The 286,428-nt window shown below is 34.5% G+C and overlaps 5 protein-coding genes across 8 annotated transcripts; all 5 read left to right on the forward strand.

Annotated features, from left to right (window-relative positions):
- Nucleotides 1-32,681: 32,681 nt before the first annotated feature.
- On the forward strand, nt 32,682-192,223 carry LOC128220719 (voltage-dependent calcium channel gamma-7 subunit-like). Of its 3 annotated transcripts, none has more exons than XM_052929220.1 (5): nt 32,682-32,778; nt 173,588-173,910; nt 183,672-183,764; nt 186,154-186,288; nt 190,100-192,223. In XM_052929220.1, the coding sequence occupies exons 2-5, from the start codon at nt 173,685-173,687 to the stop codon at nt 190,405-190,407; spliced, it is 762 nt and encodes a 253-aa protein (XP_052785180.1). In that variant the 5' UTR covers nt 32,682-32,778; nt 173,588-173,684; the 3' UTR covers nt 190,408-192,223. The 3 variants fall into 3 exon arrangements, with proteins under 3 accessions (XP_052785180.1, XP_052785189.1, XP_052785197.1); XM_052929229.1 differs by lacking the exon at nt 32,682-32,778 and adding an exon at nt 104,078-104,327; XM_052929237.1 differs by lacking the exon at nt 32,682-32,778 and adding an exon at nt 116,877-116,932.
- Nucleotides 192,224-194,541: 2,318 nt separating this feature from the next.
- LOC128221880 (protein Wnt-8b-like) lies at nt 194,542-205,655 on the forward strand. The gene is made up of 6 exons (XM_052930520.1): nt 194,542-194,774; nt 196,686-196,776; nt 198,974-199,112; nt 200,793-200,924; nt 202,532-202,674; nt 204,450-205,655. Exons 1-6 carry the CDS (start codon nt 194,701-194,703, stop codon nt 204,951-204,953), a joined length of 1,083 nt encoding a protein of 360 aa, XP_052786480.1. The 5' UTR covers nt 194,542-194,700; the 3' UTR covers nt 204,954-205,655.
- Nucleotides 205,656-206,688: 1,033 nt separating this feature from the next.
- Nucleotides 206,689-216,543, forward strand: LOC128222016 (glutamyl aminopeptidase-like). The gene is made up of 18 exons (XM_052930760.1): nt 206,689-207,305; nt 207,522-207,663; nt 207,977-208,114; nt 210,342-210,462; nt 210,726-210,880; nt 211,161-211,274; nt 211,495-211,629; nt 212,569-212,700; nt 212,898-213,076; nt 213,627-213,706; nt 213,984-214,132; nt 214,305-214,508; nt 214,642-214,715; nt 214,949-215,053; nt 215,252-215,422; nt 215,707-215,847; nt 216,039-216,120; nt 216,246-216,543. Exons 1-18 carry the CDS (start codon nt 206,689-206,691, stop codon nt 216,393-216,395), a joined length of 2,889 nt encoding a protein of 962 aa, XP_052786720.1. The 3' UTR covers nt 216,396-216,543.
- Nucleotides 216,544-220,152: 3,609 nt separating this feature from the next.
- LOC128203560 (uncharacterized) lies at nt 220,153-231,814 on the forward strand. The gene is made up of 6 exons (XM_052905029.1): nt 220,153-220,227; nt 221,222-221,370; nt 229,337-229,425; nt 230,041-230,189; nt 230,787-230,934; nt 231,509-231,814. Exons 2-6 carry the CDS (start codon nt 221,255-221,257, stop codon nt 231,523-231,525), a joined length of 519 nt encoding a protein of 172 aa, XP_052760989.1. The 5' UTR covers nt 220,153-220,227; nt 221,222-221,254; the 3' UTR covers nt 231,526-231,814.
- Nucleotides 231,815-251,435: 19,621 nt separating this feature from the next.
- LOC128221532 (organic cation/carnitine transporter 2-like) lies at nt 251,436-272,486 on the forward strand. Of its 2 annotated transcripts, XR_008258988.1 has the most exons (10): nt 251,436-251,756; nt 252,326-252,747; nt 259,027-259,239; nt 260,837-260,971; nt 261,604-261,686; nt 262,555-262,672; nt 263,020-263,092; nt 267,111-267,568; nt 270,001-270,098; nt 272,472-272,486. XR_008258988.1 is itself a non-coding variant. In XM_052930141.1 (8 exons), exons 1-8 carry the CDS (start codon nt 251,448-251,450, stop codon nt 267,276-267,278), a joined length of 1,521 nt encoding a protein of 506 aa, XP_052786101.1. In that variant the 5' UTR covers nt 251,436-251,447; the 3' UTR covers nt 267,279-267,733. The 2 variants fall into 2 exon arrangements, 1 of the variants encoding a protein (XP_052786101.1); XM_052930141.1 differs by lacking the exons at nt 270,001-270,098; nt 272,472-272,486 and having other exon boundaries at nt 267,111-267,733.
- Nucleotides 272,487-286,428: the final 13,942 nt, after the last annotated feature.

Raw genomic sequence — 286,428 nt, forward strand, 5'->3', positions numbered from 1 at the left:
GCAATAGTGCATCAATGCAGCGTATTCGTGTGTTGCATAAGCCGCCATGTCTGACCAAAGCTCAGTTATTATCCCTATATCACAGCAAGGAAATAAGGTGAAACCATAACGATTAAGGCAAGTAAGAGCTTAAATATTTGAGTAGTTGGCTTGTCCATGTAGTTAGATTGAATGTTTATGCATGTATTTTTTGTTTTTAATTGATTGTACTTTATTTTGTATCTTGTTCAGTGTTTTTATGGACGGATCTGTAATATGCATTGTGCCTTTCAACATAACAGGGCTTTTTTTATTTTCTCTGCTACAGGGATTGTTGTTTAAATGGTATTTTGGCTGAAACTTAAAACAATCAATATTAAGCTCTTAGTCAAAACCACAGTGTTAATCGCTTTACAGACTTGTACCTGTACAAGGGCAAGAGTGGGCATGCGGTAAAGGTGCCCGGCCTTACAAAAGACATTTTGAAATACACCAGAAATACCATCTTATGGCCCCTCAAAAGAGACACAGTATTGATGTTTAACATAAAACGAACACGAGCGTGATTCTATAGGCTGTTAGCGTTCGCCAAAATCGCGCTTACAAAATATATTATAAACTAAACTAACATTAAACTTACTATTTTCAGCAACATGTTTAACAGGTGCTTTCCTTTTGGACACACTATACCACGAACCATTCATTGACGTTGATGCTGCTGCTGCTATTTCCTCCTATACAGAAGATTTGCAAATATATTTACAACTTGTAAAGTGCTCTAACATTGAGCAATATAGAACAAGTTAACACAATAAACAAAGTAAACGTATCTAACATAATTATATATATATATATATATATATATATATATATATATATATATATATATATATATATATATATATATAGTTACACATATGTACATTGGATGCTTTTGTTTTTAGGTTTTGTATTCTTTCTTTTTTCATCTTATAACTGGTCTACATTGTTATTTGAGCTAGCGATTTAATTAGTGATTATCAACATAGCTGAGATGAGTATAATAAAAGGTATGTATAAGAATACGATACATACATTGCATACAAGTTTTGCTGTGTCACCACCCTAACGAAACAGAACATAAGACTTTTACGACAACAGGTTTTCATGCTGTTCGGTTTAATTGTATACGTATATTAGTTTAGGTAAAAATGATTATGATTATGGTTATAATCGGTAGTTGATTAGCAACCAAGCTACATTTATTATGTTAGGCGCTTTTAAATGTCGCTTAAGCAAACTCTAGTCAAAGTATGCACATTTTTCAGTAATGTATAGTTGTATGAACATTGCAGAAGTAGTGTGTCGTTCTCGGTGTATATAAAAGGTTCTAAAAGTGCTCCGAGATGTTGCAGAGTCCATTGTATATGTTCTAAGTTATTTAAGCTTTCATAGTCGTGTCCTTTTAAAAGAGTATTTATTTGGGTAGTAAAGTCTTCCCTGATTGCCAATGTGTGATAACACTCGCTTAATATATGTACAAGCTCTTCCTGAAAGGTTAAATTACACTTAGCACAATGTCTGTTTCTGAAAATCGAAGGTCTGCACCACAATTTTGCTATAATCCTTGCTGTGTAACGAAAACAACTTTTTCTGGAAATAGTATACATAATAGCAGGTTGTGTACATGGATGAAGAATTCGAAATAACATTAAATCGCAATCATTCGACATACGGAAATCCCAGCATAACTTGCATTTAAGTATTACAGCATTGTTAATTGTTCTTTTCGCCAACCGTAATGATTTCCCTATGGATTTACAACATATAGAATGTTATTCAATTTTTTAATAAAAATGTCAGAAAAAAATTGCCTTACATACAAACTATATTTTATCAGATCGGTATAGGAGTTAAAAATATTTTTATGATAAAATAGTTCGACAAGAGAGATTATGATAAAAGAGTTTTGAACAATACAAGGCAAATACAATATATAAATGCATTTTTTAATGCTTAAGTCCGGATGTCTCGTCGGGAATAGTTCCTGGAATAAAAACCATTAATAACAATTGCAGATGGTATATGTAAGGTATTGGTCGTTTGCGTGATAGTTATGAATGCAATTTATTTGGTAAATACACGGTCATCCTCCAGGACTAAAACTCCTCATCTTTAGTTGGTCGATTAAATGTCACGAAAACCACAATGGTAAACAAATGAACAAAAACTACTTTAACCGACGTTCAACACATCAGTATGTACTTTTGGAAAGCAGATCCTCTATAAAATTAAATAAGGAAACATTCAAGCTCATATTAAAATCATTTTGCTCTCAAAATAATTTGCTCATATACACTTAAGGAGATGTAAACAGGGTTTGTGGTACTTCATTTTTATTCAAAAAGCTATGCTTGACTGAACTTGGGTTTTGCGGAATCCATATTCGTAATCTGCAAAATCCAACGAGAGTGGAATATAACCTGCCAATGACAATAGCTCTTTTTTTAAGTTATGAACAGAATTTAATCATTAATACTTTGTTTAAAACGAGATATCTTAATTTCATTTACTTCGGCCTATTAAGATCGCACATTGGTGTAACTGTATGGTAAAGAGGGCTTGTCCGTGGCGTTTTATGAGCGAGAAAGTATTGAGACTAGGTTAGGCGAATGTTTGCCATTGTATTATGACACCTGTAAATCTATTCTCATAGAGCGGTGTACCTTTTTGCACCACATTTCTACGCTTCTTTTCTGCCAAATAGAGGGTGGGGGAGGGGAGGTCTGAAGTCGGAATTGCACATATCTTTCAGAGTTTGTATTTTTAAAACTCCTTTTGTCTCGACACGATTGAATTTTAAATTTCCTTGGACATATTGATTTGGTTCCAAGATCCGTCATTCGGTTAAGCTTAATGTCTGGCTCTGGTTTTCGTTTTTATTTTCGAGTACTCTAGCAACATGCACCCCACCGCAGACCAAACATTATGCTGCTATTTATCCACACGTTGTTTATGAGTTGTTTAGGGCTTTCATTCCAGAGGCACTATTTGCCTCCTCATCAGGAGTGACAGGATGGGAAGCAATTGTCCGATTCCCGTTTCCATTCATTGTCACATTCTTTCTCTTAGGGAAAGTTGTTCGAAAATGATTAATACTGACTCTGTATTAAATCTATTTTTCAAATTGTTTTCATTTAACCAGTCAAATGTTGATAGAGAAGATCGGACTAAGACAGCTCGAAACCAATACCAGTATGAGACAAATAAATTTATCTGACCTTTAAAGTTCAACTACTCTGGTACATTGAAACAGTCGTCCAGAAATAAATGATAAACTCCCACTCGAAAGGAATATTTGTTTAATGTAGTCAAACATTCAAATGTAATGTCATGGAACAAATGTGCCACCATTATCTGTTGATTATCATGACATGCAACGCGTTTGATGCTGTCTGGAAATAACTAGCCAGCATTTCCATTAATGCACTTGTTATATATAATGGATGTTTCGTCGGGAATGGTTCATTGCAATAGAATGCTTCCGTGTAATTGTTTTATATAAAAAGTATTTGTTACTTGCGTGATAGCTTGAGTGCAACTTATTTGTATAAACAACAATAGGGAAATTCCTAGGATTAAGTTGGTCAGCTTAAGTGGCATGAGCACTGTAAGGTCACGTGACAGGAAAGCACAAGAGAACCAGCACAATAGCACGAACAATTTTACATACTGCAGTAACTCCGCCGATACAGAGAAATATAATAAAATATTTATATACAACCGGAAATAATCCACTATATACCCTGATATGACCTTTATATCAATGTTATATTATTTAGTTTTATAGCATTTCAGGTAAGCAATGAAAACAGAATAAAACTATAAACGTATAAACCGCGTAATGCGCGATAGTAATGCAAATGTTGTCCTGAATATTGAGCGTGGACATTGTTATAGTCCTTCAAATTACAAATGTTGCTACAAACCTTGTTGAAAAGTGGCATTGTCCAAGTAAATTGCCTGATCTTGACTAACAAGCTGTGAGATATTTTGATAAGGATGGGACTTATACACTTCGTACAGGTGACGGTGTCTTTTTTATAAGGAAATAATGCATTTCGATTCACATTAAAGTACTAGTACTTGTTTTTGATAAAGGTCCCGCTAGATCAGGCGATTATATTTTTGTTGTTGACATTCACTCAGGTTTTACAAATAGTTGCATTGTATATTTGATGGATCTGATTATTCCGCACTATATACTTTCATCCCTATGTAAAAATTACAGTTAGCTTCTTATATGTTATACTGAAAGTGATGGGTGTCGAAAATACCGATTGCTTTTTGTTTTCTGGAACGGGAAGAAAATAAACAGTGGTGCTTACAATGTTTTATCTGCTATCTAAATTCCCGTGGGTTGTACCCTGTGATAGCATTTTAGGAGCGCATGTTGTTTAAGATAACGTCATTAATACATTTATTAGTATTGACCCAGAACGTTATTAGATTGTGTATGCAGATGACAGTGTAATTCTCTTTGCTCGTAATGAACATTGTGTTATATCTACTTATATTGGCAAGGTTTCAGAGTTGTGATCAATCCACTAGTTAAAAATGAGGATCTTTTACATCTTTGAAAAACTGAATGTATTGTAATTGGTCCTAAACTAATTTTTAAACATGTTTTAGACTTTAATAGTGTATGCTATTGTCACACTATTGAAACTCATAGTCTGTTCAATATGTAGGTCGGACTCACTGTGTTATTATCAGCAAAGAAAAAATGCTCAAGAAAATTGTATACTGTTACAGAAAAGGTTTATGGCTCGCGTTTAAAATAGAAAACATTTATAAAAAATGTTCTGCTCCTAAAGAGTGTCGTCTTAATTGTCTCGTTCATCTCAAATCTAAACAAGGGACTAAAAGACAAGTTTAAATATGTAGAAACAAGATCGTTATTCAAAACATGTTAAGGACTAAGATAATGTGTTTAAATAGATAGTATTGTCAATATTTTTTTATGTTTTTTTTAAAAACGTTTTAACCATATTTTAAAAATAATTTGTTTTGAAAGTGTACTTGCTTTGAATAATTTCGATTACTTCTTTTTTTAAACCAAGACGGAAATGAACTTATCACGAACGGTATTTTAACAATAGTAAGATTCGTTTTATAGAATTTCCAGCAATATATCTGGTTTTGGTATTTAAAGTTCCCCAAAAAATGGGATGTTCAGACAATGTACCAAAACAACTGTATCGAGTTTCAGGCTTTAACGAAAAAAAATCAACCCAAAACAAAACTAATAACACACGTAATTATATTGTGCATTTACCGAGGAACTTTTTGAATTATCAGCACCCAGATGTAAACCCATTATTTCTGCGGTCACGATGTTCGTTCGATGTTATTTAAAAGCTACGCTTCCAAGTGTGCCACAAAAGAGTGCAACGTATTGCAAGTTGATACAGAAAAAAAATCATAAAAAAAAAATCTGTTGAGAAAGTTAGCATTTATTTCTGGTCTTTTAGACAAAAGTCGGCGCCGGCCTGCCTTCTTATAGCATAGAAGACCAAACATATACACTTACTTCTACATAGTATGCATACTATGTCACTAAATAATTTATACTACCTTTTATAATATTGAAAAAAATGCCGTTCGTTGTATTATCGGCTAGAATCCGGATGCAGTAAAGCCTTACAAACAAAAGTATGCCTTCCATTAGCTTAGAGATTTATCTGGTATCATGGAAACCTGACCCGCTGTTCGCGTTCGTATTATGCCCGGTGGAACCTCTTTACACGTAACTGGAAAGAAAAGTGATAAATACGTTGACTTAAAATCCCAAATGGTGTAATACTAACCGTACGAGGACTAGTTCTATGTTGCTTTTTCAGCCTGTGAATCTCGTTTGTCTTTCCAAGAATAAAAATTCAAGAAGTGTGGAACCATGGTGGCGTCGACGTCGTTGTGAAAAAAAACCCGTCACCGTTTACTTTGGTAATAATGAAAAATAACGTTCAGGATATTAACATGATTTTTGGTACACATGTTCAAATGACGAAACACTCTGGTTTTAATAATAAGAGTGGTATGTCCCTTTATCGATTAAAAAGATGTCGAGCGTTGCGTCCCCTTGTTAATTTGTCAGTAAAACACAAAGGGTAAATATCAAGTACAACCACCGGGGTAAATCTCCAGTATAACTCTCCGGAAAATCTTCATTCTCTTCATTGTCAATTGTATTTATGAAACATCGCAATCCATATCAGCCAAATCCATGGCGAGGAATCCACCTGACAAAATGATTGGTTATAGTCAAAATGGCGTCGCCAGAAGGCTCAATTCGAGACGAAAATGAAGATAATACATATAGTAATAATAAGTTCTTGAATTCTTAACTTATCACATGCCGACCTAACTAGTGTTTATTAGCATATCCATGTTTCTTTGAAACCTTTTCCGTTTTCGAGAACACTTCTGAAATTGTCCTATCATGTTCGAAATCCGACTGGCTCAGTTATCATTTTGGCTCGGATTTAACGGAAAATGAGGGAATGGTTTGGGGGAAAAACGCATAAAACACTAAAGTTTTGCTTAAAGCTCCACTCTCACAGATTTACCGTTTTGACAACTTTTTCTTTTTTTGTCTTGGAATGAGCCAATGTTTGCGTAAATATCTGCAAACCAGTGATGTAAGACTGCTGACAAAAGATCAGACCGCAGATTTTCATATTTCCGTTCGGCAATAAAAGTTCGAAAATGAATGTTCGAAAATAAATGTTTTTATGGCTAAAAGCGTTACTAACGGTTTAAGAAAAATGTACTAAACATCAATTTTTGTATATAAATATGTAAAGCTGCGATCTTATCTTTTGTAAGCAGTCTAATATCACTGGTTTCCATGCATTTTCGCATAAATTGGCTCTTTCCAATACAAACATTAAAAAAGTTGTCAAATCGTTAAATCTGTGAAAGTGCAGCCTTAAATATAATAGTTACCTTGATTTGTGAATGAATATTGTAATGATTTGAAAATATTTGAACATCTCATGATCGGATGCAGTTTCGATTTTATAAGAGATAGGTTGCAGTTCCATAGAAAGGATGCTGTCTGGACAAAGTTTAATTTGAAAAAAAAATGTGAATAAAACACGGTATTACTACCTTATGAGCCTATAGAAGATCACAGTAAATCTTTTAACATTCACCAATCATTTAATATTTGTTCGTTTTCAGCTATAAGATACATGGTTACAATCTTGTTATCAGTAATTAATATTTTGAATATATGCATTATTTAGTAAGTAGTTAAAGGTTTATCAGTCACAACTTATGTTTGTTATACATGTGTATGTATTGATTTTTCGTCACACATTTCAATCCTTCTTTGAGAGACATATGTTTTCTTTTTTTCATTTTTCAATAGAGTGCTACGGTCTTGTAACTTCTGTTTTAAATTTGCTTATCATTAGGAAAGCGTATTCAATGCTTCACGTAAGGTGGCAATGATGTCCTGGTAACAAATACAGGAAAACGAGAAGTAAGTTGCTGCATTATATGGTCTAAAATGAATTGAAGTGATGAAGCTTATAATGATCCACGGCTGATATATTATCGCAGACATTTGCACTGGCACTATATTTATTTGTATAGCTATTTTCACTGACTCAATGTTTTCTTCAAACTAGTTGGATTAGAGTTCTGAGGATATCAGCAATGTTGCTAGCTACAATGTGAGCCCGTAACAAGACACAATCATTTGCTTGCAAGTCCACAGACTGTGGTCTTATAAATGACTATATACATTGCATCAAACTTGCCACAACAACTAACTCGAAGCTTTTCATTGACATCAAATTACTCGATGCATCAGAAGTTGACTGACCAGATGATTCGTCAACAATATCACTTAGTGCGTCGTATATATATGTGTATGGTGCTAATGATAACAATATCGTATCTGAGATTACAGAGAGAGTTTGTCGTTTTGAACAACACTGAAACATGACATTTTTGTTTTCCTCCTCACACTCTGGTGCATCGACTCAAAAATCGGACACTGTGCTTTTACCTGACATGTATCTTTTTAGAATACCATTTGCTTAAGCCATAAAAAAGTTGTTGAATTGTGTTAATATAATTGCGAATTCGTGGAATCTGAGTGCATGATGAAAGAACTATGATTAAAACAATGGCTCTTACAATGTGTAAAGAAATTAGCATGTTGACTAAGGGTAGTTATCCTAGCCTGAACGCAACTTAGTTCGTTTCTCATTGGCGATGTACCGTCAAACCCTTTCCATGGCCACTTTGTTAGGTCTAGGATCCATTGTTTTAGGCATCCAATAAGCTTAATAATAACAGTTTATGCATAAGTCCGTGGCAGTTCTACAAAACCAATGAAATCTTCACGAATTTCCTTAGTCACAATATACCGTACACAAAAACTCATAAATTCTGTAGCACTTATATCAGCTAGTCGTTTCGTCTGCCATAATGGTAAAACAATTGAGATTAAGAAACATCATTTACTCGGATTTAGTCATCAAAACATATAAGTATTTCACTTCAAAATCGTGGCGATGTATATCTCACATTCTTTGGACTACTTTTCAGATGTTTAAAACGACTTTCATCATATGTGCTTATCAGGTAATGAGAAGTTTAAATTGCTGTCCTCGCATTGTTGGTCTTTTAACAAAAGCCCTCTGAGAGTAATACCTCGTGATAAAAGTTTAAATAAAACTTCAATTTGGCCATAAGAACACGTATGTTTTCGCTTATTATATCGGAGTAAGCTGTGCTCAACGAAGCATTTATTGATTCTGTATTCGCTGTACAAACTTTATTTACCCTGAGTAGGCAGCATTCATGCGGAATCTTGTGAACAATACGGATATTCATTCCATACGTATGGCGTGCCGCCAGGGCGCGAACAAAGCAGCTCTGCCAGCATTGTGTACGGAGTCCCGACAGTGATAATGACAGAAAGGATGGTGCCTCGGTTTGCCTCCGTGTCTGTTGCTACCATCTTTTTGAATAATTAAATGAAGCATTGTAGTCGTTACTTGAATTCAGATGTCGATGTTCTTGTGTTCTTCTCTGATTTAGTTTTTATGTTTTTGCTCTGCAAATTTTAACCAAGGCAGCTGCCTCGGTGTGCCTCAGTGTGGCTACGGCACTGGGAAGTGACTTGGCGCACAAATTTCCGACCTTAAGTTTATATCAAACTCTCCGCCAACCATGTTTTAATAGATTATTTTGTTCTTCTCATGTTTAAAACTTCAAAAAAAGTTCTAATAGTAATCATATTATTGCCTGAAAGAATAAAGTAACAAATTACACAATTTAAACTTAAATTGCATTACGTTATTTCTAATATGTGTTTTATTTACAATTAGAGCTGTCTGGCTTCATAATGGAATTAAACTAATTATATCCCATACTCAGCAGTTCAGCACTGGAAAGCTATATCGGCTCGTTTGCCAACGCAGCTTGAAGAATGTTGGCTTTATATGTATGCCTTCTCGCAATAAGGGCCGAAATCGAGGTTTACCAAAGAAAAAGAAATATGTTGATGTAGGTTGTGGAAAGGCACCCAGACGGATATTGGACCATTGGACTATAGAGGTTAGGATCTACTGAATGTAATAAAGCACAGGACCAATGGTTAGTTGACCGGTATGAAGACACGTTTGTCTATCGTGGGAGAAATAACTGTTTTCTTGTAATTGAAATTGCAAAATACAACTTTCGTAATTTCATTAATCATTTAACAAATATAACAAATAAACGAATAAGTGAGCTGTTTAGTCTACAGACGAAGCTGGCTGCATATGTTATAAGCCCTGTGTTTTCACCTGGTAAGTATCATTATTTAAAAACAAATTATAAAAATGATTCAATTGTCTTCAGACATATATCTTATATGATATCAGCATTAAAGTGCGGAAATCGACATTTATTGATGCCAATTTTAATGTGTTATGTTTTGTGGAGTTGTATGTCTGTTATTTCAGTAATATTATTGCCATAATCATGATCAAGGAACTACTTCAAAGCTTCATCTTGATCCGCATTAACAGTTTATACTATCTTTACTAGCTTCTCACAATATAAACATGTTTTGTTCAGGTATTTTGTAGATGCATTTAGTAGTTTTTAATCATTCCAACAACTTCAAATTTAGTAACTTAGATTAAGCATTCAGTTGTATTTGTTAATTGTGTGAATGAAAACAAATTCCAATTTGATTGAATTTTAAAATCAATAAAAAATAAAAATGTGTTATTTTTTGTCAAATGTGTATATTTTCAAATTAATATTTCGTTTTATTCTTATATCATTCTTCGTACTTGTTTTTTATCCCCATGAACAAAGGAAACATACATAGAAACACATCCCTTTTTTATACACTAAGGTTAAAATCACAGTGTTTCTAAACTCATAGGGCGCCTATGTTCACATAAATAAACTACTTAACATGTTTAAGACATGCAAACTTTAGATCAGTATGTAAATAACACTTAGACACTATATTCTTTTCTGTCTTGTCTAGTAATGATCGTATTATGCAGTTGTTGCAATTTATAAAAGGCCATATTTAAATTTCCAGCCCGAAGGAATAATTTTGCCCTAACTTATTGATCTATTTTCCGTTTTGCAAGCGTTGTCGATATTTATAGAAGACAAAATGTTTAAATTTGCAAATAATATTCGTAAACAGTGTCATTGACTGCATTGAGTTCTGTAAAACAACTCTGTTCAGATTTATCGTGGAAGAGTTATATAACCCAAGCATGCAAATATTGTTTCCAGGCAGTGACATTGTTGTTAAAACAATTCCGAATATTGTTTTTGGGCGTACAATCCCAATGGGTACGTTTGTCTGAGGAAATACGCGCTAATCTTAAAAAATCATGATAAGACAATATGATAAGAGAAGTAATACTGTGACAGCATGAATGATAAGTTTCAAGTATTTGTGTATAAGTCGGTTCTCGGGTGTTGTGAACAGTGTTGTATAATTTACTACTGTCTATGAACAGTTTCAAACACATTTTATACATTTGTTGAAGTGTACTGAAAGGCTGACCATGATCTGTGCAACAGTTTGCAGCAGAAAATGTTAAAGAGATTATGAATTGTTGAAGAGAACTCAGACATATATACGTAATGTTGTTTTCGGCTTTAGCAACATCCCTGTTGGGCGATAAATATCGAACACATTTCCATATCGCGTGACCATCACTTTAGCCGAAGGGAATGCCAAGTTTCGCGAATGTTTTTTTGGATATTTTATTTGTTTCAAGGATGTTTTGTGTTTGTAAGATTTGTTTTCGATATTTTAAGTTAATTGGTCCTACTTAGCAGTTGCCTAATTCCGATCAATTTTCGGAATTACTGAACATAAATGCATGAAAACTTGGCAGGGCAATGTTGGGTCTTATATGTAACGAAATTGAAAAAGAATTAAAGAAAATACAAATAATTATTATATTATTTTCTGTACGAATAATTATTAAATTATTTTCTGTACGAATAATTATTATATTATTTTCTGTACGAAATGTTGATATATACAACGTCCGAAAACATGCATTCAGTGCCTAAAATCGTTTTTGAACAAAGTAAACATCATAAAGTCAATAAACAAACACTTAAATGCAATTTGAATTAAAATCAAGCAGTAAATGTTAAGTTGTGTATATATTTTATACCTCTCTGCAGTATTCGTATGAATATTTACGTTCTATCCTAACTTCTCATGTGTCCGAAATTGCAAAAGTTTGAAAGTACAAATCAGCTACCTTTTTACATCGTTTCCACATTCAAAGCTGCACAACACAAACACAATGATATCAGCAGTTGTTTCTTTACTTTATATGTTATCTCGCATTTAGTTTGGTTATTGACGATACGTCACAAATTTCGTATGATAGGTCGAGTATTTTAATATATCCCTGCGAAACCTCAATAAAAAGCTCGCGCTGTATGACAACACCCCCTTGTGACTAACCATTGACATTTTGAAAAGAGAAATTTATTTTAAGATGTATTAATTTTGGAAATATACTCATATAGCTGCTCTGTGTTGTGTTGTTTATGTTTCTATGGAGGTCAGTTGCGTAAACTGTGATCAATTTATAATAATCATGGTGGCCGAAACGCTTTTTTTACGATTTCCGAAGTCTTAGGCATATCCAGAATTAGGCAACGGCCCAGTAAAGTAAAACTCGACATTACATTTACACATAATGCATACATTGGCGCATAAAATGTATACTAGATAAATTTATGACCATTTACCATGAATGTTACCATTAAAGTATACATGAAATATTTGTGTTGTCTCCTTCAAAGCTAGGGCATGCTGAACAAGGGAAATGTTGCTGAAAAAGATAGCAAAACTCTGGGTTTTTACCATGTGAAGAGGATATCAAATGAATCAATTAGCTTCAATGGATTCAATGGAAGTTGAATTGGAGGAATTCTTCTGGAAAATACTATAACCTTATCCATTTGTTAAGATGTTGGCTACTCGGTCGAATGTTGATTATTTTTTTCACCCTATTGGAGGTATAATTTTCATTAAACTATGCTCATAACAAGATTCTCGTAAAGCAGATCAATACAGCCAGTTTAAACAAAAATAACACGACATTCAATAACTGCATACAAATAAGATTTTATTCGACTATTTGTTCTTTATAAGTTTATACAAGTCAAGAGAAAACTATGTGGAGAGGTTTCATTTGATCTAATTCTTAACTATCGCCATGTATGTTTTTTGCATCATTCAGCGATTTCCATTAAAAAATCGAAGGGATAGACAAAACTATTTTTAAATAGTTTTACTTATGTTTACAGTCGAGAAAGAATAATTTACAAAGGTGAACGGATTAGTAATAATGTTTTGTGCATTGCAGAAATTCCCTCCCCAACATACAAAAGGGCAAGGATGGGGGTATAAAACGTGCATAATCTCACATGTTTCCAACTCTCCAAACTAAAATGATTCTGACAGTAAGAGTTAAGATACGGACGATAATGAAGAAAAAAAAAACACTTCATGTTCTTCTTCTTCACGGCGATGTCCCTTTCCCAAGACGTCACAAGTATCAAAATGTTAAAATTGTATTTTCACCCTCTCTACCACGAAAACCCCCCCAGTCGGATATGATTATCAAAAAGATTCAACATTACATATTTCCTGATAATCGTGAATATATTGTCGTCTGTATAATAGACAAATGTTTATTCAGCTGTCTCAATGAGTTAATATGGTCGCTCATTATCTTTTTATTTTAGATATACTGTAATTTGATCAGAAGAATAATCCTTATAAACAATATTGATAAGTAGCTCGACATACATTTTTATTTCATCACTGTGTAATAAGAAGAGGTCCTCTCTAACACCAAATCATGGAACCGCCCCTGTAAATAAAGTAATGCCACTCTGTATCTACCAATCGGGCACCAATTACCTCCTGTCTAGAACAAACGTCGTGTAACAGAACATTCTGGAATCAAGCATTTGCTTATGGATTAGATTTAATGTTTAGAATTAGGCTTTAGTTTAAAAACATATCTGTCAGGCAAACTAGTAAAGAAATGTCGAGAATATAACAAGCACCTTTTTTCCCTAAATATATAAAGCATGTGCTCGGAAAATATATCCCGACAATGTTAATCTGTAAATCAATACACGCTCAAGTTTATAAACACTTAAAGTGACGCATGTACGGTTTATACTATAGTTTTGAAATCATGTTCGTCTTAACAATGAAGATTCCTATACTATGGATTGATTTAAATGAAGTGAGCAGGCACTATTAGGTCAAAATATTAAGATAAACCTAGTCATATATGCATTTCTGTGAATCAATTCCATTTTCCCCTTTTGCAAAACATGAAAATACAAAACGCCAGCGACCTTGTCTGTGGCAACATTTTTGCTTCACAAAACTATAACTCGATATACAGAAATGCAATTACTTTTTCATGAGTCCGATTTTAAATCTGATGTCAGTTGCATTTGTGTGTACACCGCAAGTCTTTATAATTTTGGAACTAAATCAGTTTAAAAGTTATATTTTTATATGTCTTTGGCCTTTACCGTCAAATTATGGTGGAACCTCATCAATAAGTATTATAGGGGAAACCTATTTCCAAGCAGTCTTACAAGTGTCTGATTAAATGGCACCAAGAACACAAGACAATAATGCAAAGACGAAAGAAACAATAACTTTTGTTAAGTAAAACCATTCAAACAAAACAAAGCAAAAGTGCATAAATGCAGCGTATTCGTGTGTTGCATAAGCCGCCATGTCTGACCAAAGCTCAGTTATTATCCCTATATCACAGCAAAGAAATGAGGTGAAACCATAACGATTAATTTGGCAAGTAAGAGCTTAAATATTTGAGTAGTTGGCTTGTCCATGTAGTTAGATTGAATGTTTATGCATGTATGGTTTATACTTTTTTTGTATCTTGTTCAGTGTTTTTATGGACGGATCTGTAGTATGCCTTGTGCCTTTCAACATAACAGCTTTTTTTATTTTCTCTGCTACAGGGATTGTAGTCTAAATGGTATTTTAGCTGAAACTTAGAACAATCAGTATTAAGCTATTAGTCAAAACCACAATCGTATACAGAAAAAATACCCTTTAAAGTATTAAGCTACCCTTTCCACTTGCAGATGGTGTTAATTGCTATACAGACTTGTACTTGTACATAGGGCAAGAGTGGGCTTGCGGTATAGGTTCCCACCCTAAAAAGGACATTTTGAGTTGGATCTCCACCAGAAGTTCCTTGTTATGGCCCCTCAAAAGAGGCACCAGTATTGATGTTTAACATAAAACAATCACGAGCGTGATTCTATAAACTGTCAGCGTTCGCCACAATCGCGCTAACAAAATATAGTAAAAACTAAACTAACAGTTAACTTACTATTGTCATAAACATGTTTAACAGGTGCTTTCCTTTTGGACACACTACACCACGAACCATTCATTAATGAACATATTTAAATTCATTTATGTTTATATACACAGCTGAACCACCTCGTACACTATTAAGGGAACGACACACAACTTATTTTCTCCAACAATTCCAAGGTTTATGATTCTTTTATTGCAGTTTTCATCTCAAAACAAGCAGTGTCTCAGAAAACTGATCTACGTTTTTTCTTAAATGATACTTCAAGGAAAGTACATTGGATTAAAATTTCTTTTTACTTTCAAGGCCTACATGATATCAAGATGTATAAGCACAATTATTATGTACTTTCATCCCTACTTGGCTTTACTTTGACAACTCATTGTGTAAATGGCCATATTGATTGTGTATTGAATAATAGTTTCAATCCTCGTTTGTCCGAACATCACTTACTTCATCTGTTTACTAATCAACTCTTTTCAAAGCAACACATAACTTGTCTATTTATTGTGCCAGAAGACTGGAGATGGGAAGTTAAAGGAAAGCATTGTGAGTACTACAATGGAAATTGTAAAAAAGAAAAGAAAATAATTACAGCCAGTATTCTACTTTACAGATCCTGCTATTGATATACTTCCTTAAAAATCATTATTGAACACAAACCCATAGTATCAAAAAATAATCCTGATGTCTAGTTTTTGCAGACATTAAGTGTAATTGCTATTTTTTAATGAGGGGCGATAATCAATTAAATACTTATACTTAGGGAAGTAATACAGTCATTAAATCTAACATACATTATTTTTTCAACTAATCAACAGAAAAATTGAAACAATATTGCCAAAGCCTGATGTTATACTTTGGATGTATCAATACTCATAATCTATATGCCACAATCCAGATTGTTGCTCACCCGGTCTAGACTATTTGACGTCAACATTAAGGACTGTATGTATCTGCTAAAAAAACACCAGCGGATCTTTGTTGGATACTTACACATAGATGACGCTAAATCTTTGTTTTATTGTTATAACTCCTGAAAGTTCCCGATCAATTGCCTGGTTAAGACACTATTACAGAGAAACTATCACTAATCCTTACCGCCATCAGTGTGAGTGGTTACGATCAGTTTTATGCTTCCATTTGAGTTTATCTGTAATCTACAACAACAACGCTAGAAGCCATCAAGATAGGATGATTGGTCTGCTTGACATTGCCAGGAATGAAAATTCCATTTATTTTAAAAGGAGATAAAGGGCAAGACGTGATGATGATGATGATGATGATGATGATGATGATGATGATGATGTTGATGATGATGATGATGATGATGTTGATGATGATGCCGACGACGACGACTGCTGCTGCTGATGATGATGATGATGAGGATGAGGATGATGAGTTTTTTGTTGATGATTTGATGATGATGATTATGATGATGATGATGATGATGATGATGATGATGAAGATGGTGATGAGGATGATGATGAGGATGAGGATGCCGTGTGGTACATGCCTTTCCTTTACAACTTGTCCAAGGGCTATCTAATTATAATTTAGTATGTACTTGTATAAACGTTCAATCTGGTTGCATGTTTGTTGCAGCTATCTACAAATCCCCACTCCATAAACGTATTTTATCAGGAAACGGATGTGTTTAACATCTTTTCGCTAAACGTAATAATTTCCCTAGGGATTGACAACAAAAATTTCGTTAGCCTTTTTTTAAAAAGGAATGTCAGAAAGATTTTTGTCTTACATACAAACTACTCGAACGACACGCTATTCCATATATTTTATCAGACCGTTGATAGGTGTTAAAAGTATTGTTATGATAAAATGGTCTTTCTAACAAGTGAGATTATGATAAAATAGTTTGGAACATAATAAGGCAAAAACAATATATTCATGCAATTTCAACAGCCTAAATCCGGATGTCTCGTCTGGAATAGTTCCTGGAATAAAAACCATTTACAACAATTGCAGACGGTATATGTAAGGTATTGGTCGTTTGCGTGATAGTTATGAATCCAATTTATTTGGTAAATACACGGTCATCCTCCAGGACTAAAACTCCTCATCTTAGTTGGTCAGATTAAATGTCACGAAAACCACAATGGTAAACAAATGGACAAAAACTGCTTTAACCGACGTTCAACACATCAGTATGTACTTTTGGAAAAGCAAATCCTCTATGAAATTAAACAAGGAAACAGTCAAGCTGATATTATAATAATTTTGTTCTCAAAATAATTTGCTCATATACACTTAAGGAGATGTTTAACAGGATTTGAAGTACTTCATTTTAATTCAAGAAGCTATGCTTGACTGAACTGGGGTTTTGCGGAATCCATATTCGTAATCTGCAAAATTCCGATGACAATAGCTTTTTTTTCAAGTTATGAATAGCAATTCAATCATTGATACTTTTTTAAAATGAGATATCTAAAATTTATTTACTTTGGCTTATTAACATCGCACATTGGTGTAACTGTATGGTCAAGAGGGCTTGTCCGTGGCGTTTTATGAGCGGTGAAATGAGTATTGAGGCTAGGTAAGTCGATTGTTTGCCATTGTATTTATGACACCCCTTAATCTATTCTCATATCTTTTTCCACCACATTTCTACGCTACTTTTCTGCCAAATGGAGGGTGTGTGTGTGGGGGGGGGGGGGGGGGTCAGACGTCGGAATTGCACATATCTTTCGGACTTTGTATTTTTAATACTCGTTTCAGCTCAACATGATTGAATTTTAAATTTCCATGGAAATATTCATTTGGTTCGAAGAATCGTCATTCGGTTAAGCCATTAACATTAATGTCTCTCTCTGGTTTTCGCTTTTGTCTTCGAGTACTCTAGCAACATGCATCCCACCGCAGAGAAAAAACATTATTCTGCTATTTATCCACGTTTTGTTTATAAGTTGTTGAAGGCTTTCATTTCAGAGGCACTTTTTGTCTCCTCATCAGGAGTGACAGGGTGGAAAGCAATTTTCCGAATACCGTTTCTATTCATTGTCACCTTCATCATACTGTACTTACATTTGTTCCTCTTAACAGCCGATGTCCACATGATATTTGTTTTCAACGTGCATGGTTCGTAACAAGTCGGAGCCATCCGCTTACCGAATAGACTGGAGAAATGATATAATTATCAGGCTCTGCCATCGGTTTTACACCATATCACGTCACTGAAATCGAGGGGCTCAGTTCAGTCATTCTGATTCAGTTTTATGAAACAATAGAAATAAATCTTCATATTTGGCCTTTATACAATATTTTTACCTATAATATATAACGGAAGTAAAAATATTTTCCAACTAAAATATGCTTGTACATGTACCTTTCTTATCTATGAGTGGGAAAGATCTGGAGCCGTATTCACAAAGCTTCATAACTTAAGTCGATTTTTCTAATAGTTTTGAAGTCATACTTAAAGAAAGGTATGAGCAAAAAATACTGTTTCCATCATCTTTACGTCTTTTTTCAGGCTCATAGTGGTTGCACTTTTGAAAGAAGGTAGCGCTAAGTGTATACGCGCATACATGTAGCCTTAATAGGGCTCTGCCGTGCTTCGCTCGGTTTAGAGACAGTAAAAAGCGTTTTTAACATTCAAGAACATCATTGAAAATGATGTACATGTTATTAACATAGTATCAAACAATATAACCAGTGCGATACCTAACTTCAGAAATTGACTGAAGTTCGAAAATGATTTATACTGACCCTGTATTAAATCTATTTTGCAAGTTTTCTTCATTTAACCAGGCAAATGTTAATGGAGAAGATCGGACTAAGACAGGTCGAAACCAATACCAGTATGAGACAAATATATGTATCTGACCTTTACAGTTCAACTTCTCTGGTACATTGAAACAATCGTCCAGAAATAAATGATAAACTCCCACTCGAAAGGAATATTTTTTGAATGTAATCAAACATTGAAATGTAATGTCATGGAACAAATGTGTCACTTTTATCTAATGATTATTATGACATGCAACGCGTTTGATGCTATCTGGAAATAACTAACCAGCATTTTCATTAATACACTTGTTATATGTAATGGATGTTTCGTCGGGAATGGTTCATTGCAATAAAACGCTTCCGTGTAATCGTTATATATAAAAAGTATTTGTAATTTGCGTGAAAGCTTGAGTGCAACTTATTTGTATAAACAACACACGGGAAAATCCTAGGATTAAGTTGGTCAGCTTGAGTGGCATGAGCACTGTAAGGTCACGTGACAGGAAAGCACAAGAGAACTAGCACAATAGCACGAACAATATACTTACTGCAGTAACTACGCCGATACAGAGAAATATAATAAAATATTTATAAACAACTTATACAACTTATACACTTATACACTTCATACAGGTGACGGTGTCTTTTTTATAAGGAAATAATGCATTTCGATTCATCTTAAAGTACTTGTTTTAGAAAAAGTTCCCGCTAGATCATTGAACGATGGGGCGATTATTTCTTTTGCTGACTTACAATCAGGTTGTACAAATAGTTGCATTGTATATTTGATGGATCAGATTATTCCGCATTATATACTGGCATCCCTATGTAACACTTACAGTTAGCTTCTTAAATGGTATATTGTAAGTGATGGGTGTCGAAAAAACCGATTGCTTTATGTCTTCTCGAACGGTTACAAAATAAACAGTGGTGCTTACAATGTTTTATCTGCGATCTGAAGTACCGTGGGTTGTACCCTGGGGTAGCATTTAAGGAGCGCATGCTGTTTAAGATAACGTCATTGATATGTTTATTAGTATTGGCCTAGAACGTTATCAGATTGTGTATGCAGATGACAGTGTAATTCTCTTTACTCGTAACGAACCTTGTGTTATATCTACTTATCTTGGCAAGGTTTCAGAGTTGTGTTCATCTCCACTAGTTAAAAAAGAGGTTGTTTTTACATCTTTGATAAACTGAATGTGTTGTAATTGGTACTAAACTAATCTTGAAACATGTTATAGACTTTAAAAGTGTATGTTATTGTCACACTCTGTTCAGTATGTAGGTCTGACTCACTGTGTTATTATTAGCAAAGAAAACATGCCCAAGAAAATTGCATACTATTACAGAAAAGGTTTATGGCTCGCGTTAAAAATAGAAAACATTTTTTTTTTCACGAATGGTATTTTTACAATACATGTAAGATTCGTTTTAGAGAATTTCTTGCAATCAATCTGGTTTTGGTATTTTTGTTCCCAATTAAAAGGGATGTTCAGACAATGTACCAAAAACAACTGTATCGAGTTTCAGGCTTAAACGAAAAAAAATCAAACCAAAAAAATAAAAAAAGCACGTAAATCTATTGTGCATTTACCGAGGAACTATCAGCAGGCAGATGTAAACCCATTATTTCTGCGGTCATGATGTTCGTTCGATTAATTTAAAAACTAAACTTCGCTGCTAAGTGTGCCACGAAAGAGTGCAACGCATTGCAAGTTGACAAAACCCATCTGCTGCAGCAATCAGTCTGAGTGTTCCGGCTCATGCATTTGACAGTTGGTTTGCCGGACTGATTCACATTTAATTAAATTGAAAATCTCTGACAACCAAAATCCATTATACAGATGACATCCCGAACATTGAGCATACGTATGGTGTTTTCTGCTGAAAGCTTAAATATTTTGCATCTATGTTTTGTCTTCTAAACAAAAGTCGGCGCCAGCCTGCCGTCTAATTGCAGAGAAGACCAAACATTTACGCTTACTTCTACAAAGTAAGCATATTGTGTCACTTTATAAATTATACTCACTTAAAAAAAGTAAAAAAAAAATGTCGTTCGTTTTATTATAGGCTAGAATACGGATGCGGTAAAGTCTTGATAACAACAGAATGCCTTCCATTAGCTTAGAGATTGATCCGGTATTGAAGAAAGCTTACCCGCTGTATGTCAATATGTCAATATTGTGCGTTCTTATTATGCCCGGTGTAACCTCTTTACACGTAAATGGAAAGAAAGGGATTAAATACGTTGACTTGAAATCCCAAATGGTGAAATACTAACCGTACAAGGACTAGTTCTATGTTGCTTTTCCACCCTGTGAATAGCGTTTCTCTTTCCAAGAATACAAATTGAGGAAGTGTGATACCATTGGTGGCGTCGATGTCGTTGTGAACAAAAAAACGTTCACCTTGGTCATGATAAATAAACATTCAAGATATTAAATCCGCCTTGTGGTATTCTTGTTGTTGTTTTTGTCAGTAAAACACAGAGGGTAAATCTCCAGCACAACCATAGGGGTGAATCTCCAGTACCGTCACGGGAGTAAATCTCTTGTACAACCAAAGGGGTATATCTCCAGTACAACTCTCCGGTAAATCTTCATTCTCGTCATTTGTATTCATGAAACAATAGTTATAATAGTTTCATGAATATAAAACATAGCCTACCAGATGACCACCAAACTGGTGTTTATTAGCATACATGTATTAATGTTTTCCTTTAAACCTCTACCGTTTTCGAGAACACTTCCGAAATGTTTCCAAGATGTTCGAAATCCGACTGGTATGTTTAAGGCTAAGTAATCATTTTGGCTCGGATTTAGCGAAAAATGAGGGGATGGTTTGGGGGAAAAAAGCATCAAACACTTAAGTTTTGCATTAATATAACAGGTACCTTCATTTGTGAATATTTTAATGATTTGAAAAGATATGAAAACGAAAAGAAAATGATAAGTTGCAGCTCCGATTTTGAAAGAGAAGAGGTTGATATGTCATAGAAAGGATGCCTTTCTGGACTGCTAAATCCTTTGATTTATTTTGAATCTAAAATTTTACGTCAAAGTTTGTAAAACGTTCCGTGACGTCGATGATGTTCTAAGAAAATACCAGAATAGCGTTGGCAAGCTCATGCTCGTCCAGTGTTCTACCAAAAATTCTTTCTTCTTAATAATGTTCTATTAGTACAATACGTTCTGAACCATTAGATGGAAGTGAGTTGGTGCACAAATTTCTGACCTAAAGTTTATATTAAATTCTCTGGCAACCATGCTTTATTTATAGATTATTTTGTTCTTCTCATGTTTAGAACTCCAAAAAAGTTCTACTAGTAATCATATTATTGCCGGAAACAATAAAGTAACAAAAATACACCATTTAAACTTCAATTGCATTACGTTATTTCTAATAAGTGTTTTATTTACAATAGAGCCGTCTGGGTTCATAATGGAATTAAACTAATTAGCTCCCACTCTCAGCAGTTCAGCACTGGAAAGCTATATCTGCTCGTTTGCCAACACAGCTTGAAAAGTGCTTGCTTTATATGTATGCCTTCTCGCAATAGGGGCCGAAATCGAGATTTACCAAAGACAAAAGAAAAACGTTGATGTAGGTTGTGGAAAGGCACCCAAACGGATATTGGACCATTGGACTGTAGAGGTTAGGATCTACTGAATGTAATAAAGCACAGAACCAATGGTTAGTTGCCCGGTATGAAGACAGGTTTGTCTATCGTGGTAGGAATAACTGTTTTCTGTATTAATGAAATTGTAAGATACAACTTATGTAAAGTCATTTAACAAATTTTATCAAATAAACGAATAAGTGAGCTGTTAAGTCTACAGCCGAAGCTGGCTGCAAATGTTATAAGGCCTGTGTTTTCATCTAGTAAGTATCATTATTTAAAAACAAATTCCAAAAATGATTCAACTGTCTTTAGACATATATCTTATATGATATCAGCATTAAAGTGCGGACATCGGCATTTATTGATGACAATTTTAATGTGTTATGTTTTGTGGAGTTGTATATCTGTTATTTCAGTAATATTATCGCCATAATCATGATCAAGGAACTACTTCAAAGCTTCATCTTGATCCACACTAACAGTTTACACTACCTTAACTACTAGCTTCTCACAATATAAACATGTTTTACTTAGATATTTTGTAGATGCATAAGTAGTTTTTAAGCATTCAAACAACTTCAAATTTAGTAACTTAGATTAAGCATTCAGTTGTATTTGTGAATTGTGTGAATGAAAACAAATTACAACTTGATGTAATCTTAAAATAAATAAAAAATAATAAATGTGTTATTTTTTTGTCAAATGTGTATATTTTCAAATTAATATTTCGTTTCATTCTTATATCTGCCTTCGTACTTGTTTTTATCCCCATAAAACAAAGGAAACATACATAGAAACACACCCTTTCTTGTACACTGAGGTAAAATCACAGTACCTAAACTCATAGGGCGTCTATGCTAACATAAATAAACTGCTTAACATGTTTAAGACATGCAAACTTCAGATCAGTATGTAAATAACACTTAGACACTATATTCTGTTTTGTCTTGTCTAGTAATGATGGTATTTTGCAGTTGTTTCAATTCCTATAAGGCCATATTTAAATTTCCAGCATGAAGGAATAATTTTGCACCAACCTTATAATATATTTTCGGTTTTGCCTTCGTTGTCGATATTTATAGAAGACAAAATGTTTTAAATTTGCAAGTTATTTTCGTAAACACTGACATTGACAACATTGAGTTATATAAAAAAAACTTTGTTCAAATTTATCGTGGAAGTCTTACGCAAGCCAAGCATGCTATTATTGTTCGAAGGCAGTGGCATAATTGTTCGGATAATTCTTAACATTGTTTTTGGCCTTATGATGCCGAGGGGTACGTTTGGCTGAGTTCGCGCGTATCTTATAAAAACAACAACAGGATTAGACTACATGATTAGAGAATTAAAACAGTGACAGCATGAATGATAAGTTTCAAGTATTTGTGTTCAAAATGTCCTTATGGTTCTTGCAATTAGAATAAAACAACATATGTCGGCGCGCGAGTGTTGTGAACAGTGTTGTATATTTTACTATTGTCAACGAACAGTTTCAAACAAAATGTATACATTTGGTAAAGTGTATAGATAGGCTGACCAAGATCAGTGCAACAGATTGCAGCAACAAACATTTAAAATATTATGTATTGTTGTAGAGAACTCAGACACTGAAACGTTTTGTTGTTTTCGGCTTTAGCAACATCCCTGTTCGGCGATAAATATCGAACACATTTGCATGTTGCGTGACCATCACGTTAGCCAGAGAGAATGCTAAGTTTCTCGAAATGTTTTTGGATGTTTTAGTTGTTGCAAGGATGTTTTGTGTTCGTAAGATATTTGATAAGATTTTTTTCGATATATTTAGTTAATTGCTCCTTCTTGGCAGTTTCCTAATTCCGATCAATTTTTAAGTTTTCTTAAAATATTGTCAGAATTACTGAATATAAATGCATGCAAACTTGGCAGGGCAATGTTGGGTCCTATATTAAACGTAATTGAAAAGGAATTAAAGAAAATACAATTAATTATTGTATTATTTTCTGTCCGAAATGTGGATACAAACGACGTCCGAAAACATGCATTCAGTGCCTAAAATGGCTTTAGAACAAAGTAAACATCATAAAGTCAATAAACAAATATTAAAATGTAATTTAAATTAAAATCAGGCAAAAATGTTTTACCTGTGTTTATACTTTATACCTCTCCGCAGTATTCGTATGAGTATTTACGTTCTATCCTAACTTTTCATGTGTCCGAATTTGCAAAAGTTTTAAAGTGTAAATCAGCTACCTTTTTACATCGTTTTCGCATGAAATGCTGCACAACACAAATACAATGATATCAGCAGTTTATTTACTTTATATGCTATCTAACTTTTTATTGACGATATGTCACAAACTTCGTATAAATGGTCGAGTATTTAAAGATACCCATGTGGAACGTCAATATAAAGCTCACGCTGTATGAAGTCATTCCCTTGTGGCTAAATATTGACATTTTGAAAAGAGTAATCTTAAAGGTATTTATTTTAATAGTATACTCACATAGCTGCACTGTTGTGTTGTTATGAAGATCACTTGCGTTAAATGTGATCAATTTATAAAAATCTCGGTGGCCGAAACGCATTTTTTTACGATTTCCGAATTCTTAGGCAAATCCGGAATTAGGCAACGGCCCAGTAAACAAAAAATCCACATTACATATACCCATAATGCAGAAATTGGTTCATCAAATGTCTACTAGGTAAATTTATGATCATTTACCATGAATGTCAAGGTATACATGAAATATTTGTATTGTCTCCTTTAAAACTAGGCAATGCTGAAAAAGGGACATGTCGCTGAAAAAGATCGCAAAGTAAAACTGGGTTTTTACCATGTAAAGAGGTTATCAAATGTTTCAATGAATTCAATGAGAGTTGAAGTGGATGAATTCTTCTGGGAAATACTATATCTTTATGCACATGTTGGCCACTCGGTGTGAATGTTATTTTTTTTCAACACTATTAGAGGTATGGTTTTCATAACTATGCTCAAGAAAAAATACTCATCAAACAATTCAACACAGACAGTTGAAACAAAAAATAACACGACATTAATTCAAGAACTACATACAAATTAGATTGATTTTATTTGACTATTTGTTCGTTATAAGTTAATATAAGTCAAGAGAAATCAATGTTCAGAGGCTTCGTTTGATCTGACACCGGACTTTCGACAGGTATATTTTTCATCATTCAGCGATTTCAAAAAAATCGAAGTGAAAGACAATTTTTTTTATATAGTTTGACTTATGTTTACAGTCGAGAAAGAATAATATTCCAATGCGAACAGGTAAATAATAATGTTTTGTGAATTCCAGAATTGCCCATCCCCCCAATGATGAACACCGACCACTCTCATTTTCTTCTTCTTCACGGCGACGTCCCTTTCCCAAGACGTCACAAGTATCAAAATGTTACACTTGTATTTTCACCCCCCTCTACCATGAAAAAAACCCCAGTCGGATATGATTATCAAAAAGATTCAACATTACATATTTCCGAAAGCTGTAAACAAAACCTGTATAAAATAAAATTAAGGATGAGTGGATGGACTATCAACTGATAATCGTGAATAGATTATCGTCTGTATAATAGACAAGTATTTATTGAACCGTCTATTTTAATGTATATGGTCACGCACTACCTTCTTATTTTAAATGTACTGTAATTTGATTCAGACGAGTACTTCTTTTAAACAATATTAATAGGTTGCTTGACATACATTTGTATTTCAATAATGTGTCATAGTAAGAGGTCCCTTCTAACGCCAAATCATGGAACCGCCCCTGTAAATGAAGTAATACTATTCTGTATCTGGCTATCGGATGCCAATTACCTCATATCTAAAACAAACGTCGGGTAACAGAACATTCTGGAATCAAGCATTTCCTTAAGGCCACACTGATTTTATGTTCAGAGTCAGGCTTCAGTTGAAAGACGTAGATATCTACCAAGCAATCTAATAAAGAAATGTCGAGTGAGAATCAAGCACCTTTTTCATAAATATACAAATCATGTGCTCAGATAATATATTCCGACAAGATTAATCTGTTAAACTTTAATCTTATACACTAAAGGTAACACATTTTTATCTTATCAATGAGTTTTCTTTAGAATTTTGTAAAAATGGATTTAAACCTACTATTATGTGAAAAATTAAAACTCAACTTATTTATCAGTAAGTTCAAAATTTAACAACAAAAACAATAAATAGCGCTTAACAGCATAGATCGCAATATATGTACTGATTAAACAAGGTTTACACGTACAACTTTACGATAACAAGAGTTGTTTAAGTCTGCAGCCAAAGATGGTCGTGCAAATATTATAAGCCCCGTGCTTTCACTTGGTAAGTAGCATAAATAAACAAAGAAAACCGAAAATGGTTACGCCTTTCGCCTTTTCTGTCCTTAGACATCTATGTTATAAAATATGATCTCATCATTTAGGCGTTAATACGAATAATCATTGGCTCGTCATTTTCCTACTTGGATGGTCCTATATTTTTATACCACTTCATTAACGTCATCCAAAAAACATGACCTAATGAAAATATAAAATTTTAAATTATTCAAAATGTTTCACATTACTTTCCACAGAAAAAATCTTCATAACCAAACGTAAAGGTCGGGCAGGATTTAAGAGCATTTCACATCTGTCATTCTTCTTCTTGTTTCGTCGAGCATAAAATGAGACACTCGAAGAATCTTTGAAATAACCTCTCAATAAATTATACATATTATTATTCTCTTCCTTTCCTTTTTTTGCACATGGATAAACATGTTCTTTGTTTTCTTTAAGACATGAATTTTCCCACAGGACGACATCTCAATTCAAATGTATTCAAAAAATAATTACGTTGTGTAAGCCTCGTTTAATTATCTTCTCAAGAAAGATTCCAACGTAGAATGTTTATCAGGGCTTAATAAGGAATCCATCATGACTAAGTTCTTCTTGGTAATATCCTTAAAAGAGTTTGTGAATCATCCACATGTCTGTGTATCCCACGCCTTTTTAGAACTGTGTTTAAATGGTATTTTGTAAGAATGTTGCACATTTTACACCTGCTTCCGAAGCAAGACACACGTTTCAACATTTAATTTGCTAGACTGGTCGTTTTACGACTTAATAGCTTAAACTGATACTCCGTTTCGATTCATTTATTGTCAGTTAGTCATTGAGTTTTTCAGGCACATCTATAAAGTATTTAACTTTATTATACTTACTTATTTTAAGTAAATATAGCGTTCGATAATGCTTATATATATGAATTTGATATTATTGCTGAGGCTTGGGACACGTGTGAAGTTAGTTATCTATACCCTTGTTGAAACAAGTGAACTCCCTGTTTCGCTGAACGCTCAAAGACGGTAGCCCAAACATTAATAACGATATGCTGATGACTATAATATCTGTCTTTGTTGTACTGTTACGTTGTCGGTTTCTCTTAAATTGACGCTTGTTTCTCCTAGCAAAGTTATATTAAATGTTTTGGTTACCGGACTTGTTACAAAAACTTCAAATGTAGTTTTGCAATAAACATGATAAAACTACCTTTTATCTTCATCTTTAACCGCACTAACAGTAAATACTAGCACGATATCTAAACTTCTCACAAAATAAGCATATTTTATAACTATATGTTTTGTGAATGCATTAAATATTCTGTTAAAGTTTTGAGAAAGGTTATAACGCAGTTAGATTTATGTCAGGTGCATTTTGTATTGGGCATATTTAAATTTAAAGCCGGAGGAAATACTTTTGCATTATTTTGATTTTTCCCATTTTTGTCGATAGTTATAAAAGGCGAAATGTTTTGCGGATTGTTTCATTAAAATTATCGTTAGCATCAATGATTTGACATATTCTTTAAAACAGACATTGTTAATATTAATTATTAAAGTGTTATATAACCTACTTATTTATTGCCGCAAGCGTGCTAACATTACTTTTTTACTGTAACATTACTGTAAGGAAAATTCCGATTATTGTTCATAGTTTTACTATGATTAAAATAATTGGAGGGGTAAAACAGTAACAGTATTAATCACGGAAGGGAAACAGTGGCTCCGCCTCCACGCTTTGGCTCAAGCTCCCTGGCCTTTGGCTCCAGCTTAACCCAGAAAAAGAGTATAAACATGCTTATTCCGGTAAACAGGCGCGGTCAGTTTTATTCCCGACAAAATAAAAGTAACCGATAATACTGGTTTATCTGAAATGTAAACTTCTTCAGTGAAATTCAGTTGAAAATCGGTGAAAATGTTCTTCTTTCGTTTATTAAAATGCATGTGTTTGATGGGAGAATCGGTCTTATAACTCCATAAACAATATGTTTACGAAATAACCGAAAAACATGTGAAGATTAAACCTATTTATATGGCACTGCATTCCCCGATTTCTCATATAAGCCCTCATAATTGGGATATTAGATAAATTAACGAGTCATTATTACGTTTTATGATGATGTCCGTTCATTTGATTTAGCTCGGAAGTGTCATTGGTTTTTTTTATATACAGCTCCTAAAAGAGCTGGAGCCACTGTTGATTAATACTACCTTCAAACTATTCGTATTGAGAATCTCATTATGCTTCTTCAAAAAAGAATATAACTTAGATCGTCGCTATGGGTGCGTTAAGAGTGTTGCATTTTTTATTGCTGTTCATAAACAGTTTTAAACAAACTGATGTTAAATAGATTAGTAAATATTGAAGAGACCTCAGACACCTATACATCATGTTTCATTTTGCTCTGGCAACCACTCATTGTCATATCGCCCAGCACTTTAGCCAGTGGGAATGCCGAGTTTCTCGAATTGTTATTGGATATTTTGGGTTTTGCAAGAGTGTGTGCACGTTTAAGTACAATTTGTAAGATATATGTTTGGAACAAATATGAAAATAGTTTTAGATAATTGTTCCTGAACAATAATTCCTCATTAAATGTTTCAAACATATTTGTAATGCATAAACGAGCGCATAGAATGTCTAAGTAATTGTAAGATACTTCAACATAAATATAACCATTTAAGTGATAGATGAACAATGTTTTTGTTTTTGTTTTCATTTAAGCTAGGACGTGCTGCAAACAGTATATAACTGTGAAAAAAGCCACATACAGGGAAAGAACAATACATAACTTTGCTTAATGGGGTCCACGGAAGCTAATTGCTGAATATTTTTTCACAAATACTATAACATGCAACGGTAAAAATATTTGACACTTTGTCATGGGGGTTTGTTTTTCATAAAACTATGCTCATGAGAAAATAGTCGTTAAACAGTCTAACACAGCCAACACAGCCAACACAGCCCTTTAAAACATAAGTAATAAGACTTTAAAAAGTTTATCAAGTTAAAAAAAGTGAAGAAAAGGCAATTTTGACAGGCTTGGTGAACATGCATAAAATACAACAGAATGCACCGTTTTCGACTCAAAGTAATATAATTTTGCCTTTGGTAGCACTTGCAAACAATATACCTTACTTCCCTTATCGGGAGAGCGCGCGTTTGATTTTGCACCTCCCCTCCTCTCGAAAAAGCGACAATCTAATGACAAATTATGGAACCGCCTCTTTTAATAAAGAAAGGCCTCTTTTTTCTGTATCTTCCTACTGGGCGACACTTAGTCTAAGATCTCCTGTGAAAGAAGCGTTGGGTAACGGAACATTCTGGATTTAAGCATTTACTTAACACCAATACTTGTGTGAAAACCCGGATTAAATCTATGTTTAGAGTCAGGCAATAGTTTGTAAAGACGTATCATGCAGAGAAGATAACAAACACATGTCGGGGAAAAAAAACAAGCCCGTGTTTCCTAAATGTATGCAGCATGAGGTCGGAAAATGTATTCCGACAAGGTTAATCTATACATTATACAATTTTAAGTTCTTAAAACCTTGTACGGTTTATAATATGGTTGTGAAATCATTTTCATCTAAGCAACGAAAATGCTGTTTTCTTTACTTTATTTAGATTTTGGAAAAAAAATACGTAAAACCTACCGATAGATGGTGTTGACCATCGAATTATCGAATTGAAATCAATCTCTTTATCTTATGTTGTCTACTAGTTTGTTTTGTGACTGTTAAGTCTTGGTTTAGTATATATACGTATTTCTCGACAATACAATACTGCTATATTACGCTAAGAGTAAAACTTGAATTGTTAAGTGATTTTCTTCCGAGGTCGTATTGGTCCATTAGGAAGCCATCGAGGTCTGTAACTTGAGTACTCCTGTATGGAAACATAACGAACAATGTTTGTAGCAAATGGTGTTTGGGCATTAAAAGGAAATGCACGGAATAACCAGCACGCGTGGCTAAACTTTAAATATAAAACGCCAGCGACAATATATGTGGCAACAGTTTTGCTTTCCAAACACCAATACTATATAAATTACTACCAATGCTTTCCCCCCAAGTCCAAAATGAAATATCAGGTGATTGTTTTGTAGTATTGTAGTCGTATCACAGTTTTGATATGTTTGGTATGATAACCAGTTCAACCGCTCCGTTGCAATATGTGTTTTGCCCTTTCGTATGAAATGCATGTTGTTCGTCAGGATTTTAAAACCCTTTTTAATAAGTACAATTACAGCCTCGTCTTCATGTGTTTATCATTTTAATAGAACTGTAAATTGTTTGTATCAAACTCTATGTTTCTTTTATTGTATGAATTAGCCTAATATGACTATTTCTCAGAGGAAACAATTTGTTTTACTCGATTTGTTCGTCAACTACTTCCAGACGGGTTGTCACAAAAACTTCTACGGATTGGTCGGAAAACAATAACTCTCTTAACATTTTTCTTATGTCTTGGATGCAATTAAACATGCGGGCGAAAATCACTACGATATACGAAGAGGAGAAAGAAATATCCTTTAAGAACTGTTATATTTATTATGGCATTTGAAACATCCCATGCAATTTGAATTTTACAAATGCAATTGTAAAGAAATTGCGGAGAAAAGTGTGTCCTTTATATGAATGTTTTTGTGTCCAATTGTAGTTGAATATCAGAAAACAAAAATTAACTGTATGATATTTGTGGATGTAAGCAGTCTTATATGTTTGTCATTACATGGTACCAAGAACACCTGAAAAAAGAAACAAGAGCTTTAAGGTGTTTAGTAAAGCCATTTTTAAGACATTAATGCAAAATATCCGTATGTAGCATGAGCCGTCTTGTCTGATGAAATCTCAGGTGGGAAGTAAATGTCATTTATCCCTAATTGAAAGTGAAACAATAAAGATTAATTTGGCAAATAAATGGACATCTGACTTGCCGTTGTTTTATTTAGTATTATTTAACTTAATTGTTGTGCACATCTGTCGAACATACTGATTCACCTCTGTCAATTTGTACTCGTTTGAGTAACTTGATTGCAAACTCGTATATATTTCAGAATCATTTAATACAACACAAATGCTGTTCTGTCTGGTCGTAGTTTTTGCCGGTAGCAGGAATATTTGGCACTGTAGCATCTAGCATTGTGTATACGTCTTGTGTCTCTTGTCAAGAAATATGGCGTATTGTTTTTGACCACTAGGTTTGTTCATGCAGTTGATGGTTATATGTTGATTCATGTATGGTTATGCTGTTGTTCAATGTTTCTTGTTTGTGATTTTTTGTTTTTGTGTTCTATGTCTTTGGCGTTTACCCTTTACCATTAAACGGGGTCTATGTTTAGACTTTTGTCTACTGAGCTCGTTTCTGTAGCTTTTCACATAAGTATTGTCTGTGTTGTCTGTGCGATATTTTTTGTCTCTTTTCGGCGTTTACTTGGCATGATCTCAAGACTGCAATTTGCCTTTCATGAGGGCTTTTGTTATTTGTTTGGCTACTTGGCTTGTCTCTGTAGTTTGTATTGTATTATTTATATATTAACTAGTTTAAAGCTCCTAAAACATTTTAAATTGAACCATTACACAACCATCATATACATAAAAAAGAACTTTGAAAAATCAGGTACTCATATCTCTTGTTTTTACAAAATGCATCATACAATGAGTTTTTAACCTAAATTAAATTGGCGCGCACGTTTCTAAGCGTTGAGTGCTTTCTAGTGTGTATTACATTTTTTTTCAGTCGACACTAAGTTAAGATATGTTTTCTTGCTCTTCTTCTGATAATTGTTAGACTAGATTGTACTTTCTGCTGGTAATTGTAAAATTGTCGCGCAAATGACACCATAAAGTTTATAATTACATTATTGATTTCAAAGTATGTCTGTACACAATAAGTGCATTCTAAATGCAAAATTATATCGTAATTTAATACAACTATTTAACCTCATGTCTTATTATGGAAAGCAACATTAGCTCGATCGTTATCGTAGCTTAAAGAACGTTTTGTGAAATTTCCATGCCATCAAATATTGTTTCTGGCCTAGCGCCGATATCGAAGAAAACCTTTACTGGTGGGAAAGCATCCAAACGGATATTGGGATCATCGGACTGTAGATGTAAGGATTTACTAAATGTAAATGGAGCACCATCACATCAGTTAATTACACGGTATGTACACACGTGTGATTGTCGTGGTAGGAATAACTTAACTGTATTTAGCACCTTAGGGAGTTTGTAGAATTTAATTTAAGTTATTTCATCTATCATTCAAAAGTTAAAAATGATAATTTTAATAGCGCGCAAGTGGCGAAATTGGTATGTAACATTTATGTGAATATCAATTTTAACCATCCCTGACCGATACTTACACCAATGCACAAAAACAATAGCACATTAATAAACATGTTTTATAGAAGATTTAAAAAAAACCCCCATATATAAGTAAACAAGAAGACTTTTAAAACATTACTTATGATCTCTGCAGTTCTATGTTTTAATTTAGTTGTTCACTTAATAGGTATAATGTGTGTTATCAAGTTCGGTTGTCTAAATGCTATTAAAATGTTCTAAGGAGTAAACAAATACTAAATGGTATGTATTTAAATATTCATTCGAACGTTTTAGATATTCGCCACTATTGTGATTGGACCATATTCATCACTGTGTCTTGGTAAAGTTACTACTAGTTTGCAGGAGAATTTTGTACATAGTAGATAAGCTAACAGGTTAAATTTGTCGTTTTATTTAAAATAAATTCATTAAAAATCTGTTTTTATAATGGATAGGTAAATTACGTGTTCTGCGTATGATTTTCAAATAAATACGTTTAATATAAAAATGTGTTTATATTTTTGTAGCTTCATTGACCTTGATGTTATATGTTTTCAGAAAAAATACAGTAACACTGAAATGTATGGCTATTTATGTTATCGTGTCTGTTGTATTGTGACGCTGTATTTCTCGTTGGCTCTGCATTGAAACAAGAAAACAAACATGATAATACTTAAACGTTTTGGGCTGAAAGAAAAGCCAATCTTTGTCGTTCTGCTACTTCATTTATTCCTTTACAAATTGCCATTCTACTTGTACATTTATTTTACTAAATATTGCCATTCTATTATTAAATAATTTCCATAATTTATTGCCGTTCCGCTGTTAAACATATTCCCCATAATAAAATCCCATTTCACTACTGATTTACTCCTTAACAAATTGACATTCTTCTATTGTTTTACTCCTTTATAAATCGAAATTCTACTACTCTAAAACTCCTTAAAAAATGCCTTTCTACAATTGTTTTACTCTTTAAAAGAAATTTACACCCTACTATTGTTTTATTTAACGAATTGCCTTTCTTCTACTGTTTATCTCCTCAACAAATTATTTACTCCTTAACAAATTGGCTTTACTCTACTGTTTTACTCCTTAACAAACAGCCTGTCTTCTACTGTTTAGATACGTAACAGATTGCCTTTCCACTACCGTTTTACTCCTTAACAAATTGGCTTTAATCTTCTGTGTTACTCCTTAACACATTGGCGTTTATCTACTGTTTTACTTCTTATCCAATTCTGTCACTTTATTTCTCCTTCAATCAATTGTCATTCTACTAACGTTTCTATCACTCCTTTAACAATTTTACTTCACTTTTTAAGCAATCTCTAGTTTTGGGAAAATCGTGTAATGGAAATATTTACAAAGAAGTGTGCTTGATAAGCATGTAAGTGTACAATTGAACAGTCTTAAAACAACTTCAATCCTTAATTTAATTCGACAAATTATTATTAATATTTTATTTCTCTGTGTCCATACTAATAAATCTAGGCATGAATTTCCCCCACCGAACTACGCCACAGTTAAGGGGTATTTAAAACAGTGCTCAGATGTGTTTTAATGCCTAAGCATCGTTTAATTATAATTATCAAGAAATATTCCAGCGTGTGATCCTTATCGGGACTAAATAATGAATATATGATAACTGAATTCTTCTTGATAATACTCTTTAAAGAGTTTGTGAATCATCCAAATGTCTGCGTTTCCCGTGACTTGTGTAGAATTGTGTCTTCCTTATGTTTTTCCAAGATACTCGTTTATCTGCATTTTACAGATTAAACCCCTGTTTCCGACGCCAGACGCTTTTTTGCATACATTCATAATAAATCATTTTGTTGGCCAGACTGGTCGTTTCAAGACCTAATCTCTTGAATTGTTGCTTCGACTGGATTCATTTAATTTCAGGTGGTCATAACGAACTTATCCAAAAAAGAGATTTAATTAACATTATAATTATATTTCTGTAAATTGATTCCGATTGAAAGGCGACTAACGAAACATTTAAAAAGCGATTAGTTTCGATACAGCATTGATATTGACAGCAATAAGTTGACATATTCTGTACCACAACTAAGTATTATATTTTATTATATGCTTGTGTTATTTTTCAAACATTTCCGACCACTGACCATGACTTAAAATGCCGAAGGGTACCTTTGTCGGAGAAAATACGCAAGCTTCTTGTAAAAACAGGATCAGATAATGATTGGACCAATAAAACAGTGATAATTTTAGTTTTAACTATTTTTGGTTTGAGAGCGATTGTAAAGAGAGTTATTATTACCAAGTATGCTAAATCAGTCTCGTTGGAACGATACAGTTCAAGAGTATGGCCTTGTTTTGGTGAATGAAACCGGAGCAGCCGGTGAAAAATTTAATTGTCCGGCTTCACGACCGCGAACCCAGCCCATACACACCCTGGCTGGTAGTGGATACTTGATGAAAAGCGAGAATGCTTACCCATTTATCCCTTTCAGAATGTATCGACTAGCTGACTAAGGTCAGGGAAACTATTTCCATCCACACAGTTGCTGAACCAGCGTTTTAAATTGCAGCCAAGGTTTGAGATATTATCAATTATTTAGGAGACCTCAGACACATATACGCCATATTGTTATCGACTTTTGCAATGTCCCTACGATGCGATGATAATCGAACACATTTTCATATCACGTGTTACCGTTGCCCACCCCTTAAATAACTGAATATGTCTTTAATCGCGTGTGGACGTTTTGTTCTCTACAAGGGGATTTTCCATGAGATATAGTTGTGTAAAACGCTAGTAATTTAAGCAATAGTTATTCATTAAGTGTGTATTTTTCATGCATGCAAACACATATAGAAAACGCTGAAAATGGGCAATGTGGGAAGAAGATCGCACGGTAAATCTCTAGGGGAGGAACTGTGTGAAGAAATAATAAAAAAAAATAAGTTAAATTAATGGAAGTCTAGTTGCCGTTATATTTTTGCGGAATGCTTTATTCATTTTTCATTAGCGCCTGGTATAAAACATTGTGATTAATAATGATGAGAATACTGTGTTTGATGTAACAGGCTCCAGGCATCTTAAATCAATTCTGATGAGAATTTAAAACGGTTGAACGAACTTTGGTAATTGCACGTAATCTAAATATCTTTTCGAAAATTTGGTTGTTTTAAGTCAATAAAAAGGAAATAAAGATACTCTATTTGATAATGACCTTGGCTAAATGTCGTTCATTGCACTAACGGATCTGGGATGGGCTGGGGCGCACCCGGCGTTCGTTTCCCTAAAATGGCCAATTTTATTTTTATATCAAATTAAGAGAAAAAGAGTAAAAAATACGCACAATTTCGGACCCCACCCCCCTTTCACCACATTTAAGCAATTAATTTGGGTTCTCAGGGACAGGCACAAGTCAAAAAGTTACGCCCCCTCAGTTACGCGCCCTCTAACATTAAATCTTGGATCCGCCCCTGCTTTGTACCATTCTAAGGTTTTGCTTTATACAGTGATTTCGTGCACAATCGAGACAGAGTATTTCGCAAGGCATGGAGTATATAATTACAATGTTTTCCACGAATGATTTCGTGCGTTTCATAATTGAATATTTACACCTCAACTTCCTCAACAGTCCGTAATGTAACTGCATTTCGACAGTTGCGAATATTTTGTAATGGACACAACATCTTCTGTAATGATCGGATCCTGAATCATCACATATACAAATATACATGCAAGTTGAATTTTTTATTTATCTTGTTATTTTTTGCACTGTGTCAGTAGGCCCCGAAAAACTAAAATTAACATGTAAGATAATGTTAATTTATGATAAGTTACATGTATTTTTCCCATTAAGGTTTCAATTTTACATTTAAAAGTGATAGATTTCCCGCGTTATCATGATAAACAGTTTCCGTTTACGGCCGGGACGTTCTATTGTTAGAATGGGTAAGAAAGTATTACTCTAAGGTTTTCTTCAATGAAATGAAGTATTTTTAAACACATCTTTTCAAGGATTAATGAACTATGTTGTACTTTTAGGTATTAAATGGCGTTATTATTGTCATTTTCGGGTATATGAACGCTGGGCTGGTTAAAGTACATGCTCCACACACTGTAACCAGCCCAACTGCGTTCATACCCCAATACTGACATCAATCCCGCAATTCATTGCTTAAATAAGCACGAGAGTGTAACAACATATAATTGCCGACATACTGCGCACTGCCCGAACTAGACCGGTTTTGATATTATGTGAATACGAATATGAATACTTCTATTTCATTCGTTCTTTCGCTTCTCATGTCACTGTCCTGCTGAAACTTAGTTAAACGTTGTGATTCTCTAGAGGTCACATATGGTTAAATGTTAGGATAATAATTTTATACAACAAAAGCATTTATTCCATGACAGAATAACCCAGAAGTACATGTGTTGATATTTTCACGTTAGATTTCAGAATGATAAAGATATCGTTGAAATTAAATTAAGGCAGATTGATTAGAATATATTAATCTTAATAAAAAATTGACAGGAAGTTTGACTGGCTGTTGTTAATCTTCACTGTGGCATAAGAGCATCTAGAAAAGGCTACTTAATGAAGAATCATTAAGTTTTAATTGAAACGAATTTATTCGGACATTTTATGCACACACATTATGTTATTTCCCTCTGTCTTTTTTTAAAATTATTTGTACCATTTGCGACCTATATTGTAACAGCCACTGCACTCTCACAGATTAGCCACCTTTTTCTATTTTTGTCTTGGAAAGAGCCAATTTTGCGTAAATGTCTAGACACTATTTATATAAGACTAAAAATCAGATCGAAATCTTTTATATTTAAAATTGGCTCATTCCAAGACAAAAAAAAATAAAATAAACGGTCAATCTGTTAGAGTGCATCTTTTAGCTAAACATTTTGAAATATTCCTTTCATAAATAACGAAACCACTCTCTATTTACGACTGTACGTCACACTTTGGTCTACAATTTGACGTCCGATGACGAAAACTTCGTACTGTACATTCGAGGTTTTTTAATGTGATAATGTAGACGAAGACGATTCATTTCAACAATAAAAAAACCCGGAAAATAATAATAGTATACTTTTCTGAGAATTGCATTATATCTTCAGTCATTATACGTAATATAAACATCTTGCAATATAGACAGTTCTAAAATTCAGTCGGAAGGCGACATATTGCTTCGAATGAAGAATAAAAACAAAGATGACTTTTTTCATGACTTCATTGTACAATTTAAAAGATATTTCCTTGCAAAAGATTAATAAACTGTTGCTGAACAATAATGTCTGGTTAATTGTTTTTAATATATCTTTCACGCACAAACAGGCGCTTTGAGTATTTTAGTTATACAGATAAGTTTCTCATAAAAAGATAACTAAGGCGACAGACGATGTTGTGCGTTGTCTCCGTCAAAGCTATAATGCTATGCGAATAGTCGATGTGGGTACAAAAGAGTCGCATGGTAAAATTATTGGAGAAACGATAAGAAGATAATACAATAAGTGATTCGATTTTAACGGAACCCATAGAAAGAGATTGCCTGAAGACTTCCCAGAAACAATATATTTGTTATTTATGGACTATTAGATTAAATCATAAATCTTTAAATACCAAAAGACAGAAAGTTTGTGGATATTATTAATACTCGTTATTCTAATAGTTGTATCTATTTATTTGTATAATTGGACTGACATTTAATATGAAAATATCGAAAACTGACATGTTTTGACTGAACTCTCCAGACCATCTCAACTAACTAGCGCGTTGACTGCATTTAATGTGAGTTATTAACGCTGGAGTCGTTGTTAAAAAGTATCTATATGGTTTCATATCTCCAACGAGTTCAAAATCAATTATGTTTAAACATGCAAGATAGATTCGATTAATTATACATTTTGACAGCCTTGATCAGCGGTTGACTACACTGAACCATTTAAACCACCTACAAATTATGTGAAAAACAATTACACGAACATGCCAGATTTTGAATTTCTGCTTATACTTGTTTCTGGTGATTTTAGCTAACCTGAGGATAAAGAGGTAATAGAGAGCTTTTTAGATAGGGTATTGTCCGTCGTCGTCCATCGTTGTCCGTCGTCAACATTTTCTTTCAAACCATTTCTACTCTTTAAACCACCGGGGACATTTTCAACCATACTTCACAGGAATTTTCCTTTCGTGGACCTTTTCAGATTCCTTCTTCCTCTCAGAAACTTCTGGCCCGATTTCAACATACTTCCACAGAAATGTTACTTAGGTGACAAAATTCCTTCACCTCATGTTGTTTCGTAACAAAACATGGCCATCAGTACTTTTCATTTTTAACCGTTTGGGCATGAAAAACGCAGCATTTGTAGTGTTGCTACTTAATTAATTATTTTACAAGTAGCCATTCTACTTCTCAATTTATTTAACTTAATATTGCCTTTCTACTTTTAAATAGTTTACATAATTTATTGCTATTCTGCTGTTTAACATATTACACATAACAAATTGACATTTTACTATGCTTCACTTTTTAACAAATTGGCATTCTACTAATGTTTCACTTCTTAAGTATTAATAAGTACAATTTTACTTTACAAAATGCCATCCTACTTCTGTTTTACTCCTTAACAAATTGCCATTTTACTACTGTTTAATCCTTAACAAATTGTCATTTTACTACTGTTTTACACCTTCACAAATTGGAATTCCATTACTTTTTCCATCTTAACAAATTGTCTACTACTGTTTTACTCCTAAACAGATATCTATTCGTCTTCTATATTCTCCGTAACATATTGTCACTCTACTTTTGTTTTACTCCTTAATAAATAACCATTCTTCTTCTATTGTCTCCATAGCAAATGGCATTTTTACAATTGTCGCACTCCGTAACAAATAGGCATTCTACTTCTGTTATTCGCCTTCACAAATTGCCATTCTACTACTGCTTTACTCCTTAACAAATAGCCATCTATTGCTGTTATTATCAATAACATATTGTCATTCTTACTTTTAATATCTTAACAAATAGACTTTCTGCTACTGTTTTCCTTTTTACCAATTGACATTTTACTTCAGTTTTTCTCCTTAACAAATTTCCATTTTACTACTGTTTTACCCCTTAACAAATAGCCATTCTAACTCTGTTTTTTATCCTAAACAAAATGCCATTCTACAACTGTTTAACTACTTGACAAATTTGAATTCAACTACTGTTTTTCTACTTGCCATTCTACTATTTTTTTACTCCTTAACAAATATCCATTCTACTTCTGTTTTTCTCCTTAACAAAATTTATGCAACTACTGTTTTACTCCTTGACAAATTATCATTCTACTACTGTTTTAGTCCTTAACAAATTGTCATGCTACTACTGTTTTATTCCTTGACAAATTGTCATTCTACTACTGTTTAAGTCCTAACAAATTGCCATGCTACTTCTGTTTTACCCCTTGACAAAATGTCATTCTACTACATTTTTATACTCCTTGACAAATAATCATTCTACTACTGTTTTACTCCTTGACAAATTGTCATGCTACTACTGTTTTACTCCTTGACAAATTTTCATTCTACTACTGTTTTAGTCCTTAAAGTCTAGTCCCTAGAGGTATTTTTGTGCATTTTTTGTCCATAGCGTTTCTTGGTATATTTGTGTCGGGGGATGTCTGAAGTTTATTTTTAGCGAGGGTGGACAGCTGGTATCCCCCAGGTTACCATGGTAACCAAGACAACAGTCAAGATGGCCGCCGTTTTCTTTGCTCATGACTAGTCTTACAGTATTTATTATAACTATTTAACATAAACATTTATTGACTTAAATGTTTGAACTAAGTTATGTACATATGCTAAGCTTTCTAACACACTGACCACCAAGTTCAGCAAAGGGAAAGGTCAAGGTCATTTCAAGTTCGAAATGTGAAAAAGTGCTAAAATATCAGTTATTCACCTCAAATTGTTTTTAATCATTCTCAAACTAATGCAATATTGCTTTTAAAGAGCAAATTTAAATAATATGTTATCATTTCCCATCATTATAATCCAAACGAGAACCGCATCAGATATTCTGGTAAGATACACCAGACCATTACGTACCACCTCCTTATATCGATTTTTCTGAACAATTTCTAATTGTATTTTTAATCAACAAACAATATTCATTTTAGTTTTTTTGGCAGTTAAATGATTTAATTTATATGTTTACATGAATACTTTAAATTCTTATAAATGAATTATCTGTGGCAATGTATCATGTATGAAACATTTAACTTGAGAAGAAATTACAGTTACGGTCCTTTAAAGGTTACACACCACCTGTATTAACATTAATAGTTTAGTTGGATTCAGTGGATTTTGGTGAAGACTGGAAACGAAAGTAAAACAAGCAATGGTATAAACCCAAATGTTTGAAAAAGTCTCAAATATATGGAGCTGGTGTGATTAATTGCAAACACGTGTTGAAGATCGAGAAATCCAAGATGGCGCCCAAGATGGCTGCCATAACTTGCAATTTCAGTAAAAACATTATATTGGAATGGGGCAGTAATCAATAAAATATAAGGGTGAATAATCACATCACTATAATACTTCTCCTATACTGAATTTCAAATTGACACGTACCATTGACCACTTCAAGGTCAAGGTCAATGTCTTTCAAGGTTGAAGTATAAAAAAAAGATGTTTGTGGCAGAAATGTAAACTGTTCCCTCATTAAAAAAAATATTTCAGGATAAATTTTTTGATGATTTCTTAAAGCTGCCCTTCACAGATTGTCAGATTCAACACTTTTTGGAAGAAAAATGTCCTAGAATCGGCTCATTTTGGCAACAATGCCTTGGTTTACTGCCGGAATCGTAAGTAACGCTTTAAGCCATAACATATCATTTTTTGAACGTAGATATGATAAACTGAGATTTGATATTTTGTCACCAGTTTAATATAACTGGTTTTCAGACATTTATGAAGAAATTGGCTCATTCAAAGAAAAAGAAAGTGCAGCTTTCAATGCCAATAAAACGTGCCGAAGGTTGTCGAAAGGCTGCTATAACAATAGTTATATGGCAAATTTTGCTAGCCCAAGTGGGTGACACTCAAAAGTGTATCTTTTATACAATGTGCTTTTTGTTAGCATACATTACTGAATTTTTCAAGGTCATTTGAAAGTAAAATAAATTTGAAATTAATTTGAATTTGATTTCACAAGATGTTGTAGAAACGTTATGGGCTCTTTAGTTTAACAGTTAACCGTTTTAGTGTTTGTGAAAGCAGCTAGGCGTGGTGTCATCCTAATACATGTTACCAAAAACAGGCTGCTCTAAAGAGGCTTTTATCTGACATTGTAAATGTTTTACTTTTAGATATGCATATTTTATAGAGGATAACTGTTTTGTAATGAACTTCATAATATTGATATACAAAACTAAGCAATTAAAAATCAAGGACGAAATGATCATTTGAATTTTAAAATGCGAAAATAAACAATATCCACTGTGTTATTCATAACATCACTATGTTTGACTGGATTTTATTTGAAAATAAAAATATCAAAAAAATAATTAAAATCAAAGAGCATTTTGAATCATATATGTTTAGAGAAACATACCACATGTTGGCACCCTAAAAGCCACTTAGAGCCAAACAAACACATATACAACCCTACTTCAGACTACTCAGTGTCTTACATACCACATATTGGCACCCTAAAAGCCATTCAGAGCCAAAGAAACACATATGCAACTCTACTTCAGACAACTCAGTGTCTTACATACCACATAATGGCACCATAAAAGCCATTTAGAGCCAAAGAAACACATATACAACTCTAGTCAAGACTACTCAGTGTCTTACATACCACATGTTGGCACCCTAAAAGCCATTTAGAGCCAAAGAAACACATATGCAACTCTAGTTCGGACAACTCAGTGTCTTACATACCAAATGTTGGCACCATAAAAACCATTTAGAGCCAAAGAAACACATTAGCAACTCTAGTTCGGACAACTCAGTGTCTTACATACCACATGTTGGCACCATAAAAGCCATTTAGAGCCAAATAAACACATATGCAACTCATGTCTGACATATCACATTTTGGCACCATAAAAGCAATTTAAAGACAAACCCACACATATACAATTATTATATAAGCTACTCAGTGCCAAATGTACCATACATTGGCAACCATAAAGCCCATTTAGAGCCAAACAAACACATATGCAACTCTTATTTAGACTACTCAGTGCCTAATAGACCACATTTTCGCAGCCATAAAGCCCATTTGGAGCCAAACAAACCCATTTGCCCCTCTAATGAAGCCTACGCAGTGCCATAACAATCACATTCTGGCATATAGGTTATGTGTTATCAAAGTAAGCCTGATTAATCGGGTCTTTGTCGCACATCGTGGCACCAACATTTGGCAACATGTAGTGGTATTGCACCAGTTGTTTAAATAAAATATTGCACTTTTCTCTGATTACTGAAATAATATAATGCACATATATGACGGCCAACTCTGTAATCATATTATGAATGAACATGCCGTGATAAACTTTCAATAAAACTTCTAAAAAGAAGATATAGACACAAAACCGCAACTGTTCACGAATCTTCCAGCAATAACAATCGTGAAATCACCATTTGCACTTTGTAATGTTACAAATCAATGGAAATTTAATAAATATAAATAAAAAGATACCCTTTAACATTATTTTAAGTGAAATAACATACAATATACAGTTTTTCCACAACTGTTCATCGAAACTAAACACAAAAAACTTTGAACGAAGAAAAGTATGCAGCAAGTTTAGTTTTTTTTGTTCTTCCACCATGGAATGACCTTGACCTTGACCTTAACATTGAATAGGTCAATGTCATATTTCACTTTTAAGTACATCATGGGAGAAGTAATATCCATGTGAATATTCACTTGTATCCTTTGAAGGATAATTGGCATATTTGACTATAATATTTAATATGAATTTGCAATTTATGGTGGCAATCTATTATCTTGAGCGCCATCTTGGGCGCCATCTTGGATTATTTGGTCCGCGTTTTTGAAGTTTAAAGCAACAGTTTAAAAAAAACACAGAATTTTCTGAACAATTTGGAATATAACACCCCTTAATCTACTTTTGTTGCCTTAAATCATCTTATTGTCACTCAGGTTTTAATGCCTATAAGAGATTTAACATTCAGGTGGTATGTAACCTTTAGATGACCTAAATAGTGGACCATCTAAATTTCAATGATGCATACATGACCATGATCACAATAATTAAATAAGGATTTGAAGCATCAATGTAAATTGACTTAAACATCAAAATACTAAATAGCCTTTAAAGACTATTGAAATATGTTACTTGTATTATAATATTACAATTAGAACATTTTTCGGCAAAAATCAGAATAAGGTGGTGGTACGTAATTGGCTGGTGTTCCTTACCATTACACCATATACGGTCCTCTTTTGGATTATTATGATAGGAATTAATTACATGTTACTATGCCCTTTGAATGGAAGATTTCATTAATTTGTAAATTATTAAAAACAATTTGAGGTAAATAACTGATATTTTAGCACTTTTTCACAATTCGATCTTGAAATGACCTTGACCTTTCCCTTTGCTGACCTTGATGGTCAGTGTGTTAGAAAGCTTTGCACATGTACATAACTTACTTTGAACATTCAAATCAATATATGTTTGTGTTATAATGAATTTGTCTGACTAGTCATGTGCTAAGAAAACGGCGGCCATTTTGGCTGTTGTCTTGGTTACCATGGTAACCTGGGGATGCCAGCTGTCCTCCCTCGCTAAAAATGAACTTCAGACATCCCCCGACACAAATATTCTAATAAACGCTCTGGACAAAAAATGCACACAAATACCTCTAGGGACTGTACTATTAACAAATTGCCATGCTACTACTGTTTTACTCCTTAACAAATTGCCATTCTACTACTGTTAATCTACTAAACGAATTGAAATTCTACAAGTCTATCATCCCTTTAATCAATAACCATTCCACTACTATAACATTTGTAACTCCATTACTCAAGCAATATCAACTTTGGGAAAATCGTATACCTTGCGATATGCTCATTTTTTTCGAGATATTGTGCCTCATAAGCATACAATCGAACAGTCAAACAGTCTTTATTCAACTTCAGAAAACAAATCTTACTCTTTATTATCAATTAATTTTCCCTGTGTCAACATGGATTATTCTAGGGTTCGTTTACTTAACGACATGAATTTCCCACCGAACTACGCCACTGTTCAAATGTATTAAAAACAGTGTTCAGTTGTGTTTTAAATATTAATGCGAAAAACTACAGAAACAAGCTCAGTAGCAAAACGTTTAAACATAAACCCGGTTTAAAGACACTAGGCAAATGTCAAAGACATAGAACATAAAAACAAAGATTCACAAACAAGAAACACGGAAGAACAGCACAAAACTCCACAAACAGCACAGTTTTAAAGCCTTAGCATCGTTTAATAATAATTCTCAAGAAAGATTCAATCGGACCTAAATAATGAATCAATGATAACGCAGTTCTTCTTGATAATACTCTTTAAAGAGTATTTGAATCATCCAAATGTCTGCGTTTCCCTTGACTAGCGTAGAATTGTGTCTTCCTTATGTTTTCCAAGACTCATTTGTAGGAAGTTTATAGATTAAACCCTTGTTTTGCATACATCCATAACAAATATTTTGTTGGCCAGACTGGTCGTTTCAAAACTTAATATACTTAAGCTTAATTTCGTTTTTAATAAATTAATTTGTCTTAGAGAAGTATAAGGCTGGGTGTCTACACACTAGTTTAAACTCCCAATGACCTGCCAGTTTCGCCGACCTTTTCAGGATGGTAGCCCCAACGTTAATTGATCTATACATTTTAATGCGTACGGCATCTGTCTGTGTTATATTGTGATGTGCTTCTTGTTAAGTGCATTTTATAAAACAACTTAAATGAGCCGCATGCACCACAATTTCCGTAGGAACTAATTATTTCCTTGTACGATGTGGTGGATACAGACATGTGTTATGAGGGCGCCTATATTAAAACAATGAAAGTACCAAAAATTTTCAAGATGTAAACCATTAAATAAGTATGTAAGCTTCACCTTAATTCTATTCTATTTTCACTTTTGCCCGGTAAAGATCTTATGGTGCATATACGTATACGCATCATTGGAAAGGTGCAGTTAAAGGGTTTTGTTTTGTTTTGCAGAATGGAACCGGAGTAGCCGGAGTGTCGTTGGAAATGTCCAATGATTCTTGAAAAAAGAATATTGCCTTACCCGGCTTCAGGAGGTGTTGAGATTGATGTTTTTCATAAATGTCAATGAAAACTTTAAATCATACCAAATTGCTGTTGTTATACTTTCGATGAAATGTATGGATGAAAGGCCAAAAACTTTCCATTACGTTAGAGAAAGAACAGTTTTAGGTATTGATAGTTTGAGGCGGCGTTTCACTTACTTAAAACATGCAACAACAAGGTCCAAATCATGAATTTCATGGCGCTATTGTCAACTTTTTGGATACTGTCACACCATTTCAAAAGATAAAAATCATGTTTATCTTTTTGGCAAATGAAAATAATTGTAATTGTTTAAAATACTTTTAGAAAACAACCTTTTTAACAGCCAATGAATTTACAGACGATCTTTAAATAAAAGGCTTCGTCATTAAGAATTTCAATTTATGCGGGTGTTTGAAGATCCACCCACTGCCAATCATCCGATACACAATCCCTGCGTTAGATTGATTTCGTTAATAATATGTCAGCCATTGAGATTGTATTCCAAATCAGTTAGATGACCTGAACTAAAATCTTATGATTGAGATATTGCGAAGTGAGAGTAGCGAAGAATTTAATTAATATAATTTTACAAATACTTAAAACTAAACACTTTTACAGATATATAACAGGTTCCAACTGTGTTTTCAAAATGCATTATTCGCATTGTTGTTTTTCTTCAAATAAATGCATAGTTTTTTACAAAACAAGAAAAACAAGTTTGTCAACACATGTCTTGATTCTACCATACTACTATTCCTGCTGACTGTCCATTATTAGAACAATGAATGTCCATTATTTAAATTTTGGACGGTCCACTCTTAGAATATTTGACAGTTAGTAGAAATAAATTACAGAGAACGTGGTCGTATAACCCATAAATAATACAAAAATAACAATGGATGACGTCAAACACATGTTTTCACACTATTTCCATCCGCACAGTTGCTGAACCAACGTTTAAATTTGTAGCAGCCAAGGTTTGAAATATTAGCAATTGTTTAGGAGACCTCAGACACCTTTACGACATTTTTTTTATCGATTATAAATGAACACATTTTCATACCACTTGTGATCGTTGCCAACCCCTTAAATAACTGAATATGTCTCGAATTACTTTTGGTCGTTTTGTTTTCTACAAAGGGATTTTCCATGTGATATCATTTTGTAAAACGCTTGTGAATTTGAGCAGTTGTAATTCATTAAGTGTGCCATTGTATTGTTCGGGTATGCATACACATATACATGTGTTGTCTCTGTCGTTGTTCGAACACACTGAAAGGGGCAATATGGGCAAAAAGGTCGCATGATAAATCCCTTGGAGATTAATAAGCATGTACTTCTACGAATGTTTTCGTGCGTTGCATTAGTGAAGATGGGAGGGTAAAAAAACGTTTAACTGCCAACTGTCCGAACTAAAGCGGTTTTGATATTATGTGAACACTAATATTATTACAACTTTGAGCAGGTGCAAGTAAATCCTATTGTAACATTCATTTCTCGATGTAAACATACGCGTGGGAAGGCAACATGCTACCTGGAATCATCGAGTGATGAATTGCGGTTCTTGGATAACACCAAAATGTAATTATAAGTGGTGCTTATGCATATAAGGTGTATTTTTTCGACACTTCATACACTTATGACGCAGAAAAAAAATAATGTTCAATTCTGAAATAAATATTTCCACTTCCTTCTTCATGTCACTGTCCTGCTGAAACTTAATTAAACTTAGTGATCCTCAAGAGGCCACACATAATTAAGTGTTGGAATTATATTTTACAATTGCATTATTTATAATATATCTTTGACAGATTTGCACAGAAGTACACGTTTTGATATACTCTCAAGATTTTATGTGTTCTTTTCAACAATATGTTGAAGTTAAATATGCTTGAAATCAAATTCAGACAGGTTGATCATAAGATATTAATCGTAATAAACAACTCGACAAACAGTTTGACTGGCAGCTGTCTTTCTTCACTGTGGCGCAATATCACATCTAGAAAAGGCTTCGACTAAAACCACTAAGGAACTTCGAGGCAGGTTTCAATTTACTCTGAACCACCGATTCGCAAACAATTTCGGCGACCTAATGAAGAATCTTAAGTTTTAATAGAAACAAGGTTAACAACCACTTTAAGTTGCACTCTCATAGATTGACCGTTTTGGCAACTTTCTATTTTTTCTTGGAATGAGCCAATTTTTGTGTAAATGTCTGGAAACTATTGTTATATGAATGCTGACCAAAAATCAGATCGCAGTCTTTCATATTTAAAATTGGCTCATTCCAAGACAAAAAAGTATAAAAAAGTTTTCAAAACGGTCAATCTGTGAGAGTGTAGCTTTAATCTGAGTATTTTGATAGATTCTTTTCATAAATAACAAAACCACTCTTATTACGACCGTACGGCACACTTTGATCTACAATATGAAGTCCGGTGACGAAAAATTCGTACTGTATATACGTGAAAATCAATAAATGTAATAATGTACACAAAGACGATTTATTTTAACACTTATAAAAGGGAAAATGATAATATTATAGTTTTGCAATTGAGAATTGCATTATATCTTTTCTCATTTAATAATGATCTTGCAATATAAACAGTTCTAAAAATTCAGTCGAAAGGCTACATATGGCTATGAATGAAAAATTATAACAAATATTTTTTTTTTCACCACTTCTTAGTACAATTGAAGATATTTCCTTGCAAATATAGTAAACTGTTCCTGAACAATAATTCCTGGTTATTTTTTTTAATACATCAATCCCGCATAATCAGGCGCTTTGAGTATCTTAGTTATACGGTTTCCCATAGCAAGACAATAAAGGCGATAGACGATTTTGTGTGTTGTCTGCGTCAAAGCTATGAAATGCTATGCTAATAGTCAGTGTTAGTACAAATGAGTCGCGTGGTTAAATTATGGAGGAAACAGCACGAAGATAATGCAATAAGAGATTCGATTTTAACGGAACCCATAGAAAGAGATTGCTTGAAGACTTCCCGGAAACACTAAATATTTGTTATTTATGGACTATTAGGTTAAATCATATCTTTTAAATAGCAAAGGAGAGAAAGTTTATGGGTACTCCCTATTCTTATGGTTGTATCTTTTTTATTGTGTAATTGGACTGAAACTTAACACGAATATATGGATAGCTGACATGTTTGTTTGCTAAAACTCCAGACAATCTAAACCAACTAGCGTATATACTGCACTTAATGTGAGATATAAACGCTGGAGTCGTTATTAACACGTATTTATATTGCTGCATATCTCCAGCGAATTCATAATCGGTCATAGTTATAAATGTAAGAAAGATTCGATTTAAACATATAAAAACCTTTAAGCATTTTGATTTGCGGTTACGCAAATACATTCTAACCGCCTTTATATTATTTGAAAAAGAATTACATAAACATGCAGAATGGCTTCTTGTTATTTTAGCTCACCTAAGCACAAAGTACTTAGCCTTAAGATATTGTGATACGGCGATGGTCTTTCGTCAACATTTTCCATTTTCCTTCAAAGAACTTCTCCTACTTAAACCACTAGGACAATTTCAACCAAACCTAACAGGAATGTTCCTTTGGTGGTCCTCTTCAAGGTAACATCAATAAATGTGGTTCCATGCACAGCTTGGTTGCCATGGCAACCGAAAGGGAAACAAATTGAAAATGTTATTTAGGGACCCTGTATCTAACTCCTTTACACCATGTTGATGGGTAAAAAAAGACCTTTAGGTGTCAGTGCTACTTTTTTCTTGATGACTTTATGGAAAACTGTGTTAATCTTCTGGCCCGTCTTAAACATTATTTTACTGAAATGTTCTTAATGTGACCCTCTATAAAATTCATTCACCAAATGTTGATTCGTAAATGCTTGGCCAACAATAGCGGGGCTACTTTTCAATATATATCTCTATGGAAAACATTGAAAATCTTATCGTCAGAATCGTCCGGCCCTATGTTAAAATAATTTTACAGAAATGTTCTTTAGGTGATTACATATCAAATTTCTTTACCCCATGTTGATTCGTAAAACTGATGGTCGTTCATGTCTATCTGGAAAACTTCAATTCCGTTGAATATGCAATAGAACTACGCCGGTTATTCTTCAAAGGAAGTTTATGGAAAAAAACAACAACGTGTTTTTGTACCAAAAAAAAAAGATATCTAGAAACACATAAGCACTCACATATTTGTCACCCATCTGTAGCTCTTTTACGTTGAAATGTTAAGAATAATCAAACATTCTGTTTTTATAAAAAACCCAACAAGAAATCATTTCCCGAAATGACATTTAAAGAGCAATTCAACAAAAATTAAACAAATGAACAGATACCTATAAAACTCCCCACGGCATGCTCAAATGCTTAATACAAGTCTATAAAATTGAATCAAATTCAAGGGACATAATCAGTAATCAATTACAATCAATATCATTGGTAGACAGTTTGAGTGCCTCTTTCCTCACAATGCCGTAAGACTATCTGTATTTAAAAATGCTTTGACTGAACCAAAAAGAAACGTTTATTTTACTTATTTCACACTGGTTTCACAAGTTCTATCGAGCTTCAGGAAGTAGCTGACAGATTCAACTCTGATTATTCAAATATATCTCGAATGGTGCAAGTTGGTCTTTACTGAATTACTTATGAGTATGCCATATCTTCCATCTTAAAGAAAGAAAGGCTACATTTATAAGTATTTGTCTTGCAGCGACGTCTGCGATGTTTTTTGTCGCCATTCCGATATATTAGTGATGAATGACACTTGCATGCCACTTCACTCAATCAAGTCAAGTTCAGTATACAATCGACATATTGCTTACAACTACATTTACATTGCGTTTATGTTAAGACCGTTAATTGTCCAACGATATATAAATTGACTTTATGTTCAACTTTCGACTACATGACTTGTTTCTCATATAAATATGTATGTAAATACATGAGAACCAACTTTTATTTAATAGGTATTAATTTAGTTTAAGTCATTATTATAAATCTTAAAATGCTAAGAAATGCATGGTTGTCTTGTTATGTTCTTTAATAAAGCCTTTAAGCGTTCATTTTCGACCAAGAATGCTGGAATGTTTCATTGATTATAATACACACAGAGCAAGAATACAAGCTTAAAGAATGTTCACTAAGAGTATACAATTCAATACATAAGGTTATGAATATTTTAAGATAATAGCGCAAACATTAGTAATGCGGTAGTCTGATGGTAGTTTTAATTTTAGTGATTTTCTTCTACGAGACGTAATAGGATTCCTTTCAGCCATACGGATAACTGTATGTCCCTAACGATTTGATTCGCATAGGCCGTAATACTCATATTAATAAAGTAACACTTTAAAGATAAACCAAAAACATCAGGTTTGATTACTCTCAAATACAAAACAGCAATGACATTGACGGTGGCAACATTTTTGCCTCAGAAAACGTAACTTGAGACACATAAATTTCCTTGTTTTTTTCACCTGTTTAAAAAGACACATTTAATTTTTCGAAATCCACTTTAGCTACATCCAAGTTCGGCGGTAAATATTGATATTTTGTTCATATCGCACACAACTATTTTGTATCTATGAAATAATGCAAAAGCATTACCCAAGTATGCTCTTTGTGAGTTCATTGTTTGCAATACATTAGTAAATTGTTCCCAAATTGTTTTTATCATGCAACCATGCACATGTTCTCATGCATATTCAGTACTCTAACGTTTCGTGATCAAGAGATTCAATTGTAACTTGATCAGAATATATCTATGCTCACAAACACTCTTGACAGCCAATTTTAGTTACGATTGTCGTTCAACACTGTGCACTAGAACTCATCTAGAAAACCATTAGCTATGAACAAAGGAACATAAGGTTAATTTATTTCTTAACCATCGCTTAGCAGGAAATAATTCTGGAATCATTTGACAAATGTACGCTGTGGTGGAAATCAACAGTTTTAATAAACTGATAGGGCACCACTGTCTAACTTAATGAGAGTACTGAAAATGTTAAAGATATGGACTGGCAGATCAATATTCCATGTTGCCATCATCTTAGTTGATAGTTATAAAAGGCGATAAACGAAACATTTTAAAACGCAAATAGTTTCAATAAAGCATTGCAATCAATATGCTGACATATTCTGTAACACAAACATTGTTCAAAATGATTCTGGAAGTTTTTTTTATCATATGCTTGAGTTGTGTCCGAAAGCATGCATTTATTGGTTCTTGGCATTGTTGTTTAAGATCTTTTGAAGCCAAAGGGTACCAAAATACGTACGCTTTTTGTAAAACCAGGATAGACAATGACTGGACAAGTAAAAAAGTGACAGCTTTAGTTTTAACTATATTTGTTATAGAACGATTGTGAAGAGAGTTATATAAACCAAGTATGCTTAATCAGTCTCGTTGGAACGATGCAGTTCAAGAGTATGGACTTGTTTTGATTAATCAAACCGGAGAAGCCGGAGAAAACTTTACTTGTCCGGCTTCGCGACCTCGAACCCAAATCATTTACACCCGAGTTGGTAATGGAACCTTGATGAAACGTGAGGATGCTTACCACTACGCCAATCAGGCAGCTTTTAAGCTACGTTTTAGGAATTGTTGTTGGAAATGTTAAAATGATTCTTGAAAAAAGAATATTGCCTCACCTGGCTTCATGATTTGTTGAGATTGATGGTTTTCATTACTGTCAATGAGCACTTTAAATCATACCAAAACTACTGTGTTTATACTTTCGATGAAATATGTGTGTTCGTTTTTATCCCTTCCATCATGTATCGACTAGCTGACTAAGGTCAGTGCAACTATTTTCATCTGCACAGTTGCTGAACCAGCCGCCAATGTTTGAGATATTATCAATTGTTTAGGAGACCCCAGGCACCTTTACTCCATATTGTTATTGACTTTGGCAATGTCATTGCGATAATAATCGAACACATTTTCATATCATGTGTTACCGTTACCAACCCCTTAAATAACTGTATATGTCTCGAATCGCGTGTGGACGTTTTGTTTTCTACAAGTGGATTTTCCGTGTGATCTTTTTTGTAGAACTCTAGTGAATTGAACAATAGTTATTCATTTAGTGTATCAATGTATTTTTCATCATGCATGCATAAACATATACATGTGCTGTTTCTGTTAGACAACGCTGAAAAAGGGGCAATTTCGGGGAAAAGGTCGCATATTGAATCTCTTGGGGAAAAACTGTGTTAAAAGATGAATACGTTGGCTTTAATGGATTCCATGGACGTCTTATTGCCGTTATATTTTTGCGAAATGATTTATTTATTTTTCATTAGGGACTGATATAAAATCAAAAACGAGACACAAGGAGAAACAGCACAAAACTCTACAAACAGCACAGTGCACACATATAAAAAAACCTAGATATGTTAATCTTGTAGTGTAAGGTACCGCCTTGGAACGGTCAGTAAAATGTAAATTTACTGTGGATTTAAACCAGCTTGTATGCACAACCTCACTCTTATCCCAGCTATCCCGAATAAAGTAAAAACGTAAATGGTAAATCTTATCAAAGTATACATTACCTAGGGGAAACCTAAACCCGTTTAATGACACAGGGTAAACGCCAAAGACACATAATACAAATACAAACAATCACAAACCAGACACATGGAACAACAACACAAAACTCCACAAATAACTCAGTGTTCTCTTGAGAGTTTAAAACAGTTGAACGAACTTTGGTATTTGCATTAAATCTAGAGTTTTTTTCAAAAGTTTGGTCATTTTAAGTCAATGAAAACTAAAGCGATGTTTTATTTGATAATGATACCGGATGAATATCGTTCTTTGCACCAGCGGATCCCTGGTGGTAGGGGGCAAAAGGCGTGCATTCCCCATAAATTGTCCAAACTTATTTTCATTTCAATATAAGAGAAAAAGAGTAAAGAAATACGCCCCAAATGCACCATCTCGAACTAGATTTTTTTTTTTTGGGGGGGGGGGATAGTACCCTCAAACCCCCTGTCAAGACTTTACGCCAAACTCATTTTGGTTTTCATGGAGTAGCACAATTCAAAGGGTTACGCCCCTAAGTTACGCCCCATCTAACATTAAACCTAGAGCCGCCCCTGCTTTGTATCGTTTTGCGGAGTTTCATAACACAGTGATTTCGTGCACAGTCTATAATGCGTATTTTGCGAGACATGGAGTATATAATCACATTGTACTTCTACGAATGTTTTTGTGCGTTTCATAATTGAATATTTACATCTAAATTTCCAGTCATTAATGGAACTGCACTTCGGCAATTGTGAGTATTCATCATATATTAATATACATGCAAATTGAAAAAAAATAATCTTGTTATAGTTTGTACTCCATCAGCAATACCCGTAAAAATAAAATAGATTAACATGTAAGATAATGTTAATTTAATGTATTGTTGCCATTATTGATTTAATATCACGTTTATAAATGATAGATTGTTCCTACATAATTATGACGTAAATAGATAAAACAGTTTCCGGTTACGGAATGGTCGTTCTATTGACAGAATGGGTGAGAAATTATTACGCTTAGGTTTTCTTAAATGAAATGAAGTATCTTTAAAAAAAAGAAAAAGAACTATGGTGTACATTGAAGTAAGGATTTTTGTGATTGGTCATTATCGGGGATATGAACGCTTGGCTGGTTAAAGTACATGCTCCACGGACTATAACCAGCCCAATTGGGTTCATATCCTGATAGTGACATCAATCCCGCAATTTATTCCTTAAATAAGGACGAGAGTGTAACAACGTATACTTGCCGACATACTGGAAACTGTCCGAATTAGACCCGTTTTGATTTTATGTGAATACGAATTTGAATTCTTATATTTCCTTCGCTTTTCACTTCTCATGTCACTTTTCTGCTGAAACTATTGATCCTCCAGAGGTCACACATGATTAAATGTTAAGGTAATATATTACAATGGCATTATTTCTTTGACATGTCACATGGTACAGAAGTACACAGAAATTCACGTTTTGATATTTTCGTAAGATTTTATGTGTTCTTTTTCAGAATGCTGAAGATAAATATGTTTGAAATTAAGGCTGCTTGATCAGAAGATATTAATCGTAATAAACAACTCGACAGACGGTTTGACTGGTTGTTGTCTTTCCTCACTGTGGCGCAAGAAAACATCTAGAAAAGTCTTTGATTAAAACTACAAAAGGGACGTTGAGGCAGGTTTCAAATTTCTCTGAATCACCGATTCGCAAACAGTTTCGGCAAATAAATTAAACATTATAAGTTTTATTTGAAAAAAGGTTATCCGGAAATTTTATTAATAAATATTGTGTTATTTTCCTTTTTCTACTTTTTAAAAATTATTTATACAATGTACGCCTTAAATTGTAGCAGCAACTTAAGACTGCACTCTTACAGATTGACCGATTTGGCAACTTTCTGTTTTTGTCTTGGATTGTGCCAATTTTGCTGAAATGTCTGGAAAATTTGGACATAAGATTGCTGACTAAAAATCAGATCGCTATCCTTCATATTAAATTGGCTCATTTCAATACAAACAAACAATAAAAAAAAGTTGTCAAAACGGCCAGTCTGTGATTTTTAAATCTGAACCTTTTGAAAAATCCTTTTCATAAATAACGAAACCAGTCTATTTACGATTGTTCAGCGCACTTTTGGCTAAAATATGACGTCAGACAAAGAATTCGTACTGTATATACGTGAAAATAATTAAATGTAATTGTTAATCTTAATCCAGATATTATACACCAACACCACTGGATAGTTTACACTTTATTCAGACTTCACAATCAGTAGTCACGCAGATATATTTCACACTAATGTTGCTTAGCAAGTTCATGACGTCATGACGTCACAATGACGTCACCTAATGTTGTTTCTATAGGAAGAGTATTCTAACTTAAAGCAGAGTTGTAGAACATGAAATTAACATTCATTATATTTTCTTTTCTTCTTTCTGATTTGTATCTATTTAATTATCAGAAATAAATATTTTAGAAATAATTCAAATTTAAATTAATATGATAAAATGAATATTAACACAGTCTATATAAATTCTTCTGAAAATCGCCCTCCATGGAACACTTCTAGCAGATTGAAACCGGAAGCTCCTCGTTTGGTCATGCAGTCTGCAAGGTGGTATTTACCCGGACACCAACGTATCTCCTTTACTTCATTCCTGGACAGAGATTCACTGATGGCTGCTATGTCGACACGCAGGCGCTTGTCATCAACTAACTTGGTGGAATGCACAGCATCAATGACACTCTTGTTGTCGACATGAGCAATTATTGGTATAGTGTTTCTTTGAAGCTTCATAATGTCCTCTAGCATCTGTCTATAGTAATAGCCACATTCAAGACCTTCTTGTAGACTGAGCAGCAATTGTTGACCGAACAACCCTTTTAATTTTGTTTGTACGCCAATCAAGTGGGCACATTTTCCCTGGTTGTCAGCTAACCACACAACAAAGGCTGCAGTACTTCCAGTCCCGTTGTTGATGTTACACAGAGAAGCATCTGTGAATACCACGATTCTCCAGTCACCGACATTTCTACTAAGTCTTAGGAATGAAATAATCGATCTTACATCTTTCAATCTGTTGACTGTTTTTACAGCCCTTGACAAATCACCTACAGTTGCTTGTTTTAACTTGGTACTCAAATCTATGAGTTCAAATGCCATGTCCGGTCTAGTTCCCTGTACAGCCCAGTTGATCTGACCAATAATTTGTCTGTAACTAGTTTGTTCTTCAGCTGTAAGAAAATCTTCTTTCTGCTGCACCCGCTTTGTATCTAAAGTTTGACTCTTTATATTTCCTACATACCTTGATTGGTCAAGAAAAAATTCTCTGGACTGTTGCATGACTTTGAATCCAATATAATTAAAACTTCCTTCCTCTACTTTTCCCGCTACAAATCTTTTTCGCAGACTCGTCATCATTCTTTCAAGGCATTCATCTCCAGCATGCAAAAAATCGTCAACGTGGCAACATATGATTCCGCTCAACTTTCCATTTGTATGCAAAAGGAACATTGCAGGATCCATTTTAGAAATTTGGCATCCGAGTTTCAGTACTTCTTCCTTTACACTCAGATAAAACTTGTCTTGCACCATCCTTAAGTCCATACAATCCATGACGTAACTTCCAGATAATTCCCTCAGCATTTTCGCAGTCCTTTGGCGGCTTTATGTAAACATCTCTCTTTATCTCTTGACCTTGTAAAAATGCTGATTTATTGTCGGTGGTCTTAACAATCCAGTTGTTGACGCAAGAGCAAGAAATGTTCTCATAGCTCCTTTTCCCACTGTCGGACTGTCACATTGCATTGAAAATTCTTCTTCGAAACCCCTAACAACAAGGCGAGCTTTTGTCTGTTCATTCTTTGTAGTTATGACCCACCTAGTTGATAAAGTACTTTGGCCACAATCTTTTACCTCCTCATATGTGCTGAATTGTCTCAATTTCTGTAACTCTGCAATTTTTGCCTCTGAGACATTATCATTAACATTACTGTTCTTCAACACTAGATGCACATCATCAGTCAGATGTCCCCATTCAACTTGATCCAAATTGATACTCTTTTTCTCTTTACTATCATCTTCCATAATGTTGTACCAGTGTTTGTTATTCCCTGTTGCCTTTCCTGCCCTCCCAAGAACCTTTGCATGGATCCATACATCAGTGTCTGGTTCTTTATACTGAATATTATCATTGGGTTTCAGTATTTTTCTATCCTGTCTGGTATCTTGTGTCTGTCTTTCTCTGCCTAACACTATAGGTATCTCCTCTAACCTTGTTTGTATGTCATCATTCAATTGTTCGGATGGTAATTCTTCAGAAATCATTTGTTGATCACTTGTGATCTTCATTTCTGGCTGAGCATTGTTTCGTCCTGCATCTAAACTCTGATTCTCACTGACATCATTGTCTCCTCCACTGTCCAAAAAATTGTTCACCTTTTGTAGTCTATTGGGAGATACACGTACAAACACTGCTCCATGTCGCACAAACACCACTTTCCCATCTTGGAAAACTACTTTTCCTGGTCCAAGCCAACGTTCTCGACCCTCTCTCTTGTAAAATACATGGTCTCCATGTTCAAACAACTGTTCTTTCATCAGCTTCAGACTGTATAAAAGCCCTTCGAGTTGCATGCAATACATTCAAATGCTTTGCAAACTCTGCACTGCTTGTGGATCCTTGTAATGCTGGCAAACTCTCACTTGATGTTTGGAATGTTGGGGTTCTGGCCAAAGACAAGTTGATGGCTGCTGTAACCGTTCCACATTTGCAAAGAGTTCCTCGCCATGTTTGCCCATGATAGGAGTGTCTGCAAGTTTACCTTTGTGTTATCTGCATGAAGCTTGGTCAACATCATATCAGTTATTGCATGCACTCTTTCACACAATCCATTTTGAAACGGACTATCAGCTGACGTGGTACATAACTGAATGTTCATTATGGATGTAATTTCCCTTAAGTCGTCCGAGTTGAATTCCCCCCCATTGTCTGTCATCAAAGATCCCATCACTCCAAATTTCCCAACCCATTCCTTCATTAATGCGTTTATGATATTACACGGCTTCTTTCTGTCTACAAAAATAGACAAAGTATATCTTGACCACATGTCTATGATGTGTAAAATCCAAAGCCCATTCCATTGTTTTAGGTCCATTGCAACCTTTTCGTTGAACTTGGAGGCCATTGGCATACCTACTACTGGCCTTGAAGGAGTCTTGGCATATACTTTGCAAAGTTCACATCTGTTTTCAATTTGGTCAAGATCTTCTTCATAATCGTTTTTTCCATATCCCAGCATCCTTCAAAAGTGCAACCAACCTTTTCTTTGGAGGATGTGCAAATTGTCGATGCAGTTCCAGAAGAATTTTGTATCTCTCTTGTGTGTTCAAATTCTCGAGCTTGACTGCAAACACTTTTTCTACCAGAACTTCCACTGTTTTATCTATCGGAATGCAGTAATGACCTGATGTTGTTAAGTTCAGCGCTACCTCCTGCCCCATAATTGTTGCCGTATCATTTTCAAGATCCATTTTTATTGCTGCTGTCTTCATTGCAGTGCGGGAGAGTAGTAGAGGAATGTCTGACTCTACGACATCAGTTTTTATGGTGACCGCCTTTCCACCAACTACAGCAGGTATTCTAAACTCACCTTTTGATTTCAGGCAGGCCCCCCCCCCCTCCGAATTTAAACATTCTCTGACCTTCTGATTGCAACACTTTCTCTCTGTCTGTCTTGTTCAAAGATGCTATATAGTTGTCCATCCAACTGCTTCCACATACCGTACTGCTACAAGCACTATCTAGGACTGCACAATTTCGAGCATCAACCCCCAGGCGTCTGACCTCGTTTTTATCATACCCTGTAAATAGAACAGCGTGTTCTTCTTCAACCGCATGAACACTCTTCATATTTTCCCAACTATCTGGGCATGCAGGTAATAAATGTCTAAAAGACCCACATGATTTGCATGTCAATGGTCTACCATCTGGTCCTGTGGGATTCATGCTCTTTATCAATCCCTTCTTCCTATTTTCCGTGGCAAACTCTCCTCTCTGGTTCTCTCTCCCATTGAATTTTCCCAGTTTTCCTCGCTGCCAAATGCTTCCTCTCTCACTACTGTAATTACCCTGATAGCCTTTATAGCCACTCCGAGTTTTTGAATACCCGGCTGCAAGCAGAGCCTCTTCGTTGGCTCCCAGAAATGCCGGTTCTAGCTTGATACTTGCGTGGCTGTTTAATGATTCATTTTCATTGCCCTTGAATTTTTTAAGAGACTTCTTGGCTTCCTCATAAAATGTCTTCTTATTGTCATAGTTCATACCAGTTAGTACTAGCAACTTCTCCTCCTTTGAAATGTTAGCCTTCCTTAGTAGCTTGAAAGCCAGTATCTCAGTAGGCAGTGTCATATTCTTCTTTTCTATCTTTCGATACTTAGAGTCAAACATAGCCACAAATTCATTGATAGATTGTCCTTCTAACCTTTTTAAGTCTTCAAAGTCCTCAAATTTCTCCAGACTGTCAGTTAGGTCATCCTTAGCAAGATGCTGATCCAGGAAATTAATGAGAACATTTAAACCGTCATACCCTTTTAATTCATCCAATCTAAGTTGGTCAAAAACTTTTTCCCGAATTTGTGATTCATCATTTTCAGGAAGTGTTAATGCCACAACAATGCCTTGTTTTTCTTTGCTTAAATCTGTGATTTCCTTCCATGCCAAAAGCTCTAGCTTATATCTTTCATAGTTCTTTCCTTTTCCAAATACTGGGGGATTTATCCTAGTTGTCATGCTGAATTCCCTACTTGGAAGCTTAATTCTCTGCTGAAACTCCAAAATCACACCACACTACATTGATTTCCTCCATGGATTCTTTAACCACGCTCTGCTACCATAGTTAATCTTAATCCAGATATTATACACCAACACCACTGGATAGTTTACACTTTATTCAGACTTCACAATCAGTAGTCACGCAGATATATTTCACACTAATGTTGCTTAGCAAGTTCATGACGTCATGACGTCACAATGACGTCACCTAATGTTGTTTCTAAAGGAAGAGTATTCTAACTTAAAGCAGAGTTGTAGAACATGAAATTAACAGTAATAAGACTGTACAGTAATGTACACGAAGACGATTTATTTCAACACTACAGAACGGAAAACAATAATATTATAGTTTTCTAAGAATTGCATTATATCTTTACTCATTATACTTGATATAAACATCTTGCAATATAGACAAATGTAAAATTTAGACGGATGATAACACTGTGCCTCGTATGAAGGATTAAAACAAAGATAACTTTTCTTGTTTATCATCACTTCCTCGTACAATTTAAAACCCATTCCATTGCAAAGAAATAATAAACTGTTCCTGAATAATGATTCCAGGTTAATTGTTTTAATATATTTATAACGCATAAACAGGCGATTTGAGTACCTTAGTGTACAGATAAATTTCCAATAGCAAGACGATTTTGTGTGTCGTCTCCGTAAAAGCTATAAAGCTATGCTAATAGTCGATGTGGGTACAAATGAGTCGAATGGTAAAACTAATGGAGAAACGATAAGAAGATAATACAATAGGTGATTCGATTTCAACGGAGCCCATGTAAAGAAATTGCCTGAAGACTTACCAGAAACACTATATATTTTTTATTTATGAAAAGTTAAGGATACATAATGTCTTTTTAATAGCAAAGAAGAGAAAGTTTGTTGATATTAATAGTCGCTTTTCTTAGAGTTGTATCTATTTTATTGTGTAGTTGGAATGACAATTAACATGAACTTATCGAAAGCTAATATGTTTTCGCTTGAAACTCCAGACGATCTAAACTATCTAGCTTGTTGACTGCATTTAATGCAAGTTATTAACGCTGGAGTCGTTATCAAAGAAGTATTCTTCGAAGGAAGTTAATTAGAAAAAAACACACGCTTTTTTACTACGAAAAAGATATGTAGAGACACATTACCACATATTTGTCATAGCAATATCGACCCATGTGCAACTCTTTTTCGTTGAGGTGTTAAGATTAATCAAATAATGTTTCTGATAAAGAACAAGAAATCATTTCCCAGAATAAGTGTTTAAGAGCAATTCAACACAATAAAGAAATGATCAGATACTTATAAGGCTCCACACGACATACTCAAATACTGAATACAAGTCGATACAATTGAATCAAATTCAAGGGACATAATCAGTAATCAATAACAATCAATACCTTTGGTAGAAAGTTTGAGTGCGTCTTTCCTCACAGTGTCGTAAGACCATCTAGAAACTGCTTTCACTGAACCAAGAAGAAACGTGTAATTTACTTCTTTCTCACTGGTTTCGCAAGCTATAGAGCGCTTCAAGAAGTAGCTGACAGATTCAACTCTGATTATTCAAATAGATCTCGAATGGTGCAAGTTGGTCTTTACTGAATTACGTATGAGTACGCCATATCTTCAATCTTAAACATAGGAAGGCCACATTTAATTTAAAAGATTTTGTCTTGCAGCGACGTCTGCGATGTTTTTTGTCGCCATTACGATATATTAGTGATGAATGACATTTGCATGCCTCTTCACTCGATAAAGTCAACCTCAACATCCAATCGACTTATTGCTTATAATTACATTTACATTGAGTTCATATTAAGACGGCAAAATGTCCAAATATATATAAATTGACTTTACGTGAACACATTCAAAACTTAAACGTAAAATATTGATTTATTTTAAGTCGTTTATATTCATCATTAAATGCTAAGAAATAAATGGGATTCTTGTTATCGTAAAAAGCCTTTAAACGTTCAGTCTTGACAAAGTATGCTGGAATGTGTCATTGATTATAAAACCCTCAGAGCAAGAATGCAACCGTAAAGAACGTTCACCAAGAATATACAGGTCAACAAATATGTTTATGAAAGTTTGTAAATAATAGTAAGAAGATAAACAATGCGGTACTCAGATGTTATTTATCATGTTTTAGTGATTATCTTCTACGGGACATATTCGTCCGCCGTAAAACCGTGGAGGCATTGTAACGCCGCATAGCAGCATCGCCGCATAAACGTGTTTTCTTCGTTTATGCGGTGATTTTCAACGCATAAACAGGCCGACCACGTTTATGCTGCGACGCTCAACGCATAAAGCAGAACTTGCTTATATAGGGCGCAACTGTGCCTTTTTGCCACATAAAGAGGATTAACTTAACCATTAGCATGTATTCAAAAGTTGATTCACATAGGATGTAATTATAATACCCTTATCAATAAGGTAAAAAAAGATAAACCAAATTCATCAGGTTTGATGAATTCAATTCCTTTTTGCCGCTACAGAAAACGAAATTACAAAACAGCAACGGCATTGGCCGCGGCAATTTTTTTGCCCAAGGAACCGTAACATAACATGCAATTCAGATGTTCTTTGTCCTTTTTAAATGTTTAAAAAGACAAAACATCCCTGTGCGGTGATAAATATCGAACATATTTTCAGATCGCGAACATCAATTGCGTATCAATGAAACTAGTAGGACTGTAATGGTTTTGCAATAGCATTATCCGTGTGTGCACTATGTGAGATCATTGTTTGCAAAACATTAGTCAATTGTTCCCGAACAATAATTTCTGATTATTTGAGCGATTTTTTTTTCATGCTAGCATGCACATGTCCTCCGGCATTTTCAGTGCTTAAAGGTTTCGTGGCCAAGAAAATTCATTTAACTGTTAGAATTGTAAGTTAAAACTGAATGAAATAAAACTGATTTGACAAGATACTTGGGATAGCTTTTTACCATTCAACATAGGATACCTATGATAATAAACAATATTGACAGTCAACTTATCAGGGTTATCGTAAAAAATTGTGCCACAAGAACACAGCTAGAAAAAACGTTGACTAAGACTACGTAGGAACATAAAATCACTATTTTGATTTATTTCTTGGCCACCGCTTTGCAGGAAATTCCAAAATCATTTAACAAATTAAAAACTTCTTTAGAATTTGTAATCTCTTTGACATTTTTTTGTGATTTTTTCTTCAGCTACCACATAACGTTTCTTGTTTAATGTTTGATTCTAGCTGTTTCCATGGAATGATTAATGACACAATGATACGTGCATCCGACATGTGCCTTGATTTAGCTTTAAGAAATAGGAACTTGTTATCAATTGTCTAAGCGGACGAATATCTTCGAAGATGATCTCCAGATTGGCAAATGACGTTTTGAACAATGCCAAATATCTTGATTACTGGGCTTGTACCTTTAGCTTTTTTTATTTTATCATTTACATCTTATTGTTAAGGCTGTTTGGTCTGTCCTCGCTGAATCGCCGAGCAACTACAAAATGTGATCTTAAGAAAGTACTAGAGGCTATGTGTTGACGATACACAGTAATTACAAGTATATGTTAGCATTTGCCAACGGGACGCAACTTAGGCTTTTCTCTGAAAGAGATTATACTGGAAATAAGCTTTTCCGTAAGGCCTTCCGAATTGATGTTTTTTTCAGGGTTCTTTTCAAATTTCAAAACGCACATAACAGGCAGGTATGTAAACAAAACAAAACACACAGAAACCAATGCCGAGAAAAACAACAAGCATGTTAGCCTTAATTGAACATATTTGAATTATAAACATCCCATTTCCCGTTTCCACGGCGTTGAAAACCTTATGACAAACATTTTATACTTTCATTAACAATAAGTGTGACACTTAATACTGTTTATAGCATATCACTGAACATGTTTCACTATTATTGTTTTCCTTACTTATGGATACTTGAAATGATTGGACATTGTAATTGCATTAAAAATAAAAAAAATACCAACGACATTGTCTGTGGCAATTTGTTTCACCACACTAAGATTTATATGAAAAACTACAAAAACAAGTCCAGTAGTCGAAAATTTAAACCACGTTTAATGGCACAGGGCCAACGCCGATGATATCAGGGGGTCCAACGTGAAATATGTTCGCCGAATTTTAAGTGAGGGAAATTGTGTGAAGCCGAATAAAATGGCGGCGTTGAAAGGAATTCCGTTGTTTCAAGGATGTATTTTCACCTGGTAAGTAAGTTATATCACCTTTCTCGCAATATAAATACGCCTACCCGGAGACCACACGTGTAAGCGTCTCTTGGTTTTTTAACCTATGTTTCTAGAGGCCTTTACAAAAAAGTTATTAAATGTATAAGCTGAACGATTGATTGTTTACAGAGTGAAAATAGAAAATTGCGTGACTTGAAACTGTGTTTTCGGCCCAAGTTTACCATTCTTGTACCTGTTTTAGCTATTTGTTATTGAATATTTGCATTATTTATCTTTTCGACCGCTACTGCATTATACAAAACTGCATAAAACTTCGTCGCCCAACATAAAAGGTGTTTAAACATGAAAAAATCTGCCGTATAATACCCATGTAAGTGCAGTAGCGGTCGAAAAGATAAATAATGCAAATATTCAATAACAAATAGCTAAAACAGGTACAAGAATGGTAAACTTGGGCCGTAAACACAGTTTCAAGTCACGCAATTTTCTATTTTCACTTTGTAAACAATCAATCGTTCAGCTTATATATTCAATAACTTTTTTGTAAAGGCCTCTAGAAACATAGGTTAAAAAACCGAGAGACGCTTACACGTGTGGTCTCCGGGTAGGCGTATTTATATTGCAATAAAGGTTATATAACTTACTTTCCAAGTGAAAATACATCCTTGAAACAACGGAATTCCTTTCCACGCCGCCATTTTATTCGGCTTCACACATTTTCCCTCACTTAAAATTCGGCGAACACATTTCACGTTGGACCCCCTGGATATGGAACACAAAAACAAACACTTACATACAAATGACATGGAACAACAACACACAACTCCACATGCAACACACTATATATATAAAATATAAAACCTAATAACATTATACAGAAGTTCAATAGATCTGTTTTCCAAAGTCTGATCTTATATATTTTACAATAAAGAGCATTTAATTGAGGTCGTTTCTCAATACTTTAAGCAATACAACCAGTTTAATAGTTCTATTTTAATGTGTGTTCGTGTGGTCATATTCATTGCATGTTGATCATAATGATTTAAAACCTTTTTCAATTAATACATTTTATGTAACCATATTTTCAACATAACTGAAAATTAATTGTTTCTTAAAACTCTGTGCTGCTTTGATAATATACAATAATTAAAATATGCCAATCACCCTGGCCATAGACAAATACATTTGTATCAACTTCAAAATGCCCGTAAATTTCTGCCAGACTGGTTGTCAAAAAACCTCTACAACTTGGCCGGAAAGCAATAACTCTCTTTACACTGTTTCTTTCCTATATTTATGACGCGATTGAAAATGACGGCGAACATCCGGCTACAAAATACGCATAGACGAAACGGAAATATTCTATTTTGAAAGTCGTTAAACATTTTAAAGTACTTCAAACATTATACGAGTATGTGTGTTGAAGTAAGCATACGCGATTGTAAATAAATTTAAAAGAAATCTTGAAACAACTATCTACCTAGTATAACGTTTAACACATTCGAGTAACTTTAGCAAACTACTACAACGGCGTACCTCTGCATTTTTATGGGCCTATAAGATATTGTTTTCGTAACAAATAATTTGCTTATTGCATAGTTTTGCCCATTTTTAAGTAGTCGCAAACAATTTAAATTATTGACTGTAGATAAAATGTTAAGATGCACAACTTTTTTGTCCAAAAAGCCACGACGACATTAGTATAGATAATCTATTTGCTAAAGACTGATGTTGTTTATTTTATACTAGCAGATTTCAGCTAAAGAAAATATATACACATTCATTTGGGTTCTAGAACATACTGAGGATGTGATACGTTATCCACCAAATGTTCGTTTAAGTTACGGCTAGTGATTTTATTGGGTAACCGAAAGAGACGTTTACGTAAGAGAAAGTACTTTATTTGTAGTATGTATTTAAATCTCTTCCGTTGCTTCTATTTAAAATTCTTACACTGCAACCAGGACAAATATTATTTCCTCAGCTGTAAAATGACAGATTGCAGATTACATCATTGCGAGATAGATTGCACATCGTGTGTAACCACTGCCCGTCAAGGCAACCATTGCCCACCAATTAAGGCAGTGGGACTGCCAAGAATCTCAAAGTATTTAGTGGAATTTTTAGTTTTTGCAATGGCTGTGTATGTACTTCCTTATACATTTTTGTTACTTAGAATGTTAGTAAATTGTTCCGATCAATTCCTTACTAAGTGCTTCATTATATTTGTCTAACATAAAATGCGCGTAATAATTTTTTATATTACACATTGGATGGAAATAATGCGACAATTAAGGCGATAGGCAAATTGTGTGTATTGTCTTCGTCAAAGCAACAAAATGGAAGATTTGGGTAAAACCAGTTAGTAAGACACAATTGAAGGGGGAACGCCGCTTAAAGATAATGGAATGAATGATTAAGCTCTAAATGGAAACCGTATGTTAATTGCCTGAAGGCTTCTTGAAAATGTAGTTGTATTTTATTTAATGACCATCATGTTTTTAAGAATGCAACAATGTTGAATGTGAAAAAGATGTATTGGAGTTTTGTGCTGTTGTTCCATATTTTTTGTTTGTGAATTTTTGTTTTTGTGTTCTATGTCTTTGGCGTTAACACTGTGCAATTAAACCGGGTTTATGTTTAAACAATTGGCTACTGACCATGTTTCTGTAGTTTTTCACAAAAGTATTGGAACGAGATTAAATTTATATTAACCCTTGTCAGGCACATCGACGTTTTGATCATGAGATGACAAAGGTTTACCACAGTAACGTGTAAGTCACAAACAACCCTGGGCAACGTATACGTTAAGTAAATAAATTGTTTGGATATAAGGAAACATATCAGCTTATCATAGTATTCATACATTTGCCAAACATTCAGTATAATCAGTATTCAATTAAATCTGATGACAATCACTACTTTGCTTCAGGTAATGGGTTTTGCATTATACAAAACTGCATAAAACTTCGTCGCCCAACATAAAAGGTGTTTAAACATGAAAAAATCTGCCGTATAATACCCATGTAAGTGCAGTAGCGGTCGAAAAGATAAATAATGCAAATATTCAATAACAAATAGCTAAAACAGGTACAAGAATGGTAAACTTGGGCCGTAAACACAGTTTCAAGTCACGCAATTTTCTATTTTCACTTTGTAAACAATCAATCGTTCAGCTTATACATTCAATAACTTTTTTGTAAAGGCGTCTAGAAACATAGGTTAAAAAACCGAGAGACGCTTACACGTGTGGTCTCCGGGTAGGCGTATTTATATTGCAATAAAGGTTATATAACTTACTTTCCAGGTGAAAATACATCCTTGAAACAACGGAATTCCTTTCCACGCCGCCATTTTATTCGGCTTCACACATTTTCCCTCACTTAAAATTCGGCGAACACATTTCACGTTGGACCCCCTGGATATGGAACACAAAAACAAACACTTACATACAAATGACATGGAACAACAACACACAACTCCACATGCAACACACTATATATATAAAATATAAAACCTAATAACATTATACAGAAGTTCAATAGATCTGTTTTCCAAAGTCTGATCTTATATATTTTACAATAAAGAGCATTTAATTGAGGTCGTTTCTCAATACTTTAAGCAATACAACCAGTTTAATTGTTCTATTTAAATGTGTGTTCGTGTGGTCATATTCATTGCATGTTGATCATAATGATTTAAAACCTTTTTCAATTAATACATTTTATGTAACCATATTTTCAACATAACTGAAAATTAATTGTTTCTTAAAACTCTGTGCTGCTTTGATAATATACAATAATCGAAATATGCCAATCACCCTGGCCATAGACAAATACATTTGTATCAACTTCAAAATGCCCGTAAATTTCTGCCAGACTGGTTGTCAAAAAACCTCTACAACTTGGCCGGAAAGCAATAACTCTCTTTACACTGTTTCTTTCCTATATTTATGACGCGATTGAAAATGACGGCGAACATCCGGCTACAAAATACGCATAGACGAAACGGAAATATTCTATTTTGAAAGGCGTTAAACATTTTAAAGTACTTCAAACATTATACGAGTATGTGTGTTGAAGTAAGCATACGCGATTGTAAATAAATTTAAAAGAAATCTTGAAACAACTATCTACCTAGTATAACGTTGAACACATTCGAGTAACTTTAGCAAACTACTACAACGGCGTACCTCTGCATTTTTATGGGCCTATAAGATATTGTTTTCGTAACAAATAATTTGCTTATTGCATAGTTTTGCCCATTTTTAAGTAGTCGCAAACAATTTAAATTATTGACTGTAGATAAAATGTTAAGATGCACAACTTTTTTGTCCAAAAAGTCACGACGACATTAGTATAGATAATCTATTTGCTAAAGACTGATGTTGTTTATTTTATACTAGCAGATTTCAGCTAAAGAAAATATATACACATTCATTTGGGTTCTAGAACATACTGAGGATGTGATACGTTATCCACCAAATGTTCGTTTAAGTTACGGCTAGTGATTTTATTGGGTAACCGAAAGAGACGTTTACGTAAGAGAAAGTACTTTATTTGTAGTATGTATTTAAATCTCTTCCGTTACTTCTATTTAAAATTCTTACACTGCAACCAGGACAAATATTATTTCCTCAGCTGTAAAATGACAGATTGCAGATTACATCATTGCGAGATAGATTGCACATCGTGTGTAACCACTGCCCGTCAAGGCAACCATTGCCCGCCAATTAAGGCAGTGGGACTGCCAAGAATCTCAAAGTATTTAGTGGAATTTTTAGTTTTTGCAATGGCTGTGTATGTACTTCCTTATACATTTTTGTTACTTAGAATGTTAGTAAATTGTTCCGATCAATTCCTAACTAAGTGCTTCATTATATTTGTCTAACATAAAATGCGCGTAATAATTTTTTATATTACACATTGGATGGAAATAATGCGACAATTAAGGCGATAGGCAAATTGTGTGTATTGTCTTCGTCAAAGCAACAAAATGGAAGATTTGGGTAAAACCAGTTAGTAAGACACAATTGAAGGGGGAACGCCGCTTAAAGATAATGGAATGAATGATTAAGCTCTAAATGGAAACCGTATGTTAATTGCCTGAAGGCTTCTTGAAAATGTAGTTGTTTTTTATTTAATGACCATCATGTTTTTAAGAATGCAACAATGTTGAATGTGAAAAAGATGTATTGGAGTTTTGTGCTGTTGCTCCATTTTTTTTTGTTTGTGAATTTTTGTTTTTGTGTTCTATGTCTTTGGCGTTAACACTGTGCAATTAAACCGGGTTTATGTTTAAACAATTGGCTACTGACCATGTTTCTGTAGTTTTTCACAAAAGTATTGGAACGAGATTAAATTTATATTAACCCTTGTCAGGCACATCGACGTTTTGATCATGAGATGACAAAGGTTTACCACAGTAACGTGTAAGTCACAAACAACCCTGGGCAACGTATACGTTAAGTAAATAAATTGTTTGGATATAAGGAAACATATCAGCTTATCATAGTATTCATACATTTGCCAAACATTCAGTATAATCAGTATTCAATTAAATCTGATGACAATCACTACTTTGCTTCAGGTAATGGGTTTTGCATTATACAAAACTGCATAAAACTTCGTCGCCCAACATAAAAGGTGTTTAAACATGAAAAAATCTGCCGTATAATACCCATGTAAGTGCAGTAGCGGTCGAAAAGATAAATAATGCAAATATTCAATAACAAATAGCTAAAACAGGTACAAGAATGGTAACTTGGGCCGTAAACACAGTTTCAAGTCACGCAATTTTCTATTTTCACTTTGTAAACAATCAATCGTTCAGCTTATACATTCAATAACTTTTTTGTAAAGGCGTCTAGAAACATAGGTTAAAAAACCGAGAGACGCTTACACGTGTGGTCTCCGGGTAGGCGTATTTATATTGCAATAAAGGTTATATAACTTACTTTCCAGGTGAAAATACATCCTTGAAACAACGGAATTCCTTTCCACGCCGCCATTTTATTCGGCTTCACACATTTTCCCTCACTTAAAATTCGGCGAACACATTTCACGTTGGACCCCCTGGATATGGAACACAAAAACAAACACTTACATACAAATGACATGGAACAACAACACACAACTCCACATGCAACACACTATATATATAAAATATAAAACCTAATAACATTATACAGAAGTTCAATAGATCTGTTTTCCAAAGTCTGATCTTATATATTTTACAATAAAGAGCATTTAATTGAGGTCGTTTCTCAATACTTTAAGCAATACAACCAGTTTAATAGTTCTATTTTAATGTGTGTTCGTGTGGTCATATTCATTGCATGTTGATCATAATGATTTAAAACCTTTTTCAATTAATACATTTTATGTAACCATATTTTCAACATAACTGAAAATTAATTGTTTCTTAAAACTCTGTGCTGCTTTGATAATATACAATAATCGAAATATGCCAATCACCCTGGCCATAGACAAATACATTTGTATCAACTTCAAAATGCCCGTAAATTTCTGCCAGACTGGTTGTCAAAAAACCTCTACAACTTGGCCGGAAAGCAATAACTCTCTTTACACTGTTTCTTTCCTATATTTATGACGCGATTGAAAATGACGGCGAACATCCGGCTACAAAATACGCATAGACGAAACGGAAATATTCTATTTTGAAAGTCGTTAAACATTTTAAAGTACTTCAAACATTATACGAGTATGTGTGTTGAAGTAAGCATACGCGATTGTAAATAAATTTAAAAGAAATCTTGAAACAACTATCTACCTAGTATAACGTTGAACACATTCGAGTAACTTTAGCAAACTACTACAACGGCGTACCTCTGCATTTTTATGGGCCTATAAGATATTGTTTTCGTAACAAATAATTTGCTTATTGCATAGTTTTGCCCATTTTTAAGTAGTCGCAAACAATTTAAATTATTGACTGTAGATAAAATGTTAAGATGCACAACTTTTTTGTCCAAAAAGTCACGACGACATTAGTATAGATAATCTATTTGCTAAAGACTGATGTTGTTTATTTTATACTAGCAGATTTCAGCTAAAGAAAATATATACACATTCATTTGGGTTCTAGAACATACTGAGGATGTGATACGTTATCCACCAAATGTTCGTTTAAGTTACGGCTAGTGATTTTATTGGGTAACCGAAAGAGACGTTTACGTAAGAGAAAGTACTTTATTTGTAGTATGTATTTAAATCTCTTCCGTTACTTCTATTTAAAATTCTTACACTGCAACCAGGACAAATATTATTTCCTCAGCTGTAAAATGACAGATTGCAGATTACATCATTGCGAGATAGATTGCACATCGTGTGTAACCACTGCCCGTCAAGGCAACCATTGCCCACCAATTAAGGCAGTGGGACTGCCAAGAATCTCAAAGTATTTAGTGGAATTTTTAGTTTTTGCAATGGCTGTGTATGTACTTCCTTATACATTTTTGTTACTTAGAATGTTAGTAAATTGTTCCGATCAATTCCTAACTAAGTGCTTCATTATATTTGTCTAACATAAAATGCGCGTAATAATTTTTTATATTACACATTGGATGGTAATAATGCGACAATTAAGGGGATAGGCGAATTGTGTGTATTGTCTTCGTCAAAGCAACAAAATGGAAGATTTGGGTAAAACCAGTTAGTAAGACACAATTGAAGGGGGAACGCCGCTTAAAGATAATGGAATGAATGATTAAGCTCTAAATGGAAACCGTATGTTAATTGCCTGAAGGCTTCTTGAAAATGTAGTTGTTTTTTATTTAATGACCATCATGTTTTTAAGAATGCAACAATGTTGAATGTGAAAAAGATGTATTGGAGTTTTGTGCTGTTGTTCCATTTTTTTTGTTTGTGAATTTTTGTTTTTGTGTTCTATGTCTTTGGCGTTAACACTGTGCAATTAAACCGGGTTTATGTTTAAACAATTGGCTACTGACCATGTTTCTGTAGTTTTTCACATAAGTATTGGAACGAGATTAAATTTAAATTAACCCTTGTCAGGCACATCGACGTTTTGATCATGAGATGACAAAGGTTTACCACAGTAACGTGTAAGTCACAAACAACCCTGGGCAACGTATACGTTAAGTAAATAAATTGTTTGGATATAAGGAAACATATCAGCTTATCATAGTATTCATACATTTGCCAAACATTCAGTATAATCAGTATTCAATTAAATCTGATGACAATCACTACTTTGCTTCAGGTAATGGGTTTTGAACAGAATGAATAAAGCTTACGTTTGATTATTCATAAGGTTATACATGTTTCTGAATGCCGATGACATATATGAAGAAAACGAAATTTTAGTAACTCGATCAGAACATATCATATTGACAGAAAATGTACACCGTCTTTTCTTACAGATATTTATGTTACCTCGTTCCCGTCGATTTAGCACGCAATCTAATGTTTTGAAGTAAATAAAAATCATCTAAGTTAAATATTTAACTCAAATGTTCAAAACAAAAATCGCGGTCATTATTTAATAGCTTATTAATTATTTGATAAGGTATGTCAAATCCTAATGTAATGTGTAGCATTCTGACAGGCAGCTTCCTCTTCAATGTTTTTTTCGCTGTATCCATGAATGTTGAATGACTGATGCGTATGTAAACACTTATTACAAACTAGCGATAGAAAATCGTAATATATTATCGAAGTGGAAGAACATCTCCCAAGATGCTATCGTGAATGACAAATGGCTTCTTGAACAAATAAACCTGTCATATGCTGTTTGCCAAGGTTTTTTGTTCGGTACTCGCTTCAACATAAACCTTAAACTGTCTGATGATAGTTCAAGGTTATGATGCCATTATATTGTATGGCCACTATTATTTGTACATCTGTCAGCGTTCTTATCTGGTGCCAAACAAAGCAAGACAATAAACAACCATTTTCAACATGGGTTTGTAAACTTTGACAACGTCACTCCGATTCGATAATAATCTGTTTTATATCATGTGTAACCGTTGCTCAACTTGAAATAATTGAAAATGTCTCGATTTACTTGTGGATGTTTTGGGTTCTACAAGGGGATATTCCGGTGATATAATTTTGTAGAACGCTTGTGAATTTGAACAACAGTTATTCATTAAGACTAGTTTCCGTAATATTTTTGCGAAATGCTATTTTCATTTGTCATTAGAGATCGGGATAAAAAGTTTGCCACTTGGTTGAATGTGAATAATATTGATAATACTGTTTTTTCATGAAATAGTGTGCAGGTATCTTAAATCAATGCCCATGAAAAAATAGTAATTGCATTCAATCTAGATTTCTTTTCGAGAATTTGGACGTTTTAAGTTTATATAAACAAAAAGATGCTTTGTTGAGAGTATCACTTGATTTGTGTCGTTCTTTGTATCACACTACAGAATTTCATTTTACAGTTATTTCATGCATAGTCGAGACAGGATATTTTGCAAGGCATAGAGTATATAATTTACATCTTTTTGTTGTGCGTTGAATAGGGACGAGAGTGTTAAAACGTATAATTGCCCGCATGCATTAAACTGTCTGAATTAGACTGGTTTTGATATTTTGTGAACACTAATATAAATACTCCCATTGCCGTCTTTATGTCCACGTCCTACTGGAACTTAGTTTACTTAATGATCCTCAAATGGTCACACATTGTTAAGTCTTAGGATAATATGGCATTATTTATAACATTCCTATGACAGAATTACACAGAAGTACACGTTTTGTTATGTTCATAATATTTTACGTGTTCTTTCACAAAATTCTAAACATATGTTTGAAATCAAATAAAAGCAGCTTGATCAGAAGATGTTATTCATAAAAACAATTTGACAGACAGTTTGACTGGTTAAGGTCTTTCCTGACTGCGGCGTAAAAACACATCTCTTAAAGGCTTTGACAAAAACCAATAAGGGACGTAGAGTCACGTTTCAATTAACACTGAATCACAGATTCGCAAACAATTTGGGCAAAGTTATGGAGAATCGTTTTAATTCGATCGTTATTTACCTTTGATTTTTTTTATTATTTTTGTAACATCAGTTTCTATTTAGTTCTTAACAGTTACTTCATTTAAACATTTTCAAGTTTACCTTTTAATAAATAACAAAATACCCTCCATTTACGACTCTACAGCGCACATTGGTCTACAATTTGACGTCAAATGACTTGAATTTCGTACTTTCTATACGTGAAATAAATAATATTATAGATTTTTGCAAATGCATTATATCTTTATTCATTATACTAAATACAAACATCTTGCAATATAAATAGTTGTTATGTTCAGTCGGAAGGCAATAGTTTTTCTTCTAATGAAGGAATAAAACAAATATGGGTTTTCTGTCACTTCCTAGTACAATTTAAAATATATTTCCTTGCAAAAACTGTTTCTCCACAAGAATTCCTGGTTAATCAATTTAAACGTATTTATCAAGCACAAGCAGACGCTTTGAGTATTTTAGTCATGCATATAAATTTCTCATAGTAAGACAATAAAGGCGATAGGTTTTGTGTGTTGTTTCCGACAAATTTATGAAATGCTTTGCTAAAAGTTGACGTGGGTACAAAAGACTCGCATGCTAAAGTTATAGAGGAAACTGTGTGAAGATAATATAATAAGCGAATCGATTTTAGCGGAATCCGTAGAAAATGATTGCCCGAATGATAAAAACACACACTATATATTTGTTATTTATGGTTAAAATCATATCTTTTAAAAAATTGAGATTGAGGCTTAACACGAACTTATCGAAAGCTGACATGTTTTCTCTGAACTCTGTAGACGACCTTACTAACTAGCCTGGTGACTACATTGAATGTTATCAGCTTTTACCGCTGGAGTCGTTATTAAAATGTTCTAACGTGGTTTCATATCTACATTCAAAATTAATTATGTTTATGCATGCAAGAAAAATTCGATTAATTTTGACAGCCATTATAGGCGTCTAACTACACAGGAATATTTTAACCGCCTACAAATGATGTTAAAAAGAAGTACACAAACATGCCATTTCTGAATTCCTGCATATAATTGTTTCTGGTAATTTTACATCACATGAGCACAAAATGGTCAGCGTTAGCTTTTGTGATAGGGTGATTGTCCGTCGTCGTCAACGTGTTTCTTCAAACAGTTTCAACCAAAGTTCACAGAAATGTTCTTTTTGTGGTTTTCTTCCAGACTAATTCAATAAAAGTGTTTCCATGCAGAACTGTTGTTGCCATGGCAACCGAAAGAGAAATCGTCCTCTCAGAAACATCCGGCCCTATTTCAACATACTTTCACAGAAATGTTACTTAGGTGACCCTGTATAAAATTTCTTCACCCCATGTTGATTCGTTAAAAAAATATGGCATTCAGGTGAAGTACTCCTTTTCACTTTTCACTTAATGACTATATGGAGAATGTGAAAATTGTCTGGCCCGTCTTTTACATTATTCACAGAAATATTTCTTAAGAGACACTATCGGATTCATTCAGCCCATGTTGATTCGTTAAAGCATGGCCTCCAATAGCGGGGCTACATTTCAATATACGTCTTTATGGAAAACATTGCAAATCTTATCGTCGGATTCGTCTGGCTCTATGTTTAAACAATTTTACAGGATACTTTCTCAACATTTTAATTATAAATGACATGCTCAAATGCTTAATACAAGTCTATACAATTGCATCAAATTTAAGGGACATTATCAGTTATCAATCACAGAGGGCGTATTTCCTAACAGTGCCGAAAGACCAACTGTACCCAAAAACACTTTGACTGAAGCAAGAAGAAACGTGTATTTTACCTTTTTCTCACTGGTTTCGCTAGCTATATAATACTCCAATAAAACGTTGGCAGATTCAACTCTGACTATTCATATAGAACTTGAAAGGTACAAGTTGGGCTTTACTAAATTACTTATAAGCATGCCATATCTTCAATCTTAAACAAAGACTACATTTGTAAGTTTTTGTCTTGCAGCTTCGTCTTCGATGTTTGATTCTCGCCATTCCGATATATTAGTAATGAATGGCACTTGCATGCCACTTCACTCAATCAAATCAACCTCAACATCCAATCGACCTATTGCTTATAATTACACTTACATCGCATTTATGATAAGACCTTTATATGTCTAACGAAATAAATTGTTTGTTAGGTATGGGTTCAGTAAAAGTCATTTATATTCATTATTTAAATTTTAAGAAATAAATGTATTTCTTGTTATGGAATAAAGCCTTAAATAAAAGTTCACTCTTGACAATGAGAATGTTGGAAAGTTGCATTGATGATAATATACTTAGAAGAATATTAAGGAACGTTTACCCAGAATATACAGTTCAACAAAAACGTTTATGAAAGTTTGTAATTAATGGCACAAGCGTTAGCGATACGATACCTTTATGTAAAATGTCATTTTGAGTGATTTTCTTCTAAGGATCGTATTCGACCAGTATGAAATCGTCATGTTTTGGTTTTAAAAGACCATGAAAACGACTCAAAAGTACTAGTTGCTTAGCTTGAAGTAAACTCATATGGAACATCATCTATGTTGTAATGTTGTTCTTTAGAGAATTGTATGTCCGAAACAATTTGCTCCACATAGGATGTAATTGTTTTACTCATATCAATAAGGTAAAACTATCAAGATAAACCAAATAATAAGGTTTGATGACAATTATTTTCTCTCGCTACAAAAAAAAGCAAAAATACGAAACAGCAACGGCATTGGCCGTAGCAACATTTTTGCTTCAGAAAACTTCTTTTAAATTTTATTTCAAATATTTAATGAGACACCTAAAAGTCATTTATCGACTTTACCAACATCCGTTTGTGGTATTATATATCGAACATATTTTCATATCGCGCACAACTATTTGATATCAATGTATAATATGCTATGAAACCAGTGGGACTGTTCAGAGTTTTGCAATGACATTATCAGTGTATGCACTTTATGAGTTCATTTTTTGCAATACATAAGTAAATTGTTCCCAAACAATTATTTTTGATTATTTGATGTTTTTATCATGCAAGCATGCACATGTCCTTAGGCATGTTCAGTGCTTATATGTTTCTTGATCAAGATGATTTATTGAACTGGTAGAATTGCAAGTGTATTGAATGAATTAAAACCGATTTGACAAGGTATGTGGGATATTTTTCGTACAATTCAACATGATTAGAATCGTGTAACCCGATGAGAAGGTATCAATGTTAATAAACACTCTTAACAATCAATTTTTCTCGCGGGTATCATTCAAAATTGATCCATTAGAACACAACTAGAAATAAATTTTGTATAAGACGACAAAGGGACACAGCGATACTATTTAATTCAACCGCTTCGCATAAAATCCCAGCAAAAGGCAATGGCAATTTGAAGACGAACTCAATCAATAGCCTCAATTTTTGTTTCGAAATAGATATCCAAAGATATGTATTACGAGTACGTAAGCTCTTCAAATAATAGCAGAAAGTGTCTTGTTTAGTGTTTGATTATAGCTGACTCCATGTTAAAGTTGTTTGGTCCGTCCTCGCTGCATCTCCGAGCAACTACAAAATGTACTGGAGGCTATGTTTTGATGATACCCAGTAATTAGACTTATATGATAGCGTTTGCCAACGGGGCGCCACTAAGGCTCTTCTTTGAAAGAGAAGAATCTGGAAATAAGCTTTCCGTAAGGCCTTCCGAATTGATGCGTTTTTCAGAGTTATGTTGAAATTTCAAAACGCATATAACATTCAGGTTGGTAAACAAAACAGAACACACAGAAAGAAATGCCGAGAAAAAAAGCATGTTTGCCTTAATTTAACACATTTGAATTATTAGCATCCCTTTACCCGTTCCCACGGCATTGAAAACCTCATGACAAAATTTTTGTACTTTCATTAATACTAAATGCACACCTAGGATGAGTGCAGATAATGGTATCAATTGTTATAAAGCGATTTTTATCTCTATTATATATGTTTATGACAGTGTTCATATTTATTATCATTAAGCAAAAGCCCGTCGAAGTTTATACCCTGACTGAAATTTGGGATGGATTATGTAATTACTTTCTTAAGCAACACAAGTACATGTACTGTTGTATATATATGTATTTAAAGTGAATTTTCACATTTCAATTTACGTGTGACTATGCTTTACAAATTATTGTTTTTAATTTTAAGCTTGTTTCAATTTAATACACCGATAGCAGAATTTGGAGAAATGTAGACATTGATTCATGGTTTTTAGTAAAATAATGATTCGAAATTACTCGTGGATAAGCTTAAAGTAATTTTGTTGAGAGTGGCTTATTAAACTTCTCAGACATAGGATGCTGTTAACAGTTGTAATATATTCAGTAATATGATAAAACTATTAAGATAAACTAAACATATCTGATTTTTTTCAATTATATTCTATGCTTTACAGTGGATAAGACTAATCAATGAAAGAAAATCCCTTTTAAACATAACATTTAAAGAAACAATTAATGTTTATTTCAGTGTAAGATTGTAATTTATCAAGTGCTTTCCGGTGATATATAGACATTTACCAGAGAAATGAAAACGGTATTTCACTGTTCATTGAAATAACAATTTGGTATATTTTAAACGTTTTGGAAATTCAGGACCCCTCTGACAAATAATAAAATATTTATGATGAAAAGAAAATTTTCTGATTTTAGGTATTAGAACGTAAAATTACGCCTAGCACGAAACTAAGCTCGTGGTGCTCAATTGGTGAAACACATAACGATCTGACACTTAAACAAACATTACCCACTTAATATTTCATCTCGTGAACCTCAAATTTAATCATGTTACTCGTGGCAGGCTACACATTCGCAAAACATAGCTGTTGGTGATCACATGGAGATATATATATTTCGTTCTTACTCTGAAACAATCAATTATCCTCTATAACCAATAAAGAATACCAACGACATTGTCTGGGGCAATTTGTTTGCTTCACCATACCAAATTCTATATGGATCACTACAGAAACAAGTCCAGTAGTCGAACACATAAACCACGTTTAATGGCACAGGGTCATTTCCGATGATATGGAACATAAAAACAAACATTCACAAACCAGAAACATGGAACAGCAACACAAAACTTCACATGCATCACACTACCTATACCATATTTCAGTTTATGTAATCATCATTTCAACAGAACTGTAAATTATTTGTATACAACTCTGTGCCGCTTTTGATGGTATACAATAATCGAAATATGACACTCACCCAGGCCATAGACAAATACATTTGTATCAACTTCAAAATGCATATAAACTCCTGCCAGACTGGTTGCCAAAAAAGACTTGGCCGGAAAGCAATAACTCTCTTTTCACTGTTTCTTTCCTATATTTATGACGCGATTGAAGATGACGGCGAACATCCGGCTTCAAAATACGCAGAGACGAAAAAGAAGTTGTATTTTGAGAGTCGTTAAACATTTTAAGTACGTCAAACATTCTATGAATGTTTAATTCCGCAGATGCAATTGTAAATACATTTCAAAGAAATCTTGTAACAACTTTCTAACGAGTATAACTTCAACCCATTCGAGTTTCTTTTACCAACTACTACAACGGCGTACCTCTGCATTTATCTGCTGCTCCTATAAGATATTGCTTTTGCAACAAATTATTTGCTTACTGCATAGTTTTGCCAATTTGTAAGAAGTCGCAAACAATTCAAAATATTGACTGTAGATAAAATGTTAAGGGGCACAACTGTTGTACATGTTCTTTTTAATGAAGTCATAAAGAAGCATTAGTATAGAGTATATATTCGATTAAGACTCATGTTAATTTTATAGCTACCAGGTTTCATCTAAAGATATTATACATTTGTATATACACATTCATTTGGGTTCTATAACATGCTGAAAACGAGATACATTATCCACCAAATGCTCTTTTTAATTACAGCTATTGGTTTATATGAGTACGCGTACGTACGAGTAAGTGTTTTATCTGTAGTATGTGTTTTAATCTCGTCCGTTACTTTAAATAAGAAATTCCTACACTGCAACCATTACACAAAGATGTCCTCAGTTGTTAAATGACAGATAACAGATGCGTTTATACCATTTAACGATATCCCCAAATATCGTGTGCAACTATTGCGCCAATGCAACCATTGCCCTGCACTTAAGCCAGTGGGACTGCCAAGAATTTCAAATTGTTTAGTGGAGCTTTTGGTTTTTGCAAGGGCTGTGTATGTACTTCCTTATAATTTTCATTGCTAATGTTCCCGAACAACAATTCCTTAAAAATTAAGTGCTTCGATATATTTGTCACACATAAAATGCGCGAAATACGTCTTGGTGATACAGATAAGATTGAACTAATGGGAGAATTAAGGCGATAGGCGAATTATTTGTATTGTCTTCGTCTTAGCAACAGAATAGAATATTTAGGTAAAACAAGTCAGCATGGTACAATTCTGGGGGAACACCGCGTCAAGATTATGGAATGAATGATAAAGCTCTAAATGGAAACCATATTTTAATTGCCTGAAGGCTTCTTGAAAATGTAGTTTTCTCTATTTATGGACTTTAATGTTTAAATGATGGTAAATAGGTTGAATGTGAAAATGATGTCTTTGAACAAGATACACTTTTCGTTAACCCTTGTCAGGTATATTGACGTATGGGCATGATATGACAAATGGTAACCAAAGTAACGGGTACTTTACAAACAATCTTGGGCAATGAAGACGTCAAGTAAATAAAATGTTTGGATGTATGGAAGCATATGAGCATATTATAGTATTCATACATTTGCAAAAAACAATCGTTTCAGTATAAAACATATTGAATTAATTCTGATAACAAACACTATTTTGCTTCACGTAATAGGCTTTATGAGCTTTTCAACAGAATGAATGCAACACGCTTGTGGATATTCATAACGTTGTACATGTTTCTGAATGCCGATGACAGATTTGATGAGAACGAACTTTTAGTAAATCTATCAGAACATATCATATTGACGAAAAATGTACACTGTCTTTCTCACAGTGTAGAAAGAACATGTGGATCTAGAAGGCTTCGACTAAAAACTCGAAGAGACATTTATGTTACCTCGTTCCCGCCGGTTTAGCACGGAAACTAATGTTTTGAAGTGAATAAAAATCATCTAAATGAAATATTTACCTCAAATTTCCGAAAAAGATCGCGATCATTATTGAATGAGTATGCTAAATCCTTAAGATATGTGTAACAGTTTGCCTTGCAGATTCCTCTTCAATGTATTATTTTTGCAATATCCATTGAATGTTGAATGACTGATGCGTATGTAAACACTTGATTTGTAACTAGCGAAAGGAAATCGTTATAAATTATCGAAGTGGACGAACATCTCCAAAGCTGCTCTCGTGAATGACAAATGGCTTCTTGAACAAATAAACCTCCCATGTGCTGTATGCCAAAGACTTTTGGTCTGTCCTCGCTTCAACATCAAACACTTTATATTGTCTGGCCACTTTTATTTGTACATCTGTCTGCTTTCTGATCTGGTGCCGAATAAAACAGTACAATAAACAACCGTTTCCAACATGGGTTAGTAAACTATACAGTTTCCACTTAATTAAAATTAAGAACAAAAAGGAACGAAAGATATTGTTACTCAAACCATACATAGTTTCTCGCCATTATAAATGTACACATACTATTTGAACAATTATTGCCTTACCATTTCTATGACTTCATGTCTTGGCAGTGATATTATTGTAGCGACATCATTACTAATATAATTTAAAACAAACTCAGTTTCCAAAATGGTTCATGGACTTATGATGCAGAGGCGTACAATTGTTTGATAAAAATCGAACGCTTCCTGTAAAAGAAAAACAGGATACCGAAGACACTATGGTTGGAGAAGTAATAGAGTGACTGATTTATAACTATGCGTTTTGAAGAATTCTTATTGAAAATATCTTTATGATTCCTATAAAAGGGAATATTGCTTAAGCCGGTGATATTTGGCGCCGACAGTGTTGGAATTAATAATGGTCAATGACCTGTGTGAATTAAACCGAAACTGATGTTTACGTAAGTTGGAAGCCTCATATGCATGTGTAGAATGGCTGGCATTAGGTCAGGGAAACCATTTGCATACGCACTGTTGCAATATCACGTGCAACCATTGGCCATTACTAAATAAGCTGCCAGTGAGAATGCCAAGTTTCTGATACTGTTTTCGAATGTTTTAATTATTGCATTTTCCGTGATTGCACTTAGCGAAATATATTTGCCAAACATTGGTAAATTGTATCTGAAAATTTATTTATAAGTAAGTGCGTCAACTGAATTCACAATGCTTAAATACACATACACGTATCATGTAATTTTGAGATAATTTGCAATGAATATGACTTAAGGGGATTGTTTTACAGATATATGTCTCTGTTAAAAAGTGTAGTAGAACAATGATGGAAACGGTGTGAAGAGAAAGTAAAATGTGAAATTAGTTTCAATGGATTCCATTGAAGTTGAGTTGTCTGATTGTTTCTGGGCAATAGGCAACACATGTTGTCCTCTGGGTCACTATTGGAATATGGTTTTCATAAAACTTGTTTAGGCATTTGGCTTCAATGCTCATGAGAAAATTGAACAGCTCATCTCAACCACTTTAAGCATACTTGACAAGAGATGATCAATCTCATGGAATAAAGTTCTCAAGTATTTGTTATTTATAAGTTACAAAAAGTAAAAAAGAACAAACAAACAAAGTTTGTTGATATGTTTTGTTTGATGCGTACACTGGACTTGTGTCAAAACATTTCAATAACATAAGTCGTTGGTGAAAACGAAAATATATTTTAAATTCTTTGATTTGTATACAGCTTGCAAGATTATAACTTCAACAAATGTTTTCTACACTTTAATGGAAGCACAGTAAGGACTGGAGTATGAAAACGTTCTTTTGCCCGAATGCTGTTATTAGCTGTTTTAATAATAATAATAATAATAAAAATAATGGAAACCAGCCTCGGGGCCTCGAGACTTTAATGGGCAATATGACGTCTAATTAACATTTAAATCTTGGTCAAATGTTCCAAAATATATTTTTGGACACGCTTTTCTAAGGAGATTCTTGATCACCTCATTTTTTTTTACAGAAAATGATACTAGAATTAAACAAAGTATAGTCGTTTGCCGTTTTGGTTTGCAGTTACATTCTAGTATTTTAAGGTCATTTAAGGTCATAATCCATTTGTTATAACAGTTATTTTATCACATTTATCAATTATTACATGTAAACCTTTTGTTTTTTATAACTGTTATTGCGTTTTTACCTGAATAAAAATCAATCAATCAATCAATCAATCAATCAATCAATCAATCAATCAATCAATCAATCAATCAATCAATCAATCAATCAATCAATCAATTAATTAATTAATCAATCAATCAATCAATCAATCAATCAATCTATCAGTTAATCAATCAATCATCCAATCAATCAATCAATCAATCAATCAATCAATCAATCAATCAATCAATCAATCAATCAATCAATCAATCAATCAATCAATTAATCAATCAATCAATCAATTAATCAACGATAATGAACAGAAATAAACACTTTCATTGCCTTCTTTATGTCAGGTGTTCCTGTCTTCCAGACCTTAGTTGTCTTCAAAAGGACACATACACTAAGTGATAGTGCACTAAGTTACAATTGTATGATTAATAACCTATTTCACAGGATGATACGTTCTTATATTCTCCACATTTATTATCAAACTTCATCAGAAGAAATTAATTTTAATAAACAATCTTGGCGGACAGTTTCACAAGCTCTAGTCGATCCTCACTGTGCCGTTAGAATGGATCTGTTATAGACTTGACCGAGACCACGAAGGCACAAAATTCAATTAACTACCGGTTCGCATGCAATATCGGAAGAAATCCGGCGATTAAAAAAATGATAACTGTTTAATGAAATAATTAAGTGTTACTTTTGTTAGTTTCTTTTGTTGACTAATTCGGCTTTAAAAAGGAATTTATGAATACGAAAGATAATTCAATTAATGGTACATGTCTAAATTATTTATAGAGTTACACTAGAGGGTAAGTAATTCAATGTTTGATAGGCACTGTCCCTGAATGATGAATGGCTCTTTTATGCGTACATCCAGTACTCGCCTTGATTGGGTTATAAAATCGTTATATATTCTCCAAGAGGAAACCCCCATCCCGAAAGATGTTTTCCTGAATGACAAATGTCTTATTGAACAATGACACATATCTTTATGAGCTGTATGATGCTTGGCCAGAATACCAGGTCGGTCCTCGCTCGAGCAACGAGCAACTGCGAAATGTGATCTGAGGAAAGTTCCAGATGATCAGTTTGGGATATAAAGACCAAAAACCTACCAGGTAGATTGCGCTATATATGCCATAACATATGTCTTAGTTATGTGTGTATTAGACTGTTAATATAAGAACCAAACGATAAAATCTTAAAACAATGCAAACAATCCTGTTCTTGACCATATTGAACAAGGCCAAACAAACACTGCACAAGAGATTCATGATACGATAAGACGACAAAGATAACATAACTATCAACAAAACGTGATTGGTTACCTGACTTAGGTAAATGCGCACCAATATGTTTTGGTAAATTCGGGGAAGAGCATCTTCGTCCAGCTTAATTCAATTACAAATATCATTCCTATAGTTGGAAATAAATTGTTTTATTGTGACTGCATTTAACCTTTTAGTGTTCATACTCGATATTACCATGCTGGAACGTAGCACGGATACGCCCGAAGCTAAATACGAAACTTAACTTTTAAAGATAACTCCTGATTTTTATAACAAAAAGTTGATGAAGTGTAAGATTTCAATATTGGACTCAGATTTTTGGTGCTCATTTATTTTTACAAGAATTTTGGTGCTAATACATGAACGTTTATATTATATAACTTCTCAAATTTTGTTTCTCGTGTGTTAAAACTTTACACAGGTATTTGGAGATCTACAAGTTGTCAATCGTTTTTATTCTAAATTCATACTTTTTGGTTTTGGAATTTTAAAGATATGTTCAGGAGCAATGCGGACATTGTAGTTTCAAACAGAATGAATGTAATGACTCCCAAGCACTCATGGCTAAGCAAACTGTAAATTGAAAATATCGTCTTCAATGCTATACTATACATAACGTGTTAATGATTAGCTATGACATAGACAATAATAGGCCCAAAACGAGATCATTCGTATGTAGTGTGTACTTGCAGTCGTCATAGCAATAAGTTCGAAAGATCACATAAACCAAACATATATGTTATCCTGAGCTACAGAAGAAATGACAGTGCAGAATGCCAACTACGTTGCCTAAGGCAACATGTTTGCTTCACAAAACGGTAACTCGATATACATAAATCTCAATGTTTTTCCAAGGTCTAATAATCTTGAATCTTTTAACATCGAGTGTATTTGTTGAGAAATCATGGTAATTTGGCCGTAAAGCAAACACGATTATAAGTATCTTCTATGGCCGCGAGTGTAAGATAGGTTCATTCCGACCCGAGCGTAGGGTGTTTTGCGGAAACGATGGTAGATGCTTTTTCTCCCACCTCAGTTAAACAAAATTAAGTCAAAATGTATTTTTTTGCCGGAACTCTTTTATGCTTAGTGAAAATAATTGCGTACGGATATGCATTAATTCGTGGTTGTCATGGATATTCGCGCAGTGATTCAGAGTATGTAAATGGTCTGATCGGTCTTTAAATAGTTCTAAGAAGAGTGAAGTATTATTTCTAGAAAGATGCGTGAAAACTGTTTTCTGGTGACACTTGAAGCGAGAAATAATTAACTCGCGTTCTAAATATTGCCACCAGACAAGGTTTCCATGATGCGCTACAGACGACAGTCTTCAACAAGGGAGGTAATTACAATGTGGTGACCATTAAAAGAAGTTCCATACGGGCATTTTATCTTCGCCCGTGGGCAAGATAAGAATTTCTAACATGGTTAAATTAATGGATCTACTTATCTGAGGTGGGAGAACAAGCTCTCTTCTGTTTACCGTATAATGTGTAAGCCTAGGTTGAATTGAATTTACTTTTTGTTGTTTTCCTTTAAGAAAATAAGTGTTATCTCTCCAAACAACCGATATTGCCCTTCATACCCAAAGACTTCAAAGAATGTTAATGAAGGCATAACTGTATAAACCAATCATTGAAATATTGTTGAAATTCAATGGTTAAGTTTTATAAGAGGTGCATGGTTTCATTTACTTGTTCTTTGAGATACATTTCCACTTTGCTCGAAATACTAAATACAACACCGAGATGTCTACGATTTCGACAACATTGTCATTTAGGAATGATTTATCGTTTGACCAAGAAAGTCGATTGGCTCCGAATACAATTATTTTTTGTTTAAGAGGTATTTACATTGAGTTTTAAAATTTGGCAGTAGCTATGATAGACATTGAGGCACCTTTGAAGTTGTCTTCAGGATAACTCCACCTAACTATTTAAGCGATTTATACGTTTAGCAAAGTTATTATACTTCTGCTTTCTTAAATTAATAGCATGCATTATAATTTCGTGTATCTTTTAAGCTTATTGCTGCATTTGCCTGATCATGGAAAACAATATTTGTTTTTGCACCCATTATATTAAGAATTGCTATATCTAATTTAAAAATGATAAAAACAAAGTTATTAAATAGATATGGTAAAAAATATATTAAGATTTATTGCGCAGAAGAAAAACAAGACTAGTTGCGTTGAAAATATGATAAGATGTACGTATAACTCTCAAGGGTCTACATTCCATTAGCAGATCTTGCTCTCAGCCAATCAGATCCGCACAAACGCACACAATATTCGACATGATACACTGTTTTTTTCTTGTTATTGCGTAATGTAGTAATGAAAATAGATGAGAATTGAAATTCTGGCAGCTAAAGATTGATATTGATAATCTCTTAGCTTGCAGAATTAAATTTTACGTCAGCTTTCGATATTGTAATGGATATCTGTATAATGTAATTCTAGTATGCCTCAAATTTTCGTCTTAATTTCGGCAATTGGCTAATTGAGTGTTTCAAATATGTTTATCATGGTCAAACAGGCGCTTGGGATATCTTGGTAATTCAGATAGTCACTCAGGAAGATTACAATTGAGGCGATTGATAAATTGTGTGTTTTTTTCCGTCAAAGTTATAAAATGCTGAGGAATGGGTAAAAAGGTCGCGTGGTAAACATTTCAGGAAAAGCCGCCAAAAGCCAATGACAGAAATGAATTAGCTTTCAATGAAGTGCATAAAGTTAAATTGCCTAAAGGCATCTTGGAAACACAATATTTTTTTATTTAAGAGCAATTGGGTTAAAAAAAATAGCTTCTCGCTCGAATAAATGCTTGAAATATATCTTTAAAACACTATGAGGGATTATTTTTACACACCTCGCCAGGCACGTTAAAACATTTGTCATGAGATGTACAAACGTTATCAGTTTCATATGAAAATCACAAATAACCTGGAACCATAAAGAGGTCAAACACATTAAGGGTCTGCATGTGAACATATTATAGTTTCGTCCATTTGCAACACTTTGTTCGTTTAATGTTAAGAAAACTCAAGTCATTTCTGATAGCAAATATTACTTATTTGCCAATAATTAGCGTATTTCGAGCTTTCAAGAAAGGTGTTGGCCCATTCCCTACACTTGGGCTAATATTTATCAACAATAACCCCCCCCCCCCACAAACATTATGTTAATCGGGGCCAGCATCAACTTGAAAAAAAAAATGAAGAAATAAATATAATATTAACAGATAAACTAACTTCAAGTACTCTACGGTCAGGTAGAAACATCACCTAGAGACAAAATACGTTTGAAATAAAATTGAAGTAATTTTATCGGAATATATGAATTCTAATATTAAATGCTGGTATAAAGTATTACAACGTTGTTCCGCAAAATGTCGTAAGCACATCAGTATAACCATCGGTTTATAAGCATACCTAGTGTTTTTATATAGTATGTATGCACTGTGTTGATTGTGGAGTTTTGTTCTGTTGTTCCATGTGTCTTGTTTGTGATTTTTTTGTTTTTGTATTCTATGTCTTTGACGATTACCCTGTGCCATTAAACCGGGTTTATGTTTAAACTTTTGGCTACAAAGTTTGTTTCTGAAGTGTTTCAGTATTGAATGAAATTTAATGATTTGGCGTAGATTCGCGTAGTTTCAATAAACTTTTCTAGTGCTCTCAATAAAACGCTTGTTTCAAGTTTAATTTGTGGGTCTTTGGTTGGTCTTTACTGAATTCCTTATGCGTATGAACAATCTTCAAACAATTAAAAATTCCACCTTACAGCTACGGTTATTAATTCAATGTTTGGAATGGCTGCGCATGCTCCCATCGAATTGTGAATAATGCTTTGAGGCGTTCATCCATCTTAAGTGAACAAACCAAAGATGTTTTCCCGAAAGACAAATGCCTTCTGGGTAATGCCAAATGCCTTAATTTGATGCTTTGTCCAGACTATTGGCTTGGCCTTTGCTTGATCACCGATTAGAACAACGTTATTGCTTAAAACGCATGTTAATCTGGTAAGGCGAAATAACACTTGCCAATATTTTTTGTTTGTAGCCGAAGAATATCATGCCAATACATAACGATTTATTACAAGATTTCTTTTTAAATTATCATAAACAATGCAGCAAATTTCAAAATGAATTGTTTGATAGGCAATACAATGAAAATATTGAAACTTAACAAGTGTGATACATGTAGTTGTGAATCAAGGCTTACATCATCGGTTTTCGGCGCCATAGGGGATCTTCATAGAGAATCATCGGATAACATTATTATGGACTTTGATTGATTGAATTGATTCTTTGTTAAACTTCAATTTAAAGACATTCGATGGTACTGTTAGAACTGGCATTTCAAACTTAAAATTGCCTTTTAATTAGAAAAAGTCTACTAATCTGGACAAGTTTAGATATACATACACCATTTTTTTTTGAAGAGCCGGATGTAGTTATGAAAAAAGTGATCAGTTTTGAAGTACGAATGTATTTATCTCATATACACTGGCCAGTTTAGACATATCTTATAAATAAAGAAATGCATTATCAAAATATATCCAACCACGAATTTGAAGAGTTGACTTATGTTTCTTGTTGAATGCATGTTGGCTAGTGGAGTGATGTGTCACGTTGTGTGTATGTTGACTAGTGGAGTGATGTGTCATGTTGTGTGTATGTTGACTAGTGGAGTGATGTGTCACGTTGTGTGCATGTTGGCTAGTGGAATGATGTGTCACGTTGTGTGTATGTTGGCTAGTGGAGTGATGTGTAACGTTGAGTGCATGTTGCCTAGTGGAGTGATGTGTCACGTTGTGTGTATGTTTGCTAGTGGAGTGATGTGTCATGTTGTGTGCATGATGGCTTAAGGAGTGATGTGTCACGTTGTGTGCATGTTGGCGTAAGGAGTGATGTGTCACGTTGAGTGCATGTTGGCTAGTGGAATGATGTGTCACGTTGTGTGCATGTTGGCTTAAGGAGTGATGTGTTACGTTGTATGTATGTTGGCTTAAGGAGTGATGTGTCACATTGTGTGCATGTTGGCTAGTGGAGTGATGTGTCACGTTGAGTGCATTATGGCTAGTGGAGTGATGTGTCACGTTGTGTGCATGTTGGCTAGTGGAGTGATGTGTCATGTTGTGTGTATGTTGACTAGTGGAGTGATGTGTCACGTTGTGTGTATGTTGGCTAGTGGAATGATGTGTCACGTTGTGTGTATGTTGGCTAGTGGAGTGATGTGTAACGTTGAGTGCATGTTGCCTAGTGGAGTGATGTGTCACGTTGTGTGTATGTTGGCTAGTGGAGTGATGTGTCACGTTGTGTGCATGATGGCTTAAGGAGTGATGTGTCACGTTGTGTGCATGTTGGCTAGTGGAGTGATGTGTCACGTTGAGTGCATGTTGGCTAGTGGAGTGATGTGTAACGTTGTGTGCATGTTGGCTTAAGGAGTGATGTGTTACGTTGTGTGTATGTTGGCTTAAGGAGTGATGTGTCACGTTGTGTGCATGTTGGCTAGTGGAGTGATGTGTCACGTTGAGTGCATGTTGGCTAGTGGAGTGATGTGTCACGTTGTGTGCATGTTGGCTTAAGGAGTGATGTGTCACGTTGTGTGTATGTTGGCTTAAGGAGTGATGTGTCACGTTGTGTGCATGTTGGCTAGTGGAGTGATGTGTCACGTTGTGTGCATGTTGGCTAGTGGAGTGATGTGTCACGTTGTGTGTATGTTGGCTTAAGGAGTTTATCAAAGTCTCGTTTTGTTTATGTTAGATTGTAGAGTTATGTTTTTTGGCGTGTATTTGTTGGACTTCAGCCTAGTTCCTTTAAACAATCTCATTATTAAATAATGACTGCTGGGCTCGTCCCTGTTAATTCTATTGCATTATTTAGATGAACAAAACATATTTGTTTTCCTGTGATTTATTTCCATAATCCTCAGAGAAAACATGACAATAGAGTACGACGCCAGTGGCAACTCTAATTCTTCCTAACACCGCTACTTGATATACAGAAATTCAAAAGAAGATGTGTTTTCCCACAGATTAAATCTTATCATTGCCCCAATAAATCCAATGTATTCGGTTGTAGTAGTATATCATTGCCAGCTTGATAGTTTGATAGTTTTTAACAGTTCAGACTATGCATGTTACATTTTGCACAAATATATCGGAACTATAGTAACGCGATATAGGAGGCCGTGCCTCTGTTGTAGCGAATAATGTCGACATAATGTTTTTGTCCTGAAATATGTAGGCATAACCCGTACAAACTAATAAACTATCTACATCTACGTCCTTGGCTTAAAATATAGACAACACGAGTTTGATTCCTGCTTCCGACTGAAAACATGTTTTTATTATCTGGTTTATAAATATATTTTCATTATTTCCTCCCTAGAGTGATTTAAATGTTAAGACGTTCCATACATCCAAAACAAAAAACAAAATACAGAAACATGGTTATGTTGTTTCCCCAGTCATTTTGGTTATATATGATTTGTAAAACTCTTTTTCGAAAACAATAACGACTTAATCAATACAGTTTATAACACGAGACGCCAGGTCTGGCCAAATCTCAGGTGAGCAGTTAATGTCATATTGTTCCTAATTTAGACCAGGAAATGTGGTGAAACAATCAAGATTAATTTGTCATTTAAATGGACGTCTGACTTGCCATTGTTTTAGTTCGTTTTTTTTCCTCAACTGTTATCAACAACTTTCGCAATCCTTAACAAATAGCGTGTGCCTACAGAGAAGCATCATTTACATCCATCAGCTATATAACGTTGTACTAATTCGAGCAAACGTTATTGCAAATAAACAGATCTGTTCGGTATCATTAACGTCAAGTAATGGTTCATCGCTATATGTGAAGCCTTTGGGTAATCTCATAAAATATTGATAAGGCTATGTTGATGCGTGTGGTCTGTCGGTGGTGCTTGTACAATAGTGTCTCCCTTGGCCCATGTTCTTCTCAGCAGTGTTTATATATTTTACTTTGTGAGAACTGGTCACTGTAGTTTTATTGTATAATTGATAGTACTGCACCTACCGTAATTAGAAAACAACAGTCTCCCTTTCGATATAGTTTGTGCGTTCGAAGAATTGTTTTGTTCCGAATATATTATTCATAACTTCCTGGTTCCAGTGGTTTTATTTGAATGTAAATATGTAATACATGTTTGTTAACATAACGATTGAGGTAGTTTATTTTGTTACATTTTTAGCTATTAGACTTATCCCCACTGTATTCTTTGTGTTTTGAAAACGAAAGAAAGCTACGAACAATACACATAAAACTATACTCTAGCCCCATTTTCTCAAAAAAATTTAAATTCTTAAAACAGGACTATGCTGGGCTCACTATATGTGTTTTGTTATAATGTATGTAAAGGTAAAACCCTTTTTGTTTTTACTTTGGAAAAAAATGATTTTTATGACAACTAATGTTTGTTTAGTAGATTCAAGACGTAAGAAACTTGCTGCATATGTTGGTGCATGTTTGGTCAGTTTGTGGAGTTTGTATGTATGTGTATGTTTGTGGTGTTTGTAGGTTTGTGTATGTTTTTTTTTGCCTGTAAATTTGTGTCTTTTTCTGGTGTTTGAAAGTTTGTCTTTGTTTGTTAGAATGTGTATTTTTTAATGTTTAAAAGTTTGTGTCTGTGTTTGGTGTTTGTTAGTTTGTTTCTGGTTTTGAAACTTGTAAGTTCGTGTCTAATTGAGGTATTTGTAAGCTTATTTCGCTTAAGACAGTTCGAGGCATTGGGGGCCTGAGGTTTATACTAGAATAAGAATGCGTTGGTGTCTTAAAATAGCACAGCAAATGGTACTTTACAGCATTAACCTGACAAGCTTTATACGAAACATCGCGTGTCTTTTAACCTCAAGATGGTAATATACGCTGGGAATTGTATAATTTTCTCAAAGAAAATCAATCGAATATTCCGTCAATAAACTATCATGTTCTTTTTCTCGTGGCATCAATTCTTGTTGTCAACTCTGATATTTTAGCATTGCATTCCGTACCTTCCATATTACATATCGTATACAAAACCTTTGGCATACCATGTTCGTATTTTACAAAGATAATAATCGTATATCAATAAACATTTGTGAACTTTGTCATCGTTTTCAAACGCTGAAAAATGTGGATATTCGAACTCGTTAGTTGGCAAAAACATATTATCAAGTGTCTAGGTTTACCATGAATAAACGATAGAGATTGCAGATTGTGTTGCGGCATCTTCAATAAGTAATGACAAACATGGTATCTGCAACATTAAACTCGGCACTGCGTTCTTATTTTTGTGCACATCATGCAGTGGACTATCAGCTTTGAGACAATATGCCAGATTGTGGCGAATGACTTGTCTTTCACATTCTTAATTTAGTTATAGGTATTGTTAACACAACGTCTGTGTCGTTTTTGGAAATAATATAAAGTATTACAGCACGTTTTGTGACTGATCACACAGAATGAAATATTTTATTAAATTAGATATTATGTAATTTGAGCACAAGTTATTTACATGTTTACTTTTAATATGTATCGAGTTTGATTGACAAGTGCACATAGATTTTCCATTGCCAGTCTCTTTGTCATCCCGTTCGTCTGAAGCAGGTCTGCATATCTGACAGTTATTGATAGACACTGATGCATTATGGCCGCTTGGTACTTGTCATGTGCTCAGTTAAATGTAGTAATATAGTAATATAGTGAAAATGTTCATATTTCGACGTCCCTACCTTTCATAAAGTTTGAAATAAATGCATGCCATTTATTTGAACGCAATAATTGAATCATTAGAGACAAGCCAAGAAGCCTCATATGAATCTAGATCTATTTTAAAGGCATAGGATCAAAATTTAGAACACGTAGCGTCGGAAAGCAACTCAGGAATAGAATGACGTTTACATTACATTACACCATAACCCCCACTTCAAGTCAACAACAAACAAACACAAAACATATATCTAAAGCCATACGCATAGGAATTCACTTGCGATCTAACCGATTTGCGAGCCCACTTGTCCAAACGTGAGTACAGTTAGACTGAAGTCCTTACTTGTCCCGTATTGAAATTGGCAATGTCAGCATATATATGTTCAGATATTTATTGCTGATTATGCTCACGAACAAAGCGTGCATGGCATCATTATTTCATGGAGTATTTTTACCGAGTCCGAACGCAAAGAGCATGATACGATTATGGGATAAACCAGTAATGCAGGGAATTGTTGCTAAATTGGCCAAATAATGGACTGTTGACATAGTTAAATCGATGGACAGCGAAAGAAACACACACAAATGTAGATGGTCATGATAGATGTTGCTTTTAAAACAGTGCTTGGTTCAATATAAGAAGTATTGTTTCGATGTGCAGGTATTATAAAAACTAAACACAATAACTGCTATAATTTGCTTTGATTTTGAGCTCGAAAATGGTTGAAAACCGTTAGTAACGGTTTAACCATTAAACATTAATTTTCGAACGGAAATATGAAAATCTGCGATCTGATCTTTTGTCAGCAATCTTTTATCGATGGTTTGCAAATATTTACGCACAAATTGCTCTTTCTGAAAGAATGTGGGAATGCAGCTTACAGCGCTTTACATGATGTCTATGTCACGATGTCCAAGCAATGAAATGAGATGGTGGTTCAGGTACAAAGATGGAAGTTGAGGGTAATATGACGTACGTAATGCATAGGTGTCCGTTTTTCTTCTCCAAATTCAGCGTGTACAACGATAACGGAATATTTTTTATGTTTAAAAAACAACTTGTAATCCTCTCTTTGTTAAAGGTTTGACCAAATTAAATTTGTGCGCCCTCTTACTTTACCATTGGTCTGTGTTTATATGCTTTATATCTGGAATAAAGTTCATTTATTATATGCTCTTTGGTGGGTTATAGAGATTTATCATGGAAATTAAAAGTTTTTTAGCACGGTTTCAAACAGTGTAATAACTTTGTGATGTTTCTCCCTGTTTTGCAATTTTAGCCCGCCCTCTATTCCAAATTAAACATCAGTGCGCATAGAGCTTGGCCTCAAATTCAACGACGTCATTATAGCCCCTCCCCTATCCTAGAACATAGAATGCAAAAACTTTTAACATTTGACCACAAAACTTCGTATCTATACTATGGACATTTTAGAATCCCTGAAAATATGTTATATATCAGTCAAACATGTTAAACTGCCTCTCAATGCAACATGTCAAGGTGCAAACCGCCTCATGCAATACTTACAGTTATTTGATTTCATTTGACATGAATATTGCACGCGAATAACTTAAAAATAGAAACAAATGATAACACCATTGTCTATTTTAAACTGAGATATGTTAGAATATTTTTATTGATATTTCTCGTGCCCTTTATATTTAGCACACATTCCCTTTTTGTGGAACGGTGCTTTGGATATATTCTATATGCAGGGTTTGCTGCGAAAATTGTAGAGTTAAATGTAATAACTTATTTTGAAAGATGCATTGTCTATCCTGTGGAAAGATAATCATAAATCAAAAAGACCTCTCGGGAAATAATATGTCAGAGAGAGAACGCAATTTTGAAAATATATATCTGGCAGTCTGGAAAATGACAGGCTGGCCAGAGATATGATCCGACAGTTTTCGTAAAGTATCATTTTATTTCAAATTTGAGGGAAAAAAATATCCAAAACATAACAAGTATTTTAGAAAAGCTTTTAATACTTTACCAATGTAGAATATAGGGTTTGGTCAAATATACATAGTATAAGTCATTGCAACCGAAATGTGTGTGTTAAAACTGTGACTTACGTCCAAATATTTCACTTCTTGGCTTGGCGTTTCATTGACGAACACAATCTATAAATAGCTAAAAATGGCCATATTATTCATCGTTTATTAATAGAAATGTTTTATTTTAAAAGAAGTGTTCCTATATTCTTATTAACCTGTAGTCATTATATGTGTGACACTGAAACAACAACGAGTATCATCTATTCTTTGTAGCTGGAAAAATATTCTTTTCTAATAAATGCAAACAGTCGAAAATACTACTCATGGATAATGTACTGCATTATGATATCTATGAAAGATTCCGTCAACGATCCACTGCTTCAGTCGCTTTATTTGGAAATGAACTGTCATCCGAGTAATGGATATTACTTGTTACTTTGACAAGGAACTCGGATATACAGCTGCAAAGTCACCGATGCTGTCTGGAAAATAATTGACACTAACCGCTTTAAGCAAAATGATATAAATGACTTGTCAAAATGTTTACCGTTTGATCTCCGATCGTTTTGGGGGAACATTTTGAGTTATTAAGTATTGACTGTTTGCACATCAAGACTTTTACAATTTGTATTGATATCATTTTGCGCCTCAAAGTTTTAGTGTATTTTCATAGAGACATTTGTTTATATGATTAGGGATGTAGGTATACCGGTACATCAATGAAAAGTAGGTTTGAAGAAATACATCAAATTTTTAAAAAAAGTGAACTCTTAAGTATTTTTATGATCATTACTCGTAAATGTTTGCAGGAAGAAATGCTGAGAGTACGATTATTCATAGGTAACAAAATACTTGACACCATAAACGTGTTGTGATGTGTTGACAAAAAAAGATGTTTTCATCCAATATATTTTGCTTTTTGTTTAAGTTTGAAGACACAATTATTTCCATTTCCCCTACAAGACTGGGTTTATTTGATTGTCTTGAACAGGTCTGCACCGCAACTTATTCATATCGTTCAAAGACTACTGCGTTTGGATTAAAACAGATTAACGAAATATTGATAAAAATATCTCCTTGAAATATGTTCAAACCTTTAACAAAAACCATACATTTTAATGCTAAATATACCCTTGCTAAATAGTGTACCTAATGCACTCTAATAAAGTTAGGATCTGAGGCTACTAGCATCCTTTTCGTGGGCCAATCAAGGGCCTTCCTTCGCTGCGTTGAAGGTCATCGGTGGAGTTAAACATAGCCGATATTTATTTGGATTCTAAATCCTTTTCGCCGAAAAAAAACAAACTTTTCAATTTTGTTTTGTGTAATCCGGAAAAGCGCAGACGGTTACGCTTTTAACTGCAAATTAGAACGTCGTAAGTTTGAGTTCGAGGCTCGCGCAAGCCGCCTAGCCGGTAAGACCGAGAACTATGACAGATTGTAAAAACATATTACAAGTTTTATTTTGCAATTTTGTTATGTTTCTGCATCACTTTATATGTAGTGGCAGAGTCTCTTAATCGATGTTTGAATGTTATATAATTTAAAAAAACTAAATTAAAAAAGAATCAAGATAACTAATAAACCCTGAAATTAATTTTAAGATAACATGATTAATATCCGAAATGCTAAGAGTATGATATGCTATGACTGCATGCACTAAAAGGAACTAGCTCATGGTTATGTTAAATGCACTTTTTTATTTGACGAAATTATGTGTGGCAAATCTTTAGGCTTGTTAATACAGAATGACAATGATTTCACAATGACTACTCGTCAAGAACTCCAGGAAGCGTCTCCAAGAAGATCAAATACCGCAACTGGATTACCCTTTCGCAGCTATGTGAACACCGCAGACTGAATATGATTAACAAGATCAATGAAAACCTTGATGACATCAACGCCGACAAATACCTCCGCAAGGAGGCGACTCACGCACCAGTGGCCATTGCAGACTGTACCAGGAGCGTATCATAGATAAGACATTTGAAAACACCTTCTTTCCAAGGACTGTGCATGACTGGAAACTCCTGCCACATAGAGTGGTATCAGCCCTACGCGGGATGCCTTTAATGCGCTCTTGATATAGCAGCTTACCACCTAATTTGTATATAATTGTATGTTGTGTCTTCTTCAACATTTTTGAGACATTAATTTCGCTACCGCCACGCAGTGGAGTTGCGTAACCCATATTGAAAGCCAGTCTCAGTATATGGATGAGGAAGAAGTAGATACCAAAAGCTGGAAACCTTCAGTAAATGTTGATATTTGTTCAGATATCGTATTTGAAGACCACAATTTTCATTAGCGTTAATAACGCATATGTTCACTTAATTACGGTTTTGTTTGATTGTGTGATTGGTTCAGTGATATAACTCGAAAGTGATTTCATAAGCAACTTAAATCAAATAAGTACAAACTAACGATTATTGTTGATTGAATGTATGCAATTGCTTAGAAATATTTCAAAGATTCCGTAGTATTCATTTTAATTCGTATTTGATTTAAAGTATTTCCCGAACAGAATAACAACATCACAGTGCACAATAAACCATCGTCATAAGGTGATGTGTCTTCTTCTTAATCTTTTTCAATAACACAACTTTTATTAGCAATACATTTCAGTGTCTGCAATTCTAAAATACCAATATATCAATATGTCAGTTGTTCCAAGAACTTTGTGCTGAAATGAACATTAAAGGCTTTCGTAAGATTTAAAGAAGCTGTAAAAAGCATCTGATAATTGCAATTGTTAACATAAATTACCGAAAGTAGGCTTTACCACATACACTTTAGTATCAGGAAAATGTTTCTTTTCTTTTTCTAACGTTCAATAAGATTGAACGCACTTGTGGTTGTCAGACAATCATACTTCAATTCATTTCATGCTCTTATTTTCCAAACGACATTATCTTATATTGAACTTATGAACGAGCACTACAACAAGAATAAAAATGAATTTAATTTAATAACATTAATAAGCTGAATATATGGTTGTTATTGATTTTTTGCCGAAGTTGACATTTGTCGATACTTTTATCGAATCAAGCAAAAAACGTCAGACATCGCGAAAGCTGTGCTAATAATTGAATCAATCACTGGAGATCGCATACACAGAGTAAACAGATGATATAATTTACTGAAACATTTGTCCATAATTCGTTTTGGTACGTTCTAGAAATCACACACATTTTCTAGCACAATGCTATCTATACATTGTTCTGCTTTTCTGCACGACATTAATATAATTTGGGAAGAGAAAGCAAACAATCAGACAGGTCATGATTTTATTCACACTGTTCGTAAAATGTGTACAAGGACAAAACAGAATAATATATCTTGGATCATGTGTGGGTTTATTAAAGAGTTGAGTTAGTTTAAGGAGGGAGTGGTTTATCAGAGATTTGTTAAAATATCGTTTACATTCAAATTATTACGTCGACATTATGAGTATTAAAAAGGTATAACCTCTTCTATAGACTTCACAAATAATGCATAATGGATGACCATAAAACACTATAACATTAACAGTATCATCGAACTGAATACATATCGTAAGAGATATAATGTTCTATTATTTACGGATGGAAATGTTTTTGTTATGAACGCTTTAGACATTCGAGCATTGCCATTTAAAATGAATACTTGGGCAAAGTAAAACATGATTGGCACTGATAGTTCAGACCTTAATAAATACACAAACCTTGCTGCAGGGAGACAGTTACCAACTACTTTCCGAAAGAACTGAGATATGTGAACCAATGACATGTAAAAGGCGTGCAGATAATCGTTAAAACCCTGTGGAACAATTAATCAACTAGTAAATATTGACAATTAACGCGTCTGTCCGATCATACCGCCCATGATTAATTGTAACCACTCTGGGCGGTCACCACAAAACATTTAGAGTGGAAATCAACCACAAACTGTGGCTGAAACGTTTGTTTGTTACCAAACTGTTCGAACTGCCCAAGCATAATCTTAAGTCTAGTGTGTCCTTTTAGAAGCATATTTGACAAGGAGAGTTTAACATTCATTCCAATAAATCCTACAACAGAAGGCTCTTGTGTCAATATCAGTCAGAACAGAAAATAGCCATCTCATGGAAAATTTAAAATATAATATACCTACTTAGTCCAAAATAAAAATGCAGACTTCAACATGAGTTGTAATTGGTATGAAAGGAAAATGAGCCCCTTACATAAGTTTAATGATAGGATGTAGTTGGAGGTATTTTCCTGATTTTTTTACAACATCGTTTTGGTTGTCATTGTGGATCTCCCCAGAAAGAGTCACCGGGTAACAGCATTTCGGATTTAAGCTTTTCCGTAAGATCATACCTAATGAATCTATTGGGAAGTGTTAACATATTGTAAGGTAGAAACTAAAACGTCTAGAAAATAAGCATACTTTCATTATTTAGCATATTTGAAATTTATACATTGTGAGCCGGTAAAATAAATATAAGCATGATGACCAGTTGTATTTCCAATTTTTTAATTTATTATTTATGTTTTAATGGGTTCAGGGTTTTTTTGCAATATACTTCAACTTTTAAAAATTGTTTGTGATGGTGGGGCTAGGGTCGAAGACATTACCAGAAACAATGAAACCTAACTTTATTTCTCAATCAGACTTAATTCATAATCGACGTTTTAAATAACATAGCTTCTTCTTTTATAAGATTGTTTCAAAAACAATTAAAACTGACTGAGATTAAATGCATGCATGTATTAAAAATCATCAAAATCCGTAAAAATCAGATCGCAGTAGTCTTTTGACGAAGTGAATACGTTTTGGGTGCCAAAGGTTTTAAGACAATCAATCAATAAAGTTTTGTGAGAAATTGGAAGTAATAATATTACAAAAGTTTCTTCCTGGTGTCGTAAAGCAAAATAAAATATGAAAAAGAAGAAATAGCAACACATCACAACTTATATAAGGTGGTTTATATAGTGTGAAGTATTTTTGTGCCATCAATAATTCCTATTTTTTAAGCATTACTATGAAATTGAAATGCAAGAAAATAATAAAATCGTAACGAATACTGAAATTCTTGACGTGCAAACTGTCAATATTTAATGTCTTTATTTCTCCCCCCCCCAAAAAAAAAAAAATAAAAAAAAATATCGCCGATCAAACGGGTCATGATTCTGACAAGTCATTTTTATCATTTTGCTAAAAACGGTCAAGGTCAATTGTTTTCCAGACAGCATCGTTGACTTTGCATCTGTACATCTGATATTCCTGTCAATATAACAAGTAATATCCATTACTTGGATGTCAGCTCACTTCCAAATAAAGCGATTATAGCCATGGCTGTTTGATGGAATCTTTCATAGATATTGATATGCAGGAACTTCTCCATGAGCAAAATGTTAAACTGTTGGCATTTACAACGAACATATATTATATTTGTATCAACAAACACTAAACACCCCCAATGTTTGTCGTTTCAACATTTCATCTTTACAAGTTAAGAAGATTTTACGAGAACTTCAATTAACATAATATGTGACCAGTACTAATGGAATTCATTTTTTAATGTAATAACATAAATAAATAGTATACCTTAATTTAGAAATAGAGTATGTGCTCGTTATCTTAATGGTATGCCAACAGCTATATTTTTACCGAAGTTAAAATACACATATTTTGGTAGCGATGAGTTCAGCTTATTAATATGAGCCTATAACATTAACAATGCATCCATACAACTTGTTATGCTTGGGGGCTTTTTTCAATATTCAATTTCAATATTTGTAATGATATTTTAAGATACGGGGCTAGTAGGTGACCCGATATGGGATATACGGGGCAAAGGAAACCAAATCGTGTGAGAGCGAATAGACGTCATTTTGGTACGTTATAAATTTGGTGACCCAATTTGGAAAAAAATATGTGGTCACCGCATGACCAGTCCTGAGCCAATGGCGTTTCGTCATTATGTTGGAGGCGTGATATAATACTGCATCAAAAATGTCGGGTCATATCTTTGGCCAGCGTGTCTTTTTCGAGACTGCCAGGTATAATTTCACAATTATGTCCTCTCTGTGACATATTATTTTCCCGAGAGGGTATTTTGATTTACGATTATTTTTCCACAAGATAGACAATACATCTTTCAAAAGAAGTTATTTTTTTCAATGCAAACACATGCACAGCAAAGTCTGTTATTTTTTTCACTTGTAGTCAACGGGAGAACCATCCCAGGAAATGGAATGTGAGGTATATTGGGACAAGAGACATATTAATAACACTTTGTTGATATCTTTTTGCTAAATATGGACATTGTTATTATCCATTTGTTTCTATATTTAGTTATGTAAGTGTTTACCATGGATACAAATGTGATATCTAAAAATTTCATCATATATCAGAAATACCCAATTGTTTTGGAACGGGGCTCAAGGGACTGTTCAAAGAGAATAAATTTCTATAATATTGACAAAAAAAACAACACAATATCGTTTAAAGACCTTACGGGTAATAGAGACGAAACTTCAACAGCTGCACAACTCACAAGAATAGTGTTTGTTTCTTAACTGGTATAAGATTATCAGTATGAATCACTTGTTTTCAAAAATCTGTCATGGTTATTTTAAGGCTAACAAAGCACTTTGAAGTCCTCCGAATTCAACGACTATAATTTAGTACTCAGTGTTCCTTACACTCTTAGAAAAGACTCAATAAAGAATGACAACTGCGGACAAATTATGGTTCAGAGAGCAATACCCTAACTGAAGTAACTTTCAGGAACTCAATAACAATTACTGTTTAGCTAATTAACTATTTAAGTAATGTTTGTAAAGCATTATGTTTTTCGGACATTTTACAGGTCTGTGTGTGTGTGCGTGCGTGCGTGCGTGTGTGTGTGTTTTTTTAGATGTTTATCGAATTAACAACGTGACCGATGGATTATTGACAAATTTGTCAACATTAGTCGCAAAAGAACATTATAAGTTTATCCCATTAGCGTATTGATTTCCTTGCCAAGTGCACTTACTAAGACTACTAAATGAAGAAATAACGTCGTGCACGCTTATTTCAGAAGCATAACAAGCAACTGATTCATAAACATATATGTGTACATTGCAAAGAGTACACCAGCACAAAACCAACATACTTTTAAGTGAACGAATTGTTAGACAGTTGAGCGCTCGCGAACCGGTTTTACCGCAAGATAATTTCTTTGCTGATGGCGTTGATGATTTTGTGTTTTTTATTATGAAGGAAATAAATTAATGTATTGAAATTTATGCAAAATTAGCGATTAGTCTTCGAACACATACTGTAGCTACCGACGAAAGGCAGCGCACGGAAATATGCAAATAACTTACCTGATTTGTGCTCTGATGCAGGACCTTAATCATTCGCCTTGTAAAAGGATCATGTAACATTTTTATTTCAGCTTTTATCTATTAATTTTATAGGGATCAGGTTTCCTTTTAGGATGTTTTTCATTGCTTTGGATTTTTTTTATCTATTTACGAAATCAAAGCACAATTGAGGCTGTTGATCTTTCGTCATTAAATGGGACCATGTTAAATTTGATGCTTAGCCTTGATTTTTTTATTTTAAGGGGATCATATACTAACCTGGATTGGACCTTGATATATTGCCTGAAATGGGGACATATTACATTTTAATCCGCTTTGCTTGTCTCTGTAGTGACCACTGTTTTATTAAATCAAATTTATGCATTTATATCAATCTGTAAAGTGAGAGATCATGACCAATACCTTTGACTCAATAACAAATACTTTTAGAGCAAATAACATACTTTTAAAAGACACAATTTATCCACGCTTGGTATATAAATTATTGGCAATGTCTGTACATTACTTCCAGATATTGCATGGCTCATCTGTATAGGAGAAACAGACTTCATTGAATTCATCTGGGTTCAGTTTTGGTCATTCACAGTCGTTATCCAAATGCTTGAAAGTAGATGCGTTATTTTAAGGGCTCATATTTGTCATTTCGATACTGGAACGCAGCAATAAACGTAACACTCGCATCTTTATGAACGAGTATTCAGAATGTACGGTCAATTATTGTTCTATTGTTAAATTTCGAGCAACAAGTTGAGGAATAATTGAAAATAGAAAACCAGTGCAAGACTCAGATGTTGAACATTATTTAATAGCAGTGTTTCTTGTGAGGATAGTATTGCTCCAGCAAAACAACATTGAAGTAAGTGCTTTATTGTGGATATTGTTTATTTTGTTTATGTATTATTTTAGGATAACTACTTAGGTTATTATTAATCTACGGATGTTTTGTTGCATTTCTTTTTGACCGTTTAATGTTAACGTGTGAGAGTTAAAATTTCTTTTAATCGTGAAAACTAGTATCAACTATTTGTTAATATGTCATTTCTGTTATTGTTATAAACCGTGGCGCAATACAGGCATTGCTTTATGGTTTGTGATATTTAAGGGACTTGCATATTAACTAGCTTAGCTTAAGTCGAATGTGTGGAGAACATTTACTTATTTTACCCTTTTTGACGTAGTCTTAAAGAATACTTCACTCGTTACAAGAGGTCTTGTATATTAGTTTTATAATTTGTATTTTTTATAAGTTCTTATACTTTAATATTAATTTTAACTCTAGCCTTCCCCATACTCATGCATTCCAATGATACTTTATATTTGATGACTTTAATATAGCTTCAAAACTGTAGCTGATGTTTCTTGTAGATTTTTGGTTTACGGCTGTACTAGAGCATGTGACAAAATTTCCATCTTTCGGTATGAAGATATTTCATTTATGCGCACTATAAATGTGTATTAAAATATAAATTGAAATTAGCAAATGCAATTGCAAGGATAATATATATGCATTTTGTAAACTGCTTATGAAACAACAGAAAAACATACAGTAGCAGAGTCTTATATTATCTTTTAATGACGCCAGGAGCATTAATTCTTTTTACAGGTATGACGCCATGAACACTTGTTCATCATACAAGTCTGACGGCAAGAACACTTACTCATAATACAAGTATGACGTCAAGAACACTTAGTCATAATACAAGTATGACGCAATAAACACTTGGCCATAAAACATGTAAATACTAATACAAGTATGACGCCATGAACGCTTGATCATAATACAAATTCGATATAATAATTGAACTATTCAAGATAAAATTACAAACAACAAACAACATAACATCAATTTCGTTTGGTTAAATTATTTGAATTAAAGTTTGCTCACGGTAAATTGTTTAACATAAAGAAGAATCATCCATATATCAATGGCATCGAGCAATAAAAGATGCTGAAACACACGAAGTTTAGCTAAACATAGTATGCTGTATATTTTTAGTGTATTTTGCCTAAATACAATTATGCCTTAATCAATACCTTATCTCAACCAATAAAGTGTGTAGCAAGAGACGCAACGTCTGGCCAAATCTCAGGTGAGCAGTAAATGTCATTTTCTTCCGAATTTAGAGCAAATAAATGCGGTGGAACAATAAAGATTACTGTATCATATGAATTGACGTATGGTGGGTTTATTAAATTTATCATAATGGTTCATTGCTTCGTTTGGTGCCATGAGGTGCCGATAGAATTGCACCTACCGTTACTGGCAATAAAAAGTTTCATAGGGATTATATTATGTGCGTTCGTAGAAAAGTTTGGACTAATTTGTACGTAAATATTGATATGTAATAATGCTCGTTTATGATTTGAATACGGTATTAAGATGGAACATTTAAACAAAATCCCTCAGAATTACGTAACAATGTAATATGTGGTTTAAGCCCAAAGTCAATTTCACAGACGTCTAGTTAATATTGTTTTAGAGCCATCCACAATGTTAGGGTAGGTGTGAAAGACAAAGCATTTAAACGTTTCTAAAGTTCATGTTAATTTTTATGTAGTTTTGAGGAACGATCTTTTTCAGGAGTAATACACACATCTTTTGTAACACGTTCTGGGGTAGTAAGGAGTTGACACAATTATTCGAAAGAAGATTTTATTAGTTTTACGATAAAAGCATTAACAATTTTTCGGAAAAGTCTCTCGACATTATACATTTGTTTTACTGTCAAAACGCCCCAGTCTACCTAATCAACAAAGTCTTGTGAGTTTATGATGATATCTTAAAAAATAAGAAAGATATTAATTGGATTTAATTCATTTCCTACTTATAAAAATGCAAATACTCTTCTTAAATAGCTGCAATCACTACTAAGCCTCATGACATTGTTATTTAGGTAGAACTAACAAATTTAGCATAAAAACATATTCATTTTGTATACAGACATTTTCAGAAAAAATAAAATGCTTTTTCATTGGAAATCTGATAAAACCTTCTTCCGTAAAATGTGCTCAACTCCTGAATACATTTTGAAACGGATATATATTTTTTCTTGCTAAATTTTGAACCTCAAAACATAAACATTTTTAATTTCGGTCCTGCAAGCATGTTTGACTGTGGAAGTCCCTTTACAGCTATAACATGTCAAACATAGCAAACAGAATAGGAAACATCGTCTGTCTTAAAACTTAATAATAAACATGATAATAAATGGTAGGAAATGATTATTTTCTAAACCAAATTGTTCTTATACTGCTGACTACATTGTTTGCCATAAATTTACTTATTTGGCATGCTTTTTCTCTGTCGTCCATATTTCAGGTCTCATTGGTATTGTTTCAGTACGCTATCAATATTTGCCAAATCCTCCTCGTGTTTTATACAGATGATAGCCACATGCATTTTTCTCTCTCTTTTTCATTTAGGTTTGTTTTTAGGTAAATTGGTTAGGTAAACACTCGGTGTTACGTGTTGACAATCTCGTCCGCAGTTTCAAAGAGTTGACACTTGAATTAAATTGATGATATTTGTTCATGGAAATATTTTGCCTTAAAAGAACTCATATTACTGTAGGTGAAATCAAAATAACAGACTGAGTCAGAACAATCATCTATCTTCATTGTCTTAAACCGTTAGGAACTATTTTGAGCGTCAGCCCAAACGCCGTCTGTCATGTATTTAAGTTAATATCGCATTCTATGGCCCGTTCCGTTTCATTGTCTTGTGTTTATTTTGTTGAACGTATGTTCATGTCCTAGCCACCAAACACCATATATGTATTGGGGATGTAGCCTAATAATATAGTTTATACTCCAACATCCCTAATGCCGTTTACCTTAAAGAGAGTATAAATCAATGCCATGAGTATTTGTCCGATGGTTTTCAACCTTGTTTAAATTATTTTGTCGATTTTGTGTCAGCATTTCAATACTTTGAAATGTGCGTGTACAAGAATCCTTTGATGGAAAAATTCAAGTCTAAGATATCCTACGGAAGGCGTTAAATATAGACGATTGTGCTGCAACATCTTCCATACGGAATGACAAATACGGTATCCACGAGTTCCATTTCCCGGTACGTCGTAATTTGCAGACCGTCGTTTTTGAGGCATTCTGTCAGGCTGTTGTGAAGGGTTTGTCAATCACATTCTTAATTTAGTAACCACAGTGTCTGTGCGGTTTTTCGATGATATTGAGTGAATTATAATACCATGTTTTAGGAATATGGACATATGGTTAATATATGATCGTACAATGGTATAAATATTATGCAATTTAAGCAAAAAAATACATACATGTTTACGAGTTTATGTCTTCATTTTAATTGACGAGCGCACATACATTTTCTATTGCCAGTCATTTCTTCATCCCGTTTGTCTGACGTAGATGCGATGTGCGATATCTGAAAATTAATGACAGATACTGCCAACAATATATACACCAGCCTTGGATGTATTGTGTCCGCTGGGTATATGCTATGTGTTCTTAGTGGTTTTCAGTAAAATATATTGATCCTGCCTTCTCATTTTACAGTTTGAAATAAATACAAACATTTATTTATAGAATGCATTGGAGACGACAGAGACAAGTCGGATAGCGTACGATGTCATATAATCTCCCTTGAAGAAAAGCTCAAGGTCTAACAACCTCCAATGTAACATTACCTCTTTTCAAAAGAAAGGTTCAACGCCTATAACCACAATTGTAACATGACTTCCTTAAATGGCAAAGGTCCAAAGACCCATAACCTAAAATATAACATAAGCTCCTTTACAGAAAAGACCGACCAACCTCAAATGTAAAATGAGCTCTTTTACAGGAAATAAAAGGTAGGCCCATCCAGCCCAACGGAACATGATCTCTTTTATAGGAAAAAAGAGCAATGCCCAGCAAACTCGAATGTAAAATGATCCCTTTCAAAGTCAAAGGATAATTTCCTGCACAAAAACAACAACAAACAAACACAAAACACATCAACGCCATTAGTACAATAATTCCCTAGTGGTTAAGCCGGTTTGTGAGCGCTCAACTTTCCGACAACTCGTCCAAATAAATGGCAGTTAATTGAATATATTCTAATATACAATTGGCAATGTCAAATTAACTATTCTTTATGAATTAGTTGTCCATTATGCTTCCGAACAAAGCGCATTTGACATGTTCGTCAATACACTAATGGTTTAAACTTATAATACACTCTCTGACTAATGATGCCAAATATGAAAATAAATCGACCTTTCACGCCATTCATTCGATGAACAGCTAAACAAACATTACTTAGATTATCATTTGCTTAAACAAAACATGAAAATAACAGAACATACTTTATAACATGTAAACCTTTAAACAGTTTTTTTTGTGATACATTTACATTCAAATATATCTTCTTACAACTATATTATTTAGTGAGCGACTATATTTTTGACGTGTAAAAAATGAACTGAACATCGTGTTTCATGTGTTACAAAACATCGAAAATAGTACAAGAATATTATTTGTTTGTCGTATACATAAACATGTTTGAACCGTAATTTTTAATATATATATCTATAACTTACTTACAAGATAAAACATTGTAAAAGATTACTAATATTGTCTGGCTTGGCCAATCATCAATAAGGTATATCGTATTTTAATTGCTTCCGATAAATTTTTACCTACCATAAATCCTTCATATTTATTCATGCTGCAAACAGAACCTAAAAAGTGTTTTTCCTTGAGTTTCTGCAAGTATTCTTATAATGAAGCAAAATTTTCCGCAGTTGTTGTCATGTCACTCCCTATCAATGGGACATTTTGTCTAAAAGTATCAGGAACAATGAATTCTTTAAATCATCATGGTTGAATTCCGAGAAATAAAAGTGCCTTATTAAGCATTAAACAACTTTGATAGATTTTGTATGGCTAATAGTATACCAATTCAAAAACGAACATTACATTTGTGGCTGGGGCAGTTGGTGTCGTTTTCGTGTTTATCAAACGTAACGTCTTGGACTCATACAATGAACGATATTGCTTTGACCTCAATATCATCAAAAATAATTCTCCTCGATCTGTCCTCGTAACCCGGTCCTAGAAGAAATGGGTATTGCTGATATATGATATGGTTTTAGATATGTCGTTGGTATTCATGGTAAACACTTGCAGAACTAAATATAGGAACACATTGTATTAAATCGTGCATTTTCAAAATTAGATATATAAAACCAAAATGTTATGGAGGTTTCTTTCACAGATCATTTGCTGTAATGGTTTTGCTGTTGACTACAACGGAAAGTATTTGCAGGTTTTATCTGCTAAAATTGTAGCATTGAAAACAATAACGTCTTTTGAAAGATGTGTTGTCGATGTGTTGTAGATCTTGTGAAAAGATAATTCTAAATCAAAATGACCCCTCGGGAAATAATATGCCAGAGAGAGAGAATGTTATTATGGAATTTTATCTTACACTCTCGAAAATGACAGGCTGGCAAAATATATGCTCCGACGATATAACGAGAGTATTATTTTCATTGAAATAAGCAAAACAAATACGTTTTCTACACATTTACAGTTATTTTTAAACCAATGTAGTATCTGTGAATATAAAAGTATCATAAGAATATAGTATCATACCAATCTGGTATCATGTCAATTTATTATCATACAAATGTAGTATAATACCAATGTAATATCATACTACTTCAGTACCCTACCAATGTAATATCAGTTCAATGTAGTATCATTCGAACTGGCTCAAGTAATTAACGAGCAAACTGTTACATACAATTAAGGTGGGGTTGTCATATCTTTATACAAAAAAGAAAACAAAATAAAATCGTAATTGTATGTCGACAAACAATTGCATATCAATACCTTCGAAGTAGTCCATCAACCACCTGCAGCTATATTCGCTTTATTTGGAAGAGAACTGTCATCCAAGAAATCTATTTATTGTTATTTTGACAGGAAAATCGGAAATACAGCTGCAAAACCAAATTATGTTTTCTGGAAACCAATTGACACTGACCGTTTCTATCAAAATAAAATTAACGACATTTCAGAATCTGTACCCATGTGATCACCAATCGTTTGGTACTGAATTAGCTATTGGCGATTTTTGTAAACCAATAGATAAATCAGTCGGTCTTACTTAATTTTAAAACTTTGCGCTTTATGATTTTAATGTTTTGCATCAAGTCCTCATGTAAATAATTTGAGATATTGCATTGCTATACTTGTATTTATGGCATGGTTTTATGAAAAAAAAGTAAGGGACCAAAATAATTCAAGTTTTGCTACAAACACATATTTATATTATCAAACGAGTAAGCAAGCAGTACGATCTGACGAAAGGGATTGTTCTTCAAGAAAAATGTTGACAAAAACTCGTGATTAACACAGCAAGACATGCTTCAAAAGACGAATAGTTCTGCATAGCAAACGATTGTACCTAAGAATGAAAGCGTTGCTTTCAACAACAACAACAACAACAACAACAACAACAACAACAACAACAACACTATCAACAACACTATCAACAAAAACAGGTGTTTATAGGTGGAAAACCATGCAATTCGTTTAGTACAAAGGATAACAGTTTAGTGATAACCATCTTACAATTCATTGCTATCGACCAATAGTCGGACTGCCAAATATAAGCCCTGCTTAGAGGCCCAATAAAAAGGACTAACAGACACTCAGCAAATTTACTATAAATTGTTTAAACTTTCTTGCGAAAAAAGATAAAAAGAGAGCAAATCTATTTGTAGAGAGCCTCATTTAACTTAGTACTTTTAAAACAATGATGTGTAGAACGTACGCCCGTAGACATAATAGACGCACATCTTAAACCCTTTGGAGCAATTTAATCTCATAGTAAATATTGACAATTAACGAGTCTGACCGTTCATTCTGTCTCTGGGGGATTGCAGTCCCTCTAACCGGTCATCATCATATAATAGCAAAAGCATTCGCACGAATGATTTCTTGAACAATTGCAGTTCATTTGCAAATTCATAATTCACATTTCATTTCACCACTCCTAATGTAGAATGAAAGGTTTGCTGCGTCAAATGGGCATAACGCCATGAATAGACTTAAGGCATCGTCAACATCTTTCTCCAAAACAAACAATTATTTTCCACGAAGGTTGTATGATTTAATTTATTAGAAACTTAAAATATATTTTCAATACTGTCTGGAGCAATTCCAGTTCATAAATAACGCTTCTTTGCGTCATAAAAATAATTCAAGGACTTATTTGAGCATAGGTGTCTATATTCCAAAACCTGATGCAAACCTGGCAGGTTTTGCTAAGCTGTTTATAACTCACTGAAAAGGATTTTCGCCATACAGTGAGTACAGCAACACCATGGATAGATGACAAAGATTTGATAAACTGCAAACATGTGAATTGTAGATAATGTAAACGGATGATAAGTCGTTAAGCACTTATTATTCCCGCCGACAGAAGGTTTCAGGAGGTTGATATTGTTTTGGCGTTATCCGTCCGTGCGTCTGCCCTTCCGTTCATGCTTCCGTCCTTTCGTTTTTTTTCTATCTGGAACCATAATTTGTAAGTGATTGGACGGATTATGTTCAAACTTAATCAGAATGTTTTCCATGATAAAGAAATTGACCGCTTGTAAACATTGATTACATGGGGTCAAAAAGTAGGTCACAAGGTTAAAAAACACACTAGAGTCATTACATTTGGTTATTTATTCATCACTCGTCATTAGAGTCTTCCCCTATGCTACACTCTTGGACAAATTTAAAACTACGTTACAGTTCATAAGGCGATAGGTCATTAAGTAATTAGGTTTTTTTGGCCGTAACCATATCATGTTATTGATTGGTCAGATTATATTCAAACCTGGACAGAATGTGACACCTTGAAGAAATCTCACCGCATTAAAAAGTGGGTCACATTGGATCAAATACTATGTCACTAAGTCATTTTTAACAAATATTTTGGGAACATACTAGAGGCAACATTTCTGGTCCAATATCTTTGAAACTTAATAGGATGAGTTTCCTTGATAGTTTTATTGATTTGTTTGAAACTTGTTCACATGAGGTATGAATCAAGTCCTTACGGCAATTCTTTGAAACATAATGTCCGGAAATAGATATTGGTATTCATTGGTCAGTCTTTGATAAAACGGAGGTCAAAATGTTCCTCTTGAAGTAATCTTTGTAAACATTTTAAGTGGGGTCATTGGGTCCAATCTTGGAAACAAACAGAGGCAAAAAACCCGCTTCAATCTGTATGAAACTTTTTCAGAATATTTGCCTAAAATTGTTGTGTTATTTTTATACTAGGTCGCATGGGTTAATATGTACGATAATAGTTTTAGTTTTAGAAAATCATTATGAACATTCTAGAGGCAATAATTTCGAAATAGTCTAGTCTAACCTTCATGAAACTTAGTCAGAGATTTGCCTTGATAAATAGTTTCATTAGTTTGAAAAAGGGCGAAATGGGGTAAAAATGAGGTTACAAAGGCCGAATCTAAATGCTATAGATGTATGTAATATTGTCTTATTTTAAATTGCAAAAACTTTCATATCTCATATTTAACGCTCATAAGAGTCCACAAATCGGATGCTGTTTTGCATGTTTCGGTTGGAATATTTTGGAATACTTGATTTCCATTCCACCCACTTTTACCCAATCAGGCGAGAGATATAAATTCAACGAATTTGCTTGTTTGTTTGTGTTAGATTGAAATCTCTTCAACGAAGACATTACTCAAAATGTTGTTTGTGGAACAAAATTGTAAACGAGAGAATCAAACAAAAACGTAATATTAATGCAAAAGGCATTCTCCGTATCAGGACGAATAAGCCAGGCAGTAAATCACGACATTGTCAACTGACAGAGGGATATCAGTTTTTTAGTCTCTGACAAAGCAAAGAAAGACATTTGTTTTGTTTGGAGAATATTCATGAAGCAGAATTGTCGATTGAACTTGCTCGCAAATATTTAATATCCGTATGCTGTTTTTAGAATTTTCCGCAAAGTAAATCGTATCTCTTACCTGGAATTTTAAAACTGATCAGATATGGTTTTATTGACTATTCATCTATTCATCTTCAGAAAACGTAAATTGAATCACTTTATAGCCGAAGATAGAACAGCAATACGTATGTATCATCGAAACATTATTCGAAACGTTATTTGATTTACCAATTTTATATGCATGGCCCAGACTATGGGGAACCATAAAATATTTGACAAAAACTAATGCTGTCTCATGTACAATATGAGATTATTTCGTATCATATACTCTAATTGCATTTGTAGATTTAAATCAAGAACGTGGTAAAGTCAGAAACCAATTATGTATACACTATCAAATACGATTCTCACAGAATGACGTACTTTCACGGGTTTCTAAGAAAAAATCTTATGTCCCAATACAGACACTTCAACCCTGATGTATATCGAGATAAATGATTCAATTATAAATATGATATTGACTTATTTCAACTTAGTTAAGCTAATCGGAAAACCATTTACTCGTGTTATAAAACACATTTTTACAAGCAAATATGGGTCTCACAAGACAGTTAATACTATTAATAGACCTGATTATGTATAATTATATATATTAAGTGTTCGTATGTAACTGACCGGTTACTGATTTTTGACGGAATCCTTCACATATATTGATATGCAGTAGCTTCTCCATGAACAAATTGTTAAACTGTTGGCATTTACAACGACCGTATCTATTTGTATGAACAAACACTAAAAACAATGTTTGTCCTTTCAAAATTTCATGTTTTCAAAGGTTAAGAAGATTATAGGATGAAAACTTTAATTAACATCAAATGTGACCAATACTTATAGAATTCATTTTAATAACATGAATAAATAATATGACTTAATTTAGAAATAGATCGTGTGCTCATCATCAAAATGGTATGTCAGCAGCTCTACTATTTTACGTAAACCGAAGCTAAAATACAAATACTTATGTAGCGATGAGTTCAGCATATTAATATGAGCCTATAACAGTAATAATGTATCTATAGAGCTTGTTTGGGAGCTTTTTCCAAATATTTGAAATGAAATGATAATTTACGGAGTCACCTACTAACGCCGTAACGTATATATCACGTCGACTGCCTGTTTACATGTTAAAATGTTTCATTTATTCATCGGAATCGGATAAAGACGACATTTTGATTCGTTATAAATTTGGTGACCTCATATGGAAAAATATGGGGTCATCGCGTGACGAGTCGTGGACCAATGGCGTTGCATCATTTATGGTGGAGGCGTAATATAATACTGTATCAAAAATGTTGGGTCATATCTTTGGCCAACGTGTCTTTTTCGAGACTGCCAGGTATAATTCCACAATTATGTCCTCTCTATAATATATTATTTTCCCGAGAGGGCATTTTGATTTGCGATTATTTTTCAACAAGATAGACAATACATCTTTCAAAAAATGTTTTTTTTCTTTGCAAAAATTTGCACAGCAAAGTCTGTTATTTTTGTCACTTGTTGTCAACGGAAGAACCATCCCAGGAAAAGAAATATGAGGTATATTGGGACAAGATGCATATTAATAACATTTTATGAATACGGACATTGTATAACCATTTGTTTCTATACTTAGTTCTGTGTTTACAATGGATATAAATGTGATGTCTAAAAATATCATCATATATTAGAAATCCCCTGTTGTTTTGAGACGGGGTTCCAGGGACTGTTCGAAGATAACTTTCTACAATATTGAGAGAAAAAACTGCTGTTTAAAGACTTTACGGTTAAAAGAGACAATACTACAACAGCTGCACAACTCACACAAATAGTGTTTGTATCTTAACTGGTATTACATTGTCAGTACGAAACACTTGCTGTCAAGAATATGTCAAGGTTATTTAAAGGCTAATAAAGCACGTTGAGGTCTCTCGTATCGAATGACTTTAATTTAGTTCTCACTGTTCCTTACACTCGTAGAAAAGACACCATAGATAATGACAACAACTGCGGACAAACTATGGTTCAGAGAGCAATATTTTTACTTTCAGAAAGTCAATTTCAGTTACTGTAATAAAACATTTTAATTAATGTTTGTAAAGCAACATTTTTCCGGACATTCTATTGATATGTGTATTTCTTTAGATGTTCATTGAAAAAACGACGTAAATGGTCCATTATTTGACGAATTTGTCATAATAACTGGCAAAAGAACATCACCGTTTATCACATAAGCATATTTAATCCCTTGTCAAGTGCGCTCTCTTAGATTGTGAAATAAGAAAATGACGTCGTGCAGGCTTATTTTGGGAGAAAAATCGGAAATAAATTCATAAACATATATTATTATATTGCAAAGAGCAAACCAGCACAGATTCAACATACTACTATTCAAACGAGTTGTTGGAAGATTGAGCGCTCGCGTACCGGTTTTACCGCAAGATAATTCCTTTGCTAATGGGGTTAATGTTTTTGTTTGTTTGTTTATAGGGGAAATGTATTTAATGTATATGAACTAAATGTTGAAATCTTCGAAACGTTAATATCGAATCGATATTTTGCCTTTAACGGAGATCAAATTACATATGATGCTGCTGGACAATGTTGCATCCTCTGGACTTGATCTATTATATATTAAGGGGGTCATGTCGCATTTCAGGCTGTTTTGCATTAAGTTTTTTTTTTATATTTTAAGGAATACAAAGCCAGTTAAGGCTGTTAGAAAATGACATTTCGCCATTCGCCAATAAAACCATGTTAAATCATTTCTGATTTTAAGTAAATCTTGTAGCATTTGAGCCTGATATGTTTTGGTCTATTGCTATGAAAGGAGATGATTTTGTGTTTGAGCCTCAATTTTATTGCCTTAAAATCGATGATGTTGGATTCTTAAAAGTCAGGGATGTTGGATTTGAGGCGGTTGGCCATTAATATTTTGCCCAAAATGGGATCATGTTAAATTATAAGCTGCTCGGCTTGTCTCTGTAGATTTCACTGTATTATTAGAATAAACGTTTGCATTTATATTAATCTGTAAATCGAGAGATCATAGTGAATAAGTTTGAATCAAAAACACATAGAGCAAATACTTTTAACCGACAAAATGTATCCACGCTTGGTATATAAATTATTGGCAATGTCTGTACATTACTTTCAGATATTGCCTGGCTCATCTGTATAGGAGAAACAGACACACTGGATTCATCTGAGTTCAGTTTTGGTCATTCACAATCATTATCCAAATGCTTGGAAGTAGATAAGTTCTTCCAATGCCTCATTTTTGTCATTTCGATACTGGAAAGCAGCAATAAACGTAACACTCTTTATGAACGATTATTAAGAATGTACAGTCAATTATTGTTCTATTGCTAAATTTTGAAGAACAAGTTGAGGAATTATTGAAATAGGAAACCAGATGTTAAACATTCTTTCAAGCAGTTTTCCTTGTGAGGATAGTATTGCTCCAACAAAACAACATTAAAGTAAGTGCATTGAGTGGTGGATACTGTTTTTTTGTTGATATGTTATCTTATGATAATAAGGCTATTATAATTGTACGAATGTTTTTGTTGCATTTCACTTTTTTACCGTTTAATGTCTACGTAAGATAGTTAAAATTCTTTTCATTCGTGAAAACTAGTATTACCTATTTGTTAATATTTCTCTTCTTTAATTGTTATACACTTTGGCGCAATAAAGGTTTGTGCTATTTTAGGGAATTACATACTTACTAGCTTAGCTTAAGTTAAATGAGTGGAGAACATTTATTTTTGTACCATATTTGACGTGCTTTTAAAGAATACTTCACTCGTCACTCAAGTTCTTGTATATTACTTTTCTCCTTTGTATTTCTTTCGAAGTTCTAATATCCTAAAAACAATTTTATTTCTAGCCTTCCCCATATTCATGTATTTTTCAATGATACTTAATATCTGATAACTTTTATTTAACTGCAAAACTGTAGCTGATGTATCTTGTAGATTTTTGGTTTACACGTTTAATAAGAAGAGCATGTGACAAAAGGGCCATCTTCCGATATGAAGGAGATTGCTTACAGAACCCCAAACTGTTGCTATTTCCTTTACAGGCTGATTTAATCCAATAATATTTATAACATACATATCCGATATCCAAGAGACAAATGTTATCGTGTTGGATCAGTGTCAAATATGTACTTCTAAATTAATACTATATTGCAGTTGTTTTATTGTCACAGTTTTAATTTCAAAAGAGAATAAACATTTTGAATATAACCCCGTTTGTTTCTTGGACAATAAACTTATTATAAGTATCTTAATATGAAACCCTGGCTAGACGAATCAATGGGCATACATTCCATGGTACTAGGTAACTCATGCCAGATCGGTTGCTACGAAAACTCTACGGCTTGATTCTAGAATAATAACTCTCTAAACACTTTGTTTATGTTCATCCTGTATGGTGGCGGTAAACACTGCTGGGATATACGTTTCATTAAGAAAGAATCATCTAGGAATCGTTTTTACTTTTGAGATATTTCATTTATGCACACAATATGTATTTTAAGAGATATATTAAATTGACACATGTTATTGCAAGGATAATATGTATGTATTTTGCCAACTGCTACTGAGACAATAGGAAAACATACAGTAGCAGAGTCTAATTTCATCACTTAATGACGCCATGAACACTTATTTATAAATCAAGTCTGAAAGCAAGAACGCTTACTCACAATACGAGTATGAGGTCAAGAACACTTGGCCATAATACAAGTATAACGCCATGAACGCCTTGTCATAATAAAAGTCGATATAATAATAGAACTATTCCAGATAAAGAAAAACCAACAAACATCATAACAACACTTTCGTTTTGGTTAAAGTATTTTAAATTAAAGCTTGGGCACGGTCAGTTGTTTAACATAAAGAAGAATCGTGCATACAATAATCGCCTCGAGCGATAAAAGATGCTGAAACACACAAATGTTGCTTATCTCACGAAGTTTGGCTTAACATAGTATGCTGTATTTGCTTAGTATATTTTGCCTAAATACAATTATGCCTTAATCAATACCTCATCTCAACCAATAAAGTATGTAGCAAGAGACACAACGTCTGGCCAAATCTCAGGTGAGCAGTAAATGTCATTTCGTTCCGAATTTAGAGCAAAGAAATGCGGTGAAACAATAAATATTACTGTATCATATGAATTGACGTATGGCGGGATCATTCATTTTATCATAATGGTCCATTGCTTCGTTTGGTGCCATGCGGTGTCGATAGAATTGCACCTACCGTTACTGGCAATAAAAAGTATGATATGGAATATATTGTGTGCGTTCGTAGACACGTTTGGACTCATGTGTACGAAACTATTAGTATGTAATAATATTCGTTTAAGTTTTGATTACGGGATTAAGATGGAACATATAAACAAAACACCTCAGAATTACATAACAATGTAATACGTGGTTTAAGCCTGAACTCAATCAAGCACAGATGTCTAGTTAATATTGTTTTAGGGCCATCCACAGTGCAAGGGTACGTGTGAAAGGCAAAAAAATAAACATTTCAAAAGTTTTTGTTAATTTATGTAGTTTTGAGGAACGATCTTTTTCGGGAGTAAAACATACATCTTTTGTAGCATGTTTTAGGGTAGTAAGGAGTTCACACAAATATTCGGAAGAAGATCTTTATCAGTTTTACGTTAAAAAAGCATTTACAGTTTTTTGGAATAGTCTCGCGACATTATACATTAGTTTTTACGTCAAAATGCCCAAGACTACCTAATCAACAAGGTCTTGTGATTGCATGATGATATCTTTTCAAATAAGAAAGATATTAAATGGATTACATTCATGTCCTTGTTATAAAAATGCAAATATCTTTCTTAAAATAGCTGAAATCACTTTAAAACATCATGACATTGTTGATTAGGTAGAATTGACAATTTAGGCATAATAATATATATCCATTGTGTATAAAGACATTTTCAGAAAAAATAAGTGCTTTTTAATTGGAAATATTTCGTAAAATGTGTTAGACTTTCAAATACAGCCACACATGTTGCAATGGATATATAAATTATACTTGCTAAATCTTGAACCTCAGAACTAAATACAAATTGATGTTTTTAAACATTTTTGGTTTCGGTCCTTCAAGCATTTTTCAATGTGAAAGGCCCTTAACAGCTATAACCTGACAAACCTTACAAACAGAATAGGAAACATCGCCTGTCTTAAAACGTAATAATACACATGATTGTAAATAGTAGGAAATGAAAATGTTCTAAACCAAATTGTTCTTATACTGCTGACTACATTAGTTGCAAAAAATTTACTAATTTGGCATGCTCTTTATCTATCGTCAATATTTCAGGTCTCATGTTTGTTGTTTCAGTACGCTATCAATATTTGCCAAATCCTCCTCGTGTTTAATACAGATGATAGCCACATGCAATTTTAGGTTTGTTTTTAGGTAAGTTGGTTAGGTAAACACTCGGTGTTACTTATTGACAACCTCGTCCGCAGTTTCAAAGAGATGACGCTTGAATTAAATTGATGATGTTTGTCCATGGAAATATTTTGCCTAAAAAGAACTCATATTACTGTATGTGATATCTTCATTGTCTTAAACGGTTAGAAACTATTTTGAGCGTCAGACCAAACAACATCTGTCATGTATTTAAGTTAATATCGCAATCTATGGCCCGTTCCGTTTCATTGCCTTGTGTATATCTTGTTGAACGTATGTTTATGTCTAAGCCACCAAACACCATGTGGGATGTATTGGGGATGTAACCTAATAATGTAGTTTATACTCCAACACCCCTAATGCCGTTTGCCTTAAAGAGAGTAGAAATCAATGACATGAGTATTTGTCCGATTATTTTCAACCTTGTTTAAATTATACTGTCGATTTTGTGTCAGCATTTTAATACGTTGAAACGTGCGTGTACAAGAATCCTTTGACGGTAAAATCTAAGTCTAAGATATCCCACGGAAGGCGTTATTAATTAGCGGTTGTGCTGCAGCATCTTCCATTAAGAATGACAAATACGGTATCCACGAGTTCCATTCCCCGGTACGTCGTAATTTGCAGACCGTCGTTTTTGAGGCATTCTGTCAGGTTGTTGTGGAGGGTTTGTCAATCACATTCTTAATTTAGTAACCACAGTGTCTGTGGCGGTTTTTCGATGATATTGAGTGAATTATAATACCACGTGTTTAGGGATATGGACAAATAGTAAATATAATATCTTACAATGGTAAAATATTATGCAAGTTAAGCAAAAATATAAACATGTTTACGAGTTTATGTCTTCATTTTAATTGACGAGCGCACAAACATTTTTTATTGCCAGTCATTTCGTCATCCCGTTTGTCTGACGTAGATACGATGTGCGATATCCGAAAATTAATGACAGATACTGCCAACAATATACACATCAGCCGTGGATGTATTGTGTCCGCTGGGTATATGCTATGTGTTCTTTCTGGTTTTCAATAAATATATTGATCATGCCTTCTCATTTTACAGTTTGAAATACATACAAACATTTATTAATAGAATACATTGGAGACTAAAGAGTAAAGTCGAGTAGCCAAATATGTGATACAATATCCTTTTAGGGTAACAGTTCAAGGTCTGACAACCTCAAGTGTAACATAACCTCTTTTCAATAGAAAGGTCCTACGCCTAAAACTACAAATATAACATGACTCCCTTAAATGGCAAAGGTTTAAAGCCGCATAACCTAAAATATAACATAAGCTCCTTCACAGAAAAGACCAACCAACCTTAAATGTAAAATGAGCTCCTTTACAGGAAATAAAAGGTAGGCCCATCCAGCCAACGGATCATGATCTCTTTTATAAGAAAAAGAGCAATGCCCAGCAGCCTCAAATGTTATATGATCCCTTTCAAAGTCAAAGGATCATTTCCTGCACAAAAACAACAAAAATGAAACACAAAACACATCAACGCCATTAGTACAAGAATTCCCCAGTGGTTAAGCAGGTTTATGAGCGCTCAACTTTCCGACAACTCGTCCAAATAAATGGCAGTTTATTAAATATGTTCTGATATACAATTGGCAATGTCAAATAAACTATTTTTTTATGAATTAGTTGAATTAGTTGCTTCCGAACAAAGCGCATTTGACATGTTCGTCAATACACTAATGGTTTAAACTTATAATACCCTCTCTGACAAATGGTGCCAAATATGTAAATAAATCGACCTTTCACGCCATTCATTCGATGAACAGCTATACAAACATTACTTAGATAATCATTTCCTTATACAATACATATAAGGAACCGATCATGTTTTATAACAGTGTTTTTGGTTACATTTACATTCAAATATTCTTACAACTATACTATTTAGTGAGCGACTTAAATTTTTGACGTGTACAGGATTGACTGAACATCGTGTTTCATGTGATACAAAACATCGAAATCAGAATAATAATAGTATTTGGTTAATGTTTTCATATACATGTTGGAACCGTCATTTTTAATATATGACTTACTTACAAGACAAAAAATTGTAAAAGATTACTTGTAATGTCTGGCTTGGTCAATCATCAATAGGGAATATCGAATTTTAATTGCTTCCGATATAATTATATTTACCTACCATAAATCCTTCAGATTTATTCATGCTGCAAACAGAACCTAAAAAGTGTTTTTCCTTGAGTTTCTGCAAGTATTCTTATAATGAAGCGAAGTTTTCCGCAGTTGCTGTGATGTCACTCCCTATCAATGGGACATTTTGTCTAAAAGTATCAGGAACAATGAATTCTATAAATCATCATGGTTGAATTCCGAGAAATAAAAGTGCCTTATTAAGCTTTAAACAACTTTGATAGATTTTGTATGGCTAATATTATACCAATTCAAATACGAACATTACATTTGTGGCTGTGTCGTTTTCGTCTTTATCAAACGTAACGTCTTGGGCTCATAAAATGAACGATATTGCTTTGACCTCAATATCATCAAAAATAATTCTCCTCGATTTGTCCCCATAACTCCGTCCCAAATCAAATGGGTATTGCTGATAGATATGTAGATATGTCGTTGGTATCCATGGTGAACACGTGCAGAACTTAATATAAAAACAATTTGTATTAACATTGTGTATTTTCAAACTTAGATATATAACCAAAATGTTATGGATGTGTCTCTCACATCTCTTTTGCTGTAATGGTTTTGCTGTTGACTACAAGGGAAAGCATTTGCAGGTTTTATCTGCTAAAATTGAAAACAATAACGTCTATTGAAAGGTGTGTTGTCGATCTTATGGACAGATAACAGTAAATCAAAATGACCCCTCGGGAAAAAATATGCCAGAGAGAGAATGTAATCATGGAATTTTATCTAACACTCTCGAAAATGTCAGGCTGGCAAAATATCTGCTCCGACGATATACCGAGAGTATTATTTTCATTGAAGTTATGCAAAACAAATACGTTTTCTACACATTTACGTTTATTTTTAAACCAATGTAGTGTTCATATGAATATAAAAGTATCATAAGAATGTAGTAACATACCAATGAAGTATCATTCCAATTCATTATCACACAAATGTATTGTAATACCAATGTAATATCATACTACTTCAGTACCCTACCAATGTAATATCAGTCCAATGTAGTATCATTCAAACTGGCTCAAGTAATTAACGAGCGAACTTTTACATACAATTAAGGTGTGTGTGTGGGGGGGGGGGTGCATATCTTTATACAAAAAAGAAAACAAAATAAATCGTAATTGTATGTCGACAAACAATAGCATTTGAAGTAGTCCATCAACCACCTGCAGCTATATTCGCTTTATTTGGAAGAGAACTGTCATCCAAGAAATCTATTTATTGTTACTTTGCCAGGAAAATCGGAAATACAGCTGCAAAACCAAATTATGTTCTCTGGAAACCAATTGACACTGACCGTATCTATCAAAATGACATAAAAGACATGTCAACATCTGTACCCATGTGATCCCCAATCGTTTGGTACTGAATTAACTATTGGCGATTTTTGTAAACCAATAGATAAATCAGTCGGTCTTACTTAATTCTAAAACTTTGCGCTTTATGATTTTAATGTTTTTCATCAAGTCATCATGTGTATAATTTGAGACATTGCTAAACCTTTATTTATGGAATGGTTTAATGAAAAAGTTAAAGGGACCAAAACAATATTTTTGGTCAAGCAGTACGATCTGACGAAAGGGATTGTTCGTCAAGAAAAATAATGACAAAATCTCGTGATTAACACAGCAAGACATGCTGTAAAGGATGAATAATTTTGCATAGCAAACAATTGTACCTAAAAATTAAAGCGTTGCTTTCAACAACAACAACAACTACGACAACAACAACAACAACAACGACGACACTATCAACAACACTATTAACAACACTATCAACAAAAACAGGTGTTTATAGGTGGAAAACAATGCACTTCATTCGGTTAAAAGGATAACAGTTTAGTGATAGCCATCTTACATTCCATTGCCATTCGACAAATAGTCGGACTGTCAAATATAAACCCGTTTAAAGGCCCAATGAAAGGGTCTAACAGACATTCAGCAAATTGACTATAACCGAAAATGTTCAAACTTTCTTGCAGAAAGGAGATAAAAAGAGAGCAAATCTATTTGTAGAGAGCATCATTTAACTTAGTAATTTTGAAGCAATGACGTGTAGAACGTACGCCTGTAGACATAATAGACGCACATCTAAAACCCTGTGGAACAATTTAATCTTCTAGAAAATATTGACAATTAACGCGTCTGACCGTTCATTCTGTCTCTGTGGGATTATAGTCCCTCTAACCGGTCATCATCATATAATAACAAAAGCATACTCCCGACTGACTATATAAGCAATTGCAGTTCATTTCACAACTCCTAATGTACAATGAAAGGGTATCTGCGTCTAACGGGCCTAATGCCATGAATAGACTCAAGACATCGTCAACATCTTTCGACAAAACGAACAGTTATTTCCCATGAAGATTGTGTGATTTATTAGAAACTTAAAATATCTTTTCAATACTGTCTGGAGCAATTCCAGTTCATAAATAACACTTCTTTACGTCACCAAAACATAATTCAAGGATTTATTTGAGCGTAGGTGTCTATATTCATAAACCTGATGCAAACCTGGTAGGTTTTGCTAAGCTGTTTATAACTCACGGAGAGGATATGTTATCTTACAGTGAGTACAACAACATCATGACAAAGATTTGATTAGAATCTGCAAACATGTGAATTATAGATAATGTAAACGGATGATAAATCCTTAAGCACTTATTATTCCCGCCGAGAGAAGATTTCATGAGTTTGATATTGTTTTGGCGTTATCCGCCCGTGCGTCTGTCCTTCCGTGCATGCTTCCGTCCGTTCGATTTATTCTATCTGAAACCATAATTTGTTAGTGATTTGTCAGATTATGTTCAAACTTAATCAGAATGTTTTCCATGATAAATAACTGACCGCTTGTTATAGTCGGTTACATAGGGTCAAAAAGAAGGTCACTAGGTTAAATCTTAGACAAATATTTGGAACACAATAGAGTCATTAAATTTTGGTTATTCATTCATCACTCTTCATTAAGAGTATTTCGCCTATGATACACTCTTGAACAAATTTAAAACAACGTTACAGTTCATAAGACGAAAGGTCATTAGGTCATTGGGTCAAATCAGAGTTTTTTTGTCCGGAACCATATCATGTTATTGATTGGTCAGATTATATTCAAACCGGGACATAATGAAACCCTTGATGAGATCTCACCACATTTAAAAGTGGGTAACATTGAATCAACTACTATGTCATTTAGTCAATTTTAGCAAATATTTTGGGAACATACTAGAGGCAACGTTTCTGATCCAATATCTTTGTAACTTAATACGATGAGTTTCCTTGATAGTTTATTGACTTGTTTGAAACTGGTTTACATGAGGTATGAATCAAGTCCTTACGGCAAGTCTTTGAAACATTATGTCCGGAAATAAATATTGGTATTGATTGGTCAGGCTTTGATGAAATTGTGGTCAGAATGTTTCTCTTGATGTAATCTTTGTAAACATTTTAAGTGGGGTCATTGGGTGCAATCTTAGAAACGATTGCAATCTGAGGCAAAATATCCGCTCCAAATTGAATGAAACTTATTCAGAATATTTGCCTAAAATGATGGATTAGTTTAAACTAGGTCGCAGGAGTTAAAATCTACGATGATTGTTTTAGTTTTAGAAAATCATTGTAAACATTTTAGAGGCTATACATTTGGAAAATTTCTAGTCCAACCTTCATGAAACTGAATCAGTGTTTTGTTTTGATAAATAGTTTTATTAGTTTGAAATAGGGCAAAATGGGGGTCAAATTGAGGTTACAAAGGCCGAATTTAAATGCAATAGATGTATGTAATTTTGTCTTATTTCAAACAATTGCAAACAATCACATATCTCATATTCAACACTCATAAGAGTCCATATATCTGAAGTATTGCATGTTTCGGTTGGAATATTTTTGAACATTTGATTTCCATTCCACCCATTTTACCTTATCATGCGAGAGATATCAATTCAACGAATTTGCTTGTTTGCTTGTTTGCCTTTGTTAACTTGATAACTGTTCAACGAAGAAAATACTCAAAATGTTGTTTTTGTTGAACGAAATTGTAAACGAGACGATCAAACAAAAACGTAATATTAATGCAAAAGGCATTCGCTGTATCAGGACGAATAAACCAGGCAGTAAATCACAAGTCTCTGACAAAGCAAAGAAACTTATTTTCGTTTGGAGAATATTCATGAAGCAGAATGGTTGATTGTACTTCCTCGAACATTTTTAACATCCGTATGCTGTTTTTAGGATTTTCCGCAAAGTCAATCGTATCTCTTATCTGGAATTACAAAACTGATCAGATATGGTTTTATTGACTATTCATCTGTTTCATTTTCAGAAAACGTAAATTGAATCACTATACAGCCGAAGAAACATCAGAAATACGTATGTATCATCGAAACATACTATTTCAGACAGAAAATCCTCAACAATTATTTAAATCATCAACTTAATATGAATGGCACCGACTATGGGGAACCACTTGACACAAACAAACGGTGTCTCATGTACAATATGAGATTATTTTGTATTATAACCTCTAGTTGATTTTTTAGTTTCAAATCAAGAATGTGGACAAATCCGAAACCAATTATGTCATACACATTCAAAAATGATTCTGACAGTATGACGTACGTTCACGGGTTTCTAAGAAACATTCTCATGTCCCAGAGATACTACAACCAAGATCTATTTCGAGATAAATGATTCAATCACAAGTATGGTACTGACTTATTTCAACTTACTTAAGCTAATCGGAAAATCATTCGCTCGAGCGATGACACATATTTGCAAGCAAATATGGGTCCCAGAAGTTAATATCATTCATAGGCCTAATTATGTAGAATTGTATCTAATAATTGTAGGTATGTAACTGACCTTTTTCAACTCATTTTAGGTAAAAAGTAACTTTCACAATTAAATATTATTCTCAACAGATAATAAGCTTTAAGCTACCTTCTTAATTATTCATTTTTCTTCTATTTATCTTACATTTTCACTTGTACTGGTTTGTTTTTGCTTAATGTGTGTATACCTTATCTGATATTGTTTATCTGAATAAATACTGTTTAAAACCAAGAGATAATTTACACATATTCGTCGAACTATTTATGTATATAATTTGATATCGTAATGCAATTCACTCGAGTTTTCCTTGAAGACCACATGTTAATCATGAGAGATACTTGTTTGTGCACAGAGACACATCAATTTATCTAGTAAATTTGTGTTTTATGTTAAGATGGTGATACACTTTGAAAGACTGTATAATCATATCGATTGTTTGCTAGATGGTGACTCTCCCAATATCATAAGCATCTACGACGTCTCTGGAGTTAAAATTGTTACAAACTATTTTCTTGCAAAAAGACAAATACGTCGTTCTAAAGATCAAGACTATTTTGATTTCCCAGACATAGGATGAAAAGCACATAAGTTTGATTGAAGATAATTATTTTCACTTCTGCAGGCTTCCAATGGTGAGTTACTTGTAAGTGAGAGGGAGGCTCAGGCGTGTATAGCTTGCTTGCTGGCGATTGGCATGCGGTAGGGAAAACAACATTAAACGTTAAAGCTGATATTCGCTTTAGTCACGTATTGTGCACTCACCTCACATATTTCTAGAAGTCAACAGGAAACAAAATTGAAAGTTTTTAATTGTAAGCTTTCTTATTTGAAGTCTATGACATGACGGATTAAACTTCTAGGTTGGATACGGCATATATGCCGTTTCAAAGAGTGAGTGATTGCCCACCCGGATCCAGTCTTTGTTCTAAAAGGTAAAAGTAATGCTCACCGATTGTACAATATCATTATCAACAGCTTAACTTATCTCTCTCCAATCAAAATTAAATTTTGAATCTTTATAACTATGTTGTACAGAAGTATTATCTGTACGCGATGTTTATTGATTGAAACATCCTTATTGTTGTTGTTTTTGATTTAGAAAATATTCTTGCTTTTGCAAATGCGCGTTTAAATGATTTATAAGATTGACAGTCGTGCTCATATCAATATATTCAAATTTCAAATATTCATACTCTGTAACAAAAGTGTTTTATTGACAAGTCCAGTTTTTGTGTATTCATATCAGTACCCTGAACACTGACTAATAGAAAGAAAGAACCGTCTTGGCAAAAACACTCTAAATATATTTGTTTTCTCTCGAGACAACCTAGCCCAGGAAAAATGTGAAAATATTGAACATTTACTTCTGACAAAAGAATAATGTTTTGTAGCAAAAAGCTTAACAGATTTGTCAACATCTAACGTTTGCTTGATACGTCGTTGGAACGTCGCTCTTCGTGAATGTTTAACGACTGACCAATGTCTTATCGTCAACAATATCCTGCAAGAGTGTTTTCAAATAATTGTTGCCACAGTCGGTCTTTAATTGACATGAAGCTAAATCGAATTACCTTACTTGAGAATTCCATACTTTGTTTAACAAAATAATATATTGGATTAAAAATGCCTTGCCACACACAATTGTAATTAGCCTTAACGGATCTCAGAGCTGGAGTGTTTGTTTGTTAATTGTTGTGACAATTACATTGGTTGAACAGTTATGGGTATTTTTTTCAAGATGGTTCCAGATCTTGTTATTTACATAATGAATGTATTTAATGATGATCAGAATTGTTTGTTTTTCGAAGCATACATGTTGACATTATGTTTTTTTACAGGACTGTTATTCTTTTTTTTATCTTCATTGTGAGGAATTTAAACATAAAAGGAAGTGTCTTTAGGTTACGATTCATGTTCTTAACGAAAACGCAGTTTGATGAAAATTTAAAACATTTAGAATTGTGACTGATACAAGAAAAAATGACGTGACCTTTCTATGGAAGCAACATGCTAGCAAATTGTGCATATCTGACCACACACATACTTGCGTATTATACATGTATACATTTGAGCTTCCCGAGCCTTGACATGGACAGGATGTTGAAATATTTTTATTATTAGGTTAGCGCACTGATAAGCGCATTCGCCTTACACGAAAAAAATTCGGGTTTAATTCGTGGTTAAGGCATATGTACGTTTGGCTGGTGGGCATTTATCGGACAAGAGGGTTATCTCCGGTTTCTCCGGTTTCGTTCACAAAGTTGCCAAAGAGAGAGATTTAGCATAAGTTCATATAGTATTCTTTGCAGTCGTTGTAGAACAAATATTTATAAGAGTATTTGCATAATTTTCGTTTATATCTGTGCACAGTAATACTTCAAGATGAAAACATGTTGCAGACAAAACGAAAACAATAACAACGGGTGTTTACATAGAAAACACTTCCAATACAAAGGTGTCAGCTATGTCTGAACAAATAACATTCAGACAGTGGACAAAACACATTAAATTAATACGTATTCGTAGCTGGTTATTCTGGTCCTTGTTGGTTTTTGCCGCAAGTGTTGCCACCATAGTGTCATATTATTGAGTAATTGAAATACATGTTGGAAAAACTGAGGGAAATTAAATAACCCTACACTACTTAAGTCCGGCCCTAAGGAGGGATTACAGAAAATCTGATCAATCCCGCTATGTGATACCATTGTTAAATTCTTCTTAGATTTTATACAAAAAACCCTAGTTTGTAAAAAGGAAGGTGGACTTTAACGTCTTGGAGAAATATTACCACTAGCTCTGAAATTCTGACAATGAGACGTTGTTGATTTGTTTGTAAGAAAACGTTTAAATGTTTTTGTCCATGTATGAAAATGGTATTATAGGAATAGGGGACATTTATAGAAGATTTCTTCAGATTTATCGGTTCTAGTGATTCATTTAATTCAACAAAAAGTCGAAAACCTTCTTCGATAAACGAAGAACTGTAGGAAAACATTCATCTTAACAACTGAAATACAATTCCATTTAAGCTGTGGGCATGACTCGAACTAAAATTTAATACTCGTGAGAATTTCTTATGTACAGTATAAATTATTTCTTCTTCGACGTCAATAGATGTTTAGCAAGGCAAACATGGTTATAGCTTTACCCTTTTAATAAACTTTTCGTTGGAGTAAAATGCAATTCATATAGTAAGCCATGCTACGGTTTTTGGCGCCGTTGTTTTTTTCAGTTTTGCGCCAAAATACCTAGTTGCAATTACTCTGATCTTAAATTATTTAAAATGTAAATATAAGGATTCTGCTCGCGTGCCCTGTTGCGGTCATACATACCGTTCCATTCCCAGGCTCGTAGTAATTTGCATACCGTCGGTTTTGAGGCACTCTGTCAGGTTGTTGTGAAGGGTTTGTCATTCACATTTTTAATTTAGTAACTACAGTGTCTGAGGTGGTTTTAGGAATATGGACATATAGTAATACTTATGTGAAAAACTACAGAAATAAGCTCAGTAGCAAAATATTTAATCATAAACCCGGTTTAATGGCATCGGTTAAACGCCAAAGACATAGAACACAAAAACAAATAATCACAAACAAGAAACATGGAAGAACAGCACAAAACTCTACAAACAGCACAGTGCATACGTACTATATATAAAACAAGAGCTGTCGTAAGACGGTGCACTCGACTACGCCGCTTTGACTTAGAAGTGAATACAAAACGATAAATTATGTGCCTGTCAAAAGCAATAAAAAATCAAATTAAAAAGTGAACAAGAATCGCGATGTGACAAAACCAGGTTTCTAATAATTGGCAGAAGAGATTCAGTTTCAACTGCTTTCTTCTATTTTTTGTAACAGTGACCTTGATCATAAGGGCCCCAAACACAAATCAATGGTAGTCATCCATAAACTCTTCCTACATATCAAGCTTAGTCACAGTATGTCAACCATAACTGAAACAGTAATCTATTTTTTTTTGGAAACAGTGACCTTGACCCTAGGGGGCCAAAAGGCAATCCATGAAAGCTCTGCGTAAACATGACCTATATACTTAGTTTGGTCACACTATGTCAATCCTTATTTGAGTTTAATCTCAGGAAAGGTCTCTTTAAACTTTTCCTATATACCAAGTTTGGTCACAATATTTAGACCATTACTTAAGTTATTCAATACCAACCCTTTTTCTATAAATAGTAACCTTAATCTTGATTCTAGGGGCCTCAAACGCATTCCAATAAAAGGTCTCCATAAACTATTCGTATTACCAAGTTTGATATCTTTATGTCAAACCTAGCTAAAAAGCTAAAATTATTCGATACATAAGTTGACTTTGACGCTGCCCTCCCACCAGCCCGCCCGAACAATGACGCAAGTCATTCAATATGAAAATGTGGTTAAGAATATGAAAATGTGCATTTCAAAAGAAAAAAATCATTCAAGGGCCATAATTTGTATGTAGGGTTAAAATGGAGTTATGTTTCTTGTTGTAAGATGGTCGTCAATAGTTATACGTAGTATTAAATGCATTTAAGGAAGGGTATTGGACTTATAAGTGAAAATCCCAACTTGCCCTAAAACTTTAACCGGACGCCGACGCCGACGCCGGGGCTAGTAGTATTGTCTTTTTTATTCTTCGAAAAATCGACCTAAAAAATAGGTATGTTTATCAAGGATTGTTAGGTACAGCCTTGAAACGGTCAGTAAATTGTAAATTTACTGGGGGTTTCAACCAATCTTCAAAGTATGCATTAACGTGAGAAAACTAAATAATAAAACAAATAATAATACTCTTATAGGTTAACCCAAAGTACTTCAATGATTAGAGATCCCACTCTATCTGCATACGGAGGAATACAACACAGAGCACATTATGCAAGTACTTTTCAAAGATACGATGCAGTCATTGTTTGAAACTTTGAGCATCACACACAGTCTGCTTTATAAAATAAAAGGTTTAAATCTGTGTGATCATAGAGTTTCATAATAAAAAGCATCATTGTACTAAAACTGTGAACAAATAAAGAAAATTTTGTAAAAAATAAAAGTGACACATATTAGCTAATTTTGTCTTCCAAATGATAATGGTAATTGATAAGTGGTAAGTTATAAGATACTACAATGATATAAATCTATGCAATTTAAGCAGAAATTATATACATGTTTACGAGTTTATGCCTTGATTTTAATTGACGAATGCACATATTTTTTCTTGCAAGTCTTTTCGTCATCCTGTTTGTCGAACGGAGATGCGATGTGCGATATCTGTAAATAATTCACAGGCACTGCCAACACTATCTAAACCAACCGTGGATGTATTGTGTCTGATGGGTTTATGATATGTGTTCTTTGTGGTTTTCAGTAAAATATATTGCTCCTGTTCACTCTTCTTACGGTTTGAAATAAGTGCAAAACATTTATTTATATAACAAATTGGAGGCAACAGAGACAAGTCGAGTAGCCTTAGATGTGACATAATCTCCCTTTAAGATAAAAGTTCAAGGACTAACAACCTAAAATATAACATGACTTCTTTTCTAGAGAAAGGTTTACGCCTAAAACCACAAATGTAACATGACTTCCTTATATGGCAAAGGTTCAAAGCCCCATAACCTAAAATATAACATGAGCTAACAAGACCGACCATGTAAATGTAAAATGAGCTCCTTTACAGGAAATAAAAGGTAGGCCCATCCAGGCCAACGGAACGTAATATCTTTTATAGGGAAAAAAGCAAAACCCAGTAGCCTAAAATGTAAAATGATCCCTTTCAAAGACATTCTCCGCACAAAAACAACAACAAACAAACACAACACACATCAACGCCATTAACACAGGAATTCCCTAGTGGTTAAGCCGGTTTCTGAGCGCTCAACTTTCCGACAAATCGTCCAAATAAATGGCAGTTTATTGAATAAGTTCTGATAAACAATTGGCAATGTCAAATAAACTATTTTTTTATGAATTAGTTGTCCATTATGTTTTCGAACAAAACGCATTGGACATGTTCGTCAATACACTAATGATTTAAACTAATAATACCCTCTTGTAATGTAAATAAATGGACATTTCACGGCATTCATTCGATGAACAAACTTTACTTAGATCATCATTGGCTTAAACAATACACGAAAACAACAGAACATGTTTTATAACATGTCAACCTTCAAAGAGGTTTTAGTGTTACATTTACATTCAAATGTACCTTCTTACAACTATACATTTTAGTGAGCAAATTTTTGACGTGTAAAGAATGAACTGTCAGCGTACTACATGTGATACAAAACATCACAATAAGTAAAAGAATATTATTTGATTATCGTATACATATACATGTTGGAACCGTTATTTTTAATATATGACTAAGACAAATAAGGTAATATTAATTGATTACGATATATATTGACCTACCATAAATCCTTCATATTGAATCATTCTGCAAACAGCACCTAAAAAGTGTTTTTATTGAGTTACTCCACGTATTCTTATAATAAAGACATTCTGAAGCAAAATTTTCCGCATTTTTTGTCATGTTGCTCCCTTTAAATGGGACGTTTTGATTAATTGTTTCAGGAACAATCAATTGTTTAAATCATAATGGTTGAATTCCGAGGAATAAAAGTGCATTTTCATTTCAGACGTTAAACATAGACATATCTTGAACCAAATCAATGGTGTTGACATTGTCACTGCATAGTACCTTTAAGCTTTAAACAACTTTGATATATTTTGTATAGCTAATATTATACCAATTCAAATACGAACATTGTACATGTGGTGGCTGGATGTGCAGATGGTGTCGTTTTCGTCTCAATAAATACTAACGTCTTAGACTCAGAAAAAACAACGATATTACTTTGCCCACAATATCATCAAAAATAATTCTCTTTGATCGGTCCCCGTTACTCCGTCCCCAAACCAATGGGTATTGCTTATTATCTGACATGGTTTTAGATATTTCTTTGGAATCCATGGTAAACACGTGCTGAAGTAAACATAGGAACAATTTGTATTAACATTGTGTATTTTCAAACTTAGATATATAACCAAAATGTTATGGATGTTTCTCTCACATCTCTTTTGATGTAATGGTTTTGCTGTTGACTACAAGGGAAAGCATTTGCCGGTTTTATCTGCTAAAATTGTAGCAATGAAAACAATAACGTCTTTTTAAAGATGTGTTGTCGATCTTGGAAAGATAATCGTAAATCAAAAAGACCTCTCGGGAAATAATATTGCAGAGAGAGTATGTTATCATGGAATTTTATCTTACAATCTCGAAAATGACAGGCTTGTTAAATATATGCTCCGACGTTATACCGAGAGTTTTATTTTCATTGAAATAATGCAAAACAAATACGTTTTCTACAACTTTACAGTTATTTTTAAACCAATGTAGTATCTGTGAATATAATAGTATCATAAGAATGTAGTATCATACCAATCTGGTATCATTCCAATTTATTATCATACAAATGTAGTATAATACCAATGTAATAGGATACTACTTCAGTACCATACCAATATAGTATCAGTCCAATGTAGTATCATTCGAACTGGCTCAAGTAATTAATGATCGCACTTTTACATACAAATAAAGTGGGGGTCATATCTTTATACAAAAAAGAAAACAAAATAAGTCATGTACGTCCACAAACAATTGCTTATCAATACCTTCGAAGTAGTCCATCAAACACTTGCAGCTATATTCGCTTTATTTGGAAGACTGTCGTCCAAGTAATGTCTATTTATTGTTACTTTGACAGGAAAATCGGAAATACAACTGCAAAACCAAATTATGTTTTCTGGAAACCAATTGACACTGACCGTTTCTATCAAAATGACATTAAAGACATGTCAGAATCTGTACCCATGGGATCGTTTGGTACTGAATTAACTATTGGCGATTTTTGTAAACCAATAGATAAATCAATCGGTCTTACTTAAATGAAAAAAATGCGCTTTATGATGCAATTTTTTTGGCATCAAGTCATCATGTTTACAATTTGAGACATTGCTAAACTTGTACTTATGGAATGGTTTTATGAAAAAGGTTTAAGGGACCAAAACAATTAAAGTTTTGGTACAAACACATATTCATATTATCAAACGACTAAGCAAGCAGTACGATCTGGCGAAAGGGATTGTTCTTCAAGAAAAATGTTGACAACAACAATTTCAACAATACTATCACCCAAAACAGGTTTTTTTTGGGTGGGAAACCATGCACTTCATTTCGTAAATAGGATAACAGTTTAGTGATAACCATCTTACATTTCATTGCCATTCGACCAATAGTCGGACTGTCAAATATAAACCCTGCTTATAGGCCCAATAAAAGGGTCTAACAGACACTCAGCAAATTTACTATAACCGAAAATGTTCAAACTTTCTTGCAGGGAGATAAAAATAGAGCAAATCTATTTGTAGAGACCCTCATTTAACTTAGTAATTTTAAAGCAATGACGCGTAGAACGTACGCAATTTAACAATTTAATCTTCTAGTAAATATTGACAATTAACGCGTCTGACCGTTCATTCTGTCTCTGTGGGATTATAGTCCCTCTAACGGGTCATCATCATATAATTACAAAAGCAATCACACGAATAAATATATAAGCAATTGCAGTTCATTTGCAAATTTATAATTCACATTTCATTTCACAACTCCTTATGTAGAATGAAAGGTTTTCTGCGTCAAATGGGCATAATGCCATGAATAGACTCAAGATATCGTCAACATCTTTCGACAAAACGAACAGTTATTTCCCATGAAGGTTGTGTGATTTATTAGAAAGTTAAAATATCATTTCAATACTGTCTGGAGCAATACCAGTTTATAAATAACGCTTCTTCAAGTCACCAAATCACAATTCAAGGACTTATTTGAGCGTAGGTGTCTATATTCCTAAACCTGATGCAAACCTGGTAGGTTTTGCTAAGCTGTTTATAACTCATGAGAGGATGTTTTATCATACATAGAGTACAACAACATCATGACAAAAATTTGATTAGAAACTGCAAACATATGAATTGTAGATAATGTAAACGAATGATAAGTCCTTAAGCACTAATTATACTCGCCGAGAGAAGGTTTCATGAGTTTGATATTGTTTTGGCGTTATCCGTCCGTGCGTCTGTCCTTCCGTGCATGCTTCCGTCCGTTCGATTTATTCTTTCTGAAACCATAATTTGTTAGTGATTGGCCAGATTATGTTCAAACTTAATCAGAATGTTTACCATGATTAAGTATTGACCGCTTGTAATAGTCGAGTACATAAGGTCAAAAAGTAGGTCACTAGGTTAAATCTTAGATAAATATTCGGAACACAACAGAGTCATTATATATTGGTTATTTATTTATCACTCCTCATTAGAGTATTTCCCCTATGATACACTCTTAGACAAATTTAAAACTACGTTACAGTCGATAGGTCAATAGATCATTAGGTCAAATCAGAGTTTTTTTGTCCGGAACCATATCATGTTATGGATTGGTCAGATTAAATTCAAACCGGGACAGAATGTAACCCTTGATGAAATCTCTCCACATTTAAAAGTGGGTCACATTGGATCAACTAACATGTCATTTAGTCAATTTTAGCAAATATTTTGGGAACATACTAGAGGCAATGTCTCTGGTCCAATGTCTTTGAAACTTAATACGGTGAGTTTCCTTGATAGTTGACTGGTTTACATGAGTTGTTTTAGTTTGAGAATATCATTGTGAACATTCTAAAGGGTATACATTTGGAAAATTTCTAGTCCAACCTTCATGAAACTGAATCAGTGTTTTGCCTTGACAAATAGTTTTATTAGGGCAAAATAGGGTCAAAATGAGGTTACAAAGGCCGAATCTAAATGCTATAGATGCATGTTATATTGTCTTATTTCAAACAATTGCAAACAATCTCATACTTCATATTCAACGCTGATACAAGAGTCCATAAATCTGAAGCTGTATTGCATGTTTCGGTTGGAATATTTTTGAATACTTGATTTCTATTCCACCCATTTTACCTTATCATGCGAGAGATATCAAATCAACGAATTTGCTTGTTTACTTTTGTTAGCTTGATAACTGTTCAACGAAGAAATTACTCAAAATGTTGTTTTTGTCGAACGAAATTGCAAACAAGACGATCGATCAAACAAAAACGTAATATTAATGCAAAAGGCATTCGCTGTATCAGGACGAATAAGCCAGGCAGTAAATCACATCATTGTCAACTGACAGAGGAGAGATCAGCTTTTAAGTCTCTGACAAAGCAAAGAAACACATTTTCGTTTGGAGAATATTCATGAAGCAGAATGGTCGATTGTACTTACTCGCACATTTTTAACATCCGAATCCTGTTTTTGGAATTTCAGCAGTAAAATGTATCTCTTAACTGGAGTATAAAATTGATCAGAAATGGTTTTATTCACCACACATCTGTTTCAATTTTAGAAAACGTAAATTAAATGACTATACAGCCGAAGAGAAAGACCAGAAATATGTATCATCGAAACATACTATTTCAGCCAGAAAACCTCAACAATTATTTGAATGATCAGTTTTATATGAATGGCGCCGACTATGGGGAACAACTTGACACAAACAAATGTTGGCTTACGTACAATGTCTTGTATTATAACCTCTAGTTGATTTTGTAGTATGAAATCAAGAATGTGGACAAATGCGAAACCAATTATATCATACACCTTCAAAAAGAATTCTGACAGTATGACGTACTTTCACGGGATTCTAAGAAATATTCTTATGTCCCAGTAGAGATACTACAACCAAGATCTATTTCGAGATAAATCATTCAATTACAAGTATGATACTGACTTATTTCAACTTACTTAAGCTCATAGGAAAATAAATTTCCTCGTGCAATAAAACATACTTACAAACCAATATGGGTCTCACAAGACGGTTAATATCATTCATAGACCATATTATGTATAATTATATTTATTAATTGTTAGTATGTTACTGACCTTTTTCAACTCAATTAAAAAAAAAATAACTTTCACAATTGAATACTGTTCTCAACAGATATAAAGCTTTAAGCTTCCCTCTAAATTGTGTGCATTTTTCATTTTCAATCTACATATGTATTAAGTTACGTTATCACTAGTACTGGTTTATTTTTGCTTATCGTGTATTGTTTCTCTGAATAAATACTGTTTTAAACCAAGATATCATTTACAGTTATTCGTCGAACTGTTTATGAATATAATTTGAAATCGTAATGCAATTCTGTCGAGTGTTTCTTGAAGACCGCATGTTTATCATGAGAGATACTTGTTTGTGGACTGAGACACATCAGTTTATCTAATTGTAAATGTGTGTTTTACGTTAAGATGGTGATTCACTTTAAAAGTCTGTATAATCATATCGATTGTTTGCAAGATGGTGACTCTTTCAATATCATAAGTATCTACGACGTCTCTGGAGTTAAAATTGTTACAAACTCTTTTCATGCAACAAGACAAATACGTCGTTCTATAGATCAGGTCTATTTTGATTTCCAAGACATAAGATGAAAAGCACATAAGTTTGATTGAAGATCATTATTTTCACTTCAATAGGCTTCCAATGGTCGCTTCGCTTTGAACATGACTAAAATAATTTGTTATATAAACATATAGTTAATCGACAAGAAACAACTTTCCATAGTACAATCAATCCATAAGCGTATAGTTGCCGCCAAGTTTGCGTATTGCTTGCTGGCGACTGGCATGCGGTAGCGAACAACATTTTACATGAAAGACTTAGTTCCTAAAGGTTAAAGTAATGCTCACCGCTTGTACTTAACAGTATCATTATCAATAGCTTAGCTTGTCATTCTCCAATCAAAATTAAATTTAATCTTTATAATTATGTTTTACAGACGTATAATCTTTACGAGAAGTTTTGTAATTGAAACAAGTTGTCTTATATGATTGGAACATCCTTAATGTTGTTTTGTTGTTTTAGAAAATCTTCTTGCTTTTGCGGACGTGCGATTTATGTGATTAATAAGATTGACAGCCATGTTCATATCAATATATTCAAATTTCAAATATTTGTACTCTGTCACAGTATTTTATTGACAAGTCCAGTTTTTTGTGTGTATTCATACCAGTAGCCCTGAACACTGACTAATAGAAAGAAAGAACTGTCTTGGCAAAAACACTCTTAATGTATTTGTTTTCTCTTGAGACAACATAGCCCATGGAAGACGTCAAAATATTGAATATTTACTTCTGACAAAAGAATAATGTTTTGTAGCAAACAGAGCTTTACAGTTTTGTAGACGTCTAACGTTTGCTTGATACGTCGTTGGAACGTCGGTCTTCGTGAATGTAAAACGACTGACCAATGTCTTATCGCCAACAATATCCTGCAAGAGTGTTTTCAAAATCCTTCGGTCTTTAATTGACATGAAGCTAAATCGAATTAGGACCATCCTCGAGAATGCCTTACTTTGTTTAGCAAAATAATACATTGAATTTAAAATGCCCAGCCACACTTTACTGTAATTAGCCTTAACGAATCCCAGAGCTGGAGTGTTTGTTTGTTAATGGTTGTTAAAATACATTGGTTAAACAGTTATGTGTATTTATTTGAAGGTGGTTCGAGGTCTCAATTGTATAATGAAAATGTCTAATTATGGTCAGAAATGTTTGTTTCTCGAAGCATACATGTTGACATAATGTTTTTTCACAGAACTGTTATCCTTTTATTATCGTCATTGTGAGGAAATTAAGTATAAAAGGTAGTTTCTTCATTTTTAGATTCATGTTCATTGCGAAAAAGCAGTTGAAAATTTAAAACATTTAGAATTGTGACTGATACTAAAAATGACCGTGACCTTTCTATGGAAGTAACATGCTAGCAAATAGTACATATCAGACCACACACTTACTTGCGTATCTTACCAGTGTACATAAGAGCTTCCCGAGCTTTAACATGGACAGGGTGTTGAAATATTATGATTATTAGGTTAACGCACTGATAAGTGCATTCGCCATTCACGAAGAACTTCCGGGTATTATTCAAGGTTAAGGCATATGCACGTTTGGCTGGTGGTCACTTTATCAGACAAGAGGGTTATCTCCGGCTTCTCCAGTTTCGTTTACATAATTGCCAACGAGAGTGATTTAGCGTAAGTTAATACAATTCTCTTTACACTCGATGTAGAACAAATACAATTTTAAAGTGTATTTTCTTTTATATCTGTGCACTGTTATTATTCAAGATGAAATCAAGTTGCATACAAAACGAAAACAATAACAACAGATGTTTACATGAAAAACAATTTCAATACAAAGGTGTCAGCTATGTGTGAACAAAAAAACATTAAGACAATACAGTGGACAAAACACATTACATTAATACGTATTCGTAGCAGGTTTTTTTTGGTCATAGTTGGTTTTTGCCGCAAGTGTTGCCACTTAAGTGTCATGTAATGGAATGATTGAAATACATGTTGAAAAAACTGAGGGAAATTAATTAACCCTAAACTACTTAAATCAGGCCCTAAGGAGGGATTACAGAAAATCTGATCGATTCCGCTATGTACCACCATTGTTAAAGTCTGAAGACTTTATACAAAAAGCTCTAGTTTGTAAAAGGGAAGGTGCACTTTAACGTCTTGGAGGAATATTATCACTAGCTTTGAATGAAATTCTGGCAATTGTTAACATGTCTGTAAGAAAATGTTTTAAATGTGTCTGTCCAAGTATGAAAATGGTATTAAAGGAATAGGAGACATTTATAGAAGATTTTCTCAAATTAAACGGTTCTAGTGATTCTACTCCATTTAATTCAACAAAGAGTCGAAAACCTTCTTCGATCAATGAAGAACTGTAGGCAAACATTCATCTTCACAACCAAAGCACAATCCCATTTAGGCTGTGGGCATGACTCGAATTGTGATTTAATACTCGTGAGAATTTCTTAAGTACAGTATGAATTATTTCATCTTCGACGTTAAGAGATGTTTAGCAAGGCAAACATGGCTATAGATTTACATTCTCAATACAATAAACTTTTTGTTGGAGTAAAATGCAACTTTATTGCATTCTCCATTTTATTATGTGCAAACTTCATCTTGTACTGATCAATATGTAAGGTATGTTTATATTTCGTTATGAGCACATTTCATTATATTAAGCGTTTTGATCATTGTATTAGGTGCATTCTCTTTGTTATGTTTCGTTTTCTTAAAGATTGCTATTTTTCAAAAGTTTTCGGTTGCTTTTACTGCCTCATGAAAAATTAATGTTAAGCATTTTTTTTTAAATATTTTAACTCAAGTTTTCAGAATTATCAGTTTATATATGTTTTTAATATTTACTTAATCATCTCCTTCATTGGTTTTCAGTTGAGGCTTGATATGATAAGCTTATATTTTTAAATTTATAATGATTTTTAAATGTTATAACAAGTTTGAGTTCATGGCAATTTACACCAAATTAAGTCCCCAGTAGACTCGTGTTCCATTGAACTCGTTTTTCACTGACCGTTCCAAGTCGCTTATCCCATCATTTATTGGTTAGGCCATTGTGCGTGTGATTATTGCTTGTATTGTATGTATTTGTGAATGAGGTGTGTGTACGTCTGTGTCTCTAGTTTAGTTTTGTATTGACCTCGTGCCTCTAAACAAGGGTTGTTGTATTTTTTTTAATTTTCGACCCCTGTGCATGTCCCTATAATTTAAATTGTATTCTTACTTTGTTTAAGAACAACTGTTTAGATAAGAGTGGGGTTGTGCGGGCATACTGGTTTAAACCCCCAGTAAATATACATTTTTCTGACTGTTCGAAGGCGGTACCTAACGATCCTTGATAAACACACCTTTGTGTTTATATATTAATATTATATATGCGCTGTGTTGTTCAATGTTTCTTGTTTGTGATTTTTTGTTTTTGTGTTCTATGTCTTTGGCGTTAACCCTGTGCCATAAAACGGGGTTTAAACTTGTTTAAACATTTGGCTACTGAGCTTGTTTCTGTAAGTTTTCATATAAATATTTATACTGATAACCCAATGCCAAATACGAAAACTAGTTTGTTGACTTGTACAGTTTTTGTCATTTCCTCTCTATAAACCGTAATGTGTTTGACTCATCAAATGAAACATATTGCCTTACCTCAATATTAGAGACAATATTTCTCTTTTGAATAGTCACTGTAACCCCATTACAGAACAACTTTGTATCACTCATATACGATATGGCTTTAGATAATACTTTGGTCTCCATGGTAGACACTTGCACGACTAAATATAGAAACAAATGGTAATAGCATGATGTTTTTTAAAACAAAGACATATAAGCAAACTGTTATTGATGTGTCTCCGGTTCCAATATACCTCACATATCATTTGATGTAATGGTATTTTCGTAGACTACAAGGGAAGTTTTTGCAGGCTTTGCTGTGAAAGTTGTTGCATTGAAACAAATAAAAAAAAATGAAAGATGTATTGTCTATCTTGTGAAACGATACTCGTAAATCAAAATTACCTCTTGGGAAATAATGTCAAAGAGAGGACGTAATCATGAAATTATATCTGACCATCTCTAAACTGCCAGACTGGCCAGAGATGATCGAAATATGATCCGACATTTTCCCTAGAGTATTTTTTTTAATTTAGATATTGCGAAATAACACACCGAAACAACACAATTTTTCTACATTTTTACGGTTAATTTTAAATTAACGAAGTATCATCTATATGCAAGTATCTTCGTATGCAAGAAGTATCATACCAATGTAAAATTTTACCAATGTAGTATCGTTTTAATCAAGCAATCTTGGCTCAAGTACACATCGAGTGTACTTCAAAAGGTTTCGGTAGAAATGATATTCTTTACCTTGATTTGTCATTTAAAAAAGATAAATAAATATTTTATTCAATTGGTGATTATGGTTCACACAAACCTGAAATTTTCGTAGAATATAATGTAGAAATGAAAGGCCAATATACAAGGAATGTTCAGGGGTAATTACTTTCAGTGATAACATTTATACATAGATAGGGCTATTTAAAGCTGATCTATCAGGTATTTGAGATGACCATCGGCAAAACTCATTTGACTGTAGAGTATGTTGCTGCTGTAAAGTAAGTGGTAAAAGAAGAATTGTTTCTGTAGCTTTTTGCATAAATATGCTTATACAGTTGGTTTTTGACGAAAATGTACCTGTCCAAAACTTTTAACTATGCATATGCATATAATATAGTGATGGCAAACCTGGACGCTACGAAAGAAAAAAGAATTATGCTTGCACGTCAACAAACCTATCAAAATATTTAAAGTTTTCCATCAGACATCTTTAGCAGTGAACGCTTTATGTGGAATTGAACTGTCATCCTAGTAATGTATATTGCTTGTAACTTTGACAGGGAGATTGGATATACTGCTGCAAAGGCAATGTATACTTACCGTTTTTAGCAAAACAATATAAAATACTTGAAAAAGAATGTTTCCCTTTTTAGGAGAGATTTTTCTTTTAGCGGTTTTGTACACAAACGAATGAATCAATCTGTGTGATTAAATTAAATAAATCGTACTTGACGCTTTATAATTTTCTTTATAACGCCTTTGCGTATAACCATATATATATATATATATATATATATATATATATATATATATATATATATATATATATATATATATATATATATATATATATATATATATTGACAGTGATAAACGTACTTCTATCTATGTTTTAACATATATTAATTGTGTTCATACTTTATCGTATGCTTCTGCACATTTTTAGACGCAGGGACTAGCCCAATAGTCGACCACTTAAATACAAACCCTGTTCAAAGGAACAACATAAGGGCCTTAACGACAATGCGAGACACAGTATAAGCTTATTAGCTTTCTTCTCAATTTTGTCGTGATTATTTTGTTATGTGTATATATCACTTGCTTACTTTGCCTGAATTACTATGATAGATAACCTTTTAGTATTGCTCTAACCTTGTGAATTCGTTATAATGTATCGTATGAAATAAATATTGTTTAAACCAAACGACACTGAACATATTTACTTAGAAAATTTCAACTGGAAATACACAAAGGCTTTTGCAAGTAGAACCAAGAACAAATTTATGACTTAATTTAATAATTGAAAGAAATGGGATGTAGAGCGAACGCCTGTTTACAATATAGACGCACATCTTAAACCCTGTGGAGCAATTTAATCTTCTAGTAAATATTGACAATTAACGCGTCTAACCGTTCATTCCGTCTCTTGGGGAATACATTCACTCTAGCCGGTCATCATTATATGATAGCAGGGCATTCTCACAATTTGACTATTCTTGAAAGTGCTGTTCGAGAGCGGTCACCTCTATAATAGGTTACAGTATGTTCATTTTCAAGACTGTTTCAATTAACCTTGTAGTTTGGGATATTTTGTAGTGGAAGTTATTCAATGATCATCGCTTTGTGGAGTACTAAAATCTAAATAAGGCTATCAAACAGTGGTTTTCTGTGTTTTCAACAATAAGATTCTACTACAAATCTGTTTCGTGTCCAAAGTAGTCATATCAAATTGATATCAGTACGATCACACACACGCACACACGCACACACACACACACACACACACACACACACACACACACACACACAATAAATCATGCATGAAAATGTTGGTTGACAATTTTTCCTATTATGAGTAAACAGTGTTTTCTAACAATTGCGGTACTGTCCAAACTTAGACAGGACGTTACTATTTTGTTCTTGATTCGATTCATATTCAAACACCAGGTTCATCGATTATCTTAGCGTCTCACATTTAACGTTGTGTTCTGTATGTAAATAGTGTCCAGACATTGTATTTTTGACAAAATATTCATTGGTGAATCTCGTTTACATGCATATGATCTAGTTAACAGCGGGCAACAGAAAAAGGTTAAAAAAAGGTTCCTCATTTTCTCAGTAAGATTAATTTACAATGACATTGTCAGAACTAATGACTTTTTATCCATTTTCCCTTGTGTAACGTATATCTTGATTAAATTAAAAAATGTTGCAGCTATCACAGTCACAAGATAGCTTGTTGATTTGTTTCCATGTGCATTTCTGATACTAATCTTTGTAAATGATTATTAAAAGCATTTTTTTTATATTTGCATGCTGTATTGAACAAGCGAACACATTGATGAAAAACCAATGTTAACTTAAAGTGTAACTTACGTATAAAATACTAAACTAACTAACCTAAAGATTTGCAATTTACTATTGAAGCAACCAAAATACAACGATATCACATACGATGAGTGTAGTTGCATTTAATGACATGGCTTAACTCGATGTTTATTGGATATCAAGTTGTTTGCTTTTGCCCAAATAACATGTGTCGATACGATTATTGAATCAAGCAAAAGGCTTCGGCCAATATTTGGTCGATGTTTTATGTCGTTTTACGATTAATGTTCAAAGTGAAAACAACAGACACGATTTTAACGAAAAAGCATGTTGGTTGAAAAGTGTTGTTGTGCTTGTATTGATGTTAAGCTCAAACTTCGTAGTTTCATCAAATTATAACCCATGAAACAATCGTCGGGGATTTGAAATGGATAAAAGCATTTAAGACTCTCCTCTTCTTGGTCACATTTTAAGCTAACGAAATGTCATTGGAGGAGTGAGAAATGAACTCAGAGAGTTAATAAAACTAAATTGAAGTGCGATTAAACTACACATTTTCTAAGGAAAAAGTTGTCCATTCAGACCGAAGTGAAAGTAGGAATATTTCCTCTTTCAAATAGGCCATATCCTTTTTTTTTCTTTTTTTTACCATTTATTCATTTTGGCATCAGCTATTTTGAAACAATTTTTAATTATATACAATAATTAACCGGCTTGTGTTGAACATTTCTTAATTATATACAAATGCACATTTCACATTTCATTTCACAACTCCTTTCGAATAAAATATTTTTTGAGGCAAATGGGCAAAATGCAACGACTAGATTCAAGACACCGTCAACATTTTCTCCGACAAAACAAACTAATATTTGCCACGAAAGATATTTGATTTATGATGAACTTTCACATCTCTTTTCAATACCAGGCAAAAAATAGTGTCTGGAGCAATTCATGTCCAGAAATGCCATACATAACGCTTCTCAACATCACAAAACAATCCAAGGATAATGTTGAGCCGAGATCTCTATTTTAAAATCTGATGGTTTTGGTAAGCCGTTTATAATTCACAGAGAGGACATTTTACCATACAGAGAGTACAAGAATATCATGGATTGATGACAAAGATTTAAGTAGGTGATATGCGTACTCATTTGGATTTAAATAAAGCAAACGGGTAATACTTTTGTTAAGCACTTCTTTGTTTCTGCTCTATTGATTGCTTTTCGGCGAGGAAAAACTCCTCAAAATATTGGTTTTGTTCTCTGAAATGGTAAACAAAACAAACCAAGCAGACACGTAATATTAATGCAAAATGCATCGAATAGGCCTTGCAATAAATTAAAGACATTGTCCACTGACGGATAGAATATCAGATTGTATTTCTCTGACAATGCAAAGAAAAAACATCTTTTATGTGTGGGGAATATCCATAGATTAGAATGGTACCTATTTTTTTGCCATTTAACATCCGTATGATGTTTTAGATACTCTGCCAAGTAAATCGCATCTCTTAATTGCAATAACAATGTTGATCAGATATGGTTTTGTTGTCCAAATATCTCTTGCATATTTCGAAAACATAAACTGCATGACTATGCAGCCATAGAGGTGTATAACAAAGATCGGAAATACGTATGTCTTTGTCTAATCAAAGCAAAATATGTCCTATTTCAAACAGAAAGTCACCAACAGTTATTTTAATGACTTATTTATAATGTGAAACCCGCCACCTATGGGGAACCATTAGTCACACACCAATGCTGCCCAATGTACGATCTCGAATCAATTTAAATCTTTTTGTACCATTTATTTTTGTTAAACATTTAGTATCAATTCAAGAATGTGGTAAAGTCCGGAACTAATTTTTTTATAATTCTGACAGAATGATGTAATTTCAAAGGTTTCTAAGAAGAATATTCATGAACGGACTACCCAGTAGAGATACTTCCACCAAAATCTATTCGGAGATAAATGCTCCAATTACAAGTAGGAGGCTGACATATTTCTACTCAATTTTGCTTAACGGAAAATCAGTCTCTTCTGCGATAAAACAGATTTAAAATCAAGTATGGATCTCAACAGATAATAAGCAGTTATTCTCCGAACTGTTTATGTATAATTTGTTTTAACAGAAACAACTGGTAATGTTTACAGCCTGTACAATTATATCGAGGTCTACGACGTCGCTTTTCATGTTACTAACTAAAATAGCTTTATCGCTAATCTTCAACAGTGACAACATCTCTGGAGCTTTGCCTCTCAAATAGTAAGCGCACCAGATATGCTGCAAATGATAAGACGAATAATTGACCATAAAATTATGTTTTGAAAGGATACAAATGTTTTTTTTTGCGGAAGTCAATTGTAGTTTTCGTTTCGACAAGAAACGCAACTTTGAACTGCATCACTCTGAAAGAAGAAAGGAACAGTTTCAACCTTCACCTGGCTGAACTTTTGAAAGATGTATTGTCTATCTTGTTGAAGGATAATCGTAAATCAGAATGAACTCTCGGGAAATGATGTTACGGAGAGGACGTAATCGCGAAATTACTTAATTCGTATATCCTGGTAGTTTCGAAAATGACGAGCTGTCCAAAGATATAATCAGATATTTTCCGTAGAGTATTACTTTAATTCAAGTAATGCATAAAAACACACCGAAACAATACAAGTGTGTTACGTTCTTAAGGTTATTTTTTAACCAATGTAGTACTATACCAATTTAGTTCCAAACGAATTTAGTCTCATACCAATGCAAAATTATACCAATGTAGAACCATTCCAATGCAGTATCATACCAATCTTATATCTGACCAAGGTGTTGTCATATAAATCAAAAATAACATATGTTTGATTTGTTCATATTGGTCTATACAAAGCCAAATCAATTCGTAGAATTAAATGTAGAAATAAAAGAAAGTTATATTTTAATTTTGAAGTAGTAAATCAAGCATATATTTATACAAATATATATCGAATAAGTAATGGAAAAAATGAAGTCTTAAGGTTAATCGAAACATGTCTAGGAAGCGTTGACCTGACATAAATTGAGCTTAATCTTGATGTTCATCTCAATTTGTAAATGGAGTCACTACTAGCTGTTGTATTAATCATTAAGGGTGACCACCGTAATTGACTGTAACGCATATTTCGGCTGTTAAGAAAATGGTAGAAGAAGACAGGTGAAATGATTCCATGAATTCCTTCTAGAGTTCGTGATTCAGAACGGGGTTTTATCTATTTACATTTTGAATACGATAATTGGAATATTATGGATATAAAATTTCACTCTGAAAATACAAATAAGGTCGTAGTGACAACTCTTTAAATAATAAAAGAAAAGAAATTGCGCTTGTACTCCGACAACCTTTTGCTTATCAATAACTGCAAAGTATTCCATCAAAGACTCGCGGTTATAATGGCTCTATTTGGAAGTGAACTGCCACCCAAGTAATGCCTATTTATTGTAACATTGACAGGAAAACCCGTTATTCAGCTGCAAAGTCAATGATCAGGGTGAGGAATCACGTGACTTCAACGGGGTTCTCACATGTGTCACCACGGTTCAAATCCGATGTAAACAAGCAAGAAAGTGACAGTTATTTCTAAATAACTTTTTTGAGAAAAAAGATGGGAAAATATATTTCTTAGCCGATAAAAGACTATACTATTTTCTGCTTCTATCAGTGTGAAATATTTTGGATTTACTTGTATTTTAACGATGGAATCCTTGGCCAAAATTTCGGTTCGACAGGATTTTGTAGAACGATGCAACGCTGTGTGCGCCGTGAGTCTTTGTTTTGTATACATTTTTTTAGTAATTAGTAATATCTAAGAACTCAAACATGTGTTAAAATATTGATTTTACTCATTTCTTTCATTAAACGAATTGTTTGTAAAATTTGTTTTAGTTCTTCTATGAATATCGATATTTCAAGAGAGGCTGTTGTTAACGTGAATTTTATATTTGCTGTTGTTAACGTGCATTCTTCTCATAACGTGCTTAATTGATTTAATAAGTAGTTTTTACTACTCTCTCAACTTTGACAATAATGCATTCAACACTGAACTTTTATTCCAAATAATATTTATTTTATGAAAGGAATATATATCCATCCATTTGTTCGCACATGTCAAATTTATGTTCTAGGTTGGCCGTCATGGTGATACGTCCAAATTATCCATTGTCCTTCTGTAAGAGACGAAGTCAACCTTTATATGTTTCACCAAATGTTGACAAAAGATGGATAAATTTAATTGATGCAGTGATGAGTACATTTAATTGGAAGAGAAGATATGCTCCAGCCAACCCCGTTCCATGTACATCCCCTGGTAAAAGCAAGTCAACAGCTAAGAAATTATTGAACTACGTTTTAATGTACAATAAATCATTAAACTATTGAATAAAAGAAATAGTGATTACATGTTTTGCTGGTTGGATCCATTGTATTTGTATATTACGTCATTATAAACTACTTATTTCTTTTTTCATAATATAAGAAAAACCCTTTGAGTGTGATTTATTATTTGTAAAAGATTTCACAATGTGATGATATTAAAGCAACTGTGCACCAGATGATCAAATTGCAAGAAAAAAAGAAAATTGTCGAAAACTGACATAAACTTGGTATAAATGTGTACAATGCATCGAAACTTACAAACTGAAGTACGACATAGTTTACAATTTATTTAAGTTTAGCAGTTATTTCGTATTTTTCCATTAAAAAAGATTACTGTGTATGTCTACCTAATATATTTCATTCCTTATGCGTGATTGGCTAGTCGATGTTATCACGCGATATTACCAAGTTAGGTTTATAGCTTAAATATACCACTCGATTGAAGTAAGCCTTTGTAGCACAGTGGATACAACACTATATTGCAATTTTGGCACCACAGGTTCGAACCTGGTCGCCGACACAATATTTTTTTTACATTTTGTTACTTTTTTTTACAATTATGATATCAAAGCGTAACACATTCTATTAAATAATTGTCCTGAGATTCGTTACAGAATAAAACATTTTTTGGTGCCAATCTGGTGTACAGTCCCTTTAAATATGTTAAAGCTGTTTTAAGAAAATCGTATAGATATCACTAGGATTCATGATGGTTATTTTAAAGTGTTGGTGATTTTAATATATATTTAAAGTGAACTGAAACAGAGACTAAAATGTATATGTACAAAAATGGAGTTGCTGAATTTATTAATTCAGCTACTGCCAAAACGTTTGTTTTGTTCAATGACTGTAAGATACAACCACTTTTGTGTGCTGTTAATATAGTTAATATAAGGAAAGCATTGACGAGACATAGACTTTCGTCACACAGGTAAGAAATTGAGGCCGGTAGATGACACAAACCTAAACCTATTTCTGAATTTGAAGGGAAAAGTCAAGTTTTCCATAAAATAGTAGATGGGTTTCATTTCTTGTTTGAATGTACTGTATTTAGTTATTGAAAAAGACAATACAATACATACCTAAAAACTATTTAATTATACCAAATATAACCAAATTTGTTGAACTTTTACAAATACATGTACCAATAAAACTATTCAAAGGATCTGTCACCTCACTATGGTTTTATTATATTGAATATGTACTGTCTATGTTTAATTTGTGTTTCGAAATTATCTTGTTAGTAAAGATAAGTATACGTGTATTAATATATATCGTGACCTACGATCGATTGATAGAAGTGCATTTAATTATATATATGATGAATTCCATTGGTGTATGTTCATGGGCCTAAGGCATTTATGCATTTGAATAAACTATGAAACTTTATTATCACAACTCGAGGCTTGTGATTCCACTTAAGGTCTCTGATTGGTGATGTTTTCTTCTATGGCGTTAAAGCTATCAATTTCTCTCTCTCTCTCCCCCCCCCCCCTCCCTCCCCACTTCCCAGATAAGTAGATTAAAATATTTGGCCACGCTGGACATCCTTTTCGTGCTCATAGCTACAGAACAGTGTTTTCTACAACAAATTTCTCACAAATTTAAATTTTAGATATGCAAGAAAAACTATCAATCATGTGTTTCCAGTAAGGATCGAAAAATCCGACGGCCGGGCACGCTCGGCAAGCCTCGTTACCGGCTTACGCGCGAGCCCTCGGGTCGTATTTTTTATCCGTACCGGAAATACATGATAGATACTTATACTCTTCTATTGTCATCACAAACCTGCCTCCCTTGTTGAAGACCGTCGTCTGCAGCACAATGGAAACATTGTCCTATGGTATTATTTGAAAAGTGAAAACTTTTTAACCTTATTTCCGCATAACACGCTATGCTCGGGTTGGGGTTGAACCGTTTTACACGAAAGGCCATGCCATATACAAATTATCATCCGAGGGAAGGTCATTTTCATGGTAGTCAATTTCGTTGTCAGTGCTTCTTATTATTTCCTGACTTCTTATGGATAAAGATATTTTGACCATTTTCGAAGCATGGAATTTAACTGGTGCGTGGGCAGTTTAATGATTAACCTTTAGGAATGGCGATTTTGTTATTTAATTTTTATTGCTATTTGTCGTTTATTGGGTGTTGAATTTCTTTAACTTTGGAACGTACATGAGACGGGTTTTGGCGGAAGTCAATTTTGCCTTCCATTTTATTGTATCTATTACTTCGTCCATTTAATTTATCCACCGTTGTAAACATTTGGTGAAACTGCAGAGGTAAACTGAATATTTGGAAGTTTCAAATCGACCAAATTGGTGAAAATTCATACCATGAATAAGAGCTTTAGGTTGTATAAATTCTCGTCACAAATCAGGGGGCAATACAAACCATAAAATAGAATAAACTGAGCATGTTATGATAAGTTTGTTAAGGATACCGACTTAACATAGTCAGCTTTATTGAGGTGAGAAGAAGTTTACGTAAACGACAGCACATATCACTATCACGTTTACAACAGCACTTCATGAAAATTCGATTTTTATTGAAAAAACTAATATAACATTTAACGAACAATTCGTTTTATGAGAGGAATGAGCAAAACTAACTTTTTAACGCATGTCTGATATCTAAACTATTACAGATGTCTAAGAAATATGTACAAAACAAAGAATCACGTCGCACACAGCGTAGCATCGTTCTACAAAATCCTGTCGATTCGAAATTTTGGCCAAGGATTCCATCGTTAAAATACAAGTAAATCCAAAATATTTCACACTTGTAGAAGCAGAAAATAGCATAGTCTTTTATAGGCTAAGAAATATTTTCCAATATTTTCTCTCAAAAAAGTTATTTAGAAATGACTGCCACTTTCTTGCTTGTTTACATCAGTTTTTAACCGTGGTGACACATGTGAGAACCCCGTTCAAGTCACGTGATTCCTCACCCTGTGATGGTTTCTGTAAACCAATTGACACTGACTGTTTATAGCAAAATGATAAATCGATTTGAATCTTTTACCATTTGATCTCAGAATGACTGGGCGAGAATTATCAATTAACATTTTGTTTATAACATAAATGATTCAGTCAGACTTATTTAATTTTCAGAACAAGCTTATATTGTGATATTGAGCTCCTTAGCAGTGTGATCGGATGAAAACGAATGTCTTATCAAGACAACAGTGACGAAATTTCGTGATTCTTTTCTCTATAATAATTAACGCACCAAGACATGCAACAACGAATGATTAATTTACCATTGCAAACGATTGTACCTAAAAACTTTAAATGATGTTTTCAAATGTGGCAAGTTTTGGCAGCGGGCAAAGATTATTTTTGTTTCGGCAAAAACATGACAAGAAACGCAACTTGAAACTGCAATCAAACTGAATGTGGTGTTACGACCATGCTAAAGATAACTACACTAGATATTTGTATTGGTCGTATTGGCTGTGCTGAAGGCAATATATATATATATCTTTTAGGGTGTAAATGACATACAGAATTAAACAAAACAAAACAATTTATCTATACATCACAGCTCGGTCAACCAAATTACTTGCAAATGATATCAACAATCAGGAAAACCAGGAGAAAATGCCTTTAGATTATAATTGAGTTGCGGCAGTCTGAAAGTCATACCCCTTCTTACCTAGCTTAGTCTCAATACAGTCCCAAAACAACAATGACTTAGATTTAATTTTAAAAAATAACATCAATAACAACAACAAGTATAACACAATAAACAGCAAAAACAACAACAACAAAAAATTGCAACAAAAACAACAACAACATAAACAACAACAATGACAAGCGATAAGTGTGGTTGCATTTAATGGAATCACTCAATACGCTGATTATTCGGTATCAGGTTGTTTGATTTTTACTTAATTGACATGTGCCGATACGTTTATTAAATCAAGCAAAAACATTTCAGACAACAGATTTGTGTAATGATTGAAACATTATTAATAACTCGATTAATTCATTAGAGATCAAATATACTTGTAGACAGGTCGTAAAGATTGCATAGAAATTAATACTGTTTTACTCGTTCTTGTCCTCACATATATTTAAGAGTAGCAGAGGTGTTCATACTTATTTTTTTTAGGCTCCACAGTGTTTCAAATGAATGTCTTAATAGGTGGAAATCTATTCATTGTATTAAATAGATTTATTACCCTATCCAAATTTGATCATTATTTACAATGTATGGAATTATTTTATTAAAGTTTCGAACCGTTAAACATTGCATTGGCATATTAACTAAATGAATAGGTTAATAACACATTGAGAACGTCAGGAACAAGCCCATAGTCAAACATTCAAGTAAACTTCATCTTTAGATGCATACTATAAGGCCTTCATCGACTTGGGATTTAAAAGAATGATTGTAGAACCCACGCCCGTAGACATTACAGTCGCACACCTTAATCCCTGTAAAACAAATTTAAAGAGTAAAAACAGGTAAAGAACAAGGTAAATATTTACAATTAACGCGTCTGACCGTTCATTCCGTCCTCGGGGGGTTTCAGTCCCTCTAACCAGTAATTATCAACCGACAGCGAACATATGTTCAAGAAATTGCTATATTTACAATTGCGCATCGAGAGCGGTCGCCTTCGTTGTTTTCATTTTTAAGATAGTTAAATTTACATAAGCAGTTTGTGTTACATCGTAGTTGAAGTTATTCATTTCTGATGTTAAGTTTATACAATTCAAATGCTCTATGGGGCATAATACAAACTAAACTATCATGCTATCATGCAGTGTTTTTCTGTGTTTCCAACGGTTACGTTCTCTCATCACATATGATTAATTGCCGACATATCGATGCAGGGAACACTTTTTTGTCTGGTATATGATGTTTTCGTTTGTTTATATTATAGAAATGTTTAATAATTGACAATAACTGAATAGAGAAACGAACTGTTTTACAGAATATTCTCTAAACAAGAGTGACATTGCGGTTGTAAATCTTATTTTCATTACTCATTACGCCTCGGGAATAATAACAAGTTTAAGTTTTTCTAACATTTGGGGTACTGTCCTAATTTTTGACCGGACTTAATTGTTTTAGAGGCGATACATTTTCACACATTCTCCGATGTAATGCAAGTAAACTGTGGAGTATAGTTTTATAAAACTTGACCCAGATACTTAATTTGGACCAAACATTAACCGTATTTGTCGCGACAATAGAGTGACTCGACCAAATCAGTTGGCCATGTAGTTATTATCTTAAATCGGTAGGTCACGTGTCTTCTTATGCAGACTTCTTTCATTATGACTTCCGAACTCTTAAATCTGGTTGATGCAACTATTTTAACGGATTTTTAAATAAGATTAAACACACCCAATTCAAAAGTCAAACTGAACAACTCCTGGTGCATCGTTTATTTAAAAATTTAATTTTTTGACGTTGTATTCTGGTTGTAAATAGTGTCCGGACATTGAACCTGTGACAATATACTCATGATCGAATTTCTTCTTCATGCAAATGATCTAGTTAACGACGGACAGCCAAAAAAGGTCAAATAGAGTATACGGGAATAAGCCCTGGTTAGATGATGTTTTTACAATGATATTGGCGGAATTAATGACTTTTCCATCCATTTTCCCTTATGTATTGTACATCTTGATTAAATTAAGGAAAAACAAGGCAACCACTGAATGAAAAAGGGCCTTTTGATTTTATTAGGTGTATGCTTATACCGATTTTTGAAAATGCGTATTGATAGCGTTTGTTATTCCTACTGATATGTTGTCTCCGAACATTGAACACTTTGTTGAAAACGATGTTTACTATGTTTTATGTCTTAGACTAATCGTTTCTAATAAATTAAAAAGATGTCTTTACTTGCCAATAACGTCGAAATTCAGCATAAAATATAAAAAACAAAAGACAACAATATCACAACAACATCATCCACAACAACAAAACACAACCATAACAACATATAGACACTTAGTGAAGTTGCTGTTAATGGCATGGCTCAAATTGCTGTTTATTAGATATCAAGCGTTTTGATTTTGCCCAAAATAACATGTTCCATAAAAGGAAACACCTTAAGAAATATGTTGTTTGTATTAACTTAAGTTACCACAAAGAGAGCAACTACAATAGTAGTTTGATTACGGAAATAGGGAGACAAATCCAGAAGAAATGACTCTTTTTTAAAAACAAAACAGTCAACTATCGAAATGTTATTTTACTGTTTCAAATTATTAATAACTGTTTCAAAATATTTAAATTTCAAATTAAGCTCACTGATAAATTTGAACCAATCACAAGAAAGCATAGAATAAATGATGTAATTGAATTGATATTAAGTTCAAACTATTTTCGTCCATCAAGTTATTACCGATGAAAACACTCACGGGGGATTTTAAATAGAATATAAAATATCAGTGTCTTCACGCTTTTTGTTCTTCCTAAAAGTTCTTGGTCCTATTTTAAACCAACGAAGTTACCCCGGAGATGTAAAATATAAATCAGAAAGAAAATAAAACACAGTTGAAGTGGCAATTTTCTACGCATTTTCTTTGAACACAAATAGTGAAAAGACGATTTGTTTGTCCTTTTCGAATTTGTCATAGTCATTTTTAATCAAATTGATTATTTATATAAATGGTTTTAGCCACTCTTTAATAATGTAACAATTTATATTTTATCATAAATGACCGGCTTGAGATGAACATTTTTATATAACATACAAATCAACATTGAACATTTCATTTCACAACTCCTAACCTAATATGAATGGCAAATGGGCATAAGACCATGAATACATCATAAAAAATATTCGTCAACAAACATATTTCCAAAGAAGGCAATGATGAATGTTGATATCTCCTTTCAATGCTAGGCATGCAAAGTCTGTCGATCTAATCAAGTTTATTAATGCCATAAACACCGCTTCTCAACATCACACATGCGGCATTCAAGGCCAATGCTTAGCCCTAAGCAAACATGATGGGTTTCGGTAAGCTGTTTATAGTTCAAAAAGAGGGCATTTCGCCAACAAATAGTATAGTAATAGTATTGATACCATTTTGTTAAGAACAATTGTTAATGATGTAAACGGATTAAACGTTTGTCCGTTTGTTAGGCCCGTATTTCTTTTCAAAAAATTGTTTTTTATATATAGTATGTATGCACTGTGCTGTTTGTGGAGTTTGTGCAGTTCTTCCATGTTTATTGTTTGTGATTTTTTGTTTTTATGTTCTATGTCTTTGGCGTTTACCCAGTGTCATAAAACCGGGCTTATGCTTAAACGTTTTGCTACTGAACTTGTTTCTGTAGTTTTTCGCATAAATATTTATTCTATTGATTGTATTTCTACAAGGATTTTTTTTGTCGACCGAAATGGTAACTGAAACGTTTTTTTATGCAAAAGGCATATCAATATCAGGGCAAAAAAGTCTTGCAGTAAATCACAACATTTTCAATTGACTGATGGGATATCAGTTTTAAATTCGATGACAAAGCAAAGAGACATATTTGTTTTGAGAATATCCATAAAGAAGAATGCTCGATCGTATTTGCTCGCACACATGTTGTGCTTGGAAATTTCACATATCTTAACTTGAATTATGAAAAGGAACAAACATGGATTTTTTTGTCGTCTCTTTCATGTTCCAAAAACGAAAAGTGAGTGACCATACAACTGAAAAGGTTCACCTCAAAGACGTTTGCCAGATGCGTTGCCTAATTGTAACAGACTACTTCTCTTTTCAGACAGAATTATTTGTCAATGACCCATTACAAATGTGGCACTCGCCAACTATGCGAATCCATTTGACACAGTCATATGCTGTATCATGTACAAATTAAGATCATTTTGGACAATAAACTCATGTACAATTTGGAATTTCCATTCAACAACATGGAAACGACGAAACAGATTATGTGACACACCTTCCAAAATGATTCTGACAGTATGACGTACTTTCACAGGTTTCTAAGACGAATATTTGTGAACGGACAGTCCCAGTAGAGAATCTGCAACGAGGATCTATTTGAGATTGATTCTTCAATTACAAGTTTATGAGCCTGACATATATGAACTCATTTTAGCTGAACGGAAAATCACTTTCTTGTGGGATGAAACAGACTTGCAATCAATTAACTATGGGTCTCAAAAGACAATTGACAATTATTTCTTTAACAGTTTATGTATACCATTAAAAGTATTAAGCTGACCTGATTTCATTCATTTTAGCTGAATGAAAACTCACTTTCTTGTGCGATGAAACAGATTCACAACCAAATATATATAACTCTCAGCAGACAATTAATTATTATCCCTTTAACAATATGTATAATTTGATAAATTTCGTATTGCAATTCTCTGATGAACACATGTTAATCATAAGAGAAACCGGTTTGTGCACTGATACATACTCATTCGTCTAATAGTATGTTTATGTTAGAAGAAAGAGTAATTATATCTTTGACAGTCTGTACAATTATACCGATTGTTTGCCAGATGGCGACTTTTTCAAGATCATAAACATGTACACCGTCGCTGGAATTAAGGTTATTAGAAATTCTTTTCTTGCAACGAGCCAAATACATCTTTCTTTGGATCAGGAAGATTTTGATTTCCCAGACATTGGACATATAGCACATTAGTTTGATTGAAGACTAGCATGTTTCCTTCAACAGGCTTCCTATGATGTGCTGCTTCGCATTAACTGATGTTTTTCGTCCCGAGTTGATGATTCAACCTCTAACAATCTTCGAAATTCTGTTAATCATCGAAATATTTCTTGTGAAACTCAATTGATATCGAATTCATTTCTGCCAACTACAGTATTCTAATGGAATGCACTTCCGGGAACAGTTCGATCCCTTCCATACCTGCCCTCCTTCAAGTTCAATCTTAACAAGAATAAACAATCAGTTCCTCATTTCTACTATGAGGGTGAACGCACATTGAGTTTAACCCATGAAAGGCTGCGGATGTACTGTATTAATCATAATTAAGGGAAATAATGCGGCATTGATGTTATTATCGGGGTATGAACGTACTTGGGCTGGTTAAAGTGTGTGGAGTCCGAAGGATTGTAATTACACTTCAACGTTTATTTTTAAACTCGGTCATATTAACAAAATGTTATTGGTGTGTCTTTGGTTCCATTGCACCTCGCATTCTATTTGCTGTTATGATATTTTTGTTGACAACAAGGGAAAATCTTGCCAACTGTGCTTTGAAAATTGAAAAAAAATACTAATGAAAGATGTATTGTCTATCTTGTGGAAAAAAATAATCGTAAATCAAAATGACCTCTCGGGAAATAATATGTCACAGAGAGGACAAAATCCTGGAATTATATCTGGCAGTCTCGAAAATGACAAGCTGTCCAGAGATATGATTCCCCATTCCTGAGAGAATTATTTTAATTCAAATATTGCGAAATAACACACCGAAACAAGACAAGTGTTTTGCGAATTAATTGAAATGTTTTTTAAAACAACGTAGTATTATGCAAATGTAGTATCTTGCCAAAGTACTATTATGTCAATGCATTATTATGGAAATGTGTTACTGTATAAATAAATAATAATATATCTAAATGCCGATTTATATGTTATGTGCAATGGAAATAGCATGTGCAGGCATTAAATTAGTATAAACACCCCAAAGTAATGTTAACAAATGTAAATGGATCTTCATCAAGATGTTTATCACAATTTGTAGCTGGATTGAGATATTAAAAGCTGGTTTACGAAGCGTTCAAGTTCGCCATCGTTAATGACGGCAAAAAAGCCTTTGATTGTAAAGCATATTTCGGCTGTTATGGAAATGGTAGAAGAAGATGGGTGATAAATGATTTCATATACTACTTATGAAGTTGGTACTTCAGAACGGGTATATATATATCTATTGTCATTTTTTTCTGAATACGATACTTATATCATTATGGACATTTACCTCTCCAAATACATTTATTCTGAAAATGCAAGTTAGGTGACCAAAACAAAAATAAATAGATTTTAATTGTACATCGACAAGCTATTGCTTTTCAATATCTTTTAAGTATTCCTCCAACCACCTGAGGCAAAAGTCGTTTTATGTAGAAGTGAACTGACATTCAAGTAATTTATATTGCTTGCTACTTTGACAGGAAAATTGGATACACACCTGCAAAATTCTTGAAAACAATTGACACTGGTAGTAATGGAAATAAAAGACTTGTAGAAGCTCTACCCGCTTGATCTCTTATTTTGGAAAAAAAATATCTATAGGCGGGGCTGTACACCATTAAATGAATCAATCGGTCTCGTTAATTTTAAATAATAATATATTACGCTTGATAAGTTTGATGTATTTGCATTGAGGCATGAACTTATTTAATTGTTGACATAAAAATAGATGCAATTTACAAACGAATTAAATATATTCGAAAGTGGGTTAAACAGACCGAAACAAGTCTTTCGAATAGTTTACCTATGGTGCAAATATATAATCATAATATAGAAGTCATAAGCATTGTGATTTTTTTATGACAACAGTGATAAAATCTCTTGATAATTAACGCACACAGACATGCTACAAAATATAAATAATTAACCATTGCAAATGACTGCACCTTAAACTCTTGTTCAAAATAAGGCTTTCAAAGGTTTAAGAGGCGGAATGCAGCGATTTCTTTCGTTACGACAAGAAACGCAATTCGGGATGGCAACCAACCTGAAATAGGCACAGTTCCAAATTTAATAAACCTTAGTTTTAAAAAAAGTTAAAAATAACCACGGATGCAAATTTTATATAAAATTACCAACTTATCTATGCTCTATAGCTCGGTCATCCAAATTATTTTCAATTTATATCAACATTTAGGAAAACCAGGAGACAAAGACTTCAAACTACCATTTAATTGCGGCTGTTTGAAAGTCGTTCCCGTTATTATCTAGTTAAGACTCAAGACATACCCTAAAAACTTGACTTAATCACTATTTGAAAAGAACAAAACCCACATCAACAATATCAACTACAACAACAATGCGATTAGCGTAGTTGCATTATATGACATCACTCAATTTGCTTATTATTCGGTATCTAGTTGTATGATTTTGCCCAAATTATCATGCGATGATACATTTATTGCATTAAGCAAAATTCCTTTCAGACAACACATTTATTAAATGATGGAAACACTTCTTATAACGCAAAGATCAAACATACTTAAATACGGGCCATATAGATTGTTCAGTCATTATGTACTTCTCGGTTCGTCCTTGTACTCGCATATACTTACTAGTAGCAATGGTGTTCATACTTTATTTATTGCTTCTCCGCAGTTTCTAGACGCCACAGGAAGTGTTTCAAATATGGCTATTGGTGGAAAACCATACAACACAATTACATTTTCATATAACCCAATCTAATATAGGTCATTATTTACAAAGTATGGATTTGTTATTTTAAATCTTTGAATCGTTATACATTACAGTGTCATGAATAACTTATTAATACAATGTAACTTACAGGGACAAGCCCACATTCAAATATAATTAGTGTAAGAGGCGCAATATAAGGGCTTAACCGATTGGGGATTGAAAGGAATGACATCTAGAACGCACTCCCGTATATATTAAAGACGCACACCTTAAACCCTGCGGAACAATTTAATTTTCGAGGAAATGTTGACAATTTACGCGTCTGACCACCGTTCATTCAGTCTCTGGGGGTTGTAATTTCTCTTAGCGGTCATCATACTATAGCGATTGTTCCCACTTATATGAGAATATTCGCAAAAGCAGTTCCAGAGCGGTCGCATTAAAAGTTGCAGTTTTATTTCATTTTCAAGACAAAATGAATTAACCTTTGTAGGATGTTTTACTGTGAAATTGGAGTAATGCATTCCTGATGTTAAGGTTATTCAATTATTTAATTATATACAATGCGCTATAACATAATAAAAATTAAATTATCGTGTTATTGTGCATTGTTTTTTTTTGTGTTTCCAACGGTTATATGTGTTGTTTTAACGTCACATATGATACACTGCAGACGTATCGATGCAGGTCTGGTTAATGTTAACATACTTTGGGATGACATTAACACTCAAGAGAAATATTTATACTATGGGTTTCTTGCAGCACGTTATAAAACGTTTGCTTTGGTATTTGATGTTTCCATTTCCTTAAATACTTGAACTGTTTTAGTATTTACAACAACAGAATAAAGAAACCATCTGTTTTATAAAATATTGTTAACAACAGTGACATTTTGGTTGTTGATCGCCCATCTGATTTTATTAGTCATACTGACATTGTTACTGACATAGACCTCGTGACTGATCGCTGGTTCAAGTTATTTAGCCCCTGTGTCGTCTGGTTATGTTTTATTCTATATCCATTTCTAATCAATATAAAACGGAATTATTAGTCGCTCATCATAGTTGACCAAAATACGGCGGTTTAGCCTAACATATAGCAGTATTAAATTGTTACCATGTATGATTTAAAAAAAAAACACATACGAACGCACGTACCCACATACTCACATAGTCTGACAAGTTTTGAAAATAAAAGATTTGAATTTAGAGAAGGTCAATGCATTTTGTTCTAACATTTAGGGTACAGTCCTCATCTTTGAACGGACATGACTTAGATGTTGCAAAGTCGATACATTTTCAAACATTCTGATAAAGTTCCGATGTAAAACAAGTAAACTGTGGCATCCAGTTTTAAATATACTTGATCAAGCGACTAACTTACGACTCAAATTGACCCGACCCATATTTGTCGTAATATCAGGGTAGCATGTAGTGTTTATCTCAGTTTGGCAGGTCACGTGACTTGTTCTGCAGACGTCTTTTATAATAAGCTCAACCATTTCAAAGGTCAAACTGAACAACTCCTGTTCCATCAATTATCTTGGAATTTCACTTTTTACGTTGTATTCTGGATGTAAATAGTGTCCGGACATTGAATTCGTAACAAAATACTCATGAGCGAATTTCTTCTACATTCAAATTATCTATTTAAGGTCAAATAGTGTCTATGGTAAGAAAATGCAGCATCTTATTATCACAGTAATGCCTAGAGCGGTGTTGTTTTACATGATATTTGCTGAATTTATACCTTTTCCATCGATTTTCTCATATGCATTTTACATCTTGATTAAATTCTAAAAAAAACTATATACGGTGGATGCTTATACCAATATTTGAAAATAAACACTGAAATCGTTTGTTATTAATATTAAGAGGTTGTCTCCGAAAATTGAACACTTTGTTGAAACACTATGTGTATTAAAATTGTTATTTATGAATAAAAACACATATCTTTAATAATTTATGACGTCATAATTTACCAATAAACGAAGCACAACAAAATAACAACATCAACGACAACAAATCAACAACAACAACAACAGCAACACTAACAATAACAACAAAAAGATGATAAGTGTAGTTTCTTGAAATGGCGTGGATAATTTTTCGTTTTATTCGGTATGAAGTTCTATGATTTTTCCCCAAAAAACTCTTTTCGATACGATTATTGATTCAAGCAAAAGACCTCCAGTCACTATTCTGCAATTAAAAATATTTAAAAGGATTTTTAAAACTATTCTACAGTTTATCTGGATGTTATTCTAAGTTTCTTTGCAACTTATGTTTAAAGTGATAGCAAAAAACACAAATCGAAAAGTCTTTTACAAGATAAAGCATGTTTGTTGTTGAAGATATGTTGTTATTGTATTGATACAAAGTTCAAACTACTTTCGTCCATCAACTAATTTCCGATGAAGCGATCGCGGGGGGATTTTAAATACGTAAAAACATTAGTCTCTTCGCGCTTTTTGTTTTTCCTGAAAGTTCTTTGTCACATTTTAAGGTAACGGAATGTCACTGGAGATGTTGAACATAAAACCAGAAAGGTAATAAAACAAAGTTGAGGTGGCAATTAAACTACGCATTTTCTTGGAGAAGAAGGTTTTCGACACATATTGTGTTTTTTGAAAAAATGTATTTAAATGGCATAAGCCGCTTTTTAATAATGTAATCATTAATACATAAATGACCGGCTTGTAATAAATTATATTTCTTGAATAAATAAATTACTCTTCTTTTCACAACTTACGTAAAATAAAACATTTTAAGAGGCAAATGGTCATAATGCAATGAATAACCTGAATACATCGTCAACTTTTCCGACAAAACAAACAAATATTTCCCCATGAAGGTTTTGTGATTAATGATGAACTTTCACATCCCTTTTCAATACCGGGCAAGAAAAAAGTGTCTGGAGCAAATCAAGTTCATAAATGCTATAAATAACGCTTCTCAACATCACACATAAAAATATCCAAAGACAATGCTAAGTCTAATGTATATATGATGGGTTTTGGCAAGCTGTTTAAAGCTCACAGAGAGGACATTTAAAATAATAAGAAACACCATCGATAGCATTTTATTAAGAAGAGCACGTAAAATCGTGTATTTATGATATTGTAGATGGATAATGCGTCCGTACGTTTGTTAAACACTTATTTGTTTTAATTATATTTGTATTTCAACGAGGCCAAAACTTATTTTTTGTTGACCATTATGAAAAACGAGACAAACAGACACGTAATATTAATGCAAATGGCATTCACTGTATCAGGAAATAATGTAAAAGCATAACAGTAAATCACTGCATTGGCAACTGACAGATGGGATATCGCTTTTTTTTAATTCTCTGACAAAGCAAAGAAACACATTTGTGTTTTTAGCATATCTTTGCAGTAGAATGATCGATCTATTTGCTCGCACATCTTGGTTTTTTGGAAATCTTGTCAATCGCATCTCTTGCTGGACTTTTAAAACGGCACAGACATGTTTTAGCCATATTTTTATTTAAAAATATCCAAAAATTAAATGTCCATGCAACTGAAAAGGTTTACTACAAATATCAAAAATACGTATATTTATTCGAAATAGATTTTTTTATTTCAGACAATTCATTCAGATAATTTCGTATACCAAACTCCTTTAGGATTTGGAGTTTGATATGAATAATCTGTACATTTGTTCACCAAAACGGACAAGAGGGTTTCTCAAGACAAAACAAAAACAAAGGGTGTTGATATAGAAAACAGTTCCCATACAAAGGTGTCAGATACGTCTGAACCAATAACATTTAGTAATTACAAAATATAACAGATTGTACTGATAAGTATTCGTATTGTCTGACCCTTGTTGGTTTTTGCCACAAGGATAACCACTTTAGTGTCATGGTTTTGAATAATAAGAATACATATTGGAAATAGATGAGGTGAAATGTGCCTGAAATACTAACATTCAGTCCTTAGAACGGACTGCATAAAATCCGTTCGGTCCCGCTATGCAAACAATCATTAAATTTTGAACATATTTTACGAAAAGCTCTAGATCGTAAAAGGAAGGATGTTCTTTAAATTCTGGAATGAATAACATCAAATAACTCTGAATAATGTTCTGAAAATGAGAAGTTATTTTCTTGTTTGTAAGAAGATATTCGAAATGAGATTTAAGTAGTAGAAAAATCCTATTAATAAGAATAGGAGACATTTTCGAAAAGAGTTTCTCCAATGATACAGCTTCTACTCCGTTTAATTAAAAAAAGAAAGTCGAAAACTCTCTTCGATGAACACAGAACTATTAGAGGCAAACATACATCTCTACAACCAAGGCACAATGATCCAAAATTAGGCTGTGGGCATGACTTGAATTATGATTTAATACTCATGAGAATTTCTTAAGTCTACAGTATGAATGATTTCATCTTCGACGTTAATAGATGTTTATCAAGCATAGATTTTGCGTTGACAATCTGTCAGCCATTGAGGTTTAATTATTCAGATTTTACTTCAAGTCATCCAACTCTTAAATAAGGAATTTGCTCACATGCCCTGTAACGTTCACGTGTACAGTTTGAACAAAAACTGAATCCTCGTTCGAAAGTGTTGTCTCGGGTTGACACGATTTTCAAATTGCACTGTTCCATGAGGGGCAATTTGTATATAATGTCATCTTTGTAGATTTTATAACTACCGTCAATGCGCGATGGACGTCTCAAGTAGCTGGTCATTGGCATTTTCCAACCTTGTGACGATACCCTATTTGGTTGGCGTATTGAATTAAACATATTTTTTCGAAAATACAAACTACACCGGCCTATGTCGTTTGTAAAAACACCATTAAACAAGTTGTTATGCAGAAATGATTGTTTATTATTAATTTTGATATAAGATTTTGGTTTATGACCATTCAATGGTTTGGTAGCAAGTGACGGGCCTTCCACAGTGCAAACTTTGTTTGATGGACCAAAATATATCATGTTTAAGAAATTTTGTTTTGGGTTCAATATTTAGGAAGCATGATACATATATCCGTTGCAGCATGTGTAGGTGTTATAAGAAGTTGAGCAATTTTTTTTATCAGATTTCTAATAAAAAAGCATTTGCATTTTTCCGAAAATATCTTGATTTAAAACAATTAGTGAATATGTACACTATTTTAATTTGATTAACTGAATATTCTTTTACCAAACACAGACTAAACTACATGGTATTCCTTGCTTGCGTGAAGACCTGACACCGACTGACTGAAATATATATTGTTAATGCTTTGGATTTCCAAAATTGGTATTTTTTATCAGAGCTTAGAATACGTTTATGTTAACAACAATGGAGTTATAATTAAAAATTACAATAACAAATCGCCAGTGCACGGAACACGTTTATCTGCACAATTGGATTTTTAAGATGATATGTGATGTGTATATTTGATATTTCCTAATGTCCTGAATAAAACATTTTTAAAAGGCTTTACGGTCCCTATGTACGATATAAGCTCTGAAAGAAAAGGAAGTTGAGGAGAATACACATATTAGAACAGATTGAACACTTCTTGTAAATTGTTAGCGTGCATTTTGTTTGCATAAATGTCGGAAGGGAAATGAATCATTATTGGAATATATCTTATAACTGCTACAAAAAGAAGAGAAAAAATGTATTCTGAGCCGTCGTACCGAGCGGATGTATTAAATGTCTTTAAAACACAGAAAAAAACATTAAAGATGCACTCTTACTCACAAATAAGATTGATAACAATTCATAATATTGTTTTAATATTCCAAAAAGGATGAATAAATGTCGAAAAAAATGGTCCTTATGAAGGATACCGAGGTTTAATTTGAAAGAAATGAGCATAAAACACGGGATCTCTTCCTCATGAGACTATAGTGGACCACAGTAAATCTTTTAGCATTCACCAATCATTTAATATTTTGGGGCTTTCTCCTATTAAATACACGGTTACAATCTTGTTATCAGTACTTAATATTTTCCATAAATGTATTATTTAGTAAGTAATTAAAGGTTTATCAGTCAAACTTGATGTTTGTTTTACTTGTTTATGTATTGATTTTGAGTAAGAGTGTCACTTTAAGCTCCTATTATTTCAATGTTCCCTGTGGGGATAATACAATTCCTAAACCAAGACTGAACGTGTAAAATTCACAGAACCGTAACGAACACATAATCTCAAATAGCAATAGTTTTCCTGACATGTTAATAGAATATACAAAGATCCATGGATTAACGTATTCGTTGGAACAATTTAAATATGTTCAACTATCTTTCCCTATACAATGCTTGTACTGGATTTCACCAAATATGACAATGCTGCAATATTTCTGCAAAAAAATAATTGATTTACTATCGCAATTCCATTAAATCTTTGGAAAACCTGAAACATGAATGCTTGCTCTGATAATCAGTATTTGTGTCTTGAAAGTGTTCGGCTCGAATGTGAATTTGTTTTTCCTTAGAATTAAGATTGAGGCAAAACAAAAGAAAGAAGAAAAAAACTTAAACCAGTACAACTTCTTTGTTGAAAGAAAGGTTGAGAATTATTTTGCAATTAGGTTGGTTTAAACATTTGTACTGAGAATGTTTCGACTGTTTTATAATGTTAATAATTGCGCGCAACAAACGCCACTTGAAAAGCTAGTTTCAATAAGTTTCGGCCATTTTCCATCGAAAACAACCTCGGATGAATGCCCGTACATCAGAAGAAACAGTTCGTAAAATTAATATTAATGAATAAATAACTATAAATCGATTTTGGTGTTCGCACATTTTTGTTGGCCATTGGCCACCGAGATTTAACCTATTTACTACAGCTCCATACCTTGTATAGCATATTTTACGATGAATACAAACACTTATTTTCGTGGACAGAATTTTGTCGAACTACATGATTAGTAATGCCGTCTATTTTTCATAGACCACTCTTCCCTCTGCGCATGCGCGATGTTATTATGATTGACAGTTAAGGACGCCGTTTTCTGGGGGCAGTTGAAGCTAACGTCATGAACCCGAATTTGAAAATAGATGTGCATTCAGCTTCAAATCGTATTGACATCTTTCAGTGCACAATTCAAATATTTATGTTCCAACTCTCTAATAACACGAAAAAACGCCGAGTTTGTGTCACGGGAGCCGGTAGATGGTTTCTTAGATTTCTGACGAATATTGTTTATTAACAACTGAAATAAAAAATTTTTTAAATTATTTCAAGTTATAATAAAAATTAGATGAATATAAATAGCTGGTTAATTTGTTACGTCATTCTTTACATAGTCATTAAAAATATGTTTTCTTCCATATAATTTTCAAATGACCCATCCGCTCAGTTTGTACCATAGAAACAATCCAGTAGGTACATGTATGTAATAAACTGGTACACGAAATTATAAAATGTAGAACATCGGTGATTTCGTTGGGTATAAAAAAAATTCAGAACATATTTTTTTTCACTTTAATTCTCCTTATATCATGTAGGAATATAAAATAGTTTGTTTATTGCTATGAAAGAAATAATCCTGGATAAAAGCCTTTTAAAACCATCATGGGACTTGTTCAAATACAATTGGAAATATAATTTCACTGGGAAGCGTATTATTTCGTTACCGTGGGTGGGAACGCGTTCATTAATGTATGCTTGGTCAATGGAAACATATGTTAAGCTTAGACTGTGAGGTTTATGTTTTGAACGTTAAACAGTTTAATTACTGCAATATTGATTTTAAAAAGTTCATTGATTTGGAATATTGTTATAACATAATCGTAATAAAAACTCGAATTCGACTGTTACTGTTGTATAACCTCAACAAAAAATGTAAAATAATTGTAAAACGAATAAAAAATATTTTAGATTTTAAGTAAATCGAAGTTCGATTTACTTTCGTGTAAATTTAAACCGAGCGTGTGTTGTGTTTTTGTTTTAGAGGGTCAAAAATTTGTAAAACAAAACATCACTGGAGGACCTAGTATCAGTACACACTCACGGTATATAAACTGAAACTATCCATGTTTTGCATTTTTCCAATACCTTTTTTACAAAAAGCATACCACCTTGAGGTACCAAACTACGTTTGTAAAAACACTATTTTGGTAGCACGTTTCATTCTCGGAACATGCCATTACGTATTAAAAATAATTATACATTAGGGGAAACAAAAACTTGTTTTTTAGGGACTTTACAGATTAACGATGGCATGAACTGGTATAACAATTGGGTCATTTTGAAGCTGCACTCTCACAGATTGAACGTTTTGACAACTTTTTTTTAGTCTTGGAACGAGCCAATTTTTGTGAAAATCCATGGAAACCAGTTATATAATACTGCTGACAAAAATTAGATCGCAGATTATTATATTCACGTTAAAAAAGATGTTCTATGTATTTTTCTTAAACCGTTAGTAAACATAATTTTCGAACGGAAATATGAAAATCTACGTTTTGATTTTTTGTCAGCAATCTTATATCTTTAGTTTGCAGATATTTAGGCAAAAATTTGCTCTTTCCAAGACAAAAGAAAAAAGTTGTAAAATTTATATATCTGTGAAAGTGCAGCATTAAAGAGTCATGATAGCTAGCAAGTTCTTTATACATAGAAATTAAGAGATCCATACAAGTATTCAAATGTGGAATACATGATTCGTTTAGACAAGTCTGGTATGGTACGTTAGAAAATAGCACAGTGTTAGATATTCTTAAAAAATCAACACTTGTCTAGAATAAGAAACTCATCTATACATGTTGCCTAAAAGTATTAATATTTTTCGTTTGTAGATTACGACTGTCTGTACATCCATTTTGAATTCAAACTGGTAGATACGCCAGAAATAGCATAAGACAGAAACAAAATTATTGTCTGTGTTGGATACCATAAACATGGTAGATGCATTTCACTATATTATGTTTGTCCTGCTTTAAAAGATGCACTCTCACAGATTGACCGTTTTGGCAACTTTATTTTTTGTCTTGGAATGAGCCAGTTTTTCGTAAATGTCTGGAAACCAGTGATAAAAGACTGTTGACAAAATATCAGTTTTTCAAATTTACGGTCATAAAAAAAATTTGAAATTGAAATTGAATTGAAAAATTGAAATTGGTCGAAATTTGATGTCTTATGGCTAAAGGAATCACTAACACTTTTATTGTAAAAAAAAAGGATTAGTAATGCCGTCTATTTTTCATAGACCACTCTTCCCTCTGCGCATGCGCGATGTTATTATGATTGACAGTTAAGGACGCCGTTTTCTGGGGGCAGTTGAAGCTAACGTCATGAACCCGAATTTGAAAATAGATGTGCATTCAGCTTCAAATCGTATTGACATCTTTCAGTGCACAATTCAAATATTTATGTTCCAACTCTCTAATAACACGAAAAAACGCCGAGTTTGTGTCACGGGAGCCGGTAGATGGTTTCTTAGATTTCTGACGAATATTGTTTATTAACAACTGAAATAAAATTTTTTTTAAATTATTTCAAGTTATAATAAAAATTAGATGAATATAAATAGCTGGTTAATTTGTTACGTCATTCTTTACATAGTCATTAAAAATATGTTTTCTTCCATATAATTTTCAAATGACCCATCCGCTCAGTTTGTACCATAGAAACAATCCAGTAGGTACATGTATGTAATAAACTGGTACACGAAATTATAAAATGTAGAACATCGGTGATTTCGTTGGGTATAAAAAAAATTCAGAACATATTTTTTTTCACTTTAATTCTCCTTATATCATGTAGGAATATAAAATAGTTTGTTTATTGCTATGAAAGAAATAATCCTGGATAAAAGCCTTTTAAAACCATCATGGGACTTGTTCAAATACAATTGGAAATATAATTTCACTGGGAAGCGTATTATTTCGTTACCGTGGGTGGGAACGCGTTCATTAATGTATGCTTGGTCAATGGAAACATATGTTAAGCTTAGACTGTGAGGTTTATGTTTTGAACGTTAAACAGTTTAATTACTGCAATATTGATTTTAAAAAGTTCATTGATTTGGAATATTGTTATAACATAATCGTAATAAAAACTCGAATTCGACTGTTACTGTTGTATAACCTCAACAAAAAATGTAAAATAATTGTAAAACGAATAAAAAATATTTTAGATTTTAAGTAAATCGAAGTTCGATTTACTTTCGTGTAAATTTAAACCGAGCGTGTGTTGTGTTTTTGTTTTAGAGGGTCAAAAATTTGTAAAACAAAACATCACTGGAGGACCTAGTATCAGTACACACTCACGGTATATAAACTGAAACTATCCATGTTTTGCATTTTTCCAATACCTTTTTTACAAAAAGCATACCACCTTGAGGTACCAAACTACGTTTGTAAAAACACTATTTTGGTAGCACGTTTCATTCTCGGAACATGCCATTACGTATTAAAAATAATTATACATTAGGGGAAACAAAAACTTGTTTTTTAGGGACTTTACAGATTAACGATGGCATGAACTGGTATAACAATTGGGTCATTTTGAAGCTGCACTCTCACAGATTGAACGTTTTGACAACTTTTTTTTAGTCTTGGAACGAGCCAATTTTTGTGAAAATCCATGGAAACCAGTTATATAATACTGCTGACAAAAATTAGATCGCAGATTATTATATTCACGTTAAAAAAGATGTTCTATGTATTTTTCTTAAACCGTTAGTAAACATAATTTTCGAACGGAAATATGAAAATCTACGTTTTGATTTTTTGTCAGCAATCTTATATCTTTAGTTTGCAGATATTTAGGCAAAAATTTGCTCTTTCCAAGACAAAAGAAAAAAGTTGTAAAATTTATATATCTGTGAAAGTGCAGCATTAAAGAGTCATGATAGCTAGCAAGTTCTTTATACATAGAAATTAAGAGATCCATACAAGTATTCAAATGTGGAATACATGATTCGTTTAGACAAGTCTGGTATGGTACGTTAGAAAATAGCACAGTGTTAGATATTCTTAAAAAATCAACACTTGTCTAGAATAAGAAACTCATCTATACATGTTGCCTAAAAGTATTAATATTTTTCGTTTGTAGATTACGACTGTCTGTACATCCATTTTGAATTCAAACTGGTAGATACGCCAGAAATAGCATAAGACAGAAACAAAATTATTGTCTGTGTTGGATACCATAAACATGGTAGATGCATTTCACTATATTATGTTTGTCCTGCTTTAAAAGATGCACTCTCACAGATTGACCGTTTTGGCAACTTTATTTTTTGTCTTGGAATGAGCCAGTTTTTCGTAAATGTCTGGAAACCAGTGATAAAAGACTGTTGACAAAATATCAGTTTTTCAAATTTACGGTCATAAAAAAAATTTGAAATTGAAATTGAATTGAAAAATTGAAATTGGTCGAAATTTGATGTCTTATGGCTAAAGGAATCACTAACACTTTTATCAGCATAAAACAATTTTCAAAGTTAAATGTTTCGATTGGATTTAAATGTCAATGAAATCAGCACAACAATTCTGATGGGATCTTCCTAATATGTACAAAACAATTTAACTTAAAGCAAAATAACCTCTTCAAACATTGTATAGCTTACTAAGATATTAGAAAACGTTATGAAAAATACATTCAGAGGTGATTTCCATTTTTGGGGGGGGGTATTTTTTTCAAATCTGACAACATAAGGACTAAAATCTAATGGTGGTAAAATTTACTTTCTTAAAGAAAGGTCGTACATAATTAAACCATAAAGATTGGGAAATGTTCAGTGGATGCACGGGGCATTGTCATTGGAAAAGTCATGGAGCGTTTTTAGTAAATTGGGTACGCGGAAAAGGTTAAAGGTGAACGTCGATTCTCAGAATCTTACAAACCTTATCATCTTCGGAAGTGGTCAGTCGATCAGAGGAATATAACAATTCCTAAACTGCTTCGATTAATGTAATTCATGTATTAACAATGTAAATGAGGTTTTCTATGTGATGGCTGAGACGTTGTTGTCAGGGACGTTTTCCTCGTCCTTACCATGTGATCAGATATTAGCTCCAGTCCTTTCCCTTCAGCGGCAAATATTTGTATTGTGACAGACCCTGATTGGATCGCTACATTTGCATAAATAGTTTTATTCACTTTGTGCTCTTGCAAAGGACGATAAAGTTATTCGTAAATGTGGATTCCACACACTTAACCCGCAATTTATCTGGAAAGACCAATGCACTGGTACACTGAATCTCTGAGAGTTCTATCGTTTATGAAGTATTGTCGGTTCATCATATGAGGAAGAGTGTACAATACAATACTGAAAGGAAAATGGTGTGAACTTTCGGCTTTTTTTTTCGACTGTTAGTTTAAATAGCAAATGAACGTAAACTGTTAAAGGATCTATACAAGAACAATTTTATAATCATACTGATAAACACTTTGGGACTCGTATGTTGCTTTCGCGCCATGTTCTTTTTTGTGTCTCTCTCCTAAATGTGTTCTGTGCGTGCATGTTGGTGATCACCAGGGACAGTAAAGTTATACAATTTCGTACAAATGGAGATTAGCATAAACAAGATTATTCTGTCTCTGTAGAATATTTTAGTTCCGTCTTCAGGGTACATATGTCTTACCGTGAGCTTTGTTTGTAAAAAAAATGGAATTTACACAGAGCGATTTTTTCAGAAAATGTTAAATTAATGTGGAAAGATCAAAATGTCCATTTAACTAAATAATGTCCGCATCGTGCAATATGTTGAACAAAAACAAAACAGAACACGTTTCAGATATTTGATTTAAAACCAGACGCTGTTCTATGTCTTTCAGATGCCGTTGAAAAGCTTCTGACTCCAGTGACTCACTGATTTGCTCTTCCGTCCGAAGGAGTACGGTGATCGAATGGAAAGGCTGCTCGGACGCCGCAATGTATGTGGGAACCCAGCAATGGACTGTGGCGTCCCTAGCCACGGGCGCCGCCGCCCTTGTGACGCTTCTCCTGGCTGTAGCCACCGCCCACTGGCTCTACATGCGAGAGAAGTGTAGTAAGACAATTACGGAGCACATCGAGGGCTTCAACTATACGTTCGTGGTCAACTTTACTTTGATATCTAATGCAGGAATCTGGCAGCTGTGTACGCAAAATGATGCGAGTAAGTATAACCACACTTTTTAGTTGAGCTGAACTTTTTATTTAACTAGAAGTTTTTTTATTATCTCAAGGCTTATCTAAATAGCATGTCTCTCTTATATATTGTCAAATGAATATCCGAACTTATGTAGATACAGCTAATGGATAAGTTGTCCATCTTATAATTATATTTCTATGATAGATAAAAGCATACATTGAATCGTATTTACTGCGAAACATTGCGTATCAGCTACTCGAAGATAAGTTAGTTAATAGGCGTTTACAATCAGTTTGATATCTTCTAATTATTTAGTTGTTGATTTATTTTCATGTCTCATTTTCTGGTATCGTATTCCACTTTGCAGTGGCATTTAGAATGTAATGCAACCAAATCCCTTTATGATGATTAGAAGACATGTAATTGGTGATGGCTTTAAGTATACGTCTCAAAAAACTTTTGTCATTTTCTATATGAATATATGTAGTTTTCCAGTGACCACCTTTCCAACAGCATATACAATTGTGTAAGTTTAAGTAAAATGTATCGTTGTCCTTGTTTTTGCTATATTAAGTTCTTGTGAATCGAGAGCAACACTTTTTATAAAAAAATGCACTTTTTCTCCCAAATCAGATTTACCAAAATTAATACAATTTTTGTACCAAAAATGATGAATAAATGTCGAAAGAAAATGCTCTTATGAAGGATACCGAGTTTAATTTGAAAGAAAAGTGCAGAAAACAAGGTATTTCTGCCTTATGAGACGATAGTAGATCACAGTAAATCTTTTTACACTCACCAATCTATTAATATGTTTACATTTTCAGCTATAAGTAACACGGTTACAATCAGTAATGAATATTTCCATGAATGCATTATTTAGTAAGTAGTTAAAGGTTAATCACTAAAAATGTATGTTTGTCATACATGTGTATGTATTGATTTTGAACAAGAGTGTCTCTCACTCACTATTCAGTTTCATCACATTGTTGACAATCTGGCCCCAATATCACGAAAATACTTAAGTCAAATACCAATCTCAACATATTTTACCCCATAAAAGCATAGAATGATTTTAAATGTTTTTTGTACTTTTGTAAACGTATTTTCTCATTAGATTTGCTGATAAAAAGATTGTGTCAATATTTCTAAGAAACTTACCCCCGGAGCAAAAATATATTCACGAACTTGAGTTATTGTTAAAAACAAGAAAATGTACATAAATACATTTTTTGGCAGTAGAATATTTTCCTCTTGGAATCTCGACCAAATGCATGAATTAACATATTACATGATAGAATGCCTTTTTAAAGGTGTAAAATCATATGTTTTTTCAATTAATTTTGATGCTATGTGGTAAAATTAGTTGAGACTGAGATTGAGATTTGACTGAAGTTTGTACGTGATATTGGGGCCAGGTATCGTGAAAGGGCGAGGGTTAAATGAAACAGCATTATTATTTGTTAAAACTTTGTTGTTGCGTATGAGATTTTAAATTGCGTGAATAATACTTGGTTTAATCAACATGTGCATTTATAGACTATAATTGTAAAAGCTACTCGTGTAGGAAGATTCATTTCGCAAGTGCCCGAGGTCCTTTCTATGGTATATACCGCTAGTATAAATATCAACCAATACCTTCGTTGATGTTCAAGAACTTTGAAATCAACAACCAAACACAATCACAGTTCATCTACTTTCGCTTATGTTAACAAGCATGGGAAATTTATCATTCATTTTTATGGGCTTAAATACATTCCAACACATGGTTTACGAGCGGTGGCATAGAGATGGCAATTGTTTTCCTTCTTTTAAAACGACTTCCGTATCTCCTTGAAACGAATTCGTTACTCGCTAAAACGACTAACGTAGCCCGTTGAAACGACTTTCATATCTCATAATCGAATCAGTATCTGGCTAATGTACCAATAAGTTCCTCGCACACGGACCAACGTTACTCGTTAAAACGACTTATGTACCAATAAGTTCCTCGCACACGGACCAACGTTACTCGTTAAAACGACTTATGTACCAATAAGTTCCTCGCACACGGATCAACGTTACTCGTTAAAACGACTTATGTACCAATAAGTTCCTCGCACACGGACCAACGTTACTCGTTAAAACGACTTATGTACCAATAAGTTCCTCGCACACGGATCAACGTTACTCGTTAAAACGACTTATGTACCAATAAGTTCCTCGCACACGGATCAACGTTACTCGTTAAAACGACTTATGTACCAATACATTCCTCGCACACGGACCAACGTTACTCGTTAAAACGACTTATGTACCAATAAGTTCCTCGCACAAACGACTAAAGTTATTCGTTAAAACGACTAATGTACCAAAAAGTTCCTCGCACACGGACCAACGTTACTCGTTAAAACGACTTATGTACCAAAAAGTTCCTCGCACAAACGACTAACGTAACTCGTTAAAACGACTTATGTACCAATAAGTTCCTCGCACACGGACCAACGTTACTCCTTAAAACGACTTATGTACCAATAAGTTCCTCGCACACGGACCAACGTTACTCGTTAAAACGACTTATGTACCAATAAGTTCCTCGCACACGGATCAACGTTACTCGTTAAAACGACTTATGTACCAATAAGTTCCTCGCACACGGACCAACGTTACTCGTTAAAACGACTTATGTACCAATAAGTTCCTCGCACACGGACCAACGTTACTCGTTAAAACGACTTATGTACCAATAAGTTCCTCGCACACGGACCAACGTTACTCGTTAAAACGACTTATGTACCAATAAGTTCCTCGCACACGGATCAACGTTACTCGTTAAAACGACTTATGTACCAATAAGTTCCTCGCACACGGACCAACGTTACTCGTTAAAACGACTTATGTACCAATAAGTTCCTCGCACACGGACCAACGTTACTCGTTAAAACGACTTATGTACCAATAAGTTCCTCGCACACGGACCAACGTTACTCGTTAAAACGACTTATGTACCAATAAGTTCCTCGCACACGGATCAACGTTACTCGTTAAAACGACTTATGTACCAATAAGTTCCTCGCACACGGACCAACGTTACTCGTTAAAACGACTTATGTACCAATAAGTTCCTCGCACACGGATCAACGTTACTCGTTAAAACGACTTATGTACCAATAAGTTCCTCGCACAAGCGACTAACGTTACACGTTAAAACGAATTTCTTGTCTCGTATTCGAATTAGTGTCTGACTAAAACGAGTTGGGTACCAATAAGTAACTCGCACACGACTAACGTTACTCGTTAAAACGACTTTATTGACTCGTTTAAACGAATTTGTACCTCGCTTAAACGATTTACAAATTTACGTACCAATTATTACCTTGCCAAAAGACTTACGTATTGAATCGACTAACATTTAGAATATATCACGTATTAATGACATGACAGATTGTATTTTTTCATCTTAAATCGCACTTAAAACTAAAATATTATTAGTTAACGTTTGAAATGCCGGGGAAGAAGTCTTAAAGAGAGAGAAGCAGAGAAAATGCCAGTCTTTTTATGTTCTTGAAACATCAGAGGAAGCGTACAATTGGCAAAAGAATTACTGAGAATTTCTTTCTAGAATTTGTCATAAATTTTCTTCCCTATATTATCATTCATTCCTTAAATTATGAACATCCAGCATATCCATCAAAGAAAGGATGTTGCTGTCTGCTAGAACACTTTAATTTACCTACACAGTGTGTGTATACCACGTGATTAATTACGTTATATATGCTGCGTCGGAAGGCCACATTTTGCTTAAAATGAAGACTTTAATCAAAGATAACTTTTCCTTTACTACACCATTTTAAATAAAACAAAGTGCAGTCTTCGCCGCTTTAGTAGCATCGCCTTCGTTTTATTACCGAAGATTGATAAGGCGATTAGTTCCATCAAACACTTCGACAAACCTGTTTTCAAAATAATGTTTTGACAGTGCTCCGTCAGACGGCCGTATTGTGAAAAGGGTTTGTCGAAGTGTTTTAAGAAACTAAACTCTCAATCAAACTCTGGTAAAAGACCGATGGTGAGGCTCCGTCATCGGCGTAGACTGCGCTATGTTTCATTAAAAATGGTGAAGAAATAGTGAAGTTATCTTTTTTTAAGGTTTTCATTAGAAGCAAAATATTGCCTTCCGACGTGGCCTTTATGACACAATTTATCACGTGGTATACACACACTGCCACAGGTACTCTATTGGTTGACAGCTTATAACAATGCAGCTGTTTTATGAGTCCTGGTAAATGAAACAAACAGGAGCTGACATAGTCGACTGAGATTCAAGTCAGCGTCTAGACTTTTATTATATTACAACGAATTATCTTTATTAAAATCATTTTTACAAAAGGCAATGCAATTTCAAATAGTGAGACAATTCAGCATTTTTTGTCATCAAAACAAAGGATTAGTTACAATGAAATGAAGATTGACGGTTTTGCACTCAAACTTTAGACTGTATGTAATCATGGCATAAGACGTGTTGTAGACTTTTTCGCAGTCGAATCTGCTGAATTGCTGGACAACTGTAACTTCACTTAAACTATCACCGGTCTTTTTAAGTCGGATGAAACTGTATATAGTGAATGTTTCAAAAGCTGAAATATTTACACTTGACTACAATATATATGTGCTTCAGTGATCTTATTCTAGAGGTATATACATGTCAATTCTGTTTTCTTAATTCCTGCCAAATCTGGTAATTGTTTCACTAAATTATCACCAGATATAGCATTAACCGGTGTATTACGATATTTCCACATGCAACGGTATTACACACTGAATGCCCATCGTAAGACGTCGGTGCTGTTAAGACATAGTAAAGGTGTTTCTCTACGGACCACACATGCATTAAAATAACTTCCATTATCAATTAACTTTGGGGCTAGGGTTAAAACGTTGAATCCGCATACCATTAGCGAAACTTAAATTACTACTGAATTTCTCATAAAGCCAGCAACCAGGGAATTCACTTACAATTTCTTTGAGTTTCGTTTTTCTTAGTTGAGACATTCTAAACGCAATACGATTCCAAAAACCGTTCCTCGATTCCCATGGTTATCGTTCAGTTGTGCGAAAGCTTTCATGCCATCTTAGATAACTTAAATTGCACACTACTTTGTCTGGGTGTCGTTTAAATGGACACATTTGTCATAATTTGTACAATTTGGTATATAGTAATAATAGCTACCGACACGTTTTACCATTTAAAGGCGAGAATTGAATGCATAAGACTTATCATTCATTGTGACATTCAACAGTGTATTCACCGAGTTGAAGACATGCGTTATTAAGTGTGTCATATGCTTTGTATGACAAGTGTTGCTTCTTTATCGTGCTTGTTTAAAGGGCCAGAAAGGGTTGAAAATAACAACTGTAGGTTTTAGCTATTCAATCTGAAGTAGCAATCATCATGTTTTAATATTGCGATAGATATAATGATAATTAAAAATACATTTTTATAAGGCTGGGGAGGCAAGCATCATTAAATCGTAACATTTCCGTCTCTGCATGCATATGAGAAATGTGGTAGTTGTTTAAAAATTAATTACAGGACCAGTACCCAAGAATATATGTTCTTGACGAAAGGCTTAAGGTTTTTCATAAACAAGAAAATGTTTCGTTTGTCACCACACGACCTCATGATTGAGAAGGATAGCCATTTATACACCGCTCGAGCAGACAGAATAAGTACACGCTGTTATATGAACAATTACACAATAATATATATACACAATATAAAAATATCAAGTACTCTTATGAATGCATAGATGGATATAGAGTAGTAGTGCACTTCTGTATGTCTTTAAAAGTATAAATTTATTATTATACTTTTTGTTTGATTCGTTTTGGCATAAATTGTGTTTATTGTGTTAATGCTGCTCTTGTTGCCAATGTTTTGCCAGATGGGTCAATGACCTTCTTGGATAAAAATGTTCTGTTCTATGAACATTATAGAAAACGAATATAATTCTTCTTTTTATGTCCATATTTAGAGAATCAAAATTCATATTTATATACCATTTATCGTATTATTGTCACTGGCTTACAAAACGAAAGTTTATACATGTTATGACAAGTCAGTTTTCTATTAAAGAAACTCAAATAAAAAAATGTGTAACGCTTTAAGATTAAGGGCACACACACACAATTAACATCAGTTCATATGCTGATTTATATATACATGATATACTCCTATACCTTTGTAAGTATATAACATATTGAACATTACTTCCTTTCAAATACATTAATGTGTTAACATGCGATTTCATTCAATGACGATATGAAAACATTAATGGAATGAATTTGATATCCTAATTAACCGTATACTTGTTATTTTATTTTCAGAAATATTTCAAGCAACTGGTATATTGTCTGTGTTGGCCATGAATGTTGTTACATTTAAAACTTAAAGTGACACTCTTATTCAAAATCAATACATACACATGTATATCAAACATCAATTTTGAGTATCTTCTTACTAAATAATGCATTTATGGAAACTATTAATTACTGATAACAAGTTTGTAACCGTGTTTTTTAATAGTTGAAACGAAAAAGTATTCAATGATTTTTAAATGCTAAAAGATTTACGATCTACTATCGTCTCATCAGGTAGAAATACCGTGTTTTCTGCATCTTTCTTTTATATTTAACACGGTATCCTTAGTAAAAACCATTGTTTTCGACATTCATTCATCCTCGTTGGTATATTAAAACAATAATATGAATCGTGGTAAATCTTAATTGGGAGTGAAAGTGCATCTTTATTAGATATTATGTTATTTTTTATTATCAAGTTTAACGGGCTGGTTGATCTTTTGTCAGACCATTTCAAATAAGGCTTTGTTAAAATGCGGATGTTTTGAACAAAAATGATCGAATTGCATCGGATATGATTAGATGTAATGTAAACTTTAAGGACAAGCGCAATATTCAAAACTCGTACACTGATAATGTTAAGTGGCCTGAGAATCGTAAATTGAACGACAAAAAGACAAATAAACAAGATACACGCACGTACTTTACATCAATGTCAACTAATCGCTTATCAAAAAATGATAGGGTTATCGCCTTTAAACTTGGGGGTGATCTTATTTCTACATTCTTGACATCAATTAGTGACGAATGGTCTTTGTTCGGATTTCAATCTGTGCATGCGTTATTTTTTTCAGGATTGTAGCACGCGAACCCGGTATAAACACACCACATTATGAATAGACCCGGTATAAACACACCACATTATGAATAGATCCAATAAACCTATGAACGCATGATTGAAACCTTGTTCATCAAAATGTCAGCTTCTTTAAATTAAAATGTCATTGGAATTTAAATGTGATATTCCGAAAGTACTATCAATATTATGCAAGCACACTATGGTTAATATTTCAATCATATAATTAACAATTTCTGTCTAGTCAAACAAATATTAAAACATAACTTGTTTTTGTACGTTTTTGTAAGTTCCTGAAACCCGAAATCCGAAAAAATGTAAAAGCAAAGCATGTAAACGGTGAGATACGAGAGATCCATTCGGAGCTCCTCGGCCATTTTCAATCAAAAACAACTTCGGATGTTTCCAGGTACATCAAAAGATAAATAAATAAATAATATATATTATTAGTTGTAGTGTATTTTGTAAGTTTTAAATGATTGCCAGTTAACTGAATTATTGCATAAATAAAGATTTCCACGGATAAGGTCATTAAGTTAAACTTTTCATTTGAAATGACTACGCGATCATCTTGCAGCGTAGTTAAAATGTTAACATTTCTGACATTGTAAACTGTCCATATACATCCGAGGTTGTTTTCTGTGGAGAATGGCCGAGGTATTCCGAATGACGAGAGAACCTGAAAGAAAACTGGACGGTGAAACTTGATTACTTATGTATGGCGTGCCTGAGCTGTCTGATTCATGCAATATTTATTATAAAAGGCACATAGACTGCATCATATTACCGAAATATGACCAATGTTTAAACTTTATATAATAACAATTTATCTTTGTATTCTGACGGTTTTCCTTTAAAGAATGAATTTTGTCTGTATATAATGAAGTCTTAGCTTTATATAAGGAAGTTTTCGCTTGATGCAATAAGGTTTTACATATAATGACGCTTTATTTTTAAATAATGATGTTTTAGTTTTACTTAATAATAAGTTTTATTTACATTGTATGAATTGTTTCTTTATATCATATGATTTTACCTTTATATTATGACTTTTCATATTTAAGTAACGATGTTTTAGCTGCACATAATAACATTTGGCCATCATTTACTGAAGTTGTACCTATATAATTGTAATGAAGTCTATATGTATATCATGATAAATGAATGAATCAGACAGCTAAGCATATGGGATTACATACAATTGACCCCCCCCCCCCTCTCCACACACACTTATTCAGAATGACAATTAACCGGACATTACGCCCATTCCTCGTGGATCTCTTCAGCTGACTGGTCAGTGTGACGTAAACCTCCGAATAGTCATAAATGCCTAACTTGTTTTAAGGTAATCCAATTGACAATCAAGAGCAAGGCACAGCAGATAAACATTTGCATTCAGACGTAATTACTTCTGTTGTATTTTACTTTGAACTTTATAGCAGAGGTTTGACATCAGTTGTGTTTTTGTTCTCCGTTTCATCCGTGTATGAATACGTTTGGTTAGTCCGCGGTTTATGAAGTCCAAAGCATTTAGCAATTTTTCTTAGCCATTGCATTTGTTAACACTGTGATACTTACATAACAAAAGCAAGTTTAACTTTAAATGATGAAGGTTCAAACACTTACATTAAAAACATTTGCCGGGACCCTACAAAGTTCAATACATTTCTTAATTGCTAGGAATTCAATTTAATCATAAAACACTCAAATAAAACCCTGTAATATTTTATTTGATATCAACTGTTAAAAAAAATAAGTGTAAAACTTTAATGGCACGAAAAATTCAACATATTATTAAGAAAACCATAACAATATGGCGTTGCGGGCGAGACGCAAGCTTACGGATTGGGACTTATGCTATATAGATCGAAGCACACGGTGTATTGTAAAGTTTGTGAGTTTGAACGCCCGAGATGGTTTCAGTGAGTTTCATTGTTTTCGGTAACTTTTCAATGGCGGTAACCCACACATGCATCGTGGTATTTTTATATTTAATTTGGCTGTGTTTTTGTCCTGTTTGTGTTCTGTTCATTGACCTTTGATTGCCATTTAACCGTATACATGTTTGATGAAGATAAAAGTATGAACTATTTCCGATGTTGGTCGTGTCCCTATAGTTTCCATTGCATTTTGAATAAGCTTCCTTGAACTGGTCTTAACATATCTATTTTACAACGATTGTGAAACAAGTTATTGCAACATTATATTAATCACTCCCGTTGGCACGATTTTACGCGAGAGTGTGATCTTGTGTTGTGGGGGAAGCCGAAGAACCCGGAGAAAACCCACTTGTCCGGCTTGGTGACCACAAACCAAACTCACAGGCGCCCAAACCGGGAATCGAACCCGGGTCGCCTAGGTGAGAAGCGAGTGCGCTAACCACTGCGCTAACCGGACAACCTCATTGAACTAACTGAATTGTCATTTTCAGTTGTAGTAGCTTATCCTACAATCTGGTTGCCGTTTTATGTGGCATTCAATGCTTTGATCGGTGACCCTCTTATGAAGCCCATAATTTAGTTCCATTGTTTAAGCGTTTACGAAGGGTTTTTGTTTTTTATTTTATATTGAATTTGCTTTTCTCTTTCAGAAACTGTGTCATGCACGGACTCTCGAATCACTACGGGCTTGGACAAGAACGATGAGAAAGACGATGAACAGTGGCGTACTGGCACCGTCATGGGTAATACTTATAGCGTAAAAATACCCTCCTCACGTTGTAACAGTATGCATTTACCCTTATTTTTAACACTTCACTTAACGTACTCGAAAAACATCATTCGACAAGTGAGTGGGTGGAGCGGTCATCTCGTTTTCGTCATGCTAATAAACAAGTTATACTTTAGACATGTTTAGTTAAGTACTTTCATAGAATAAATTGCATTTATTGGTGTAAATAATGGATTTGTCTTAAAGTTTTTATGTCATATTTTTTATAAAAATGGTTTGGAATGATAAGGGAAGAGGTTTAAATTGTCTGATATACTTATTAAGATGAATAAGGACAACCTTGACTCTACAACTGTCCTGACCTATCCATGCCCCCCCCCCCCCCCACACACACACACACCTCCTGTTCTTTACGTTACTCTCCTTGGCTACTTTCATACTTCAAGCGTATTTTACCTCCTACTACTTCATGTATTTATCGTTCATATTTAACCTTATTCATATAATTATAACGATATTATTAATATACAAATAATTACAACCTGCACACAATTACAAGGAGCTTAAAAGAGTGACAGAAACGATGCTTAGTATAAGCTATCAAGCTTTCTTCTCAATTCTGTCGAGATTATTTTGTTTTGTGCATGCAAATTGTTTACCTCTCAAGTATTATTATCTCAGAAAAGCATTTATTATTGAATTATGCTAAAACTTTGTGTATCCTGAATATGCTCTTTTAAAATAAATACTGTTTACAACAAATTGTCTGAAATAAAGTATATCATATTTTATGGAATTTTCCTGACCCTTCTCCAAGGTGAAATGGCTTGGTGAATATTTGATTAATGTAATATCGCTTTGTAGCTTGAGAAGTACCTAATTTGCATATAAAACCATATTCTGATCCAAACGACCAGAAAAAAAGCCTTCTTTTGTACTTCTGGCTTTGTATGGCGAGAAATTGCTCCGGACTATGAAGTATTATTACATGAATATGATATGACCCTACTGCATAATTTCTCCCAAGATTAATCTATGTTAGCACAGTTTTGAACGCCTTGGGATTTTAAAGATTGGATTAAACTGGAATAGTAATATAATACAGGTCATCGGTTAGGTCCTCTGAACTTCTTGTTAATCATTCGATTTTTAAAGGAACTCTGTTTCGGGAAATTGCAAGACGCTATTTGAATTTTTCACAAACATATATTTTGAATTTAAGATTTTAAAGTATAAAGTTATTGGAGCCGGACGTTTTTCAATACGTAAATTCAATGACATACTAGTATTGTCAATGTCCAACCTAAGTGTCCTTTGAACAGGTGACTTGTCTAATTTGAACGTATTTTGATTTTCATTATTAAGGCTGGATTTACGACTACAATGGGAACATCCGTTTAAAGTACTTTTATTAAATCTCTAAATGAAGAGACATTTCAGCCCACTTAAAAACGAATGCTTGGTATTTGTCTGCATCATTAGTCGATCTAGATGATGAGTATATGGCGCCCGAAGGTTTCGATGCCATACTCGATCAGAACACATAAACTAAGGGCGTTTTTGTTGATACCAAACCAGTTTCAGTTTTGGTTTCAATGGTTTCAGCAGTTATGAAACCGGTTTTGAAAGTTTTGCTTGAAGTAACAAATGCATGGTTTTGTGTACATTTTCAACAATATGGCGGAGCTACTGTAGCTACTGAGCTACACAATTACTAATGTAACCCTTTTAATTTAGCTCATTTGCCCATTGTAAGGCATTGTTATAAAAAAGATTGAGTTTCAACAAACGAAGTTGACCACTATCCGCCATGTTGTTTTCGAAGTAAACTAGTTTTCGGATGGAACGAACCGATGAAACCGCCTCCGGTAGGGGTTTCGATAGTTTCAAAAACCGGTTTTGGTTTTCGTTAAAAAACGATTGAAACTGGTTTTGGTTGTATTTGAAACTGTTACAACAAATACACAGTTCGTGAAACCGATATAAAACCGAAACCAGTTTATTACCGACAAAAACGCCCTTAGATAACTATGTTTACGCGAACTTACACGTGACTGTATGCAGTATTACGTATAACGACCGACATAACAATAACGTAAATAAAATCAATTTCATCTTTTTAAACACAATGAATTCTAAAAGGACAAACGCGGTAGTCATATCCCTGTTTAGTGGCACACGGCTCGGGCCAACACGCCAATGACCTAGATACACAAACATAAAATCAACACACACATACTCACGGCCTTTTTTTAATATATCTGCATGTCTGTAAATGGAACATATTTGGCATTTGGTCATTTGTTGATCTTATATATATATATATAAACTACTCTTTTATTTTGATAGTAGTGTGTAGTTTTGTAAAGCGTAACCAGACAATGAAACTTTGAAAATTTCAGAGGCGACCCGAATCCAGTTTCCGGTTACTTGTCTTGCCGTCCTGCTCACCTTGTCCGGATTCGTCTGCAGCATTGTGGGCAACTTCCGGCAGGACAAGAAAACCATCATTGCTGCTGTCATGTATATAGCTTCAGGTCTGTATCAACCGAAAATGTACTAGTAGGCCTTATTAAAACCTACTTTGGTCGTAGTAGTAACATCTTAAGAAACCGTGTAAACAAATAGCCCCGAAAATGTATACATCGAGCTTGTTTTGTTGAACTGCAAGTTCGTATGTAGTATTGGCTCGTTTCAAGACACAGTATCAACCGTTTTTAATATTGACTCGTTAAAAGACACAGTATCAACCGTATTTAATATTGACTCGTTCAAAGACACAGTATCAACCGTATGTAATATTGATTCGTTTAAAGACACAGTATCAACCGTATTTAATATTGACTCGTTCAAAAACACAGTATCAACCGTATGTAATATTGACTCGTTAAAATACACAGTATCAACCGTATTTAATATTGACTCGTTAAAAGACACAATATCAACCGTATTTAATATTGACTCGTTTAAAGACACAGTATCAACCGTATGTATTATTGACTCGTTACAAGATGAAGTATCAACCGTATGTAGTATTGACCCGTTTCAAGTCACAGTATCCACCGTATGTCGTTTTTACCCGTTTCAAGACACAATACCAACCTATGAAGTATTGACTTTATTGAACTCACAGTTCCAACTGTATGTAGTATTGACCACAAGACAAGACTCTTTTAAAGACACAGTATTCACTGTATGTAGTATTAACCCATTTCGAGACACAGTATTTACTGCATGTAGTATTAACCCTTTTAAAGACACAGTATTCACTGTATGTAGTATTAACCCTTTTAAAGACACAGTATTTACTGCATGTAGTATTAACCCTTTTAAAGACACAGTATTCACTGTATGTAGTATTAACCCTTTTAAAGACAAAGTATCCACTGTATGTAGTATTGACCCTTTTAAGGACACAGTATCCACTGTATGTAGTATTGACCCTTTTAAAGACAAAGTATTCACTGTATGTAGTATTGACCCTTTTAAGGACACAGTATCCACTGTATGTAGTATTGACCCTTTTAAAGACAAAGTATTCACTGTATGTAGTATTGACCCTTTTAAAGACACAGTATTCACTGTATGTAGTATTGACCCTTTTAAAGACACAGTATTCACTGTATGTAGTATTAACCCTTTTAAAGACAAAGTATCCACTGTATGTAGTATTGACCCTTTTAAGGACACAGTATCCACTGTATGTAGTATTGACCCTTTTAAAGACAAAGTATTCACTGTATGTAGTATTGCCCCTTTTAAGGACAAAGTATTCACTGTATGTAGTATTGACCCTTTTAAAGACACAGTATTCACTGTATGTAGTATTGACCCTTTTAAAGACATAGTATTCACTGTATGTAGTACTGACCCTTTTAAAGACACAGTATTCACTGTATGTAGTATTAACCCTTTTAAAGACACAATATTTACTGTGTGTAGTATTGACCCTTTTAAAGACACAGTATTTACTGTATGTAATAATGACCCGTTTAAAGACACAGTATTTACTGTGTGTAGTATTGACCCGTTAAAAGACACAGTATTTATTGTATGTAATAGTGAACCATTTAAAGACAAAGTATCAACTGTATGTAGTATTGAACCCTTAAAGGACCTACTATTTACTGTGTGTAGTATTGACCCGTTTAAAGACACAGTATTTACTGTATGTAGAATTGACTCGTTTTAAAACACAGTATCAACTGTATGTAGTATTGACCTGTTTCAAGAAGCATTATCATTATCCACTGTATGTTGTATTGACTCGTTTCAAGACGCAGTATCCACTGTATGTAGTATTGACCCTTTTAAAGACAAAGTATTCACTGTATGTAGTATTGACCCTTTTAAAGACACAGTATTCACTGTATGTAGTATTAACCAGTTTCAAGTCACAGTTCGACTGCACCATATGTATTATTGCCCCGTTTCAAGTCACAGTTCGACTGCACCATATATAGTATTGCCCCGTTTCAAGTCACAGTTCGACTGCACCTTATGTAGTATTGTTCCGTTTCAAGTCACAGTTCGACTGCACCATATGTAGTATTGCTCGAACTATATGTAGTGTTTCAAATCACAGTTCGACTGCACCATATGTAGTATTGCCCCGTTTCAAGTCACAGTTCGACTGCACCATATGTAGTATTGCTCGAACTATATGTAGTGTTTCAAATCACAGTTCGACTGCACCATATGTAGTATTGCCCCGTTTCAAGTCACAGCTCGACTACACCATAGGTAGTTTCGCCCTGTTTCAAATCACAATTCGACTACACCATATGTAGTATCGCCCTGTTTCAAGTCACAGTTCGACTGCACCATATGTAGTATATCGCCCCGTTTCAAGTCACAGCTCGACTACACCATATGTAGTATCGCCCTGTTTCAAATCACAGTTCGACTACACCATATGTAGTATCGCCCTGTTTCAAGTCACAGTTCGACTGCACCATATGTAGTATCGCCCCGTTTCAAGTCACAGCTCGACTACACCATATGTAGTATTGCCCCGTTTCAAGTCACAGCTCGACTGCACCATATGTAGTATTGCCCCGTTTCAATTCACAGCTCGACTACACCATATGTAGTATCGCCCTGTTTCAAATCACAGTTCGACTACACCATATGTAGTATCGCCCTGTTTCAAGTCACGATCAGTAGTATCGACCTGTTTCAAATCACAGTTCTACTCCAACATAATTATGCAATATTGATTTAATCGCTCAAACGTTACAAAAAAGACAAATGTGATAGATCAAATAAAGCTTCAACTATTTTTTAGCTAAAGATTTAATTAGATGTGTAAATGGATATCGAATTAGCTGCAGTTATAATATGTAGCTCTTTTTTGCGTCATAAAACAGCTATACTTACATTTGGCTGGTGTGAATGTATAACTGCCGTTGTATTATATGTATAGCTACAGATCAAAATATAGTTGTAACTACAAAATACAGCTGTAGCCATAACTTTACAGCTGCAGGAAAGCTATCTTCTTACACTCGTTGAAAGAGAATCCCTGGCATCATGGTACACCGTACGATATCACGTTTAAACGTCATCTGAATATACTAATAATGTTCCTCTTAAGAATCAACGACGAACACAATAATGACATATTCTTCTCTAAATGTTTTGTTTTAAATTCCAGATATGATTATGTCTGCTAGTGAAAATATCCACAACTTTAATTACTGCAACACTACATCTTCACGTTTGTCCCTACATTCTTAATGTTTGAGTCTTTCTATGCACTGCTTAAGATAGTCATGCCTTTGGTAATTTCATTTTAACCCAGTGCTTCAGCTGGGCCTAAATAGCAGTGTCGGGCGCCTTGCTGCCCTTTTCTAGCACCACGCTGCCTTTATACTACACCATGCTTTGGCCATTTGTTTGACAGAGTCAATTTTTAGAAATATGTGTAAAAATAAAACATATCTACATAATATTGACACTTAAGTAACAGCTAAGGTATTCTTAACAATTGTCAGTATTGAAAGTAGGTACAAAATGTACACAATAAGAGTATAACATTGGCCTTAAAGCAAGTGCCCCATTAAGGTTCATTCGACCCTCAGTGCCTTTACTGACCTAGCAACTTACCCTTATCGAATCAAATTACAGGTCAAATTATAAATGTTATAAAATATGTAATGTTATGCTGGATATTTCCCGTATGAGCGCCGTACGAAGATTAGACACAGCCTAATGCTATTCAACTGCATCATATACATGTTTAGCACAGTCAAAAGTCAAATAATAGGGTATATAAACATATACTATAGTTACGGCGGAACTGCTCGTACATGTTCTATGCAAATTATGTTATTTCAACTCTTTCAGGTCTGTGCCTATCTGTCGGTGTTATACTGTATATATCCCGCATCAACGACGAACTGTCCTTGCAGGAGTCAAAGATGTGTGTGGAGTTTGAGTACCAGTACGGATGGTCCTTCTACTTAATTGGCCTCTCATTCGTCATGGAGGAGACTTCCGCTGTCATTTCTATCAAGCTCTATCTGTTACGTAGTTCTAATAAGCTCTCCAGTATGGTTCGAATCATTCCAGGACTCGAGGATAAAGTGTATGTGAGCCTGGAGAAACGGAAACTAAGCGATGTTGAAACAAACAATCAGACGCTGATTTGGTAGAATGGGAGAGATGTATGTGTGTCTTTAATTTTGTTCATATCATGCATAGCTTGTCTACATGTGCTTTCGAAGCGGAAATTTAAACTCTCTATATGAATGGTTTGAAATGTTGCGATAATAAAACAAGTGCATGCTATTGACTCGGAAGAGTGTGCACTTCAGCAAATAAATGTGAATTATGTAGATGTGTGATGAAAAAGAAACATCTGTGTTTGCTTTAATCAAAGAACTATCGGGAAAATGACAGTTCAAGAATACCGACATTTTATAGCTACCATGTAGCGACAAAATGGTTTTGCATGCAATAATTGAAAACAAACTTGGATGTGTAACATAATTATGATGAACACAGCCAGATCAAATACACCGACGCATACCAGTCAGCCTTATATGATGTGCTGCAAACACTGAAGTGGGACCTTATTTTTTCTCTGCTGATCCCTTATTTAGTCAAAGTGTACATTGTCCTGTGTTAGCTAGCAATTCATTCTAATTGTGATTGTATACTAAGTATAAATGTTTTAAAGGCTAGAACTTCCAGAAAATGTGATTGAAATGATGATTATCGTAATCATATGATTTGAGCTTATAAACGAATACAACGTTACAACTCAGCGCTGATTGTACGAAAATGATTGAAATATTAATGGACCAATGGCGTTACAGTATTTAAATAAAAAATAGCCGTTGGTTTATTTTCAAAGTGATCAAAGTAATATCGATTTTTACTTTTTGTCGACTCGCAAAACCAGATTGTTTAAATTGAAGTCGTTACATTATTGGTGAGGTAACAAATGAGTTTGATTAAATACAAAATGGAATACTGTTTTCTTCTGAACAAATGGCTTGTATTAAAGATCTGTATTTAAGGTAAAAGTGTTGTGTCGTTGTGTATACTTCACCTTGACGTGATGAAGATTATGTTTATGGACTGCAGAAAGCCAAAAGCGCTTATTAGTATAACTGCCATTTACCAATGTTTATGTAAATATGATGTTGATGTCGAAATCATTTACGCATTTTGCAACAAAGCGACTAGGCCATACCAAATTGATTCTATGTTCAGCTTCCAATTTCAAAACCTACCTACGCGACAGGAAGATAACAAACAAAGTGACAAAAGAAACAAACGTATTTTCTGTACAATAAATAGATATATAAACTGTATCTTTAGACAATTGTTTATATGTTGATAAACTTTGTGTGAATAGAAGCGCCATTTTTAAGATTTGCTTATATTCACGAATAGCTTACTTTTCACTTATGTTGTTTGCATAAGTTTGAAAAAATGTATTTTTTTTTCTGTGTTGTCCTTTTGTCTACTCTGTACGTGTAAATCTTCATCCTTGAAAGGGACTTGTTTGTAAAATGCACTTTTCCACCACGAAAATAAAGTAAAGCAAATGATAAGGAGTGTTAAAACTGACGGCTGGATCTCTTTAACAAATGTAGATATATGCTAAAATATTGTCTGTGAAGTTTACAAGTTTTAAAAGCGTTACAAACGCGGTTCAATAAAAGGTTGCAGCTTTTTTGATTGATTGACATTATCAAGTGATGAACCAATGTTTTCAACAAAAGCTTATTATTTACCTTTTAAAAATATGTGAAGGCAATCTTATGAACTAATGATTGATAGATCTTTTGACTTCAAATCCGATACACACATTTTTAAAAAGATAGCTTGATATGCTTGTTCCTTCAGACAATATGTGACAGTACGTGTGTTGTTCTCGAACAATACATTTTAAGCATTTTGCCATCAGTTTGTGAGTGCATGATAAAACAACTTTAATGTTTAGTAATTAAAATGTTATTAAACTATTTATCGAACTTATTTGTTTGTTAAATATGTATCAGCCAGATTTTGCTTGTCAAGCCATAAACCGCTAATACAATAATCCTATGTGTAACTATCTTGAATGTGTCCGTGTGTGCGTGTGTGTGTGTGTGTGTGTGTGCGCGCGTGTGTCCGTGCGTGTGTGTGTGCGTGCGTGCGTGCGTGCGTGTGTCCGTGTGTGTGTGTGTGTGTGTGTGTGTGTGTGCGTGCGTGCGTGTGTGTGTGTGTGTCCGTGTGTGTGTGTGTGCGTGCGTGCGTGCGTGCGTGTGTCCGTGTGTGTGTGTGTGCGTGCGTGCGTGCGTGCGTGCGTGTGTCCGTGTGTGTGTGTGTGTGTGCGTGCGTGCGTGCGTGCGTGCGCGTGAGTGTGTGCGTGCGTGCGGGTGTGCGTGCGTGCGTGCGTGCGTGCGTGCGTGCGTGCGTGCGTGCGTGCGTGCGTGCGTGCGTGCGTGTGTGTAAGCTTATTTATACTCCCACGCGGGCCTTGCCCATTCGGCGAGTGCTTTGATAAGATTGTTAGTCAATTTAGGATTATGGAGCGTAGTGCATAGACATAATGTAACCCTGGATTGAGCTACCCTGGTTTTTTAACGAGCACCAGTGTATAGCACTGCCACACGGGACACCCATTTAACGTTCCTCCCGGAAGACGATTATTATTTTAGGGGTGCGGCGGGGAATCGAACTTGGTGACCACTGACATAAAGGTCAAGTGCGTTACCAATTAACCACGGATCGGCCACTGACTATCTTGAATCAACTGGGTCCGCAGTGTAGTTATATTTTCGTGTCCAAAGGGCACAGCGAATGTGTCTTGAACCATTTTAAGAGTATTTTCATTGTTTTAGACTATGCGGGTATATATCAACGCTATTCAATTACGCCGCACGTAAGTTATTGAGCGTTACCCATGACAACGTTTGACAAAACATTACCTCATCTACTGCCCTCGTGATTTAAATTACACATCCGTGCTGACACTTGTATTATCTGAATAATTCGGGCTACGGGTGCATAACATGGTTTGAAAAGGGGATACCGCTTAAACCGGTGCTAGGGTGCGTAAAGAGAGTAGCACATACACAGTTCCAGTCAAACCACATGCAATTATAATACTTCTATGTATCACGTCAACGTCAGATACAACGTCAGAATATCCCTATTTGTAAGACATAAATACTCAAATTCTAAACTGTTCGGCCAGTTGTATGAAAGTTGTTAATTATTCGGTTTGTTCAAAGTTGAATAATAATGAAATGCGGGATTGATATCATTATCGGGGAATGAACGCAGTAGGGCTGGTTGAAGTGTGTGGAGTCCAAAGGACATCGATTATGCAATGCATTACTTAAATTCAATAGTTCACTATTTCATTCAAAAAATCTTAAAAAAAAGTTTATTTCATTTAAAAAAACATTACAGTAATTCTTTCCCTCCCATTCTGTAATTAGAACGACCCGATCATAACCGGAAACAGTCTATCAAATGACGTCACAGTAACGCGGGAAAAAATCAATCACATTTAAATGTAAAATTGACAAAAAGAGAATAAACAATTTTAATTCACATGTATATTGTTATGCGATTATTCGCGATCCGAACATATCCGAAGATGTTGCGTTCATCGGAAAAACGCAATTGTCGAAAGGCGGTTCATTTAAAGCATGCATGTTGTGGTGTAAATATTAGTTAATAGTAATACTTGGATACATATAGACTTTGGCCAAATTTGACGAAATCAAATACTTAACGTGTGTATGTGATAACCTGCTGGTTACCTAGTGAACATGCTGACTGTAATTGATTGGTTATTTTGTACATTTAAATTATTTTATTGTTAAAACTCTGTTTTGGAAAAGTATTGACCAATCAATAAACTTTTCGGCTCACTTTGGCCAAACTAAAAAACATAGCCTCCTTCATACAGTTGACTGCAGAAGACGAATCGAACTCCTCAGGTGCGCCATCAAAATGAAAAAAAAAGACATTCTGCGTTTAATATGATACCACTTTGTCATTGGCATTTAAATAAATTCGTGAATATAAGGGTTTGTCATATTCTTGCTCATGGCGTTATCTCCTGTACACAAGGCTCTGGTTCGCGTCGCGCCAGTTCAGGGCTTATTAGCTTATTCAACGATTTAAAAACTCGAACATTTATTCCAAACAAACAGTTTAGGCCAATTAGCGATTTTAAATTGGAATTCATGTTAGTAACTGTCAATCCATAAGCTATGCCAGCACTAGATGTCAAAAATCGCATACAATAATAGATATTAGTAAACTGCCTGTATTTGTCTACCCGCCCGTATGGTAGTTTAACCAAACGTGGGTATTATTCATTAGTAGAAAATACATTGGTAATCAGGACTTTGCAATGTGTGAAATTAATTTTGATAAACTGTATTTACAACTATGATAACCTGATAGCTTTAATAGGTGTTTATCATTAAACGATGAGAAATCATCTGTACACCTGTCTACTTATTGTGTTCATTTCCTTATATACTGGATCTAACGCAAAAACAAGGTAACATTATTAGACTTGTTGATTTAAATAAACTAAAAATAATGAATACAAAACACTAAAAACGTATAATTACAATTCAAATGTCTAACATTATTTTTGCGATATGTCTTAAAAAAATCAGCTGACAAAACAATGTGTTTTTTAATGTCAAGGGTGTGTATGTATTTTATATGTGCTAAAGTATTTCAAAATAGTCCAGATGCAGAAAACATCACAATTTTAAACAATATAATAAAGTCATCATTCCCAGCAAATGAAGCGATTTATACTAGTAAGTCAATAGTTAAATAAAACAAACGATTCATTTCATTTTACATTGTTTTGTATGTTACATTCGTCGATATGTAGAAGTATGACAATGTCAAAGTGAATATGTTCTTTTGAAATTCAATTTGGCCGATTGTTCAGTAACAACTTTGTTAAAGTGAACAACGTCGTTAACGTTATCGTTGTCTACTTTCAAATCAACATTCCTCTTAAAGTTCCACAAATACACATATAGTCTGAAGTATTCCTAACAAAAGGTGAGACGGCTGTTTCAGCTGTACTTGATTTTATTTAAATATACGAGCATATCATAAAAAGTTCACCATAAAAAGTTAACAACGATGTGTTAATCCCGTTGTTAACTTTAACATTGTTCTGAACAATCGAGCCATTTTAATGAGAGAATCAACAGGACCTCTTATATAACTTTAATAACTTTAAAAAACATTAATTTACAACACTGCGTTATGATAAAGGATTGCTCTTTTTTATTATGAAACTTAATCAATTCGCTATAATATTAAACTAGGAATTTGTTTTATATTAAAAGACGTTGAATTACAGTCACCTGCTATGTATAAATGTATCCTCAAAGATTTGAACAAGATAGCAATCGAAGCGATTATGTTTTTGAACTAGACTGAAATAATAGCCGCCTGATATTTCGCCTGACGTGCGTGATTAGCTAATTAATATTTCAACATATTCCGCTACAATGGGATGATCGTCCCTCTTTCTTTATAACCAGTTTGTCCATATCTCAATATTGTTTTTCAAATTCAAACATTTGACAGACAGCAGATGTAATCTCTGTTCTAAAAACGCGAATGATTTTGCGAACTATCATCTTTGTAGAGATATCTAGCATGTTCTGTATGACACGATTGTCTCTTGTCTATTGGGCTTAGCTCTAATTAGCTTGTAGTTTTCATTGTCGTATTGTTAGGTCGATAATAAAAGAGTTATGACTTTTGCGTGTTTAGAAATGAACTAGCTTACCTCCTTGTGAACAAAAGAGCGCACAAAACCAGAGTTAATGCTCACCATGGGGGATATGAACTCGCGAATCAGGCGGCTGTGTCTACAGCTGACATTTCCAATGAGTCTCCAACTAAAAGAAGTAGTTCAAAGATGTTGGCAACGTATTTTTATAAACTTTGTTGAAATTGAATTTTTGCTTACTAAATTAACTATATTTTTGGTATCACTTGAATGAGGTTTTTCTTATGATAACTGATATGTTTACTAAATGTCCGAAATGACTCTACATGTATATAGATAATGATATTGCAGTTTTTCGTGTGTGTTTTTTTATCTTTATAAACTGAATTCGGGCGTGAACTAGTCTACTTTGCACTTTTCTCAGACGATGAAAGCGCGTGTCAAAAATGAGTACATACTTGTACATTGGTTGGCTTAAACAGAGAATAATTGAAACAACCGTTGTTCATCAGCCAATTCCAGCGATCCCGTTCCATCACTTTCATTTAAAAACTCATGAGACAAATCGAAGTTTTCATTTGAGCTATTCCGTTTGTGCACGTGAATGTGTAAAATTACTCCCCATTCAAAATAATTTTGCGTTTTATAATCGATGCATTATCTGTTTAAACAAATGAAGAATGAAAAGTTTGTTTTCGACAGGTCCTCGTTTGACCAAATGTTAATGTCACGAGATGGGAGCGCAAAACGAAAACCATCGGAAGAAACTGTGGACAAAGAAGAATTAAACAAGGTAACTAACAAAAGACGTCGGTACTTTATTAAAAGATGCACTCTTACTCCCAAATAAGATTTACCACAATTAATATAATAGTATAAATGTGCCAAAAAGGACGAATACATGTAAAATAAACACATGTTAAAATGTAAAATGAATGATACCGGCTTTAATTTGAAAGAATGGTGCAGAAAACACGGTATTTCTGCCTTATAAGGCGATAATGAATCACAGTAAATCTTTTAGCACTCACTAATCATTTAATATTTTTCCGTTTACAGCTTTTAAATACATGGTTACAATCTAATTATCAGTAATTAATATTATCCATAAATGCATTATTAAGTAAGTAGTTAAAAGTTTATCACTCAAAATTTATGTTTGTTATATATGTATATGTATTGATTTTGAATAAGAGTGTCACTGTAATAATCTGCCTTAGAAAACCAGACACAGTAAACACATTTACATGCGCTTTTGCGTTTATAGGATATAATTCATGGATAATTTCTTTATGAGTTTTATCTTATTAAGAGAAAATGGAAATTATTATTCAAGCTTTAAATTTTGACCTGACAATCTTAATGAAATAGAATCCTTTATTTATTTGAAATCTAACCAACAGTGAAATAAAAATCTAGGGCAAAATTTTAAGAAATTGGTTATAAAAAAAGATAATTGTTTTGAGATCGGTCTATTTAAACTTTCTTTACTGTCTGTTCTGTTATCTTTTCCATTACTAAACAACGACCCTCAAACTATCGTCTTCAGCTTTGCTACTAAGGGACACTTCGTGCGGTCTCCGATTCATACTGCACATTATTTATACACTGATCGTACCATTTAACGAGCGTAACATAACGTTAATCAGGTTTTCCCGATCAGCAGCGTGTCTCTCTAATTGGGGGTTGTTCCACTGTCTTGAACATTATAGCGTATACTAAACATACCGCTTGGAGATAAAGGCACCGGAAGTAGTTTTTGCAGTCAAAGAAATATGGCCCTTATTATCTTTTAAATATCATCAAAAAGCTGCGGATTAATGTCACATTCTGTTTAAAGCATGGCAACATATAAGACGGTTCATGCATCGATTTTGGAACGTTCATGTTAAAATGCAAATCAAATGCGTCAAAGGTTTTGTCATTCCTCAGAGAATTACGAATTACTTGCCTGCATGTTGCCACAAGATAGATCACGGCAGTTGACGTGCAAAGTCGCGGAACGTCCGTACAATGTAATTGGATTTTAATGAGAATTATGTAAACTTAAAAACAAAATACCTTGTTTGAACAATTTGGTATGTAAGCACAAATAGAAATCGTCCAATCCTTTTATCGATGGCATTTTAATCCTATTTAGCGAATTGTTTAAAATTGTGATAAGTAGAATAAATACAAAGACAAATCACATTAGATTTTACGGCGAGTGAGTTTGAGTAATTTAAGGATTTGTGATAAAAATCAAAGTAATATATCTTGTTTAGCATGTCTTATTCATTCATAAGTTGCTTTCTTGTGCATATTTGTTTCAATGTATGAAATACTTATCGGGCCGTTCCATCTCAACCGTGGGAATTGTTAATATCAGGGTGTGTCAAAAGGTGAAAGTTAAGTGTAAGTTTGGATATAGGCCTATAGAAATCTTCAAGTGCAAATGTTAGTTGTTATTTTTATAAATTGAATCTGAACTAAAAAAAGAAAACGATATAAAAAAAAATCAGTCTGCTCACATAAACCGGTTATCATATCTGTCCGTGTCTAGCACGGGAATACGCCTTTTCGGACGTATTTAAACAGATGTGGTGATAGTTTGGTTATCATATTAACTCAGCGTATTCACGAACAAATCAAAAAACATTGACAGCGAAACAAAACATGCTTTTAAACAATAAAAACAAATACAACTAAATATACTGATATAGTAGTTTCATTTCAGATTTGCAGAAACCGACCGTAATAAAAAAAAATAAGTCGAAATTAAAATGATAAAGGACAATCAGATACTGGAAATGTAACGAATGTCCAATTATCAACGAGAACAGCTGCAAGGCTACCAGTAAATAATCACATGATCAAAATAATTATGTTTTATGTGTATATGTTTTCCTGTAGCTTTGATGATTTATGTTTAAACACGTTTATTTATATATTTACCTTATATTGTTCTTTATTGCTGTAGTTTTTATAATAATTTAAATGTACTTTCAAAGAGTTACCTGGAGATAGTTGGAGCAATTTCGACGGGTCTCGAGGCCGCTGTATCTGAGTGTAAACACCAATTTCGCTGGGATCTTTGGAACTGTCCCCTCACCGCCACCTCCGTCGTCAAGGCAACAACAAACAACAGGGGTCAGTTCAAATGTATTCAGCGTGACTATAATTGTTTGACTACACACGATACGTTTTACCAATCAACAAATTAAACGACCGTATACATATTTAACAGCTCTAAATGTTATTTTATTGTGACATATAACTGCCGTAAGATAACACGTTAACGTTCGCAAGACAAATTAACAGGTTAACTAGTTGTGATTTTCTTATTCCACTTAACAAGTAACATTATAACTAGATAAGTGGTAACACGAATCTTATTAAGTTACCCAGATATAATATTACTTATTAAGTGCAATTCACAAACCATAACTAGATAACCAGTTACTGCTAGAAGCGAAAAGTGCATTCAAAGCTAAGTGGTTACACGAATCTTATCTAGTTAACCAGTTATTATGTTACTTATTTAGTGGAATTCGCAAAACCATAACTAGTTAACATGTTAGTGTTGTACAGCTAAGAAGGATAATAGGTAGCAGCTTTAGGCACTTTTATACGGAATGCCGTTATGGCCATCGCCTGTGAATGTGTTCTGAAACGCGATAGTCGGAAGTACGATGATGAAAACGCGAAATCACGAAACTAAGATGGTGAAAACGCTACAGTACGATGATGAAAACGCGATAATACGATAACGAAAACGCGATAATACAACAGTACGATGAGGATAATGCGATAAACCATCGTGTTTTCACCATCGTAGTTTCATGATTTCGCGTTTTATAACATCGTAGTATCGTACTATCGCGTGATCATCATCGTACTGTCGTGTTTTCATCATTGTGTTATCGCGTTTTCATTATCGTACTATCGCGTTTTCATTATCGTACTATCGCGTTTTCATTATCGTACTATCGCGTTTTCGTTATCGTTCTGTCGCGTTTTCATCATCGTACTGTCGCGTTTTCATTATCGTACTATCGCGTTTTCATTATCGTACTATCGCGTTTTCGTTATCGTTCTGTCGCGTTTTCATCATCGTACTGTCGCGTTTTCACCATCGTAGTTTCGTGATTTCGCGTTTTCATCATCGTAGTTTCGTGATTTTTCGTTTTCAACATCGTAGTATCGTACTATCACGTTTTTATCATTGTACTGTCGTGTTTTCATCATCGTACTATCGCGTTTTCATCATCGTACTGTCGCGTTTTCACCATCGTAGTTTCGTGATTTCGCGTTTTCATCATCGTACTATCAAGTATCGCGTTTCAGATCAACACATTCATAGGCGATCGTCCTAACGGATTTCCGTACTTTTACGCTGTTTTTAGTCTTATGATTTTTATCTTTTCAAAATAGTTTCGCGAATATTAGATAGATAGCTCGTAATTATCGCGAAAATTAATTGGTAAACACTAAACAATTCGCGAACGCTATCCGGTTATCTTACGGCAGTAATATGCCACCATATTATTTAAAAAGAATTTTGGTATCTTTTTAAAAATAGAAAAATCTAGAGACATGGAGATTTACAGTTGAGTACAATGGTCGAGCGAATAAATGTACTTTCAAATAAACCTAGCTAAACTTTTAGTTTCAACATATTTCAAATGATTACAAAGTATGGAATTCACGATCGATCGATTCGTTGATAGCCAATGTTTCACCAAAATAACCTTTTAGACATTAAAGAGAAACAATGCTCCGAAAATATTAGTGCAAAAACTAAACGTATAACTATTTTGTCTATTACAGCAGCCAAAGAGGTGGCATTTCTGCAGGCGATAACTGCGGCAGGTGTGATGTACTCTGTCACAAAGAGCTGCAGCCGCCCCGACAACAAATTGTGTGGGTGTGGTGAAGGTGGAAACTTCCACTATGCATCTGGTATGGTTGAGCTGAATTATTGAATAAAACATCACTATTGCATAATGCTTAATTCTGGCACTTATTAATCTTATGGAAACAAGACGCATGAACTAGTAGATGAACTATGTATGTGTTGTTCTGAGTAGAGACTTAAAGGGGAAAAGCGGTATAGAGGTGAATTTCCGAACAATCTTTAATTTATCAGATTATTATCTTTGAAACAAGTTAAAAACACAAAACAACAACACGATCTTACAAAGTACAAACATTAACAAGTGAAAATTCGCTAAAATGTGTTGTCATCACCAAATAAAAGAAAAATACGCAATGAATGCTACGCCCCCAACACTGTGAAATCAGTTTAATCTCGTTACTAATGGCAATAATAGCTCCAAATGAGGATGCTTCTGCTGCTATCAGGTCTTATTTATGTTTTCCTGTTTTACTCCTAGGCTGATATTGACGTTGACGAGTCTTAAAACGGTGACAATGATGATAATAATGTTTAACTAGACTTGCTGTGTATGGTGAAAAGTATAATTATTACGACCGAACTGTAGATTTGTCCGCTACATCATCGAAGTATGTGAACATTGTACACTTTTATAAATGTACAACGCACGAGTAACGTGACTAATTTGCCTACGAGTACACGTTTAAAATGTACAAAGCACGAGTAACGTGACTAATTTGCCAACTCGTACACGTTTAAAATGTACGAAAGCACGAGTAACGTGAATATTTTGCCAACTCGTACACATTTAAAATGTACAAAAGCACGAGTAACGTGACTAATTTGCCAACTCGTACACATTTAAAATGTACAAAAGCACGAGTAACGTGACTAATTTGCCTACTCGTACACATTTAAAATGTACAAAAGCACGAGTAACGTGACTCATTTGCCTACTCGTACACATTTAAAATGTACAAAGGCACGAGTAACGTGACTAATTTACCTACTCGTACACATTTAAACAAATATTTCCCTTTAAACTCAACGGCAAGTGTAACATGTAGGTAAGGGTTCTCAACATCGCTAGAATTTTAAAAGAACAGACCTAGACGAAAAGTGTCAGACGTGTTCGTGTATGGGGATACACGTTCTCCAAAATGGTTGGAAAATGGTAGGCATTACCATCGTATATGTTGAATTATAGTTATTCCGTCTTCTTTTATTAATGTTGTGACGCAGTTGTTTTATTGGTTATCATTATCTAAGGAACAAATCCAGGGCAACCGCACACCAAGTTCATAACCACTGAAAGTACGCCAATGAAGTACCATTGCGAATTTACTGGACATGAATCGAAACACTGTTTTAAAAACTAACCGAGTTATAGTTAGATGGCATGAATAAAAATCTTAATACGTTATTTAGTATACAACTTCATCGGCTTACACATTGTCAACGCCAAATCAGGCGTGGGGAATGTGTATCGAATGAGTGGCAGTGGGCGGCGTTTAAAATACCCACGAAAGTTCTTAAATTCTTAATAATTAAGCACAGTTCTTAATGATTGCCTATCTGCAATTTCATTGGCATTAAATGAAGGTTGTATTTTAATGATTTTTAGTGTTTATAGTGCAATTAAAAGTGTTCAGTGCAACCGTTTTGTTTTCAGACACGCTTCGCTGGAAGTGGGGCGGCTGCAGCCACAACGTGAAGTTCGGGGAGAAAGTGTCCCGAATGTTCCTAGGGACAGGGCAACCTAATTCAGACATCTCACAGGCCGTCAAGAGCCACAACGAGAGAGCGGGTCATAAGGTACAGCTTAAGGCCAAACCGGTCTAATTTTAAACGGATCTCGAAGATAACTATAACATTATATTTATACAGAAAGACAACTCAATTTCAAATTTAACAACACAGCTTAACAGTGTAGTGGCTTGCATAGGTCTTGATTGGTGCATTGTACTGTTTATACAGCCATATAACAATATAACACAATTCCAAATACCAACGTAGACTCTTGTCATGCTTCCAATGACTTCGCAATTATGACATAGTCTATGTTCAGCCACATCTCTTGCAAGCGTTACATTGACAGTGCGTTATGAAAGGAGTCTGAAATGATTACAAAAGTTCTTACAGTACAACATGAAACATGAGTTTTTCTTGTATTGTAAAACCGTATTGAATTGGATTGTACAAATCCAATTACTAGAGTGCTGTTCTTGAAAATGAAAACAATATGTGTGTCTTCTGAGGAAACAGAAACAGTATTAGTCATGACTTATTGACTTTTAGTACAGCTGCTGGCTTGAATTCTAAAATTAAGTTTTTTGTGTGTTATTTTAACGACTTACGCATGGGTTTCTGAGTCAAATATAGAATCTCTTACAATTTTATCTGAACTGTAACACTAGGGTTCAATGTTGTCTTATGAATTTCTACACACCGACAGCGAGCGTTATAATACGTTATATGTCGAATAGATCATGTCGAATAGTTCAATGTCGAAATGTGATGCATTACGGGGCTTTGGCCCAGAGCATGTTGTTGATCGTGTATCATTTACATGATTATTATTACTAAAATTCATTACTATTTTGCGTTCAATAATAACTTATACAAACCCCAAATTTAAGTAACGCAGCACACAGTTGCTTTGCTTAACATTAGCATATGGTTAGTCTAAACTTTATTTATTTGTCAACGATTGTGAAGGAAGTCATATTAACTTATGCTTAGTCACTGGTATTGGCACGGTGTTGCGCGATAGTGTGGTCTGGTTCTCTGGGGGAAAGCGGAGAACTCGGAGAAAACCCTCTTGTCCCACTTTGTGACCACCTACCAAACTAACATTTGCCTAGAATATGGATGATCGCTCTTAAACAAGAAAAAATAAACTCTGTAAAATCGTTATTTCTGTAGGCTTATTGGCATAAGCTTTCTCACTGGGAACGTATTCTTTCTGCTGACATAACATCCCATCTACAGTTATCTGCTGAATTTCATTTCTAATTGTGTGTACAAGGCGGGTTCCCCCTACTCATCGCGACCATTTGGAACAAGATAGTGAAAACATTGGGTTGTCACAGAGTTGAATAGGCTAGACGATAACTACACGTCCTCTACTTAACTTCATTTCCAAAACAATTTCGATGTCCATGGAAATACGATTATCTGATAGTCCAATGGCATTTTGAGGATATATTGGTTGACAGGCATGTCTCGGCACGAACTATTTTAACCTGCCTGTCCTTACATTGCTTAGCATTGCATACAGATTTAATGTAGCAGTTCTTTGATATACATGTAAACGTTATTTTGATGCACGAACACTTATTCCCCCAATATAATATCCAGAATTACATTCGAAGGATATTGCTTTCAATAAATGTTTGCTTAAATTTCACACCACAGTTTTATTAATAACACTATCTGGTACCTCAGTAAACCAAAAACATTTTGTGTATTTGTATGCCTCAAGTGGCATAAATACAGTATAGTTTCCCACATTTTTAAATTTTTAAGTTTCAATGAAAATATAAAATATATATTCTTATTTACATATATATTGTGTTCTTCATTAACAGTTTGTCAAGCGGACAATGAGAACACTCTGCAAGTGTCATGGCGTTACCGGAAGTTGTCAAATGCGCACCTGTTGGAAACAATTAGCTGGCTTCCGGGAGATCGGAGACAAGTTGAAGAAACGATACAAACGAATAAAAGACCTCCGCCATATGCGTGGGTTTATGCAGTACAGTAATAAAGTGCAGCACCCCCGCCTCACAAAAATCTCCAAGCAGGATCTCGTGCATTTTCAGGACTCTCCCAATTTCTGCGAGACTGATAATTCCATCGGGTACCTTGGAACACATGGTCGTGAGTGTCTAAGACTGGAGAAGGGTGCTAGTGGAAAAAATCTGACCAAATTCGAGCGACAGAGCTGTCGGCGCCTCTGCCGCGATTGCGGGCACCGAGTCGGCAAGCACGTGCAAGAGGAGACGTATGACTGTGACTGTGAATTCAAGTGGTGCTGTTCTGTGGATTGTAAGAGATGCACGAGAAATGTGACTAGGTACTACTGTAAATAGAACACGTGAACAGTATTTTAACGTTGTTTAAGCTACTTACTCCATTACAGATTTGGGATGAATCTTGTGAAGTGTCCACGAAATCTTAACAATTGCTGTTTGTCTACGTGAGGACAGAATACACAGGGTATTTTAGTGTTTTTATTGTTTTGCAACAGTCGTCGCCCCTTTCTGTGAATGGATTAAAATACTTACGAACGGAGAAAAACGGTTTCCAGACAATCAAAGTTACTTTGTACATACATAAACTAGATATAGTGTCCGTAGTACAAAGAAATGTTTCGCAAAGATGATTTAAATGATTCTATATTCATGTTCAATTACAGACAAACCCCGTTGGCTCGAACTAGGGACCGGCAAAAATACCTCGAGCCTCGGAAAATTCGAGCCAAGCAGGAATTCTAGCCTTCAGTATTATGATATGGGAATTCGAGCCAAGCGAATTCGAGCCAACGGGGTTCGACTGATTGTGGTTTTATTGGCGCTTATGCGCTTACAAAACTTCTATATCTTGTTATTACTGTTCAAATCGTCTACCCAATTGTTTGGTTGGCTTTATTGTTAGCAAATATATGTGATGTAAATTATTGTTTAGTTACCGTCTACAATACAGACTTGACTTCTCAATTAGGATTAATACCAAATGAGATTATCTGTAAATATGATATGTACTGACTTTGAAATAAACTTTATTTCTTTTGATGGAAGAACTTTTAATCTAAACGATAAATAATTCCTTTTATCAAATTTGATTAATTCATTTCTGTGTTCAATTCCCGTGTATCAATAATTAAGTAATTAAATATCGTATCTTCCATTATATAACGACTGTTCTTCAGTCATGTATGTACTTTATAAAGAGATAATATTTGTGTAAGAGTACTCTTGCAACTGCAAGCACGAACGAGACTTTAACGAAGATATTGAAACGGGTGCATTCTAACATCTCTGCGCAACGCCCTGGATCTTTAAAGACTAGATAAGCTACTGTCACATAAATTTGACATATAAGCAAGGAGGGTCCTTCAAAATTGCGACTTATCGGTAGCTTTCTTAAACTTATTTGGCGCTTATATCACTGTTTAATCTATATAGGAATATATAGAGGATAGAAAAGTGTTTGTCTCATTGTAAGATCGCAATATATTTCACCTCGTGGGCACCGAAGCACATTCTTCTCGCAAGTAGCGTAAAGTCCCTAAATACGCATCAAAATGACATAAAATTGTAGTTTGTCCGAGAGCATATTGAATCGTATGCGATCACAGGTTCATTTTCAAAATGACGTCGTTGAAATAGTGAAATATCATTTTTATTTCATTGATGAGTCTCTATATAAGAGAATCTTATAAAAGGAAAGAAACAATATGTGTAAACGTTGCCTTTATATAACATTAAAACATACATGTTTATATGTCATAAATAACTTATAGATGCAAATTTCTGGTCGGTGACCTGCACAATAAAATATAACTTGATAGTAATAAGCAATAGCGGGTTTGAGAGTATATGATACATGCATGCTTATAGAAATGTGTTTGGCGAGTAATACAGGGACAAAGTAGATGACGTTTCTAGTTTAAACGTTATATATTTTACAACGATTGTGAAGTAAGTTATGATAACTTATACTTATACTATAGCAAAAAGTGTATGATACATCTAGGACAACCCTTTTTACCCCTAAGTTTTATTAGTGCAGTCGTATCTTCAATTTAGGTCATCTTCCACAAATATGGCAGCTAACAAAAGACTGGTATATTTTTTAGCGTTCCTTGTTATTGTTTTACCCGTTATTACTGGAATACTTGTTTGGAAACTACTGCCTCAGTGTGACGAAGGTGCAGAAAATGGATCGGCAGGAAAAGTTCAGCAACCGACGACAACGCCACTAGCAGACGGCAAAAGTACAGCTAATCCCGGAAGTGCTTCTAAGACGACGACGGTAGATCCCCATGGTGATGGGCCTTGGCATAATCTGCGCTTACCTTCGTCTGTACGCCCTGTCCATTATGAGCTGTCACTGTTTCCGGATTTTTACGACGATGAAAGCACGTTTTACGGCAATGTTTCCATAGAAATAAGAGTGACCGAAGAAACTCGCGTGTTGATGGTCCATGTTCTGTACCTGAACATTTCGAGCACAAGGGTCGTAGATGCGTTTTCTAGAAATGTAGCGATCAAACGAACATTTGAATATCACCCAAACCAATTCTGGGTCATTGAAACAGTTACCGCTATTCCGGCCAACTCGAGTGTTCAACTTCAGATTGCATTTAGTGGCTCTCTGAAGAGGTCTATTGTTGGGTTTTACAAAAGCACCTACATGAATGATATTACAAAGAAAAGCAGGTAAGCGTCATGTGTAACAATTTTCTTCATTCTTGAACGTGCACTTAGCAATGTTACGGGCAAATAAGCACTTTTCTTCATCTATCCAAAGTCCCAATACGACATGAGACTACTCTTCCATCACAACTTGGTAATATATATTATCTGCGAGAGTTGATAAATTATACTGAATATGATAACTGACAGCTTAAATCCATTTTCTTCAATATAAACTAGTTCCATAGCGACTACAAAGTTCGAGCCCGTGAACGCGCGACGGGCGTTTCCGTGTATGGACGAGCCAAACATCAAGGCCGAATACACAGTGACTCTGATACATCGTCGGGGGTATACTGCTCTATCTAACATGCCAGTGCAGGTACGAAACATACAGGTGAACAGTGACCTAACATTTGAACTTGAATACTCAGTAAAATACTTTTCGAACAAAATTTAATAAGGTTAACAACTTGACAATGTATACCCTAATAAGCCTCGAAATGACCGTCTAATTCTACTAGGACAAAGTGCTATGTAGGAGCGTTGACGTTGACGACGATTCATCTTAGTTTATAATGTGCGCCTTCTTCATAAACAATAGCAATTTCAACCCCTTGTATTTTTACACACACATTTATACACACTAGTCCTATGTTATGTATGTTTGTATAACTACTTTTACCCCGATGCAGAGTTCCTCCCACTGGTCTGAGGACAGCTCCCTGGAAGCTACTAGATTTCTGCGATCCGTAAAAATGAGCACCTATCTCGCCTGCTTTATCGTCTGCGACTTCAAATATCTAGAAGGAATAACCAATTCTAATGTCAAGGTTCGCTGTTCTTACAGTTTTTTCAGCTTTGATTATGTTAAAGGGTATGTTAAACAATCAACACATTTATTCATAGGGAGCGAAATCTGAATCAAAAAGCGAAAAGAGTTTACTTTTCTCTAATATTCTCTTCTCTAGTAGTTACTCTCTCGTGAGTACTCTTTTCATATATCACAGGTTTGTGTGTACTCTTTTCATATATCACAGGTTCGTGAGTACCCTTCTCATATAAACATATATCACAGGTTCGTGTGTACTCTTTTCATATATCACAGGTTCGTGTGTACTCTTTTCATATATCACAGGTTCGTGTGTACTCTTTTCATATAACACAGGTTTGTGTGTAGTCTTTTCATATATCACAGGTCCGTGTGTAGTCTTTTCATATATCACAGGTTCGTGTGTACTCTTTTCATATATCACAGGTTCGTGTGTACTCTTTTCATATATCACAGGTTCGTGTGTACTCTTTTCATATAACACAGGTTCGTGTGTAGTCTTTTCATATATCACAGGTTCGTGTGTACTCTTTTCATATATCACAGGTTCGTGTGTACTCTTTTCATATAACACAGGGTCGTGTGTAGTCTTTTCATATATCACAGGTTCGTGTGTACTCTTTTCATATATCACAGGTCCGTGTGTACTCTTTTCATATAACACAGGTCCGTGTGTAGTCTTTTCATATATCACAGGTTCGTTTGTAATATTTTCATATATATCACAGGTTCGTAAGTACTCTTCTCATATAAACATATAACACAGGTTCGTGTGTAGTCTTTTCATATATCACAGGTTCGTGTGTACTCTTTTCATATATCACAGGTCCGTGTGTACTCTTTTCATATATCACAGGTCCGTGTGTAATCTTTTCATATATATCACAGGTTCGTAAGTACTCTTCTCATATAAACATATATCACAGGTTCGTGTGTAGTCTTTTCATATATCACAGGTTCGTGTGTACTCTTTTCATATATCACAGGTCCGTGTGTACTCTTTTCATATAACACAGGTTCGTGTGTAGTCTTTTCATATATCACAGGTTCGTAAGTACTCTTCTCATATAAACATATATCACAGGTTCGTGTGTAGTCTTTTCATATATCACAGGTTCGTGTGTACTCTTTTCATATATCACAGGTCCGTGTGTACTCTTTTCATATAACACAGGTTCGTGTGTAGTCTTTTCATATATCACAGGTCCGTGTGTGATCTTTTCATATATCACAGGTCCGTAAGTACTCATCTCATATAAACATATAACACAGGTTCGTGTGTAGTCTTTTCATATATCACAGGTTCGTGTGTACTCTTTTCATATATCACAGGTCCGTGTGTACTCTTTTCATATAACACAGGTTCGTGTGTAGTCTTTTCATATATCACAGGTTCGTGTGTAATCTTTTCATATATATCACAGGTTCGTAAGTACTCTTCTCATATAAACATATATCACAGGTTCGTGTGTAGTCTTTTCATATATCACAGGTTCGTGTGTACTCTTTTCATATATCACAGGTTCGTGTGTACTCTTTTCATATATCACAGGTTCGTAAGTACTATTATCATATATCACAGGTTCGTAAGTACTATTATCATATATCACAGGTTCGTAAGTACTATTATCATATATCACAGGTTCGTGAGTACTCTTTTCATATATCACAGGTTCGTGTGTACCCTTCTCATATATCACAGGTTCGTGTGTACTCTTTTCATATATCACAGGTTCGTAAGTACTATTATCATATATCACAGGTTCGTAAGTACTATTACCATATATCACAGGTTCGTAAGTACTATTATCATATATCACAGGTTCGTAAGTACTATTATCATATATCACAGGTTCGTAAGTACTATTATCATATATCACAGGTTCGTGAGTACTCTTTTCATATATCACAGGTTCGTGTGTAGTCTTTTCATATATCACAGGTTCGTGTGTACTCTTTTCATATATCACAGGTTCGTAAGTACTATTATCATATATCACAGGTTCGTAAGTACTATTATCATATATCACAGGTTCGTAAGTACTATTATCATATATCACAGGTTCGTGAGTACAATTTTCATATGTATATATATATTTTAGGTTCGTGCGTACTCTTTTCATATGTACATGTATCCCAGGTTCATGTGTACTCTTATCATATATCACAGGTTCGTGTTTTCTCTATATATATCACAAATTGGTGTTTACTCTTTTCGTTTATCACAGGTTCGACTGTACGCACCACCAGACCGGGTAAATCAGACACGCTACGCCCTGGAGGTGGCGCTCACCGCTGTTGATCTGTATACGGACATGTTCGATATTTCCTACCCGCTTCCAAAATTGGGTAAGATTACAATACCTCGCTGTTAAAATGAACGTGTGTTCGTGTGAAGAATCACATTACTTAAGCTGAGTCATAACTGAGAGATACTGTCAAAAGTATAGACAATGGAACTCCTTCGGCTGACGTAACAAAAATAAGTTAATAATGTTTTAGAACAGACTGTAACGCTATGTTTTTATGCGATTAAACACTGTCAAACTGCTTACAGTTTGGTTATGTTTTCATACTTGACAATCTTAGAGGTATAAGCGTTGTTCTTTCAGACCTTATATCGATTCCCGACTTTGTATCCGGCGCAATGGAGAACTGGGGGCTGATCACGTTCAGAGAGACGAACATCTTGTTTGACCCGCGCCAAGCATCCGCCGCTAACAAGCAGCGCGTAGCTACCGTCGTGGCGCACGAGGTGTCACATCAGGTGAACATGATTTTCCATGAAAAGAACTAACATTTCGACTGCACATGCGCATGCTTATGAAAAGGCCAAATCAACCCAAAACATCAACGCCAGTGTTTTTATGTCGAAAAAGCTGTCGCATAAGTACGACCATTACTGTTTCGCATCCTTCAAATGCGTATAGATATAATACCGTTCAAAGATAAAAAATATTCTAAACTTATTTTCGGTGTAAGAACATAGTAAAGCAAACGTTTTGCAAATACGAAGCATAGTTTTTAAAAATTGCGCTACATTTCAGTGGTTTGGTAACCTGGTAACGATGGATTGGTGGCAGGATCTGTGGCTAAACGAGGGGTTCGCTTCATTCATGGAGTATCTAGGAGCAGACAAACATGAACCGGACTGGAATATGGTAAATGGTTGTTGAAGACGACACAATTTCTGTCTTGCCATTGGTTTTGTTCGCAAGTTTGAAAAAATACTTGTTAAATGCAGTTGTTATCTGCCTATTGTCAGATTCGTTAACACAGTAGGGGAAGAATCATTCAATCAAGAGTCATAAGTTTAACACTGTTATGGTTGAAGTAAATGCATATCTAGATTGTTCCAACCTCTTTGTGTCTGATTTCCAGCCAGCTCAGTTCCTCCTCGAAGACGAGCAGCCGGTGATGGAGACGGACGCCGGAGTATCGTCGCATCCTATCGTCGTCCACGTGACAGACCCTGCAGATATCAACGCCGTATTTGATTCAATATCATACAGCAAGGTAATTACTTCAGCGGATTTTTAATGAAATGCCATTGACATTAAAACAAACGGGGCAATGTGATTTTGATAAGGCACGCTATTGCATCATTTATACAAACATTTTACAACCAAATAACATGTTCTCATCCGTTAGAAGAAAACACATTCAGCGGCTAATTATTCTGTGTACGCAATATTTAGGAGCAGAGGTGATTGGCAATTGTTTATTCGGATGTTGTCATAACTACAAGTGAAAGGGATTACTAACTGAATGTTTTACATTGACATGGAATGGTTATAGTGTTACTAGTATTATAAGTGCCAGTTTCTGCCAGTTTGTCTCGTTTGTCTCGTTTAATCGTTTCGTTGCGGGTCAACAATTAAAATAAGATATGAGACATCATAAACATTCACAAGTCCTCGTGACGAAAAGAAGAATTTTGAAATACGCCCATAACGGTCCGCTTTCTTTATTTAGTGCTGTCGCCCGCTTCATGCGAAAAGATGACACAACGCCAATTGTCGTTGGTTTTATGTTCAACCGTAATATAGTCGAAAACCATTGGCTCGATATTGCTTGGCACGTGTTCGTTGGCTCGAACTGGATGTAAAGGACCGATTTTGTTTTACTATATGTAAGCATTCACGCTTGGCTCGATATTCGAAAGGCTCGAAGTATTTTCGCCGGTCCCTGGGATATCGAGCCAATTAGTTTCGCCCGTACATTGTTTGTCATTTGATTCTGGGCGACGAAATGAAATAACACATGGACGACCTTGGTGCTATTATAGGTCGTCGTTTTGTTTTGGCCAATAACTATGTTGATAAATGCTCATGTTTTATTCGTATTGTCTCCCTTGCGCTTGCCGAAGGTTACATGATAAATTAACAACGTAAAAACTGACTAACTTTGTCTTTTATTCTGTCGCCCGCTATACGTATTCGCATATATCTTCAGGGTTCCTCAGTTATCCGTATGTTGGAACAATGGATGGGTCGAAAGCAGTTCTTCGGCGGCATCAGTCGCTACCTCAACACTTACAAGTACAGAAATGCACAGACGGATGATCTCTGGGAAGCGTTAGGACAGGTTGGCATGCTATATTGTGTTCATTATCTGAAAATGATACATTTGTGTTTTTTTTAAATAATAAAAAAAGGTCGTGAATTTCAGTCTGTATTATTGTATTTCGAGGTTGTGTTTCAATCATTAAGTCTATGTAAGGCTTTAGTATTTTTGCCTTTAAACGAGATAGATCAACATTTGAAATTTTTATATTCTACTAGATACAAGGATCCTCAAAAAACCACAGTGTAAAGGCTGTCATGGACACGTGGACAAAGCAAATGGGACTTCCGGTTCTCATCGTGACCGTGTCCACGGACGGACGGACAATCACACTTACACAGAGCCGTTTTCTTGCTGACAAGACCGCCACGTTTGACCCAAACGACTCTGAATTCCGGTAATTTTACTGCCAAATAAACATCAACACATATTTTGTACATATTCTATACACATAGATCACAATTTCACTTACCCTTTTTTAAACACACGCCTTCTTAATATGTTATTTTATTAACTGGCAGTTAAAATGTGGTAAACTACAAAATGATTTTCGGACAATTTCTTGAATAAATTGTTAACTCTGTTAACGTTGTCTGTATGTTTCTTCTTTTTTCTGCCCTTTGCGTTTCACAACATGGTTGTTGGATTTGACTCTACATTATATTCCATTATTTGAATAATAGTTAAGCTCTCTCAAGTCAGTAGCATTTTAGTCTTATCTGTTGACACGCATTGAATGTTTTCTGTAAGCTGACACATTATTTGAAACCCATAAGACAATAAGATCATAACCATTATAGTTGGATGCCAAAAAAGATCTTTATGGGATTTAGCTTCCGATAAAAAAATAATCATTTTCTACTAAAACATTGAACATTCTCTTGAAAGAAAATATATTTAATCCACATTTCATTATTATTAGTAAATGACTACTATGATTATTCTAGTTACAAGTGGTACATCAAGGTTGACTTGAAAACAAACAAGGGAGACAAATACGATGTGTGGATGGAGAAAACGGACTCAGGTATTGATCCTTGCTCTTTTCGTTAATGATGGTAGTGGCATTTTGCGTGTAAAATGTCATGACTTCTTTAGACTAAACTATCACAATAGCGCCGCTGAGCGAATCCTGCTATTATTTAATTTTTCCAGTCGAATAAATACATACTTCGTCAAATTCGCCACAGTTATGAGCCTTGTTACATATGTGCAAATTGTCATAAAAATGACGAGATTTACTAACTTTATATTGCTTATCCGGTACCAATTTATTCCAGTTAAATGATGATTTTTTTCTTAAGTGACATTATCGGCCAACCAACTGGGGTTTTCGTTGCACAATCCCAACTCCTGGGTGAAGTTCAACATTGATGGGAACGGGTTCTACCGCGTCAACTATCCAGTTGAATGGTGGAGAAGAATATCCGATGTTCTTAGTACTAAAACATTTGTACGTAGGTTTGTTAAAACATTCACATCTATATACCTGTATATAAATTTGTTAAATAATACTAAGGCGGTTATATATATATATATATATTGAACATTTCATTTGATAAAAAAATAGTATGGTTTGTTAATTGCTTCATTCTCAAAATGTGTACACAACATCTTTATTTCAGGATTTTACTCCTTCTGACAGATCTAACTTGATAAACGATGTTTTCAATCTTGCACGAGCCGGGCTGCTAAGCTATGACGTTGCATTGGATATGACGTCATATTTAGACAAGGAGGACGATTATCTCCCTTTGGAAAGTGCACAAAGCGGACTGAGCTATATTGCTGCCATGCTTGAATTTACTGGAGATTATGAACTGCTACAGGTTCCCAAACCATATTTTTTTTCTTATTTCATTTATATAATACAAAGTATTATATCTTATACGTTTAACATAGTTAATAATAGTGGATTGACAAATTCTCACATTGATACTTTGATGTTTTTAAAACTTTCAGCAATATAAAGTTCAGAAAGTGTCGGCTTTGTATAGCAAACTGGGTTGGAATGACTCCGGAACTCATCTTGAAAAGTAGGTTGTTCGATTAAATGTTATACATATTGGTCAATCATAAGAATCGATTGATGCGTCATGTGACATTAAACATTATTAAGCTTGTTTTTAAGATAAGATAACAGTATTTTGTTTCAATGAGAGCGCTAGCTTGTGGGGTTCATGTTTGTGTCTTCATTAGTGTGATTTACTACCAAGATGATATTTCGATACGTTTGCAACTACTTACTTTATCCCTGTGATATTTCCAGGCTACTTCGGTCCACGGTGATTGCGCTCGCGTGTGGCAATGGTCATGTGGAGTGCATCAGAACTGCCCAGCAGAAATTCCAGGACTGGCTATATCTCAATACCACGTACGATAATACTTAATTTTACATCATCAGTATTCTCTTACTTTGATTGCGTTGACTGAAGTTAATAAGAGCTGTGTTTAAAAGACAAGTATATTTTTCAGGTCATTTCGGTTTTTATTTTATACTTTAAACATTCATAAACGTTTTACAACATACTCAGGTATCAATCACATTCACATGCCTTCACATGTCATTTAGAATACCACCCAATCTGCGTTCACTGGTGTACACGTACGGAATGCGGGCCTCGGACTCGTCACGTGACTGGTACGTCACCTGGCAACGATATCTTGACGAGCCCGTGCCACAAGAAAAGACCAAACTACGGTCGGCTCTGGCGAAAACACACTCTATTCCGCTTCTGATGAAGTCAGTATTCTTCCCACAGTTTAATCACCGTTGACAAATTGTTGGGGTACTCAGTTGTATAAAAAGAATGCTAAATTTAAGAAATTAAGATAATGATCTGCGTATTGCAACAAAAACAGACAACATCTTTAAAGTATTATTATTTGTGTATTTGCTTCCAATAGACAAATAAAATACACGGCTGTGGAACTTATGTAAAGATTATTAAGTACCGAAGTGCTAACTGTAATTATTACTATATCCTTGTGTACTAATTTGTACTCATATGTAAAAATTCTTTTCAGATATATTGAGAATGCTAAGAACGAGTCGTACGTGAGGTCCCAGGACTATTTTACTGTGCTCTCTTATATCGCCGGTAACCGAGTTGGGAGGAGCCTAGTGTGGGACTGGGTCAGGAATAACTGGCAGTACCTCGTCGACAGGTAAATATTATTAGTAATTTCATTTGATGGTCAAAGCTACTTTGGAAATACGAACGATGTAAGAATTGGAGAAGTAACATATCTTAATACTTATGCTAGTAAATCAATGGGCAAATAAGTGTTCTAAATGTTCATTCGATATGTAATTTAATAAGGAAACTGTGAATGGTTACAGTGTGTTTACATTTCAGGTTCACCCTTTATTCGAGATATTTTGGAAGGCTTCTACCAAGTGTTATCTCAGACTTCAACACAGAGTATCAACTGGAAGAGGTATTCAAATGTGGCTATAACTGTTGTGTCAATATTTACATATTACAAAGTAGTCGTCCATTTGGTATTTCTGCAAACTTTTTTTTTTTGAAAAAGGTAATTGACCTTCCCTAATCCCGTTTTAGGTTGAATCGTTTTTCGCCAAGTACCCGGATGCTGGTGCGGGATCGAGCGGCCGGAAGCAAGCACTAGAGAGCATCCGGCGGAACATCAACTGGATGGCCGAAAATAAAGACACTGTGGTCGCCTGGCTCCAGAAACACGTACAGCTCTAACAGTAGCTGGATCGGTCTTCCTTTTTTCTAAAACATTTTACAGCAATGCGATGAATGGATTATAAAACGCGCTCATTTACTTGATGTTGCTCTACTGTGATGAAAATGAAAGTAGACATTTGTTTAATAAAAAGATTATACTTCAGAAGCCTTGTTGGTACAAAGGAATATATATCAGCCGCAAAAAAAAGTCGAGACTGTGGTGAGGCGTATAAGATATTATGTTTGTTTCCCGACATACCCTAGTTTTGCAAAGAACCTATTAACCTTTTTGTTGCCTTTAAAAATATTTTTCAACATTTGTTTGAATTATTTCTTTAAATAGTCAGAAATTAAGTGATGCTAATAGTGATTGTAGTAATGTTCATAAGCATATAATTTATAGTTTGGGCTAAGAGAGCAATCTTAAGAATCAATTTGCTTTAAAAAAGAAAGTTTTTAAAAATCTGACCTACCTATCCTCTTTGGGGGTGATGGTGTGTGTGCGGGGGGGGGGGGGGGGGGGGGGGGGGGGTAGCGGGGCGGGCATACAACCGATAATAAACATATTATTTTTACGCCTTACTAGGAACTCGCTTAAACAGCCGTATTTAAATTAAGGTGTTTTTATTAAATTCGGTAAAAAAACAAGGACATTATTTCAGTTTAAAAAAACCAAACAAAAATGTTTCCACTTTTATTGCTGTCTTGTATGGCATAAAGTGTTAAAACTGTTGTAGTTCTGTTTATTACTATCTACACATTGTTTTCTGTGTTCTTTTAATGTCGAAGCAAGCAACCAGGAACATATCGATCTAATATTTTGACCTTTATGAACAAAACAATCTCAGTAGCAAAGTAATATAATGGCTTTTTAGAACAATAAAACAATAAAACGAAAAATATATTTCTCCCACCTCAGATAAGTAGATCCATTAATTTAACCATGCTAGAAATTCTTTTTCCCCACCTCAGATAAGTAGATCCAATAATTTAACCATGCTAGATATTCTTATCTTGCCCACGGGCGAAGATAAAATGCCCAGATGGAACTCCTTTTTCATGGTCAACACATTGTAATTACCTCCCTTGTTAAAGACTGTCGTCTGTAGCATCAAGGAAATCTTGTCTTATGGTAATATTTAGAACGCTTATTAATTATTTCTCGCTTAAAATGTCGCCATAAAACAGTTTTCACGCACCATTAAAGAATAATGCTTTATTCTCCTTAGAACTATTTAAAAAGACGGATTTGACTATTAACATTAACTGGATCACTGCGCGGATATCCATGACAACCACGTGCTATCGTATATCCATACGCATTTATGTTCACTTAACACAAAAGAGTTCCAGCAAAAAATACATTTTTACTTAATTTTGTTTAACTGAGGTGGGAGAAAAAGCATCTACCATAGTCGCTCGTGTAAGATAGGTTCATCCCGACCCTCGCGCAAGGTGTTTTGCGGAAACGAGGTTTACCGAGTTTCCGCAAAACACCCTACGCTCGGGTCGGAATGAACCTTTCTCCCACGGGCGAAGATAAAATGCCCGTATGGAACTTCTTTTAATTGTCACCACATTGTAATTAGCTCTCTTGTTGAAGACTGTCGTCTGTAGCGCATCATGGAAACCTTGTCTTGTGACAATATTTAGAACGCTGATTAATTATTTCTCGCTTCAAATGTCGACAGAAAACAGTTTTCACGCACCTTTCAATAAATAATGCTTCACTCATCTTGAAACTATTTAAAGACCGTTCAGACCATTTACATACTCTGAATCACTGCGCGCATATCCATGACAACTACGAGCCATCGCGTATCCGTACGCAATTATTTTCACTAAGCACAAAAGAGTTCCAGCAAAAAATACTCGGTAAACCTCGCTTTCGCAAAACACCCTACGCTCGGGTCGGAATGAACCTATATTACACTCTCGGCCATGGAAGATACTTATAATCTTTTAATTTGCGAATTAATTTGCAAACAGTCTGTTTAAACTGCTGCGAGTTGAACAATGTATAAAATATTCAAGATGAATCAATAACAAATGTTCTCAGTCGTCAATGTAATTACTTTATACAAGATATCTGTCTTTGTACTAAAGGGCTACTAAATACCTTTACCACAATTAATAGAGATTGTGTTTGTCAGGATATCTTTCATGCCGGTATATTCAAATTGTGACAGAAAAAGCTGTTTTAAGCGCTCGTATTTAATACCAATTTTTCAAGCTTGGAAACATAACCAGGCTCACCTCACCTCGGATACGGAAGGTTGCGGTTTCAATCCCTGGCCAAGGTCTGTTAAAATCGTTTTATTTGAATGTGGTAAAACTTTGATTTTTGGACATCGTAGCTAATATTTAAGTAGAAGACACTCTTTAAAAGATTGCAGTTTTTCTTGTTGCACATTGTTTAATGCTAAGATAATGTGATTTCATTAGAGAGTCCCTTTAACAAGATTGCCATATTTCGGTTAACAGCTGTTTCACATTTACGTATAATTGTGAGTTTGTCCTTACCTACATTTCGTTCAATCATATTTTCAAACGGAGTTGGTGTTGATGAGCATTAAAATGTAAGTTTCTTAATAATGTTTTTAATATCTATAACTTTATTGATATGCAAGTAATAGCTGCTGGAATTAAAAGCTGTAATTCAATGCGGTTTAATCATATTTTAATTCATGAAGATATTTAAATGACAACTTATATTTCAAAACAAACATTTGATAATTGAATCGGAAGTTAAAAGCTCATCTTCTTTGTCTAAACAGCTATAATTATTATCTGCTTGTCTTATGAATTTCAAATAATTCGTTTGCGGGAAGAAAGCTAATTGAAAAATTAAAAAAGGACTTACAATGGTTACGAAGTGAGCTGACATTATATTTCAATATTTTGATGCGAAAAAGATATGCATATTGCATTACGTATCAAACTGGATATATTACTTAGGAAAAAATGTATGTACACCTGGATTAAGTGGCCACCTGTCTTAAGCAGCCACTTTGATCATTTCCCAAGGGTGGCCACTTAATACAGGTTTGACTGTATCATAAAGTAAATGAGCAATGGTCGATATTTTAGATGTTTGTAGATTTGGGTTGTTAAATATGTTCTGTGTTTATTAAGTACGCTTCATGATTTAACTTTACCAGATTCTCCTCTCGGCGAGTATTGACGATCGTCGACCCACGTCTTGTCATTCAATCGGGAATTTACGATCTTCGTTGATCTATCTTCGCTTTTTTACAAATCAGAACACAGTGGAATTAAAATTATTCGATTATATTTTGGGTTTGTTAAAAATATATTGCTTTTTGTTGGATTTTTTCTGAAAATAGAAAATTTCAGTGACTAATTTTAGTAAAAACACACACTAGGGGCCGTTGCTTCCGGAAGTAGACTAGTACCGGGTACGGCAATAAAGGATGAAAGGGCTATGTTTATAAACTTTATGAAGGCGATTACGCACTTAAATGTCTATCTCACTTGTATTGAAGGTTTTTAACTTCAAAGTAATAGAAATCAGAAGTGACGCGTTGTTGTCCGTGACTCATTTTGCATGGGGCGTGGGGACGCCAGACCGAATTTTCAAGCACGACTGATTTAACTGGAAAAAATAATATTCTACCTCAACTGACCGATAGTTCTCGGACGACCGCCTGTTCGAAAGACCGCAGTTTTACTGTATTACATAACTGTTTCCAGGTCATTTGGGTCTGGCCTTAGAGCACTTGTGTTGTTCAGCATACCGACTATTGTTATTGCGGTCCTTGGAGAAGTCGATTTTATCCACCTTCCACCAGAGAAATGCTTCGTACCGTTCGATGATTTCGTAGACAAGGTGAATACATTCACAATACGTCAAGTGTGAAGAAGAAGATGAGTTTTTTCATGAAAATATCACCCTGTTCATACATATTCGATAAAGCCGACATTGCCCTTGACCAAATTTATATGTATATGCATGTAACCAATTAAAAAACGTCGTATTTTAAAAAAATATATTTTAATAAAATGGTATGCGAGTTATTTATGAAATAAAATATATAGATATATGAAGCCTGCGGAATCTGTAAACAATGTACACACATCGTATTCATTATTAGGTTCGTCGACAGGTTTCGGTCTCAAACAGTTCGAAAAATAGAGGCCAATTCTATCTGTCATTTATTAATCTGTATACAAAAATAAACCGGTCAAAGTCGAGTATGTATGTTTTGACCATTTCTCAAAAAAAACGTTAACTGGACCGTTTGTATCCATGAAGAAACAACGATTGCAACAACAGGGACAATCCCAGAAACCTGAAAATAACTATGTTTAAAAGGCACAATGATGAATACCAAACAACAACAGAAACAAAATAAAAACTACGAAATTTAGTCTTTGTGTTTGGCTAAAAAACTTATTATACCAAATATCTCTTTTAAAGCACGGGCCAAACAAACATGTATATGCATCGATATGCTTCATTTAAAGGATTAATACACACTACTGGGCTAATATTTAATAACTTTTCTTATATATAACAAATACATGCGCTTATAGAATGTACCATATATGGTCTTTACGCGAGAGTTTTGTATTTAGCCTAGGTCAGACTAAACCCGTCAGAATAATGACACTTTAAATGTAAAGGGTCACAGTTATTTTTTAACATTTTTTAAACCTTCTGTATTTCTATGTATGACTTTTTCTGCTATATTTCAACAACAAACATATAATTTTAAATAAAAGTAAGAATCCAGGGATATTAAAGATATAACTATACACTCTTAAAAAGTTTTGTCGACACTGATCTGGCCTACATACAAGATAACATTTTTGAAACCAAGGTTGTTGGAAACTACTACACGTCTGTCTATGTGATGAGGGCTGGTGCTGTTGGACGCGGTGTTAAAGAGCCCAGGGATTTGGGACAAAGGTCATCTTACATTTGGAAAATGATGCCAGACGGGAGAGTACAACGTTCAACCGGACACTGGTAACCTTTTTTGCTAAACATGTTAGTTACATGTAAAATCCACTTGCCTATATAATTCTATAGCACAAGCAATACTCCAGCTCTGTTGTGCCACACTACATAATCACATTCTTGTTTTCAAGACGCAAACGTTCTTTAATGTCAGAGATTGTTATTAATGTAGTGATTTGTTTTTGTCCAGAAAAGGTGCGAGACATTGTAAAACATTGTTATTGCAACATACATGACAAGTTCAACCAGTATGGCTTTTCTAATAACAAATGTTCAATTAAATGCGTTGCAGTTTTAAGTATTGGGTCTCAAATTCAGACTCATGACTTGCGGAATACGGACCCAGAACGCTAAAACTCTTAGTCTGTATGGTCCATTTGATTTGATAAAAAGAGATTGCAAAACTTGCTTTATATACGGGTAAGCAATTCACACTTAAGTTTCAACATTTGTGTTTGAAATTGCAGAAAGGCCAAACCAGATTCTTTTAATGTTTAACTCCATCTTGCTGGTATAGATGTTGGGCCTTAGGAATCTCAAAAACATAAGTTTTTAAACATGTGTTTAATTTTAGGTTAATATACAATGGATACCATTAGTACTTAGAAACAACTTTTACGTGTTTAGTGATGTTTTTAAAGTTTTACATCGCCGGCATCAGCTGTTTATACTTAATAATATCAGATTGAATTCAAGAAACTAGACACCAGATGCTCCCAAAAATCGACAAATACAGTATTTCCTGAAAACAAGCCTAGCAATATGAATACGAACCAGCATGAGGCCGACAATACATCATTTTACATGATTTAACGAGTATTTCGCTGTTGTCTTAGCTGAGTTTACCGGTGTAGCGCATTATCGTTTACCAGTTTAATGCAGGTATATTTAGCATGTGAAAGTCACGTGATTAGTACAGATACATATACATGAGAAGTGTATTTCTTTCTAGCACTGTTATCATCTGGTGCCAAGTCCCTTAAAGCATTACGATTGGCGCCGCACTGAAGTGCGCGCCTATTATGGAATGGGAATTTATTTTAGTTAGTGGTAGGAGCGATTTTTAAGTTGATTGACAGTTGGGTTTTACTGTTATTTTATTATGATTAAAAAAATGCAAATGGGTGGCGATTGCATGGGTGCTAAAATGCTATTTATGGTTGAATAGATTGTCTTCAATTTATCTTCAAAACATTATATCGGAAGAACGGCAAATAAATTTAATAACTGTTCCCGATTCGTTTACATTTTCCGATTGATTACCTGTAATATCATGTGCCGGAAATGTAAACATTCGGAGGAGTTCCGAATGAAATGTAAAATGTGTGGACCGGTAATTATGTGAATGGGAATAATTATGTTTTATGTTGTTTTGTTATGTTTACTGCATTGATAAACCATGAGGTAAGCTGTTTTCTTTAATTTAATCGATATTGGAATTAAATGTTCACCTAACTTTATTTGTTAATGTGTTGAAGGTGACATTAGTAAAATTTTATTACGATTGCCCCCGAGTTGTTTTATTTTTAGAACACTACACATATCCGGATGTTGCTATTTTTAGAACCAGAAGGTATTTCCCCGCTATTCATAGGTCAATAATGGAATTTCTACATCGTCGTTTAATAGTTGGAAACTAGGTGATGTTTTCTCAAGAATATACGTTTAAAATAAGTAAACACTAAAAGTGCACACTGACAGTTGATTACGATACATCTAACAATTTGAGTCATTACAGTAAAACATGGATTATAAGTGAATTATACGCGTAAGAGTAGATTTTCTGTCGAAAAAACGGATGTCAACAATCAGCAAGGAACTGGGATATTCGTATCAAAGGGCTATTCGTGTAAGTATCCTTGAGTAGTTGTGTACGTTTATGTGTTCAAAAATGTTTGTTTTTTAATTTATCTTTGGAAATCTTAAATCATTATTATTTGCCAAATGTTAAGACAGCGTGTTAATATTTTTACATGTACTATAAATATACATGTTACATACTTTACATCTACTTATAATGCACCACTCAATAATTGTAACCACGCCCCCCCCCCCCCCCAGGTCGAGGAATAGCTGGGACTTTGACTTTCGGTCCAGCCAACCCCGGGTAAAATCCTCGTCCTGCGGGGATGAACTGATGGTCAAATCCCCGCCAATATGCCCCCGTACCCCAGGGAGCCTAGGTACGGCATATGCCCTGCTATATTTTGCTCAAAGACAAAACCACCGCATTCACCCGGCACTGCGAGGCCACCTGAAAGGTCAAAACACAGCCCATTTCCCCGGCTATCCCCGGCATATCCCCAGGCCTGGAGGGGGGGCGTGGTTACAGTTGACCGGTGCATTATGTACATGTTACAAATTTTAAAATGTACTTATGTAAATCATTTATGTATATGGTATGAGTATGTCATCTTTTATTTGATTGTTTTATCTTAGAAAAATATTAGACTTTAAAATTTTGTTTAAAAATGATGTGTTTTGGTATGTGACCTATTTCTAACATACCATAATACATGAACATACCCATTATTTGTTTACAAACTGCATATTTTCAAAATAAACCTGTAAGAAAAGATGTACATGGTTTCGGGCTGGAAGCCACGACAGCTTGGACTCAAGCGACATTCATTTGCTTGGTGTAGGTCTGTTGTGAATCATTAATATCAACCATATGCACAACAACTACACATTTGTGCCTACCAACCCTTACTCTTGGCTAAAATGGATATTAGTGCAGAATGTATAATTAATACATGTGCATTTGTATTTTATGGTTGTAGTTTCTGTTGGTTAATAATCAGAAGTCTAATTTCTTTCAGGCAGGAAAATAACTGAATATTACTAAGTCAACAAATCGGGGTTATATGAAGAATTCCAGCCTGCATTAAATACTTTGTTGGATCATTGAGACAGATTTGACATCCATGTCTATCCACATCTGATAGAGATGATGTGAGTATTTCGTATAAACATATTTGAGTTGGTGTTTCTTGTTATATAAACTCACTGTATTCAATAATCCAGTGGTGGTGGTGGTGGTGCTGATGATGAATTTTATCGATAAATTTCGTAATTTTCTTTATATTATATACATGTATGTATCAGTTTGTTGTTTTGTTTTTTAAACAATGTCGAGAAATATTAAACTGTTTTATTTTATTTTCTATATGTATGGCAGTATTATTATCTATACTAATTAGTTAGAAAGTACTTTTTTCTTTTACAGCACTAAATATTCTAGATAGGTAAAGAACCTGAAGGGGCATGAAAACCAAATCAGCATTGATTCAGCATTGAGTAATTATCATCTGTGCACACACTTCAAATGTTGAAGAGTGAAGAATTATTGTGAAAAATTCTAAATGTTAGAATACCATTGACTAAATAAAACAAATAGACATCGATTACCCACAGAGACTGTTTACATGTAATAATATTAAAAAGACATTAGTTGAGAACTTTCACTCTGACATTTTTTGAGGGGCATTACCGCCTACTTAGTGTTCTTGTTTCTTTACATATTTTAATTAAAAAGTACATTCATTGTTTTTAAATCTGAATTCTGAGTTAGTATCATAAGTATTTTTTTGAATGATTACATTTTATGAATAAGTCCAATTAAGCTTTATCAATTTTTACAAGAAAAAGGTTGATTTTTAAGCATTTTATTAGTTATAAAAATGTATAGTTACATGACATTATGTATATTTTCTTCAAAACTGAATGGTAAACTATCATAAATTGTCTATTAAACTGTTCATTATACATCATAGAAAATATTTAAAATGATTTCAGCAGGTTGTCCTATTATTAACTATTTTTTATGAATTTATAAATCTGCTATATATTTTCAAACATCGAAATACTGCTCTGTTCCGAAGACTCACAAGATCAATCAAAATGATTTTTTTCCATGTGTATCAATAATTTGTTTGGTTGAACTTAAGTTTTCTGTTAGTTTAATTTACCAGAAACTGTTGTGTTTATTTCATAATCTCTGATAACGTGAAAAAAATCCAATATAGACAAAATATTTTTAATTCACGGTAAAAAATCTTCAACATTTGGATAAAAGTCCCATAGTGTATCATGATAATAACTATGTTGTGGGTAAAAGCTTTATAAAAGTGTGTATTACTTATACCTGAAGTTAATTCAGTTTGAATAATTATGGCCTTTAAGGATTTTTGCTTTCATATAGATTTCCTGTTATATTGAGCTTTGTCAATTTGTGTTGTTGTTTTGTATTGTGTACAATTACTACTTTTATTTTCGAACTAATTTTTTGTGTGTCTCATTTGTCGAATTGAATTGTTACATATTTATGTGAAAAAAACACACACTATTTTTAAAGATGCACTCTTACTCCGAAATAAGACTTATCACAATTAATATTATTGTTTTGATGTTTTAAATGGGTTGATAGATGTCAACAACAATGTTTCTAATGAAGGATCTTGAGTTCAATTTGCTTATAAGAATGAACATAAAACATGGTATTTCTGTCTTGTGATACTATAGTAGACCACAGTAAATATTTTACCAATCATCAATCATTTAATATTTGTCATGCTTTCTGCTATTATAAACAGGGTCAAAAGCTTGTTATCAGTAAACAATATTTCAGTAAATGCATTATTTAGTAAGTAGTTATTGTTTTATCAGTCAATTTGATGTGTGTTATAAATACAATTATATGTATTGATTTCAAATAAGAGTTTCACTTTAAAGATGCTCATTTAAAGATAACGAACAGACACACAAAAACTGGACACATTTGATACTAATTATATGAATGATTATTGCTTAAGTGACCTCTGATTTGTTTTGGAGATATTCATAAATGGGTGTTATTCTTTGTTGTCTTCAGTTTCTTATACATTTAAGGATTTTAATAATTGCTTTTCTGGTATATATTACTATGTAATTTAATGCAAATGAAAACACACTTTAAACTAGACACATTTGATACTAATGATTATTGTTTACATGTACTCTGATTTGTTATGAAGATATTCTTAAAAGGGTGTTCTTTATGTTATTATACATTTTGGACTTGATTTAGTATTGCTTTTCTGGTATATATTCATTTAATGCACAAAGAAATTATTTTAAGTGTTCAGTATCACTTTCACACATTGTTTACTATTTTTGTGTGCACATTTGGCCTATTTATGCTTATATGTGCATTGTTGTATTTCAAAACCTTGGTGAAAAATAGAAACAGTATTATTTCTTTCATACATAGTCTGATACATATTCAGTTTGAATGTGTTATTTTTATCATATTTAAAAAAAAATTGCCATTGTCCAATAAGACACATGCCGTTTTTGTGTTAATATCAAAATCAACTAAAACATCCATTTTCAACTCTTCTTTACCATGTAAATGAAGAAGTTAACATTATAACTCCATTGACCAGATTTTTATGCAATTCTACATTACATTTTAGTATTATTAAACAGCTAAAAACCAGGCATGTTATGTAATAAATGCATTTCATCTAGTAAACAATGTTCACTTTTTATATAACAGTTCAATAATTAGGCCACACCAAATTGATATTTCGTTCCGCGGATTGACCGCTCCTATTTTTTTGAAAATGTTTTTTTAATAATTTATTAAAAGGCTAAAAATAATCAAGTAAAATTTTTCTAAGCTAGTTTTCATGTTTTTTGTGAAGGGAAGTTACCGATGCGTAGTGTTTTTATACAGTATATCGATCGGTTTAGCATGGGTTTCAATAAATTCAATCAAAATAGCGGCTTCCGGTATAAACAATGTGGCTCGAAGTATGGAAATTAAATCTTATTTTTGACAATAAATATGTTTTGAACATGCTTGAAGTCATTGTTGATCGTCTCATGCACGAAAGGATCATTATTTAAAGCAATCATTATGCAATAAATCATGTGTATCTGAGACTGGTAGCGATTATATTGCGTAATTAGTGATTCGTTTTGAATGGAATTTGGACAGGTCAACTTAACTGGAACATGAGTCATTGTTTGGTCCAAATTGATGTATCAAGCTCATTTTTGATCAAATTCTGACAAAACAACAGTTTTGAACAAATATCTTTTCACAAATAGCGATATAAACACTGGTCTGGATATACCTCAACAAAAGTAAGCCTAAGTTTATCACCTTGTATTTTGTTTTTATTTGCAGCATAATCCGGGATTGTAATGCACTTGTCAATTGTAACCTCTGCCCCGCCCACCCCTCGCCCTTGTTCCAGGGGTATACCGGGGACAGCAGAGGCAATGGGCTGTGTTTTTACCGTTCAGGTGGTCCCGCAGTGCCTAGTGAATGTGGTTTTGTCTTTATATTGAAAATATTCCGGACTGGGTGGGGGGCATATACAATTAGCTGGTGCATAAAAACATCTAAATCTAAATAACCAAAAAAAAGTACTCTGAAAAATACCCTTGTTCTTAGCACATGTCATTGCATTTCCTGTGATAATAAAAACAAAATTTAGTCTAGGTTATATGGAGTCTGATGTTTGATGATGCCTGTGAAAGTGATCATTTTTTACAAATCCAAAATCAATCCTAAGTTATGTCTAAATACAGTTGCATATGATGTTAAACTGATTCAGGTAGATTTATATAAGTTGTTTAAACTTTTTACTAAAAGCGGGGTTATTTATTATTATGAATGATCGTCATATTAAAGTACGTTTTAATTACATAAGAAATTAGATTTATCCATATAATGTCTGTACTAAACACGGATGAATAAATAGTATGTATTCCGACATTTTCCCAATGTACTTTAGAGGTTCAGTTCAAGATGGCATTAAAATGGTATTAAGGGCAATTATTTTGAACAATCTTTCTTATTTATATTGAATATAAGGAAAAAAATATTTTTCGCTCTTCGCTCGCTTCTGTTTTTATGAAAACTGACAATTTTGTTTCGCTCGCTCGCTCCAATTGTTTTTGGCAAAAGTCCGAGAAACTAAACATTAATTTGGTGTGGCCTTATGTTCTGTTTATGTTTGCAACTTTCTGACGAAATGGTAATGTTTATAAAAGTACTACAAAAATTGTTAAATTGTTATTTCATATCACTTCTTCATGATGAATGAGGAAACTTATTCTTCCCTACAAGTTGTCATTCCAGCATGGTGACGTTGCCCCCACCCCCTATATGATTAAAACTGTAGTGTATATGAACAATAACTCTATTTCAGCGTATTGCAAGAGTTATTCCCTTTGTACCTTTTCCTGTCCGGAGCATACCTAGAAAACTACTTTTTTATGCCCCCTTTTGAAAAAAGTGGGGTATATTGTTTTGCACATGTCGGTCGGTCGGTCGGTCTGTCTGTCGGTCGGTCGGAATACCAAATGGTTTCCGATCAATAACTTGAGAACGCTTTGACCGAGGGACCTCATACTTGTTTGGAATTTCATTAAACATCATTCAATGGTATTTAGCACAACGAGAGGAAGTGCAGTGCACAATGACTATAGCTGTATTTCAGCTAATTGCATAATCATTGCCCTTTGCCGCTTTTTCTTGACCAGAGCATTACTTTTAAACTACTTATGGTATTGGAATAAAACTTGGTATATGGGTAGGTGGCAATGACAAAAAGTACAGTTCACAAGCACCCTAATTCTGTCGTGTTCATTAATTTACCACACCCCTAATGAAATGTTCAACTTGAAACTCTTCAATTTCAATGCTTTTGCCTATGTTGTCAAGCAGAATACTACAAATATTTTGAGAATTTCATGGATGCGGTTCAATGTTTTTCAACATATAATAAATGATACTATTAAACGTCTTTCATGTTATGATTATAATTGTTTGTTAAGATTTCTGCTGCGTGGTGGATAGGTTTTGAGCTAAACATATACTCAATTATGTATATGACCTAATCGTGTTCACCCTATACACTAAATACATCATCATTTTATGCTAAAAAGTGTTTTAATATATAGTCGTTCTGTTTATCAGGGTTATCAGCAGTCAATCCTGCCATACGATTAGGGATTTCTGGCCACGGGGATCCTGCGATAAGGCAAACTTCCATCGAATAGGCAGCCGTAATAATCTTTTACTTATCAAACTGATACTCCATTAATCAAAAAGGAAGCTACTTCCTAGTCTCAGTAATTATTATTATTAATACTTGATTTCATTATTTCTCTCAAAGAAAAAAAATACATTTTTATTTATTGAGCAAAGAATAGTTTAAAAAAGGATGATGATTTTGTAATAAAACACCCAGCTGTACCATATATTTATGTCTGAACGGACGGGTATTTAGTTTTTTCAAATAATGCATATAGTACGAGCGCAAATTGGGTTATTATAAGATAGACATATCTACCGCACGATCCCATTTCGATTATTCGGATTGTTGACCGCAAATATACGTTTGTATCCTGAAATTACCTATAGAACGTTTTATCTCAATCATTCTCGTGATTAGCCAATAAGTCAGCTTCATATGGTGTTTAAAAATAGGTTGAAATTTTGGATTGCACAGCTTATATATTCACTTCATATCTGTGGCGTATTATACTGACTTCGCTCAGTATTTCTTATCAAACTTAAACATATACACAGGTATAATATTTTCAAAATCATTAAACTTTCTAACAAACTTCAAGATCATCATTATATCTTATAATTAAATGTATTGAACACAATTGTAGCTAAACCTGGCCAAAAAGTGCCTATGCGACAGTCAGAAGTTTTGATAAGCTGCGATCCTGAAAATTACCTGATTAGAGTAGCCTGTGAACCAGCAGATCTTGCTCCGGGGAGCCCATGTCTCCAGGGTGCCGCACAAATCCTTATTCGTGTAAGATAACGTTATTTTGTTATGTAAGCATGTGTAGACTCACAATATATCGGAATGTTTTTAAACCAATCGTCTGAAAAGTTTGTAAATGGAGACCAGGCATATAAAGAAAAGTTAAAAAGACTGAATTGCATAAAATACATCGATAAAAGCTGATTTTTCACATGTCCGTGTTATAACTGCCATGGCTTGTTACAATGATATGTGAAATGTAAATGTATTGGATACACAGAATGACGTGAGGATGTAGACAGTTAAATGGAGACCACCCTCAACGTCCCTTAAATTGCAGCTATTTCAGCAGATAATCCCCTAATTTCTCCAAATCTAACACCCGTCCTAACGTAAAACGTAGGCTTTCTGTGAAATTCACATATAAAACATTTACAAAGCATGTGCCCAACCTAACACTTAACGAAATGGGTTGGAAAAAAGCTTAATTCCCGTTTTAAGACGGTTTATACATGCCACAACTACAGTTTACAGAACTTAAGACAGCCACTACATGCCGCAGCTACTGTTTGCAGCAGTTAGGTATGCAGAACAAGAGTTGTATAGATTATTAAACACCTAAACATTCTGCAAATGTACTTAAAGGATCGTCGCGAAGACAGCGATGGCGATGGATTCTTTGACGAGAATCCAGACTACAGTGGCACCGACTGGTGCAAGATTGACAGGCTTATTGAGGCCTGTATGCATACAAAGTTAGTGGACTGGCAGTGGCATCCATACCGGAGGGAAGGTAATTACGAACGATAAACAGGGGCTTTACTTACAACATGATGCTTGAGACGTCCGCCTTCTATTCTAATTGTGTATACGGGTGTGTGTGTGTGTGCGTGTTTGTGTGTGTGCGTGCGTGCGTGCGTGAGTGTGTATGTGTGTGTGTGCGCGCGCGTGTATGCGCGCGCGTGTGCGTGCGTGCGTGCGTGTTCTTTGTGTGTGTGCGTGCGTGTGTTCGTTGTGTGTGTGTATGTGTGCGTGCGTGCGTGTGCGTGCGTGCGTGCGTGCGTGCGTGCGTGCGTGCGTGCGTGCGTGCGTGCGTATGTCTGCGTGCGTGTCTGCGTGTGTGTGTGTGTGTGTGTGTGTGTGTGGGTGTGTGTGTGTGTGTGTGTGTTATGTTTGTTTGGTCTAAGATCGTTTTGCCACTAGATTTAGTTTGTATTGCTTTATATGCTGAAATAAATACCTAGTTTTAGTACACTGTGTAAATTTTAAGTATTTACGATTATCTTTTTCGGATTTTTTGATCATTTTATTTTCAACAAGCATCAATTAAAATATGAACGATTTATTATCTAAATTATATATTTTAGAGTGTGAACGACCCTGATAAGAAAGAATACCACACCAACATACGTTCTGTCCTGATAAATTTATTGATAAAGATGGATATGATCAATAACTTTTCGATTTTCTTCAGTAAGTATGTAAAATGCAAACAACACATTTACTCGTACTCTTTCATCCATACGTGTCATTCGTAATAACAATATTTGCAAGTTTATGATTAGTGTCAATGATGTTTTATGGGTTATACGTATTATTGTATTGCAACAAAATGTGTTAAGGACATGCGCACTCTTAACTTGGCTTGATATGGAATACATTGAAAAATATCTTTATTACTAATAAGCCCTTTCCCTCGCTTGAATATAACAAAGTTATTTTCAAACGCATGTATGTAATAAGAAGTTGATCAAATTTACGACGAAAGGCGTATAGAATAATATATTAGATATTGCCTAAAGGTCCTTTTGCATTTTAGTAGTAATAGTTTTTCGACCAGGTTTATGCGTTTTGGTGTCGAAATGATTCCGATCATCCATGCGAAAATTGATCAGGGCCTGTGGACAGATTATAGAATATGAAATACATTACCTAATCGAATTAAATGTGATTAATATAGTAACGCATTTGTAATAACAAAACCACAATTCATATTTAATCGGAGATACACTTAAAAACATTATGGAAACTGAAACCATTCCAAATTTGGTTACTTGCTTTTCAAACAAAAATAGTGTAAAACCTGCTTTCGTATATCTGTTAATCCTCAAATCACCTAAACATATCTGAAATTACACATGTTTGTACTTTTAGCTTACTAAATATTTGGTTACGTTTATATTATTTGTATTACAACGATTGTGAATATTATAACATCATTATATTAATCATTCTCGTTGACGCAATGTTGCGCGAGACTTCGGTCTCGTGCTGAATATTAAATAATAGAACAAACGTAATATTGACTTTCGGAATACTTTGTGTTTGATCTGTTAACCCTTGAATAATATCTTACAAGAGAATGAACAATAGAATACTAACAGAATATACAAATGGTTATAAACTATGATTATTAATTGATGTAAATTATCATATCCTCTATACATCCGGCTGTGAAACTCGAAGCGAACTTGACAAACACTTTGTACTTCTTATATACATGTTTAAAAAATTATATAGTCACTTTTATTTTATCTCATTAAACTTGAGTTAAGGCTGAAACTTGGTTTGCTTATGGTCTAGTATATGTAGTTCAATTAAAACAAACTTAACCGATACGTGCAAGTTAGTGAGTAAGCTTCTCCCTAAGGAACCGGATTCGATTTTGATTCGAAGGACTCCGACATTAGCTGGATGGTGAACCAAAAATAGCCATAACACGCAATGTCTCAAATACCTCACAACATGCGACAGGGTAAAAAGCTTTAGGACAACGTAGCCAAATATTAATACCTTTACTAACACAGAGTAAGTATCTCGTATATTTTAAGCGACATTTTCGGGTGAGCTTGGAAGTATCTTATAGCAAACTATCTTTATAAAGAATATAAACAACTAGAGTGCGATTTTTTAAAATATCTTTTGCTTACATTATAAACACTAAAACAAATTACCGGATGCTGCGAATCGTCGAGCATTACAAAACTGCTAATGGATTTTCCCACATACGATATAAGCATTGATATCCGGGGCGGATTCATATAAGCATTGATATCAGGGGCGGATGCATATAAGCATTGATATCAGGGGCGGATGCATATAAGCATTGATATCAGGGGCGGATCCATATAAGCATTGATAGCAGGGGCGGATCCAGCATTTGACGTTAGAGGAGTCACAATTTGGACGAACGCCCCTTTTCCAAGAACTGCCAAGTGTATGGTTCAAATATGGGTAGTTGGCCTAAGGAAATGTTGGCTGTTTATGGTACGCGAGCATATAGACATAAAAAGTCGCGCGTCGGATATTTAGTAGCATATGCAATAAAGCGCATTTACATATGAATAAAATAGACCGTGAACAAACAAAAGAGTCAGATGGTGTCCTTTCTATCATTTATCAATATCAACGCATATATATTTAAATTAATTGTCAAATTGTATAATATATAAGTTTGTCAAGTACCATTGCATTAATTAAACTATAGGGGTTCGAGCTGTCTATTTTTAAAGAAATCTAAAGACTGATTCTGATACTGTTAGAGATACACCTGTTTCTCGAGCCAGGCGACCACGGTGTCTTTATTATCAGCCATCCAGTTGATGTTCCGCCGGATGCTCTCCAGTGCTTGCTTCCGGCCGCTTGATCCCGCACCCGCATCCGGATACTTGGCAAAAAATGTCTCCACCTAATTACAGTGTAGGTTTATTCTTAGGTGATGTCAACTAACATATGCTACTAAATTACGAAACAAAAGGAAGAGCTTATAAATGCCTGTCTATTTGGTTACATACTTTGAAACATAACACACACGAGCTCGCTTAATAAAAGCTTAAAGGAATCGCCTTAAAGTGACACTCTTATTCAAAATCAATGCATACACATGTATAACAAATATCAAGTTTGTCTGATATACATTTAACTACTTGCTAAATAATGCATTTATGGAAAATATTAATTACTGATAACAAGATTGTAACCGTGTATTTAATAGCAGAAAGAGCAACAAATATTAAATGATTGGTGAATGCTAAAAGATTTACTGTAGTCTACTATAGTGTCATAAGGCAGAAGTACCGTGTTTTATGCTCATTTATTTCAAATTAAACTCGGTATCCTTCATAAAAGCCATTGTTTTCGACATTTATTCATCCTTTTGATAAATTATAACAACATTATTAATTTTGGTAATCTTATTTGGGAATAAGAGTGCATCTTTAACGGCTTAAACCACCCGAAAATAACAACATTTAAGATTACCTCCTCCAGTTGATGTTTTGTGTTGTAATCCGATATAACGCTTGGTAATAACATTCCAAAAGGTCGCGAAAAAAGGGTGAACCTGAAATGTGAACGTACTATTACAAGCATGTTCACTTTTCATTCATTTTGTGACGTACCTTTTATTAGAACAGTATAATAGGAGAAATCATCGAAATATTTTACATCTCAGTTATGAATTGATGTATTGTTTAACTTTACTATCACAGCTCTCAATATCATTCGATAAAAATTACACTAACCTGTCGACGAGGTACTGCCAGTTATTTCTGACCCAGTCCCAAACTAGGCTCCGCCCAACTTGGTTACCGGCGATATAAGAGAGCACAGTAAAATAGTCCTGGGACCGAACATACGACTCATTCTTTGTGAACTCGATATACCTTAAACCATAAGTTACATTTAATGTCTTAAACTAGTATCTTCTGGAGTATTGTCTCTGTAATGAACTAAATGGAAAATATCAGTCCACGTAGTATTAGAAAATTAAATTTTCTCATCATTGTCCTCGGTTTGTACTGGAGGTAAGATGTCCAAAAAGCCTTCAAGCTAGCATCGGTTCATGCGGTTAATAACTGCTGTAAAGCCTTTCTTACTGAAATATTTACTTGGTCAGAGCTACTTACTTCATCAGAAGCGGTATTGACCGAGTTTTCGCCAGAGCCGACCGTAGTTTGGCCTTCTCTTGAGACGCTGGCTCGTCAAGATATCGTTGCCAGGTGACGTACCAGTCACGTGATGAGTTCGAGGCCCGCATTCCGTACGTGTACACCAGTGGACGCAGGTTTGGTGGTATTCTAAATGACGTATAGTGATAAGTGAGAGTTATGCTTGTGAAAAAGGCTAACTTGAATTTTTACTATTTAAATAAAATCCGGTCCATTTAACATTTATTCCCAAAGTTATTTACTGATACTAATATTATCATACGTTGTATTACGATATAGCCAGTCCTGGAACTTCTGTTTGGCTATTCTGTTGCACTCCACATGACCATTGCCACAAGCCAATGCGATCACCGTGGAGCGGAGCAGCGCTCTCTCTGACACGAATTCCCATTATCAATCATAACTCAATCAAGTGACTCAGGTGTCACAAACGGTCTTTGTTGTTTGTGACCCTCGTTCACTGTCTGTTAGGTCTTGTGTCTTTAAACAGGGTACTAGTATTTGTTAAATGATTGGATACCGGGCTTGCTCTGTAGTATCCATCGTATAATTACATCAATTCAAATGACCAATATTTCTCCGACCTCATATAATTAAATCCAAGAATTCAACCATGCTAGAAATTCTTATCTTGCCCACGGGCAAAGGTAAAACAAGTACCCACATGGAACTCCTTTTTTATGGTCATCACATTGTAATTACCTCCCTTGTTAAAGACTGTCGTCTGTAGCATTATAGTAACCTTGTCATGTGGCAATTTTGAGAATGCTAATTAATTATTTTTCGCTTAAAGAAGTTTTCACGCATCTTTCACGAAATAATGCTTCACTCTCCTCAGAACTATTTACAGACCGATTTGACTAATAATATAATCTGAATCACTGCGCGTATATCCATGACAACCACGAATTATCACATAGTCATACGCATTTATTTTTACAACGCACAAAATAGTTCCAGGAAAAAATACATTTTTAATTATTTTTGTTTAACTGAGGTAGGAGAAAAAGCATCTACCATAGCCGTTCTTGTAAGATAGGTTCATCCCAACCCTCGCGCAGGGTGTTTTGCGGAAACTTGGTAAACCTCGTTTCAGCAAAACACCCTACACTCGGGTCGGGATGAACCTATCTTACACTTTCGGCCATGGAAGATACTTATAATCTATATATAGTACAGTTAAAATAGAGATAAATGCTACTTGAATATCACCTACTTTTCAAGATGGGTGCCTGAATCAATCCAACCGAGTCTGTTATACAAAGCTGACACTTTTTGGACTGTATATTGCTGAAATGTGAATATTAAAATACGTGAATCTGAAGTTATAATAGCAAAATAAATTTAATGATATTTTATCAGTAAACAAACTTACATCTTATGTATAATTCGTTTCATAAACACCGCAAACTATACAGTGGAAAAGGGTTTTGATTAAAAATAAAATAACTTAAGAAATTCAAAAAATAGTACCTGTAGCAGTTTGTTATCACCAGAAAACTCAAGCATGGACACAATGTAGCTTAGTTCGTTCTGCGCACTTCTCCAAGGGAGATAATCTTCCTCTTTGTCTAAATATGACGTCATATCCAATACAACGTCATAACTTAACAGCCCGGCTCGTGCAAGATTGAGAGCATCGTTTATCAAGTTAGATCTGTCTGAGGGAGTAAAGTCCTGAAGCAAATATGTTTTGTGCACATTTTGAGAGTGAAACAGGAAACCATACGTGTTACTATCAAAGGAAATGTTCATTCTTTAGTATTAAAAAATATACTAACCAGGATGAGATGATAATGATACCAAAAACAAAAGGATTATATCAACTCGCGTTCATCTTAAACAGTACGTATGAAACCAATTTAATATTATCTCAAAAGATTATTTATATAGAAATAAAATTGTATCAATATCATATTTTTATTTGTTTGTTCACTGAGTGTGAAAAAAGCAAACTATATGTCATATAAGTGTTTTAACTACAGTAACACAAATACCACTGAATATTTGTAATATCATACAGTGACAAGACAAGAATGGCACACAAGGAAGAGGATAAGCGCACACATTCGTATTAAGCTAACCGATCAGAAGCGATTCTTTCAGCTAGATTTCGAGCGTCCTTGTGTCTGTTGTGGGCTACATACCAGCGTAAACTTTCTGATGAAAACCTGCAAAATAGTTCGATATAATTATATTTGAATAACATGCAAATGATTCTGGTTTGCTAACATGCTCATGGTCTTACGAGACGAGAATCATTTTTCAAAATAAATTTAAAAAAAAAGCAACAGCAACATGTATTCAAACTTCACAATGCCATTTGAAGTAAGTCATAGTTCATAATTCACGCGAAAGGTAAATAATAATGCGCTTTATACAATCTACCAAGCACGGAAATGAATTGTTTACTTATCTATCTGAAACTAATTAGCACAAACGATTTACAAGGATACACCTACCACGCCTTCACTATACAAGGTACACCAAATATGGAAACCATTAATTGGATTGAGCGCCAGTCTTTTAAAAGTCACGCAAATAATGCAAACAAGCAGATTTGGATAGACCACGAATGCACACTGACGGTCCAAGCGCGCCATCTCCCAGTGCTGAATTAACACATGTAGCTGTATTGGTTTGATTTAAAGAAACCTGACCCAATGCCTATGATAAGCCTTGTAACAGCGAACAAAATCCAGAACTGTGAAAAATAGCCAATAAAATTAAATGCCGTGATAAGAAAACATCCAATGATTAGGATAGACCTTCTTCCAAACATGTCTGCAAACTGACCTCCCAGAAAGTTCCCAAGAAGCATTCCTCCCAACTGAATTGTAGAAATTGTGCTTGGTACGAAACTGAGGTCACAGTTCAAGTCCAACTGTAATTGACATGAAATTTATGAGCATAATGGGTTAGGCCTAAAAATACATTTGGTTCGGGTTTCCTGACCCTATCTACGGAATAGGCGCCGACCCTACCGTTTTTATAGTCAGTTTGAAAAAAAGAGAAAAACTTTACTTTTTTCTACGCCTTATGAGAAGTTTTGAAGAGACGATTTATGTGAGTAAATTAAAAGAAGCTATGTCATAGATTGGCACCAGCCTGTTTAACTATTTAACACTTACATAGATATGTTTCAATATATTTTCTTTTAGGATTATGTTGCACTTGGCCTATATACAAGAAAATTCCGGAATCCATAAAACAAACTCGGCTATGGTCGGAAAAACTGTATATGTGGCGAAAAGACATACAGCATTGCCACGTGCATTATTTATAGAAGATTAGAATTCGTCAGCAGTGAGTGAGCATCTTGATCGCTTTACTTAAGCAAATCAAAGTCAACAACTTCAAGACAATATTTGAACATTTATGGGCATTTCCTGCATGGTGCAAACAATCACAAACCATTTTATACAACAATTTGCAATACTTTCAACGAAAATTAATTTTGTCATTTAAAGCTGGTCCGACCACTCGCCTTTATTATAAGAATGTATGCTTTATTAAAGACAAATATAATGATATTAAAGTAATGAAATAATAAATTAAATTACAAGTTATTAATCAACACCTCCGTGAAAATAGTTTCCACCGAATCACCGTACTTGAACCGCGAACATGCCGTTCCATTTGTAAAGCACGTGTTTTCGAGGCAAGCAGAAGAAATATTTGATTCCAAGCATAAGGTTTTGTTCAAGATGCCAGCATCCTCAATGCACCACCACGATTTCGGCTTTTTTGAACTCACAACGAGCGTCGAGAAGCTCCATGACACTAGTGTCTTGATAATGTGAATACATACAGAGATTGCTATCTGAAAATTTCCACAGCCACCCAAAGAATATAATATTTTGTCCAGATTGTTTGGGTCTGTAGCCATCATGAGTTTCTTCAAAAGTGATGTCCTATCTCATGTTTTACATTAACCCTTATCTCATTGATAATCATAAATTGTAAGTATTCATTAACATGAACCATTGTTTTATATAATGTCATACTAATTACATTTCTCATTTCGCTATTAAGAGTCGTACTTTTACCGGTGACAATTATTCTGTTTTTCTTCTATAATTATTACTGAAAAGTTATTTTATATTCGATGAGAATTCAGTATATAATGCAACTTCATATCAAGTATAAATTATGTTTGAAGCATCGAACAGTAATGTTATTCATAATTTTGTTTAAGTCATTTCCTACTTAAGTCATTCTCCTAAGTGAAGCACCTCAACCTAACCTCGCTGCAAATTGCATGTCTGTTTACTCAACCGCTGTCTGGCATGTGAGTCTAACAGATGCATTTTGTTCACCTGCATACTTCATTCAATTTTAGTTTCTATATATAATTTGAGAATGATTTTTTTACGTTTGTATTAGAAAATGTATAATGATCAGACTGTCCATACTTTCAATGCACACTTCAGCAAGTTGTACCCAGTAGCTTTCTCCTCTGATCATATTGGCTTCAAAACAGCACAGCATGCTTTTGAAATGTTGAATGATTTGATTGTTAAATGCGAAGTTACCAATCAATTAATGATCAATATTTTAACGAAAACTATTTCAAAGGAAAAATGTTATAATAGTTACAAATTCAATTTTCTGTGTTTGAGTAAATGATATGTTTTCTATACATCATTGTTAAGGAGCTTATGGGTGATGAGGCCCGACATCTAGTGGTGCAAGACAAATCCTGTGAATCCTGTGCCAAAGTTTTCTGAGTTTCTCGTCAGAAGGAGGGTTTTATCTCAGTTTTTCCTCGGCCAGTCGACCACGTCTGTAAGCTCCATTTTTTGCAAGCATGTTGTTACCTAGACACATTTCTGTGTTAATCGGTTTCCCAAGTGTTTCACTGAGACTTCCAAAATAATACCATTGAAAAGTATTGTTTTTGTTGTTTTCAATAAAAGGTTAAAGAATGGTATTCAGCGGATTTTTTTTATAACGGTACAAAATCGAGCCAAATCAACACTTAAGATTTCTTCAAAAAAAACAGCAACAGTATGTAAAGCTTAATTACAGTGACTCAATTTATAACATCAAATTACTGATTCATCGCATCTTGTTATCGTGAGTTAAGAATTTAATAATTCACTTATCACAATTGTAAAACACACCAGCTTAAAATAATAAAACAAAACCAGAAATAAGATATTGGCAACTCTTTTTCACATTGTTTATCTGTGCCTTGATGTTCGTTCGGCCAAATCAATTGTGTTTGGGCTTTCCTCGATGTGATACAAATATGTAACCGGAATTGTTCTAATCGCACTGAACAAGCTATCAAATTAGATGCGAGTTAATGAACGAATCAAATCTAAATAAACATATATGTTATGTTGATTCATCTCCATATCCGTCTGCACCGTTAAAACCCCGTTTCTGTCGTATTTCCCTCTAAAAGTAAAAACAGTTGTAAATCGGTTGGCGTATGGTTGGGCATAAAGGTATTTTGTTATCAGTTAAATATAGATTGACGAATCACGCCCCGTATCTCATAAGATACTGGGCCAAAGTACCGTGCAAGAGAACAAGTGCATGACATACACTATTTCCGCCAAAACCAAACTGGTTCTTTATGCAATTATTAGAAATAGTAGCAATTTAGAAACGCAAATAATTGTATGTCCAATTTAACATAACATTCTCTTTTTTATTTTTATAAAGGCCACAGATAAGTTTTGCACTAAATAAGGGTCAAAGGTAAATAACCATTACACAGAAAACAAACGCGAGATATTGAAGTTAAATTATATGTACAAATTTAAAATGCAGCATCATGTCTGTCAGTGTTTATGTAAGAAAGTAAGGTCGATAACTGTCCATTAGGTCAGAGAAAGCAGAATCCGAGGCACGCAGCGCCGAGGCTTTTTTTCGCTGACATAATGTAAACTTGGAGGCGTTTCACTTACTTAATTGAAACATGGAAACATGGTTACGATGTCAAAATCATGAATTTCATGGCGCTATTGTCAACTTAATGGACATTATCACACTTATTGAAAAGATACCAAACATATGAATCTCAAAGTCAAATGAAAATAATTTTGCGCTTATGTACATGTACATATAACTTGTAAATATTTTGTTGGTTATCATTTAAAATAATTATCTTTAAATTCAACTTCTACGGATATATAACGAGTTCAAATTGTGTTTTCATTGTGCATTATTCGCTTGCTACGGAAACTATTAAGTTTAAGTTTTTTTATTAAAATAGTGGACAGTCCATTCTTTAAATTCTGAACAGTAAGTATAAATAATGTACAGAACGCAGTCCAGTTAGCCATATAGAGTACTAAAAGAACAATGAATAACGCCATTAACATGTTTTGATATGCACAAACACGCGTAAAATCTTATCTTGCTAAAGTAATATTGTTTTAGCTTTTTATTCAAGCATTAAGATAATCATCTTGTTGTTTTGCTTATAACATTTATTTAATATTCAATAGTTATGTCAAGATGTTCTTTGTAAGTTAATCAAATAGCAATTTTATGCATATGCTTATCAATAAGCACTTGTATCGGGGAAACGTGAAAACATGTGAGATTCTTTGATTATAACATTTCCTGGGTTTCCTTGTTGTCGATTTCATCTCATGTTGTTAGATAAAGCTCGTTGTCGAAACGTGAACGAAACAAATTTAGTTGTTGTAGTTTTATATGGTTATATCTTTATTACTCTATCTTTCTGTAGGGTATTGTTCTTATGTTCATGAGTCTTCGTACGGTCAAACGTGTTCTGAAAACTTCAAGACATAAAGAAATCGGTCCTATTTAGCACAAACAAGAGGGCCATACAGTACGAAAAAAAACATCTAAACAAACTACACAACCTTCTCTGGTATGATATTTATATCTTACTCCCGCCCGCCCGCCCGCCCGCCTGCCTGCCGTTCGTCTGTGTGTCCGTCCGATCGCCCGCCCGCCAGCAGGCCTGATCGACCGACTGTACGCCCGCCCGCCCGCCCGCCCGCCTGCCTGCCTGCCGTTCGTCTGTGTGTCCGTCCGATTGCTCGCCCGCCAGCAGGCCTGACCGACCGACTGTACGCCCGCAAGCCCGCCCGCCCGCCTACACGCCCGCCCGGAGCCCGTCCGCCCGCCTGTCTGCCTGTCTGTCTGTCTGTCTGTTTGTATGTATGCTTGTATGTCGAAGTATAAATATATTCAGTGTCAGTGATAAGATTAATTATACATTTTACAATATGAGGTGTCCTGGTTTGCGTTCCGATGTCTCTTTAGAGGTAACCAAACACGTGATATCCAACGTTTTATTTGTAAACATACTGCAAAAAAGGTACACAATACAAAAAAAACAAACATGCTTTCTTTCAGGTAATTAACAACTTTTCCTTTATCATATTGTTCATAATATCATTAACATAAAAATATATATTTTATCATATTTTCAACATTGCATATTAAGATGGCAGAATATTTAGTATTCATGTTCACCATCGAACCACGCATGGATATGGGTATGTCTGTTTTGTTTGTACAGTTGAACACCGTAAATCCGAAATCGTACGGACCAAATTTTTTTCCAGATAACGATATTTCGGATTAACAATTTTCAGAAAATGACAGCATTCGCAAATGACGTGAAATATTAGGTCGTGGCGATTGCAATGTCGGTTACACCTTACCTATACGATACATTCGGTTTGAGTGATATTTGAAACATACATATAATTCATTTCCTCACATCGAACATCAAAGGTAACCAAATTTTATCCAAATATTGAATTTTTCTAACTGGTTTGAATTCACAAATGAAGGCTATACATGTGTGCTTTTAATATATTCAGACTTATTTAGACTAATATTCTCCTTAGATCATGACTTCCTCAAATATGGATAAATTGATGTTCATGCGGTTAGTCTTATTAGAGCGATACTGCCCAATCATATACTTATCTCGAGTCGTGTATCGTAGTGGCTTCAAATTCGTCTTCTAAGCTTTTGAGTTACTCTTTATTCGAATGTATCACTTACGTAGGTATAACTCTTCAACGTTACAACTTAACGACCTTTTCAAAACGTCTCTATACAATGTAAAATACAGGGACAAGCAGTCCTAAGCAGACCTATGAATATGTTTAGAGGTTATACGATTTATTTCTGACTCAAGGAGACAGCGTCACAGGACAACACAAAAACAATTCATTTTAAGCATATACAATCGCTTGCAGTAAATTTTCGAATCACCACTTTTGACGGTGAACAAAGTTAGAAGTTAAAAGTTGCTTAACAAAACATATGATATTAACCGCTTACAACTCCTGATATGACTTCATTCTCTTATGGGAAATTGACAAAAAACAGAATTCTCCCTGAAGAGCAGGAATCGAAACCGTACGGCAACTAAAATTAAATAAACCCATGAGGTATGCTTATTTATCTTTTAACGACACATTTTCACCTTTTGATATATTTATTCAGTGCATGATTTAGTTTGTATATCTCGCAAGAAGTAACAATGAAATCTACAGGGACATGTCAAGCAATTGAAAGTTAAGCATTAGCCCTGACCCCAATATCACGAAAATACTTAAATCAAATCTCAAACTCAATCTCAACTCTTTTTACCATATTATATCAAATCAAAATATATTGATTTTTATTTTATTTTACATATTTTTAAACCGCATTCTATCATTGAATATGTTGATTGAAACCTTTGGTATAGATTTCGATGGGAAAAATTTCTACGCCTAAAAGTATACTTGACTACAAATCATTGCCTTTTAACCAATTACTCAAGTATATTTTTTTACTCTAGAATAAGTTTTCTTTGAAATATTGTCAAAATCTTTCAATAACAACTTCTATGAGAAAATACATTTTCAAAAAGTATAAAAACATGTAAGAATTTGAACAACACTATGTTTATATGTGGTTAAATGAGTTGAGATTGAGATTGAGATTTGTCGTAAGTATTTTCGTGATATTGGGGCCTGGTTAGGGCCTAGACGACACTGAACGAAAGGCGTACACACATCACAAACAGACCACACATGCATCAAAATGACATAGTCACTTCTTCCTTAACAAAATATCTACGGTTGAACCACAAATAATGATACCTCCATCACAAATGGTTAAACGTATCCAATAAGCTTGACAGCGTCCAATTCAACTTTATTTGTCCCGACACCTTGAGTGTCTATGCGAATGACGTCAGAGAAACAAGTTCCTGTCAGCGTAGGGCTGAATATCGACGCCGTACCGCCGCACAGTGGCGTGACTGAACTCCACAGTGTGACATACTCGCCCTCACCACCAGAAGCGTTCTGGTAACATAGTATGGCTGTAACCGAACCCGTACAGAACGTCTCGTAAATTTCAATGCCAGTAACGTGAACGGGTACGGAAAATACAGCTTCGATGAACTCAGCGTTGGTACTTGATGGTCGCCAGGCGAGGATGTCGTATCCGTATTTTGGGTAGACATCTGGTGTTCCTTTAAGCTGGTCAGCGCAATGTGATGTAGTCGTATATTGCGAAGAAAATGCCATTATACTGTCCACCCATTGATTAATTACCGCAGCGGTGGTCATAGTCGTTGATGCAGTTTGTAACAGATTAGTTGGTAATATGACAAGTTGTAGTGGATCTTGCACATTTATAAGAGCTTCCATTCCATCTAGACTCAGGTGACATGTCTTCGTCTGCTTGTGATAAGCCGCAACTTGGCAAAGCCCTTTTATTGCGTGTTGCATGCAGGCAATCGCACATTTGTTTTTTGTTACAGCATAAATCGCCTTTGTGGCCGTGGTCACATTCTGTCCAGTAGCCACTTGGAATTCCATAGTTTCGGTCGTACCAGCATAAACATTATTAACTTCGAGAAGAGCTAAAGCAAAAGCCAAAAGCATTTTTGACACAAGTTTACTCACAGCCTTAATATCAAAACGAGGTTTATCTGTGCATATTTATATTTCTCCGACTAAGTCGGTGAACTCGATTTGTCTATTAAGCCATGAAATATTGAAAGTGAAAATCTATTACAAATGTATAAATAGACGTTTTACAATCGCTTGTTGTGTTACTATACGTCATTTTTATTAGCCAATATCTATACAACTAAGTGAAAAAGGCTTCTTCTACACGGCTACGAAACGCCAGCTCCACCATTTATCGGTGATGCATAGAAAAAGAGTTGCCGACACTTTCGTAGTGTAATTAACCCACGGGGTTGGCCTGGGAGAGGTGTCCCTTCCAAATTTATGATTGTTTTAGTATTTCATTCACCGATAGTGCAAATTGACGTATAATTTATAATATGTTAAGCTAAAAAAGCCCAAGTAAAACTGAAAATGGTAGGAAAACAATAATAAATGCAAAGTAAATAAAAACTTGATGACTTTTATTATAAGTTTCATACTCAAATAATTCTTGAAAAATATGCAGTCAAACAAGTGAAACAAAGCATCAGTAAACACAGCGATTCTCGCAACGATTCCACTGCGACATGATCACGTCATAGCTCCACGTGAGCTTCCTCCATGGATATTAATAGGAAATAGTTCAGGGTCTCGGTGCTTATGCGACTCCGCTGCCTCGTCTTCACCTGCTTTTTCGTCTTTTTAGTCTGCAATAGACGCCTGGATCGTAACTCTGACTGTACGATGACAGCAAGGTTATCACTTCCCGCATTGATCGTACCAATAACCTGTTCCAAAACACCACACAGTCAGCCACCTCAAGGTTTCGTTAAACAACATTCTTTGAATTGAATTTACAATCTTGGGTGATGATCAACCAGGAAAACGTTTACTTCCAACTGTCGTCTGTCCTAGTTCTCCGTTGCTTAGCTGGTGTCTTCGGAGACGTTGGGCCGACGTCCGTTGGAGTACCTGAATCTACAGCTTTTGTGTCGACCTTTTGAAGACGAATGGCTAGTCTTTGGGAACATCGACTGTCGCTCAGCTTCTGTTTTATTTTTATACCAGTTTATTAATTTCATCTAAAGGATATTTCTTTTCATGTCATTTATGTTAATTTTATATACCTCATTTGTCATAGTTTATGATATGAGAGAATAAATGTTGTTTGACTTGACTTGACATGACTTTTAAAAGATCAGTTGGCAAACTTATAAATTCTTTGATTTAATTTAATGCAAACATTTTGCATCCATTTCGAACACATTGTTTTCCCTTTACAGATATGTAATGGTACAGTTTCCGCTAATTAATCGATTAACACCCTAACTGAATGGAGCATCGCGAATGGTACCGACACCCGATAAGGTCCTGGGGGAGATACCGTATTCTCCCACCTCAGATAACAGGGGGTCCAACGTGAAATGTGTTCGCCGAATTTTAAGTGAGGGAAATTGTGTGAAGCCGAATAAAATGGCGGCGTGGAAAGGAATTCCGTTGTTTCAAGGATGTATTTTCACCTGGTAAGTAAGTTATATCACCTTTCTCGCAATATAAATACGCCTACCCGGAGACCACACGTGTAAGCGTCTCTTGGTTTTTTAACCTATGTTTCTAGAGGCCTTTACAAAAAAGTTATTGAATGTATAAGCTGAACGATTGATTGTTTACAAAGTGAAAATAGAAAATTGCATGACTTGAAACTGTGTTTTCTGCCCAAGTTTACCATTCTTGTACCTGTTTTAGCTATTTGTTATTGAATATTTGCATTATTTATCTTTTTCATCATCATCATCATCATCATCTTTATCGTTATCATCATCATCATCATGTTGCACATTTGCACTTACTTTACATAGCATTCAATGTACCCAAAATAATAGTTCAGTTATCATAGATTTGATGTTCAATAATCATCATATTTACACCAAGTTTGCTACGGAGGGTCGGTTTCCCGGAAAAAAAACTTTTAGGTTGTGCTTGTGGAATATTATTTCAGATGTTTTTGTTCTAAAAATACAACGTATAAGACTGACATATTCGGGTTTCTATGGTTGCCTTGGTTCTCAAACACGTTAAATCCCGAATGGAATAGTTGTATTACAGAATAGCAGCATGAGCAAGCAAATAGTCAGAATAGAGATCGCAAGAGTAGTAATAGTAGTGGAAGTTGTAGTAATAGAAGTGGTTGTGGTGCTGGTGGTGTTTGTAGTAGCAAGTAGAATTAATAGCAGTTAGAGGTAGTAGTAGGTGATGATGATGGTAGTAGTAGTAGTAGTAGTAGTAGTAGTAGTAGTAGTAGTAGTAGTAGTAGTAGTAGTAGTAGTAGTAGTAGTAGTAGTAGTAGTAGTAGTAGTAGTAGTAGTAGTAGTAGTAGTAGTAGTAGTAGAAGTACTAGTAGCAGTAGCAGTTCCAGTAGCAGGAAGTGTTTTACAAGTATCAGAATCTTTTTTATTTCATGTTTATATGCAATACAACAAGATAGAATTTTTATGCACATTACTTTTGAAAAAAAGCAATAGCCATAGCATTTAAGGGAGATAAGGTTTAATGTGTGTTCGTGCATAATAAAAATGACAAACATGAAGCTTAAACACACTTTTATACACATTTAAATTCAAAATCACGGACTTGTTTTCGGTATAATGGTTATTTGCATTTACATGGATTTCATTTAACGTTGACCCTTTTTTAGACCAAAACTTCCCTTTGACCTTTATAAAAAAAAATGGAAATGCTATTGATCCTAATGTTAAATTGGACATTCATTCATCATTATTTTATTTTCTAAATTGTTTCTATACAGTTCTATAAAGAGTCAGTATTGTTTCGGTGGAAATATTGATTCTGGTGCATTTATTGTCGTGCACGGTACTTGGGCCAGTATGTAAAGAAATACAGGACGTGATTCGCTCCGATAGCTCAGTGGTAGTGCGTTCGCTTCGGATGCGGAACGTCGGGGGTTCAAACCCCGGCCGCGTTAAACCGAAGGACGTTAAAATAGGGTTCTGTAGATCCCTTGCCTAGCGCTCGGCATTTAAAGGGTTCACTTGAAAATGGTGTACTAAGTACTGGTTCAACTCAGGAAAGTTGTATCCCGTGTATTGGTGCTTTATACCGAGCACGTTAAAGAACAAAGAGGTCTCTGCGCAAACAGCTAGGGTATCGCCACCGAGTCTCTAGTATCTCGCTCTGTTTCTTCAAGTCTTCCAATGCTTGAATTCGACTTTGAATGTCTGACACTTCTATTTTATGTCACTTATGGAATTTAATTCGTCACTCTTGATTGAATAGATAACAGAACACGTTTATATACAACTCCGGTGACCCGACTAGCAAATTAATAGCATGTTTTTATTGTTTTTATGATTTTATTCATGTTTACCTAGATTTAAAGTTAGCTTCGTTTCTGTAAACTTGTTTCGAACTCTGTTAGCTTCTTCAGTGCGGTTATGACCTTTGCGGGTGATCGTTAGCATCATATTCAGAAGACCCCAGACACTAATGATGTGGCCGAATGTCAGAGCGTAAAGGTACAGACTAACAATGAGAAAAATTGTTGACAATGACATGAACTTTTAAAGATTTGTCTCCAAGTTGTTGCTTTATGCGGATGTCTAAACAATACCTTACTCATGATAACAGTGTCAGTAGTCAGTAGAATCAATTATTTGACGTTATAAAGGATGTTTTACTGAATGATTGTATTATGCATATAATTCCACTACACTGTATTAAGATGTTTCAACAAAATTGGTGTTAGACAGATGTTATAATTAAGCTTTACATAGTGTTGTTGTGTACTTGCAGAAGTGTTGATATGGATTGCCATTATATCGTTATTCTGCTTCTTTGTAATTATTATAATTACTATTACTATTATTATTATTATTATTATTATTATTATTATTATTATTATTATTATTATTATTATTATTTTGCGTTGAAATAAATTTTCCTTCAAATATTTACCTATTAATATTTTATGGTTAATTTCGCATTGAACATTCAATTTATTCATAATTTCAAAAGCATGCTGGCCTGTTTTGATGCTTAATGTGAGGAGTAAGCTACTGATTACCTGCTGAAGTATGCATAGAAAGTGGTGCCAGTCTCTTCATTATACATTTTCAAAAGCAAACATGAGAAAAAAGTATTCTCAGATTATGTATAGAATATATTATTCAATGAAGTATGAGCGTGAACAAAATGCATATGTTAGGTTCACATGAGACACAGCGGTTTAGTAAATAGTTATGCAATTTGCAGCGAGGTTAGGTTTTTGCGTGTTCATTGCAGAATAAAATGACAACATCAATACTCAATACCTCGAACAGGGATGAATGGCGTTGTGGTTGCTATTTATTTATTGTTTGAATATCACATGTGGTTGATATGTACGTAATTATAATTTTTATTGTTTATTTTGTTATCTACAATGCTAAATTCGATCAGTATTATATGTGTCCTGATCACAGGCATCTGAATCATTGTTTGTCACTAAAATGTTGTTTAAAACCATTTTGGGTACATACAATGAGATAAACAACACATCTGATGATATTTAGTGTCTTTGATATACAAAAAAGAAACAAGGTATGTAACATTTAGTGACATGAGTAAGAAATTGCCGCAATTTCAAGACACTTCTAGGTTTTAGAAGACTTGAAACAAGAAAGATACAAATCACGGTCGCGATACCCTGGCCCTTTAATAGAGCCATTGATTATATAACGTGTCGTCTGTAAAGCACATGCCCATTGTAAAGTACCGGTACAAGCGAGACGCCTTTCCTGCGCTTTAAACTAATATTGAACACTATTTCTGAGTGAACTAACCGTTTCATTATTTCATGCCGGTATAATGCGTTTCAGGGTTATGAGCCTGCGGCAAACCGCAACCGAGGCAGATGCTCTACCACTGAGCATTCAAGCGCTTACAGAATATTACGCAAGAATGACCAGTGGGCGACTGAAAACAGCGGACCAACAAGGTATACTTGTATACAATCAATACCCTGCTGGTGTCTTAGAGGGAGTCACAAATAATGCAGCAACTATATTTATTGACCTCTCCTATGAATACAATTACGCCAAAGAAAGTACGTCCCTTTCTATTTCTTAATTACATCTGGTCAGATAGTAAAATAACACATGAGCAACAGCACGAAACATAAGAGTTATTCCATTGGCATATTCACATGCGCTTGACCGTAAAACTACGATATGTAAAATACAGAGTCTTACAAGTTATATTCCAATCTTGTAGTTGGGTGCATGGTATGTTAGGTAAAGAATAGGAGGTCGTACAATTTTTTTTAAATATTGTAGTTGGATGCATTGTTCGGTAAGGTAAAACAGATGGTATTGCAAGTTACATTCATACCTTGTAGTTGGGTTTATGGTTCTGTTGCAGACGATGGGAATACAAAATTAGCTCAGTATCTAATGTATTGCAGTGCAAATTTAAGTGCTTTTATTTTTTATCACACAAAACGTTCATTTAGGTCAATGTTTTAACAGCATTAATGATGATTTTTGTCGGAAGGAAGAGAATTTGGAAACCTTTCGATAACAGTGTATTACAAAGGGGATTCCGTGTATAATATGGGACTGGAGTGATAATGATAGCTGCGGAATAATTGTTTCAACCAATGATTGTGCAGACCGTGTTCCATGTTTGTGATCGGTGATGACTTATTCATAAAACAATTAATGGCATTTCCTTACTTAAGTTATTTTTCTAAGCTAACGATATCATTGGTCATTTGATATAATAACTTAATAATAATATGAAATAACTGTTTTCAGTGATGCTCTTGAAAATAAATACTGTTATTTCCAAATCACTTGTACTTTTCTTTTAATTTGACTATGAACATTTTAAGAAATCAGCTTAAGTTAAGAAATGACTGGAGATGTTTTATGAATACTAGCGGCCTGTATTTATAAAACATCTTAAGTCATTTATTAACTTAAATCGATTTACTAAAATTTTCATCGTCAAGTTTAAAGATAAGTACAAGTGTTTCAACAGTAAATAGTATTGTACTTAAAAATTGATGAGAATGAAGAATGCATGATACTATAAAGACATCATATCGAACGACTAGTAAGATACTTAACTTAGGAAAATGCGGAGTAAGGAAAGGGAGGAAATAACTTAAAATGTTTTAAGAATACTGGCACTGTTCGTTACGATTAAAGAATTCATACATGATTTAAAGTTGCATTACATACTGAATGCTCCTCGTATATAAAATAACTATCCTGCATTAGTGATAGGAGGGAAACAGAACGATTGCCACGGGTAAAAGTACGACCTTAATAGCGAAATGAAAAAAGTGATTAGTATTAGTATGAAACAATGGGTCATGTTAATGAATACTTACATTTTGTGATTATCATTCAATGACAGAGCTGCATAAGATAGGACATCACTTTTGAAAGGATCTAACGATGACTGCAAGCACAAAGAATCTGGACGAAATATTATATTCTTTGGGTGGCTGTGGAAATTTTCAGATAGCAATCTCTGTATGTATTCACGTTATCAAGGCATTAGTGTCGTGGAGCTTCTCAACCCTTGTAGTGAGTTCAAAACAGCCGAAATTATGGTGGTGCGTTGAGGATGCTGGCATTTTGAACAAAACCTTATGCTTGGAATCAAATCTCTCTTCGACTTGCCTCGAGAACACGTGCTTTACAAATGGAACGGCATGCTCACGGTTCAAGTACGGTGATTCGGTGGAAACTATTGTCACGGAGGTAATGATTAAGTGCTTGCAATTTTGATTATTTCTTGCAAAACTTTATTATCGTTATGTGTTTTATTAAGCATATTTATGTTCCTATTACAAAGGTGAATGGTTGGACTACATTTAGTTTAAGTATTGCATATCGTGATAAGAAATAAAATGGCTCGTGACGGTTTGCACCATGCAGGCATTGCCCATAAATGTTAAAATCTGTTTTTGAAGTTGTCGACATTGATCTGCGTTAGTAACGCAATCAAGCTGCGCTCTAGCTACTGACAAAATACTTCTTCACTATCAATAATACACTTGGCAATGCCGTAGGTGCTTTCGCTACATTTAGAACAGTTTTTCCGATCAAAGCCAAGTTTGTTTTATGGTTTCCGGAATGTTCGTGTATATAGGCAAAGAGCAACATTCATTTAAAAGAAAACATATTAAAACATATCTATATAAATGCTAAATGGTAATACAGGCTGGTGTCAATCTATGACATAGATTTGTTAAGTATAATCACATAAATCGTCTCTTCAAAACTTCTCATAACTCATTGTTCTCAAAATTATCCCTTGTCAATTACAGTGGGACTTGAACTGTGACCTCAGTTTCGTACCAAGCACAATTGCTACAATTCAGGTGGGAGGAATGCTTATCGGGAACTTTCTAGGAGGTCAGCTTGCAGACATGTTTGGAAGAAGGCCTATCATTATCATTGGATGTTTTCTTATCACGGCATTTAATTTTATTGGCTATTTCTCACAGTCCTGGATTTTATTCGCTGTTACAAGGCTAATCATAGGTATTGGATCAGGCTTCTTTTTATCGAACCAATACAACTACATGTGTGAATTCAGCACTGGGAGATGGCGCGCTTGGACCGTCAGTGTGCCTTCTTGGTCGATCGAAGTCTGTTTGTTTGCGCTATTTGCGTGGCTTTTAAAAGATTGGCGCTCAATCCAATTAATGGTTTCGATATTTGGTATACCTTGTATAGTGATGACGTGGTAGGTTCAATTTTTGTAAATCGTTTGAGCAAATTAATTTCGTATAGATAAGTTAATACTTTTCTTTGTTATATGCCTATCAAATTCCTTTTCCACATCCAACAGGGAAAACACAACACGCCGTATTGAAAAAATCCGTATCATGATACTGTCGTTTTTTAATAGGGTTGTTTTCAACCCTGTTCAGTGTAGCCACAAACTCGACACTCGCAACATAAAATGCCTATTAATAGTAACAAGTGTCGTCTGCCTCTTTACCACCTAAAATTTAGTTTGAGAAAGTGCGGACTATATAAATTGCAAGCTATGTTTCCAATAACCGAGGTAGATTTGACAAAGCAAGAAGCAATCATAACGCAATATCTATTTTAATCATTTAATATGTTAATTATAATAATGATAATAGTGACAATTATAAAAGCGATAACATTAACAACGATATTGGCAATAATGACCATGATAATGATAAGAACGATATTTATAATGGAAATGATAACAATAACAATGATAATAATAATGATAATAATGATAATGACAATAATGATAATTATGATAATCATAATAATGATAATCATAATAATGATAATAATGATAATGCCAGTAATGATTATTATGATAATGAAAATAAGGATAATAATGATAATAATGATAATGATAATGGAGATGATGATAACAATAATGATAATGATGATAGTGACAATATTACTTTTAACAATGATAGCAACAACATTACAAGCAACAATAATGACCAATTTAATTTCAATGTGCTTAATTTAAACGTCTGTGGCTTAAAAAAGTAAACTCAATAGCCCGGGTGAGAATCCATTTTTTATGTAAATAATGTATATATCATTTAAAAATACTATTTAAAATTTTAACAGTGGCCCTGAAAAGGATCGTTTTCAATTTAATAATTAGTATAGTCTTTGTTAATACCAACATCTAATTACCAACCGGAAAAGGTTTTAGTGTATATTTTAAATTCACCCTGGATGATCAACCAATTTCTATTTTATTTCTTTGGTAAATAAATCCTTTGTAAGCCTAACTCATATTGTAGCACCAAAGGATGGAGTTATGCTGCGATTGGTTACATTCTCCACCCTGGTTTGCCTGCTTACACAGCGACATTAACTTTATTGTCACTAAATTATGAATTTGTCATTTACCATCATTCTTCAATAAACCTGGGGCGCCCCCTGTGGTTGTTTTACACGTTGACTCTTAGATTCACTCTGCTACATATCAGCACCTTATTAATACACACATGATCGTGAATCATAATGGTGAAAACCCGTATAAAACCCTGTTCATGCAGCGCTATAAGCTCTTTGATCTGATTCCGTATCATGCGAGTACCGTGTTTAATCTCGGAATTACTTTCGCGTTGCTAAAAAAAGCGTGACAAAAGACTGGTAAAACCTGTCATCTTTTAAATACATTAAATTATCTAACTTTACTCACGCTCCAGAAACATGTAAATATTCAGGAACATGGTTCTCATGTTCCTTAAAGAACCATGAGGATAAGCACGAAATGACTATTAGTGTATACTCGCAAAATGAGTACTGTTTTTGTTGTTGTTGTTTTTTGTGTTGTGACATTTAATAATTGTTTTCGTAATAGCAATTTGTTAATTTTGCTAAAACGTAAAAAAAATTGTTCTTATTTTGCTCAATAAAGTGAATTCTGTAACTTCTGACTTCGTTTCGCTGTAGTAGCCTCCCGTGACTTCATTACACAAAACTACGTAACACATTCGAATTCATACGCGCATTTGACAGATGGCGGTAAATTTAAATCGAATTGAAACCGAAAAATAAAAAGGAATAATTAAATAGGCCGGTTTATAATAAATGGAAAATTACGATAAAACGCTTTTCTGATACCTGCATCACGTCTCGTTCGGTGAGCAAACATGTATTTACACACCGAACTCGACGTGATACAGGTCACTAGAAAAGCACTCTATCATAATACCCCCTTTGTACTTCGTCCATTGTATAAGGCATATGATTATTTTCCCTTCGCTTGAATTATGAACTATAACTTACTTGAAATGAGCTGTGTGAAGTTAGCTAAACATACGACATTGGACATTGGACATTCAAAATCGAATGTTGTGCTGGCACGACATTGGACATTGGACATTCAAAAGTGAAAGTCGTGCTAGCACGACATTGGACATTGGACATTCAAAATCGAATGTTGTGCTGGCACGACATTGGACATTGGACATTCAAAAGTGAAAGTCGTGCTAGCACGACATTGGACATTGGACATTCAAAATCGAATGTTGTGCTGGCACGACATTGGACATTGGACATTCAAAATCGAATGTTGTGCTGGCACGACATTGGACATTCAAAATCGAATGTCGTGCTAGCACGACATTGGACATTGGACATTCAAAATCGAATGTCGTGCTGGCACGACATTGGACATTGGACATTCAAAATCGAATGTTGTGCTGGCACGACATTGGACATTGGACATTCAAAATCGAATGTTGTGCTGGCACGACATTGGACATTGGACATTCAAAAGTGAAAATCGTGCTAGCACGACATTGGACATTGGACATTCAAAATCGAATGTTGTGCTGGCACGACATTGGACATTGGACATTCAAACGTGAAAGTCGTGCTAGCATGACATTGGACATTGGACATTCAAAATCGAATGTTGTGCTGGCACGACATTGGACATTGGACATTCAAAATCGAATGTTGTGCCAGCACGACATTGGACATTGGACATTCAAAAGTGAAAGTCGTGCTGGCACGACATTGGACATTGGACATTCAAACGTAAAAGTCGTGATAGCCCGACATTGGACATTGGACATTCAAAATCGAATGTTGTGCCAGCACGACATTGGACATTGGACATTCAAAAGTGAATGTTGTGCCAGCACGACATTGGACATTGGACATTCAAAAGTGAAAGTCGTGCTAGCAGTTAGCACATTTAAATCAATGTATGACATGTTTTATGAATGAATGTTTTTTTTTTACCGACTTTAAATTTATTTTGATTGCATGCATTATTCGGATTTTTTGTTTGTTTGAGATATTGTCTTGAAATTATTTGAAAAGGGTCAGAGATCACAAAGCAATGAACCATTATAAAATTTATTAACACCAAAAGAGCATTGTCATGACGATTCCATCGCAATATTTGAAACTTAAGCATGATTCAGATATATATGATGTCACATATGCAGAGAAAGATTCAAATGAATATACTTATGAATGGTCGTGGATTATATGTAGACAAACAGTGATAATGCTTTCAAAATGGCATATTTTTAATAAGCTTAATTGTTTACACACCACTGCTACACATCTAGTACCATTTATAAAGGAAGTGAAGATAATTATATCCACAGTATATAATGACATATGGAAAATATAGACATGCATTGATGATTCCTACAAGTATAAATGTAATCGTCCGTACATCTTTTTTATCTGGTTTTACGTAAACACAAAAAAATGTTGTCAATGAGTCGATAAAGTAACCTATTCCTGCCTGTCGACTTGTTCTTTTATCGACTCAGTTAGTCGAACATGCTACGTCGTCTTCATTTGGTAAAGTTTATATGAAATAATTGTGTTCGATAAACCTTTTTGATAAGTCGACAGAATTACACAAAGCGTTTTATAATCAATCGCATCGACATTAAAGAATTCAAAATGACGTCTTCATCACATACGACATAAGTTCTTATAGGTTTTACAGAATATACAATTTATACATGTAAAATGTGACACCAGCGCCATTGGAAATGGCATCTTGGGCAGAACTGACAATGGTTGAAAGGGTTGAAAGAAAAGAAAGCGCAAATAATTATATAAACCCAACAAATGTGCACTTCAGTATGTGTTTATCTACAGAGCTTTAGAATAATTATATTACATTAATGAATGTGTCTGCATTTACATGGAAATATGTATGTATATCAATCGAAAGGATTGTTTTAATACAACTCTCAATAACAATGTTGCGGACTTTCAAATACAAGTTTCTTTGTTAAATATGTGTTAGGTACCTCAAATGTATAATATTGTCGGACATGGATGTGACTTAAGGCAACATACACACACAGCTAAACTTGTCAATGCATAAACCATTGGCGATAATGCTACATTTTGATGCATGGGGATCCCATATAACTTTGGTATTATTTTAAAGGGTACTCCTGACAGATAATTAATGAGTAAAAATGACCTTTGTCCAACAATTATTATTTGTATACTGGTTGTCGTTTCATTATATTTTTTCTCTTAATATTTACCACTTCCATTGGATGCCTAAATAATATTTGGTCACTATGAATAGACAGATATACGTTATATTAAACCATATTTAAAAAAATAAAAGCCAAGTTGAATGTCGTTATTTAACACAATAATTTGAATGGACAAATTGGAATTGCAGCCTTATCACCAGTCCAAGATTTCGGATATATATATTTCTGCCACCTCAGAAAAGAAGATTCAAACATTTGTCCATGCGTGAAATTCTTATCTTCCCAACGGGCAAAGATAAACAAGTACCCGTATGGAACTCTTTTTTATTGCCTTCACTTTGCTGCATCCAGGACTATTTAAAGAACGATTTGACTATTAACATAATCTGAATCACTGCGCGAATATCTATGACAACCAGGAACTTTTGAATGTCCAATGTCCAATGTCGTGCCAGCACAACATTCGATTGTGAATGTCCAATGTCCAATGTCGTGCTAGCACGACTTTCACTTTTGAATGTCCAATGTCCAATGTCGTGCCAGCACAACATTCGATTTTGAATGTCCAATGTCCAATGTCGTGCCAGCACAACATTCGATTTTGAATGTCCAATGTCCAATGTCGTGCTAGCACGACATTCGATTTTGAATGTCCAATGTCCAATGTCGTGCTAGCACGACTTTCACTTTTGAATGTCCAATGTCCAATGTCGTGCCAGCACAACATTCGATTTTGAATGTCCAATGTCCAATGTCGTGCTAGCACGACTTTCACTTTTGAATGTCCAATGTCCAATGTCGTGCCAGCACAACATTCGATTTTGAATGTCCAATGTCCAATGTCGTGCCAGCACAACATTCGATTTTGAATGTCCAATCTCCAATGTCGTGCTAGCATGACTTTCACTTTTGAATGTCCAATGTCCAATGTCGTGCCAGCACAACATTCGATTTTGAATGTCCAATGTCAAATGTCGTGCCAGCACGACATTCGATTTTGAATGTCCAATGTCCAATGTCGTGCTAGCACGACATTCGATTTTGAATGTCCAATGTCCAATGTCGTGCCAGCACAACATTCGATTTTGAATGTCCAATGTCCAATGTCGTGCTAGCACGACTTTCACTTTTGAATGTCCAATGTCCAATGTCGTGCCAGCACAGCATTCGGTTATGAATGTCCAATGTCCAATGTCGTGCCGGCACGACAATCGTTTTTGAATGTCCAATGTCGTGCCAGCACAACATTCGATTTTGAATGTCCAATGTCCAATGTCGTGCTAGCACGACTTTCACTTTTGAATGTCCAATGTCCAATGTCGTGCCAGCACAACATTCGATTTTGAATGTCCAATGTCCAATGTCGTGCTAGCACGACTTTCACTTTTGAATGTCCAATGTCCAATGTCGTGCCAGCACAACATTCGATTTTGAATGTCCAATGTCCAATGTCGTGCTAGCACGACTTTCACTTTTGAATGTCCAATGTCCAATGTCGTGCCAGCACAACATTCGATTTTGAATGTCCAATGTTCAATGTCGTGCCAGCACAACATTCGATTTTGAATGTCCAATGTCCAATGTCGTGCTAGCACGACTTTCACTTTTGAATGTCCAATGTCCAATGTCGTGCCAGCACAACATTCGATTTTGAATGTCCAATGTCCAATGTCGTGCCAGCACAACATTCGATTTTGAATGTCCAATGTCCAATGTCGTGCCAGCACGACATTCGATTTTGAATGTCCAATGTCCAATGTCGTATGTTTAGCTAACTTCACACAGCTCTTGAAATGGCATTTTGAAATTTGAATAATTTTATGAATTCAAATTGTGATTATCATTGCTTTAGATGCAAGTTGCTTCTCCTATCAATATCAGTATATACATGTTGTTGTTGTTGTTGTTGTTGTTTTTTAAACAAATGTTGAAAACGATTTTGGTTTTGTAAGTTCCTGAGCATGTTAGCAAACCAAAACCATTTACATAGTATTCAAATACAATTCTATTGAACTATTTTTCAGGTTTTTACCAGAAAGTCTACGCTGGTATGTAGCCCACAACAGACACGAGGACGCTCGAAATCTAGCAGAAAGAATCGCTTCTGTAAATAAAATTCATCTTGAAGAAGTACCAGAAATGCCACAGTATGAACCTGACGAAAAAAATTACACGGCTATAGATTTGTTTCGCTCTTGGAGACTAGCCAAATTAACTCTTCTTTCAGCATCAGTGTGGTAAGACAATACTTAAAACACAATTTAATTAATTTATGAATTATTTAAAAACGTAAACGTTGATAGAAAATTGGAGTTAGCCAATACATAAATAGATTTGTTGTACTTATAACCCGAAAATACCGTTTTTAATAAAAATGCATTCAATATTGACGATTGATGGAATAAACATAACATGTCATTACATATATTTTGTTTAGATTCAAGCGTATACAGCTTAAGATTTAAGTACAACTTATAGTAATAAGTAGCTTTCCAATGTATAAAATATCACATAGTACATAGTAGCTTATGCTAGATCTTCTTATTTTTGACATTGTACATACTTATCTTGTTTATATACTAGTAATACAAAGGTAGATACTCTCTCCTTTAGTCACTACATACACAGCATACAATCATATAGTAATATTCGTCTCTACATCATTTATATTGCATTTATCACATTTTCTATCTTGTCTCGCTACACCTGAACATCAACCTCATCTACACAATCAAATAATCACTCATGTTAGACTTCAGTTCAAGAAATAATGTTAACGGCATTTCAAAGTTCAAAAATGGGTAGGGAAGGCCATTAAACATTAAAATGATGCGATAGTTTATGTTTATTTTGTGTTGACCAAATTTTACGAGTGAAGTTTTTATCAGATATTTTGCTAAAAAGCATTTGCAAATTTTAGGAAAAGTATGTCGACCATATACTCTGTTTTGGTCAAATTGCCCAAAACAACAATGCGGGTTCATGATGATATGAAATATATTAATAAAAAAAAAGTGTAATAAATTTAATGCCTGGCTACAGAAAAGTAAATATCCATCTTAAAATAGCTGCAATCACATCAAAGCACCTAGACGCTGTTGATAGTATTTACTTTTTTAACAAAAAACTTATTTATTTTGTAAAGGCACTTCCAAACATTTGCTTTTTGATTAAAAATCTGATCAAATCCTGTTTAATAAAATTTGCTCGACTCCTAATTACACCTTCACGTGTTGCGACAGATGTATGTATAATGATTGCTAAATATTGAACCTCAAAACTAAGTTAAAACTGATTGATTTGATCATTTTTGTTTTGATTCTTCAATCGACGTTTCCACTAAGGAAGGCCAATAATCCGGTTGACGTGCTGACGGTTTCTCTCCACTGGGTAGTATTAATGTATGTAAGCCTGATTTGGCACTTAAGCATTTAAAACAAAGATATCCTAAGAGGTTCAAAACAAATGGCCATTAAAATAAGAAGAAATTAAGATAAACACAATTGAGGATCGATTTACAATTAGTAAAATCATTCAAAAGTATTTTTGAACCAATTGAGTCCAAACATATTTTTACACATGAGGTGAAATTTTAGTTTACACCACTCAGCCAATCTTGACAACATTTATATAAATTTTTTGGGTCAACAATATGAAATCAAATAAGTTCACCATAAACTCATCAAGGGCATGCTTCATGATGTTTGTTCTACTGTTTTCATGATTGAGCTAATAATGCTTAAACTTGTTAACCATTGCAGTTGACCATTGTATGCTCGAAATTGTTATCCATTGCATTTGGCCATTGTATTGACAAGTGTAACCTATTTTCAGGATGTCATTGGGGCTAGTTGCGTACGGAATCGGTTTTGGTATACAGGCACTCTCCGGAAATCTGTACATCAACCTGTTCTTGTACAATGTTATACAAATACCGACAAGGGCTTCAACTGCATGGCTGCAGAACAAGTATAACAAACAAAAACGCAATTTTAATATATGTTTGATTAACCGATAATTTTTCACAATTTAGCACATTATTTTGTTCAATATTGGTATTATATCCGATTTTGATAAAAATGTCAAACGCTCAAACAATCGACTTTTGATATTTTTCTCATTTCATTTAACATAGTTTTGTGTTATTTTCTGATGTCATTTAGAACAATTTAATGTCATCTATGCCTTTTACGTATCTTGACACGGGCATGTAAATTTACAGGTCCATGCTCTTGATAATATTGCACTTTATCATACTCAAAAGCCTACGTTAAGGAATGTCTGCCTTGTTTATGCGCAGCTGACCAGCCCCTTCTTCGTGGCCCTGGTGCCACAGCGGATGCATAATCGTCTGTTTATCGTGTATTGACTAATTGCCATTTATGGCTGTGATCTAAGAAAAAGAGCTGCATCAGTTATGTTTTGACTGATAAATATTCATGGATCTGATATCTAAACAATGATAACAAACATCGGAGGGCAATACAAAATATGATGGCCAATAAATTAACCGTGCGTAATACTCCTGATTTGGAAGAGTGCACTTAGATAGAATATCATAGGATTAAAAAAAACAAGTACATGTTCCTATATGTTTACAGATTCGGACGAAAGAAGACATCAATAGGTTGTTTTGCGATTGTTGTAGTGTCAGGTTTTATTGTTGGCATCGTTCAGAGCGCAGGTAAAGTTTTGGGTTGTTTTGCGATTTATGTCAGTACAGTCATATTGTTTGTATTGTTCATAGCGCAGGTCAAGTTTTCTTTTGTTTTGCGATTGTTGACGTGCCAGGTCTTATTGTTGGTAGTGCTCAGATTGAGTCATCTTTAACAGTTGCTATTTCTGTAAAAACAAATTATCACAGTTTATTTATTCCGCTTGTAAGATGAAATTGAAACACTTTGTAACAAAATCATCTTGTTATCGATGCTTTATTGAAGTGTTTGCTTCGAACTTAGTTCATGAATATTAATGAGTTGATCGTTGCTTTTTTATTCTTTAACACTAGTTATTAGTAGTATGTTTGCTTGATATGCTGCTTTACATTGAGTGTTTGAAATAACTAACAGTAAATATTTTGACTCATTATGAGAACTAATAACATTAACTAGGGATCCTATGACGTGTATTCCCCTTTAAATAGCCGACTAGTTCAATAGGCATTTCAGTTGTGGTACAGTAGTTTAACTTAAAATGAAACATGAATGTTGTAGTATTTTATTTGTTTGTTTACCATGTTAAATGTTATGTATTTTAATCTTCCATGTACGATTTTAGTTAAAAATATGCTTTATTTCAATTTAAAGCATATTGGGTGTTCTTTTAACTATACTCCAATTTTAATTACTGAAACATAGTGCTTGAGCAATGATAAAACGCACCTTTCTGTCAAATATAAACCTTCTGTAGTGTTTGAGGTCGTATTTTTCTCTATTAAAATTTTGTAAACATAAATTCTTCTGAGGCATTAGTCTGTCCATCTTTTGTAATGTTGTTGTTGAGTCGTGTTATTGTGATGTTTTGTGATGGTGTTGTGATGTTGTTGTTTGCAGATGCTCCTCACAAAGACAAGCTGACTAATGGGTTTGCCCTGGTGGCTGGTTTTGGAATAGAAATGGCCTGGGGATCTGTACAGACCATCACAATTGAGTCTTTCCCCACTGTTGTTAGGTATTTCATGTTCGATATTGTTTTTCAGTGATAAACTTATATAAATATATAACTTGGTCAGTATTAACGATCGCGACACACACAACTGGGTTTGAAATTGTCAGTTTAAGAAGCATTCAAACTTTGCTTTACTTATATTGAAAATGTGTATTACCTTTTAAATAGCTCATAACATGATGCGCAGTCATAACAAACCGTGGCGTCATATTTCACGCTTTTGTCAGATTAAAAAAAATACCTTATTTGCTTTTCGAAGCTCATAAACTAACTGTTTTATAATTGCAGTAAATAACGGTTTATAATGTTTTTGCATGAGTGTAGCTTAATAATTATGTTCTTTTTTACAGAACAATCGGGTTTGGAACAGTTAGTGTGATTGCCCGTGTTGGGGCTATGATAGGACCGCAGCTGGTATATTTTGTAAGAAAAAAAACACATTCCCAGTTTATTCAGTTGCATTTAACATGATCACATATTCGAATTCCAATCAGGCAAGTATATCAATACAATGACATTTTAGGAGAAGTTAACAGTAAGATTTGTATGTGAGATTCACATATGGGCCCCCAAAACGGACGGATGTTTGTCTATGTATAGTTTTAATCGGACAAATGGTCGGATTTACATTTAGATCCCCACAAATGTTTAGATGTTGTTGTTTTTAAATATTATTAGGTATGGCTGTTCTGTTTGACAGCTAACGTTCAAACACCATTTTACAAAATTTACATTATTATCTTAAATGAGAGGATGTGTTATTAAATGGCTACTGTAAATAAATGTGTGTTTACATAAACATATAATATACATACTATTAACTTGAAGGGTAACATAGCGAGAATCTGCCCATTTGTGGAAACCTGCGCGTTAATGGGAGTCTGTCCGTTGATGGGACACCCACTGGACACTGTCCGTTGATGGGACCATGTCCGTTGATGGGACTCTGTCCGTTGATGGGACTCTCTCCGTTGATGGTACACAATCAATGTCCGTTAATTGGACATTGTCCGTTGATTGGACACTGTCCGTTGATGAGGTACTGTTGTTGATGGGAACCTGTCCATTGATGGGACACTGTCCGTTGATGGGACCCTGTCCGTTGATGGGACACTGTTCGTTGATAGGACCCTGTCCGTTGATGGGACCCTGACAGTGGATGGGACACTGACCGTTAATGGGACACTGCCCGTGGATGTGACACTGCCCGTGGATGTGACACTGCCCGTGGATGGGACCCTATCCGTGGATGGGACACTGTCTGTGGATAGGACACTCTCCGTTGATGGGACACTGTCCGTGGATGGGAAACTGTCCGTTGATGACACCCTGTCCATGGATGGGACACTGTCCGTTGATGGGACCATGCCCGTTAATGGGACACTTTCTGTTTATGGGACCTTGTCCGTTGATGGGACCCTGTCCGTTGATGGGACGCTGTTCTTTGATTGGACCCTGTCCGATGATGGGACACTGTTTGTTGATGGGAACCTGTCAATTGATTGGACACTGATCATTGATAGGACCTTGTCCGTTGATGGGACGCTGCCCGTTGATAGGACACTCTCCGTTGATTGGATACTGCCCGTTGATAGGACACTCTCCGTTGTTGGGACACTGTCTGTTGATGGAACTCTGTCCGTTGATTGAACACTGTCCGTTGATTGGACCCTGTCCGTTGATGGGACCCTGTCCGTTGATGGGACCCTGTCCGTTGATGGAACACTTTCCGTTGATGGGACTCGGTCCGTTGATGGGACACTGTCTGTTGATGGGACACTGTTCGTTGATTTGACACTGTCCGTTGATGGGACACTGTCTGTTGATGGGACACTGTCTGTTGATGAGACACTGTCCGTTGATTGGACACTGTCCGTTGATGGGACACTTTCCGTTGATGGGACACTGTCCGTTGATGGGACACTGTCTGTTGATGAGACTCTGTCCGTTGATTGGACACTGTCCGTTGATGGGACACTGTTCGTTGATGGGACACTGTCCGTTGATGGGACCCAGTCCGTTGATGGAACACTTTCCGTTGATGGGACTCGGTCCGTTGATGGGACCCTGTCTGTTGATGGGACACTGTTCGTTGATTTGACACTGTCCGTTGATTGGACACTGTCTGTTGATGGGACACTGTCTGTTGATGAGCCTCTGTCTGTTGATTGGACACTGTCCGTTGATGGGACATTTTCCGTTGATGGGACACTGTCCGTTGATGGGACACTGTCTGTTGATGAGACTCTGTCCGTTGATTGGACACTGTCCGTTGATGGGACACTGTCTGTTGATGGACCACTGTCCGTTGATGTGAACCTGTCCGTTGATGGGACACTGTTCGTTGATTGGACACTATCCGTTGATGGGACAATGTCCGTTGATGGGAAACCCATCACTGTCTGTTGATTGGACATTGTCCGTTGATGGGACCATGTCCGTTGATGGGACCCTGTCCGTCGATTTGACCATGCCTGTTGAGGGGACTCCGTCCGTCGATTGGACACTGTCCGTTGATGGGACCCTGTCCGTTGATTGGACACTGTCCGTTAATGGGACCCTGTCCGTTGATGGGACCATGTCCGTTGATGGTACCCTGTCCGTTGGTTGGACCATGCCCGTTGATGGGACCCTGTCCGTTGATGGGACCCTGTCCGTTGATAGGAGCCTGTCCGTTGATGTGACCATGTCCGTTGATGGTCCCTCTTCGTTGATCGGACACTGTCCGTTAATGGGACCATGTTCGTTGATGGGACCCTGTCCGTTGATGGCACCATGTCCGTTGATGGGAGCGTGTCCGTTGATGGGACCATGTCCGTTGATGGTCCCTGTCCGTTGATCGGACACTGTCCGTTGATGGGACCATGTCCGTTGATGGTACCCTGTCCGTTGGTTGGACCATGCCCGTTGATGGGACCCTGTCCGTTGATGGGACCCTGTCCGTTGATAGGAGCCTGTCCGTTGATGTGACCATGTCCGTTGATGGTCCCTCTTCGTTGATCGGACACTGTCCGTTAATGGGACCATGTTCGTTGATGGGACCCTGTCCGTTGATGGCACCATGTCCGTTGATGGGAGCGTGTCCGTTGATGGGACCATGTCCGTTGATGGTCCCTGTCCGTTGATCGGACACTGTCCGTTGATGGAACCATGTCCGTTGATGGGACCCTGTCCGTTGATGGCACCATGTCCGTTGAGGGACCATGCCCGTTGATGGGACCATGCCGGTTGACTGAAACCCTGTCCGTTGATTGGATTATGTCCGTTGATGAGACCCTGTCCGTTGATTGGACCCTGTCCGTTGATGGGACCATGCCCGTTGACTGAAACCCTGTCTGTTAATGGGACCATGTCCGTTGATGAGACCCTGTCCGTTGATTGGACCCTGCCCGTTGATTGGACCCTGTCTGTTGATGAGACCCTTCCCGTTGATGGGACCATGTCCGTTGATGAGACCCTGTCCGTTGATTGGACCCTTTCCGTTGATGGGACACTGTCCGTTGATGGGACACTGTCTGTTGATGAGACTCTGTCCGTTGATTGGACACTGTCCGTTGATGGGACACTGTCCGTTGATTGGACCCTTTCCGTTGATGGGACACTGTCCGTTGATGGGACACTGTCTGTTGATGAGACTCTGTCCGTTGATTGGACACTGTCCGTTGATGGGACACTGTCCGTTGATTGGACCCTGTCCGTTGATTGGACCCTCTCCGTTGATGGGACATGCCCGTTAATGGGACCATGTCCGTTGATGCGACCATGCCCGTTGATTGGACTATGTCCGTTGATGGGACCCTGTCCGTTGATTGGACCCTGTCCGTTGATTGGACCCTCTCTGTTGATTGGACATGCCCGTTAATGGGACTCTGTCCGTTGATGGGACCATGACCGTTGATGGGACAATGTCCGTTGATGGGACCCTGTCCGTTGATGGGACCCTGTCCGTTGATGGGACCATGTCCGTTCATTGGACCCTGTCCGTTGATGGGACCATGCCCGTTGATGGGACCATGTCCGTTGATGAGACCCTGTCCGTTGATTGGACCCTCTCCGTTGATGGGACATGCCCGTTAATGGGACCCTGTCCGTTGATGGGACCATGCCCGTTGATGGGACTATGTCAGTTGATGGGACCCTGTCCGTTGATTGGACCCTGTCCGTTGATGGGACCATGTCCGTTCATTTGACCCTGTCCGTTAATGGGACCCTATCGGTTGATGGAACCATGCACGTTGATGGGACCCTGTCCGTTGTTTCGACCCTGTCCGTAGATTCGACCATGTCCGTTGACGAGACACTGTTGGAACAACTTGCAAGTATTATATGATTAAGAATAATGTTTAAATATTTCATTTTAAAAGATTCTTTGAAGGAAATTTATTTAATATCGAGCACAATTTTTATATATCTGTTTATATAAAAGCTCCATATTTTTCAGGATAAATACGTACCTGGCATACTTTACTACGTATCTGCCGCCATGTCCGCATTGTCTATTGTTTGTCTGGCATGGATTGAGGAAACTGCCAACACCCCAATGAGTGACAGAATAGAAATAAATGTTAAGAACATAAAGGATTCTAGGAAGAAAAATGTAACCGTTTAAATAATGATAAATATTATTATACATTGGTGAATTGTTTGTCTTCTTCACTCAACAGTTTTCGTTTTATAAAACAATTAAAAATCCAACTGTATCTTTTCTTAACTGTACAAACGAACAATTTGTATAGATAATCTATATCGAAAACAGAGGACCGGTGTAAGATGTTACTACGTATCTCGGATAGTCCTTGTTCGTTCCGTTGATGGAAGAACGAGTAAAGTGAAGTGAAATGAAACTGTGATGCTCTCTGAAAGTCTACCATGTCCTTATTACGGTTGGTTCAGATAATAGTGAGTACTGCCCACAAACTACGTTGATTGTGAGATACGCTTTGCATATTCCTCTCCAATTGAATGTATACAAATTCTGACATGGCTCACTGTTCCATTTTCCCTACCATTCACTTTCTACTGTTTATAAATGGAAACACTAACCAGATATGTTAAAGATGTCAAAGAAATCAACGTTGCTTATACGTGTTGTTGTTGTTGTTGTTGTTGTTGTTGTTGTTGTTTTTCTTTCACCAATGTAGGCATGTATTTTTAGGGATAAATCTATATAGAGTTTAATTCCAAAGACTACATGGTCATGGGTATACACATATGAACAAAACATAGTTAAGACGCAATATATATGACCTCAGCCAATCAACACATATAATAATTTACACAACCGTATGAATACACCAATAGATGTGACAGCGTCAAGTGTTTAGTGCAGTCAATAGTATCCGTATTTCAAGATAATATTATCTATTTCATACCGGTTAAATTTCCGTCTAAATTATTGCTTGATTTAAACATAAAATATGAAAATCGGATTTCTTTTATTAAACACATGGGTTTCTCATTCTGTATACATGTATAACACATTCGTCTAGTGCGCATGCGTAATCCACTTACGCAGTACTACACAAATGAAATCAGACCCTTGTCGTCCAAATTGATTGCTTTTTAGGTATAAAATAAAATAAGTACTATGCAAGTTGCTTGATTTGTGGGATTGCTTTAGTAGTTGCATGCGTAACGATACATCACTTGGTATCGTGCGATATGGAATTGACGCAAGCAATACGGATTGATACAACCCCACAGATCAACCGACTTACACATTAATATTCCCTATATAACGTACTAAGTTTGAGTGTTTTTTAAAGATTTAGAAAACTTGTTAACATGACTCAAATCATGAGTGCTTATTCAAAATATATACAAGATACTGTAGGCTCCTTTACTATTTTAGGTTATCAATTTTAAGACAGCATCACATTCAATAAAATGATGATGATGATGATGATGATGATGATGATGATGATGATGATGATGATGATGATGATGATGATGATTATTATTATTTTAAAAAAATAACAGAAACTGTCTTGCATGGATTCAAGCAGTACCATTTTTTTTGGTTAATGAATGCCGTTGCAGTTGCCCGAACCCCTTATTATTTTCAACTAATTACATTGTACATACTGCACAGACGACACGTTTGGAGATCGGGGTCCTCGGATTCGAGACAATTTCGCACCCACCATATTCCCCAGTTTTGGCACCTTTTGATTTTGCCATCTTCCCGGCAATCAAAACACAATTGAAAGGAAATCGTTTCGATTCGCTGACAGATCTCCACATGGCAACATCACAAATTATCAAACAATATGACTCTGAGTGGTATAGGGAAATATTCCGACACCAATGGATTCATCGCCACCAACGGTGCATCCAGTGTGACGGCGATTATTTTGAAAAAAACTAGGATGACGTCGATTACGTTGTTAACGTCATTCCAATACATCCGGCGTGCGCCGGGTCTGCGTTAGTGACCTTGTTCAGAGCCCTGTAACTTTTGCAACATACATACTATTTTCAGGATATTGTCAGTGTTTGTAGCGGATACTATCCGCGTCTGGTTAATGTATAGTTTGATGTATAAATATTAAACCATATTGGTTATGTGAGAACAATCCTGTTTATTTTGGATCATCCCTCGTATTCGCATGTATGAAACTATGCAAAATATCCCGATTGACCATGTCTGCTTTTAACGACAATGTTATGTATAAATTATGTTGGCTATGAATGTTGTTAACAACTAATGCTGTATTAAAGTTATGTTATGTCGTGTTATCTATACGTAGACACTAAGCATTGAAGGTATGTAATTGTAAGAAACTCACCATTTAAAAGTGAGAGTTCAGCAAAACGTTGAGTGTAACCAAAAGTTGTACTCATAGATAAATGTTGTAGTCAATAACAATAACACAACCCAGTTGTATTGAAGTAGCACAGTATAACACGCATTTACACGAACCACTTCTTCCTTAGATTCCCTTCATTATATTGCAAACAATATGGCGGAAAACTCTTCAGACGATACATTAGACCTACATTCCTTATTTGCATAGGTATATTAAGGGGGCTTGACATCCCTAAATCAAGAGATACTTCGTGATCGTACTACATAAATGCGCTTATTTGTTATCTCTAAGCGGTTAAACTTGACACGTATCGCTATTATGATTTTGGTAGCTTTACATACTTTCACCCTATGTCCGACTTTAATGAAAAACGGGTTATAGTAACTGGGGCAGGCAAGGGTAACGAATTTTGACATTGGAGTTTATGTGTTAATGCATTGTTTGAAGTTTCGCTATTTTGGAAACAAGCTTATATTGTTTATACTGTGTAGGTTAAAAAGAGAAAATGTATTCGTCTTTCAGGTATAGGGAAACGACTTGCCCTCAGTTTGGCCAGGAAGGGAGCAACTGTAGTAGCAATTAGTAGAACAGAGGCAGACCTAGTCAGTTTGAAGAATGAGGTAAAGTTTATCATTTTTATCATTACGAACACTTTAGGGGTAATGATTACGAATTGTTTTAAGTCAGAGTTCTGATTCAAGATGAAGAATTGCAAATCTTCATTTCATTGTAACTTTCCATCTGGGAGTTATGAATTGATGATGGAATTTAATACGATGTGAAAGTGCGCAGTTATTTATATTTACTTTTGTAAAACGAATGGAATAGAGATTATTATTTGTGATTCACAAAAAAGTACAAAGCTTGTGTCTGAGTCTAGACTGTTCGTTACCATATCCTAAGAACTTTGCTGAATTTTATTACTATATGAATGTTATACTTTTACCTACATAATTATATGTTTGTCAAATAAGTGGATTAAAGATGGTTTTCGTTCATTTGTAAAAAAAATGCTTTTCTGGGTCTGAGTCTGGACTAGGACTTGATGGGGACTGTTCGTAATCATGGGACAAGGTGTATCAGCTGAATCAGTGAAATAGATCCCGTACAAAACAAACATATTTGAATTATATAGCTTTATCAGATGTTAATGTTTGGTTCTATAGCTTAATCAGATGATACAGTTCTTTTCTACATCCTTTCAGATGACACAGTTCGTGAAAAATGTCTTTGTCAACTAATATATGTTTATCATAAAAGCTATTGGAATGAGAATGACCATTCAAAAGCATTTGTTAAAGACCTTGCAGTATTGCAGATTTGGGTGTTTACAAGTAATTCATATGCAAATCGTCCGCTTAATCCAGTCAGCATATTTCCACAGAAATATATATCCCTGATTACCTAGTATCGTATTACTATATCACCATTCTTGTGTGGCCAATTTCAGAATTCAACAAAACATTACGAACACATCCTTACAAAGATACATCATGTATACGCTCGATCGTGCAGAGAAATCTTTCCTTTCCAAAGTGTTATTTGTACTACCGTTCTCTTCTGAGTTACCAGTATATATTTGAATTTTTAAAATCAGACTTTTTTCCTTTTGCAAAGCCAAAGTCATTATCAAGCTTTCAGCATGCAATTTTTCATTTCTGTCTAAAAAAGGTCAATTCTATTCATGAAGATCAAGATTAACAATACTATTCTGGAAAAACTTGCCGGAAGATGTACGCTCTGCTTTTATACAATATTTAAACCAAAATGTAAGTGATATTAACCCAATAGACAGTTTGTTTAATTTAAAGAGATTAAACAATACTCTTTTGTCTACGGCAACTAGTTTTCTTGTTTGTTTGCTTGTTGAATTGTTTGCGTTGACAGTCAAATTTGACTTATGAACTTGTGTCCCCAAACATAATCCCATAAAAAGTCTCCATGAACACTTAATATGTATTTAGTTTGGTAGCAATATGTCAACCCTAACAAAAGTTATTTAAAACCAACCGTATTTTGTTTAGTAACAGTTACATTGACCTTGGCCGTTATGGAGCCCATAATGAAACCCGTGAAACGTCTCCAAACACTCTTCCTAATTGATCCCTCTCACACTACTGGTAGAGAAACCTCGGCTCAATTGTCCTAATTGTGGTGCTGGTATTGCATTCCATTTCAATTCTTAATGACTAGGTGGTCAGAATTGCGTCAAGCTCTTTTGTTTTCATTCATTCCCAAGATTTGCACGTGGTAGCAAATTGTGTTTTCTTCCCAAATGAAACATGAGTCAAGTTTGAGACTGTTTTAAATAACGTGTACTTGAATAATTTTGGCGCACATCTTTGCTTACTTTTGCCCAATGTCGGCTGTCCCACACTGCTGATAAAGAAACTTAAGTTTAATTGGCCTACTCAGGCTGCTCAAACTTGTGTGCCAGCCATAGAGATTTTTGCGTCCCCTTTCTGTAAAACCATATTATGCCCCGCTTTATTTATATTAAAATAATTCATTCATTCTTATACATTTCATTATGCTATGACAAAACGTGTTACTGATCTTGCTTTTCGGGCAAACAATAAACAATTAAGACTTTGAAATGGTTTGTTTAATTTATTCATATTCGCGTAACAATTATTGTAATCGTTAGTATATTTTTCATAAGTATTCTTTTAAACAATCACCTCCTATGAGGTTGTATCTGCAAAATCTGCGCCATTAAGCATAGATCGGCTTGCTAAATCGTTAAAATTATTTACAGGATCCGAGTTTCGAAACAAATTGTCAGGACTTCTCCAAATTGAACAAGACTCATGTCCTGTTCTCAAACATAAGCTCATGTCCTGCTCTCAAACACAGGTCATGTACCAACGCTCGTTAACAATGCAGCTTTTTTACATACAAACTTCGGTTTTTGGTACTACATAGGAGCAGTTTGACAAGTTATGTGCCGTTCAATTTCAAACAACTTTCTAATTTTCCGACGTTATTTACAGGATCCGAGAATCGAGACGCATTGTCAAGACATCTCCAAATGGGACGAGACTCGTGCCTTGCTAATACACATTGGCCCTGTTCACATGCTCGTAAACAACGCAGCTATTAACATACTAGCTCCTGTGCTTGATGCTTCCCAGGAGCAGTTTGACAAGTAGGGTGCATTTTATTTAGAACCTTTCAACGACTCCATACTTAAATCGGAGTTCTGCTAATTAAGATGTGCGACAAAATACGTATATTAAGCATGTCATCTCTGTGAAGTAATAAAGCAAGATCGTTTAAAAATGATGACTTACTGCCTATGTAACGTTTTCAGGATAATGGACATCAACTTGAAAGCTGCGTTCAATATTACTCAGGTTGGTATGAATTTAACAGTGCCGAGATTTAAACATCAAATTGTAATGAAAACAATAATAGAGGGAACGTGTTATTTAGGGCAGTAAAACTTGTATTACTATTTTTAAGTATTCCATCATACATTAAGTATCTTACAGAGCCAATGTAATTCAGGTCGTAACTGGTCAAATGGTAGCCAGTGGCATCGAAGGGTCGGTCGTTAACGTATCCAGTATTGCAGCAGGATATGTTTTCAAAGATGCACTCGTATACAGCATGTCAAAGGCTGCGCTAGATATGATGACGAAAGGCTTTGCATTCGAATTAGGGAGTAAAGGGGTAATTGTTTTGCAAGTTCACGTACGACTCATTTAATGGCTCGATCTAAATTTCACATTGCTAGTGAACACGGGAAACTATCTATTACTTCAGTAATACTTTAAATTAGGTTGCATTATTTCCCTTCAAAAACTAATGGTTTATTAAGTCCACTCTGATTTCACTGCTTTTTGTTACTTTTTTACGTTTAATTTTAAAATTTAGACTTAAATCATACAACAAGTTATTAAGCATTTTTACTTACCATGTTTTGTAAATATTGACCAATATTGCAACAACCCTATTGTCAATAACAAGTTTAAAAAATAGCGTGCGATATAGAGAAAGGGGTTGTAATTTATCCGCATGGTAGGATTTGAGTGTTTACGCTCATTCTAATTGTTACTATTCTGATATTGGAGGTAATGTATAGAGAAAACAAAGGACTCGAACTGAATTATGATACAATATAAATATATACAAACACATTAGAACACATTTTTAGACTTTCATATAAATAGGTAAAGAAATGCAATATGAAGTAACTACCAGTCATGGTTGTTGACCGTATGCAATTTTCAAAATGATGGTATAGATGTTCAACATCACCAAACAATACTACCATTTGCATTCTCATTTGAGTACAACACTGCATTCTGTCATGGAACTTCGTGTACAATAGCAACGATTAAATGATTGGTAGTGGACTGAATGTGTGTAGAAAAGGCTAAACGAGTTTTACGTTATATAGCGTAAGAACACATACGATAGAGAAAACAAACTTTTTCAAATATTATTTCGGTCGTCTGGAGCATACGTGTTTAAAATAATATTAGTAAAAGCATTTATCATTAAACTTTATTCAATCGAGACTGCAAAAATACAAATGTTCTGCCATCCAATACAGATTCGAGTGAACAGCGTTCATCCTACTCTGGTCCTCACGGACATGGGAAAGTTGTACTTGAAAGACAATCCAGGACGGGAAGAACAGTTCATTCAAGCTATTCCTAGCAGACGCATCCCTGGTAAGATGAGCTTGAAATAATAACATAATCGATGTATAGTACGAACCAACGGAAGTTATTCATAAAATGGTTTGTCATAAATGTAGAATGGTTGTATCCCTTATTAAATACATATAACAATAACTCTTCCCATACCTCCGTCCCTTCACCTTATAAGTTGGAACTTCTGAAAGCACCAAAAAATAGTACTTTTGTTTCGTTTTCATGGACATTGCGGTATTCATATCACATGCAAATCCAGAGATATACTGAATTAAATTTTAAAACATAATATCAAAACCTGTTTTTCAATATATACATTTTCAGAGGTGCAGGACGTCATTGACGTAATTACTTTCCTCCTCGGAAGCGGGGCGCAGATGATGAATGGCGCCATTTTACCGGTGGATGGAGGCCAGACTATACAATGTATGTCCACAGGGCAATAAACACTGCTAAGTAGGTCAGGTAGTGCAGTGGATGACTACGGGGCATAACTTATGCCATAAATGTGACGGTGTAGATTTTTGACAGAATATTCTGCAAAGTTCTGTTAATTCTCAGCAAAAGATTATTTTTACAGGAAGTTATTCGTTTCAGTATGTGATCTGAAGCACTCTTATGGCTTTGATTGACTACACCGTAGATTCGAAACCATTGATGTATATATTTCACTTAAAACTTGGGACTGGCTACTTTAATTTTAGACGTCAAACACTTAACGTATACCTATAATAGCTTGAACTACCATTTGGTTATTCCAATTTTAATTTTACATTAACTTTTGATACCGATTTCGTTGAACAAAGTTAATTTTATTTTAAATTTTATTATGAATTTTATTGTTAAAGGTTAGACGAAAAGAGACTCTATCTTTCGTTAATTTCAATGTTAAAGGTTAGGCGGAAAGACACTCTATCTTGTCGTTAATTTCAATGTTAATGGTTAAGAAGTATTAAAATCGTTAAAAAACTATGTTAGTTGTGTCGACACTTCACTCCCACTATAACGAAAAGGCATACATCATTCCACGTAGAGTTATATTCGGTTAAGTGGTGTTACATTTAGTTTTGACCCTTTTCAAAACTGACCTCAGGCATTGTGACCTCGGTTTAAAACTATTAAAATGCTTCCTCTTATAGGCTTTTCCCAATACTTATGCATGCTTAATATTCCATTCTCAGAAACAAAGAATAGTTACTGGACCCTTTTTTTTGTCGTCTGACAATACCACCTCTAAAACTGTTATATATTAAGCACACACAAATATAAGGTGTTGACATTCTTTAGTATCGCACACACACCCACTTAGAAAATCATCAAGGAAATGAAAAACATTGAAACTCGATGCTTTTAACGCACACCAAAACCTTGAAAAGTGGCAAATTGTTCAAAAGTCCTGCAAGAAACGCTGCAACCAAATGCAGATAATTTATCAAATAATTGTAGCCCCTTAAAAAGCAACCTAGCCAAATCATTGTCATATGTTCAACCGGTAATAGTCTGGATGCACTCTTAATATCCATCTGTGAAAGCAATCCCCCTTGTCAAAGTTTGTGTACGGTACTGTAGAAAGGGCTGGGTCAAAAAATCGTTTACAGATAATACAGATGGTGTATCATCCTGAAGTATTGAGGAGTCTTCTACGAACTAGAACAATAGGCGACACTATTTTGAATTGTACATGAAACAAACGCGCCTGCTACGAAGCTTGCATTTACTTGTTTAGAACTTTCTTTTTTTTAAATAATGACCTTCAGTTTGCAGACTAAAGGTTAGTTGCAAATGATAAATGCTTGGGGCAGCTGTAGTACAAAGAAAACCCATATGCTAAATTGTCGGGTATGACACTAGCTTGATCGCTTCGATAACCGTGCAGTTCAATTTGTATTTGTTGTATGTTAATTTCGGGAAAAGGCTCAAGACAAAATGCCTGGTGAATACGAGTGATTACTGCTTACGACGCAAGACATCGGCCATACACTCGTTTTCTTGTCTTTCTGACCCCGATATAGACTTGCCCATGTGGTAGTGTTGGCAAGGGAACAACTTGATTGCCATGATATGGTTACATGCATATTATAGAAAAATATACAGGGTAAAATATACAAGGGTTCCAGTGCCAGTACCCCTGTTTAAATCCATGTAACAAGGCAATTAAGCATGAGCCAAAGAGGGATTTGATTATTGTCTAATTGTTTGTAGGGCTGAGGCAAGATTATAAGCCACTGAAGGCTTACTTTATAAAACGGTTTTGGGTAAATGGCCTGCCGCAGACGGAACTGGTCGTCATATGTACAACATGCGAAGCTTGCATGGCATGTAGCTCATTCCCTTACGGTATTCAAGTACTCTCATAGTGCTCGTGCTTTGCTGGGGGCCTTGCACAGGAAGATGTCCATGAACACCGCAAAGCTATCTGTCGAGTTCTCTATGGCGCTGAATTTGTCCGTGCATGACCTCGCTTTTAACTCTAGAACCCGTGCTTTACTCAACCCGTTGACATCGCCCTCATCACACATAGTTGTAAGCTCAATTGAGCCCTTTAACGTAACGGCAAGATTAATGGATTCTTTATTCCAGATCTTAATACATATCTGAACAGGTTTATTAGCAGAGAGTCCATCCCAATCGCACCTTCACAGATCTGGCAGAGTGTCTAATGGCGCAATTGCATTGACCTTAATGCTTTCTCATAATCAGCTTTGGGAACAATATTATTGCCTTCCGATTCAGCATCATCATTAGCATCCGGGACCGAACGCATACCTCCGACAGCTCCCTTTCCTTAATCGGTGGTACCGCCCTTGTCCGGGGTCCCTTTGGAATTGAATATGAATTTCCACTCTTTACCCCTGCCTAGCATGCTGATAAGATTGCGCTAAAACGGTAAAACATGTAAAAGATAGCAGGTTATGAAAGATTAGATTCGATTAAACATTTTTTGCGAGAGAACGAAAAGTAAATTCAGGAAATTCTGAAACCGGTAGTGAAAGGGAGAGAACTCTAAACTGTATTCGCACCCAAATTTGCCGTATATATTCATAAAAAGGTTTGTTTTTTAAGATTTCTAAAAAAATAATAGTCTGCGGAATTTATGTGATGAATGCCTTCCTTCAAAGACACGAAGGCGAAAGAAGGCTACAGCACTTTTTGACTGGAGTGAGGAAAACACACCAAAAATATTGCTGACAAGAAAACCCACTGAATGGTATACAATTTCGTTTTCTTAAAACAAACGGTTGTCTGTCAAATATTGGGCATTTAACACCAATTGATAAATGCGTTTTCCCTTTAATTGTAAATAATTGTAATTTATTACTGCAACATTGGTCGACAAATTTATTATTATTTCATCTGAAATTAGATGATGATGATGATGATGATGATGATGATGATACTGATGCTGATGCTGATGATAATCATGATAATGATCATGGCGACGACGACGATAACAACGCCAACGACGATGACTACGACGATGACTACGACGATGACGACGATGATTATGATGATGATGATGATGATGATGATGATGATGATGATGATGATGATGATGATGATGATGATTTCATAAATCAGTTAAATAGTTCGTGTTCGTATTTCAAAAATATTCTTAAGGCAGTTCAGTACATAATTTTCGAAAATCTACAAGATATCTTTTTAAACGTGAATGGAGTTGAATTTATTTTTCAATGAAGAACTATTTTTTTGTTATATAGGGCATTGAGCTATTCACAGTCAAAAGTAGGCTACCTGCACACAGTGCACATATTAGTTATCTCTAAGTGGTTCAACTTGGCACATATCGCATTATTATTTTTGTATCGCTGCATATTTTCACACGATGTCCGACTTTAACGAAAAACGGGTTATAGTAACGGGTGCAGGCAAGGGTAAAGGCTTATGAGTTTATGTGTTAATGCATTGTTTGAAGTTTCGCTACTCTGGAGACAATCTTATTATGTTTATACTGTGTAGGTTAAAAAGGGAAACTATACACGTCTTTCAGATATAGGGAAACAACTTGCCCTCAGTTTGGCCAGAAAGGGAGCGACTGTAGTAGCAATTAGCAGAACAGAGGCAGACCTAGTCAGTTTGAAGAATGAGTTCCGATTCAAGATGAATAATTGCAAATCTTCATTTCATTGTAACTTTCCATCTAGGAATTATGAATTGATGATGGAATTTAATACGATGTGAAATTGCGCAGTTATTTATATTTACTTTTGTAAAACGAATGGAATAGAGATTATTATTTGTGATTCACAAAAAGTACAAAGCTTGAGTCTGAGTCTAGACTGTTCGTTACCATATCCTAAGAACTATGCTGAATTTTATTACTATTTGAATGTTATACTTTTACCTACATAATTATATGTTTGTCAAATAAGTGGATTAAAATGTGGTGTTCGTTCAATTGTAAATAAAAATGCTTTTCTGGGTCTGAGTCTGGACTTGGACTTGATCGAGACTGTTCGTAATCATGGGACAAGGTGTATCAGCTGTATCAGTGAAATAGATGCCGTACAAAACAAACATATTTGAATTCTATAGCTTTATCATATGATTATGTTTGGTTCTATAGCTCAATCAGATGATACAGTTCTTTTCTACATCCTTTCAGGTGACGTAGTTCGTAAAAAAAGTCTTGGTTAACTTATATATGTTTATCATAAAAGCTATTGGAATGAGAATGACCATTCATGAGCATTTGCTAAAGACCTTCCAGTATTGCAAATTTGGGTGTTTACACATTATTAATATGCAAATCGTCCGCTTAATCCAGTCAGCATATTTCCACAGAAATATATCCCTGATTACCAAGTATCGATATATTATATCACCATTCTTATATGGCCTTTTTCAGAATTCAACAAAACATTACGAACACATCCTTACAAAGATATATCATGTATACGCTCTTTCGTGCAGAGAAATCTTTCCTTTCCAAAGTGTTATTTCAGTACCGTTCCCTTCTGAGTCATAAGTCAGATATTTGAATTTTTAAAATCAGACATTTTTCGTTTTGCAAAACCAAAGTCATTTAACAAGCTTTTAGCATGCAATTTTTCATTTCTGTCTTAAATAAGTTAAATCCTATTTATGAGGATCAAGATAAACAATGCTATTCTGGAATTACTTGCCGGAAGATATACGCTCTGCTTTTATACAATATTTAAACCAAAATGTAAATGATATTAACCCAATAGACAGTTTGTTTAATTTAAAGAGATCAGACAATACATTTGTCTACGGCAACTAATTTGCCTGTGTGTTTGCTTGTTGAGTTGATTGCGTTGACAGTCAAATTCAAATAGTTTTTTTATATAATTTTTCTCACTAAATAATACCGACTTAAAAATACTTATTATGCGCATGATATTGTTGTTGAATTTGAACGTACTATACATGTAGGATCTATCAAGACTCGCCATATAATACCCAATCTTTGAAATTAGCTTCTGATTATATGTGACAAGTATTAGTATAAAATTACATGCTCCTTTTTGAAAAAGCACCAACAAAAAGACTTCTTGCACTCATGAAGCGCCTTATACAACAAACTGACAAAAATGCCCGGAGTCATTTAAAACCAGAAACACCGAAATGGACGAAATAAGGTTTTCAATGAATATCTGAAGACTTCGTTGTGAGATTAAATTTTAATTGTTTTTCCTTCTATTTCAGTACTTATGGCATTTGTCTTGCCTCTAGAGACCCGAACCACAACTGCACTCCATAAACCCTTCCTACATACCAAGTTTAGTAGCTAGATGTCATTAATTAAAGTTATTTTAAAACAACCGTGTTTTGTTTAATAACAGTTACATTGACCTTGGCCGTTATGGGACCCATAATGAAACCCGTGAAACGTCTCCAAACACTCTTCCTTATTGATCCCTCTCACACTACTGGTAGGGAAACCTCGGCTCAGTTGTCCTAAGTTTGGTGCTGGTATTACATTCCATTTAAATTCTTAATGACTAGGTGGTCAGAATTGCGTCAAGCTCTTTTGTGTTCATTCATTGCCAAGATTTGCATGCGGTAGCAAATTGTGTTTTCTTCCCAACTGAAACATGAGTCAAGTTTGAGATTGTTTTAAATAACGTGTACTTGAATAATTTTGGCGCACATCTTTGATTACTTTTGCCCAATGTCGGCTCTCCCACACTGCTGGTAAATGAACTTCGGTTTAATTGGCCTGCTCAAACTTGTGTGCCTGCTATAGAGATTTTTGCGACCCCCTTCATGTAAAACCATATTATGCCACGCTTTTTATAGATTCAATTTATTCATTCATTCTTATACATTTCATTATGCTATTGACTAAACATGTTGCTTTTCAGTCCAACAATAAACAATAAAGAATTTGAATTTGGTTTGTTGAATTTATTTATATTCGCTTAACAGTTGTTGTAATCGTTAGTATATTTCGCTTTATTATACTTTTAAACCATCACTTCCTATGGGTTTGTATCTGAACAATCGGCGCCGGGTGAGCATACACCGGATCAAATCGCCTTTTAATTAAGGGATGTGATTACTTGTAAACTCGTTAAAATATTTACAGGGTCCGAAATTCAAAACAAATTGTCAGGACATCTCCAAATTGGACACTCATTCCCTGTACTCAAACATAGGCTCATGTCCTCCTCTCAAACACAGGCCATGTACCAACGCTCGTTAACAACGCAGCTTTCTGCAGTTTGACAAGTAACATGCAGTTCCATTTAAAAATAACTTTCTAATTTTCCGACGTCATTTACAGGATCCGAGAATCGAGACGCATCTCCGAATGGGACGAGACTCGTGCACTGCTTACACACATTGGTCCTGTTCACATGCTCGTAAACAACGCAGCTATTCACATTCTAGGTTCTGTGCTTGATGCGTCACACAATACACGTAATTACAAATAAATTATATAAATTACAAAATTAATACAGTACATGAAGGGCGGCAGGGAGGGTAAAAATATTAGACGACCGTCCCCGCGACTTTAATTTAAATAATGAATGTGAGCGCCAAATACAGGTAATCAAGCATAGAATTACCGAAAAGGAATGAAAGGTATAAGAGGTACAAGAGTGAACTCCCTTATAATTAAGATCTTTGAAGCAAAAATTGCACACATAGAATGACAGTTAGCAATGACGCTGTAAAAGACGTCCGTCTCGCGCGAGTCTTACCGTACAATAAGGATCCAGTCAATCTTGGCCTGAAGAAATTATAAACAAGCTCTCGCCATTTTAAAAAAAAAATGATGAATACTTGGCCCCTGAAATGAATACTTTTATTTCAGAATGTAGCCGGTTGACTTATTTTTAATTTCAAACCAGCTAATCAGCTGTCCACCGAATTGTTGAACTCCAGCCAATTATACCCTGCTAAACAGAGTCTACACAAAAGTTCTAGTCTCGCTAAGCACCTGGATCCCTTGCAAATATATTGCCACTTTATCACAGCACATGACAAAACTCTAGTCATTGTGTAAAATAAAGTTTAACATATGCATTATATTTTAATATTTAACTTAATAAAATTCGTCTCGTCAATTTTATGCTTTGAAATTATTCGATGAGCAAAACAGAACCTACAATAAACAGATAATATTACGCTGCATTCGTTATTGTCTACAAATGGTAGCCATTAAAGTTTTTTACAAATGTCAGTAGGTTACAAAGATGGTATGTAGTTCTGGTTGCGTTCAGACCAATACGTTCTGTATCATTTCGAAAAAGATCCATGACCGTCATTGTTCGTGTTTAAGTTTGGTGTAATGAGGACTGGATATTAACCGTTTTGTTGGTATTTGTCCCATTTGATTGGTTAAATGGAGTGCATCTCTTTTTGCTACCACCACACCTTTATATTTTCTAGAGTAACAGGAAATCGTAACAGCTTTCTCCAAGGATGCTGATTCCGGGATGATAAATTGGGCCATATACCGTTGGATGGAGGCCAGTCTTCGCAGCGTATGACCAGTGTATGATCAACGGTTATTAAATGTTGTCCAGTAGGCTACGTAATGCATTGGAGGACAACAATATCAGAAAACAATATTTGTAATTTTCGGATTAAAAATATCGGGGTTGAAAACATTTGCGGAACTAAAACTTCGAAAAGTAACAAAATAAAAGCATGTGGTTGTTGTTGTTTTTTTTGCATTATCTGCGTGTGATTTAAATTGGATCCGCTATAGCGTAGACCTAGATTGATCACTATTTTAAGCATTGGCCTACCACTTTCTTTAATAGATGACAGTGTTCAAATTTGGATATATCGTTTAAAAAGCTTAAAAAAGGCCTTTGCTCAAGTGCATTTGAATGATCTTCCTTCTGATTAATGGCGATTTACCAGCTCTAGCATTCTGGTTATGTGAAGTCAGATATTGAGCCAGTTGTGTATTAGATCCCAATTTTTCTTCTAAAATACATTCATTTTTAACAATCAAAAATATATATAGCCTCATAAAGGAATAAGATACCTCAAAGGAAATATAGTACGATAATTTATCTGAGAACTATCTGTAGGTACGTTATTACAAGTGACGGTGTTCAAAAACGTGACCTATATTGGATAAACGCTGCAAAGGAAACCATATCGGTAGAAAGCGAAGCTCAAACCCGAATATGGTTTCCTGCTCTCCGAATATCCCATATCAAGTAAATATAAAGTTGGAACACTGTTAACAATGGTCAATTTATGAAAATGTTTCATTTATTCATCGGAATCGAAAACAAGACGCCATTTTGGTACAATATAAAGATCCAATATGGAGAAATATTGGGTCACCGCGTGACCCGTCCTGGACCGATGGATTGCGTCATTCATTTTGGAGGCGTGATATAACTAAATGTCAAGTGCCTGGATGTTGACCAGGGTCTCTATATTTGAAAGTGGGAGAACTATAATATTTTGGTGAAAATCAAAACAATGCAAATTATAATTTACTGATTTTACATTGAAATCAGTCAGACACCTGCAATCACAAAGAAAGAAAAAAAACATGAATAATATTTATTCAACTTTAGTGCAATTGCTAAGGAAAACATGACATACCTTTTTTGCCATAATGTCTTGAATTTGATGTGAATTTTAATGGATGTCTGGTGTATTCATGTTTGTAGGACTAATCAAAAGTGTGTGTGTGTGCGTGTGCGTGTGCGTGCGCGTGCGCGTGCGCGTGTGCGTGTGCGCGTGTGTGTGTGTGTGTGTGTGTGTGTGTTTAAACAAAATCAGGGACAGGTTTTCTTAAATTTAAATTACTAAAAAGGTCCAGTTCCCATATTTATGCGAAAAGCTACAGAAACAGTAGCTCAGTAGCAAGACGTTTAAACCCGGTTAAATGGCACTGGGTAAACGCAAAAGACATAGAACATAAAATCACAAACGAGAAACATGAAAGAACAGCATAAAACTCCACAAGCAGCACAGTGCATACATATTATATATATATAAAAATACTAGGTATGTTTATCAAGGATTGTTAGGCCATACTTTGAATACAGTCCAATACATGCAATCTAAAAAATAGTTCTCCATATGGATAACACGAAGATGCAAAACTGTTTAACATTGAAATATATAAAACGAATAATAAGTATATTGTGACCTCTATCGCCGAGCGCATGGATACCAGTAAGCAATCCCTTTCGGTGTAACCCGTTCCGGGATTGAACCCGTGACCTTACAGACCGGAAACGGATGCTTTATGAAAGTGATATCAAGGAGGGTTAGCATAATTCATAGTAAGGGGGGACGTTTGAACATTGAAACGAATTTTAATATATACAGTTACTATTTGGGAACGTTTGAATACCACTTATGTCGGCACTTTTTGCAATTAGGGTAAAACGAAGCTTTCAAGTGACGTAGTTAAAATGGTGTTCATGTCTTTGTTTATTGTATATAAGATGATCAACGAAGAAGAAAATCTATAATTATTTGAATAAGATCATTGTTCACGATATTTATTCATTGCTTATGAATGGAGCGTTCCTACATCTATACAAATTTGTTCAAAGAAGCAAATATTATTACAATAAGTAAAACGATTTTCCTCGGACATTTTAAATGAGACATATGTCCTGCTGTGTTTGCACAGTAAAACCACTTTTGAAACGAAGGGAATATCCTCACCCATTCCAGCCCCTTATCCATTTGAGCAATCCTGATTAAATAGTTGATTGGCACTGTTCAAACCGTCATTCTTTCTAATGTTTCGATGGCTTTAGTACTGAGATATTTTTATTTGTTGAGCAATCTGTCATGCTGAAGTCTGCATTATTTGCCGCATGATATCTTTTATGAGGCATATAGCATTTAAGCCTTCCTATAGTGTCAATTCTTAAAGATAATTTTCTTTTTTTTCAACGCGAGCCTGACTTTGCCATAACATAACCAGTTCACAAAATAATAAGAACGGTTTCAGCTTTGATTTTAAACATCCCGGGAAAGCAAAGCCTACCTTATTTTAAAATGAGGCGTGATTAACTCATGCAAACAAAACTGATCTATATTGTTCGTCATGTTATTGTAATTGAGTACAGCAATTAGAATAAGTAGTGTGTGTTTACACATGACAACACTTCTGTTAGACAATCTGAACTGTGTAACGTGACTGGCATGTTCCCGTAAAGCTGTAGTCTCCCACCAATGAAATACCTACACATGCTGACTGGTCTAAATCTGCCAGTGTTGCTTCCCTATTCTGCGAGAGAAAATAACGAGAGGTAAAGAAATTCAATCGAGTACGACTAGTCAGGATTCGGGCCGGCAAATTATCGTCGGCATACGCTATTGAGCAGATGAAAACCAGATAATAAGCTGTTATAAATTGAAAATAAATCATTTTATCATCATCTTAAGGTATATAAGCGGTTGTTTTGTTGTATTCAAAAAATTTAAAAATCTGAAAATTATTTAAAAAAAGCATATCAATGAAATAAGTTCAGACATGGAATTAATTACATAAATTTAATGATAAAACTATGTGAGAAATATATTCCGCCGGGAGCAGGAAACGAAGCCGGCTACACCAGGTCCACTGTCGAGGACCATATAAATAATACCGCTGTAGACTATGACGTATCTTTTGGGTCATAAGTCTCTTAAAATGCCAAAAGCGCCGAATTCTAATTTAAAGGTATACTTACATGTCAAGGTACTGGTCTTACATTTAGAGTTGGAGGTGAAGATAAAGAGGAACACCACTATTCAGGAAATAGGATACACGTCCATGCCTCCTGTTCTAGACACGTGATGATGCGAGGTCGGATTTGAAGTCTTTATACGCGGACTATATTTCAGAATGACCTTTTGTCATTTGACGGGCCCACCGATCCCATTAAATGCTTCAAATTTGAGTACAGTAACAATTCATGACAAGGCGGCTGTGGTGGGTTTATACGTCCTTTCCGGTATAATGTTGCGGGCGAAGGGAATGACAAACTACTAAAAATCAGAACCATCCGTCCCGCCAACAGCTGAATCTGTTAATATGTTCACCCTTCAGCGCCCCGCCCCCACCCACCACTTCTTCTTCTTCTTCTTCTTCTTCAACGTTAAATGTAAATTTACTTTGGGTTTAAACCACTTTACGTGCACAAACCTCACTCTTATCCCAACAATCGTGAAAAGGCGTAAAAGGTCAATCTTATCAAAGTATGCATTCACTTATGCATTTCTTAGTAAGATTGTGGGATAATGATTTAAATTGGCATATTATAAACAAAAGGTCCACGAGGGCCTATCCTCTACTGGGTTGACGTGTTTGATCATATTGTATCAAGAGCATGTACGTATAGGTGGTAGGCAATAAACTGATTCGGAACGGGCTGTTTTTGTTAAAGAAATTGAGACCTCATGGATATCTAACCATAACCTATGTAAAGTGAAGATCAAACTGGAGGCTCTTTTCTGTATGCAATCTAAATTATAGCTTTTTGATCAATTTCAAGGGGCCAAAACCTATCCATGCATTGGCGGTTAATTGGCTTGTTTTCGATACGAACCATTAGTAAGTCAATATCAAAATACTGTATAAGTTTAGTTAACATCGGATAATAAATGCCGGCTGTTTTGTTTTCACAAGCTCAATAAAAGAATTTTTGACTATTTTAAGGGTCATATTGCAGGATTGCCTTGTCATTCATGGTCAGTGTGGCTATTTTCTGAAAGGAACAGAGATCGTATCAGTATTTAACTTCTGTCTAAGTTTGAAGTAGATTGGATAAGAAATCGAGGTTATGTTGTGTAACAACCTGTATTTTAACAATTTTGA

The sequence above is a fragment of the Mya arenaria genome, chromosome 2, assembly GCF_026914265.1.
Source record: "Mya arenaria isolate MELC-2E11 chromosome 2, ASM2691426v1".
NCBI lineage: Eukaryota > Metazoa > Mollusca > Bivalvia > Myida > Myidae > Mya > Mya arenaria.

What these genes read in the sequence shown, in the direction of transcription:
- LOC128221880 (XM_052930520.1), top strand. Translation starts at nt 194,701, where the DNA reads ATGAGAAATCATCTGTACACCTGTCTACTTATTGTGTTCATTTCCTTA. An exon ending in GGATCTAACGCAAAAACAAG is followed by an intron (nt 194,775 to 196,685) that starts GTAACATTATTA and finishes TGTTTTCGACAG; the next exon opens with GTCCTCGTTTGACCAAATGT. An exon ending in ACGAGAGAGCGGGTCATAAG is followed by an intron (nt 202,675 to 204,449) that starts GTACAGCTTAAG and finishes CTTCATTAACAG; the next exon opens with TTTGTCAAGCGGACAATGAG.
- LOC128221532 (XM_052930141.1), top strand. Translation starts at nt 251,448, where the DNA reads ATGACTGCAAGCACAAAGAATCTGGACGAAATATTATATTCTTTGGGT. An exon ending in TCTTTCCCCACTGTTGTTAG is followed by an intron (nt 262,673 to 263,019) that starts GTATTTCATGTT and finishes TCTTTTTTACAG; the next exon opens with AACAATCGGGTTTGGAACAG. An exon ending in GACCGCAGCTGGTATATTTT is followed by an intron (nt 263,093 to 267,110) that starts GTAAGAAAAAAA and finishes CATATTTTTCAG; the next exon opens with GATAAATACGTACCTGGCAT.
- LOC128203560 (XM_052905029.1), top strand. Translation starts at nt 221,255, where the DNA reads ATGAGGGCTGGTGCTGTTGGACGCGGTGTTAAAGAGCCCAGGGATTTG. An exon ending in CAACGTTCAACCGGACACTG is followed by an intron (nt 221,371 to 229,336) that starts GTAACCTTTTTT and finishes TCTGTTTATCAG; the next exon opens with GGTTATCAGCAGTCAATCCT. An exon ending in CCGCACAAATCCTTATTCGT is followed by an intron (nt 230,190 to 230,786) that starts GTAAGATAACGT and finishes ATGTACTTAAAG; the next exon opens with GATCGTCGCGAAGACAGCGA.
- LOC128220719 (XM_052929220.1), top strand. Translation starts at nt 173,685, where the DNA reads ATGTATGTGGGAACCCAGCAATGGACTGTGGCGTCCCTAGCCACGGGC. An exon ending in GCGTACTGGCACCGTCATGG is followed by an intron (nt 183,765 to 186,153) that starts GTAATACTTATA and finishes TGAAAATTTCAG; the next exon opens with AGGCGACCCGAATCCAGTTT. An exon ending in TGTCATGTATATAGCTTCAG is followed by an intron (nt 186,289 to 190,099) that starts GTCTGTATCAAC and finishes CAACTCTTTCAG; the next exon opens with GTCTGTGCCTATCTGTCGGT.
- LOC128222016 (XM_052930760.1), top strand. Translation starts at nt 206,689, where the DNA reads ATGGCAGCTAACAAAAGACTGGTATATTTTTTAGCGTTCCTTGTTATT. An exon ending in TGGCAGTACCTCGTCGACAG is followed by an intron (nt 215,848 to 216,038) that starts GTAAATATTATT and finishes TTTACATTTCAG; the next exon opens with GTTCACCCTTTATTCGAGAT. An exon ending in CAGAGTATCAACTGGAAGAG is followed by an intron (nt 216,121 to 216,245) that starts GTATTCAAATGT and finishes ATCCCGTTTTAG; the next exon opens with GTTGAATCGTTTTTCGCCAA.